Source organism: Piliocolobus tephrosceles, chromosome 13 (assembly GCF_002776525.5).
Source record: "Piliocolobus tephrosceles isolate RC106 chromosome 13, ASM277652v3, whole genome shotgun sequence".
NCBI classification, from domain to species: Eukaryota; Metazoa; Chordata; class Mammalia; order Primates; family Cercopithecidae; genus Piliocolobus; species Piliocolobus tephrosceles.
The window spans coordinates 33763929-34039672 of NC_045446.1; the positions used below are offsets into that span (position 1 = coordinate 33763929).

Below are 275744 nucleotides of genomic sequence, written 5' to 3' on the forward strand. Positions count from 1 at the left end.
TCTTTACTCAGTTATTAAGATCTTGTGTAGCAAAAAACACTGCTAATATTCTCATTGAAGTACTTTGTTCAACAAAAATAGGTAATCTGAATGATAAATGTACACATTTTCCAGGAGATGCAATAAAGCAATTTTCATTTGGAATGAAAAACAAATAGGCCTTTATAACACGATTTTTTTTCTGAATGGCCCTTTCCTTCAACAAAAGTTAATTATCATTGAGGGCACAGACTCATTCATTTACACCCAATGAAACTGAGCCTTTAAAACGTAAATGATTTGACTTCCAGTTTCTGGCCCAACATGTAAGGAACTTAGAACTCTTCACTCCATCCTAACAACAAATTAAAAACTAAACAAGCTGAAAAATCAACAGCTCCTTTTAGATCTTCAGAGAAGTGAGCTCACAGGGCACACCTCTGCCCCCAAAACTGTAGAGATAGACATTAGAGACCCATATACAGAGAATCTCAATGTGTCAGGGCAGAAACCCCCAAGCAGAAACCTTTGCAGGGACAAATACCTGGGAAGAAAACTCTAAACTAATTGATGAACTGCTGGAGGTTCAGTGTGAACAAGCCTGAGGGATAAAACTCCAGGGGTCACAGACCTGGGAGGGCCTTAATAATCTTGTGAATTTTACCCAGAAGCTCTAACAGGTCCTTAAAGTGAATATTAAAGAAAAATGCCCTCATGAGAAACTATTTCACCAGAGCTTAACCTGCTGGGGTTTTAACTTTATGGAAGGGAAACATCCGACTCCAGCCTACTGTAGCCGTCCTGTCCCACCTAAGCGAGGATAAAAAACAAACAAAAAAACCCAGAAGCACTGGTGAAGTTCACAGTCTGGGACCATTGGCTCACCCAAAGATTAGGACCTGATCACAGGACCACAGAACAGTGTTTCCGCTCCCCTCACGAATAGTGGACAACAAGCACAAACAGATGGATAATGTCAACAGAGAGATGAAAATTTTAAAAAGAATAATGAAGAAATGCTAGAGATCAAACACTGTAACAGAAATGAAGAATGCTTTTGATGGGCTCATTAGCAGATTGGACATGGCTGAGGAAAAAAAATCTCTGTATATGAGGATATAACAATAGCAACTTCCAAAACTGAAAAACAAAGAGAAAAAAGACTGAAAACTGGAAAAAACAAAACAACAACAACAAAAACAGGACAGAATAGCTAAGAACTGTGAGATCACTACAAAAGATGTAATTGGGAGGCCAAGGTGGGCAGATCACGAGGTCAGGAGATGGAGACCATCATGGTTAACATGGTGAAACCCCATCTCTACTAAAAATACAAAAAAATTAGCTGGGCGTGGTGGCGGGCGCCTGTAGTCCCAGCTACTCGGGAAGCTGAGGCAGGAGAATGGCGTGAACCTGGGAGGCAGAGATTGCAGTGAGCTGAAATCACGCCACTGCAGTCCAGCCTCGACGACACAGCAAGATTCCATCCCCCCACCCCCCGCCAAAAAAAGATGTAATTATGCACAATGGGAATACCAGAAGGAGAAGAAAGAGAGAAAGTAACAGAAGCAATATTTTAAGGAATAATGACTGAGAATTTCCCCCAAATTAATTTCAGATACCAAACCACAGATTCAGAAACTCAAAGAACACCAAGCTGGACAAATGCAAAAGAAAAAAAAAAAAGTAAATTTCTGCATGTCATATACAGAGTTCAGTAAATAAATATAAAGAAACAATCTTGAAAGAAGTCAGAGGAAAAAAACACTTTACATGTAAAGGCTCAAAGATAAGGATTACACCCTTTTTAGAAACTATGCAAGCAAGAAAGTGGAGTAAAATATTTAAAATGAGAGAAAAAACTCATAAACATTTTCTCAGACAAATTTGTTGCCAGTAGATACACCTTGCAAAAAATGTTAAAAATTCATCAGATAAGTGATACAGGTCAAAAATCGGATCTACTTAAATGAAGAACAAACAGTGGAGACTGATTAAGTGAAAGTAAAATAAAAACTTTTTAAAAAATTATTAATTGATCTAACAATTAACAGTTTGTTCAAAATAATAATAGCAGCAATGTATAGAATTATGTGTGCCTCTGTGTGTGTGTGTGCATGTGTGTGTATTTATGTATAAGTGAAATGAATGAAAGCAATGGTAGAAGGGACGGGAGGGAGCAATTAGGAATGTTTTGTCATTCTAAGGTACTTGCACCGTCCGTGAAGCAGTATTTGAAAATGAATTTGGATTAATTGTAAACATATATTACAAATTCTAGGGCAACCACTGGAAAAAAAAAAAGAAGTGTGACTAACATGCTAAGGAAGGACAGAAAATGAAATCATAAAAAATAATTAAAACCATAAAAGGGAGGAAAAGTATGGAAGGAAAAAATAGAAACAAAAAGCAATGGCAACAAGTAGAAACCAGAAACAAATATGGTAAATGTTAATCTAACTGTATCAGTAATCACTTTAAAAGTCAACGGTCTGAATATACCAATTAAAGACAGAGATCATAAGAGTGAACTAAAAAAGAAGACCCAATTATATGTTGTCAACAAGAAACCCACTTTAAATATAAAGACATATATTGATTAAAAGTATGTAGCATGCTAACGCTAATTAAGAGAAAGATGGGGTAGCTACATATTAATTTCATATTAATTTTATGCAGAGCAGACTTCAGAAGAAGGAAAGACAGGTGGACAGATAGAACACAGAGAATTTTGGTGGCCATGAAATTATTCTGTATACTACAGTGATTAAGAAACAATTCTGTACACTACAGCAATGAAGATATGTCACTATACAGTTGTCAAAACCTATGGAATGTACAACATCAAGAATTAACCGTAATATAAGCTATAGGCTTCAGGTGAGTATGAAATGTCAATGCAGGTTTATCAGTTAGAGCAAATGTACCACGCTAGTGGGGATGTTGATAACTGGTGGGGTCTATGCATGTGCAAGGACAGAGAGTATATATTAATAGGAACTCTGTACTTCCTGCTTAATTTTGTTGTGAACTTAAAACTTCTCTAAACAAATTTTTTTCATTTGAGAAAATAAAATAATGAAAGTAAGATAAAAGTAAATGACTCGTCCAAGATCACACAGCTGGAGAAAATATTTGAAGCTGGAGCTCTTTTTTTGTAGTTTCCCTATTACACCACATCCTACTCACCTATCAGTTTTAATTTTTGTTTCTTATGCTGAAAAATTAGGTACAATACTTGTTTGTCATTTGCCCTTTCCTACGTAGAGCCTGACTTACTCTTTCATAAATGAATCATAATTTCCCAGATGTTCCTCTAGTTACGTCCTGATTAATGCCACATATATTATTTGGATTGAGAAAATAGGGTTTAAGACTCATTTGCATTTCAGGATTTTCCAAAGGCCTCATCTTAACATTTCAGAAGCATGCAGTTCAAGTACTCTTTTTCTCTTCTCAGTACATCTAATATTTCTTCTCAGGTACACATGTTCTTCAGAAGCTTCAAGTAGATCGTTTCCATGCCAAGAGTTGTTCAGAGCCATAAATTTTAATTTCTTGATTATCTGTTTAAGCATAATCTGTATTTCATTAGTATTACTTATTTCTCCCTAGAGAAAACAACAGACATCTTGCATCTGTTTCTCATAGTCTGATATAAATAATGAAGATAAACTATACATATGAAAAGATAGTATATGGTTTCAAAATATTTTCTACTACAGTCTTATCATTTCAAACTCTTTTATTGAAATTAATATACTATATGTTACAATCTTAACTTATAGCAACAGTGATGGAAAAAGTACTGTGAATGGGCATTATTGCCTGCCTTCCATATTCAGCATTTACAAACTGTTTCTCCTCAATCAGAAAGTTAGTTAATGTGAATGTCTGGTGATTGGAATAGAGTTCACCAGAATTCTTTCAACTGAGATTTGAAGAATTAAACTAACTTCTACCTTAAGACAGAAGCATCACTATGCTGAAACTTGAAATAATAGGCTAAATAGAAATTCCATCACTTAACATCCTTCCAAACCTGTAAAGGAAAAAATAAATAAATTTGAAGTCAAATTAATATTTTTATTTTTAAAGAATGAACTAAAGCACATTTAACAAAATTTTTGTTGAGAAACGTCTGTATAATTTCAATGTGTGCTTTAAAATTGCAGTTTGTGGAAATATGGAGAAAGGGTAGAGGAAAATATAAAAGAAAAAAAGAGAGGAACTTGGTTTTCTTTCTAATTTTCTTAGAAACAATTTGTTTGGCCATAAGTTCATAGAACCATCTGAGGGATAGTATTAGGGAACAAAGATAGCAGAAAAGTCCTGATGACTGGTCAGTGGGTGTTATTTGGACCTCTGTCTTCTGGGACTCAGCAAATTAATAGAAAATCATAGGTTGCTGTGATACAGAGGATAATGGAGGTTGATTGATTTTGGTTTTGTCTTATTTTGATTTGGTTTGTTTCATTAAGAAGGTCTTGAATAAGGTGCCTGTTCTAAGGTAGTATCTAATCTGAGAACTGAAATTGCTTTATTCACCCATTCTTTCATTCAACAAAATGCCTGCTTTGAAGACACAACAATTAAACTGAGATCTATAGGATGAGAAGACAGATGAAGGGCAAAAGCAAAAGGACCACATATGCAAAGGTCCTACAGGTGTCAAAAGATTTGAGAGAAAGAAAAGTCCATGTGGCTGCAAAACAAAGCCTGAAGAGAAAATTGGTAAGAGATGTGATTAGGAATATAAACAGAAACCATCTTATGTAATCCCTTGAAGGGCTTTATAAAGCATTGAAATCATTTTCTTAGAGCCATTAAAGGATTTTCAATAATGAGGACTTACAACTTATATATTTTAAGTTTACTTTTGTCTGTGTAAAGGATGGATTAGAACAGTGGTTCTCAAAGGAGGGTGATTTTGTTCCCCAGGAGACGTTTAGCAATGTCTCCCTCTAGGAGATAGTTTTGGCTTTCAAAACTACAGAGGGAAGGTGGGGGGCGTTACTCACATCTAGTGGGTAGAGGCCAAGGTTGCTGCTAAATATGCTATAATGTGCAGGACAGATCTCCTGCCTCCATCCACAAAAAGAATTATTCTGCCCAAAATATCCAGAATGCAAAGATTGAGAAACTGTGGAATGAAGGAAGCAACAAAGGATACAGGGAAATTAAATTAAGTGAATATCGCAGAGGTCTAGGTAGAAATGATGGCATTTTTCAAAGTTGTTGGTATTGAAATAGAGAGAAGTAGATTCACTCAAGATGCAGTTTGTAGAAATACTGATGGAACTGGACTTCTAGTTTTGATAATGGCAGATTATTCAAAGCACTGATGAAAATTACTAACTTAGTTGGTTTGTGCTGCTATAATAAAATATCATGGGCTGGGTAATTTACAAACAGCAGAAATTTATTTTCTCCCTGTTCTGTAGGTTGGGAAGTCCAAGGTCAAGGTGCTGACAGCTTGGGTATCTGGTGACGGCCCATTCTTCATAGATGTGTCTTTATATGGCAGAAAAGACAGAAAGGGCAAAAGAGGATGAACACTGTCCTCATATGGCAGAAAAGAGAAAACCTGTTCTCCAAAGCTCTTTCTATAAGGACCATAATCCCATCCAGGAGGGCCCTGCTCTCATGACTTAATCACCTTCTAAAGGCCCCACCTCCTAATACCATCACTTTCATTTTCACCATCAAGTTTCAGCTTATGACTTCACAGAGAGCACATTCAGACCGTAACAACTACTAAGGAAGGTAGAGTCATTTTTTCAAAATCTTTTAAAGGTAATACAAGAGCTAACAAATACGTGAGAAATCAATAGACTAACATCCAAAAAGGGATGAAAATTCAGAGACATGAGCCAAATATTTTAGGGGTTTAGCCCTGTATTTGCCCATCCAGGAGAGAAGGCCCAGAAGTTGTATTGTACTTTTAACATCCTTAAGAAGTGTAGGAAATACAAGTCAGTCCAAAGTTTGGCAAGAGTGGGAACTCTGTTGAGCCATCTCTACCTTGGCCTTGCACCCTGATGGGATATATCATGAAGGATAGGTGAACTGAAGGCAAAACGGCACTTGCACAGATGGCACCCAGCTTCCAGTCATCTGGGTGACCTAGACAAATTTCAGGCATGGCAATTGGATTAGGATAATCTTTAATTACTAATGCACGGGTACCTGTCTGAGACAAAAATCCTTTCTAGAGAAAGATAATATTCTCTACAAACTTTTCTACAAATATTTGATCAAGCCAAGAATAAAACCATACCTAATTAGATATATGAGAAGACATGACTAGTAGATGTAAAACGAATAAAAATAAACCAATCAATACTTCAAATCTTAGAATTTTCAATCACAGAATGTAAATCAACTATATTCAAGGAGATAAACTTCAATCCTAATAATTTCGAACAGAGACTCAGAAACTCTTAAAAAGTGACAAGATAGATGGGCAAAGAAACCAAATTGAAATTCAATAATTGAAAAATAAAACAACAAAATGAAGAAGTCAATGGATGGTTGATGTAGCTGAAGGGATAATCAGTGAAGTAGAAGAAAATATCAATAATTAAGCAGGGAAAGACAAAAGGATAGAAAATTCAGAATTGAACACAGAGCAGACAGGGAGAGGTTTAATACACATCTGATTGAGCCTCAGGGTACAGTAAAGAGATAAGAAGCAGAAGCCACATTTGAAGAGAAAATGGCTAAGAATTTTTCAAAATTGCTGATAGATATCAATTTACAGATGCAAAAACCTCAACTAATTCCAAGAGGATATATGAAACTGCTTCACAGCTAGACAAATCATCAAAGGCAAAATGAAAATCTAAATTGGGTGAGTGGGTGCCATTCACTGAAATGAAAAAAACTGAGGAAGGAGAAATGAAAAGTAAGAATCTAATCCTACAAGTATTTTGCAGCTGTAATATAATAAAATTCTTTAGCTAAATCAGGATCATGACCAAATAACACAAGATTTTTTTTTTAACTAAAAGAATGCCACAAGTGAGATTGAGTGTTCCTCCTAAGTGCTCTTCTAACACACAAACACTCATCACACATTATTATAGTCATTGGTTTACTTGCTATAGACTAAGCACTCTGAAAGTAAGAGTAATGTCTTTCATCTGTTATCCTCAGAACAGATTCACTTTGCCTGGCAAAGAGAATGTTCTCAATAAATTTTCATTATGTCCCTTGCATCACTTAGGACTAGTATTTGGTTGCTAGGAACAAATATCCAAAATATGAGTGACTTAAACAAGATTCATGTTTATTTTGTCTCATGTAAATGAAGTTTAAACGCAGGCAGTGTCAAGCTGAAAAACATTTCCTACTTTTACCAATTTTCCAAGTGTATCCTTTCTTATTCCCCATCCTTAGTGCATGACTTCTGTACTTAAAGTCCGCTCATGACTATAAGACATCCACTCTAGCTCCAGCCATCACATCTGCACTCAGGGCAGGATAAGCAAAGAGTAAACAGCATGTTTCTCAAAGCTCAACCCTCTTTAAAGTGCTTTTCCAGAAACTCCTCCCAATAAATTCTAGTCATATTCAGTGTTTCAACTTCTACTGCCCCTACCAGAGTCTTACTTTCTGCAATTTCCTCTGTTCTCCTAATTTGAAACCTGTTCTGCCTTTCTCCTTACCCCAGTGGACTATTAAAGCTACTTTCTCAATGAAGGAAAATACATTTCTAGAGTTTCAAGGAAGAAAATAGAACGTGTTTTCTTGAATGTTCTCAATAGTGCTTATGTTGTATAGTATCATTATGTTACAATCAAGTTATTCACTATTAAATGAGTTTATCTGGCCTAAACTTAGAACTCAAACACCATTTAGCACTTGCTTAAATTAGAGAGTTGTTTATGATTATACACAATTGTCCTAGAAACACATTTCTGAAACACCAACATTTGTTAGGAAGTGTCAATATTGTTACATGTGCTAGAACCCTGGTAGTGTACAAAGTAGTGTGCAATGCACTTTGGAATATTTGGTCATTTTTAACTTTTCCCACGTCATTATTTCTCTTGCTATTCTCTTACTGGAATACATTTATTTTGTTTTGTTTTTAACAAAGGACTTAATTGTGTCCCCATTATGATTTGAAAAGTATTATTTTTTCTCCTGAGCCATAACAGGGAATGACTTGCTGGTATTCTGAGTGTGGCAGATGGTCCACACTTAGTTTCGATGTCACAGTACTCAGCTACTATATAGAATGACACTTGTAATATCCTGCATATTTCATCTAGTAAACCCAATAGTGAGGTTCTATCATTTCAAATCATATACCCTGAATATTTCTTAACATGAAAATGAATGAGTACTAGTTTGCTTGTGTTAATTCCTTGAAATTGTAGATGTGTGTTCAAGAATTATTTGAAATATTGCTAATCGTTCATTTTGTAAAGATATCTGACATAGAACCATACGGCTTCATTCTGTTATTTTTTTACCTCTGTATAATGGCACATTATAAACTAGCAAAATCTCAGGGCAAACTCTGAAAACACAAAGTTAAAGGCACATTACATGTAGCTTAAATTAGATATTACATAGAATTTTATGTCTACCCAGTACGTTTTATCATTTTCCAAGCATTATACTATATTAATACTAGATAAATACTTACATAAATCATTGTGCTTTGGAATATAATTCTCCATTTTACATGTTTCTCTGTGGTTGCGAATTTTGGTTTTTTTCTGAGATTTTTAAATTATAACTGTCAGAATTATTTGATTTTTAAAACTATATACTTGTAACATATTGATTTTCATTTTCTAAAAATGAAATAGAAATTGATAAAAGTTTTCTTAATATTTTCTTATAAAATTGGTAGAAATAGCATGAATTTTGGAGTAGATGGATTTGGTTTTCAGTCTTTATTCTTTCAGTTATTATCTCTATAACCTTATCTATGTTATGTAATTTTTCTGAGATATTCAGTGTTTCAACTTCTACTGCCGCTACCAGAGTCTTACCTAAAATCTTACCTAAAATTGCAGAAAGTAATTTTCTTACCTAAAATTAGGAAAAAAGTATTTCAAAAAGTCATGATGATGGCTAATGAAGATTTTTTTGTGTGTGAACAGAGTGTCCATTTTTCCTTCCTTTTCCTTGGGTGTACTGTGAGCTGCTTCAGAAGAATTTTTTCTCCCTTAGTGTTTACAACAATGTGAGACACACAGTAAATATTTAGTAAATTTTAGTTGGGTTGAAATGAAATAAAATTTCTTACAAAAATGCTAGAAATGTATGGAGGTTTTGTATTCATTCTTGTAGTCTCTAAATATTTTCATGTTTTTACTTAGGGTGTACCTCCTTATAATACACTTTCTAGGCTGGGTGAGGTGGCTCATGCCTGGATTTCCAACTCTTTCGGAGGCTGAGACAAGCAGATTGCTTGAGCTCAGGAGTTTGAGACCAGCCTGGGCAGCATAAATCTTGCTTTACAATACATTAAAAGAAAATCTGGCCATGGTAGTACATGCTAGTCCCTGTTACTCAAGAGGCTGATGTAGGAGGATCAGTTGAGCCCAGGAGTTTGAGGTTGCAGTAAGTTATGGTGGCACCATGCACTCCAGCCTGGGTGACAGAGCAAGACCCTATGTTAAAAAGAAAAGAAAACAAACATACAAAAATTTCTGTTTTAATACTATCAGCCTGGGTTAGATACCTGTCCTGTATGCTCTTACAAATTCACTCTGTGTCTCCATTAAAATACTTATAAAAAAATTATATTCCTTTATATTAATCTACATATTGGTTGTCCCACTCACTAGACTATAAGGTCCTTGAAAATCTTCTTCATTTTTGTATTCCTAGAACTTTGCAGAGTAATTGACACAAGGCGGGTTTAAGAAATATTTATTCAATAAAATATGAATGAATTAGTCTTCAGCATTTGAATTCAGGACTGTATATGTCATAGTCTCTCCATTCATTAACTCAAACACTGAAGGAGGCAAGCTCAATACAGAGAGTTTTCTGAGCACGTTTCTTGTCCTCTTATATTAAAACAAGAAAAACATAGAGGTAGGAGGGTAATTTAGTAGAATCTTAAATAAATGAGCATAGATTCCCACCGCTGCTGACCACAGGGGTAAACAGAATTTAGGTATTGAATCCAACCATATTAACTTTCTACTAAGACAAAATTCACTCTTTACAATAATACAACAGAATCTAGAATCTAGCATATTCAGTAATCTTCAACAGCAGTGCCAAGAATACAAAATAAAGAATAGCTCATTCAATAAATGGTGTTGGTCAAATGATATCTATATGCAAAAGAATGAAACTGGACCTTTATTATATATGATACACAAAAAATCAACTCAAAATTAAAGAGTTAAACATAGACTTGAAGCTGTAAAACTCCTAAAAAAAAAAAATCCTTGACATTGGCCTTGACAATGAATGTTTGGATATGACGCCAAAAGCCTAGACAACAAAAGCAAAAATAAACATGTGGGATTACATTAAACTAAAAATGCTTTTGCAGAACAAAGGAAACAATCAATAAGTGAAAAGACAACCCATGGAATGGGAAAAATATTTGCAAACTATATCTCTGATAAAGGATTAACCTCTAAACCACATAAGGAAATCATACAACTCAACAGCAGTAAAGCAATATAACCTGACTTAAAAATGGGCAAAGGACCTGAACAGATGTTTCTCTAAAGAAGACATACAAATGGCCAACAGATACATGAAAAGGTGCCCAACATCACTAACCATCAGGGAAATGCAAATTAAAATCATAATGAGCTATTTTCTTATGTCTGCTAGTTATTATTATTTTAAAAAAGAGACAGTAAGTGTTGGCAAGAATATGGAGAAAATGGAACTCTGGTACACTGTTAATGGAAATGTAAATTGGGGCAACCATTATAGAACACAGTATTGAGAGTTCTCAGAAAATTAAAAATAGAACTACCATTTGGTTCAGTAATCCTACTTCTAGATATTCACCCAAAATAATATAAATCAAAATCTCAAAGAGATATCTGTAGTCCTATGCTCATTGCAGCATTATTCACAATAGCCAAGATATGGAAACTACCTAAATGTACAAAGATGAAAGAATAAAGAAAATGTGGCATATGTATATACAATGGAATATTATTCAGCATTAAAAAAGAAAGAAATCCTGCCTTTTGTGATATGCATGAACCTGGATGAAATTATTCTAAGGGAAATAAATCAGATACAGAAAGAAAAATACTATATGATCTCATTTATATATGGGACCTAAAATATGGGACCTAAAATAATCACACTCATAGAAACAGAGAGTAGAATAGTATTTGCTAGGGGAAAGGGGGAGGGGAAAACAGGGAGGTGATGGTCAAAGGATAAAGTTTCAGTTGTGCAAGATAAGTTCTAAAGGTTTACTATGCAGCGGCCAGGTGCGGTGGCTCATGCCTGTAATACTTTGGGAGGCTGAGGCGGGCGGATCATAAGGTCAGGAGTTCAAGACGAGCCTGGCCAACATAGTGAAACCCTGTATCTACTAAAAATACAAAAATATTAGCGAGGCGTGGTGGCGGGCGCCTGTAATCCCAGCTACTTGGGATGCTGAGGCAGGAGAATCACTTGAACCTGGGAGGCGAGGCGGAGGTTGCAGTGAGCTGAGATTGCGTCACCGCACTCAAGCCCAGGTGACAGAGCAAGACTCCATCTCAAAAAACAAACAAACAAAAAACAAAAAAAAATTTACTATGCAGCATAGTGCCTATAGCTAACAATACTATATTATATACTTCAAATTTGTTAAGACAAATAAAGAGATGTTGTGTTCTTACCACATCCACAAAAATAATAGCAATAAAAGGCATGAGAGGAAACTTCGGGAGGTGATGAATATGTGTATGACTTTCATGGTGGTAGTGGTTTCATGAATGTATACTTATCCCCAAACTCATCAGGTTGTATACCTTGAATACATACTGATTTTTATAAGTCAAAAAATATAAAATCAGATAATATTTTAATAAATACGTGAATTTCAAAAGATTAAGTGTAGAGTTTATAGAGTATATTTTCTAACCATAGTGGAATTAAGTAACAATAAGATATTTGGAGAGTCTCACATACTTGGAAATTAAATAACATACTTCTCAACAATTCATGGGTCAAAAAAGAAAGAAACCAAAAGGAAATTTTAAAAATGTTTCTAACTGAATGACAATAAAATTTAGCACCTCAGAAATGATGAGATACAATTAAAGCAATGCTTATAGGGAAGTTTACAGCTTTAAGTGTTCATAGTAGAAAAACGACAAGTTTCAAGTATTGATCTATATTTTCAATCTTAAGAAGTTAGAAAAAAAGAAAAGAAAACAATCTAAATGAAGTAGAAAAAGGAAATGTAAAGAGAAGAAATCAATAACATTGAAAACAATGAATAAAATCAATAAAGTTAACAATTTAGTTCCTTGAAAGTATTAAGAAAAAAATTTAAACCTAGAAAGATTGATCATGACAAAACACCAAATACCAATATCAATAATAAAAAAGATTCCACTATAGACCATTCAGACATCAAAATGAAAATAAGGGGGCATACTGTTAACAATATTATATTAATACATTTGACATCTTTAATAAAATTGACCAATTATTTGAAAACACACAACTTAGAAGTGAACATGATAAAATGGGATATTTGGACACTCGTATTTCTATCAAAGAAAATAATCTGTTATCAAAATCTTCCTCAAATACACACAAAAATAAACAAAAGAAAACACTCCAGTCCCAACATTTTCATTGGTAAATACTATCAAATATTTCAGAAAGAAATAATGCTTATCTTACACAAACTATTTCAGAAAATAGAGAAAGAAGAAACATCTCTAAATTTATTCTAAGAAGCAATAGTAATTCTGGTATCCCAATAGAAAGAGAGTGAGAGAGAGAAATGAAGAAAGAGGAAACAAAAGAAAGAAGAAAAGAAAAAGAGTAAAGAAGAAAAATTGTAGATCAAAGTGTCTCCTGAAAATATATATAAAAAAAAAACCATAACAATATATGAGGACATTTTTTAAAACATGGAAAGGTAATGCATCAGGCCAAGTAGAGTTTATCCCAGGAATGCAAGGTTGGTTAACATTTGAGAATTAATAAATACAATCCTACATACAACTGAACAAAGGAAAAACATATGATCATTTGAATATATGTACAACAAACATTTGACAAAATTTCTCACTTATTACTGATAAAAACTCTCAGCAAACTAAGGAACAAAAATGCTGGCAGACGTGGCTCCCACCTGTTGTCCCAATGACTTGGGAGGCTGAGATGAGAATATTGCTTGAGGCCAGGAGTTTGAGGCTGCAGTGAGCTATGATCACACCACTGCACTTCAGTCTGAACAACAGAGAGAGACCTCATCTCTAAAAATAAAAATAAAAAGAAGAAAACTTCCTCAATCTGATATAAGACATCTGTGAAAAAGTCACAGCTAATGACATACGGAATGCTTTCTCCCCTAAAATTATAAAAAAAAAACAAAAAAGAAAGCCTGCTTTCACTCTTTTATTTAACATAGTAGTGTAGGAATAAATAAAGGAAAGGAAGAATAAAGTTGCCTCTATAGGCAGATGACATAATTGTTTCCATAAAAATAAATTAATAGAACTAATAAGTGAGTTTAGTAAGGTCTTAGATTTGAAGTCAGTTTTTTAAAACAAATGGATATCTATTCACAACAAATATTTGAAAAAGAATTTTTAAAACATGGCATAAAACATATAAATTAAGAATTAATTTAATAAAGATTCAAAAACTTCTACAGTGAAAACCAAGACATTAAAGAAGTACTAAATAAATGGAGAGACATACTATGTTTATGGATTTGTAGAATCAATAGTATTAAGATGCAAATTCCCCCCAACATAATATGTAACTTCAACACAGTCCGTTTTCTAATCACTGCAGGCATTTTTATAGAAATTCATAAACTGATACTAAAATGTATTTGAAAATGCAAAAGATTAAGAATAGTCAAAATAATTTTGAAAAAAAGAATATAACTGAAGGACCTATACTAAATAATTACATTAAACCTTCCATAATAAAGATTGTAGTCTTGTCATATTGGCTAAGGACAGACAAATAGATAATGGAACAGACTGGAGAGTCCAGCAATAAGCCTACACTTATGCAATCAGTTATTTTTTTCACAAAAGCTCCAAAGCAGTTCTACGAAGAAAGATGAACCTTTCAGTAAATTGTTCTGGAGTAACTGGTGTACATATGGAAAAGAATAAGCCACAATCATTATCTCATACCATACATGAAAATTAATTTGAACTGGGTTATAGATAAAAATCTAAAAGTAAAACTACAAAGCTTTGGGAAGAAAATATAAGAGGTTATCTTTGCAGCTTGGAAGTAGACAAATATTTATTAGACAAGATACATAAAGCAGTATCTGTAAAAGAAAATATGAATAAATTAAACTGCATCAAAATTAAAAGTTGTTGCTATTCAAATTCCATTCTTTAAAATAAACAGGTTGGGGTGTGGTGACTCACTCTTGTAATCCCAGCACTTTGGGAGGCTGATGCGGACCAATCACTTGAGCCCAGGAGTTCAAGACCAGCCTGGGCAATATGGCGAAACCCTGTTTCTACAAAAAATACAGAAAAAAAAAAAAAAAAACTAGCTGGGAGGTATGGTGCAATGCACCTGTAGTCCCAGTTACTCAGGAGGCTGAGGTCGGAGAGTCACCCAAGCTTGGGAGGTCAAGGCTGCAGTGAGCTGAGTAATGATTGTGCCACTGCACTCCAGCCTGGATGAAAGAGTGAGACTTGCTTCAAAATAATAAAATAAAATAAAATAAAATAAAATAAAATAAAATAAAATAAAATAAAATAAAATAAAATACAAGGAAGCCACAGATATCAAGAATACATTTATGAGATACATATTCTGAATATATAACTTCTACAGCCACTCAATGATAAAAGACAACTCAATTTAAAAATTGGGCAAAACACTTGAAAAGACTAAAGAGTGAAGCAAACGAAAAAGGCATGCAATACCATTACTTCTCAGAAATATGCAAATTAAAATCACAATGAGGTGCCACCCCACACTTGCTAGAATGGCAAAATATAAAGAGCATGACAATACCAAATATTTACAACATTGTGACATGACTGAAACTCATATATTGATGATGGGAAAGTAAAAGGCAATTCACCTATAAAAAATTTTAGTAGTTTAGTATGAAGTTAAGTATCTACCATTGACCCAATAATTCTACTCCTACTTATCCAAGAGATATGAAAAACAGATCACCAAAAAAGCATGTATAAGAATATTCATTAAAAATGTATTCAAAAGACACAAAACCAGGAAACTTACCAAACCTGCAAATTGGAGAAATCTCAATATATCCATATAATGCAATTCCAACAGGAGTGAATTGTTAATACACACAACGTGAATGAGTATCACAGATATGCTGACCAATAAAGCCAGACACAGAAGTGAACATACTTCTGATTTCACTTACATGTTGTATATTTTTATGTTTGCATATATTATAAAAGAGGCAAAACTAATATAAGGGTTACAAAATACCAGAAATGTGGTTCCTTCAGGGATAGCATAGGAATTGCTGGGGGGTTACAGGAGGCCACCTACTTAGGAGATTGAAAATTCTATATTATGATAAAGATATGGTTACCCAGGGACATCCATTAGTCAAACTTGTACAAGTAAGATTTGTTCATTTTAGGCTACGTGTGGCAGATCCCAGCACTTTGGGAGCCTGAGGCGGGAGGATCTCTTGAGGCCAGAGGTCTCACACACACACACACACACACACACACACATATACACACACATCTGTATGTATATATATTTGTATATTTTCATGTGTAAAATTTTACTATAAAAAACTATAGAAATTATAATATTTCAGTGGGGGAGCAGGGATTGGATGGAGGTATAGGTGAAGTAAGAATAACAGAGTATTGATAATTGTTGAAGCTGGGTGATGGTAACCTAGGGATTCATTATGAAATTCGATTTACTTTGTATATGTTTGAAATTTTCCATAATACAAAGAAGTTCATACAATCAAGCACTACTTATGTCATCATCTAATACATGTTTTTATATTAGATCCATACCAAGTTCACATACTTTGTAAGAACAGTGTTTGGGACGTACTTCAGTACTTCAATATTTTGTTCATAAGGGTTGCTCTCTGTATATCTGTGCAAGAAAATCACTCTCATACAACCCAAGTTTGTTGGGTAATTCATAATCTGGGTAATTCAAAGATACTTTTAAATAATCAAACAAGCCAACAAACAAAGTCAACTTCATGAAGTAAAGAACATGGTGGCAAAAGCATGAAGACTTTATATTAAAAATGACAGTTTTCAATAAGAGTCATAAGATTATAGAATTAAGCATCAGTACAATGTGTGAATAAAGCTAGACAAATTGTCCCAACATCAATCAATGCACCAGATTCCAATAGAACAAAAAGAAAAAGAATCCACTCTGAGTATTTAAAACAAGAGAATTTTAATGCAGGGAATTGAATACATTTTGCTCCTCTGCTGACAGAGGAGCAGAAAAGTCAAAGGGGGAATAGTGAGGTAACACAGAGATCAGCAACAACCAGAAATGTCTACTACCGCTTTGCTGGAGAGATAAAGGGAAGGGGCCCATGAACAAAGCCCAGGGGCTAAAGCCTCCTATTGGAAGTTAGATCCATAAAGGGTTTATCCAGTAAGACTGGAGACAGGAGGAGATGCAGCTGCTTCTGAAGATGCCACCCCGACAGAGAGGTCTGGATAAAAACTCTCCCACCCTTGCATCTCCAGCCAGTAGCTCCCACTGGCCAAAGGCATCTGACATAGGAGCCTGGGAAACAGACTGCAGAGGATTTAAGAATCCTTAGATCCAAGAAGAGGATTACATCCAGAATAAAATAGCTAATGAAGAAAAAAATAAACATATGCTTTGGCACAAAGCCTATGTGCTTCAGTCTCTATCAACTTTCTTGAACTACCTCGGTTCTTCAGTTTCATGTTGGACGTTGCAGACAGCACAGATGTTGCTGTCTAAAAGCTTTCCATCTCCTTTCTCACTCTAGTTGGGGGTGGACTTACAACGGAGCTAATAATTCATAAACCTCAGGGCACCTCTCTTGCTCTAGTCTCTTCTAAGGCCCTGGGAAAGATCTTAGCAATTTTTTTTTTTTTTATAAATGTACAATTGTATGTTCTTTTTCCTTTTCTTTTTTTTTTTTTTTAGACAAAGTCTTGCTCTGTCACCCAGGCTAGAGTACAGTGGTGTGATCTCGGCTCACTGCAACTTCCGCCTCCCGGGTTCAAGCGTTTCTCCTGCCTCAGCCTCCTGAGTAGCTGGGATTACAGGCACCTGCCACTGCGCCCAGCTAACTTTTGTACTTTCTATTTTTTGTATTTTTAGTAGAGATAGTGTTTCACCATCTTTGCTGGGCTGTTCTCAAATTCCTGACCACCTGCCTCGGCCTCCCAAAGTGCTGGGATTACAGGTGTGAGCCACCACATCGGCCTTTTTTTTTTTTTTTTTTAAAAAAAAAGAGGATCCCAAAAGTTATATCAGCTTCTCGTCCCATAAAACCTGAATTTGCTCCTTTCCTAACTGCTCTCTTCCCCCTCTACCTAACTTAGTGCCCTTTTCCAAATTTTCTTAACTCCTATCCTATCAAATGAAACCAGGACCCTGGATCGGAAAAGCTAGGAAAATTCTAATTCCACATAGCAAGGTGTAAAAAAAAAAAAAAAAAAAAAATGCCCCTTATGGAAACTTTCTTTACAATAGTAATCACAAACTCAAGGTATTCCTGGGATCAAGCCAGATGACAAATGAATGAGAAAGGATAGGTGGTAACTAGGGCAGCCCCAGGGGCTCATGCCCAGGTTGAAGTGAGCAACTGTTACTCAGCTCTAGCCAATTGTTGCACGAAATTGAGTTTGTTGTGTCCAAATCTTCCTTTAAAATAAAAACCTGAAATATGATTTCTTTTTCTCTATGAAAAGCTGGAACCCTTTTGATTTTTAAATGTATCCTCAAAAAACTTTGATCCACCACTCAGCAAAACAAATAACATCCAGCAATATATTGAACCTCTGGGCTGCCAGTTCACATTTGCTTTATAGACAACATGCGTAACTTGAGAAATGTGTAACAGATCTTTAAAAGGAATCTGATTCTTTCTACTCCCAAAGTCAAAACCAAGAAAAAGAAAAGAATAAAGCTACTCCAAGAAGTCTCTGTCCAAGGTCTATAACAGATTGATTACAATTTATTATAATAAAAATTTAGATTCCACAAAATCAGTTTAGTGCCAAGCACTGTGCTGGTGCTGGGATATAAATGTAAGAGAGGTGAAGCCAAAAGATTAGGAGAGGCTAACAGATATATAACTACATAAAATACTGTGACAATAAAATAGCTAACAGCTACCTAGTTATGAAGTGCCAGGCACCGTGCTCAGTGTTTTTGTCAATCAGACAGTCAGTCAACAAACATGTTAGGCCGGGCACTGTTCTTTGTGTTTGGATAAAGCAATGAACAAAACAGATAACCCTGTCTCCTAGAAATTTAGAATCCAGTGGAAGACGATAGAAAATAAGCCTCTGATATAACAAAGAAAATAAGGTAATGAGGTAGACAGAGACTGGGGAGATAAGGGCTGTCTAGGCTGGTCAGGAAAGGCCTCTATGAAGAACCGACTTTGAATGGAGACCTGACTTATGAGAAGGAGGCAACCATGAAGCAAACTTTATGATGTTTATTCCAAGTAGAGGGGAAACCAAATGTTAAAGGTCCCAAGAGGGCTGCAAGTTTGGCATAACTGAGGAATGGAAATGAAGCCAGTGTGACTAGAGTAAGGGAAGAGTAGAAGATGATGAATGTAGAGAGGAGGCAGGGCCCATATGGTATTGTAGACCATGATTGGGAGTGTTGATATTCATCTACTATGCTCAATGAGCTGCTGCTTTCAGCAGTGTCCTGGTGTGTATTGATTTAAGCATTAAGATTACCCTGGCTGGCCAGTGGAGGAAGAGGACCTCCTGTTGTGAAGGCTGAGTTGATGGTGGCCTGGACTAGAGTATACCAGTGCTATTGGTGAGAAATGGGCAGATATCTCATTTATTTACTTTTTTTTTCTTGGTACAGAGTTTCATTCTGTTGCCCAGGCTAGAGTGCAGTGGCACAATCTCAGCTCACTGCAACATCTGCCTCCTGGGTTCAAGCGATTCTCCTGCCTCAGTCTCCCAAACAGCTGGGGCTACAGGTGCATACCATCATGCCCAGCTAATTTTTGTATTTTTACTAGAGCTGAGGTTTCACCATGTTGGCCAAGCTAGTCTGGAACTCCTGGCCTCAACTGATCCTCCCACCTCAGCCTCCCAAAGTGCTAGGATTACAGGCATGAGCCATCTCACCCAGCTTTATTTACTTATTTTTAATAGACTGGATATATAGTCTGAAGGCAAGACCTAAAACAAAGATGGTGTCTTGGCTTGGAGCTGTCAGGATCTGCTCAGGCCACCACCACTGGCACCACCTCCATTACCTTTGTCTATTAAGCAATCACCATTGACCAGCCACCTTCACGTCAGCACCATTCCCAAGCCCCATTACTCTTTGTCATAGCTTATGCTGGGTTAGATCCATAGGTCATTTATAGAGTCAGTAAGTTAAGTATTTCCTTTATCAAGTGGTATGGAAGTATTTCAATACTGTAACAACTGGTATAACCATACTAAGTCATACCAGCTGAATATCAGTCCTAGACTAAGAAGTCGGAAATGTATCCTGTTTGACATAGGATATTGGTGGACATTTCTGGTCAGGAGAATGACAGGATCGAAGTAGGATTTCCTACTAAAGGTTGCACTGGCAGCTGTGTGCAAGATAAGTTAGAGAGTGCAGGGGTAAACGGGAGGCAAGGAAATCAATTAGCAGGTTATTCCAGAAGAGGCACAAGATAAGGTGAGAAGAACACACAAATTCCCTAAAGGGTTTTGCTGTGAAACTTAGACCCTGCCTTGATAGGAGGAAGATAATGTAATCCCTTCCCCCTTTAAATTGATTTGTTGGAGTTTGTTTTGTTACTGAGGGTACCAAGTGAATATATCACTGTCACCTACATGCCCTGTGGGTGAATGATAAAATTACCATCGCTGCTTCCTCTTTCTTGAAAGAATGAACTTCAGAACTCTGTGGTACGGAATGGACTAGATTAGGAGTAAGTTCCTCAGATAACTGGATACTTTCAAATGACAGAATCTTTCTATGAATCTTTGACATGTTGGTTAACCTGGTGGACAGGGAAAGATTCACACCTGACTTGAAGAGTATTGAGAAATCCTTAAAATATATCTTTGCTTATTTATGAATGTCAGAAGAGAACAACTGAGAGAGAGAGAGAGGAAGATACAGAGAGATAACAAAATACTAACAATTGGTTAGTACTTTGGTGAATCTAGGTGAGGGGTATGTGAATAATCATTGTATTGTTTTACAACATTTCTGTAGTTTAAAAATATTTCAAAATAAAAATGGGGAGAGAATAATTTGTTTATTTACTAATTATAATTTCTGGAAACTAGCTGACCTTTGTTTTTGTAGTTTTCATTTTAATGAGTCATTTTATTTTCACTCTTGGAAATGTCTCTATATGAGTTAAATGATAAAGTGAATCCCATATGACCAAATCAAGGGATCAGGATTTTAAACATTACCTAATGTCAGCGACTTTTTCCTTCTTGTGTTCATTTCCCTGTTATTACACAGGCAAAGATCCTTTGTATGACTGTAGAGTTTCTAAAAAGGAAAAGCCACCTGTGCTTCTCTTTAGCATAATAGTATTCAGATTGACACAGAAAATACAATCATTAGATGTTTTGCATTATCTATTTGTGATTTGTTTGTTTGGGTTTCTGATAATTTTGAAAGTGTCTGCTGTGTTGAACAAATGTGATATAATAAGAATGTCAGAGTATACTTTAAATTCTAATTATTTTTCAGTCCATCACTTTGAAATACAATCTTGAAGTAAAAATGTTCAAATCGGCCGGGCGCGGTGGCTCAAGCCTGTAATCCCAGCACTTTGGGAGGCCGAGACGGGCGGATCACGAGGTCAGGAGATCGAGACCATCCTGGCTAACACGGTGAAACCCCGTCTCTACTAAAAAATACAAAAAACTAGCCGGGCGACGTGGCGGGCGCCTGTAGTCCCAGCTACTGGGGAGGCTGAGGCGGGAGAATGGCGTAAACCCGAGAGGCGGAGCTTGCAGTGAGCTGAGATCTGGCCACTGTACTCCAGCCTGGGCGACAGAGCGAGACTCCGTCTCAAAAAAAAAAAAAAAAAAAAAAAATGTTCAAATCATCCTAGCTTCTTTAAGCTTGAACAAATTCCAATGCAATCCCAGTTACTGTTAGAAGTCCAAAAATGACATTTTTGTTTTGTGGCTTACTCACACCTTAAAATATTAGATTGAACCACATGAAATCGACATTTTTGTAGACCAAAAACAGTCAAATATTGACTATTTCATATGATTCACTCTATTAGGATCAACCTATTTCTTTCAATGTTGACATCAGATAAAAATATCATTCATATTGCCTATTGTATATAATTTCCTCCCTCATGAAAGCTCCTCATAGTTTACAGAAACATAGAGACTTATAGTTTAAAGAACCTCAGAGCATGTCCCCAAAATGGTTTGTTAAGATAAATGTAAATTCTCATACAAACTTAAAAATGATGTCATTCAGCATGTAGCGTCCAATTCATTATTTTGTTCTATTATTTCTGGGTTGGCAGTATTGAAAGAATAGAAACTACTAATTAAGGTTAGCCCTTTGGGATTTTTTTTTCTTTCTTTTTTTGCATATCTTAGTGACCTATACACATTCTGGAACTGTTCAAATACCTTTATGGTGGATCCCATGATTGTCGTCGTCAAAGTATATCACTTCTTTGCCTGTCAAATGAAAACCCCACTGAAGGTGGTTGAAAGTTCACTAAGTAGTGTTAATCTATTGGGCAACCTATATCTTTTCCTTTCACTTTTTCCTGAATTACAGCTTCCGATAACCCCTGACAGGTGAAAAACCACGCATTGAATCCTCTTACTCTCTTTCTTTAACAAGTGCATATTTTCAATTTAGCATGTATCATACTTAAATGCCAAATCCTGAACGTACCTTATGATGCAATAGGGCATAGATTATCCTAACTGCTCTGGTAAGTGCTATAAAAAAAAAAGGTCTCTGAATAATTCTCATAATTTGGCTCACTTACAACACTGGAATATTTTTTGCTTGACATAGAAAATGTATTTTCCCCTCAAATGATTAGTGTTTCCCTTGGATATTTCTCATTAATACACTTAAATATTATAGTCCTGAGAACTGCAGTTTTTCCAAAAGCAAAAAATTACATGGATTTTCTTTTGGAACTAAACTCTCTTAACAGAACGTAAAATATTGGAGCTTCAGTACAACATAGCTGCCCTTTACCATTTCAAACTATAGTGGCAAAATAAAGAAGTAACTTTATTTGGACTTGTTTACTTATTTAATTCACAAAATCATTTTTTATGCCAGGTGCTCTGAAAGTTCATTATGCTGGTCAATAAAGACTTTCTTTTTTCTTTTTTTGACAAAAAAACTCTACACTTTCTAATGTTACCTAAGTATCCCAGTAGTAAAATTGGCAGAAGATAGAAGAGACTGGAACAGAAAGTCAACTAGAGGAGAGGAATGTAATAGCAGGAATATTACAAAAGAGGCAACAAAAAGAGTGTGACAGGTTATGATAAGGATGCTGCTAAAGAAATCTGTATGCCCAATGCACACACACAAGTACTGACCAGTGCTCAAGTCTCATGTTAGTGCTACCAGCAGGTAACATGGTGTAGTAGTTTTGAGCTTGGATGCTGGTGACACAGTAACTGGATCCAAATCTTGGTTGCAGTTGGGTAATCTGAGATGAATTGTTTGTCCTCTGTGCCCCGGTTTACTTGTCAATAAAATTAAAGTAAAAATGGCACGCATGGGATTGGGTTAAAAGGACTAAAAGTGATATTCCAGGTGAAGCACTTAGATCCTAGTTTTGATTAATTGCCAATAAATGTTAGCTATAAAAATGACAGCTATATCTCAGTAATTTGTTTTCTATCCTTTACAGCAGAACTTCCCCAGACATACAAATAAACACACTCATAATACTTGACAACAGCTTTGGAAAGAACTCAAAAAATTAATTATATGGATTCAGATGAAGCCAAACTTATAAGCTAATTGGATAATCTAATGATTGGGCAGCTATTATAGTTTCAATATACTCACCTAAAGAGGTGCAATGTGCTGTAGTAGACAGATGACAAACTTTAGAGCCAGGTAAGGCAGGTTTCTACTTTTAGTCATGTGACCTTGGACAATTCATTTAATTTTCTCAAGGCTCAGTTTCCCAACTTTCACAATAGGGATAACAATACCTTCTTTGCAAAATTGTAATAATAAGCAGTAATAACCAGGAGAGTATTATGCATATCATAGGCACTCAGTTCATGGCAACTCTCATTTTTCTTAAGGGAAAGAGGAAGGCTATTGGATACAGAGAGACTAGAATATCAGAAACTTTAACACACAACAAAGTCAACTCAACAAACCTTCATGCTTGCTTTGAGATCCAAATTAGAAAGCTTTTGGTATAGAGTAATATTTTTAGCTTACTCAAAGTTTCTTTAGGTCACCCTGTCGTTTCTTCTGGTCACCCTGTATTTTCTTTTATTGTCTTAGACATTTAAACTTTCATAACTCCAAAAGCTTTGAAACTGAAGTCAAATAAGATTTTAAAAATCCATCCCCCAAGCAAAAGCTGTCCTATGATCCTCCATATGGAACCCTTATTATGCATCCTACACATGAGTCTTACGGCAGACCTAAATCATTAGATACAGCATTACTCAGAGGATCTTACATAGCATTAGATTAAAAAACAAAAGCAACAAGTGAGTTTCAGAGTGGTGAAGTAAGTTGCCTATAAAGCTAGTTAAATATATTGCTGATATTTACCAGGTTCTTTTGCTGTTCCAAGTAATAAACTAAGTACTTTACATACATTATCTCATTTAATTCTCAAACTATTCCTGGAGGCAAATATTATCATTGTCATTATTTTATAGATGAGAAAACTGATTCTTAGATATGCACTATCGAAAAAGTAACCATTAGCCACATGTATTGGTCTATTCTCACACTGCTCTAAAGAACTTCTGGAGATTGGGTAATTTATAAAGGAAAGAGGTCTAATTGACTCACAGTCTTGCAAGGCTGGAGAGGCCTCAGGAAACTTACAATCATGGTGGAAGGGGAAGCAAACATGTCCTTCACATGATGGCAGGAAGGAGAAGTGCCGAGTGAAGGGAGGAAAAGTCCCTTATAAAACCATCAAATCTCACAAGAACTTGCTCACTACCATGAGAACTGCATGGGGGAACCATCTCCACAATCTAATCACCTCCCTCAAGGTCCCTCCCACAACATATGGGGATTATGGGAACTACAATTCAAGATGAGATTTGGGTGGTAGCACAGTCAAACCATATCACCACATGTGGCTATTAACATTTCAACTTAATTTAATTTAAATGCAATTTAAAATTCAGTCTCTGAGTTACACAGGCCAATTCCAGGTGCTCAACAGCAGCTACTGTACTGTTCAGCTCAAATTATAAAACACAGAACATCATCACAGAAAGTTCTATCAGACAGCCTGAGAGTTTAAGTAATCATGTAAGTTTTCACAGCTAACACATGGTAGAACCAGGACTCAAATCTAGGAGTCATGACTCCTAAACTTGTCCTGCCATGACTAGGTCAAGTAAAAAGATAAAAGAAAGTTTGTGATTCAATCTAGGCAACTATATATAAAGCAGTTTCAGGTGTTTATTGATTGAAGAATCCGTTATTGGGAGTTGAAGTTTTATAGATTAGCATGTTAAGATGTCTGTTGGTGACTAGAAGGTAGAAGATACAGAGGCACAAACATTTGTAGCATGATAAGAGTGAACCAGTAGACTAAAAGAGATTAAGGAATGAAGAATTGATGGCACAAGATTGAGGTGGCCCTATGGGTGTCTGACTTCCCAAACACTTTTGGTGGTCAAATACAAGCCTCAGAGAGCAGGCGGAGATGATTCACTCAGCTCATGTGTCTTCTAAACCAAAAATCTGGGATTCAGCTCTGTTGTAACACCATTTTTCAAAAAAGTTTGTTACTTTAGACAACTTGTTCTTAATTTGGAGCCATTTTGACCCCAAGGGCACATTTGGCAGTATCTGAAGATATTCTTTGTTGTCAAGACTGGGGTTACATGCCTCAAAGGAGAAAACAGAGAATTACTGTATCATCCAGCAATTTCACTTCTAGGTAAATACCCAAGGGACTTGATGGTAGGAATTCAAACAGATATTTGTATACCCATGTTCATAGCCATATTTTTCACAATAACCAAAAGGTGGAAGAATTCAAGTGTCCATTGTCAGATGAATGGATAAACAAAATGTGGGATATACATACAAAGGAATATTATTCAGTTATAAAAAGGAAGTTCTGACACATGCTACAACGTGAATAAACCTTGAAAACATTATGCTCAGTGAAATAAACCAGTCACAAAAGGACGAATATTGTATGATTTCACTCACATGAGTGTTCGGAGCCATAAGGCCCGGAGTTAGCCGACCTCTGTTGCTTGATCTCCGCAAAGCGGAGACAAAATGGCACATTTCCGGGTTCTTCGTTATAACCTGTTCCCGCGCGCGCCTAAAACCTTTCAAGCGGGCGCCTAAACCTTTCCCGCGCGCCCCCAAACCTTTCCCGCGCGCGCCCAAACCTTTCCCGCGCGCGCCGACCTTTTCGCGCCCAGAAAGATATGCAGCCTATGGCGCAGGTGCGATCCCGCGCCCGGGAAAATTACAAACCCAAGGCGCATGCGCAGTTGTAATTGGAGAAGACCCGGCCCCACGTCACCGCCCTGGCCCAACCTCTCCCCCTGCCAGCCTATATAAGGCATCGCACCACCATTATTCAACGAGACTTGATCAGGCTATTTGTCTTGTCTCCATTTCTCGTGTTTTCTTGTCTCCTCCATTCCCACTCCCCCTTCCAGGGCCCGTTCGACTGTCCCGCGGGTCGGGACACATGAGGTACCTAGAGTAGTCAAATTCATAGTGACAGGAAGTAGGATGGTAGTTACCAGGGGCTGCAAGTAGGAGGAAATGAGAAGTTATTGTTTAAACATGTATGGAGCAGTTTCAGTTTGGAAAAATAAAAATGTTCTAGAGATAGCTGGTGGTGATGATTGCACGACAATTTGAATGCAATTAATGCCACTGAACTGAGTGAACTGTATACTAAAAATTATTAAATGGAAAACTTTATATTTTATATCTATGATCCCAATTTAATAAAAAGACTGGGGAGTGCTACTAGCATCTAGTGGGTAGAGGTCAAATATTCTACAATGCACAGGCCCGTTCCTACAACAGAGTATTTTCAATAGTGCTGAAGTTGAGAAATCTTGCTTTTACAAAATACTGAAAGAACAACAGTAAGAGACTGTCCAACGATATTGGGCTTTTCACTCTTACGTTGTTTTTGCACACTCAAGACACTTTCCTGATTTCATCAGATTTCATTAGTGAACTCAAACTGAAAAAAAAAAAAAAAAAAAAAGCAGAGGTAGCAGAAAAAGAAGAAGAAAAACCTCAAAACAGAATGTGGAATTCCCAATTTCATATATATATATATATATCAAATATAAGGATATATAATATAATATATAAGTCATATAAGAGGTATAATTATAAAATACATAAAAGATATATATAATTAAAAGATATATATCTTATAATTTCACCAACAAAGTCTGAAACTATATAAGACTTCCCACATTGGCATGAATACTTTCTATTTTGTTCTATTCCCAAGTCTATCCTATTCACGTGCAATAATAAACTTTCTTAACAAGAGTGTACTGTTTCAGCACATATTGATCTAAATGTGTGTAGTCTGATTGAAATACTTAGGAAAATCATAAGTCTTCTAAAGCTGTTTATTCTACAAATAAAAAGGCATCCTGGTTTTTAAAACTCTTTATTTCTCCTGTTTAATATCATAGAGAAATCTCAATGACGAAGAATCATTTTGTCATTTAAAAGGGAGCAATGTCTCCTGTTAAATAACTAAGGCAAATTCAAACTTGAATGAACAATGACAATAAAGAAAAATTACTCTTTACATTTTCTATCTATGAGGCCACTGATCAATGGCCTTTCAATTCAACCAAATACTGTAAACCTCCAATGCAGTTCAGCAATCAGTGAGTCTTATTAGCATTTTCAAGAAGTCAAGCAGCTTATTTGATTGAAAATGATTGAGGGAATTCTATATGTGTGTGTTGGGCCACAGCATTTGATAACAGGTTAAATCTAACGAAAAAGGACTAGAGTTTGAGAAACAATGACCCAGAGAAATTTTTCAGTATTTTATTAATTTATTATTTATTTATTCCTCAATTTTGTTCCAGAAGAGGTTTAAGGCAGCTGTCAAGTATTTTGATAATCTGCAGACTCTTGTCTTATGTTTGTGAATATTTTATAGACTGGGTGCTAAATACTAAATTATTAAAGATCATTTTTTTAAAAAAGAAAAAGAAATAGAGCAGCCTAATATCTTCTAACTCCAGTGAATTACTTTATCTTGAAGACTATTAGCAGACAAGATGGTACATTTTACTTGCAATTCATTTGTATTCAAGGAAACTACTACTATAGAAAATTGCTTATTTAAGTAGAATAAAATGTGTTCTGAGTGGACCCTGACTGTTTTTTTTAACTTTCTGACTTCCATCTGCCCTTCTGAAAAACACTCCCAATTTCTTTTCTGAGAATTTCTTTCCCTCCATGTTATTGTCTTAGTGAGGGTGATAAATCCAGGTGCTAGAAAATCATGCCTTCCTACTGGGGAGTCACTGCAGCTGCTGGGGGCTCTTTCTACCAAATCTTTCCTGCATCACTCAGATACAGGTAGGAGTTAGATTTACAGTCTCAGCTTGGTGCGTGGATATGCTGTCCAGGACTTCGACTCTTAAGCAAGTGATACAAAGATTGAAGAGACATTTGGAGTTGAGTCATCCTGGTGGCAGTAGCACAACAACGCTACAAATGCTGTTAGATATTTCTCTAGTTCTTGGTTCCCAGCTTTCTCACTCTTTCTTCTTTTATTCCTGCTTCCTACCCAAGTGTTCCAATTACTATGGCTGTGTAACAAACCACCCCCAACTTACTGGTTTAAAACAATAACAATAATAAAATCTGTCTTGCTCAAGACTGTACTCTGGGGCAGGGTTTTAGCAGGGACAGCTCAGCAGGGGCAGTTTGTTTCTCTTCTACTCATTTTTGCATACGGTGGCTCAGAGGCAGGGGCTAAGGCTTGCTCAACTGTCTGACACCTGGTCAGGGAAGACTCGAACGGCTGAAGACCAGAACAGATGGGACCCTATGAGCAACTCTCATAATTTTAAATGGCTTATACAGCATGATTGCTAGAGGGTGACTGGACTTCTTAAATTGCAGCTCAGGGATCCGAAGATCCATGCCCCAAGAGAGATCAACACAGAAACTCTATCATTTTTTTTAATGGCCCAGCCTCTGATGTTGTATCATGTCATTTCTGCACCACTCTTTTGATTGAAGTACTGTAGAAGTCCATTCAAGTTCAAGGGCAAAGAACATAAACCCACCCACCTCTCAATGGAGTACAGACAATATCACACTGTAAGAAGAACATGTGGGACAGGATATATACTAGTACAATCATCTTTGGAAAATTTCACCCACCACATCAGATCTTCTGATTGATGTAATCATGGTAATTTTCAGTAAACTTTCTGTTGCTGATCTTAGCCAGGGTCAGATTCTACTACTTATAACTAAAGAATCCCAATCTAATAGAATAAGGATCTGTTTTATTAAACCCTTGACAATTAAATGCCACTTTAATGTTGGATATTTAATTAACATCACCATTGAGAGGTTGGTACTTATTCATTCATTAATTAATTACTAGACATACGTGCATGACTAGGAAGAAGACTTTGCTTCATGGTGAACGACTGCAACTGCTTTGTCAAGTTTCACTCCATTGCTGCAAAATAGGTATGATTATAAGAAAAGAGCTGAGGCAGAGAAAGGTTATTTGGTTTATCACAGATGGCAATGGGGAGTGCATTGCTTCCAGAAACAGACCCAGAAGTTTTCATTCCCTGGGCCATGCTGGAACTATTAAGTCACATAGAAATACCAGGAAAAGATAAGCTACATGAACCAGTGATTGCTAAACTAAACACTCTAGTGACTTCAAAGAGCCCTTAGGGCCTGCTGTTTATTTGGAAAACCAGAAAAAAAAGTGGTGAGAGAATGGTAGAATAGAAGCCCAGCTATATACTATCTTACGATTTTATCTTAACCAGGCTAGTTTGAATAATTTACATATTGGGGTGCATGGTGTGTACATATATGTTTGTGTGTGTTTATGGTCCTTTAATCTTTAAAAAAAGTGTTTATTTGTGTGTACATATATGTTTGTGTGTGTTTATAGTCCTTTAATCTTTAAAAAAAGAAAGCTTCAGGACATGTGTGTATTTTCAAATAAATGTATATTTCAAAAAATATTATCAGTCAGTCATCAAAAGATCCTCCTAAAGATCCTCAAAAGATTCTTTTCTCCTAAAAAGAAAATAATTTTGACATAAAAGCACATGCATATCAATAATACAATTTAGAAAAAATAACAAATGGAATAATATGTAGAATGTGATATTGCTTTATTAAAGATGAAAATAAATAAATAAATAAAATAAATAATGGAGTGAGGGACTAAGTTTATTGTTTCTAGGAACATTCCATTCCTCCTTCTGGGACTTACAAGTCAATTTTCCTCAGATGCCAGAATGTTCTAGAAGATTTTTTAAACCTAATTGTTTGATTGACCACCTGTACTTCCAAGCTCTTTTTATTGATAACATTGTTGGAGGTAAAAGAGAAAAAGAAAATATATGCCTGTGATTCTAGTCACTGGTGTTTTTCAGGATTTTATTTTTACCTTTAAGTGTTCAAATATTATATTTCATCTACTTTCAATCTCTCTTTTTCTAACTCCATTTCCACCTCTTTTACTTTTGGTTCTTTTCCAGAGACCACTCTTTTCAGTGACAGACATCTCCATGGGCTGTTCTTTGTGACCACCGGCTGTGTTGTGAGAACTGTTTTGGTCTTGCTTTTCTTCATGCCTGTCAAAGGCCACAGAGTGTTGAAGCCTGCAAACACAGCCTGAATCAGCATGGACCCCAGAGACTTTCAACAGCATCTCAATAAAACTTTCAATTATCTCCATTTTATATACAGTATTTCAGTTGTGGGTGACACACTTCATCTGAACAAAATTATATTAAATAACACCTTGAATGAAAAGGTCCATTCAAACAGAGAAATAATACAGAGAATTACACCCAATACCTTGTGTTTTATTATACATTATGAATAAAATCACTACTAAAAGGCAAGAAAAATCATCAGTGTTCTTTTTAGAATCACAAATGTCCCAAAACCTTTGATTTGAAAACCCCTTGTGGCCTAAGCACCTTAAGCTATCTTGCAGAAAATTCTATGTATGTTAAAACACTTGCAGGGACTACTTTTCCATAGAAATGATTATTAAAGGACATTAGTGAAACATCTTTATATTGACTAATTTTAGAGCTATCCTTTCACTCTTTATTCTTTGCATGTGTTTATCTTGTTTTATTAGCAACTTGCTGCTGGATTCTGATGTGTTAATTCTTAGCTACAGTAAGGTTGCTTTAAATGTTATGTTTACCATGATATTACTTTTAAAAAAATGTTACATTTTAGCCTCTGTGTAAGCACAGGGCTGGTGACCTAAACAACATACATAACTCTCAATCTATCATCTGCATTCCCTTTGCATTAGGTGTAACACTGGCACAAAAATCAGAGCCCCAGCTCCAATTTTTCCAGCTGTCTCTGTTGCCCTGTGATCTTTTGGTACAAATTTTCTAGCCTGTTTGAAAAGGCAGGCTTCTACCCCCTTCTTTGATTGTGCTTGGGCATTTTGCCAGCCTGCGACATGGATTAATATGAACAGAATCACAGACTTTTCTGAACACTAGTCATTTACGTGTGTTTAGTAGCATATACCCAGCAAGAGAAAGGCAGGCCGCCGTTGCCTTTGTATAGAGTCTGGGTAGGTTTTGATTTCACTCAGAGTCAAGAACAAAGCAACCTCTGACTTTTCCTCAAACTCAGCCTGTATGGAATGACTTTTAATGACTTCACGAACTGCTAGGCTTCAGATGACTGGAGTGTTTTTTACTTCTTAAGTTTTTCCTTCTATGACGTTTTATGATTATACCTTATGGTGCAGTTCTATTTTTGTTCTCATGTGTTTCTGAGTGCTTAAAGTCTAGAGGAAAAATTTTTTAACTCATTTGGCTCCCATCAAATGTGCTTTTCAGTTTGGGGATAACGTGGAGAGAAGCTTTAAGTACTGTGCCAATACCAAACATGGCATTCCCTATTGAATGGGCCAATTCCATCCCCTGAGTCTGAATAATTTAGAGAAGACGTGATGTCATTGTCTCCTTAGAGATAAATGGAAAAGAGTCTGGGTGTAGAATTTTTGAGTGGTCTTTATAATAATAGTAATTAAAAAGCATTACCTCATATATTTAAACTTTTTGTGCACGCCATGTGCTTTTCTCATTTACCCAATATTACTCGTAAAGGACTAGTATTCCGGTTTCATTATTTTTGAAGCACTGTTTGATGACACTGGTTTAACAGTTTCTCACAGTTCACTGCTTCAGTTTTCATCAAATTATATTTCTAGTTACACTAGACACTTTCATCATCAATTTCCATATGCCTCAAAGACATGCAAGGACCAGTCTGCCAACAAGTGAATTCAGATACCAGATAATAGCTGCTGTAGAATACATTTTTCTCTTACTATAGCCTTCTCTAAAATGAAAAGTTTATAACCTACCAGGCCAACCCCTTAACAACCAAACACACCATATTTGTTTAACTGGATTAGCCTGGGTCTATGGTGAAGTGTCAGGATTATGGCAAACTATTTAGTTTTGATGTGCAAATGTTATGATAAGATGAACAGTGGCTGTACATACTTCCATACAGTTCATATCCCAGCTAATGGAAAAGCAGCAGCCATACAATTTGCCAAAGAACTGCCAAGTTCAAAAGAATTCTAAAATCCCTACTCTCTTAAATTCTACAACTTTCCTGTGTTCTTTCTGTCACGTCTTGAAGCTCCCGTTGTCAGACAAATGCCACAGATTAGGGTCCATAGTAAACTCCAGATAATTCTGAAGCATGCAAGTAAGTTTTATATCAATAATTGTTGATAAAGTTTAAATATCAGTCACCATTTTTCAACGAACTTCCAACTTGTTTTGCTTATGACTTTAAACAGCATAAATAAAAACTGTCTATAGCTGGCAAAGCATATTATCTTCAATTTGTTTTTTAGAACACTGTTCATGCCTTAAAGAAAGGGAACTAATACAATCAGTGCTAAACTCACAGGAAACTAAATGAAAAGCTTTTAGTCTTTCCTCAACTCAATCAAGCTCCAAAATATGAATATCAGAAGAGTTTTCTTAATATGCTGTAGAATTACTGAATCTCTTGAAGTAATCCCTATGATTATTATATGTGTGCAATATCCTGAAATACAATATGGACCGTTGGGTTATTCTGAACTTATAACATGCGTAGCACTTTTTAAATGAAAGTTAGATTCATAAAAAGATGGATTCATCAGGAATCATTAAACAAGGTGTAACAACAAGGAAAGATATTCAGTGTTTTATTCAGTTGAAAGAACAGGCTATCTAGGTGATGGGATATGATGAAGAAAGAGGGGCAACTTTTACTTCTTAATTACTTCTGTATTTACAATGTGTATTAAAATTTTTAAGTGGGTTATAACACTGTATAATAATTGATATGTATCAGGCATTATTCTAAGTACTTTAAAAATATTAACTTAATTCTCGTAACAACTCCATGAAGTAGATAATTTTAGTATTTCTCTTTTACAAATGAGGAGACCAAGACATAGAGGGCTTAAGTAACTTATCGAAGTTCACACAGGTACTACGAGGTAGAGATGGGATTCAAACCCTTCTCTGCTCTTGACATTCCACTCTTGTTCCATTTTTGTGAAATACATTTGACTGAAAAACTATATTACAAAATGGTAAAAGTGGATATTTCTGAATGATAGAATTATGGTTAATTTTTATTTTTTATATTTTGCTTGTCTGTATTTTCCAGTTTTTCCATAAAACAATCAATAGAGTGCTTTTGAAAAGAAAAAAAAATCTTTTTAAAGTTCCATTTGTACTAAAGCATGAAATAGGGATTTGGACGCAGCACTGTGATTTTTTTTTTTTTTTAAACTGCCCTCCAGTAAACCTTCCTTTTATTTTATGCATCTAGTAAAACGTGTGCCTCAGATCTTGGCTATTGAACTGTTCTCTTGTGTGGAGATTTTACTTTGTTTACAGTTGGTCACTATGGGGAATAATGAGAAAAGAAGAAGAAATTGATAGAACTTTCAAAATGCAGAAATGTCAAGAAAGGAATAATAGAAAATATAGTTGTCATCTATTAGTCTTAACATTTCTGAACATATTACTATTACATCTTTCCTTGGCCGTCTGAGTTGCTGAGCAGGGTCATAGTAACTTAGCTTGTATCCATAAGGAAACAGCCACTGGAGTATCATGCTTACCATGGGCTTTTCAAGGCTGATGGGGTCCACATGCAACAATACCTGAACCAAGAGAATAATATTCTCATTTGTAGTTGGTTTCTTGTGTTCCCTCGAAAGTGTATCTGTTTCTTTGAAGATCTCAATAAAAAAGTGACCACTTGTTAAGGATCTCTTAGAATAGTGCATGGAATATTAAATAATTAAATTATATTAAACTGGTTCTGATGAGGGCAGATATGGAATTGATGTAGCATTCAAAAACTTTAAGGAAAAACACAAATACATTTGCCTCTTGCAAGTACATCTCATGTGAAATAAGAACAAGTTTGTCTGTGGGCCAAAAATAGGTGTGGGGCATTGAAAGGAGGATAAAGTGAGTTTTAGGATCTGTCAGTTTGAACAAAGTTAGATTAGTGACATTTTATGCCAGTGTTGTATTTAATGCTATAATTCTTCGTGAAACACAGAATCCCAAGAGGTGTGTAAAGGATAGGATGAAGATGGCTTAGAGACATAGGGAGACTGGAGTGTGTGTGGAATTAGATGCTTAAGAAAGTCATTAGGTGAGTATGGCTCTCAACCTCTCTGGCTGGGTACCACAGTGCTGTTAGCCAGTAGTTCCAGATTCCAGTAATCTTTGTTTCTCTTATGTAAAATGTATTCAAATCTCTTATATTCATTTCTCTCTAGGTCTCATTTTCTACTCCTAAACTGTCCTGGCTAAGGCTACCATCAACTCCAACCCAGTGACAGCAATAGCTCCCAAACGGCTTCCCTGTGTTCAGTCTAGTTCCCTAAAATTCGTTTTACAAAATGGGGTGAGTGATCTTTTCCAAACACTAATCTAATCATGTTACCTTTCCAGTTAAATTTTTAAAACAGCTTCCCGTTGCCCTCAGGATAAAATCAAAGGTTTAAAACAGGGCCTTACTGTGACCTTCAAATATCTTTAGCATGGCCTTGTAGTTCTGGCCTCTACCCACACATCCAGATGAATCCCAGACACTTCTTGCACCATGCAAATCTTCAGTCTCAGTACCTAGCCACACTGGCTTCTCTTTTTCCTGTGACCTATTTATATTCCTTTCCTCCACTAGGGAGGTCTTCGCTCAACCCCAGAGGAGAAAAGGGTTCCCTGTTTTGTTTTCTTTGCACGAGGGGCCTCTCCTTTACACAGCCATAATTTGCATTCATTTATGTGATGCTTTAAGTCACTGTCTCCCCATCCCTCTGAGATTATATACTTCATAATGTGGAAAGAACTCTGCTTTTTTTACATCATTAGACTATCAGTATGGTTTAAGAACTATGCCCCACACAGAGCAAAGCTTAAAAATATTTGTTGAATACTGTAATCAAGCCATTACATTAATAATACAGTGAGAAAAAGGTTTTACATTCTGCTGATCTCTCAAACTCAGTTGTAAAAAAATTGTATCCACTCATTCATTTATTTTTGCTGAGAAAGAACGTTACATTATATATCGCTTTCTTGAAATACAGATATCTTATGCTAGATTGCCAAATTGAATTATTAAACTTGGAAATGCTCACAAACCTTTTCTTTACCAGGTTTTTATGGGATTTCTATACTGCTCATCTTTCAAGAGAGATTATTTTGAGTTTACTTCAATGAGAAAGCTCTTTTCCACCATGACAAGCCTATCCCAAGTACAACTAAATTCTACCACTTTCCCAAAATTGGGACCATGACATGGGGGAAGACTCAGCAAGCATTAATTGATTTAAAATGAGAAAAGAACTTTTATCTGAGGAATGTGAATCCTTTTAAATTATCAGGCCTACAAAGTCATTAAAATGAGACAACAAGTCCATCCTAACCCCCACCTTTTGAGATATGTATTCATCTCTTGAAACAGCTTGTTATTGTCCCTACTAGCTATAAATAAACTAATAACGCTGCAACAGAAACTATAACTCACACCCTATAACTTAACAATATCTAGCCAACCACCAATCAACGCTTTTCTATAAGCCAATGAGAATTCTTTACAGAGAACTTTGTGTGAGCCTACTCCCTGTCCCCCATATTTGGCTTTAAAAATTTGCTTGCAACAAAGGCCAAAGGAAGCTCATATCCAATGTTACCTGGGTGTGAATCTTCCAGGCAGTTGTCCTCACACTTTGGCTCAAGTAAACTCTTTAAATTATATTTTGTGCCGTAGTCTATTCCTATTAGATCAACACAGAGATCATGGATGTCTGTTAGAATGGTTACTAATGCTAAGAACACACGAATCCAGGCTCAGTATCATGTTCAGACTTTTAAAATTAATTATTGCATAAATAACTTCCATCTGATTTCTTGATACATGCTAGATATTGGCTAGTAAGTATGTTCATTATTCGTGAGTGTTTTGCTAAATTTTAAGATTCTTCCCCAATGCTTGCTACTTAAGCTGCAGGCAAAGCTGAATTAAATTTAGCCTTTCTAAGATGATAATGAGCATAACATTTATTTTATGAAATGAAATTTTATCAGTTCTAGTGTTTTCTGATTCTATTTTTTTTAACCCACAAATATTTTTACAGGTTAACCAAAGAAAATTTTAAATACAAAGTACCACACTTAAAAAAAAAAAAAAATCATGGACTTCAAAAAGGATCAATTGAGGAATTAGATTAATCATATAAGTTTCTTTTGAGAATGGCTTGATACATTTCTGTACATTTTAAGGAACAAGTTTTACTCAGAATTCTTTTTATTGTGGCATCCTGCTGCATTTAAGAAGAGGGTTGCCTTCAAATGGCCATGATACATAACAATCTTGTCTATGAGAAAATTAATTTTTAAAACAGTCTTAGGATTATTTCATATTTCTAAAGACATTAGCAAGACCTTTAAAATGTGCTATTTTAACTCCTTGGGAACTCCTTAGCTCTTATCCTACAACATTGCCTCATGACATCACTTCCTCTCCTGCAGATCTGGTGTGGATTTTTCTTCATTGTGTATTTGCCTCATTCGCTGATGTGTTCTCTTCTTTACTTTCTCATTTATTGACAAATACAGTCATTTAACAACTATTCCCAACATAAAGAACCCAAAGAAATATAGGACATTGTTATTCAACTTGGAGGGGTCATAATAAAAACATTTGAATGAAACACGTCAAAAAATCGTAAGAACTGCAAGAATTCAGAAAAAAATAGTTTGTTGGTTCAGTTTTATTTTCTAACTACATCATAGTGGTAATTCTATTAAGAGGCTCTGATTTCTGATAATACACATCTTAGCCTTTGCTGTAAACTGATAGAAATGCTTACAACTTAAAGAAAAAACGAAATAAAATAGTTGCTGTTTGTTCCTACAGTTAGACTGGTATATATCATTTCAAAGAAATTATCCAACAAAATGCAGTAATTTCAATGGATTGTTTTTTAGAAGAAGAACCACAGTATTGAACCAAGTTTTAAGCCATACACATCTCTGAAGTACAGGAAAACCTGTTCTCATAGGGAAGATGAAAGCCAACTCCAAATAAAGTATTGAGTTTTCAAGGGAAGCATCATTTTCTTTCCAAGCTTCCACCCAAAGTTCTCCCACGCTCCTCTTTCTCATTTTCTTTCCTAAATGCATTCAGAAAAGATAATTTAAAAGGTATTGCAGTGGGCTATCAGGAAGCATATTCACCAGTTCCTTCAATGAAATCACTGGGGAAAGGGTCCAGCTTTGAGTTCTATTAAAAGAAAAAAATTGTAATATTTCCTTGAAGCCAATCATAAACTTAGTATTTGATTTTTGTCCTTCTTTTCTTTTCCATTATACACAGTAAAAGCTGAATTTAACAACAACAACAAAATGGAACTTATAGACTCACTTATTTTAGGAAAAAAAAAGCTGCAGCTTATAGGATTTAAAATTTGATATAATGAGGTAACATTTCAAATTTTAAATTAAGCTTTTAGTGTAGGTAGCTGTATTTGTGGACAATATGATTTAACAAAATGTGGTATGTTCAAATCCACGTAAAGATAATTATTTGAAAAGTGAGTGTCTTTTTGTTCCTGGTTTATTATTTAAACTCAATTTCATATATCCCGCTTGTTAGTAGCCTAATGAAAATAAAATTTCATAATTCAAATATACCTTGGTCATTATTGGATAATTGATCTATCAGCAAGTTGACTTCTTCCAGCACTACAAACTACAATTTTAAGTCTTTTTACCTCAGTTTTCCCCACTCGGTAAAATGGTATACAAATTTTCATCAACTTTGTAAAGGATGACCCACTTGATTTTTTATGGCATTAAGTATCCTGTAAAATGTACCACTAAAGTAGAAAGCATTATTATTTACTGTCTGGTTGCACATACTTAGATTCAGAATCATGTTCAAACTAGTTTGTCTGCTTTGTTTGACTGCAATTTTTTTTTTTTTTAAGAAGGAAACCGCAGAAATTATTTGGCTGGGGATGATTTTTTTTTTTTTCTTTTTTGAACTGATTAAATCAGCCCAAATCAGTCTAAAAATTCAAACTGTTAAGATATGAGGAATGTACTACTCAGTCACAGAGTAAGGGAAACAAAACCAAGCATTTCTTCAAAAACGTGATTCTAGTCAGTGTTTGCTGATGGACTAGAAAACAAAAGAAAACAAAATTTAAAGGTGCCCCTACGCCCCCATCTTTGGCATCCTTTAATGTCAATGTCACTTGTTCTGATTTGTGCTGGGCAAGGAAAGACACTGTCCTTTCCACCCTGGCACATTTGACAAGTACTGACACTCTGGGCATGCTGTAAAATAAAATAAATACATTAGTAAGACCGTTTCCCTTTTCATTTCAGCCTAGGCATAAGAGATGGGTTACTTAAAATTCAAGTGCCAGGAAAGCCCATTGTAAAGGAAATATTTTCAAGTGAATTCCGTTTGATCTTTTTTTTATAGGGGCTCCTACAAGCCTCTCTCCCTTCCTCCCCAGACCCTGGAAACCAATTAGTCTCAGCACAGAGGCCACAGACCAGGTTGCAATGGCTCCTTTTTATTTTTAGGGGATATAATTTCAGCCAGGATGTCTAGTCGATTGTCACATAGTATACTTTGTACACTTCTCTCTCTCACACATATACATTGGATTTCCCTTCGGAGAATGCACAGCTCTTTCAGTCTGACTCCTAGAAAGGAATTAGATCTGGTTGCTGTCCCAATCTTTCAGCAATGACAATGGCATAACATCACAGGGCCACCTCATCTTTCACAGACAATCCTGCCAACCAAGTTTTCTAAAAGCCTTCTCTCCCTTGTTTTCTGTCTTCCAGCATTTCAGCGGCATTTCCTTTCCTTGTGGTGTTTGTATACAATTCTGAAAACCTTTTCTTCCATTTTCCAAAGTAGCAGACAAAACTGGACTAACTTTGATTTTTAAAATGCTTTTGACGTGCTTATATTTTGGGGAAAATTTGATCCAAAAGACGAAAATGGAAACAATTAGAGTCTTTGCCTCTCCTCACCTTCCTGTCCTGAACCTGCCTTAATTCATGGAGGTGAAAAAAATGATCAGCTGGGTTGGCCTTTTCTTTCTCAGCAACATTGCAGAGAGAAAGAGGTGAGTGTGTGAGTGTGTGTGTGTGTGTGTCTGGCGTGTTGAAAGGCTTGGGGGAAAAGGAGCACAGCTCTCCCCCAGGAAAGCCTCAGATCAGCAGATGGGAGGGAACCTAAGGTCGCCTTCCTAGGTCTGAGCGAAGTGTCCCAGCCGCTCCCCTTACCCCCACGGTGAGCCCTGCGTCCTGGAATGGTGCCAGGACTCCTGACAGAGCCTGGCAGGTCGGTGGGTGGGGGGAGCTGGGTGTTCTCTTTGCAGAAGAACACCATTTGGGAGAAAGATCCCTTATTTTCCTGGGGCACCGTAGCCTGCCTTCCTTCCCCTATCATTTTTTACGCAGATCACACTCATGATGATGAACTTGCAGCTCAGCTTCCTGCCGCCTGCTTGACCCGGGAGCACCAGCAGGCTGCCGGGCCTCGCCCTCGGCTCCCTCCTCCTCTCGAAACCCTGGGGCTTCGGGGCACCGGTGGGGGTCCGAGTGGGCAGGGACTGCAGGAGAGGCGTGCAGGGGCGCGGGGTCCCGCCGGGGAGCGCGCACGGAGCGGCGCCTCGGCCGCCCTGCTTCCTGGAGCTGTGCTCCTTTGACCCCAGTGGCAGTCCCTGTCACTGCACCGCTCGCGCTCCCTCCGGCTCGCCGCGCCCTCGCTCCCTCTCCTCGCCCCCTCGCTCGCTCTCTCCCCAGATCGAGGCTGCTCGGGTCCTTTCTCCCCCCGCCTCCCTCTAGCGCCGCGCCCTCTGGCCCCCAGCCCCAGCCTGCGGCGGGACCTCCGGGGTCGAAGGTTCTGGCCCGCCCGCGCCCCTCGCCGCCCCCGCGCGCCCCCAGCGCTCCTCCAGCCAGCTCGGGCCGCTCAGCTATGGATTGCCTGCTCGCCGGGCGCTGAAGGCATCCCCGGGACCCGGAGCGCAGCCCGGGAAAGGTAATCCGCCCCGGGAAGGGAGGCGGAGGGCGGGGGAGGGGGAGGAGGCGGCCGGGAGCCGGGTGCCGAGCGCCAGAGGAAGGGAAAAAAATGCACACACAAAGCGGAGCCCGGGTGAGAGGTGCCTTGTCAGAGGCGCGTGCGAGGGGATCGGAGGCTGCGGACCCGGGCTGCCCCGGTGCCCCTGACATCCGCACGAGCGGGCGCCTCCCGGGCAATTCGGCGCCCGGGGAGGGCTGCTTTTCAACCCCTGAGCGAAAGCAAATTCTTTTTTAGGAGCTGTCTTCCCTCCCACTCCCCATCCTGCGCCTCTTCTCTTCTACCCCACCCCCTCCAGCCATCAGCCCCCCGACCTCTGGTGGTCCCCACCTCTTCGCCCCCTCCTCCGCCGGGATTTCTTAGGAGGAAAGGAGGGGGTATCGGCGAGAAGCTGCGGCGAAAGCCGGGCGGCGGAGATGGGGGTGGGGACGAGGGCTCAGCGAGCTGTTTACTAGAAAGTCCCGGGGTGATGTGTTCGAGCCGCCCCGGCCTAGGCCCGGGTGCATTGTGTTGGCCCGATCCCTGGTCTCCCGCGGAGGCCCGAGGCCAGGTGCAGTGACTAGGGAAGGCGCCGCGCAGCTTTGTGCTCGGGCTGCACCCCGCGGCCGCCCCCGGGGCCGCCCGCGCGCGCCGCTCTCGCTCGGGGCTCTTTCTCACCCAGTCCGCGCGCCCCAACCTCACTCTCCGCTGCTGCCTGGGTCTCCGCGCTCGCAGCCTGCGGAGCGACCCGGCGACCCGAGCTGGGGTCGGGACTAGGCGACGGGGGACGAGTAGCCAGGAAAAGTAACCGTTGCCGCCGGATTTCTTCTCTACAGAGGAAGGACTTTCCTTGCTATTTACGTGTAACAAGGTTATCTTTGTAAAGCCTTTGAATTGCGGGGTTTTGCGGCCTAGGAGGTGAAGGGGGCATTTTTCTAGAGGCTCAGGAGCGGGTTGGAATCCGTCAGCAAGAAAATAAATTAAGGATGCCCCAGTGGAGTTGATTTATAATAGTACCTCACCACCCCCCCTCACACACACACCCCAAATTAAGTGCAAATGCGAGTCGTGAAAAATGTATAATTGATTTGAGATGCTGTAAACAAACACAAACAGGTCGGGGGTGGGGGAGGAAAACAAGCAAAAGTTTAAGTGAAAAAAGATTTCAAAAGAGGGGGAGATCCCGTGGCCTCCACACCCCCTTTCAACGCTCGCTGGCTCCCTCCCTTCCTTTCTCAGCTGTTCCGGGGAAGGAACCTGGCAGCGCCCAGGCGCAGAGCAGGGAGGAGGCGGCGGCCCCGGGCTCGGGCTCCGCGCTGTGGGTTCGGGGATGCCAACGCGCCCGGGAGGCTGACGTCGGGGACGTGGGGCTGTGATGCCCGACCGAGAATGGCGTGGTGTCAGAGCCATTGGCCGCCGGTGGTCATCAATCAACCCAGAGCTAGGGAAGAGGGAGAGAAAAAAGATAGGCGTCCAGCGGAGCCCGGGGCCGCGAGCGCTAGCGCCAGCAGTGCCAGCAGGAGCGGCGGCCGCGTAGGCAACGGAGGTGGCAACGGGGGACTGAGCGAGTAAGGCGCTGGTGCTCCAGGAAGGAAGGGGAAGTTGTAGCCGGGAAGAGCCAGCCGTGAGCCTAGAAGGGCAGGGCGAGTGTGTGTGTGTGTGTGTGTGTGTGTGTGTGTGTGTGTGTGTGTGTGTGTGTGTTAGTTGATAAAGCCCCCCCACCCCGCTCCGCGCAACTGCCCACCACCCTAGATTTAAAACAAACAAACCAATCCAAAGTAGAGAATTCCGCGCCCCCCACCGCCCCACCTTATATAGACTCCACGAGTTGCCAGAGGCTCCGGAGAAAAGTCTTGCCCTCCCTCTCCGAAAGAATGTGTCACTCGGGTGTCCGCAGTGCTGGAGACAAGTTCAGGTGTAAGTGCGGTGGGAGGGAGGGCGCTCGGTGGACAAGAAGCACGTGGAACTTTATGTCAGCATCCCCCAAAAAAACCCTGGCGGAGAAGCCCGCCGGGAAGGCATGTGGGCATCGCTCCCAGATACAGGGATGAGTAACTGGAAGTGGGCATAAAAGAGTAGGGGCGTGAGTTAAGAACGCGCTGGATCGGCGCGGCAGAGGGAGGAGAGAGCGAAATTTGGCGAATTTGGAGCAGGCAAGTTCCAAAGTCCCGCCAGGCTCGGTCGGGAGATCTCGGGGCAAGTGATTAAAATGAGCATTCTTGTTGAAACGAGAAAACCGCGGGCTCTTTTCTCATAGGCTGTGCTGGGCAGTGCAGGGGTAGAGAGGTCATGAGTTGTTGCTTTGAAAGTTTTGGTAAATTGGACTTCTGGTGTCTAGGAGGTGGAGACAGTTATTTAATTCCTCAGCTTTTAATCCCTTTATTGCTAGGCGACTTTAAAAGGTTTTCCAACTAGATTCCTGGAAAAGAATATTGCTAGTTGTACAGCTTAAAGGACAGAAGCGATTGCTGTCTAGGAAATGCAAAATATACTCACATGATTTTCTTTTTAAAGAGAAAAATCAAACTAGCACCAGCATGAATGTTTGGCAGTGTCAGTCCCTTTTAGATTTTTCTGTTGGCTTCTTGATATTTCGTCCTGGGTTCCTTTGTTTTGTGGAGCAAGTGTGTTGAAGTACAAAATGAAAATTTATGACAAGATTAGTGCTGTCTTTAAATATTGTGTGTGAAAAGTTAAAGTAAGTGTGAAGAGGGCGAGATGCACCAAAATCTGATCATTTGGAAGGTTTTACTGCCTAAATGCACATCTTCTTGATAGTTGTAAGCAGTGTATCATTCTGTCTTGTTTCAAATTCTCTCCACATTTCTCAGGTTATAGGAAGTGGTTTTGTCCATTGTTTCTTGTCTCTGAGAGTTACCAAAAAAAAAAAAAAAAAGTCTTTTCCAGGTGTTTGTGTTTAAAATTCTTAGGTTATGTTCATTTTGAGATACGGGTGGGGGTGAACATAGCATTTTTAAAAATAAGCCTTTTCTTGACTTGTCTGTAAAGGTGCTGTGAAAGTTTTGAAGCTCTCTGCCTCAGTCTGACATTTTCTTCAAAGGACTCCAGATTAAAGAAGATAGACGCTGCAGGTGCACTGTTTCGATAAAACATTTGAAAGGGAACATGGCAAAGATGAATTCAAATGAGGTGCCAGCCACCCATTTAGCCTTTCAGAGTTACAGGGGCCTGTGCTTGCTGATGAAAAGATGTTCTATTTGTCTTCCTGGGGCAAAGGTGCAAAGAGGCATAGATGTTCACTGATAGAGAAGGATGACTTTAGGATCAAGCGGACAATGTAGAAGTGCAAATTGATCAGCTGCTAAGTTCTGTCTCTTCTTAGCTTCAAATAGTAGAACTTGGGTGGGTATCGTGCTAACTGCTACAAGTCATTGCTTAGATGTTTAAATATTAGTTATGTATATTTTATTTCTAGGCCACATTTGCTTGGTTTAGTGTGTTTACTCCAGAAACATTTAAAATCTTTCTAGTATTGGGTGCAGAGATTGTTAGTCAGAGGTCACAGTGGTCTAGACATGAATTTGATTTCCTTTGCTTCTTAATGTTCAGTATTTCACACAATAGACATTGATGGAAGAAGGAACATAAGAATTGTCAAGTAATTTTTACACCACTCTCTAATTTATGCAAACACTAAGTTCTCACAGTCTGAAAATGTGTATTTTTCCCCCTCTGTGCTTTGATGGCTAACATTCTTTTTAATGACAGTCATTTCTATAACAGGAAGATGTTTTCATTTGTATTTACTTTTCAGCGCCACGCAATTATGCAGTTTTGCGCTTCAGTAGTGTCTCGGTACTTTGTGTCTCAAAAGAGAATTACAGTACTTAGAACAGGACTGCAATTTGAAGCAGGTGTTGTGTTTTACTGTTATGCAAAATAACAGTAAAATATAATTGTGGGGGAAATTAAGGAAACAGCTGCAAACTTGGTATGAAAACTGCTACATTATGATTTGTAAGCAGTTCTTATAGATATCTTACATCAGAGGAGCAGGGAAAGATTTTAATTTAGTTAATCCTACTGGCCTGGTTGTCTGTCATCTGGCACTTAAAAGACTTATACCTCCCATGAAGTCAGGAAAAAGAAAGAGAACCCAAAGTGACACTTTGTTTAAAATGCCAGAGCATGGGGATTCATCTCTTGGCAGTGCACTTGACATTAGGAAGGCAGGCAGGGTGGGTGTTATTTAGCTTGCTTTGCTAATATGAAGAAGGCAATGATTTGAGTAGAACACTCTGGAATTTCTTAGCCCAGCTAGCATATGGAGGACTACACAAGCCCCGGGTTGTAAAATAATAAAATAAATGGCCTATGGCAGGCCATCTGCCTTTTGCTCGATATTTAAGGTGTTTCATGCCAATTTTAAATCTAATCTTATTATTCTAAATATTTTTATTTGAAATAGCAGATAAGATTCTCAGCGCTTAATGGTGCACACGGCAAACCTATTCTGATGTAGAGCACTTAAAGTAAGAGCATGGGTTACCTAAGGGTTACCCAAGGAGCGTACTACGGATTCTTCTCTACCGCAGTGATCAATTGCAACAACTTGGACATGAGAATTTGCTTCCCTCCGCCTTTGCACACCCACCATAAAAATAGACATCTTCATTTCTCAACCCAGTGCAGCAAATAATATATTGACATTTATGAAAAAATCAGAACTAATGGAAATTTTTAAAAAATGAAACCAACTACTGAGAATTATGTTGCACCAAGAATGAGGTGGCAGATGTAATGGCTGCCCTTCTTTACCGCTCCATCGGGGCTTGAAGAAGGGAGGTAATGAATGCATTCAAAGTGGTGGTCCAGACCTGGAGGTGTTTGGCTTTCCCCTGAGTGACTGGAGTGTTGAAAGAAATGACATTACATTTAACAAGAAGGATTTGCCTTCCCATAAGGCTCTGGGCCAGAGAGAAATGCCAAGCATTGCCTACCTATGTATTTTGGGAGCTGCTTGTGAAAGAAAAAATATGTGTATTGTGTGGGTATTATGAGCATGTTATAGTTATACACATGTATTTGTTATAAGCACAACATTTTAAATTCTTATCTGTCATTGAGTTATATAGCTGTTTTAAACATGGAGCTTTCAAATGATTATATGGCACCAACTTTGTAAAGACCAAACGTTCCAATTAGCAGGGAAGGTTTGGAAGATTCTTCACTTCGAGCACAAACCATGTATAGCTAGATGCCATGGCAACTGTGGATATGCCCCTTCCGTAATTCACGTTAAGTGCCATAATTATAATTAAAGAGGAAATCTTAGTTTGAACTCCATTGAGATGATTTGCTAGCACCCAGCAATGATGTATAGAGTGTACTATCTGCTTTGAAGTGCATGAAGGGAAGAGAGATGGGAACAGTTGTATCCACGAGCCAACAACACATATTCAGATTTTCCCTGAACTAGTTTCACCTCTAGATGTTAAATTTATGTCTCTTAGAACACCCTTTTTCTCTTTGTTCTCATTTTATATACATATTTCTTTTGTCTTTCAGAAATGCACAGCGGTATTGATGAGTAGATCCTTGGATTCAGAGGTTGGCTGAAACGCACCATGCCTGCTTCCATCTTTTGCTCTGTAAAGTTGTGAATTGCTCATGCCTATAGGGAGGAAGGATGGCACATGGGATTCCTTCTCAAGGCAAAGTTACCATAACGGTGGATGAGTACAGCTCAAACCCCACCCAGGCATTCACGCACTACAACATCAACCAGAGCAGATTCCAGCCTCCACATGTACATATGTAAGTATCACTCATGAACTTAACAAAATTAGCAATCAGGAAAATAAAGAAAAAAAAAAAGAAAAGCATTCACTCTTAACTTCTGCTAGGGAGACTAAAAGGTAAATGATTTACAAATCGGATAGGTATCTGTGGTTTCAAATACAGCTCAGGAGGAATCCCATACATCTGTGTAACATTTCGAATTTTCGGAGCACTTTCAACCACAATTTGACATTAGATTTTCAGAGCCTCTGAGGGCTGGTGGTTGGTTGCCCATATTTATAGATAAGAACAGAAAATAACAGAGAGGTTAAAGCGTTTGCAATGCCACACAGAGAATCTGCCTGAGACTCCTGACCCCTAGTTAAATTTGCTTTACATTGTATTGCTTGCCTCAATTCTGAAATACTTCTTTAAAATTTCTGTAGTTTTTTTTTTTTTTTCCCCCACACCTCACCCCACTACCCCTTTACATTCAGCTGGGAAATAGGCCTAATTGGGACTAATTGTCCAGCTACTGCTAGATCCATTGTCTTGCCTGTTGCTAGTGAAACGTGTGCTGCATGCTGTAGAACTCAAACAATATGGGGAACAAAGGAATAAGGGACAGTGGAACAGTTGGTTCCAGGAATTGTACTTTTCTCTCACTCCCTAATACTATTTAAGTCATGTTGAGGCTTAAACTGTTTAAGGAGCAAAGTGTGGCAGAAACCCAGAGGCAAGGATTTCGCAGCACCTGGTTGCACATCAACTTTTTTCTGGTCCTCTGCTACAAGATGTGCTGGGCTTTCAGCAGAAGGGAGCAAAAGGTCACCATCTCTCTTGTTTATTCAAGGCCTGGTGCTCATTCTCTATGAGACCCTTCCAATGTCTAACATGAGTCTTTCATAGTAGGACTAAACCTCTTTGAAAACTATTGTATAGTCAAGATGGAAAGGAGGTTAGGACTCTGTTGACTGTTTTTACCACTCCTGTAAGAATTGAACTTGGGACATGTCCAAGTCACAAGCTCCTTTTTTAGTCATTGTTTTATGTGAGCATTTAAAAAAATAGTAGGACACCCCAAACACACACCTGCCCCCCTGGAATCTAGAAACGCTAACCAAACAAAAGGGTCTTTCCCCTGACTGCCTGGATATTAGTGTAAATGCTAGGATGTTGCTTTGCAAGTATATTCTGGAGAGCGACTCAATTACCTATGATGAGATTTCTGCAAAGCAGCCGTTCTAAAGCAACATGCTTGAGTGACAAAAATAAAGAAAAAAAAAAGGAAAAGACAATCATTGTAAGTGGTTACTGCTGAACTATTTGTAAGAACTTTAAACTTTCTTTAAATGAGTATATATTAATGATTATGAAGGATCGCTAACATGATTTTAAGGAAAAATGTTTAAGATGAATAAAGTTTTTCCTTGTTAAAATGGCTTTTCCGAATAATAAATATATGTTCAATTCAAATATTCTTTTTATTCTGCTGTTTCTAGTTCTTTCTTTTTCTTCAAATATGCTACAATATTTGTGTAAGCCATCCTTTAGAATAGCTTCAGCTCTGTTTTGCTGGTGTTATATTTTTATATTAAAGAACTACAAGGAACTTTGTAGATGCTGTTTCCATTCAGGCAAAAGAAAGTGTGTTTTGCCCAGATTCCTTGGAAAATGACTGCTGGGGAACGCCAGCTTAGTTTTCAAGTCTGCAGACATCTGCTCACTTGTTCTTGGCCTTAAGATTCCACTTGCAACCTGTGAATGCACATAAATATTTTAAAAATCACATAACTTTAAAGTTGATCTGCTTATATCTAGCCATAACAAATTTGAAGGATCAAATTATACCTCTTTTGAAAAAAATCGCTTGAAAATGCGGCAACTTAGACAGCTGTGTAGTGCTTTCACCAGATTCCCGATCTTGGAATAGAGGATTCTTCCACAGGCTAGTTCCAGTGTGCCTTTTCACTTTTATCGCCAATGAGGGTTTCCCATTTGAACCCTCTGCTTCAACCACACAGTTTGGCTCCCTGTCATCTGGACACACCTTAGTCCCTTCCATCTTAATGCCACTGCCATCACTGCTTATCACAGCTGTAACACAGTTACACTGTGCTCATCAGATGCCTCAAAGCCAGGTTAGGTTCCTCCACTTAAGCCATTCCAATCCAAAATGATCATGCCTGCCCAAGTTACTTGGCAACACTTTATACCACCTCCATTATTTTTCTTTATCTATCTATCTGTCTACCTACCGGACCATCTGCCTATCTGTATCTATCTGCCTGTCTGTGTCTTATTCTCTGAATTTTTTATTTCTTAAAGAAAGGCTTGTTCTGAGCAGGTGACAGATGCTCAAAAACACTGGTCGATTGATCCGTTGATTTGATTATGCATTGGATAGAGTGATTGGATTGATGCTTGGAGATTTTCATTGGAATTTTTCTGTCAGTTCTCGACATTTTGAATGTTTTTATGATGGTGCGTATTGTCTGGAGGCTGGCTTACCTTTTCCTTGGCTTCACTCTTTCTTGCTTGAGAACATGCCATTGTTTTGTAGGCATGATGGCCTCGCACAGTGACTGGCCTGTCGTAGGTGGTCAGGGATCTTGGTTGTATGCAATCATGTCATATTTCTGTTATATTAAGAAAAACAATTGGCCTTAATCTAATTAGAAACTTTAGTTGGCTAGAAAATATCTATAAAATATTTAGTCTAAAATGTCTTCAGGTTTTCTGAAAATTTCAACATGTCATGGCAGAACTTTGCTCCTCTCCCCAAGGTAAAGATATTTTGTCTTTTCCATTTGCATAGTTGCTCATCTATTTTGCATGGATTGTTAAATTATTTGCTTCCTTTTTTCATGTACACTTGAGATTTCTGAAGACCCCTGACAGATCACCTGGATTATAGTTAAAAATCCTATCCCTTTAATGATGTCTTATTTTCTTTCCTACAGCCTTGTGGTGGTAGTTGAGGTTTTTTCACCTTAAATAGGAAGAGCTCACTTCCCATTTAATTCAATTAGTCTCAGCTCAGCTTTGTGACTAATGAATTTTCTTTTCCAAGTCTCAGTTTACTCATATGTAAACATTTGCACTAAATGATGGTTAAGGATCTTTTTAGCTCTGACTTGCTAAGATTAAGATTGCAGTTAAGACAATGTTTATTTGCAAGGCGATGCTGTTAAGGAAACAAAAATAAATAAGACCCAGTCCCCATTTTCATGAAGCTCATCGCTGATTTCAGAGCTGATGTTTCAAACAGCTTTAAGAAGTATTGGTTTAGTTTTCATCTCTGAGTTCTGACAAGATTACCACCAAGTTCTCTAAGAATGACTGGCTTGAATCTCTGCTTGTTATGTAGGGAAGTCTTTTTTTTTTTTTTTAAGAAAGCAATCCTGTATGACCTTGGGAAAGAAAATTAAAGCACAGCTGGAGCTGGCAGAGCAAAATTTAACCTAGAATTTGTGTGCCTCGCTTACCCAGACTCTTGAACATACTAATAGATGTCATGATTGAAACCCAGCAATTAACAGGGCTTCATTTTTCCACAACCCCTTCGTCTTTCCCAAGCAGAATGTTAAGAAAAATTGTTTAGTATTTTTAATGATGGTGAGAGGAGGTGCTGAAGGAGCCAGTGTAGGTCTGAAAACACCATAAAGATTTTGTATGTGTTTCACGATCTGAGGCCTAATCAAATGTTACAAAACTTTATTAGTAGGGGATTCAGCCATCTCAGTTTTAGCACTGAAATCCCTGTGTTATTGGAACGCCTCAGCCCGGTGAAAACCAGGACAATAGGATACCCTACTGAAGTTAATTCTTCATCTTTTCCTTTAAGGATTGACAACTAGGGAGCTCAAATCAAGTTTTCAGTTTTAGCCACTTTACTTGTTTGCACCTTCTGTTGTTAACACCCCTCGAATGTTACTCTGTGCTTGTTCTTTTAACCTTGTTCTATGGAGGCAGGGTAGCATAGTGGTCAGCATCACCTGTGGAAACAGATTATCGGGTTTAAAATTTGCTTGCACCACTGACTAGCTGTGTAACCAACTGTGGAGAAATACTGTAACTTCCTTATGTTTTATTTTTCTATCTGTAAGATCTGGACCATAAAAGTAATGCCTATCTCAAAAGGCTGTGGAGGATACAAGAATGAAACAGTATTACATGTTAATGCTTATACATACATAGACTATGCTCAGTAAATGTTAGCTGTTATCATTAATAATTGTTTCATTGATTCTGGGTTTTTAATTTTAAACTGCCAGTTCATTTTGAAAAGCAGTGGAGTGTATATAAATGAGTAAATAAAAGTCATTGCTAAATCTTGTCCTTTCTTCCTCATGGAGCCATGATCAGCAAAGAGTCATGGAAACTTTTCTGGGTGGGATTTTGGTTTGTAAAGGTTGGCAAGTGTCCTGGTTTAGTGCCTGTCAAGATTATAAACAGCCTAGGAGTGTCTCATCCACCTCCAGTTACTCCACGGGAGTGGCAGTCCCAAGGGGAGGTGGAATCTTGTGAGCTGAGTGCTGACTGGTTGCTCTCTGTGGAATCACAGTGGCCTTCCTCCACATAAGCTGGAGGTAGGTTCTATGTACCCTAGTCAGTTTCTTAGACTTCCCACCTCTATCTGTGGTTAAAACAGAAACATCAAGCGCTAACTGTAATTAACCAGAATTGAGTGCAAAAGGCACAGTTTGGGCTGGGGAATGAGGACAACATATATATGGTAGCTGAGAATGTGGTCTGAAATCAGCGATCTGTATACAAATGCTGATCCTGCCAGTTACTGCCGTGGCTGGGTGACGATGGAAAAATTGCTGAACCTGCCTTCTCATCTGTAAAATAGGTTTAATGATCCTTTAATATGGTTGTGAGCATTAAATGAAATGATACATAATGACATACAGTGCCCAAAAGATATCACTTGATAAATAGATTCTATGATAATATTTATGGTATTGTCTACCAGCTGATGAGCATGAGTTAAGTTGTCAACATTTTCCTTTCTAAACTACTTGGCTGGCCGGGCGCGGTGGCTCAAGCCTGTAATCCCAGCACTTTGGGAGGCCGAGACGGGCGGATCACGAGGTCAGGAGATCGAGACCATCCTGGCTAACACTGTGAAACCCCGTCTCTACTAAAAAATACAAAAAACTAGCCGGGCGAGGTGGTGGGCGCCTGTAGTCCCAGCTACTCGGGAGGCTGAGGCAGGAGAATGGCGTAAACCTGGGAGGCGGAGCTTGCAGTGAGCTGAGATCCGGCCACTGCACTCCAGCCTGGGGAACAGAGCGAGACTCCGTCTCAAAAAAAAAAAAAAAAAAAAAACTACTTGGCTATATGAAACCTGACAAGTCCAAATTGTTTTATTATTGTATTGTGTAGTATCTGTCAGTGTTGCTTGGCCATTGCTATTTAAAAAAAAAATCTGTAGCTTTTAGGGTATCTGGGTGATTATTTCATGCCAAAGTATTATAAGATTTTGTCTGATCTGAGATTTCATTCTTATTCAGTTCAAGAATGTGGTAGGAAGTAAATGTTTGTTTTAGTTCTGTATTAGATATGCTTGCGTACAAAAACAGCGTTACAGAAGAGTGTTATAGAAACGGTGTCATTTGGCTACATAACTATATAAAAGTGTGTGGAAGGATAAATAACATTACTGGTGATTATTTAGGGAATACATTTGGAACTGAATTTGCAGGAAGGAGTGTTGGATAAGGACCTTTTACTTTTTATTTCTTGTACTTTTGTATAATTTGAATTGTTCTTATAACAAGTATGTAACACTTTTATGATAAAAACCTTTTTTGAAGATTGATAAAAAATGTAATTTGTCTCCAAGTCCTTATGCTTTGCCCAAAGTCTTGATCTGATGCAAATCTTCTGTTTTATTTTGTCCTCACTTTCTTGGGTAGCAGTTTCTTCTATTTTATATTGCAGTCAAGGAATAGGCCAAAGGCTGTTCATTGGTTCAGTATAACTCAACTTTCTCAAGTGTGGGAAGATGAGAATATTGTTGCCTGCTTCATTGTCTTATAACTGATTGGAAATTTTTAAAGAAGTATGGTGTCACTTAATGACAGGGATACATTCTGAGAAATGCGTCTTCTAGGCGGTTCTATCTTTGTGCAAACATCATAGAGTATATTTACACAAACCTAGATGGTATAACCTACCATACACCTAGGCTATATGGTATAGCCTATTGCTCCTAGTCTACAAACCTGTACAGCATCTTACTGTACTGAATGCTGTAGGCCATTGCAACACAATAATGACTATTGTGTATCTAAATATATCTAAACATAGAAAAGGTATGAGAAAGGTAGAGTATAAAAGATTAAAAATGGTCCACCTTTATAGGGCACTTACATGAATGGGGCATATAGGACTGGAAGTTGCTCTGGGTGAGTCAGTGGTGAGTAAATGTGAAGGCCTAGGACATTGTTGAACACTATTTTAGGCTTTATAAACACTCTACAATAAATTTATAAACAATATTTTTGTCTCTTCAACAATAAAGTAAGAAACTTAGCTTACTGTGGCTTTTTTACTTTATACACTTTTTAATTTTTTAAAACTTTTTGACTCTTTTATACACCAGATTAAAACACAAATACATTGTACAGCTGTACACAAATATTTTCTTTCTTTATATTCTTATTCTATAAGATGTTTTTTTACTAATTTTTTTTTTTTTTTTTGCTTTTTAAGCTTTTTGTTGAAAAGACATGGTGGGAAGGGAATGAAGGATTTAAAAACTACATGTTGGATACAGTGTACAGTACTCGAGTGAGGGGTGCACTAAAATCTCAGATTTCATCACTATACAATTTATCCATGTAACCAAAAACTACTTGTATCCCAAAAGCTATTGAAATAAAAAGTGTGTGTGGTGTGTGTGTGTGTGTATAAAACTAAGACATGAGCACACATGAGCCTAGGCCTACACAGGGTCAGGATCATTCATATTACTGCCTTCCACCTGCACATCTTGTCCCACTGGAAGGTCTTCAGGAGCAGTAACAGGCATGGAGCTGTTATCTCCTGTGATGGCAATGCCTTCTTCTGGAATATCTCCTGAAGGATCTGCCTGAGGCAGTTTCAGAGTTAACTTATTTTTTCTTTTTTAAATAAGTAGAAGGAGTACACTCTAAAATAACAATTAAAAGTATAGTACAGCAAATAAGCAAACCAGTGACAGAGTCATTTATTTCATTGTCAAATATTATGTACTATACATAATTGTATGTGCTATACTTTGTACCACTGGCAGGGCAGGTTTGTTTACACCACCATCACCATAAACACATGAGTAATAAGTTACACCACAATGACATTATAACAGCTAGTGTCATTAGGTGATAGAAAATTTTCAACTCCATTATAATCTTATGGTACCACCTTCATATATGTGGTCTGTCATTGACCACAATGTCATTATGCAGCTCATGACTGTATTTTCAAATCCATTTGGGGAAGCTAAAAGAGTATACAGTAGTAGACTTCTTGACAGCATTTCAGGAACTCTGCATTCTAGTCCTGTCATGGTCACTAATCAGCTCTGTGATCTTTAGCAAGTAGGGCCTCTCTCAATTTCAGGTTCCTTACCAGCCAATAGACTTGATAGCCTTAGCATCATCTCTTCCCATTTTAACAGTCTGAGGTTTCTGCCATTCCTTACCTTTACATTTGTCCATGTAAAATTACCAACACAAATCCCACACCATTAGTGATATTCTGTAGGGAAAGAATATAATAGAGACATCATTGGGATATGGTGGTGAGAGAAGAGAAATGACCCCTAACACTCACACAGAGGAAAAGTCGTATCAGTGGATGAATGAATGAATGTCTGGAACTCTGTAAAATGGCACTTACTAACAAGGTAGAAATTAATTTTGTTACAGAGTTGGGCTGCATTTGCTATTTAAAAAAAATTCGAAACATACACTCCTTTCTTGGTAAGCCACTTTCTTATTTTCATTACAGATTCATCACTGTCCTGCACATTAGCATGGTGGCCATAATTCGTAAAATGTTCTCAATCTGAAATTCATTGTAGAAATGCTGAATGGTCCTTTTAGTTTGCACTTTATATATAAACACTGGGTATTTTTATTTTCTTCTGTCATTTATTTTTAAAAATAAATTCTTTTTCCTATACACTCCCTGAGGGCACCCGTCTTGTGGTCCGTGACAGTTGGAATTCATTTTAGAGCTGACTTTTTTCCTATTCTGTACAATTCTTTGTTTGCACTCGAGCATTAAAGAAGCAATCTAAAATTAGATTTGTTTTTTGTCCGTAGGAATTTGTTCCTAGAACCCTACTGTATGTTGCATGATTGGACAGTGTTTTTTGTTTATTTGGTTGTTGGCTACTTGACTTTCTGGAAGAGTAAAGAATTTTGGTGAAATAAAACAAATCCTGTCTTCTATGTTATACCTGGATTTTGGGTTCGGAAAGTTACCTACATTTGTAGGGATAAAGAACGACTCACAGAGAAAGCATAGTCATAATCAACTCATAGACATATCCTGCAACCGGCAGCCATTCAGATCACCTCTCCTTACAGACTGAATCTATCTAACTCTTGCTCTAAATACAATTTTTGTTCTTTAAACTTCTTTCATGGGGATATTTTGGTAAAAATTATTCAAGTGGCAAGACAAACTAAACAGGCCATAATGAAATAGGTAGTTTGTATTTGTGACATACTCGATTTTAATTCTGAGATTTTAAAGCTTATGAAGATGAGCTTTTAAGATGTAGAAACAAAGCTAATGCTGCTGAATCTACTGCATCCTGTATGGCAAACTCTAGATAATTCTGAACTGTTTCCAAAAAGGAGAAGCTTACTGAGTCTTGGAAGATCTATTCATCAGTTTGTTTTTCTTCTTTTTCAGTATTTCCTTAGCTCTTTCCTTCCCATGTCTTTTTCCCTTTTAGACTTTCACAGCACACTGGAAACTAGATGTTTAAGTAGCTATCCTAGCATGGTTAGACTATTATTTCAATATCAGTATGTACAAAACTGCCACACTTTTGCAGACCATCATGTTAGCCTTATTTTTTTTTTCTTTTTTGTTTTTTAATGTAAAAAGTACACTTAGAGGCTTTGTCTGTGTGGAAACACTAACTCTGCAAAGAGGAAACTGTTGGATTTATTGGCTCTTGCAGTATTTGGGTCTGCATATTTTTGTTCTGTTTTGCTTTGAAGATTGGTTTTATTCAATTTCTGCCCCTGTGGAAGGGACAAAATATATGCAAATAAGAAAATGCATTTTTGCAGATTTTTTTATTTTTTTCTTCTTTACTACAAATCAAGAATATAAGCTTCTCTAGTTGATTTACATTTTTGTGCAAGTTTTTATTAAGCCTCAGAGCTGTTGAAATTAGTTTAAAAAAAAACCCAAAAAGATAAAGAAAGCTAACATCACCATGGAATAGAGGGAACAGATAACTTTTTCACATTTGATAGTATTGATCTTTAAAATTCCAAGTGAGAATTAGACCATTACTGAAGTTCCTCTGTTGGTAGTGCCTTCCTTAAAAGACTGCAGGACTGTACATCAAAACATGGACTCTACTGAAACTCACATTTCTTTGTACAGACTGTCTCTGAAACCTTCCAGCTCAAAGATTTGATAATTCTTGGATTGGAAAAATATCCTTTCCTGTCTTGCTGTGGGCTTTTTTGGCATTTATACTGATTGGCTAAGAAAAGTGGCTTACTTGTGGTATTTGGCTTTAGGTAATTTGGGCCAAGGACCAAGTTTCAAACCTTGTACATATTTGTACACTTAGCTTAAAATATGTTTTGAACAAAGACTTTAAACTGAAATCAAGAAAAAATTTAAGTCTCCCACCAGCTAAGCAAACTCAGCATGTTTCCCTAATTTCCTGAAAGAGTTAGTCTTCTTCTATGACATAGGCATTTTACTAGCTCTGTTTAAGTCCTGAGTCAGTTCTGGAAAATTTTTCTCCAGTTTATTTTATTTTGCTTTGCCTGGAGATTTCAAAGATAACCAGTGAAGCCTATCAAACTGTACTCGATTTTTTAATCATAAAATTGTACCTATTGCTCTTAGCACCTTTTATTTAATATATTCTATGTTTAAGAATGATACGACTTTTATGTACTGGTTCTGCTTGGATAGTGCTATGGTTTGAATATTTATGCCCCTCCAGAATGCATATGTTAAAATCCTAACTCCAAAGGTGATAGTATTAGGAGGTGGGGCCTTGCAGAGGTGATTTTCTCATGAGGATGGAGCCCTTATAAAAGAGGCCCCAGAGTAACCCCTTGTTCTTTCATATGAGGTTACCGTGAAAAGATGCCTGCCTATGAACTGGGAATTGGGCCATCAGCAGACATTGAATCTGCCTTGATCATGGACTTTCCAATCTCCAGAATTGTGAGAGAGAAATGCGTGTCATTTATAAGCTACCCAGTCTATGCTATTTTGTTATAGCATCTCCAACAGCCCAAGACAGGTAGGCAGGGAATGTAACGGGAAGATGAATTTTATAGAGGAAAGAAGAGGAGAAATTGGGGTATTTGTGAAGGAGAGAGGGAGAAAGTAGGAAAGAATATATAGCAGATGTATTTGTGAGATCGTAACTCTTCCTTGGCAGTTATGATGTCCCACCCTTGGGCTTGACTTTAGCACCGGGAGTGGGTCAGCATCCCTGGACTTCAGTCAACAAAGTTCCTCTTTTGAGACAAAATTGCACCTTGGCTTTCTAGGGTACACATGCCGACTCAATATACCAATGAATCTAGCATATGAAAGGATCAGGATAGGAATTTTTGATACTTTGATACTTTGAATTTTTGATATGCTCAGACCTATGTTGATCTTTGAGACGCAACGATTTTTGGGGTAATTCAAAACTTTTAGGCTAGTATTTCAATATTTTTAAAAAAATCATTTGACAAATAGTGAACTCTGAACTGGCTTTCGAGAAATATAAGAATATCTGAAGTTGTGATTTCCCAAGGTTCGCCATCTGTTAGTATCTAGGAGACTTACCATATGTTGTGCTCAAATTCTGACTTTTACAGGTTAACTTGTTTTCACTTTGTTCTTCACTCCTACATTTTGGGCACAGCTGGTAGCACTGAAACCTATCTTGACTCAATAAACTTAGAGAAAAGAATGGGGAGGGGTGAGTCTTTGGGAAGAACAAACAGGCTAGGAGGCGTTGACTCCTAAAGGATATTAATTCTTAATTCTTCCATAATGCAGTTCAGAGAGTCTAATGCTTTCTTCATGTAAAATACATGTAAAGACTTGGGTATCCTGTTTGGTACAGTAGTGTGAGTCCTGTTCTAGCCCCTCTTGCAACTGACCCTCCTGAGAATTTGGAAGGGAAATAATAATCCCATGGGAGTCTGTTTGCTCCATGTTGTGCCCCTTGGTGGTGGTGGGTAGCTCCCTGGTTTTGCATCTCTCCATCTCGACCCCACCACGATGTTAATGACTGTCGGCACGCTCCACTGTTTATCTTGGAATTTGATCCCATCATCTTGGCAACCAGACTGGGACCTTTACCGCTCAGATTGTTTGTCATTTGTTGTTAATTATCTGTTACCATAAATTCCGCACTTTGTGAAAAAAGGGAATGTTTTGAAATATTTCCTCCAACGTGTAAGTGGAGCTTCATTTTCTGTGGACAAAAGAGAACAACAACAAAAAAAATGAGCCCTTTTGGGAACTGGTTTTAGGGAAATCAAGTGCCCTGGTTTTTCAGACGGGCTCAGTGAGATCCCACTAATGCAGCCAGGATTTGCACTGAAAGAACCTTTGCAATTCAGCAATGGTCTAATACAGACCATTAGTGACAGGTACTCCCCATTGGAGGGAAGAAATAATTTAACTTTAAATAAGGGGTTTTGCTTTTTATCTCAATCTCTTTATGCCATAATTGTGTTTTTTGTATGCTAGGGCCCGTTCCCTTCAGCCACTTCCTCCTTTTTAAAGATTACTAAAACAAAGCAGTCCAGAGTGAGAAGTAGCTTCTGCCTGCCTGTCTTTATGAGGTGTTTATTTTGTCAAGTATAGAATTAAAATGAGCTTTCTAGTCATTAGTGGATTTTAGTCCTGGTCTCACACTCTGCAGGGAGGGTCGTGCCATGTTATAAACAGATAGCACTGTTTTGCAGGGTGCTGTACCACAGGTTACAGGAACTATGGTTGAGCTTAATATCTTCATAAAGCGGTAAACGAGAGAACATGAAAGAGAGAGGGGGGGAAAGAATGAAGGTTTGTATTTTAGAGGGAAGCATTTGAGAATAGAGTGACTGTTGCTAAGCAGAAATCTGGGCACAATTAAAGTATTTAAAAATGAAGTCATTTGAGAAGTTCCAAAAAGAAAAAAAAAGTATACCCACAACTACTACTAGTGTCTTATCTTTATAGCAGGGATCATAATCATATGTGCTTCAAAAAGTAATGGTGAGGGTTACAGAAGATAATGCTTAGTGCCCAGTACAGCACTTAGTGCAGTGTCTAAATGCTCCATGTATGGTGGCTATTATTGTTAACAATATCGTGTATCATTATTGCCTCTAAAACATTGACATGAGCTTCTGCAGTTTTAATAGTGACATATAGTCCATCATCGCTATAACATTTTTCGTGCCTTTAAGTTTGGTGTGTCTGTTTTATTCTTGTCAAGATGTTTTACGGTTTTGCTGTCTCCCAGAGGAGACACAGGGAGGGCAGGATCGAGTCTCTGTTAACCTGATAGCCAGGGGCGGAGACTTAATAAACTTAGTTCCCTGCCTGCTGCCTGGGACAGTGTAACTCTCAGTGATGTGTCTTTTACTGGAGTTGTGAAATTTGCTTGGACGAAAATGTTCTCAGGTTTATAGGGGTTCATGATAATAGTGTCGGCCCTGAAATAAAGCACCGTTTCTAAATGTCTTCTCTCTTAGTGTTTTTCAAAGGGGATAGGATAAGTGCTTGGGCACTACTTTAGAACACAGATTATAATCAGACTTTGGGATTAAGACATGAGTAGTACATGTATTAAATTAGTGACTTAGTAACTGTTCGAGTATGAGAATAAGAAACTGGAGGGAGGAGATTGGGAGCTGGAAAAAAGCACCCTCTGATTGCTCTCGGGAGGCTGGGAAAAAGAATTTAACACTTTGAATTTTTTAGGAGCCATTAAAACTCTGATGGGATCAGATTACTTGACTGCACATCTGAAACATGAAACTCTTGCCCTAAACCGTGCGATTGAGTTAAGCTCAAAATTCTAGGCCTCCCCCTAAGACTGGCCTCTGGGTAAGCCTCATTGTTGATCACAAAATGATTTCCTTTGAGAGGAACAAGACTACAGTGAGGTTTTTATGGCCAATTTAGTCTGTGCATTGGTGCCAGCCAGACTTTTGGCAAGAGTTAGTGCCAACTTTGGTGATCTGTCCACCGAATTTTTCCCAAGGTCTTCAAAACGGTTTGGATTTAGTGCTGACATCGAAGGAAAGATGCATTATAAGTCCAGCTTTCTAGGCACACCTCTTGTATTTTTTGTTTTTTCAAGTAGAGAGATACTGAGAGGTGCCAGAGAGCAAGAGGCTGATCCGTGGCTGTAAACTTTGAGTCACAAAAGAATGTGGACAGTCTTCTTCCCTAAACACTGTTTTCTCTCTCTCACTTTGTCACATTTTTAGGGAGCCCCTGTCTTCTCTGTGGATTAGGTGTCCCCCTTTTACATACTCCCAAACCTATGAGTGGTACTGTCCTTTGGCTGTACTTATCATAAATATATTCTTGAATTGTTTGTGAAATGTCTGTCTTCCACTAGGATATAAGCTCTATGAGGGCAGTGACCTTATCTTTTTCTTTTTATTTATTTTTTGCTGTCTGTATTCACAACACCTATCACAATGCTAGGCATGTTCTGGACACTATATAAACACCTGTGGAATGAATGAATGAATGAATGAATGAATGAATGAATGAAAGCTGAGTTTGCAATGATTCGAGGGATTAACATGTGCTCCCCCAGGAAGTGAGTGCTGCCTTGCAATCACTCATTCATTTTGGGAGCAGATACATAGACTTGAGGATGTACTTGGCTTTAAAAGGGTAACTTATGTAAGTCTCCCGTGTTTTTTTCAGGATGGAGCTGGATGAAGCTCAGAGGGAGTATTTCTGATACTCATACATTAATGCTGTCATCTCTGCCTTCAGTTGACTTTTGCTTTGGCAATAGTAAACTCTCATTTCTAATATAGGAAAAAATATCAAAGCTTCCACTTTCAATTTGACCCTAGAGATTTGGGTTTTCTATATTGTTCTTTAATTTAAAAATGGAGGCATTGGAAAGTATACTGTTTTAACTCCTTATAAAATGCTCACTTATTGATCGTATTTGGAGTCAGCAATTATCAGTCAGAAGCGTGAAATTAATTAAGATATATTTCAGCCCACTCACCTGGAACCCGACAACTGCTCCTAATATGTGGAGTTTACTTGAAATGAAGACCTGAAAACGGGTCATCTGTCATCATGGGAATCATGCATTTTGAATAAGGCGAACCAATTTTTATTCTGTACTCTGATGTTTAACGACTTTACTATTTTTTTTTAATAGTAAACGGTTAACATTTTTACAGAACAACTTTTTTGACAAAAATCTGTGATTTGGGTTAAATACAGATAACACCGTTATAACAGTATTGGTATGACAGTTATTGAAAACCTTTCTTAAAAACATTGACTTGAAGGTAAAACAAAGGAAATTCAAAGTAAGTATGCAATGGAGTTCTAATTATGGATGACTAAACTGCAAACCCCTTGAAAAGCAAATGATCAGGAAAAGATCCTGCTGTAAAGTGCCAGGCTTAAGAAAATTTTACATGGCGCAGAAGTTAAAAGAGGGGAGATACTAAGAAAGAGAAGTCTGTATTGCAAGCACTTTTGGGGCAGGAAGTTTTTAATTTAGATGACTGACTTCAGGTTTTCTCTCTAACTTTCCCTGTGGCTGTGTCTACTAAGTAGAAGGTGCTGTATTATTAGACTTTGTGGAGATGCCTTTTGGCTGAAGACCTAATTGAGTCTCTGGACTTGAGTGCAGGGTTAGAGCTGGAGGAGCTTTTTGCCCTGCAGGTAAAAGCGCTTTGATGGACCTACCTCTTTGATAAGTACCTGTAGGGCTGGCAGTGACATTGTTTAGGTAAAGTATGGTTTAGTAATTGAGGAGTCAGTGCTCCTTAGTATATGAAAATCTTTCTTTAAAATAGGGAAGACACCAAAATCCACATGCGCAATTTAAATGAGTCTGTATTCTGCATTATAAATATGCACCGGATGCCAAGTAGAAAACCGGAACACTCTCTCAGGATGCTGTTAGGGCCAAGCGGAATCTCATTAGGGACAGCTTCAAAGATCAGTTCCTCGTGTCCATAAAAACAAGTGTAAATTATCTGGTGTGCGCCTGCTGTTAGCAGTTGCGGTGTTGCATTATGCATGATTCAAGACTGCACAGGGGAGACACAGGCTGCACGGAATTCCACAATGTATGTGGGGATTTCTCTACCCATTTTTTTCTTTTTGGTGCTGAGTCCTACATTTTGGAAATTTATTGGTGTGTTTCAGTTAATGGAGGGTGTCATATATAACCTGCTCCTACATTTTTGATGAATTGGAGTCAGTTCAGAGAGAAATGATAAGGTTCTGAATTGTTTACATGAACAGCCACGCTACTCAGATTTATGTGTCTTGTTTGCTCACACATGGAGTCAGATTGGGGGGCATGAATGCATTCCATGCACACAGAATTGAGTGCATTTGTTTCAAGTACTCTCTCCCTCATTTTGGTCTCTTGGTTAGATTTTTAAAGTAAGTATGAATGCTCAGTAAGTTAAGAACATGTAGTCGAGTTTAACATACGAGGCTTCAATAAATAGTTTTGAAATAAATGCCTGAGGGTCTGGAAGTATATTTCTGAGCTTTATTGCCTGAGGAGACAGGGAAGCAATATAGTGTTTAAGAACATGGATTCCAGAAGCAGACTGCCAAAGTTTGGATCTTGGTCTCACTCTTACTATCTGTGCGACTTTGAGCGAGTTACTTGACCTCTCTGTGTTCTCATCAATAAATGTGACCTCTCTGTGTTCTCATCCATAAATGAAGGAAGCAAGTAGTACCTTTCTCAAAGGACTGTTGCAAAGGTTAAATCAACTGCTTTAAGTATAGTACCTACCAAATTTTCTGGGGATGTAGTAAGTTCTATAGAAGTGTTTCATTTTGGTGTTATCATCATTATCAGAGGTAAAAGACCTTCCAGTGCAACTGGGCATGACTAGGTACAGAACACCCAGAGCCTGAATTTATAAGCATATGTGTGCTTGAATGGATAGATATACATGAAAGCTGAGGGCAGACAAAGTCAGGGAATGATTACCTTGGGGTCAATTAGAAGAAGCCACTACAAATACAAAATGCTTAGTAGATATGTATCTTGCCAGCCCAGGTGACTCAGGGAGATAAACATGAGATCTTGAGAAAAGGTTAAGACATAGTAGCAAGAGAGAGTTAGCTTTCCTCTAGCCAGAGTAGAAGAAAGGGTTTGTCAATTTCCTTTTCCCAGTTGTTTCTCAAGACCTGTTCCCAGAACAAAGAGGCATGTGGGAGAAAGATCAAAAGATTAGCCTTACATAGTGTCAATGACTTAAATCCATCAATTTCCCAGCACTAGTTACCTCCATTTTGAAATTTACATTCGTTCCTATAAGGGGATACCCACACACAGCAATATTGCCCTTTCTAGACTGGAAGCCCTACAAGGACAGGATTGATGCTGGCTGATCTTGAATCCTGTGCCTTGTCCATGAGTTCAGTAACAAATTCATCTTTGACAAATCAATAAACAGTCTTCAATATGTATTTGTCCTGTCATTTTGTCTTCACAGTAAATGTATGTGGAGATTTCTCTACCCATTTTTCTGTCTGAATTCTGTCTGAATTCAAAATCTCCCCACCCTCTTTAGAGTCTCCGCTGCTACTAACATGCTCACCTAAGCACTAGTTAATGGCCTACCATGCTTGCTTCAGTGTCTCTCCTTATAGTTTGCTGAAATTGCCCCTACCATCTCCTGTCACTTACTCATCAATACCTTAAGAATGGTTTGTTGGGAGCTCTCATATTTTGGCACTAAGTGATTGAGGCTACCTTGGGTATTCTGTAGAGGTGAGCTGCGCCAGCATTACTGCCTGAGCTCCGCCTCCTGTCAGATCAACTGTGTCATTAAATTCTCATAGGAGCCCAAACCCTATTATGAACTGTGCATGCGAGGGATCTAGGTTGCTTACTCCTTACGAGAATCTAATGCCTGATGATCTGAGGTGGACCAGTTTCATTCTGAAATCTACCTCCTCATACCCCCATCCGTGGAAAAATTGTCTTTCACCACACCTGTCCCTGGTACCAAAAAGGTTTGGTGCCAAAAAGGCTGATCTATAGGATAGGGAGGGAGGAAATGAGCAAGGAGAGTGGGATGTCTGGGGAAAGCTGGGTGTCACTGAAAATGTTACAGTATATGAATCAATAAGTATTTATTGGAAGTAGCATGGGATGCAGGGATCCTGGTTGTATTGCTTCTTGTTTTAACCCCAATGCATAGTACAGTGCCTGACACATAAATAATGATTGATGAACAAATTAATGAAGGAATGTTTTATTGGGTTTAGCAGTCAGGGTAATATAGAACGATAAACCCCCAATCCTTGTCTGCTAGCGTGTCTTGCCTGTTTAGAGAGACAATCAAATTCATCTGAAGTAAATAATATTTAATAAAATAATCGTGTGTGAATTATTGTTAATAGAATATCAAGGTTCTTAAAGTACTTTTGTGCTGTACTGACTGTGAAGGAAACGGAAGTAGAGAATTTTATGTATAGCCTACTGGCAGCCCAGAGAGGTTGAGTGACGTGCTCAAGGTCAAGCAGGACTGCTGGTTTCTAGCACAGAATGTGACTCTTCATGACCCTTCATAAGCTGTAGGTGCCTAAGAAACTTACAGTTTGGGGCAGACAATAAATGCTAACTGAGTAAGAGAAGCAAGGAAGAATTCAAGAACATGTCTAAAATAAGACTTTTTGGGCATCTGCCGTAGTTCTACTGAAATGCTTTACAATGTTATTTCCTAGTTTTTCCCTGTAGGCATGCATCAGGTTTGACTATTCTCCCAAACGTGAAAGAAGGTAGGCTTCCCGTAGGAGGCACCCTGTGATGGAAAGCAGCTTAAAATAAACAGGAGCAGCTATTTTCTGCCCTGGAGGATCACACTTTACTTTCATTTCAGAATATGCCCTCCTGTTTCTACCACTCTTTTGTCCTTTGGTTCTTCTCAAGTCTGGCAGCATCTTCTGGCCTTATGGGCTCCAGAAACCACTGCCATTTCCTATTCAGAGCCTGTGCACACTTGGACAGCAATTGCATTTTTGCTTGGTTGTGGGAGTTGAGAAGTGTGTGGCCATATGCTATGGCTTGGATAATGGCTTACATTTCAAACAAGTTAGATGGTTTCTGGCCCACTGCTTTCTGTGTGTTGAAATGAGCAAACCTATATGCTCTTAGGTCTTTTCCATTTGCAGACATGAAGATGAACGGTGGGATGCTTCAACCTAGTATATTTTACAAAGCTCAATTTGAGTGTGGTTTTCAGACCTGACTATGGTTGAGTATCAAAGATCAAAGGTAACTTCAAGACACCTTTTTTGAGAAATCCACAGAGGTTACTATTTGTAAATGATGTCTCTGACCAAAAGGAAGTGGTGTTATTGCACAGAAAATTGCTTCCGTTCTCTGTCATTGGTGTTGGCATCACTTGGTAGGCTACTGAAGTGCATCTTCTTCATTAGGGTGGAGAAACCCTGTGGTCACAGGTTGCTCCACAAGGAGCACTTTTAGCCACAGGCAATTTTCCTTTTGGAAAATGTAGGGTGGCAGGTGTGAGGTATCACATTAAACTTCTTTATGTTGGACTGCAGCTGGGCCCAAGTTGGCTTTGGCAATAACCCTCTTTGCCTAGGTTGCTACAGATCTAGCTATCAGTAAGGCTGCAGCCAGACTCCTAGGATGTTGGTGCAGTGGCTGGTGACTGGGCATTGGTTTATTTGCCGGCATTGAGCCAGTATTACCTGTTAGACCTTTAAAAACTGAGCATCACAGGACATGCTAGAATTCTTCCAGCTCTGTTGCTTTTCTGGGAAGTTCAGAGACGGCATTTGGCAGTAAACTCACATTCAGCTGAGACTGTTGAACTTCACATTCAGTTGAACTATTGAACTTCATAATGGGGAAATTATCTAATAAAAGCTCTAGTTTTTGGTGATGATTAAAAACAGTGGCTCTGGAATGCTCAAGACCCCAACTTAGTAGGCAGAGAAGTTCATAAAATACGCATTGTGAAGAGTCCAACTGGTGAATATACTGGCTGTAGCAGTATTTATTTCACTGTAGAATTTATACATCTCTGCTGTCCATATTGAAATAAGTGTGTGTGTGTGTGCGCGCACACCCACATGAAGGTTTAAAATTAAACATAGATGAAAATGCTTACAGAACACTTCTTTTGGCTATTTAAAAAACAAATAAAACATTGGTCATGTTTGCATGTGGGTTGAACACCTCAGCTAAGGATTACTCACACAGTTGACCTTGTTTTCTATTCGGGGCACCAAGAAACCACATTGTTAAGCCTATTGGGTCAACCCAGGGTTCATGTTAACATCATTTTTCTTTCTGTGGAGATGTAAAGGTCTTCAGCCTGATTGTTTTCTTTTTCTTCCGCACCAGGTGGGGGGTAGCATGATTTTTGCATGACTATGGGCCTGCTCTATAAATAAGCAGATTCAGTCCTTTGTTTTCAATGTAATCAGCAAGATTGCATTTGCATCGCCTGTAAGTGAATCACATAAGTGAAATTACATTGCCTGCATCTCATTTGGTATCATAAAATGTTATGGGATGCAGGCTGTTTTTCCTCCAAGTAAAGTGTCTTGAGTTAGTATTTGGGTGCTTGCTTTCATTTTCCTTTGTGACCAAATTTGTGGCATTCTACAGAGCTAGGGCTTGTATTTTCACTTATGTTAGTTGCTAGAGAAATACTCATTCATGTCCTCCAGAATGAGCTAAGATATTGGTTCAGTAGGGGGTAAATGGGAGTTTTAAGACTATCTCATGTTGTGTAGCAAGTGATTGCTAATCACTTTCTGTCGTTTGTGACAACTTCTGCTTACTAAGAGTAAATGCCAGTCAGTGTTGGTTGGAAATATAAAGCAATCTGAAGCTTTTCAGGCAGTTGGCCACAGAAAATGGTTAACATATTTTTTTTTAAACTTGTTAGTCATCTTTTTTAGTAACTACTATGCAATACATATCTTAATTGGCCCTTTAAGTGGTATCCCTAAGACAGAGGACTCAGAAGTCATTGTAAGATGCTCCCACTTATTTTCTTGAAAATAAATAAACACAATAAAAAATAATTACTGACTTCAAAAGTCAGTAATTTTGGTGACAAATAAGAATGCTCTATTTCACATACCACCTCCCCTCTCCCCTGAGGTTTTCTTAATTCATGAATGCTGGTGGAAGTCAAAGCAAAGGTATGAGTTCTTAGATAACCTGTAACACAGTGTGGTTACCCACAAAACATCTGTTTATTGACTACATTATTGATAAAACTCCACAAGGCAACAGGCAGCTATAGTGCTCATTATGCCCTTTGCTTACCTATGAAGACTTATTTTCAAAAAGAAAAGGCGTGCCAGTCATAATGATATACCAACACAGTGTAGGTGCTTGATACAAAATGCTCTTTGGTTATTTGGAGAGGTATTAAATTTAACATGCCTCACATGGAATAAAAATAATTTATTTTTGAAATTACATTTAAGAAATAAAATTTTTTAGGCCGGGCGCGGTGGCTCAAGCCTGTAATCCCAGCACTTTGGGAGGCCGAGACGGGCGGATCACGAGGTCAGCAGATGGAGACCATCCTGGCTAACACTGTGAAACCCCGTCTCTACTAAAAAATACAAAAAACTAGCCGGGCGAGGTGGTGGGCGCCTGTAGTCCCAGCTACTCCGGAGGCTGAGGCAGGAGAATGGCGTAAACCTGGGAGGCGGAGCTTGCAGTGAGCTGAGATCCGGCCACTGCACTCCAGTCCGGGCGACAAAGCAAGACTCCGTCTCAAAAAAAAAAAAAAAAAAAAAGAAATAAAATTTTTTAAAAATAACTTTCAAACATAGCTTACAATTTTTTCTATAAGACTTTGAAGGAGCTTTGCAATTTTGTGTTTGCATATTATTTAAAAGAATGTATCTGGGAAAAACATTTCATATGGAAGGAAAAGATTGAGTATAGTTTCTTTTTAATTAGTAAGCTTTTAATTGACACATCATGCAAGCTAAAATGTATACAAATTAAGCATGTTCATGCAATAAATTTCCACAAAGTGAAATACTCGTGTGATCACAATTAACTATGGTTTTAAAGATCATTTTGTTTGTTTTAGTTTGCAAAATATTATAAAGTCATAAGAATTTAAATATGATTGCAATTTACAATAAATTTTTTTAATAAAAATTGTGAAGACCTTTGTTACTATTGCTGTGTGGTTTACAAAGAAGATAATTGTGAACATTGGGATCCCATTGGGCTCCTATAGATTCCCCTGCAGCTGGGTGTTTCAGGGCATCCAGTTACATATGTGACTATTTTGACTTTTATTTCAACTGGACTCTAAGGAATACTTTTCATTAGTAGTCATTTAAGATTTCCTGGAAGCTCTTCTCTGTGATTTGAAAAATTCTCTGGATAGTATTTCCAAATTGATGACCTTCTGGAGTTAAAACAACTTTTTTTTTGGTCTAGCTTTAAAGATATCTTTATTTTCTATTCCATTCATCACCATTTTCTCATTGAAAAAATTAACCATGCTTATCCCACTTCAAATGAGCAGCTGCACTTTGAAACTAGATCCTTCTTTTGGCTGTAATTGTCCAAATGAGGAGGACCAGGTTTGCGGACTATTTGAAAAGAATTGGTTGTGGCTCAAAGCATTTTTCTGCTTTCAATTTTTCTCTTCAAATTTTAGTGTATTCCAAAGCCAGGAAAAAAAAAAAAAAAAAAAAGGAAGAAGAAGCAGAAGAAAGAAGGAAAAAGAGGGAGGGAGAAAAGGAAGAAGGAAGAAAGGAAGGAAGGGCTGGGCAAGGTGACTCCTGCCTATAATCCCAGCATTTTGGGAGGCCAAGGCGTTTGAGACTCCCTGGGCAACATAGCAAGACCCTGTCTCCATAAAAAAAGAAAAAGAAAAATAGCTGGGTGTGGTGGCATGTGCTTGTAGTTCTAGCTACTTGAGAGGCTGAGGTAGGAGGATTGCTTGAGTCTGGGAGGTAAGGGCTGCAGTGAGCTGTGATCAGTCCACTGCACTGTAGCCTGGGTGACAGAGCAAGACCTCGTCTCAAAAACAACAACAACAAAAAGGAAAAAAAAAAAAAAAGAGAAAGAAAAGGGGGGAAAAGGTTTACAAAGTACGTATAAGCAAGGCAGTTCTTACCTGGGAATAGCTGAACTATAGCTTTTGAGGAAAGAGAAAGATACAGGATGATCCCAGAATTTCAGCTTAAGAACGACTATTGGGTTTGAAATGTGACTATAAACTACTCAGCCAGACTTTTCTTTTCTTTTTAATAAATTTACCAGAATAGGTAAAATAATAATAAAATGCATACAAAATATATAAGTGCATGTGTGTATGTGTGTGTGCATATTCTAGTGGTTGACCAATTCCTGCAATACCAATACTGCTGAAAACAATTGTGAAACCACCTCTTTGAGGACTGTCCTTGGAGCCAGGTCATGGGCACATAAAGAAAGAGTTCTTCATATTTTCCAGCCACAGACATTATCTTTACTCGTATTTATTTATATCTTCCTAGCAAGGCCCTTATGGTTCCAGTTCAACATGCCCAAGGAATAAAATTCATTAGTGAGTTCTCACATTTGACTTTCTCCCTCTGACCATGAGGCTCTTCAGACTTACCAGGCTAAATGTTTCTTTGATGGGATCCCTCATGGTCATTGCCATGAAGAGCTCTCATATACATATTACTATAGCAACTTTTTACTTCTCTTCAGATATACTGGACTGACTATCGGAAAGTTGACCCAGCAGTTGGGTCAACTTTGTGACCAAATTTGTGGTCACATCATTCTATATAAATGGGAATATGGGGGACTGAAATAATTGCACATTCCGTTGTTAACAGCACCAAGATAGCTGATTAGAGATGCTTATTGATTGGTTATTTAGCAAGTAGCCTTTACTTAAAAGAAAACAAAAGGAAACTAACAATCACAATAGATGGACGTGCTAAATCTCATAATAACTAGAAAGAATATTTGTAAATAAACATGAATTATAGCTCTGTTTATTACACGGTTGTGAGAGCTAATAATTTGCCTTGACATAATAGCTGCTTTCGAGCTATCAGCAGTCATGAATATATGAAAATATCTATAAATTTCCAAAAGTATATTTGAATTATTATATTTTGCATTATATGAAATTACACATTTTCTCCAACAAAATGTTTTAATTCATATCTCCAGTTAAGATAGAAATATTCTAAAACTTACTTTAACGTTGTAAATGACATAGCAAATACAGCTCTTTCAGAGTTTTGAGATATATACATATATAAAATATATATTTTATATGCATATATATATATATATTTGCTTGTTTGACACAGTCATTCTTTTATTCATCCACTCATTGAATTCCTGCTATGTGCCAGGCACACAAACTACCTAAATCTAGGACTATTTAACAAATTAAAATGATAGTCTCATAAATGCATTATGGGGGAAAATGGCTCAATGTAACAATGTATCAGTCTTGATACAAAATTTGTGATAGCCTGGAGTGTAAAACTAACCCCCTTATGATTTTGATTTTTTTTATTCTGATGAACTTTTCCTCATCTTACTGCCCTAACTTGGTTCAACACTGCTTTTGGGGAATCCCTTGTCTCTCTTCTTATATTTTCTGGACTATAGGGTGAAACGACTTAAGTTAGAATAAGGAGACCAGTCAAAAAGAGCCAAGGCAGACAAGGCAAAATCCACAGAAATGATAATAATAGTAATGATAATAAATAATATGGCTACCATTTATTGAACGCTTATTGTATACTAAGCCAAGTGTTATTTGTCATAATACATTATATCATAACCCTAGGAAGTGAGTGGTATTATTCCCATTTTGCAGATAAGAAAACTAAGGCTAAAAGAGGCTGCCAAGGGTGACCTGGGTTTTACAGCTTGTCAGTGACACACAACTTTGCCTGAATCTATAGGCCATGCTAATCTGTCAAGGAGGCAGTGACAGACTTGTGGATTAAAGGTTTGGATTTGACTATTTTCTTTTTAAACAATGTTCATGATAAAACCACGTGGAACTGAAGTCATGAAGAAGCATGAGGTAAATGCAATCCAAACCCACAAACATATTTTTGGGATAGTTCTACCGATTGAGGTCCTGTAGAGAAGCATGACCTAGGATGACATCTTCACTCAGAAACAAATATGGAGGAATTAATTATTTGGAGGTTGGGGAATGGCATGGAGAAGAGCCTATTGAGTTAAGAGTCAAATGGTGTAAGCCTCCATTCCCTACTCTGTAAAATGAGACTAATGCTGGTTAGAGCAGATGGCCTCCAAGGATCCTTACATTTCAAGCATTCTAAGCTTTTAGGCTGAAGTTACTTAGAATTCTTTGTATTATTAGTTCCTGGACTTTCCACTGAAAGGCTGCAGGGATTGATGATAGTGCAGGAGAGAGTGGCAAATGGAAACCTCACTCTCATAAGTCATGGAATTACAGAAGGAACACTCAAGGCTATCAACTTTTTCAGCTGAACATCTAAAACTGAGTGGAAAAATTTAAGAATGAAAACATTTTCTCTACCTTGAGGCATGTTTGGCCTATGGAAGAAAGAGATTTCCTAAAAGAACATGTCAGTATGGGAGTATTAAAAAAGATGTGGAGACTGGACTGGAATGAAGCATTTGAGATTCCAGGGGAATGTGCAAAGGATTTGTTTTTTTCATTGGTTCATAGATACACGCATTGTATTGGTCCATTTTCATATTGCTATGAAGAAATACCTGAGACTGAGTAATTTATCAAGCAAAAGAGGTTTAATGGACTCACAGTTCCACATGGCTGGGAAGGTCTCACAGTCATGGCAGAAGGTGAAGAAGGAGTAAAGCCATGTCTTACATGGTGACAAGAAAGAGAGCATGTGCAGGGGGTTTGCCCTTTACAAAACCATCAGATCTCTTGAGACTTACTCACTATCATGAGAAGGGCATGGGAAAAACCCACCCCATGATTCAATTACCTCCCACTGGGTCCATCCCATGACACGTGGGGATTATGGGAGCTACCATTCAAGATGAGATTTGGCTGGGGACACAGCCAAACCGTATCACTCATCTAAGAACCATGTGAAGAGTAGCCTGAAGTACTCTAGGTCTGGAAATTCCTAGTTTCAGCCTTGCCACTGATTCACACTTTGATATTAATATCTGGGTCTCATTTTCTTATCTGTAAGATATAAAGTAAGTTTCTAAAACTGCTTTCTGGTGCTACAAATATGTGAATCGGGGTATCTTGATATCACTATAGCAAGAGAGTCACAGTGTTGAGGTGGTGTTTGGGGTGCCTGGACTGTCAAGTGGACTGAGTCCTGGCTGAGTGACCAGTTCAGAGGACATGGACTAAAATAGTTTCCATGAGGAGGAAGAAGAAAAGTCCAACATTAGGAAAATAATTTGTAGTTGTGTGAGAGTAGTTTGTCCTGTGGGGTGAGATAAGTAGATGATGGTAATTCTGCTGTCACATACCATGGCATCTGGGAAATGGTGGAGAAGGCAGAATAGTCTAGACCAGCACTGCTGAGAAATCTGGGAGACTATCTGCATTTGGGGCTAGTGTTAATTGTGGGTTTGGAGAGGACAAGAAATCACAATGAGCAATGTACTTAGAGAACTGATGTCAGGCCTAAGGACAGACACACATGGAGATCTTCTAACCCAAAGAAAATGTGGTACAGGCTGGGCATGGTGACTCTTGCCTGTGATCCCAGCACTTTGGGAGGCCAAGGTAGGGGGATCATTTATTTGAGGTCAGGAGTTCAAGACCCACCTGGCCAACACAGTGAAACCCCACTTCTACTAAAAATGCAAAAATTAGCTGGGCATGGCGGCAGGCCCCTGTAATCCCAGCTACTTGGGAGGCTGAGGCACGAGAATCTCTTGAACCTGACAGGAGGAAGTTGCAGCCGAGATGGTGCCACTACACTCCACCCTGGGTGACAGAGTGAGACTCTATCTCAAGACAAAACAGCGCCTCTAAAATGTGGAGCAGGTGACGAACATCTAATAGGTATTTTGGAGTTTCAGAGCTGAAATTTTAAAATGGGAGACACCCTTCAAGGAGCAAGGACATACTACAGTCCCTGGAGTTGTGGTAGGATAGCAAAGCTTAACAATAGGAAAGAGGCAGAATCCCATTTACTAGAATTGAAGTGAAACACAAGCAGCGGCAGACAAGCAGAATGACTTGTCCCTGAGCTGTGTGAAGCCTGGATTAGGATTTTTCTGAGTGCCATCTACAGTCAGGGTGGGTTTAGGAGTCTGACCTTGGACTGAGTTGAGTGATGGGCATAAAGTTGCCATGGCTCTGTGTAGGGGACTGACATGAGGGCGGAGAACCAGTCTCTGCAGTTGAGAAATTCACAAGGTACCCGAGGACTCTAAATTGGGGAGGCTGCCTCAAGACAAACCAAGAAGTCTAGGAAGAGTGTACTTTTTCTTCTCAGTTCTTGGTTTGCTTCATGACATTAACAAAAAGAAGCAATAGTCCTAGGTTCTTAATCTCTAGGTCCTTGACCTTATGCTTATGATTATTTACACTCATAAATGATCAGTGCAATATGACTCCCTGACAGCTTCCTCCTTCTTGCGGTATAGGCTTTTCTTCATGTTGACAATAATTCTGCAATCCTTGCACTTTAATACCTGCTGTGTGCCAGAGATGGTACTTGGCATTGTAGGTACCATATTTAACATTCAGAGATCCCTTTGAAGTGGCTACTTATCCCTCCTGCATGTGGCTTGAATCAGAATTCAGGCCCAGCTCTTATCCTGACAAAGTCCATTGTTTTCCATTAAGCCATCCTTACTTTCAACTTGAAGCAGTTTCTTTCCTGTTTCTCAATCTTGTTTTAACAGGAACGGTGAAGATTTTCTAAATTCTAGCTACTGTGCCTAGAAGTGCAAAAATGCTGTTTTCTCTTTGCTTAAACTTTAACTGCTTAAAACAAAAATTCGTGTTTGTTGTTTGTTTGTTTGAAATGCAAATGCAGCTTAGAAGTTGTTTTGTAAGACCACACAACCATTTTTAAATTCAAAGACTTAGCTTTGAATCTTGGATTTTAAGATGATGGTCATGCATGTGCATGTGGGTGTTAAAAGAGCCTTGGTAATTGTGATTTCTGATTTCAGTGTTACATTCTATGACTATTGCAAGTTCTACATTGTTTTATCTACCTAATCCTTGCCCTTCTGCCTTCTTTGTTAAAAAAGAAAATATAATGAACATGATCTATTATTTAAAAAGCGTGTTTTATGGTGCGATTCATGGCAAATGGTGTTAAGTGGTGATGGAACAGTGATTTTTGGAAATAAACTGAGTAGGGCAAGAGGAGAAAAGACGGAATTCACATCTGCACCCTTGGTTTGCGTTGGAACACAGGCTGCAGAGGTGGGTGGGAGGTGTTTGTGCTCTTCCGTGTGCTCACCGTGGGTGGCCAGGCCTGTCGAGAACATTCTTTTATTTATCTTAGAGGAGTTGCTGTAATTGTTGACCAGAACTACTGGCATTTGGGGTTTACACATCACTGGACTCAGGGTCTGTTGGTATTTGAAGAGGAGGACTCACAGTGATTCTTACCTATGGTGAAAAGTGAGGTAGCTAGTTCCCAAAATGGCCTGGTTCATGACCACAGGCAGGCCCCATCCTTAGGCTGTGTGTCTAGAAATCTTGTCTGGGCTTGACAGCTTAAAAGCCTTCGGGGGATATAGCAAAGGGAAATGGTTAAGAAAATTGTGACAAAACTAACCTATGAAATACCCCATAGCCAGTGAAAACGTTTATAAAAAGTCTGCAGTAACATGGAAAATGCTGACGTTATAATGGTCTAAGCGGAGAGAAAAAAAAAAAAAAACAGAAAGAAAGAAAACCCAGAATATAACATTTTGCTTGCAGAATGATTCCAATTATATTTTTAAAATGCATAGCAGAAAGATGAAATGGAAAGATACCAAAATGTTACTAGTAGCTATCTCTGGGAGGCAGAATGATGGGTTCATCTTTCTTTGCTTTTTATATACATATTCTTAATTTTACTAAAGTTAATTATCTCTAACTTTAGTAAGCATATATTATATAACTAGGGTAAAAAAAAGCATTTTCACAATAGAAATATAACTTCTTATATTTTGGGGAAACTCCCCTTTGTGGATCAGGGAAATTCATTTGTGCCTTGCCATTCTGGCTTTGCAGATGGCTCCTGTTTGACCAGATTAACACAGGACATTGTGTTCAAGAACATCTATCTGATAAGAGTACTAACGTGCTATAGAAGATGACAGTTTTAGTAATACCGGATGAATAATAGTTTTAAGAGATGGAGTTGACTTATGAAGTATAAAATGACATTTTATTCCCCAGTTAGGGTGTAGGATGCTTTATTATCTGTTTATGAGAAACCTGCATTTGGAACACTTCATCAAGGAGAATTTTCAGGTTTTTTCAACCTAGTGAAATTAGGGCAATCCTGAGACATTTTGCAGAGGCAGAAATAACAAGAAAACAATCCCAGTAATTATTGATCGTTTATACCGTGCTCAGTGCATTCTCATTACTTATTCTTTATAACATCCTTGTGAAGTATTTTTACCCCTAATGCAGACATGAGAAAACTGAAGTGTGAGGTTGAGCAACTTGCCCATATTCCAGAAGTTGTCCGTTTGTGTATTTGGTATTTAAATCCATGCTGTTTGTTTCTAGAACTTACTATGCTCATAAAGTTTGCTGGGGAGTCTAGAAAACTTCATGTGGGAATTTATAATAGACCATCTGTTTTTTTTTTAAACAAAATAAGAGATAGAAGCGAATAATACTTGGATCAGTAAAAACACCTGACAAAAGACAGCACTTTTCAGTTTTCAGAGTGTTTGCCTTTTGACAATATCAAAGTGGACCAAACTAGAATTTCATAAATTTATTAGATATTTTAAAAGGAATGTATTTGAAATCAAGAGAAAACTTGCAATTTTTCAATTTAGCATTGAGTTTGCGTAGACAAAGGCGTTGGACTGGGAGGCCCTATAATAGTGGGTAAGCTGAGGAATTATGTTCCCCTTATAACAGAGCCCTCATGATTTATAGCATGTCTCATCATGGGGAAATTATGTAACCTCATAAGTCCAGTATTTCTCATCTGTAAAATGGGATTAATGATACCTACCTTATAGGGTTCTCACAAGGAATCGAGGTAATGTTCATAAAGTGCTCGGCACAGTGCCTAAGTGCAGGAATAGTGTTCATTGATGGTAGTGATTATTTTTATTACTGAGAGTTAGGAAGTATAGAGTGTGGATCCAGTTCTGCTGCTAACATTGGCCGTGAACTAGTCACTCAACCCTTCTGGTTCTTAGACCCCAGTGGGAATCATAACAGTGTCCTTTTTAGCGATAAGATAAGAATGAATTGAAATTACGTATGAGTCAACTTTTTGAAAAAGTATGAAGGATTCTACCAATATACATGATAAAGATGGAGGGGAATAGCAGGCAGGTCAGAGGGGCAAAGTGGTTAACTTTCTTTGGGTTTAAGTCCTAACTGGGACTTTCTCACACAAGTCCAGTTTGCATAGAACAAGTTGAGTGAATTTATACTCAATCACTTGTGAGAAAACAGTTTAACTCAGAAACCTAGCATTACTGCTCCCAAATTTTCCTGATGTTTGGCCTCTCATCATGAAGGGGTCTGAACTGGACCTGGCGGGAGATCTTATTGCATTTTTTCCCCAGGCTATGCTTTCTGGTTAGTAAAGTGTCCCGGACAGGCCTGGCTGAGGTTTTACTCTTTCACTCTGGAGTGAGAGGAGAATGGAAATAGCTCATTTCTTCAGCTGTGCAAGCCGTGGAAACATCAAAGGTGTGTGTGAACTTGTCCATACCATTCAGGCCAAGTGCTTATAAAAATTATCTGCTTCCTAAATTGCCACCAGTGGTCTGCGAAGTTTTGTTTTGGTAAACTCCCATCAAAATTCCTGACTATTCTCACATCCCCTCCGCAGGGCCATAATGGGAGTACTGCAGGGCCTTGGCTCTGGAAGCAAACATTTAAGAGTCAGGGCAAACAAAGAAAAATTATATTCTAGTCCCGCTGCACTCATTTTAATGGGTTCAAGATACTCAGTGTGTTTCCTAATAGAGATAACATGCTACAGCAGGGGTGGGAAAGACACAATGATTTCTCTGGAACCAGGGGCTGGTTTGTTGTTGGGGATTATAAATCTTTTCACTGACTATTTCTCAGGCCGCCATTCACCCTAGATTCCTACAGGAATCACGTTGCCTCCACGAAACAGCCACAGCCCCAGTGCTAATCAAATTTAATCTATCAGCCAGGATTGCTTCCCTACAATGGACACTGGGGGGGCATTGCCCATTAAAATATTGAGTCACTAGCACTGTCTTGAAAACAAATCTGAAGGCTTGATAGGTGCTACTATCTTATTATTATTTTTAGAAAGCAATTGATATGGGAGTGGGAAGGGGGGCTGATTTGAACTTAACATGCCCCCTTGGCCACCCCTCCCCAAAAGATGATTTAAAAACAGGCAGTGAGCCAGAGAATTTTCAAGGCTAACTTTCTCACATGGAAGAGAAAAATTATTGCAATGCCCTTTAGCTAAGTACACTCACTTCAGCCTTTATCGATGGCGGCAGTCACGTGTGTACCTCTTCACGAGGAAGAGAACTTGAAACAATCACAGGGCAGAACCTCCAGAGGCTAGAGCTGGGATGAGCTCTAATAGTACGGCACAGGGAGTACCTGTAAGGTTTTTGTTCTTGTTTTTAGGAGAAGGCTTTTTGAGGAAGTAATCTTCCTGCCCCAAATTCAAAGTTAAATCTTTTCCATCTTATCCATCATTGCTCTAACAGAGACAATTGATATTCCTGAGTTATAGGAGACTTGCAAGTCTCTACAGTAGGCAACTTTGTAGAACTCATATGTATAGATAGTGGGCCTTTTACAGTTTAGCATTCACTTGAGTGTATGAAGGAATAAAAAGGAGCAAACAGATGGGATTATGCAAACATGGTGCATTAAGAGTTTCGAGTAAACTTTTAGCAGATATTGACACAGAACTGGGAATTCTCTGAAGTTTATTCTCCTGTCCAAAGTATCCAAGAAAGCAATTGACTGGAAGTAGAGCAGGGGAAATTTTAATGTGAACCATAACAAGACCAATAAAATGTAGAAATGACATATAACCAGGTACAGAAAGAAAGCAGTTATGTCCAGGATAAGAGCAAGGATGTAATTGGCTTGTGTGTTATTTTCATGTGTGTATAGGGATGCATATGTGTGCACATTGAATGCAAGCTGTTAAAGTATGTTGTATAAAGTTCGATCTGTCTAAAATGTGGTTTGCACTTCGAACTCATATTTTTTTGTTGCTTATAAAGTTTAGAATAAAATAACCACTTATCCCTGAAGGGTATTTGACCTGGTGAGTAGTCACAACTGTAGTCATGATAATTTGGTGTCTAGGTTTTTATGTAAATTGGTACCTGGATAATGCATTCCTATTTGGCTTTAGTAATCTTTATACAGCTGTGAAGTAGAGCGGTACAAGCTTTAACAAATTTAGAAAAATTCAGGTCACCTGACAAATGCATTGTCCCCGTGGGAATTAACCTTCTTTGTAAATTTGGCCCTATGACTCACCTTTGTTGACCCTTTCATGACTCTCTCTTTAATTTAAATTCTGTTTCTTTTATGTCAAATGACATTACTCCAGTTCCTTGCTTGGTGACCTAACCTTTCAAGTCCCAGGTAAAATGCACCTTCTTTTGTGAAGATCTACCCAGTTTTAAATAGAACTAATTTCTTTCATCAATATTTCTCATGGAAGAATCTCAATAATGATGGCTAACACTTACTGAACATTTGATATGCACTGGGTCCTTTACAAGCAATAGTTACGTAGTTACGTAAGCTGGGCATGGGGGCTAACACCTGTAATCCCAGTGCTTTGAGGGACCAAGGTGGGAGAACCACTTGAGGCCAAGAATTGGAGACCAGCCTGGGCAACATAGCAAGTCCCTGTCTGTACAAAAATTAAGAAAATAAAAATAAGCCGGGTGTGGTGGCACATGCCTGTAGTCCCAGCTACTTGGGAGACTGAGGTGGGAGAATCCCTGGAACCCAGGAGTTCAAGGCTGCAGTGAGCTAGGATCACACCTTTACACTCCAGGCTAGGAGAGAGAGAGAGATCCCGTCACTTAAGAAAAAAGAAAGATAGTTACTTAATTTTTGTGTTGATAGTTAGTCAATCTTATGAGGCAAATACTATTATTATCCCTAGTTTATAGATGAGGTAAATGAGGCTTTGAGAGGTTTAGTAACTTGTCCAGAGTCTCACGCCTAGGCAGTGGGAGAGCCATGTGCCAAAGCCAGGTCTTGTGAATTCCATAAGTGACCTCACTATTTGCTGAAGTGACCTCTTAATCCCTTTATTCTTTCTCACTCTCCCTCCCCAGTTTGTACATAGGTATATATAATTTGTGGTCACATTGATTACAGTTTGGTATGTATGCCCTCCCAAATAAAAATGTGAGATTCAAGATAGTAAAAATGACATCTTGGTAACCTCTGCAAAAGCATAATTTTTAAACAACGGACTCATATACAGCTATACAAACGCTTGTCAGAAAATTTACTTAAGTTGTTAATGAATGAGGGAACCAAGAAAGTTGTAACAGATTTGTAGAACCATTAATTTACATGGAATTTTAAAAATGCTGAAATTAATTGCAAATGGATCAAAAGTGGAGGGGAAGTCGATTGAACCTCCACTGGACATAATTTATTTGCATCTGTAGACAAAAATTATTTGCATTGCTTTTCGTTATCTGTAAGTTACAAAGTTATACAAAACAAAGAACATAGGCTCATGGTTTAGATAGGCCAGAATCCAAATTCTAACTTCGAAGCTTAATGTTTGACCTTAAGTGAAGTTTTGAGAATTCAGAAAATCACACGCACATACCCATACACAAACATCACACAGAAATTTTGAGAAGATTAAAGGTAGTAATTTAGAAAAAGCCCCTGGCACATAGTAAATACTGCTGAATATTAGGGTGGGTTGATAGTAGTAATAAAGCCGCTATCAGAGTTCTAACTGTAGTTGTTGCTTACTAAATGTTTGTTGAGTGACTAAATCAGGAGTGAACAAACTTTTTCCTGTTGAAAGAGCTCTGGACATGCCACTCCAGTTGTAGCACAACACAGTAGATGGTAGTTCTCTTGGTTAGTATTTGAAGTTACTTGGTTAGTATTTGAAAGAAGTATTTGAACACTGGAATTGCAGTCAGACCTAGATTTGGTTCCCCTCTGAACCACATAATAACTGGGCAATCTTGGGCAAGTCAACCCATCATGTCTACAACTTGGATATGCCAACCCTGTGAAAATCATGAGGAAACTGTGAAATACTCTGCCAAGGTAGTAAGTATGCATTTCCAGAGAGGGAAGAAAGTAGTTTTTCATGAGTTCTTTGGTTGAGAGGGAACTATGTGATTTTTGTGGCTAAAAAATGAACCAACCATTTCTGCAAGGGATAAAGAGGTAGGGTAAAATAGTTCTTTATTGTTACAAAACCACCTCCAGAGAAACAAATATTAAGTCTAATAATTATTGTATTGGATTAATTTTGAAATGGGGTTGACTATTGACATCATGTTGTCTTACAAATAAGCATTTGTCTTCAAACTCATGTAAATGATGTCCCCTATGTAGTACAATTTAGGTCTTTTTATCTTAGGCATTGATGATTCTTAGAAAGTAAGTTATCAATTCAAGTCAAAATTGGCAAAAAACAATACAGACCTTTCAAAGCCAACTAAACTGGCCACACACTTTAAAGAATGTCCATTAGCCATGCAAATATGAAGTTACCTGCACTTCCAATAAGCACAATTAACTAAACAATGAAGCCCATTAACAACTACTTGTGGGACCTTAAGCTTTGGGAAACTGGGCTTTGATGAGTTGGAAAGGAAGGAAAGACAGGATTTGTTCTCAGTTTGGGCTGAATTTTAATACAAAAGAAATCTTGTAGAGTCAGTTAATGCTCATTGTAAACGCCACTCCCAACTCTCTTCCCTACAGCATTAAAAAAACAAGTTCCTGTGTTTGATGGCTCTTAATGTTCTTTCTCCTGGAGTGAGCTAGGTGAAGACGTGTTTGAGGCTGGGCAGTGTTTGGAAATAATCCACATTTTGTTCATGATGTTGTAATAATTGATTTTATAACTATGATTTTAAAATAATAGTTTTAGGCATGTCTCTATTGTTTTTTCCGAACTTTGGGTTGAAATGATAAACTTACTTTTTAAGAATCAGTTGTGGCCAGGCCCGGTGGCTCAGGCCTGCCTGTAATCCCAGCACTTTGGGAGGCGAAGGCAGGCAGATCACTGGAGGTCAGGAGTTCAAGACCAGCCTGGCCAACATGGCGTGGTGGCAGACGCCTGTGATCCCAGCTACTCGGGAGGCTGAGGCAAAAGAATAGCTTGAACCTGGGAGGTGGAGGTTGCAGTGAGCCGAGATCGTGCCACTGCACTCTAGCCTGGGTGACAAGAGCCAGACTTTGTCTTAAAAAAAAAAAAAAAAAAGTCATGCTTAAAACTATGTGTCCCATTTTAGAACAGAATCTGCTCTTAGATCTCTGTGTGCTGTTTTGTGTAAGAAGAGATTGCAGAAGCTGGAGTAAAGCAGACATTGAGCAGCCACACTGGGGCAGAGTCACCTCCTATTCCTGTACCTTTGCCATATTGATTAATCTGAGTCTCAGAGTCTTTGTGTGTCAAACGGGAAAAAGAGCCTGTCGCCATAAGGGTCAAATGAAAATGATCCATGACACAGTGCCTGGCTTCTAAATGAAAACCACTACCATTACTCATCATCATCATCATCATCATCATCATCATCGCTATTACTCTATTCAGCCAAAAAATGATGCTAGTGTCCTGATCAGTGGTATAGATGGCTATAAGATAGAGCTACGGGAGACTCGGTGTAGGATGTTGTAGTTCATTTTTGACTACTTCTCCAGTTCTCCCTTACAGTAGACATTTATGTGATTATCATGATGGTTTCTGTTTACGATAACTATCAATTTTCTGTTGCCTTTCCTTCACATTCTCTCCTTTGTATTTTCTTCTCAAATGGATTTGGTTTTATCACAATATGCTTAGATTCTTAGCAATAAATTACAAACCAATCTTTCCTCAAGAATCCCCCCACCTCCCATCCTGTAGGGAGCAACCCCACTTTTCCTAAAATTTAGCTTTCCCTGTGGCCCTCTGTTCCTCTTACTGGGGTAGAGGGAGAAAGATGTTTTCCGTGCCCTCCAGGTTCAAGCCCCATAGTCTGGTTCCCTGAGGTTCAGACCCTAATCCTGTTGGCCTTTCAAGTCTTCTACTGCTCACCGTCATAGTGACTTTGCTTCTGCCATGCTTGTTTACTCACAAGTCCCTGAACATGCTAAGTGCTTTTATACCACTTTTAGTAGTTCTCTAGATGTCCTTCTTCCTGAGTTTCCAAATCTTGTGCTTATTTTAATTCCAACTGAGGTCCCAGCTTCAGGCCACTCTCATGCCTCTTTTTTCCTGAGCTCCTAATAGTACCAATCTTTTGTCTCATGCATTTGAAATCGACATACTACCTTGTGTTCTGTGCCCACTGCAATATTACCTGTCCTTCTTCCTAGCCCATAGGCAGTGCTGGATATTTTTTCCTTTACTCCATAGCACCTCAAACATTCTTAATTATAACACTTTGCACATTATTTCATAAATCACCTATTTACATATCACATGGACCATCTCAGACTTGCTGGTAACTGTCTCTCCAGCAACTAGTACAGTCTGTGGCCCATAAAAAGTGCTCAATAAATGCTTGTGAAATGACTAGATGACAGAGTACTTGCCAGGCATGTTCACAAGCAATGTTGAACAGTAAATTGGCAGAATCCTTGAGGGAATCATCTTTATTGCTTCTTTGTCTTCCTTATACTTACCAGGGTACCTGGCACACAGGTAGGTGCTTAAGATGTGGTTATTGACCTACTGCCTGACCAACTGACAGATCAACATACTATGTGGAATAATGGGCACTCAGTACAGTATCACATGCAAGGCCATTACCCAGAATTTTAAGCTGATTAACATGATTGCCATGTTAGAAGGGAGGGAAACGTTTAACCCTGGACAATACATCTCCAGTGGGATACTTATGACCCAGCGATATGTCATCTGAGAGGTTTCAGTGGCTGACACAGTAGTTAGCCTGATGGACATAAAAACACCTCAGATGGCACTAGGAGAAGGACCATGAATTCATATTGCATGCAGTGCTCAAAGAATTAAATTGTTACCACTTAACATTCATTGAATGTCGGCACTGTACTTTTGTAAGAGGAAAAAATAGAGGAGACACACTCTGTGCAGTGGGCTTTGTTAGCTATAATTAGTTGGTGATAGAACAGTGTTGATACAGCAGTTCAGCAGTTAAAGGAAAGCAGTGCCTGTGGTACAAATGTGAATATATTTATACATCTGGTTCTGTTCTGCTTACTGTGTTTCAGCACCATTACTGTTCTGGGACATGACAGCTAAACTAAGATAATTTTACCAGCTCACAGTTAAGAAAAAAAAAAAACAAAAAACAAAAAATAAGAACAACGCCGTTTATGGAACGCCTTAGTTCAATCACATATCCTGTCATTTTTGTTTTGTTGTTATAACTGGAATTCTGGCTTCTTTGTTCTCTTTTGGAGTAGATACACCTAGAAGTTCAGTCTATAGTCATCAATTACAATTTCACTTCTCTTTATGTGAAGTCTTGCTAATTCTGATTATATGTGGATGGATCTGGATGACATTTATCTTTGCATTGTCTGAGAAAGCATAAAATAAAATTGCAAAGAGAAAGAACATGCTTGAAGTGACTTCAGAACCGGAATTGTTTCTGGTCTTTCGTCAGTAAGTAGTGGTGTATAAACTATGTGGCTAATCATGGAACTTTGGGGTCATTTGGTCTTGCCCCTCTTTTCACACTCGAGGGACAGAGGCTAGAAGAGGGGAAGTGACTTGCCCGGGGTCACACAGTTTATTGATGATATACGTAGTAAGAGCACAGAAGCCACTAGATTCCACAGCCAGGGCTATTTCTAATGAGACTCATCAGTCAACTGAAGTAGTCTCTCTGAAGAGACCTGGATGTGGAAGCAAAATCCATATGTACATGTGACGTGAGATCCTTGAGAATGAGGAACCTTTATATCTTTATCAGTATTTTAAAAATCAGACTTCTGTATTGTTCACTCCCTGTAATATGCATTTTTTTTTCATTTAGGAGACCTCTTTTTTGTTGTTGTTTTGTTTTGTTTTGTTTTGGTAAACTTAGGAGACTTATTTAGTTTAGGAGAATTCATTACTTCACTTCCATGTAAATTATCCATGACTGGGTACTGGATAGAGAGCACTAAAACTTGGATATTTTGGACTACTAGTTCCAATAATTTTGGACAGTCTCTCTAGATATTAACGTTTGCCAGAGTTAGGTGATTGATTTGCCAGTATTTTGTCATTTTTAAAATTATTTTTATTCTCCAAGTGCAGGTATACTGTAGCTTGCAAAATTAAGTGGGTGGAAAGATAAGCGAATTGAAAGTTAGAAAATCTGAGTTCTGCTTATGGCTCAGATTCTTCATGGTAAAATGAGTCAATGTAAACCAAATCAGTGTTTACCAAAGCGTGGACTATGTATTATTAGTATTAATAAGCAAGACATTTTACAGAAGACACACCTTAAACAAAAATTGAATACTTATATGTTTATTTTATTTTATTTTTATTTTTATTTTTTTAAGGTGCTCTTGCTCTGTTACCTAGGCTGGAGTGCAGTGGCGCAATCTCAACTCGCTGCAGCCTTGACCTCCTGGTCTCAAGCGATCGTCTTACCAAGTAGCTGGAACTACAGGCATATACCACCATGCCTGGCTATTTTTTTTTTTTTTTTTTTTGTATTTTTGGTAGAGATGGGGTCTCTCCATGTTGCCCAGGCTGACCTCGAACTCCTGAGCTCAAGCAATCCACCCACCTCAGCCTCCCAAACTGCTAGGATTACAGACATGAGCTACCGCACCTGGCTTGTGTTTATTTTAATGTGTAGTAGAAAAGTAAAACCATCATATCTGATTGATGTCTTCAAAGACACTGTTTTTCAGGGCAAAACTAAAAAATATTTGTGTAAAAATTATTAAGCACTTAACAAAAATTAAGGACTAGTACAAGTGAATAAGGCAAAGACCGTGAAGATGATCCTCAAAAAAGTGGAACACAGGATCAGATCATCTCTAAGGTCCTTTAAACTTAAAAATTCTGTAATTCTGGTAACTTAAACCTGTTATTTATTTGTTCGTTGTTGTACTGGCAGGTTTTACCTGTCTTTATCAAATAGTATGTCCAGGTTGGATGATAGAACGTCACAAATATAAGTTTAGCATTCATGCTATCTAAATTTTCTGGGTAAAAAGGAAAGCCTTGATATCACATTGGAAACATTTTAGAGATAAAGTCAGTGGGCTGGGCACCGTGGCTCACGCCTGTAATCCTAACACTTTGGGAGGTCAAGGCAGGTGGATCCCCTGAGGTCAGGCGTTCGAGACCACCCTGGCCAACATGGGTGAAACTTTGTCTCTATAAAAATACCAAAATTAGCCAGGCGTGGTGGCACATGCCTGTAGTCCTAGTTACTTGAGGGGCTGAGGCAGGAGAATTGCTTGAACCCGGGAGGCAGAGGTTGCAGTGAGGTGAGATTATGCCACTGTACTTGAGTTTGGGCAATAGAGCGAGATTCCATCTCAAAAAAAAAAAAAAAAAAAAATAAGTCAGTGGAATCAATAAGCACAGCATCAGGGTTTTAAAGTGGAATGGGGGTTACTAAACCTATTTAAATCCCTTTAAAATGCTTTGTAAGGATACAGTTCTATTCTCTCACTGAATTATAGGTTGATTGTATACACACAGGTTACACTACACACATGATCTAAAGAAGAAATCCATCTCACAACAAACCACATGACAGCTTTTCTGAAGATCTACCAATGAGGTTTGCAATACTGTATTCATTTGTTATTGGAAAAAAATAGCAAATATGGCCGGAAGAGGAATCAGAATGGAAGCCATAATATTATCATATCTTTTGTGAGTAAAAAAACCCTAATATGTCAAGACTGAATAAACAAGAATGGTTTATTTGTTTGAATATGCAGTGAGATATGTAAGCATTTGATGATCAAGCTTCAAGAACAAGATTTGAGGCTTGGCACAAAACTTGAAGAGTTAATTGGAAAACGGTTTAAGATGATAGCTCAGGCCTCCTCTAGAAAAACCTGCCAGTTTGTTCAGCTCTGCCAGTGTGTTCAGCACTGCCACCTCCCCATGGCCTGGACTAGCATCTGTCTTTGATGAACAGCTCATTGGTCCATGAATTCACACAGACCATGAATTCTGACATTACAAAGGGAGGGATTCTCCCCAATGAAATTGTATCTGGGAGAAAATTGCTTAAATTCTGAGGACATGAGACATCCTGCCACACAAGGAAAAATGGAAGAAACTGTAGCTACTCAACTAGGGTGGAGATGATTTCAGGGGATTATAATAGATTGTTTGCAAATAGTTGAAGAACTGTCCAGTGGAAAAGTGACTGGATTCTTATTTTCTTGTTATTTCAGAGTGCAGAACTAGGATTAAGAAGGAGGGACAGGCAGGAAACAAATATATTAAAGACCACAGATTCCACTCCCAGTATGTGCTGGATGTTGTGTATGTGATTTCTTTTAATTCTCACAAAGTCCCTGAGTGGTAGATGTTATTATCTCCCTACAACAGAAAAAGAGATGGGGGTCAGGGAAGTTAAATGATACTACTACTAATAGCAAAAATACTATTAGTTACTAGTAAAAAAATATATTTACTAACATTTATTGGGTATCTACTTCATGTCAGACACGTTCTAAATGCTTTGAGTACATTATCGTTTTTTGTTCTCATAACTATCTTAGGAGATAGGTACTATATTTATATCCATTTTACTGATGAGGGAATCAAGGCACAAGGGTTGAGCCATTTGCTTGGTGTTGCATGTTAATAAGTTGTGGAGTGGATTTCAGAGACAGGCAGTCTGGCTCTGCAGCCAAACATCCTTCACCCTTAAACGCTATTCTGCTACTCTATTTTTGGAGCATTTGTTGTGTGTCAAATGCTGTACTTGATAGTTTGTATCCTCATAGCAACATAGAAAATTAGGCATTATTATTCCCATTTTACAGATGAGAAAAAATGAAGCTTAAAGGAATCAAGAAAGTTTCCCAAAGCCAACGACTGAGCTAAAATTGTTACTCAGTCTTCAGGTTCCAGGCCAGTCTTTGGACCATGCTCAGCTTTCTCAGAGGTATAGAATCTGAAACAGAAACTTTCTAACAAGTAAAGCTATCAAAAACTAGGATGGATTGCACAGGGGGAGGAAGGAGCTCTCCTTCTCTGGAAACCTCAGAATGAAAATTGAGGCCAGGTGGGATGGCTCGTGCCTGTAATCTCAGCACTTTGAGAGGCTGAGGTGGGAAGATTACTTGAGCCCAGGAGTTCAAGACTAGCCCAGGAAATGTAACAGGACCTCATCTGTACTACTACTAATAACAAGAAAAATAAGCTGGGTGTGGTTGCTTATGCCCATAATCGCAGCTACTCTGGAAACTGCAGTGGGAGGATGGCTTGAGCCTGGGAGGTGGAGGCTGCAGTAGGCTGTGATTGCACCACTGCACTCCAGCCTAGGTGATAGAGCGAGATCCTGTCTCAAAACAAACAAACAAACAAACAAATACACAACCAACAAAACAAATAAACACAAAACATTATGTCATCTAGAGGGAAGGGATAGAGGAGATTCAGGCGTCATGTAAAACATTGAACCAGATGCCCCATAAGATTTTGTCCTGCTCTGGGATTTATGCTGCTGTGTTTTTTTCTCATCTTCCCATGTCACCTTGTTGTCCCCAGATGTACTCAAACATATGTGCAAATATCACTCTAATATTTGAATCTGGCTCTGGGGTTTAGATTGCCTTGGTAAGATACTCACTTGCTAGGATATTTGACATGATGCCTTAGGGGAAATATTAGGTCATTTGAGAACTCAGCAGCATAAACACTAAGTGGTAAAGTTGTAAACTAAGGATGAAAATAAAGTGTGAGGGCCTTCACACAACGTGAACAGATAGGATCTTCCAACAGCAGTCAGGGTCTCCCTTAGACGTACTTTTATAGTGAAAATGTTTGGCTGTCTTAACTTTTCGAGGTGTTATCAAATGCCCAATTTGGGAGGAGTAGCTTCCTGGGGGTGGTGTCAGTTTTAATTATCTCCACTGGAATTTGCCCTGCTGGAGGTCTTATTTTCAACTCTGAATACCTGTGGGTGGAAATGTCTTCTTCCTTTGAGCTCCAGGTAATATTTGTCGTACAATCTAGCAGAGTGGCTTTGGCGTGTTGCACTGCCTTGTCTTCTGAAACCATCTCTTGCTTTGTACTTAGTCCTGTGGATAACAAAGATTCTCAGTGCCTCTGGGTCAGGATAGCTATATAAAGTCTGCATCTTTATACATCTCACTTCCCCCATCCCTGCCTTGAATCAATCTTCTGTGCATTTTCCCTAATGTCTACAGATTGTTTCTCTTTGATGGCATCATGGTGGTGGTGTAGATGTGCGAGCCTTCTTTGCTTACCTTGCTGTCTACTTTGGACTCAAAACTGAGAAGAAACACTATTTCAGCTAAAAGCTGAGAAGAAACACTTTTCCCCTTTTTACTGTCCCCTCTACTCTACTGTTCCTTGGCCTTTGATGTTTAAATGTTTCTCTGAAGGAGGTGGGAGGTGGAGAAAGAGGTTAAAGTGATTCAGAAATTGCCGAGTGTTCCCCATAATATCAGAAAATTTATTGCCCAGTATGGAGGCAAGATGGGGAACCAATTATGTACCACGTGATGATTGGCTACTCTAAAGTGGGTAGATAGGTAGAACAGGGACCTATTTACAACAGGAGGTTTCCATCTGTGCTATTTTCAGTCTAATTCAAAATAATGACGATGATGTCTCTCTGATAAGCTGAGATGGCCTCCCAAAGGATTTTGATGCAGTAGCTGGGTCTGTAGCTTAGCTGAGTTACAGAAAAGAAGAAATGGGGCTGTGTCTATATGTTAGTATTACGATGAAAGCTAGAAAACAAACACTAGAGTAGGTATTACATTTATTCATATGTTTTAGAGATACAGTGACTGATTTAGTAAATTTTCATTCAAATGTTGGTGCATTAAGTATAAATGCAAACAGTCCCATTGTAGTGAGCATTTAACTATTGGGATAAGAATATTACTTACCACCTTTAGAGAGTGACACAGTCAGCCCCAGCAGGGAACAATCATTCATTCTCTGGGAAAACTACTTTTGGAAGACAGGAAATGTTGCCAAGATTGTAAGCACGGAGACTGAGTGTAACTAAGTCTCAGTGATGGAAAGGAAGACATCAAACGTTTTTACATCTAAAAAAGCAACATCGGCTATAATGAGGAGGGTTTCCAGGTTACTAATGAGATCACAGCGGATTCGTGACTTTTCTATGTGGTAACAGTGTATTAGTTTCTAACCTTTTTAACAGGAAAAATCCATTAATTTTTTGCAGAAGTTAAACTTTCTTTTTGGGCTTCCAATTAGCTGCACTGTGATAACCAGTTCACAGTTCCTTCCTGCCTCCTCTCCTCCTTTCTGCCCTTCCTTCTTCTTGCTCCTCTTACTTTCCTTCTTCTCCGACAAAGATAAGAGGAAATAATAAAAAGTTGAGTCATTGAAGAAATGTGAAACTATCTATGTTATACGCTGGTGTCTTCTATTTCCCTCACTGAAATTGTCATTGTTAAAACAGATTGTTTCTTTAAAAAAATAAATAAATAAAAGGAAAGAGAAAACAAATTAAGCAAAGCCTGTAGAGGCAATATGTTTAGGGAGTCTTGTGTGGAGCTTTCAGTGTGTTCTCTGCTGCATGTTAACTATCAAGGGTTGGGGCTGGCATAGGAAATATTGTTCCTTATTTAATGTTTCACACTCTAATCTCTGCACTGCATATTTGCTTCTCTTGTGACCTTCTCTTTGCATTTATAACTGCTTATTTTCACCCATAATCCAAAAGTAAGTGTACATTCCTACAGAGAAATTAAAGGAAGCTGTCAGTGTAGAGTTAATATGGTTAAAGCATCCTTAACTCTGCGACAAACCCCTTAAATAATTAAAACTGTATGCTTGAAGAGTCAGATTTGCATTCCTTTACCAAGTTTATTTAGTACACTTTGTTACACTCAATTAAATGAGAATGTTCTGTTTCATTTTCTTTGCTTTGGGTTGATCATTTTGCCTTTTGAGTCTTATGCCCTGGTGTAATTTCACAGTGCTTAGGACTCTAAAACTATACATATATTAATGCATATGTAGATATATACATCTCATTAAAAGGCTTAGTATTTGTACTGAGTAGAATCTTTGCCCAAGACAGTTGAGCATTCCTAGTAACCTCAGGTGTAACTGGGACTGCAGATAATTCATCGCAGTAAAAACGAGTTTGACAAAGTTCTTTTAACATCCAGTGTCTGTTTTTTTTTTTTTAAATTTTTAAAGCCCTGTTATTTTGGCATCACCTTCCCTCCCTACAGTTTGATTTGTGCGTAGCAAAAACGAGAAGATACAGGTGTTGAATGGTTGTGGAAAGGAAATTAAATATAAGTGCTATCTCTCCACATCTCAGTTGGCAGAGCATGTGCAGACCGCTCTCTGTAAATTAGTTCATTGCTTAAGTTATGCATGTTTAAGAAGGAATAAATTAGTTATCCGTTTCCTAATGAGTAGTGGGATCAATTGGAGCATGATGAGAGAGAAATAGCATAATTTTGCTTTCCCAGTTGAGGTTCAATATCCCTAAACTTCACCATTAATCACTCTATCGGTTTCCTGGGTTATTTCAAATCTATATGTAAGATATTCTTTCCTTTTAATTTCCCTACCAGGTAAGTAAGTCTTTTTGAATTTGCCCAGTGGGTTTGTAGATGGGTGATGCTGTCTCCTTTACACCCAGAAGTGTCCTTAATTACAATGGGCCCTTCTGCCTTTGCATCAGTTTGGGTGCATTCACGAGTAATAATAAATATGTATGTGCGATGACAATTTCAAGGGTTCTAATATGTTTAACTGTTATGGGATCTGTTATGTCTACTTTAGGGTCGACCCCATCCCATATGACACTCCAAAACCAGCGGGCCACACGCGGTTTGTCTGCATCTCAGACACACACTCCAGAACAGATGGTATCCAGATGCCTTATGGGGACATCCTTCTCCACACAGGCGATTTCACCGAGCTGGGACTGCCCTCAGAGGTTAAGAAGTTTAATGACTGGTTAGGTAAGGAATGATTGCGTTCTGGCGGCCCCAATTAACCTTTCCCGTCCGAGTGTCACTCACTGTGTCCTAATTGAATTAGAGCACTTGGAAGCCAGCTCAGCCATTTCTCGTATGATATGCGGTGGTGTCTAGCTTTAATCCAATTCTGTTAATTAAAGATGAATTTTTAGATATTTAATTTTACTGTGCATCCTTTCAGTGCCTGGCCTTGGCGGCTCTGGGGCAAAGGGATGGAAAGCTTTGAAACCGATCTCATCTCACTCATTCTGCTTTAATGAGGGCATTCATTGGCACACAGGAGACCTAGAATCATATTTTTAATTCATTGGCTCTGCAATCTTTCCCTGATATTATAAGCAAAGATATACAAATGACCTACTAGTAAGAGAAATTTCTAAGAAATGAAGGGGGATATAAAAGTCCTTATATGAAACGAAGTTCCTGTAGCACAGTGCTGCTTGGGAACAGATTTCCTAAGTAAAAAGACCCCTGAAAACATGAGATGTATTACTGTAAAGTAAAAATTTAAGATATGAAATTGCCCTGTGTCCTGTAAAAAGGATAATAGCAATTTTCTGGGTGTTGTGGAGGTACCCACAGGTCAGAATTACTGCAAAATGTTGGATCCTGGTTCCTCTTGGTGGAGGGAAAGAAGTGCAAATGTTCTGAGATTTTAGAATCTATAAAGACAAAAGAATTAGGTAGTAAAGAGCAGACATCACTCTGGGAGCATAGCATCGTCGATAATATGTCAGCCAACAAAAATAACTTGGGAGATTTAGGCAAAAACTTTACAATTTTGTTTTCCATCAAACTAAAGCAGGGTTTGAAAGTTTTTTAAATTTTCGATTAAATGATAAGATGTATGTGTTAACGGAAAGATGATATTTTAGAATTGTAAGTAATAAACTTAACTAATAACATAATTATTTTGATTTTTCATGTGACTTTGCTCATCTATTCACGTTTTATATGGCTGACATCTGAGTACATGTCTGCTCTTTGACTTTTGGCTGTTTTCATTTAATAGTATTTATTGGTAAGGCTTAAAATGTTTTTGCATAGTGTTCATATTTATTCTTTTTTAATAGCAGCATGGCATTCATATGGTTGGCTATGCCTTTCTTTAATAAGACATCTTTCTAAAAATGAGCATTTAAACTGATACCAATTTGTCCTCTGGTAGCTAGCACTGAAATGTGCATTTTTATTTGTGTATGCTATTTTGTTTCTATTGATTTATTTCTTAGGGAAAAATACTATACTTAAGTTGCTAAGTCAAAGGATATGAAATTCTTTATGGTTTTGCTGCATGTCGGCCTCTTGCTTTCCAAGGGCACTGTAGCTGTGTTTCACTAGCAGCGAATGAATGTATGGATACCAGTTTTACCATGGTCTTGGCAGCATTGGATGATGGAGCATTTGTATTTTGTGCTGTTTTAGTAGGTACTTAATCATGTTATTTAAAATGGCAAGATATTTTAAATATTATTTAACATAATCTCGTTTTTACAGATGACATAGAGATATAGAGAAGTTAAGTGATTTTTTCAGTTTCATAATGGCAAAGTTGGTTCTAAATCCAGATCTTCGCTTCTGTTTTTTTTTTTCCTCTACAATAATCTCTTTATTTTAGCAACTTTTATCCATGAACTATCAGCAGTTAAAATTATTGTTGGGTAAATATTGACAATTTTAAACTAGTCTGTGTCAATGGAATTTCAACACAGAAATTATCAAGCTGCGTTGACAATGTTGATTTTTAAAGGAAGACAACAGCACTGTGAGAAGTGTTTATAGAAATGGAGGACAGGTTAGGGCTGGTTATAATCTTGTTTAGCCACTGACCTTGGGCAACTGAGTTAACCTCCCTTTTCCCCTTGGTTTCCCTCTGCAGGACGAAGGATTAATACTACCTGTCTTTCTGGATTGTTGTGTAGATTAATCAGTAAATGATTGCTGCTAGTAAGTTTTTGTGGGCCATTAATAACTGAATGGGGAATGTGCTGAATGAACCATCAACATATATTTAAAGGGTAAAAACAAGAAGAAGCCAGAGGAATTATTTAGGAGATTAGAAGTAAACACTGGGAAATTTTATAAGGGAAAGTACTCCATAAATGGAAATGTGCCGTAACTAAGGAAATACAATGATAAGGAAATAAAATGCCAAGGCACAGCTGCATGGTCAGTTCCTTCTCTTCTCATTTCCCCTATGATCTGGTGAGGCAGGAGGAAGAGGTTTCAGCATGGGGTGCAGAATGTGAGACGACGGAAGGGAGCCCTGGGATATAGTTAGAGGAGTTGGGATCCCATAGAGAAGGCCAAGAATAGCTCACTGTTACCCAGGCAACCTCATGGTGCTCAGAGGGTAAGAGATGGTGTGTGATAACACTCTACCATCAGGAGTGTTGGCTCAATCAGGACCCTTTCTGAAAGGGTGCTTCTAGCAGCAGCTGCCAGGTGGCCTGGCAGAGTGGAGTCAGAGGTCAGATCAATCTAGAGCTTTAGGGCTTTTGCCATAATAGGGCATCCAACTATCAGTGGGGCATGGGTCTCACAGATTTGGTAGGCATTTAGAGTCCAGTGAATCTCTGATTTCTACCTTTCCACTCTAGTGTCGTCTACCCTGATTATTGAAAACAACCTGACTGTCCCCCAAGCTCCTTTATTCTGTGTCTGAGCTAATCTGTTTCTACTACAGGCCAGGCACTCCCTCTATACCTGTAACATTCTTCTGAAGTTGCTAATGTTATCCCCATTTTACCCAAGGTCATTTAGTATGTAAGAAGCTCATAGTGGCTGAGTATCCACCCAAGTTCACTCAGCTAGTAGACGTGGGGCTGTCTGACTCCAAAGTGTGAGCCCTTTTCCTTTGTCATTCTGTGGTCTTATGACAGGGCTTGTGGCATCTAGAAGCATGCAGATTTGAAGCTTGCACTAGGAAGTACTGTAGCTTCTGGCAGCTTCCTGTGGAAGTTGAGTAGCTGTTTTACTATGTGTTAATATTGCACATATTTGAAAGATGTGTTTAAGCTCTGCCCATCTTAAATCTCACCCTTGACCTAGCAGCTGCAGGGCCTGGGATTCCCATCATGAGTTTTCTGTTGGTTCAGAGGTAATGGTCCCTGGTTAATCTGTATGTATGTCACCTAGCAGGTGTAACAGGTAAAGTTATTAATATGGGTAATTTATCAGATAATCGAGCACAGCTTCATCTTAGGTCATAAGAATATTGAACTCAAACCAGATATCATTACAGGATGGAATGGGAGTATAACATGTAATGATTATGAGCAACTGGGAAGACCCAGCCAGTTTTGAATTCACTGCCTTTGATAAGTTGCGTAAACTCTCGAGCCTTGATTTGCTCATTTCTAAAATGGGCATCATAATGATAATACACCTTACGGTGGTTGTGAGGATATGCTCTGTGATAAAGCTCATGCTGTTCTTAGAACAACCCCTGGCCTATATACAACTTTCAACTAGTAGAGTAGAGGAAACCAACGGAGCCAGTGTCATAGAATCCCAAAAGCAGAAGTTAAAAGGAGTTGGCCCTGGGCATTTAAAGAGAGACCCAGAGTGTAAAGAGGGAACACCAAAATGTATAAAAACGAGCCTCCCTTATAACAGTGACACTAACCAGACAGAATGTTAGGACAGGAAGAGACCTTGTAGGCCATGGAGTCTCACCTCCTAATCTGATAGGAGTGGAAACTGAGACTGGAGAGATTGAATGAATTGTCCACGGTTTCTCAGATAATTGATAGCCAAGTTGGGATAGAATTTGGGTGGGGCAGGGTGGGGTGGGTGAACTAACATGTATTAGCATGTATTGTCTGTGGGAGGCAAGGTCCAGATGCTATACCACTGCATTACATGTGTCATTTCATACAACCCCCACAATAACTTGTGAAGTAGGCATTATTAGCTTCCTTTTAACTCGTGAGGAAACTGAGCCGTGGTGAACCTAACAGTTCAGCGGTGACCTCAGGATTTGAACGCAGTCCATCAGACTCCAAGTCCCAAGTGTATTTCCTTATCATCTCTATTCCCAGAGTGGGGCTTGAAATCTGTTGGAGGAACCATATCCTGGGTAAAACCATGGTTCTTCAAACAACTGCCTCCTTTTAACACAAGTATTTACACGTACATACTTACAGGGTCTAAGGTGGTTTACTTCCTGCGAAAACTGTTTTGTGGCACAGCCTCCCTGTGTAAGCTGGCCGATGGAAGAGCATTGTGAGGTGGGGAAGTATTCTCAGCATTTGGTGTAGACAATTCCAGTGGCAGTGAATTACAACAAAGCAAATACCTGTAAAGAATTCTACAGATGCAGCCAGTCACGTAAGCTCCAAAGAATAGTCTAAATTATGTTATGACATTAGCATTTCATTGACCAGTCCTAGAAATGAGTAGCTACTGATGGTAGCCTAGAAATACCATCCTTTTGGGCAAGTATTTCCCACTTATGAACACTTGAAATGATCAGGATAGTCTAAAAACTGCAGCTACAACCCCATTGACCCCTTTCTTCCCAAATCTCTGCCATGGATTGGGGAATGAAGCTTAGAATCCCTATATCTGACAGCTGGAGGGAGTGACAGAGCCCCTGTTTCCCATCTCTCCCCAGTCTGGCTAATCAGACATTCCAGTTCTCCATTCGCTCAGACAACCTGTGCCTCTCTCCACCTGGCTGCTGCCCATAGTGCTGTCTTCAGGGTATCCAGTCCAGGGTCAGAGGGACGGGTGGCTTCTTACTGCCAAAGCTTTATTGCCAGAGTGTATGGAAAGAGGTACAGGTGAATCTTTCTTAAAGAAATACTTTTTAAAGTGATAGTCAGCTCCTATTGTCTCGTTAACATTTTAGCTCAGATGTGTTCTAGGTAAGCCATGAATAGGCTTTGGTGAGTTGAACTGGGACCCTGCCACCCAACAGTTAATAACATTTTCCTTCTTATCTTGGCAAAAATGCATACCAATCCCAGACTTGGCTTAAACATAAACTTGTGAACTAGATAAAGTACTTGTCAGCTAAAATGTGATTATTTTTATTGCCTTGAACATCAGTGGCTTCTAATACCACATTCCCTAAAGGTACATTTTGCAAGGCCTCTTACCATGTGTGACCTTCCTGCATGCCGGCCCTGTGTTCCTCCTACCTGTGCTTCTTTGAGATTACTCACTGTTCACTCGATTTCGTCCCTGTTGTGCTTTCATCTTCAGAATACTTTTGGTAGCCTGCTTGAATATTGCAGTTATGCTCATGGATGCTACACAAATGGTCATTAGAAGATCTTATCGTCTGATTGCACGTCCACCTTCTTATTCCTGATTTTCCCTTATGCCCATACCCAGTTTCTTCCCATTCTTCAAATGCAGCATGTCCCTTCACACCTCTTTCCCTTTGCAAAACGCTGTTCTCACTTCCTGGAACGACCGTCTCTAGGAGAACTCATCTTTTATTACAGGTTATCTTTCATAGTAAGCTACTTTCCTTAACACATCAGTCACCCATCTGTGCATCCCTTCCCATGGCTATGCCATTGTTTACTTGTTTCTCTGCCCTACCAGACAGCAGTGTGCATAATGAGCGCTCTTGGTACGCCTGGTTCTGAATATAGGGCCTGGAACATTGTTGGTGTACACAGATGTTTGTTGGATCATTGAGTGAGTGGATGAAAATAAAGGTACAAGATGTTTTTTCCTGCCTGCACCTTTGGCCAAACTTTAAAATTATGTCACACTGTATGTATAGTGCCTAATCCTTCCCTCCCCTTCCTTTTTCTTTTATTCTCAAATAACTTATAATATCCCATTGGCTGTTGTTGGTGATTCCTATATATTGTGCAGAAATAAGAAGGGTATATTGTTGCTGTTTAGTTTTCCACTTTATAATTAGAAAGACAGGGTTTTTGGGTAGTCTGTTCTTTCAGTCAAAAGTTTATATATAACAATCTGGTCAGTCAAAAATTCCTTTTAACACAGCATCATTGCCATGAACTTTTAATTATGACCTTTCTTTGGTCTGGATTGTCATTTAATAGTTCTGAGCTTCAGTTTCTCCAGCCCTAAAAGGGAGAACAAAAATGCTTCAAGGAAAATCTCAAGAAGAGGGTCATTCATATTTGTTAAGAGCATTTTGTTAGACATGGCTGTAACAGAGTGTGACTGTAACCAATATCCCAGATTGCAGACACACAAATCAATTTTTGCCCCTCTCAGAAGACTATATTCCCTTTCTAGTGATCCTGCTATTGTCCCAAAATTTTGGAGCTGGTCTTTAGGAGAAACCTTCACCTCCTAAGCTATTTATTTTATTCTTATAATACATGTTATACATGTGCATTCCTTTTAACTTAGAGATAAGTGAAAAGAAGAAAACAAAATTACCTATGGAACAGACGTAACTACTGTTAACAGTGTGTATTCATATGGAAAGTCTTCTATAGACACACACACACACATACACACAAATATCTTTTACCAAAACGTTCAGTCTTGCAGTAGTATTGTTTTGTAGTCTGTTTTTCATCTTAACAATATATCATGAACCACTTTTCACATCACTGAATGTGGCTAAAATACTTTTTCCCAAGAATACTTTCATTGTAAGATACACATAACACTATACAAATCCAAATATTTGATGTGTGTAAAGTATAAAATATACATTCCTCCATAATCCTATTTCCAAAGTAATTACTTGCTATTTGGTGTATAGCATTTCAAAAATTTTTCTACTTTCTGTTTCTATGTTTAATAGCCTCAATAGCAGGAAATCTTCACCCATTAAGGGCCTTTGTTAAGGACTATTTTTTAAAATTGATGAAACTGTGCGTGTAACCTTGTAACTTAAAAAAAATAAAGAGCACATCATGCTCTGTGTCAGCACAGCATTCTGTTGTACTGATGCACTCTAATTTATTTAGCTAGATCTCTATTGCTAGATACATAAGGTATTTCCATTCTTTTATTATTCTACTTGCACTGGAGTGATGAACATCCTTCTTGCTCTCTCTTTGCAAACATCCTTAATTATATTCACAGGATATATTCCTAGAAGTAGAATTGTTTCTTCAGATGATGTGTATTTTAAAAAAATTATGTATTGTCAAATTTCTCTTTATAAAGATTGCAATTTCTCCATGATACTCTCAGTAGTATTTGAGAGTCCATGTCACATATTTTTGAGTAGCCTCAGTGGCAGCAAATCTTCACCCTTTAAAGGGTTTTAAAAGATGATGATAGCTGGATGCTGTGGCACACACCTGTAGTTTGAGCTACTTTGAGGTTGAAGCCTAAGAATCACTTGAGCTCAGGAGTTGGAGACCAACCTGGGCAGCATAGTGAGACCCTGTCTCAATTATAAATAAATAAATAAATAAATAAATAAGTAAATAAATAAGTAAATGAAAGACTATAAAGGATTTTCTAATTATGAAAGCTCACATGTTCATTGTAAAAACATGTAAATAATGAGGCCAGGCACGGTGGCTCACACCTGTAATCCCAGCACCTTAAGAGCCAAAGACGGTGGATCACTTGATGTCAGGAGTTCGAGACCAGCCTGGGCAACATGGCAAAACCCTGTCTTTACTAAAAAAAATACAAAAATTAGCCAGGTGTGGTGGTGTGTGCCTATGAGGTAGGAGAATCACTTGAACCTGGGAGGCAGAGGTTGTTGCAGTGAGCCAAGATCGTGCCACTGCACTCCAGCCTGGGCAATAGAGCGAGACTTCGTCTCAAAAAAAAAAAAATGTAAATAATGATACAGAAAAAAATTAAAATTGCCAATATATCCTATACAGTTCACATGTAACTACTGTTAATGGCTGGTGTGTATCCTGTGGTATGGTAGATGTGCATGCGTGTGTGTGTGTGTGTGTGTGTGTGTGTGTGTGTGTGTGTATTGTGTATAAAAAGACAGTGTGGTATCAGGTTAAAAGCATGAGTATTAGACTGAGCCTGCCTGTGTTTAAATCCTGATTTTGCCATTATTAATTCTGTGATCTTCAATGTATTCATTTGCAAAAGGAGACTTATTAATGCTTAGTGTATCCAACCTCTAAGGATTGTTGTGAAGTTAAATAAGATAAAGGACACCCAATGTAATACAAATAGTGAATGGTCAGGAAATGTTATTTGCTGCTATGACATTTTCCGAGCATGCTGTGCAGTGATAGCTCTCTCATGCTCTGTTGTTGAGGTTGTGTTACTCCTGGGGAGGGCAGAAATCGGAGAGACATGGGGAGGGGAGAACTCGGAGAAACTGACCTTGAAGTCTCTTGCGTCATAGTGACCTGCTGGCCTGTGGCCCACTCTGCCTGTGCAACAGAGAAAACGGTGACACAGTGGCCCTACTTGGCCACCAGAAACCTGATGCTGTCCCCTTCCAAGTACCCCCGACCTCTCCTTAGACTCTGATTAACATCTGAACCACACAAGCATGGGGACAGGGCCTCTCCTTTCCCTTTCTCCCCCATTTCGTGTCCTCTCCCCTCCGTTCCCCTCTTTATTCTGACCCACTCTCTCTCCCTTCCAGCATTGCCACCCCTCCTTCCAGAAACCACCCCTGCCCACCCGCTCCTGTCTTACAATCTCCAGCACCAGGCTTTAATTCCAGGTTACCAAGGACAGTTTTTAATTTTTTGAAAAACTCTTCCACACAATACTTTCCAGGCATGGTTCACACATTTAAAGTTTCTGATTTTTTGAAACAACAAAAAATATTAGGAACTGGAGCTGGTGAACTGGGCAAGGTAGGAGATGCCATTTTAAATAGAAAATAGAGATTGATACCTGGCAACTTTTCTCTAGTAAAACCCGGCACTTCCCAAAGAATCACTTCAGAAAGGAGTTGAGCAGAGCAGCCTCACTGGAATGTTTATGGTCATGCAAGTTTATGATTACCTGATAGTCATATCTAATAAGGAGGTAAAGGTAGGAGGCTGCTTTTTTTTTTTTTTTTTTTGAGATTTAGTCTTGCTCTGTAGCCCAGGCTGGAGTGCAGTGGCACGATCTCGGCTCGCTGGAACCTCCTGCAGGTAGGAGGCTTTAGGAAGGGCAGATAAGATAACTCTTCCCATGATTTACAAAGGAGAATATATGCCAGAGGGTTCCCTAGAGTCAGGATCTCTGATTCTTACTGTTGAGAGTTTAATACTCAAGTAGTTTCTTAATCTTTAGCTTGTTCACAAAGACAGTACCTAATATGCTATACTTCTAAGTTTTTGATTCATAATTTGGTTTTCCTAGCAACCATCCTAGAGTTATGATATACTGAAAGCTTCTCTTTCTAGTTCAAGAAGTCCACTTAGGGTCTGTTTTTCTATTTTTTTTTTTTCTTTCCTCTTTTTCATCATTATTGTTGTGCTTGTCATGGTGTGTAATTCTAGGATTTCAGTAGGTGTCTATGAGTTGCCTGGATGTTCTGTCAGGTAGCTCTAACACAGCTTGTTTTGTCTGTGGTAGTACAGGATAAGAGTATTTGCTTAATACAAGTAACAGTTGATTCATGCTTACTATCTGTATGTCTTTCTTTATATTGAATATTTTTTTCCTATATGAATTACTTTGTGGTCTAATTTATATAAAAGTGCATCTTTCCAATAAGGACAAAATTAACTTTAAAGTGTAGTTCAATTTTGATGACAGAATTAAGTAAAGTACTTGGGGAAAATAATGAATCCAAACACAGCATGGTTGAATATGCTCAAATAAATAAGATTGGATTTTGTTCCATTAGAAAGGATCATTAGTGACCTGGCGACAAGATGACTAGGTCTTTTGTGATCCATGTGAACCCAATCCTCTGTGTTATGGGCAGCCATTTTCTTAAATTACATTAATTATTATGCCTTTAATTTATATGACATCTTTCCTCCAAAGGACTCAAAGTACCTTTTGAGTATATTAGATCATTAATGCTTATATTGTTTCAGGGGAGTTGATATGGGCAGATAGTGTTATCTCTGTCTTACTGATGGATGGGTGGAGATCCAGAAAGGTGGAAGGACAGGCTGGGTCACATTGGAGCCACCATGAGAGCTGAAGTCACTGACGTCACTCTGTGTTCCAGCCTTTAATTCTTAAGCTTCCTACTATCTCCTTTCCTGAAATCTCTCCATCTCCTAAAGAGAAAAAAAAAAAAAAACATAGGTAAGGCATGCGTAATTATTACTTCATCACCTTAACAGAAAAGCCAGGAAAACACTTTCCTGAGAAGGGTGATGTTTTAGGAATTTTACTGTATGAAAATTGTATCTGTTAAACAAAATAAAAAAGCGGCTCTGTGAAAACAAAAAAGTCCTCAGCTTTTCCAAACTATCTGGTCCAAGAGGAAACACCGAAGCCCCCTAAATCCTACAGTGGGACCCTTTTGTCCTAGCACATGAAGAGACTTCATCCTCAGAAGATTGTTTGTGTATATTCTAAGTGTCTCGTAAGGGCCAGGTATTGCTTTGTGGGAGACACTGAGAATGCGGAAGCGAAGGCACTGCATTTAGCATCCAGCCTCTGATTGTCAATTTTTATTTTCCCATTTTGTAAATGAGGCAACTGGAACTCGGAGAGTTCAAAGATCTTGCCCAATTTTGCACGGGTTCGCCAGTGGGAGGCCTAGGACTGGGGACTTTGTCTTTGCTTCAGATATGATGCCATTTCTCATCATAGGCTAAGTCTGCCTATCGAAACCTAGGAGATTATTCTAATTATCTGAGATTTTATTGTTATAATGGAGTGCTGGTTTTATCTTAATCTCTCCCTCTCTTTCCAAATACTTGCATCTAACAGGAGACCAGATATTTTGACATAGCTGGTAGAAGGTACACAGACACCTCAAAACCAATAATACCTCAAACTGAAATATATCTCCTCCAAATATTGCTTGTTCTTTTAAATTCCCCTTTTGACTTACAGTACCATTAATCCAGGTACCTAAACCTCCTGGAACTATGACTACAATTCATTCGTTTTATTTCCTGAGTGTCTTTCTGACCTCTATGGTGCCTAAAAAGACTGCCAAGCCCCAACCTGCCATTCATCTCTCCTGGAATCCCCCAATACTAATAACTAACACTCGTTGATCACCCACTATTGCCTGACCCTGTACCTGCATTAACTCATTTAATCCTCACAACACTCTGAGGCTTGTTGATGCTGTTATCATCATTTTTACTGATGAAGACTTGGTATCTCTTTCTTATGGGCCCTCCCATTACACTGATATGTTGTGGAATACATTTTAGGAACCGTGAACAGATGGAATAGAGTCTACTGTGGCATTCAGAGCTCTTCATGAACTGGTCCAACCTATTTGTCCACCTTAATTTCCCACCACACTTCTCTCTGGCCTCTCCCTCACTCTTTGGACTTGTGTGTTACTATTTTCTCCCTTGTTCTCTCTCTCTCTTTTTTTCCCCTTTTTTGAGACAGAGTCTCACTCTTGTCACCCAGGCTGGAGTGCAATGGCACGATCTCAGCTCACTGCAACCTCCGCCTCCCTGACTCAAGCGATTTTCCTGCCTTAGCCTCCCACTGAGTAGCTGGGATTACAGGCAGCGGTCATCATGCTGAGCTAATTTTTGTATTTTTAGTGGAGACGGGGTTTCACCACGTTGGCCAGGCTGGTCATGAACTCCTGACCTCAGGTGATCCACCGGCCTCAGCTTCCCAAAGTGCTGGGATTACAGGCGTGAGCCACCGCACCCAGCCCCTTGTTCTCTCTTCTTGACCACAGCGACCTTCTGGTCCAAGTTTGTTCCCACCTCGAACCTTTGTACTTAACCATCTCCTCAGTCTGTCAGTTTCTGCTGAAATGCCACCTCTTTGGTGAAGTCTTCTTATTTTACCTCTTTCTGCATATCCTTCTTTATTGTTAGTTTTCCTCCACTGAATGCTAGCTCTGCGAGGGTCTGGACTTGTTTTGTTTACCATTGCATCCTCTACCTACAACAGTGCCTGACACAACAGCTGCTCAAAAAGTGTGTATTAAGTGAATGAATGAGTGAAAGCATGCATCGTAGAATAGGACTCGTGTCTGTCTTGCTCCTTGCTGTTGATGAGATCACAAACACAGTGCCTTGTGTGTAGTAAATACTGAACTCATTTTTGCTGAATAATGAATATTGGTCCCACTGTCTGCTGCCAATCTTGCTCCATTTCTCTGTGAACTTCTGTTCATTCTTTAAGGCCCAATTCAGAGATTGTTGTGAAAGTGGCCCTCTGTTGTGAAAGTGGCCCTCGCTTTCCCAGTGGGTCGTCATACCTTCCTCCCCTGCACAGTATGTTCAGACCGTTAGCACACAGTACTTTTAGAGCTTTTGGTTTCTTCTCCTGATGTGAGCCACTTGAGAGGATGTGCTCAGTGGAATCTGTAGCAAATAGCAACCCTGCAATAAATGTTTGGCTTTCCTCACTTTGCAGTTGTGCTTCTGTGAGCAAGATGTGTTGCTTCCCTGCGCTTCAGCCCCCTCTTTTCTACAACAAGGGGAAGTTGTCACAGAGTCGTGAGGATGAAATTGAAGTCGCCTCATTGGAAGATGTCAACTGTCATGTAAATGTTAGACGTGATCATTTTGGTGTTAACATCCTGTCCTATCCCTCATTGCCCTAGGTAGGAGGCCTCCCAATGCGCTTCCAGTCCCTGCAACAGGTTTCTGATAGTCATCCTTATACCAACGTGGCATTTGGTTTGGCTTTGAACTTCCCAGTACTCCATAGATCCCTTTCATCTTAATTCCCCACCTCCCCACAGCCTGCCTGTATATTGTTTCCAGGAATCTTGATTCCATCTGTCTGCTGGGTTTTTGAATGCCATTTTCCTGGCCCTTCAAGCTGTATGGAGAGTCAGTTCTGCTTCCAGTCTATCACTGGACTCACTAATTCTTGACGTTCACCACCCGCCCCCACCTTTGACTGATAAATTTTCATTATAGGTTTTGCGTGAAAGTCTTCAGGGTTCTACTCTGCCTGACCCCTGTGGTCACTTAGTGATTACATGCGCCAGCTGAGGTAATTTATTCACTTTGTTTTGGTGCGAACATGTCCCATGGGGCTTGTAACTGCTGTAATCACTTGACCCTAGTGACTGTTAAATGCTTTAAACACAGTTATTTTTAATTTATAATTGTTTTCATTAAAAATCCCTTATAGTAACTTAACTGACCTTGCTGTCAATGTGGCGTTATGTGCAGGGGGAGGAAATGAAGATATTATGATGCAAATAAATATAGTACTCATCAGAGATACGTGGCAAATCATTAGCTCACTCCACATATTCTCACTTGGAGTCCTGCAAGGAAGATGAAAGGGAAGACGACATAATTACAGCTCTGTCCACGTAATTCAGTGCAGCCATTCCCACACGCAGGGCAGGCCACTAGCCTAGAGAGGTGAAAGTGGAGTGGAGTCCAAGGTTAAGTCCCAGAAGGGCCTCGCATCAGGCCTGTTAAATGTGCAGACAGCACTTCTTACACAGATGGGCGGCCTCCATTGATTAATTCTTTTTAAATTAATATTTCTTCAAGTTTCAGGAAAGTTACAAGAATAATACAATGAACACACTCATACACCCTTCACACAGATTGCCCCAATTGTTAATGTTTTGCTACATTTGCTTTATTATTCTCTTTCCAGGTGTGTGCGTGTTTGGGGTGGGGGGAGTGTGCATGTGTATGTATGTTTTCCTGAAGCGTTTGAATTTAAGTCATAGACATCATGCCCCTTTACCCTAGACATTTCAATGTGTCTTTCCTAAGAACACGGATATTCATTTACGTGAGCTCATTACAGTTATCAAAATCAAGAAATATAAATTAATACAACTCTATTTTGTAATCTATAGACCTTTTTCAAAATTTTCCAGTTATCTTAATCATGCCATTTATGACATTTATTTTTCTATTCCAGGCTTCTATACAAAATCATGCATTGCAGTCAGTTTTAAAAATCAAACCAAATCAAAACACTGTTTCTTACTTTGTTGCCTTAAAGAATGAAGATTTCTTAATGGAAACAGTCCTATGAAGTTAGGATTTGGACCTACATTTCTAATAATCATGAGAATTACTGTATATTAAGTGACAAGACACCACGCTAGGTGTATGTTTTGCAAATACATTTATCTCATTCAGTCCTCCTAGCAAACATATAAGGAAGTTATTCTTGATGTGCAGCTCCAGATGCTGCAACTCAGAGAGGTTACCATGCTCTGGGTCACAGAGCTCCAAGGGGCAGTATCTATGTCCCACATCCTGCATTCTTCTGTGGCATACAAGAAGGGTGGGACTCCAGGATCCTAGAGACTAGTAGCCACGTGGAATCGATTGAAGTTATATTTGTTTCATTTCTAGATCTTACATTTTACTGGCAAAGATCAGAAGATATTTTACATTAGAAAGTTACCTAATACATATTTTGGCTTCAAAAGATACTGCCTGGTGTCCTAATTAACTTTAACAATTAATGAAATTTGTAACAAATGTCAAATAAACTAGGTTTGTTTAATGGAATGCTGCTAGACTGCTGACCAGAAAGTGCTAAATAATGAAATCCAAAGAGCCTTGATAATCTGGTTTGTGGTACTGGACACTTGGACTCTGAGATACTCTGTGTGTTTCTGGCCTGGCTGTTAGTCCTTGTGGAAACTTGAAGGCGCGTTCCAGAGTTGTGAATCGAATAGCCCTTACAAAGGCATTTAATGAGCAAGCTTTCATAATTTAGCCTGAATGGGACTGGTGGGGGTGATTCAGTTCCAGACTTATGGTTACATCCCTACATTTGGTTTTGGTTTTGTTTATTCTTGTTTTTTTTCTTTCCTTTCTGTTTTATTCCTAAATCCAGGATTTCTATGAATAATGGATACACAAAATGAAGAATATACCATGAAAATACTAAAATGTCAGTTAGGTTTCCTAAATCTCCCCCAAAATTCATAAATTACAGCTAACTATTCTAACATTCCTACTAGTAACCCCAGTACTATTATGACTATTACTACCACTACCACCACCATCACTACCACTTGGGGAAGGAAGTGGGGGTAGTTGTGCATTTTCATTTAAAAATTTTTCAGTATTTTTCCAATATGTTATTTCTGGTTGGGGCTGCTGCTTCTCTGTAAGGTGCTTTTGTACAAAGTGTAAAGAGGTGTCCTCTGGGCCTGGTGGGGACATACTCAGTGAATGGCAGATAGCTCCCACTTACCGCCTTGGCTGCTACACTTCTTGTACAGTGAACAACCTTTGCAACCAAAATGAAAAGTCATTTCTTCCAACATAATTATTTTCTGGAACATTATAAAAATCTCCACTGTTTTTTAACATAAAAAGTGACATTTTGACTAAGGAAATTTATAGTTCTTTTAAGAAGTGATGTATGTTTTATAGGCTATTTATTACAGATGCTCAAATCAAATGCTCTAAATGCTCCTGTCATTTCCAAATACTTACTGTATATGAAAATGACAGATGAGACAGTATCAAAAAGTCATAGGTGACAAATAAAAATAAATGCTAGCACAAAACATTAACCAAAGATAGGTAATAAAAAGTGAAATAAAAAAGGCAAACAAAAAGAAGTCTTCTGTTTTGATTTGTCCCCCAAATGAACATTCTTTTTGGTTGCCTTATTTTAGCATTTATGTAGGGAGAAAATGACTTTTAATTTTGGTTACGTTGCCTGAATTTCCCAGCTTTTTTCACATCTGGAATTTGTGTTGATACCATATTTATAGTACACCCAAAATGAATAATTAAGCAGCTAACTATAACATGCATTATTGATCTATCATAGATGTTACTGCAGCAAGTTTTGTGTACATTATGAAACTGAAGTAAACTTTTTTTACATTTTTAACATTTTTTTAACTGTTCAAATTTTAAGAGCAGGAAAGCAGCAGCATTCTTTTCTTCTAATTTCAGGGTAAACGTGTACGATTAAACTGTGTTGTCTCCCTTCTCACTGCCATTTTTATGAATCTCACTTATCCTTCTTTGTTTGGAATTAGGAGGTAAAACTCCTTTTGGTTTTGAAGAGACTGTACTTGCCCCTGTGAGGGCAGACATCTCACTATAAAAGATACAACCTCTGAGCCATGATTTGTCTGTAAAATGTTGAGAACAATGTTAGGAAGTTCTTCTGACTGTAAATTAACTTGCTGACTCAAAATTAATCACATCCCCTAGTCGTTTGAGACTCAGTGCCCACCAAGTCCTGTGTAGTTCTTCCCTTTGTTACCTCAATTTGGAATTGTTAATCAACCAAGAGCATAGAATAATGTTATTAGTGGTGGTGATTGTGATGGTAATGGTAATGGTAATGGTGGTGATTGGGACGGTAATGGTAGTAATAGTAATAATAGTACTGGGGCTACTAGTAGGAATACTAGAATAGTTAGCTGTAACTTAGGAATTTACGAAACCTAACAGATATTTTAGTATTTTCATTGTATATTCTTCATTTTGTGAATCCATTATTCATAGAAATCCTGGATTTAGGAAGCAATGTAACTACAGAGCCTGAAATGTGTATGTATGTGTGTGTATGTGTATATGTGTATAAGTATGTATATATACACACATACATATATATCCTTAAAGTCATTTTTATGATTTTACACTGATATATATGTGTATTCTAGCATTCCTTCTAATAGCTCCAGTACTACTGTTACTATTACTACCACTACTACCACCATCAGTATTATTATATGTGTATGTTTTATAGGCTATTACTAATGCTAAAATCACACCCACACATATATATGTGTATATATATGAGTGTGTGTGTATATATACACACATACGTATTCATATATACACACCCACACATACTTTTTTGTGTATGTACATATATATTTTGTGTGTTTGCTTTTGAGACAGACTCTTGCTCTGTTGCCCAGGCTGGAGTGCATTGGTATGATCACCACTTACTGTAACCTCTGCCTCTTGGGCTCAAGCAATTCTCCCAAGTAGCTGGGACCATAATTGTACACCACCATGCCCGGCTAATATTTTAATTTTTTTGTAGAGATGGGGATCTCCCTATGTTTCTTAGGCTGGCCTCGAACTCCTGGCTTCAAATGATCCTCCCACCCCGGACTTTCAAAGTGCTAGAATTAAAGGTGTGAGCCACCGTGCCTGGTCCTGAATGTGATTTTATATATGAATTCCAAAATGAATCTTTAAGCATACACATTTAATACTATGAAAGTAAGTAAACTAATCATTCATCCATAAAAATCGATAGAAACCAGGCCGTGCGCCGTGGCTCAAGCCTGTAATCCCAGCATTTTGGGAGGCCGAGACGGGCGGATCACGAGATGAGGAGATCGAGACCATCCTGGCTAACCCGGTGAAACCCCGTCTCTACTAAAAAATACAAAAAAACTAGCCGGGCGAGGTGGCGAGCGCCTGTAGTCCCAGCTACTCGGGAGGCTGAGGCAGGAGAATGGCGTAAACCCGGGAGGCGGAGCTTGCAGTGAGCTGAGATCCGGCCACAGCACTCCAGGCTGGGCGACTGAGCGAGACTCCGTCTCAACAACAACAACAACAACAACAAATAGATAGAAACCAAAAATGCAAAACCAAAATGTATGTCTTTTGTAATGCATCTGGAGGTTTTGTCCTTTGAAAAGGCCATGCAAGAGTTAACGGTGATGGGAAGGCAGGAAAGACTTCCATCTTCACAGTCTTGTACATACGCAGCTCCTAGTCCAGTTAAAGCCGCCTTATCCAACCTGAGAAGGAACGAAAAGTGTTCAGTTCATCGAAAAAGTCAGCTAATGTAGGAACCCATACAAATGATAATCATATGGCTAAATAGTTTTATTTTAATGTGAAGCATAAGATGTGCATGCTTTGGTCAGTGTTCTGGGGTAGAACTGAAGCCTTCCCTTTAAGCATGGACGCAGTAATTACAGGTCAGCACTGTCTTTCTTGGGTAAATCACACTTTGAATTTCTCATCTTTGTTAAAAATTTATCACATCTTCATTTTGGCATATTTATTGGTGAACATAAAGATGCTTGTGAAACAATCTGAGTGCAGAATCCTTGTAGAATGCTATGATTTTTAAAGTCATTTATAATTACATGAGATGATTACATTAAAAAATACAGCTGGATAAACTGGTTTGGAGATAAACACAGGTGGCTCTAGGACAACCATGCATGGAGCAGAAGAGCACAGGTGTCTACTATAGACAGCCTCTGGCTGCTGTTAGTAAGTGCATGTTGGGCAGCAGACAGTATGTGTCTCAGAGAGACTGGAAACTGTCAGTTAAAAGAGTATCTAGAATATCTAGAAAGATCCTAAGCAGAGACTGTGTATGGTTCTTGGTAGCTGTTCTGTGGCTCATAATTTACCATAAACTCTTTTAGTAGTTCTCAGATCTAATGTATGATCTCTTTGCCTGCCTGGGAATTGTTTTTTAAAAAATATCATGGATATAGTTCAGTGATAGCATGAATTTGTTGTTCACAAGTCAGTGTACATGGTGGGTGAGTTCCTCATTTTTATTATAAGTAAACCAAAATGCATCGCAGAGTAAGAATCCATAGTGTAAGGTATCAGGTAGGAACTTAAATTTTAAGAAGGGTTTTGTTTTTTAGAAATAGTTTATACATGATTTTACTAAGGTAACTATGGAGACTCCTTCTCCCATGACAGAAGGAGGAAAGATCAAGAAGCTTGGCATGGTACTTCTTTCTTCGTCCGTTTGTAGTTCTTTTCATCAGGGCCAGATGGGTTGAAGTACGAGGGTGTTCGTGCTTACAGGACAAGCTCTTTCCTTTCTCATTAGTACGCTGTTCCATTGCCTAGAGAGAGAGAAACACGCAAGATAAGGAAGGACACGTCCCAGACACATAGGCCTATACTTTAGCAGGGTTATTATGTCTTCTTGACATGGATAGTCCGGAATTTCTGAAGTGTGATTGCTTCATCAAATATATAGTGTACAGTGTTCTGTCCATTCATTTGTAAAATATGGCAAAGCTCCTCAATATTGTTGGTTTAAAAAATCTCTTTTACTGTGTACATAGGCTTGAATCTACCTTGTTAAAAATTTTGTGCTTGTGATTATTAAAATATGCCCAGTGTTCATAAAAGTGTTTGTGTATGCCCTGGCACAGAATATAGATATACACTAACTAACAATAGCTATAAAAATGAAATCTTGCATAGAGCTGTGCCGTGCTTTCCTAGTCAGCAGGAAGACTGCTTTTGGGTTTGAAGGGAAGCTTTCCCACTGGGGAGACATGTGGGGAGTATGTGGGGGTAGCAGCTTAAGAAGTCGGGAGGGAGAATTGCTGCAAATTTTAGTATAATGCATAATGTTGAAATAAATTCCATCCCATCATAAAGATTAGCAGGCTGTGTAATTCAATTTAAAATTGGTTGGCGTGTCCTGACTATTATAAAGCCTTTTCTTTTTTTGTTGTTGTTTTATCACCATTCCATTATTTTATTTCATATACCAATACAGAATGGAGCATACAGCCACCCATACAGAGTCTCTTTCCACGTTTGCATCCGTTGGAGAAATTGTTGGGGAATGTAAGAGTTTATCTTAAAATGAGTTAAGAAAATGCTTGTTTAATTGAATGCCTCCTTGTTTTCTTTCTTTCTTTTTTTTTTTAAACACAAAATGAATTTCTTCTGGGCAAGCAACCATTGAGAGTGAAATTCTTTTAAAAGCATTTGCTGGACACAGGGCTTGGTTCTCAAAATTCCAGTGTTAGCACTTATCTACAGTAGCATGGGCATTACAGTGCCATTGAAAATCAAGATGAAGTAGCTTATGTTAATGCAAGACTGACAGACCCACATCTGATGGCAATTACCCATACTGGGGGGTTAATAAATGTTCTTAGAATTACTGTCTTTATTTTCTTTATTGCAAGAAAAATGGGCAGCTTCCTAAGCCGTGCCTCCTGCTTCTTGCTACCAGCCTTGGTGACTTGCTAATTAACTGTTTTGGCTCCAGTGCTTCATGGGCTCTTCTGAGTTTAATATTCATGTTAGGGAAATGCTACGTCCTTTAGCCAAAGTAGTAGAAAACATTAAATTAAATTCAGCAAACAGTACCCTTTAAGAACAAGAAATGAAGACCTATAGAAATAATAATAATGAGACTCGGATACTTCAGAAGAGTGTCTGGAAAAATGAATGCGCGCTGTTTTTTCCTTCTAGAAGAGAGCGAGCTTAATTTTTATTCCTGTTTTGAAGGGGTTTCAGCACAGGTGTGGCAGAGGGAGTTCATCATATTTGCCAACTCTGATCAATCTAAAGTGGCTCCCTGAAGCACTTTGTTAAGAAGGATCCTCATGCTATATCCAAACTCAGTGGGAAAGATGTTATGATTTATCAGCAGTGTCTCTCATGCTGTAGGGTAGGGGTGTGGTTACTCATACCATGCATTTGCTGTGCCTGCTATAGTGTCATTCATCTTTGTTCATATTCATGCTCTATGACTGTGGTAGGCAGAAAATTGCTGTGGTGGAAATGTATGCCTACTTTATTTTAACTCTTCAGAGTCAGTCTAGACTTTGGAATATCTCCAATACAAAGTTCTTGAAATGACTGATTTTGGCTTGATGGGATTTTAAAGTTTTCTTCACATTAAAGGCTATTCTGTGTCTGTTCCAAGAGGTTCTTAGCTGTCTGTGAGGCAAATTGGGGGTAGTGCATTAGTAAGATTGTCAAGAAGACAAGGAAACACATACAACTTTTGGGGTCCTGTAGGATTTAGAAAGCAAATTAACTTTGGTTTATGATGCTAAATCTATAGTAAGAATTAAGGTTGTACAACCACTCTGATGGTGGTTAGCTTTTGAAGCCTTTTGCATACCTACTTGGAAAGGAATTCAGAGATCAGGAGAGACAATTCAATTCAATTTATCCTGTTATATCCCCCAAATCTTGGGCACCTCAGTTTTCTCTAGCCCCTAGTTCCTATCTCCTAAGTCTGACTGCCCATCAGAATCTCTCAGGCAGGTGGTTAAACATTCAGATTCCTGGAATCTAGTTCAGACTTACTAAATTCTCTGCTGATAAGTCCTCATAATTGGAGCTTTAATGAGCTCTTCCCTGGTTCTCAGGCACCACCTTTTTGCTTATGGATAAAATGGATTGCCAGGATTAGGGATATATTCTGTATACTCCTATTATCCTAAACCAGGCCATTCTTTTCCACTCTCTTTTCATGATGACCTCTGTAGACTTCATTTAGCTCATCTGTAAAAGAGGATAATAGATTTTGCCTCATAAGGTTACTGTAAAACGTATAAAGGTTTTTTGTTTGTTTGTTTTGAGACAGAGTCCCACTCTTTTGCCCAGGCTGGAGTGCAGTGGTGCAATCTCGGATCACTGCAACCCCTGCCTCCCAAATTCAAAGGATTCTCCTGCCTCAGCCCCCTGAGTAGCTGGGGTTATAGGCGTGTGACACCATGTCTAGCTAATTTTTGTATTTTTAGTAGAGATGAGTTTCACCATATTGGCCAGGCTGGTCTTGAACTCCTAACCTCAGGTGATCTGCCCACCACGCCCTCCTAAAGTGTTGGGATTACAGGCCTAAGTCACTGCGCCAGACCTGCAGTTTTTTAGGATGGTGCCTGACAGAGGTAAATATTGGATGTGTTGGTTCCAAATCTCATAATTGTCATCATCATTTGATTTCATTTACAGGGACACTGAGTATCCTTGCCAGAGGCAGCAAATCAAATTATAATCTCTTACCAGGATGTTGTAAGAAGCAGAAGGTATACAAAGAGCTTTGTTTGGTTGAAACACTATTTTTGGAATTTATGAACATGTAAACGTAGAACAGTTAGGAGACTTTTGACTGTAAGAAACAAAATGCTGTAAGCAACAAGGAATTTAGTCACTCATTAAAAAAAAAAAAAAATATCCAGGCACAAAGCAATTTTCAGCATCTGGTAATTCAGGGGCTCAGTGATGATACCAGGAATTCAGGTTCTTTCAGTATTCCTCTCACATGGTGGCCTTGTCCCAAAGGTTTGAGAGTGACTGCTGCTGAAGTTCCAGGTGTAGCATGAAGTCATGACAGTGTTCATTGGAAAAACAAGGTCATTTCTTCCAGTATGTCTCTTTGTATATAGGTGATGACCACTTCCTTGAAGCCCATCCACAGACTTTAATTCATGTTTCGCTGGCCAGGATTGGGTGACTGCACCTCATTAAACCAGTCATTGGCAAGGGAAATAGAGGTACTAACTAATCAAGATAAGCTCGCCTGGGTCTCAGAATAAGTTTACCTTTCTGGAGCACTCGGCTTCCCAGGGAAAGATGAATACATGAATAAAACTGGGGGCTGTGCTGTTGAGGAAAGGTGGGGTGAGGATTTGAGTGTGCCATCAATAGCATCTGCTTAATGAGTCTCGTAATGAAGTATCTTTGCATGGCACCTTGAGGAAAGTAGCCTATGGTCTTCCTAGAATGGAATCCCTTGGGCATGGCGCTGTGGTGAGGCTTGGCCATGGCGCTGTAGTGAGGCTTGGCCAGTGACTGAGATAGGCTTGGGTAACATTTTAAAATATCATGGCTGTCATCTTGTTTCCTATTTTCATCCTGAAATCTTTACTTTTCTTGTTTCCTTTTCTTCTATTCCTTCTTCTCTTTTCTTTCCTTCTTCTGTTTCCTCTTTTGTCCATGTTATACCAGGATCCATGTGTAGGAGAGACTTCTAGCCACCTGTGTCCCTTTCCCATAGAAATCATCTCAGAAGAGAAGATGACAGGTTCCTATTATGTGGTCAGATTCCAAAGTTCTGAGAGGCTTAACCTATCATCACCTGTTATGTTTCATGGCTGTTGGGAGCAGTTTAACCTTCTGTCCTATCCATCCAGAGTTGAATATTTTAGTTCCTGAAGATCACATATTTGGCATATTGAGATTCTGAAGATAGTGTTGGAACTATACTTTTAATAATTCAAGCTAATTATCTGTCACCATCAATTGGCCACCAAGAGATGGAAAGACACTTGGTTGGTATCTGAGCCCACTGGTAGAATGTAGCAAGAATCCCTGGCTAGACCTCTTGAAAGAGAGATGTGCACAGAAGACAAGGTCTGACCAAAAAAAGAGAAAGAAAAACAGTCATCTGTATTATTTTAATGGTTTTGAGCTCATTTCCCTCTATAGAGGAGCTAGGCTTAACCATGGGTGGACTGAGGACTCTTAGTCTCTGGACTAGAATAAAAGTAGGGCAGTAGGGCAGGAGGCCCCCATTTTCCCTCATTGCTAGGATAATGCTGGTCACTGAGATCTTATCTCTCATTAGAGATGCAAAGAAAAAATGGAAGAATTTGTTTTTTTAAGGTCATGGCCCACTCAGACCTAGAAAACAGAATCTTTCAGGATAAAGCCTGGAAATTGATTTACTTTGTTCTTTTTTTTTTTTTTTTTTCCTTTTGAGACAGAGTCTCACCCTGTTGTCCCAAACTAGAGTGCAGAAGAATGCAGTGGCATGATCTTGGCTCAGCACAACTCTGCCTCCAGGGTTAGAGCCATTCTCCCACCTCAGCCTTCCAAGTAGCTGGGATCACAGGCGTGCACCACCACACTTTACTAATTTTTTGTATTTTTAGTAGAGACGGGTTTTCACCATATTGACCAGGCTGGTCTTGACCTCCTGACCTTGGGTGATCAGCCCGCTTCCGCCTTCCAAAGTGCAGGGATTATAGGCATGAGCCACTGTGCCCGGCCATGATTTACTTTTTAACTTGTACATAATTTGGAAGATCAAACGGGTTTGGGAACTACTGGCCTAAAGTGACTATCTTAGGCCTTATAATCATTAAAGGGTTTGTACAATACAGGTTCTAGGGTAGTGATTTTTCCAAGGGCCCTGAGAGGCTAGAAATATGGTGTTGTGGGGTAAAACTTTATCCCTCCCTCCTTCCCCCAACAACAACAGCAGACCTAATTTCAGGTTTTGTTTTGTTTTGTAAATTCAAACTTCTTCATAAACTTTTCTTTGAACAAAGTTTTTCCTTCACCCCACTTGCCCCAGTACACAAAGAGAAATGATCTGTTTCTGGGCCAAGGCACAGGGTGCCATGGCTTCCTAATGTCATTATCCAGGCCATCTTGGCAGAGGTGAGAGAAAAATCCCATCAAGGGCACTGAATGTCTGAGGTCACATGAACAACATACGGAAAGTCAATGGTGGCCAAGTAGAATGACCATGGAAGGGGACCCTGGAACCAAGGCTCATGGCCCTAGTCATGAGGACATCTTCCCCCTCAGGACTTCTGGGAGCCCAGTGAAGACAGAGTCCTCACAGGACACTGTTACTACTGCCTATTTGGTGTCTCCTCAGTGAAGTCATTGTGTTGTGGCATACCTCAACTCCCCAGAGTCCAATTCCCAATAATAATGAGAATTTTTAAGGAGACAAAAGTAGAGTCTAAGAAAATAAACACATATGTTAGCTTTGTTGAACTATTCCAAACCACGCCCAGACAATAACCACAAGAGCAACAACAGGAATTAACGTTCAGAGTATACACACATTTAGCCCAATCTTGCTATTGGATTGCATTTTAATCTCCTCAAAGTTGCTTCAACATTAGACCATTAGTAGCTTGCCTTCCGAAGGTGGAAAATTGAATATTTTAGAAAAAATTTTCATTACAAGGGTAGATTTAAAAAAAATATTATCCAGTTAATTGTCAGCTAATCAATTATAGATAATTGCACCGAGTGTTCTAATGAAAATTGAGATTTACAAGGAACTATGTGCTTGATATACTGTTCTAAACACCTCTGGGGAGGGGTGTGTGTGCATGTGCATGTGTGGTGTGCATGCATGTATTTCCTGCCTTCTTACATTGTGCTGTTCATAATCAAGGAAGTTTATTTCTTAGCTATCTTTACTGTTCATTGATAAAGGGCTAGGTAGACAAAATATTGACTGATCCCCCTTAAAGACACCTTCTTGGATTGCCGTATCTTGGTAATTTTCTCTGTTACTCCCTTTCATAGGACCTGCTAATTATCTTCCTTGCAGTTATAATCTGAGTTATGTTAGCAGATTATTTACTTCTTTATTATCTGTTACTCCCACATAAATATAAGTTCCATAAGGCCAGAGACCCTGTTCTGTTTGCTGCATTATTATATTCCCAGCCAGCCCCATCATACTGCCAGTCACATCCTAAGACCCCAGGGAATATTTCTTGGAGGTTGTAGAAAGACTGTGATCATTTCATGGCATTCTGGGGCCCTATTTCATTATCAAACCTCATCCTGACTTTTGAGAGAGTCAGAAGCTTAGTGGGATTTAATGGAATCTAATGGGATTTCTTTTATCCAATGCTACTGGATTAGAAAATTAGACTGAGACCCGACTTCGCAAAACCCTTGAAATGAGCCTAAATGTAAAGAAAAATGAGGGAAGAGAGAGTTAAACCACAAAGTGGGTGAATCTGAGAATATGGGGTTGCAAGTGAAATGCCACATGACAGAGTTAAAAAGTAAAAGCAGTTTAACCTGAAGAGCTGAAATCTGGCCACACTTTCCTAGTAAGGGATCAACTTTATAAGCTTCGGATGGGTTTGAGTAGAAGAGATTGGAGTTCTCAGTTTTGGAGAATTAAGTTAAACCCTGCAAAAATACCTTATTTTTAAACAAGTGTATCTAATCTCCAGTTTCTGGTCAAAACACTCGAAAGTAATTCGATTTTAAAAAATAAATAAAAGTAGTCTTTTTCAAAGAAAGTCACCCTTCATTTTCACCATTTAAGAGTCAATGATCTGGGCCTTAGCTTCCACTTTGAGGAAAATAATCTTAGTGAAGAACGAAAGCTGGCATTTTAGAGACATGTAGAAATGAAATACTAGGCCTACATATTATAAAAAGATACCAATCTGGAAAATCTTTTGCTGTCAACCTTGAGAAACCACGTTGGTGGTATTGATATGAAAAAGAGATGCTGTATTGGCTGAGGATAAGCAAATATAGCCCCTTAGCTACTGATGAAAATAAAAGTAAAAGTTGTGATGTTCATATCATGGAAGAACTTTGCCATTGAGTTTCATTAAAGGTACCTCAGGGATAGTGTCAGAGACAGAAGAAAAACTTGGAAGAACAGTAGCTAGACCCAGAGAGATAATTTCTATCATCTTAAATTACTCCCTAATTTAAGTTCATGGTTAAGATGGATAAATAGATGCCTTCCATGAGTCAAATGAAAAAAGAAAATGGCCATAAACCATGATAGTACAGGTTAACAACAAAAGAACATCCTAACAGTGAAATTTGATTAGCCCTCTGTGTCTATGAAATAAGAAGAAATGAGTGACTATATGCCTGGGTGTTACTGCATGATTCTTGCTGGTAGTGGCAGATGAATGTTAGCACCCAGGATTCATGATTGTAGGCACAGTCTTTAGAAAAGCTTCTTAGCTTCTCTGAACCTAAATATTCTGATTTGCAAAGTGAATCATTTGAATCTCTGACCCGGTGATGATGTGATATGGTGGAGAAGGAGAGGATTGGTCTGCAAAATCAGAAGTTCTATATTGCAACTAAGTCATCGGGTGACCTTGGAGGAGTCCTTCAGCCTTGCTAGGTCTAGTTTCCCATTCCATGGAAGGAATGATTCAAATCTCTGAGGACTGTGCTAGGTTGGAATTTCGTTAAGCCTGGAATTAGAGGATAAAAGGTCAGGAGCCCCCTGCTGTCCCTTGATTTTCTGTTGGAAGCAAAGGGATAGAACTAGCCTTGCACGTAAGTTAGCGTGGATTCTTTCATCTGACCCAGTGGCTTGGGGGCCTGAGAAGATGCACACATGTGTCCTGTTTGGGCCTGGGCAGTAGGCTCATTTATAAAGAGTGGCCTCTGCAAAGCCAGCTGTCAAAACAGCAGTGATTTTCCTGACAGTTTGACGGGTGAAAACTTTCAGATGAAGGGATACCATGAAGAAATACAGGCAGCTTCCTCAAATAATGAATGGCTATTCCATTAACTCCATCTATTGATTACTCCTCTGAGCTACCGGGAACAAAGGCTGGAAAAATCTTTAAGTGCATAGTGTCAACCATGCAGCAATAATTCGCTTCTCTTTTGAAATTGTAACATTATTTGTGTGATGTATATAGTTCATTTATTCATTTATTCATCCATTTATTTGTTCACTCATTCAACAAAAGGGAGCCCTTACTACAGGAGGGCCAATTTCTTTGCCCCCTTTTGCCTTTCCCAGTAAAAAAAAAAGCCGCTGTATAACAGGTTTTGAAAATCAGACTTAGCTTATTAATAGAAAATTAACAGTATACTTTGTGATGTATATAATTGGTGTCATCCTTGAATAAAATAAAAATAGGATTTATAACACTTAAAGGTCATTTCGCATCCAAAATTGAGACCCTCGCTAGTCATATCCACATGATTCTCAGGCAATATAGAATTATTTCTTCATTCATTCATCTATTTGATAAATAATGATTGAAACTTTCTTGGAATACAAAGATGAATATAGTTGGAACCCTCCTGAGGGCCATAGTCAAGTGGGAGAAAGAGAACTCAGACAAATCCTCATTCTGTGAACTGCAAGCACTTGGCAAGCTCAGAGCTCTGGATACAAGTGGGGAAGTGGCTGGCAGGGCCAGATCACAGAGAGTTCTTCACACCATACCATGGAGCATTTGGCCCTTTGTCTGTGGGCAATAATAGAGAATCTGGGAAGATGCTAAGTTGGGTGAGTAAACCCTTGTTAAGTGAGGGAGTGTATATGATCAGATTTATATTTTGATGAGGTCACCCAGCTTTAGTGTAGGAAGGATTAAGCCAAGGCACCCTTCTAGGAAGGGTATTATTTTGCTAGGGGCTGTCAACCACAGAACCACAGACTACTTGGTTTAAAGAACAGACATTAATTTTCTCACAGTTCTGGAGGCTAGAGTCTCCAGACTCTGGAGGCTAGATCAAGGTGCTGGCAGGTTTGGTCTCACCTTGGGCCTCTCTTAAAGAGCTTGTAGATGTCTGTGTTCTCCTTATGTCCTCACGTGGCCTTTCAGCCATGCATGCGCATCCTGGTGTCTGTGTGTCCAAGTGTCTTCTAATAAGGACGCCAGTAATACTGGATTAAGGCTTACCCTAGTGGCCTCATTTTAACTTAATCACCTCTTTAAAGGACCATCTCCAAACATGGTCAATTTCTGAGATACTGGGGATGAAAGCGTCAAAATATGCATTTTGGGGAAACACAATTCAGCCCATAACAGAAGCAAACCAAAAAGTAGGGGATTATCTGCTCCTTGACAGAGTGTATGCATATGTATGAGGAGGGAGAGAAATTTACATGTTTTTTAATGAACAATTTAAGGCGAACATAGTATGCATTTACCTGACTTCACATGTCTAGGAACAAAGACCCTCATAGAGCAAACACTTTTTTTTTTCATTTTACTGTCATGCCAGACACCTATTTATTTATTTGTTTATTCATTTATTTATTTATTTATTTTTGCTGTCTTGCTTTGAAACAGTGTTTGGCAGCGTATGCTCTCCAACTGCGTTCTGATTACCTGAATTCCTTAAAATACTTAATTCAAACTATTTAAGGAAAAACTTTATGGAACACCTTATGCCTTAATTATACTAATTAGGAGAAAATACAGATTTAGAAAAACAGTGTAAATGTATCTTTTGATACATTTTAAGATGGTGCGGCCTAGATCTCTAGAAATTGGAAAGCCCATGAGTAAGGAATGAAAATGTAGAAAGTAAGATAGACCTCCAACTCTGCTTCTTGGAACCTTGGGCACCAAGGGCCATGATGGAATTTCCAGAAATCCTTTCTTCCTGAGGAATTATACTACATACTTTTTACTTCTTCATACCAGTGGGAGGCTTGTGGGATAAAGCCACAAAAGCATTGCCAAAGAAATATCGGAGACTATTGGAACTGGTGCTCCAGTGGAACCAAAACCTTATCCAAAGGAGGCTTCATGATTTCACACCCCCCAGGAAGTCTTAGTAGCTCTGATTCAGGGGAGCTCTGATAGTAGTAAATGTTGCCCATTGAGGGGTGGAGAAAGCAAAATGGAAGAGGAAATGAATATGGTTTCCATTCCCTCTATCTTGTCACTGTCACTATTGATCAAAATAACCTTCTCTGAGGGGTTTCTTTGTAAATTTTATACTTGAAATGCTTCATTGAAATTTTGAGTTATAAAATGGGAAGAATCAGTTTTATTGGATCCTAAATTTTGCTCTATGCAGCTTCCTGTCCAGAGTGAATATTATTAAAATTGACATAGGATGTGTGTGCAAGGTAATATCCCCTTTCGTAGGCACTTCTCTAAATTTCAGGATATTCTGTAGAGTGGATTAGATTATACAGTGAGTGGGGACTCGGAAAGGAGAATAGAACTGTGTATTGATGCCTTCAGAAATATTATTTGATGGCAATAAAATATTCCCCGAAATTCCCTTCAGAGGGAAGAAAATGGAGTTTGTTTGCAGTAATTGCGTTTTCTGGCATTTGCTCTTACACTTTCCAATATAAGCCAATTGGAACCCGTGATTTGGTTTTGCTTATTGACAAAAGTACCATGTAAATTGATCTGTGATGCATTTAAAGAAGATGCTTTGAAAGTTTGGAAATTGAGATGGCTTTTTCTTATTAGATTTTGAGAGTATTAGGGTTCATATCTATACTTTAGTCTAATGTAATATTAGCCAAATATGTTCTTTTTCAATTTAGTTTTAATCAAGTTCTGGAAGACCATTTTCATCTAGCCCCAGTGGCGCTGTTAACGCAGAGATTTTATTTTCACTGTCAACCCTCCATTCTGGCTTCTGCAGCCCTGCCCCGCAGAATTCCTGCATACCGAAATCCTGCATCATCTGCCCAAATGTTATTTCAGCATGCAAAAAAAAAACAGTAGTTATTACAAGAAGATTTTTAAAATTCTTATTTGCAGGCTTAAGGAGGGGAGGAATTTAAAAAGCCTCTAAAATTGTTATTTCTTTTAAAAGATATGGCCTTTATGCCTTATGTTATTTTTATTTAATTTGATCATCACCATATTTAATGGTTTAAATATTAAATGGTTTAAACACACAGGATTTGCATTTGTTCCTCTAATTATTCAGTAGAATAATTGCCACTTATTTTGTAATTATTGCTGGAAGGAACACCTTTTTCTCAGTTGCTTTTTAAAGGCTTTGTGGGGAAAAAATAAACATATTCTTTTATCTCATCAGAGACTTTGTCAGTCAACAATACTAGTTTATTAAAGATATTTATTAAATACTCTAATAAAGAGGTAGGAAGTAGGAGATGGGCTCCTTCCTCTGACCTAAGTTACACTGCAAAACAGAAGACAGAATAAAAATAACAATTATAGGTCAGCCACGATGGCTCACGCTTGTAATCCCAGCACTTTGGGAGGCTGAGGCAGGCTAAGGCAGGCTGAGGGGATCAGCTGAGGTCAGGAGTTTGAGACCAGCCTGGACAACACTGCGAAACGCTGTCTCTACTAAAAATATAAAAAATTAGCTGGGGGTGGTGGTGGGCATGTGTAGTCCCAGCTACTTGGGGGGCTGAGTCACGAGAATCGCTTGAATCCTGGAGGCGGAGGTTGCCGTGAACTGAAATCGCGCCACTGCACTCCAGCCTGGGTGACAGAGTGAGACTGCATTTCCAAAATTATTAATAATAATAACAATAATAATTATCATCCTTTATGTGGCAGGTATTGTATTTGGTCCTTTCCTGCTCTCACTTATTCCCCATACCCACTTCATAAGGTAGATTGTACAATTCTTCTTTTTTTTTTTTTTTTTTCCTGATGAGTAATGTGAAGCTTAAATAGTGTGTTTGGAGTTTGAGTTTAACAGGTAATAAGTGACAGAACCAGGAACTTGTTCCCAAATCTGTCTGACTCCAAAGTCTATGCTCTTTCCTTCATGCCATGTATTCATATATTCCTACAAGTTCAGGTTGTATAAACATGCGCACAGCTGATCCAGATGAAACCTGACAATGTCTTTACCAATTTTTCTTGTGACTATCCGGTGGAAGCTTGATTTGGATGCAGTTTTCTAATGCTTGAGGAAGTAGATTGAAGGGTCTTTAGAAGCTAGTCTGATTGTTCAGATCGATTTGTTGTATAAATCTTTTTTAACAAGCCAAGGCCCTCATTTGTAAAGGAAAGTTTGGATAAAATAAACAGTGGAAGGGTCTACCTTATGATTCTTGCTGTCCAGCCAGATGGCAATACTGGAATATAATTGGAGTTGCATTTAGGTGGACAGTTACCACTAGGGATTCCCATTTAGAGCATGCCATGTTGATTTGGGTGGCAACTTAGAGATACTCGGTTGGGAAGCAAGGAGAATATGGTCATTCATTTATACTACCTTGCGGTTATCTTAAACATATATATAAGTGTGAATGAGTATGTGCGAGTGTGTAGATGTGTGTGTTTAGGTCACAACAAGTTGTGTTGGAATAAGGCCATGGTTGAGGCAAGAATGCTTATAAACAAGGAGTTGCTGAGTAGCAATAAAATCTCTGGGCTGTTTTCATGGTCTAAAAAGTGTGACTATTAATGGCCTGCTTCCCCATCGTTTGCACTTCTCCGTTGTTACCTGCCATCGGTGCAGTGCAGTAATGACTACTGTAAGGCAAGGGGAGTGGACTTCTGTCTTCTTTGTGTGGACTAAGGTTTATCACATCTCCTGGTGCCTTGGGATTCTCTTCACCGAGGAGGCTGAAGCGGAGGAGGGAGCGTTTCTGCTGTGGTGTCTTACACTGGTCCTAATTCCTGCGGTGGACCACAGGGCTTTCACTCTGCATCCCCTGCCTTCTCCTGGGTTTCTGGCTCAGCCCTGACATTATTGTAATATAGTTTTCTGTGTTTAATATTTCTTAGACCTGGTTTCCCATTGCAAGCATGGAAGAAACCCTAATGCATGAGTTTCAGAGGAGAAGGTAGCAGTCTGAACCTGCTGTGTGGCTCCATCAGCAAGTGTGAGTATTAATGTTAGAGCTGTCAGGACTTGTGAAAATTAATGGAGCCTGACGGGGGATAGACTGAGGTCAGAGACAGAGCTTGCCCTGACTGAATGTTTCTGGTGTTTTTGTAGCTGAGGCAAGTGAGTGCAAACTGTGGAGCCAAGGGGGATTTCTGGAGTATGCAGTGGGTACCAACTAAATGCCAAGCGTTCTTCTAGGTGCTGGGGGCACAACAGCAAAAAGTTGGCTCTGCCTCCTCATAGCTCATAGAACCCCCTCTCCACCTCCAGGCTGGCCTCAAGCCTTCTCTGCTGTCAGCCCCCGGTAATTGCCAAGGAAGAAATTTAGATGAAATGTCTCCTTAGCCCATCCTGAACCTCATAGTTCTTCCATGCTCCTAGCAGTTGGTGTGACTTTTTTCCTTTCATCCTCCTGCAGAATTTTCTGCTTGGCCAGTTTTCAAGCCCAGGTTATTCTTGTTCATTCCTCAGTGAAATAGAGAGGCTTCAAGAGTTTTAACATTTTCCCTGTTCCTGCTGGAGTTACAATATTAAACATATAATCATAATTTTAAATAGGAAAAATTTCCTCCTTCTGTTGCCTTGGGTATAATGAAGTCACTTTATATCACTAACATCAGGGAACAGTGTTTTAAAACAGGCCCCTGACACTGCCCCATTGCAAGCAGGTTTCAGAAATGCGATCAAATTGTTATGTATCTCTTGTTTAGAAACAGTCCTGTGATAACAGGTCTGACTATATATTTGTTTGATTCTTTTAGATCCCAACAACTTAGCTTTTTTTTTTTCCTAGCACATTGCCAAGGGAAAGTGAGCCTGAAGGCTGTGCCTTGTGAATTGGATTTTCCTGGGCACCTGGGAGCCATAGCAAGTTCCTCTTCTGTCCTGTCACCTCTGTTGTTTTTCTTCCTGCTATAGAATGAGCGTTACTGACTGCGAGTGTTATGCCACAGACATTTTTGGTTTTGGTTTCCTTATATATTTTAAAAACCTATAATTTGGAAGAATAGAGGGGAGAGGGCATAGGGATTGGCAGTCTTAAAATATGTCAGCTTTATGGAACTAGGTTTTCTTTTATACGGGAAAACAACAGGCCATGTTTGCTTTTGGAGGCTCTCTTTCACAAATAACTACTGCTGAATGCTGGGGTTTTTCTCTAGGTTTCAACAGGAGTAAACGGTAGACAGTGATCAATTAGCCTTGCCGACCAGATCTCTGATTTAAAAAAGAAGGGTGTGGAGAAAGGATATTTGGTGTTAACCATGACCTGATGAACCATTGTGGTTGCCCCTGTTTTCCATATTCCCTGTTCATGAGGAATGAAGAGTGTGGGTCAAGAGTTGTCTTCTAATAGTTGGCAGGCTATATTAGCCTGTTCTCATGCTGTTACTAAAGATACACCTGAGACTGGGTAATTTATAAAGGAGAGAGGTTTAATTGACTCATAGTTCAGCAAAGCTGGGTATGCCTTAGGAAACTTATAATCATGGCAGAAGGGGAAGCCAACACGTCCTTCTTCACATGGTGGCAGCAAGCAGAAGTGCTGAGCGAAAGGAGTTAAAACCCCTTATGAAACCATCAGATCTCGTGAGAATTTACTGTCATGAGAACAGCATGAGGATAACCACCTCCATGATTCAATTAGCTCCCACCAGATCCTTCCCACAACGTGTGGGGATTATGGGAACTACAGTCCAAGATGAGATTTGGATGGGGAGACTGCCAAACCATATCACAGGCAGATTCCTGGGAAAAATGTATGTTCTGGAATTGACCTTGGATTTGGTTTGACCTAAACTTGAGTTTTCTAGAGGTATTCATTCTATAAGGATTTATAGCAGAAGACCTGAATGCAGTTGTATGATACATATTTTTGAGGAACATTAACTTGTATTGAGGGAGAGGGGCAAGCTACGAGGAAATCATGTTTGGCCAGAGCAGTGCTTATATATGTTTATTTTAAAATGCTGATGCACATGTGCCCCTAGTCCTCGTTGTTCTCTATTATCTTCCACCTAGTTCAGCTCAATTCACATTGTTTCTTTACCCCCCTAGTCCATGTAGGTGTTTGAATTTATTACCTCAGACCTCCATTCTCCTATCAAAGTCTCATCCTAATCCTCATAATTGTAGCCAACAAGTTTTTAGATTCTGGGACCTCACATAAAGTTGGCTTTCTCTTCATTTGGTAGGCTCCCACATTCTCCTGGGAGCCTGTAGGTAAGAAATTACACCACCAACTGCAGTAACATTTGGGGAATGTTTTAATTGAGCAAGGATGTGTTTTAATTGTCGTAGCGTGAGGCTGACACTGCCTCATGTCCCATACAGGAGAACTCTATGATATAGCCAGAGAAGCATCTAGAATGGAGAGTTCTGTTTCATGGGTACAAACAAAAAGGGCTGTAAGTGCCTAATATTAGATAAAATATTACTATAGATGGAGAATGGTATGAGGAGGATTCATGTACCAGTAGGCCTTAAGTCTAACTTTATCAGGTTGTCACATATTTGGGGTCATCTGAAAACTACTGGTCTGGGAGCCAAAGAGCTAGATTCTGGCCCTACTTGTGGCCTGTGACTGTGCTTAGTAAGTGGCAGCACTTCTCTGGCACTCAGTTTCTTCATCCATAAAATGGAAGTGCATGAATCAGTGGTTTCCTCTTAATTTTTTTAAGCCAGGGTTAACTTTCTTTGAATGATAACATCTTTCCCCAGATGATAAAATCAAAGAAAGCATAGCTGCTCTGGTGGACCTCAGAGAAAGTCGTTCCCCTCTGCCCTTCTTCATCCCTGGGGAGGTTTCACGGAGCACAACTTCAAACCACCAGATTTTCTTGGAGGACACGTGCTGTGATTCATCGAAGTCATTATAAATGCCATGTTAAATGTCCAGAGTTTTATAAGGGAGTTATGCTGACTTTGACATAAGTTGCTATGTGTTTAACATTGTTATAGAGTTCATCAGACATGTGCATAGCTGGAGATCTTAAATTTTTAATCTATTCCTTGCTACATGCTGATACCCCCACCTGATTCTAAGAAGAAGTTTTGGATATTCTGCATGAGTAGTCCCTCTTGAGAGAAACAGTCTGGAAGCTATCACAGGTTATACTCATCATTCATGAATGAGGCCACTCTTGGCACATTTTTTGGTATTTGAGAAATACTGGAAGAGAGAGATATCTGGATAAGAGAAGGAGGCAAGAAGTTGTGTGTTAAGGGAATACATTGTGCGAGGTTAGGATTATCGCAAAAGAGGTGCTGTGTTTGCACTGTGTGCAGGTCGGAGGCCTCATAGGCCCACTGACCTTCACTTTTAGATCCAAATGCTTATTGGCCCTAATAATACTTTTGTTAGTTTGAAAGACATGTTGGAACATGCCAGTTTCTGCCATGAGAAAAATCAAAATGTTCTTTTTCATCTTCAGATGCTTTGCTTTGAGAGTAGTGATGTTGTGCCTGGCATCAGGGAGTGGTCCAATTTGTGGATAAACCAGTGATTGATTGATGGAGATTGGGAAAGATGGGTATGACAATAACATAACAACACAGCTAATGTCTATTGAGTGAATATAAAGTGTCAGAAACTGTGCAGATTCTTTATATGCAGGATCTTGTTTAATCCTCACCAAACTTTAGAATCAATATTTTATTTTTATCCTATTTATATTTGAGAAAACTGTAGTTTAAAAAGAGCGGAGATTAGTCAGCTAGACTGGAAGACTGGATGTTGGGGAGAAGGAACAGGACACTTCATGTGGGCTTAAAGTTGGAAGAAAATGTAACATTGGCTTAAACCTTGCCATAGCCTAAGATGACAACCCAAGTTCCTGGAATTCTATGGAAGTTCCCAGGAAATCTTGTGGAGGTTCATTTGTTCCTTCACTTACTCAGCAAATCTGAGTTGTGTGTCTGCCATTTTGAAGATATGGGACTAGGTACTTTTGGTCAATAAGGAACAACAAGGCATGATCCATGTCTTCAAGTCTATGGGGAGACAAGTCACATGCAAAAGCAAAACTCACAAAAAGAGTAATAATAGTGAACATGTACTGACGGTTTACTCTGCACCATGCATGTGCTTTAGAGGCTATATTTCATTTTATCTTTGCCAAAACTCATGAGGTAGGTGTTATTATCCCCATTTTGCTAGTGCACTTTAGAGAACATAAGGAATCTCCAAGGTCATACAGCTAACATGTGGCAGAGACTACAGAGTCCCCATTCTTATCCCCATGTTGCCTCCATAGTTTAAATTGTAATAGTTTTAAAATCGAATCATTAGGAATAGAAATGGGAGAAGCACAGTAAGCAACTATTAAATACTGCCCATAGAAGTAAAGATGAAGAAGGAGAGTGTCATGGAATAAGCATGCAGATGAGATAGGATGCAAAGGAAGCTGAGGAAGAAGAAGAGAGAGGAGAAGAAATATCAGAGAAGGAGGAGGATAACTTGGAGAGTGCCACAGCAGTAATCAAGGGAACGGATCACACCACTGTAGTGTGCTCAACAGAGGTCAGACTTCAGAAAAAGCCTTGGCTTTGGCCATTAGGAAGTTATTAGTCACATTCCAGGGAAGCTTTTGGAAGGAGAGTAGAAGCAGAAGCCAGATTGCATTGAATAACTTTTGAGTAACCATTTGGCTATACGTTGTTAAATCTATTAATATAGTGGCCCATCAGGCAAAACAAATGTGGTAAGTGGGCTGTATGAGAAGAAATCAGAGTGAGGAGGTCTGTTGGCAGACTGGAGATCAGTTTTGCCTGATCTTTTGATTTTCCACAAGAAGCTGGAAGTGCAGAAACTTTTGGGTGATATTTTCTGAGTTCTAGATGTTAGTTAAATACAAAAGCAAAACAAAATAAAAAACAAAACAAACAAACAAAACTTCAGTCGAGGGCTAACCATAACACATCTGAGGGCTGAGTTGGTCCTACCAGCAGCAAGCTTATGGAATCCTCTTTTTAGAAGTTTAGAAGTGAAATGAGGAAGCATCTCAAAGAAGCAAAAAGGTCAAGGAATGTTTAAGATCACGTTTGAGGCATGTATGTGTGTGTGTATGTGTCAAGGGTTGTTTGTTTTTGTTTACTTTGAATGGGTAAATATAAACTCACTAATGAGGAGGATTCAATGTATAAATAGAGAGAGACCCAAAATATCAAAGAGAGGAGATGCCTGGAAAAGGAAGGTGCTTGTGGGAGTGGGAGGAATCTGATTAAGGGGCCAATATGCAAATTGAACATCCCTATTATGAGAATCCAAAATCTGAAGTGTTCCAAAATCTGAAACCTTTTGAGCACAGACATGACACTCAGTGAAAATGTTCACCGGAGCATTTCAGATTTTGGATTTTTGGATTTAGGATATTCAATCAGTATGACACAAATATTCCAAAATCTGAAAAAATCCAAAATCCTAAGTGCTTCTGGTCTCAAGCATTTCAGATAAAGGATGCTCAACCTCTGTTAGAAATAAGAGAAGATGCAAACAGATGGAGTGACGGGAAAGTGAAGAGGCAGAAGTGAAGAGAAACTTCCTCCTTCTTTACACATGTGGTTAGAGGATATTTTGCATGTCTGGAGAGGGGCTCAGTTGGAGCCTGGGAGCTAGAGAGGAACCTGGACACCTTTTGTGATGGCTGCTTTGGGGAGGTAGTGGCTAAAGTATGGGGCACTTAGAACTGTCAAGTAACGGTGAGGACCCAGTTGACTTTCAGTTCATGAGTATCTACTTATGTGACACCACTAAGTGCAGAAGATACAGAATACATAAAACTCAAATAACTGCCTTTATGAGTTTATGGTCTCACTTACATTCGGTAGCTCTAACCTGAGCTGATGAGCAAGTTTTCCACATTTCGTTAATTCACTTGCTACCATAGTCACTTTGTTGTACCTGTAAGTTACCTCTACTATTTGCTTAGTAATTTTCTTGAAATTACCTCTTATTTTACATATAAAGATAGAAAAAAGGAAGCTATATATCATTACTTCCACTTTTATATTGTATTTGTTCAAACAATGCATTCTTAAAAGTCGTTTTCAAATACAGAACTGTTTGACATTTTGTCAAAGGTTCCTTTCCATTTCACCTAAAATAATCTTGTGTACCATTAGTAGAACATATACCATGCCTTAGGAACGATGAAACTGGTTGGTTGGTAGAGTTCTTTTTTTGTTTGTTTCTTTGTTTGTTTGTTTTTCTGAGATGAGTTTTGCTCTTTCACCCAGGCTGGAGTGCAATGGCGCAATCTCGACTCACAGCAACCTCTACCTCCAGGGTTCAAGCAATTCTTCTGCTACCACGCCCAGCTAATTTTTGTATTTTTAGTAGAGATGGGGTTTCACCACATTAACCAGGCTGATCTCAAACTCCTGACCTCAGGTGATCTGCCTGTCTCGACCTCCTAAAGTGCTGGGATTACAGGTGTGAGCCACCATGCCCGGCCCGTAGAGTTCTTTGGGTCATTCAGAGCAAGAATTTTTTTTTTTTCATGTTAGAGTTTATTTATGGTTTTTTCGTGGGTTTTCTTTTTTTTTTTTTGGACAAGCAGGTCAGCTTAGCTGGCATGATCTGAATAAAATGGAAAAAGGCGGGCACCTCTTTGCCCAACAATTTTAAAGTGTTGCTATTTGAATACCAAGAAGTTTGAAGCTGGACTGCAGAGCCTTCCAAATTAATCTAGTCTGGAAAAAAAAAAAAAGAAAACCCACGAAAATGCCATCAAGTAACAGGAGATTTGTCAGCTGCCCTGTTTACACTTTTCATATAAAACATAAAGGTTGGCAGATTATAGATGAAAGGTCAGTTCAGCAAAAAAGAAAATATGTCAGACAATCTCATAACATCGGTAACAGAGGATGGAAGGTGGAAGCTACTATTGGATTCTCAGAAAGAGATGAGTTTGTTGATGATGTGTAAATATCATCACCTTTTCTGTGGCTCTTCATTTTGGTGGCTACCTTTTTATGCTGAGTCTCCAAAATTTGATTTAAAAGACACCAAAGATGCTTGTCTTCCTGAGAAAGATTTGCTTTGCAGCAGCTTTACTTAAAAAGAAAAAAGAAAGAAAGAAAGAAAAAATCCAGTCTGAAGGGGGAAAATATACTTCCTTTGCCATAGTGGCTAGTCTCACCCATGCTGTCCCTGAACCCAAGCCCTAAAACAAGGATAAATTGAGAAACCCAGGCTTCCTGCAAGAGTGGCGGCACATAATTAAAGGGTTTACAGTGAGTCCATCATTGTGAATGATTAAAGGAGAACTGGGCAACTACAGTGTGATTTGTACAGGTAAAATCTTTTGCTCCAAGAATCACACAGTAAGGACCTGCCTTGGAAGAGATTGCTGTCTGGGAAAACATTTTAGCCTGTTCCAGCTTTGGGAGCACAGGTGAATTGGGGCGGGGAGCAGTATTAGGTTCATAGGGTCACAGAGCCATGATATTAGAGTTGTAGGGCCTCTCACAAATGTCCAGCATGTGCAGTACTGGGAATTGGTGGCCCTATTAACACATCTTTCATCTTCACTTGAAGTTCAGGAATTGTGCAGAATACCACCATTCTATCCAAGCAACATGCTATGTACATCATACTCTTAATTACCAAATTCACATAAATGTGCATTTGAGGGAGGCTTCCTATTCTTTGCTGAACTCTTCATCATAACCTTGCAAATAACTGAGGCCAAAGACATGACATACAGCACTGTGGGCTAGTAGTCAAAGATATCCATTGCTGCTTGGCCTCAGCGTTTCTGGTTTCTTCTCTCTGCAGTGTTATTTTCTATCAGACTGCTTTCATCTCTCTCTTAAGCCTCCCCATTATTGCCCGAGCTATATAAGCAATTTTATTATTGTCAGAAATCTAACAATTAATAGCTAAAGAAAAGGCAGTAATTTTACAAAACATGATCTGACAGTCTTGAAAACTGCTTCAATATTAGCAAATACGTTTGTGATGTGCTGCTGAGACTGTGTGGACTTCACAATGTAATCTTTACAGTTTGAATTGCTGAAATCCAAGTGGACTGACGACAGAACTTGCTCCCCTCACCTCCCCCACAAAATTCTCTTCCCCACTAAGCTTCCTTAATGAAATCATTGAGACTCTGGCTTGCTGGTAAGGACCAGTTCTTACAACAAGTGTATCCAATTTCCTGCTAGTGGTAACTTTAATTCTTCCTGGAATAGCAGGAAACATTAATTTTGCATCAGATCCATAGGTCTCAGAAAGCTGGAATTATAGGTGCCATTGTCCCACTCTTTTTTTCCTCCAAAATAAAATAAGCAGCAGATGAACAGTGAGGCTTGAGGGATGGGTAGTGACAGCGTAAAGAAAAGAACATTAATTTCAGGTGGGGACAGCTGCCCGGCACTCTCTCCCTTTGGATTTTGGTTCTTATAGCATCATGGTGAGTTATTAATATGTATGACCCGTACTTTATTCAAACATTATAAATCTATGCAGAAGTCTGGTGTTTGGGTTTTCCTTTATAGCTTTCATTCTTCTTCCCAGAATTATCTCATTTTGATCGGGAAACTTTTGCATAAAAAGCACACACCGAGAACTCACATTTCCATAACATAAATATTAAAAGTGGGTTAAGCTTTACAGTTTCTTCTCCCTTCCCAATGGGAGGAAAGTTAGCCTTCTAATCAGGGGGACCTTCCTAATGTTCTTTTTATTCACAACCCAAAAGGTAAACTTAAAATTAGAGTTGAAATATGAAATTGTACTATCTGGTTCCTTTCTTGTATGTCGATTATGGAATGTTTGACTATGCCATGTCTTTTGTCTGAAGGATATACTAAAAATCTAGTAGTTATTTGAGTTGTTAAGACTAGTTGGTTAGATTATGTTTTGAGAACCAAACTAGGTCCAGACCTTCTCTTAAGGATCGTGATTGATGTGCTTTTTACTGGATAAATACAAAGTGTGGATTCATTACCCTGTGGATTCATCACAATGAATACGTAGCATACAGAAGAGGGAAATGGAACTAGAAAACGTAATGTCTTTTTAGCAATGTTTTAGCTACTTAGCAGCTTCCTATCTCCTGTTATTGTCATTTTTGTTGGCATAAAGGACTAATCATAAATTCCAGTGCACATGGAAATGTAAAGGAATGTGTGAGCTATTTCATTTGAGTGAGCTGTCTGCTAATCACATAGTCTCGGCTGTTGTACTTTGTGATGGGAAATGAACGTGCTAATTGGTGCTCTTTTTTCTTATTTCAGGAAACCTGCCATATGAATATAAAATAGTGATTGCTGGGAATCATGAACTGACATTTGATAAGGAATTCATGGCAGACCTTGTTAAACAGGACTACTACCGTTTCCCCTCTGTGTCCAAATTGAAACCAGAGGACTTTGACAATGTTCAGTCCCTCCTGACAAACAGTATTTACTTACAAGATTCGGAGGTAACAGTGAAGGGATTCAGGATATACGGTGCACCTTGGTAAGTGATGATTCAAACAGTTTTCCACATTGCTTTTTAGCTCAGTACCAAGAATACATGGCTCAGACTTAGATGCTTTAAATGAAAATGATTAGGATGGAAGGAAACCTTATTGCTGTATTTCCAACAAAATGCATATTGTACTGCTGCAAAATGCAACACTTGTTTTCATTGTGATAGAGATCCCTTTAGGTAAGATCAATGGGAGTTAAGGCTTTCCTAGATATATACAGTCATCCCTCCCTCAGTATCCATTGGGAATTGGCCCAGGATCTCCTGCTGATAACAAAATTCCAGCATGCTCAAGTCTTTTATATAAAATGGTGTAGTATTTGCGTGTAACCTATGCACAGCCTCGTGTATAGTTTAAATCGTCTCTAGATTATAAATCATTGTTAATACTTCATGGTTTAAGGAACAATGACAGAAAAAATATCTAGCATAGATGCAATCCTTTTTCCAATATTTTCTTTCTTTTTTTTTTTTTTTTTTTTCGAGATGGAGTATCTCTCTGTCGCTAAGGCTGGAATGCAGTGGTGTGATTTCAGCTCACGGCAACCTCTGCCTCCCGGGTTCAAGTGATTCTCCTGCCTCAGCCTCCGAAGTAGCTGGGATTACAGGCACACGCCACTGCACCCGGCTAATTTTTATATTTTTAGTAGAGACAGGGTTTCACCATGTTTGCCAGCCTGGTCTTAAACTCCTGACCTCGGGTGATTGGCTCGCCTCGGCCTCCCAAAGTGCTGGGATTACAGGCATAAGCCACCGCTCCCGGCCCTTTTTCTAAAATTTTCTATCCTTGGTTGGTTAAATCCCTGGATGTGGAACCCCTGATTATGGAGGGCTGGCTGTATATGTTTATGCTACTGGGGCTGGGTGTATGTCTGTGTGACACAAAAGGATTTGAGAGGAGGTCGCCATGCTACCCTTCACACAGACTCAGCTACTCTGAACATTCCATCAGCCTTAGGTAACTCATTTCCCTCTCATTTTGTACTGGAAGAGGTCATAAAATATCTTGCTTAGATTAGGGTTTCTCAAATCTCTCTACACATCAGAATTACCGTCTCTGTAGAAACATAGATTTTGAAGCCCTACATACAGAGACTCTGATTGTCCTTTCTGAGATGAAGCTCAACAGTTACTATTTTTTAGAGTTCCCTGGGCAAGACTGACGTACAGGTGGTTTGAAAGTTACTGGTTGAGAAATGGCGCTAGAATTCTCGGAACTAAGCTCTGGAAAACTTGAAACAGGTACATATCCTTGGAAGCCAGACAAGAAGCATGTCAATCTTGATTCTATCAGTTGACAGTTGTCAGGTTTTAAAGGAGTTACTTCACAGTGTCTGAGCCTCAGTTTTCATATCTTTAAGATGGTGAAGATGATATCTATTTTAGAGGGTTATGATGAGGATAAAATAGGTAAAGTTTGCAGTGGACTTTAGAGAATATTGGATAGTTTGCTTAGGGTATCAATTATAATTTTTCTGGCCTTGGGCTCTCCCACTAAGTATTTATGTCAACTTAGGCAAGTCATTTAGGCCCTAGAGCAAGTTTTTTTAAATTTAAATCTTTAAAGTGAGAATGTTAGACTAAATGATTGTCAATCATTTAGGTTCTAGGACTTTTTTTTTTGAGGGTGTGTGTAGAGCAGAACTAACCTGTGTGTGTGTATATAGAGCAGAAGAACTTACCTTTACTCACTCAATACAGAAAGTACCCCAGTCCTTCACTAGGAGTTGCGGATAGGACTGGAAACCGACAAGCAGACTGAATTCAGATTGGCCACTGTCCTCTTGTCCTCTGTAAGTTGAAAGGTTGAGATACTTTCTGTAATTTTTTTTCTAGCTATACGAGTTGGTATCCAGAAGGACTGATGAATGGGTACAGGAAGTACATCTCTGTTTAAAATCAACCCCAAAAATGATTTTGAACTCTTAATTAAGTACTTCCTATATGCCAGGCATTGTCCTATGTTTTTTGTATATGTATTGTCTCATTTAATCCTCAAAATACCTTTGGGAGATGGGCACTATTCTGATTCTCATTTGGCAGATAAGAAAACCCAGATGCAGAAAAGTTAAGTAATTGCTCAAGAATCGCCACAGATAATAAGAGGTATGATTTGAACCTGGCGAGTCTGATTCCAGGGTATACAGCATGACCGAGGGATGGCGGGGGTGGGGATGTGGTAATTGGTGGTTATAATCTGCAGATCCAGTTTATACCTAGCTTTAGTAAAGTACGTCAATTTTTTTTTTTTAATGTGTGAGAACGTGGTAAAGGGCAATAGAATAAACAGCAGAAATCAGTGCTGTCAAACTGTAATCTGGGGTCGTGTAGGATATTGATATTAGCATTTCTGGGTAAAGGGCAGGAGAGAGAGCATTTCCAGCTTCACAGCCCAGTTCTTAATGTCAGTGAAGTAGTTGAGGAATGACCTCTGCTTAGCAGAGATGCTCTACATGCAAGTTAAGATCATTGTTTAAAAATAATTTAAGATTACTTTTGAAAAATCCTTAAAAGGTACAGGACATTTAAGGCTATTCCTGAACAAGCAGGATGTTCAGAGGTCCCTGGATTGATAGTTGCTGAAATGATGACAGCAACAAACTTCCTCCATTATCTGAGCTGATTCAAATCTGTTTAGGACAGGGTTCAGCTAAACCAGATTATAGCTGTGATGAATGGGGGAATGATTTTGGTCCTCAGGCAGATCTTGCAGCATCTCAAGAAATTAAACAAACAGACTAATTCAGATATGTGATGTGACAGGACATGATCTATTTTTGGTGGTGGTGCAAACTGCAGACAAAGTTTATATCTGAACTGGATTGATGTCATTTAAAATGTTTTAATTTTAATACTGGCAAGGGGAGAAAAGTCAAGAAAATAAGCACTAATCAGTCTTCTGAAATGTTCTCCTCAAGTTGTCATTAGACTTAATGTCTGTTGAGATTTCCACAAAGCTTCAACCATTTCCTGTTGAGCATCTCTTTACAATAAGGGAGATCTTTAAATGGTTTTTGCCCCATCCATTGGAATTGATACTTTGTATTTTGACCAAGAATACAGAGGATGACAAAAAGGATATTTCAGTTTCATCATCTGTTTTTGGGAGGCCTCAGTAGTTTGGATCTCACTGTGAAGATATTTCGTCAAAATTAACATTCCCAGAACTACTGATAATCTGAACTTTGATTTAGAAATGTCTGCATTAGCATTTCTGTGCTAGGGAGGAGAGTATTTGCCATCTCTATCACTTATTCAGTGGGACCTTGGGTGAGTTTCTTAACATCTGCCTGCCTCTGTTTCTTCTTTAAAATGGGATAAAGCATTATGGTTTCATGGTTGTTATGAAGATAGAATTAATGCATCCACAGCACACAGAAGACTTTTTAGCATGGCGTAAGCAGTTGATAAGTGTTAGCTATTACTACTAATAGTGGTGTGTTAGTGTTTCCAAACTATACCTCTGTCAGCCTTCATAAGGAGTGAGATTGGATAAGTTTTAGCCCTAGTTCACCTTCTGCTCATTGGGTGATGCTAGGCAAGTCACTTAACTTTTTCATTTAGTTGTAAAACATGAGGAATGAAGTCTTCTCTAGTTTCTCTCATATGCCACCCACTTAAATGGTCATCAAAGTTAGAATTTTCAAAAATATACATATTTGCGAGCATGCTTGAATTACTTCAATGTCTTGTACAATTTTTAACATCTTTTACTATTAAGAATTTGCCCAGTGGCTCACGCCTGTAATCCCAGGCACTTTGGGAGGCCAAGATGGGCGGATCACGAGGTCAGGAGATCTAGACCATCCTGGCTAACATGGTGAAACCCCGTCTCTACTGAAAAAATAGAAAAAATTAGTCCGACATGGTACCCCGTCTCTACTGAAAAAATAGAAAAAATTAGTCCGACATGGTGGCGTGCACCTGTAGTCCCACCTACTCGGGAGGCTGAGGCAGGAGAATGGCGTGAACCCAGGAGGCAGAGCTTGCAGTGAGCCGAGATCGCGCCACTGCACTCCAGCCTGGTAGTTCACACCTGTAATCCCAGCACTTTGGGAAGCCGAGGCGGGCAGATCAGGAGGTCAGGAGATCGAGACTATCCTGGCTAACACGGTGTAACTCCGTCTTTGCTAAAAATACAAAAAATTAGCCGGGCGTGGTAGCGGGCGCCTGTAGTCCCAGCTACTTGGGAGGCTGAGGCAGGAGAATGACGTGAACCCGGGAGGTGGAGCTTGCAGTGAGCTGAGAACGGGCCACTGCACTCCAGCATGAGGGACAAAGCGAGACTCCATCTCAACAACAACAAAAAAAGAATTTACCTCAAAGCAATGTTTGGGAGAACTTATTCCATAGGTACTTACCCCCTTTTCTCCCTTCAGAAATTAGATTTTTTCCATCTCTGAGATTTACACATAGGTGAGTTCCTGCTTAGTAATCCAGCAGATATTTCGATCGAAAATAATGTAAATTGATGGTCTGATTTCCCTGTTTTTACAGTGACTTTTTTGGAGGAAGTATTAAGTTCTGCATTGCTGATACCAGGTTTCTCAAAAGTAATTGCCATCAGACTAGGAAAATAGCTATAATTCGTGTATTTAGAAAATACAGATTGTGACCTGGTCTAGCTACAGAAAAAGAATATTAGTCTGTATTCGTTACACGTTCATAACTTGCAACACAGCTGAAAGCCACCTCAAGACTAGGGAGAATTAAAGTAGTGTTTTCTAATTTACAGTTTAACAGGAACTGGTATGTAGAAAATAACTTACAACACACCAGAGCATTCATATATGTCTGCAACCGTAATGTTCTGTAGTGCTTACTACATCCCCAAGGAAGAGGCTTTGAATGTGGTTTGATGGGTCTGGGAAAATTCAGTGGCCTAAACTGAAGATGTTGTAAGTGGGATGCCAGATCTGAAAGGAAAGGGGCTCCCTCAGATGGGAGGGCAAGAGTCGATGAATTCTCTGGGGGCACCCTTACCTCAGGAGGCCTTAAGGTAGGTTTTATGGCATCTGTATATATTCCTTCATCATCTCATTCTTCCAAGAATCTGGAATAAAGGCATCAGGCATCTTTTTAATAGTTCAGCCACAGATTTGCTTCACTTCTGCTATTGTCGTTATTTTCTCATTCTTTTTGGGAGTGCAGGAGAAGAAGGTTTTGTGTTGTCAGGCAGGTGGGTCAGCCTCATACTTACTTCATACCATGGGAGAGCTTGCGGATTGCTTGCATACCTAAAATTGATTCTCTGCCACCAGTGGTGCCCAATTTTGTCTTTGTGACTCACTCTCAGCACTATAACATCTTTCCCAAAGGCTGAGTGTGGTTAGAAAGGGGACCAAATTCTAATCTGTCAAATATTAGCCACTGTGGTAATTAATGGCATGTCTGGCCAGAGTAGAGGGAAGGTAGAATTTTGAAATCATTTTTGTATTTTTGATTACTGAATCTGTAGCCAGCTTTTTAACACAAGCAGTTTGGGGTAAACTCGCTCATGGGACTTAGTTTTGGTACTAAGATGCTGTGCAGAAAAAAAAAAAAAAAATCCACATACTAATTGATCAGCAGCCAAGCTGCAGAAAGTGAAAGGTGTATATTGTGCCGACTGAAGCAGAGCAGTTGTATTGTTCAGCGAAAGCCCGCACCTTGTTCTTCTCTTGAACAGAAATACAGAGCTGGTCTCCCGTGGCTTTTAATGAATATGAGTGGGGCTTTCCGATGTCCAGGAATTTGATCTCTAGGCTGACCAAGGGGTCAGCAACAAAGAGCACATTTTTTCACGTTAGAGTGGACCCAGGTGTAATTTGTCAGATTTAGTAACTGTGGAGGAAGTGCCTTAACTTCTCCAGCAGGAAAATTAGATCAGGCCTAGGCAGTGCAATTCTAAAATGGCTGAAATAGGAAGAGAAAGTCCGTTGAGTCGCATTTTCAAAGGAAGTGTGAGCAGGATTTGTTTTCCCTTCCTCTCTTCCCTTCATTTCCTATCATAACCATGTTGAATTCATTCATTCATTTAGATGTAATTTTCTCAGCATTTTTCAAAGTGGGAGTTGAGTGTTGATTTCACTCTCTGCAGCATTTCTCATTGTGTTTGCACACAAATAGCTACAAGGTTGCTCACATTTCCCTTGTTCTGATCAGTGCAATAGTAGTGCTTTATGTTTACTCTGTCAGAAAAGTGTCAGATGTTTTTATTTCCAATTATAAGTTTTGTAATGCATCATGTATTTTGCTGACAATCTTCAAGTTCTTGAAATAGCAAACAAATTAACAGCAGATATTGAATGAGAGGATTAGAAAACCAATTGGCAACTCACATGATAGAATTCAGATACAGGGATGGGTGGAATGGGCTCAGTTATTTTATTTTCTCAGTCATACTTTGTAATTAACTTGGGCAAAAAAAAAAAAAAAAAAGTAGAAGAAGAAGAAAAAAGAAAAGAAAGAAACAGCTCCCTGTTCAGGAGAAAAATCCTTTGGCACTAAAGAATGAGACTATGCAAACAATATTGGTTCTGTACCATGTTTTCAGGGATTTCAGCTTTTATTCAGGAGGGTTCAGAAAGGTATTGGCAGAGAAAAAGGTCTTGTGTGTGTGTGTGTTAAACAAATATGCACTCTGCTCTTACATGATTCTGTTTAAAGGCCCAGGGTAACATTTCATTTTTCTTGGCACAGGGCCCATAGACTCTCCCATTATGAAACCTATGGCTGTTCTGCCCTAGTCTAGAGTTACAGGGCTCTGTTTACATTTTTGCCTGTTTCAGAATGCAGCTGACTGCTCTTAAAGCTGGGGTCAGATTCACTTCTGGTTTAACAACTGCCCTGTTTAGGAGAAAGCAAAACCGATCACTTTTTCCTACCTCCCCATTGATGACCAAATCAGTAAATACCATTTCCAAAGCCAGTTTATGCAGAGCTGATCATGTGGGATCTCACTCGCCCCTTTCTGCCAGCTCTGTCCAACTCAGCCTTCAAAGCCTGCCGGGTGCCTTTATCTGATGTGTTGGTGGTGGTTGTATGGAAGAATGTGGAGGTGCTAAAGAAGTATTTGTCTGCGTTCAATTATGCTTCATAGCAACCGTTGGCATAATTATATTTTTGCCTGCACATTCTGAGAGAGCGACTCGGCAAACAACAATAATAAATTTACATTTGGATGGTGTATTTCACTCAGAGAACTTTCATATGTATTATCTCATTTGAGGCTGACAACAATTCTTTAACCAGGGCATGTATTACTAATAATAATTAACAATAGCCAGCATTTACAAGTGTTTATGTGTCAGCTGCTGTTCATTATTGCCTCCTTTTGACAGAGACCAACAAAGAGAGTTTTTGATAGAGAAAGTGACTTGCCCAAAGCTACAGACTTAATTTGAGGACAAAATAGGACTAGAATCCAGGCTTCCTTTGTGGAGTTTGCTAGACTAAACCAGGATATCCTAGATGTCTGTCTACTCCTTGGCCTGAGCAACTCAGGAAGTAGCTGCTTTTCATCTTAGAAGACCTGGCCGTTTTCATCTAGTTGCAAAAAGGGTGTACAGAAATCCAGGCCAGCACCCTTCAGGGGCTCTCAGGATTAAGTGGTGAGGTGTGCTTCTAGGGGAAAATAGGATCACTGAGGGAAGACCAAAAACAAGTGACCCCGAGACTAGGATTTTAAAAAAATATATTGGCCAGGTGCAGTGGTTTGTGCCTGTAATCCCAACACTTTGGGAGGTTGAGGTGGGAGGATCACTTGAGCTTAGGAGTTTGAGACCAGACTGGGCAACATAGTGAGGCCCCATCTCTGCAAAATTAAAAAATTAGCCAGGTGTGGTGGTGTGTGCTTGTATTCCCAGCTACTTGGGAGGCTGAGGCAGGAGGATTGCTGAGTCTGGGAGGTCGATGTTGCAATAAGCCGTGAGCACACTCCTGCACTCAGCCTGGGTGACAGAGTGACACCCTGTCTCTCACACACATAAATTTGTGTCTTAATGTGTTATAAGGCATGAGTCAGCTCCTGCTGTTCCTGCACCACAGAGACAACTTCCTCCACAACACATATCAGGAGGCAAGTATAGGTTGCATGTGACTTTTTCCCTCTGAAGAACCATGCAATGGAGAGAGAGCAGCCCTGGGCATATGCACCAAGAGGGAAGTGCTGGCAACATACTCCGGCTTCAGTCAGACCTGCCATGGGCCCACACTGTGCTCCACAGAAGACCTGGACCTCCACTTTGGAATATGGCTGACTGGCTGTTGGGTGTTCTTTCATTTTCTCCTGTTACACTAATAGGCTCCTTTTAATCCAGAGTTGCTGCTGGTGGATAGAAAGAGAGTATCAAGTGATGACAAGCTCCATCAGAGCAGGGACCTGTACTTTGTCCTGTATGCATACCTTAGGCAAGCTCAGTGCCTGGTGCATAGTATATGCTCAGTCCCTGTCTTCTGAATGAATGAATGAATGAATGAATCAGGGTAATGGTGGTAGAGATAGGTCTCTGACTGGTGAACTGAAGATTTACACAGATTAGACACCCAGTGACAAAAGGAAAGAAAGTATTTCCAATACAAAGTCAGGCACAGTCATACAAAATGGAAGACTAGAGATGACAGAGCAAAATGGAACCAAGCAAAGCCCTAATGATGTCCATGGGCTTTAATAACATGTGTAACAAGGTACATACACCTAGATTTTTCCTGAACACTCAGAAATCTAGCATCTCTCCAGGTGAGCATGGTTTAATAAAAGTGAGAAATGGGAGTAGGACAAACGTCACGTTAAACCTCATAGTAAGGCAGTGAGAGTTTTCAAAGAAAGCCTCCATCAGTAATTTTAGGCTCTTTGGTATCATTTCTTCAGCTCAGATACCTTATTCCCATACTGTGAGCAGCTCTAGAAGTTACTCTTGGTTATAGAGACCATCACTTCAAGGCTGCAGTCAAAGTAATTGGCGTCAAGTTTGAGATTGGTCGGAAGCTAGACCAGGTGGACCCTCAGAACATCCTATGGACATTAAAAACAATTGTCAAATATACAGTATTCCCTTTCCTTAGTGGCTGAATTCTCAGTGATTGGGTTCTTAGCATCATGTAGATTCTGTACCATTTATTTTCAGGCTACTCGACAAACATGGATTACTTATTTTGTCCTCTGAACTGTAAGGGTAGGGTGAACTTCTCCAGGGCTTGCCAGACTGTGGGCCCACTAGGGTCCCACTGACAGTCTTGATCTGTATTTATTTGTTTCCAGCCTTAGCTGCTTCTGTCTTCCTGTGATGCATTTCTCCTCTGTGGCTCAGATGTATTCACAAGTTAGTCTAGGTAACCACACTGGATCCTTTCATCTTTCCCCTAATCTCTGATGAAGGTGAGAGGGGTTTTGGAGCACACATATCTTTGGACAGATGAGGTTGCTTCTTCCATCGGGTGCTCCTCTTCTGCCAGCACCACATCTGCAGAGCCGCAGGACATCCTTCCGCCCCTTCTGATGAGCCTGCACGCTGCCAAAGTTGTTTCACAATACAGCCTTAATAATCAAAGCCATGTTGTGTTCTGTGCTTCATACAGGAGAAGCCCCCTGCCTTCTAGGCTGCTTTGTGAGAGCAACGTCAAGGCATGATGTCACCCACCCTCTCAAGGGTTCATCTATAAGCCCATCGGAGACTTGGTCGGGCTTGTAGACCCACCATGGGCCTAGGGACATCCCCTCTGATGGCGAAGGCTTTGTTGAAACTGTTCTCCAAAAAAATTATTGCTAATTCTCTCTTCCCTTAAACAAGCAGTTCCTTAGGCTACAAAACTTCTGGCAGGACTTCCCCAGCAGGAAGGCATGCGCTCCCCACATCGGGCATAGCTCAAACATCTACAACTCTGTTCTACTCACAGAAGGAGGGGGGCAGTGGTATAGAGCTCCGCAGGCTTTGGCCTTAGAAACGCTGTTCCCAACAAGCTTGGGTCTCACTTCGATCATTTAGAACTTATTTACCTTGTTACACATGTTATGTGTTACATGTGTAACATTTACACTTGTTATTGACCTGGTTACACATGTTATGCAATCTCTCTGAACCACAATTTCATCTGTCAAATGCGTATATAAGTAATAATAATAACTACTATTTATTGAGCATCATTCACATACAGGTTCCAGATGTAAAATTGTTTTTAAGCCTCAAAGCAACCCTATAAAGGAGATAATATTACCCTCATTTGGGAGATGAGAAAATTAAAGGTTAGAGAAATTAAATAATTGACCCAAGGACACTTATTTTGCAATGAACTGTAAATCAATCCCAAATCTGTTTGGCTGCAAAACCTTTATGTTCTTCACTACTTCTGTACATTTTTCATGGGATTAAAATAAGATAATGTATGTTAAGTTCTTGGCACTCAGTAAATGCTCAATTAATATTTTTTTTTTCCCCGAAAGGTAACACTTGTTAGTTTTGTAATGGCTATTATTTTTTGGTTTTGTTTTGTTTCTATGGTGGTATTACTATGGTAGAAGAGAAGAAGCAAAAAGAGTAGAAATGAGATAAATAGTAAACTTAGTCTAGGAAAATGCTTACCCCTGTTTGTGTGTTGGTGGGAGCAGGGGGATAAAGGAAGAGAGAAAATGTTTTAAAGTGGATATTGCACAGTTTCTTTGCATGGCAGGTTGCTTATGATCTGGATAAGTAGAAACCACTTAGGAAAGGAACCCCATATTCAACTGCATTTGTTCAAAAGGCATGGAAGAGTGGATAGATGTCTGTTAAATGAAGACATATGGGCATTTTGAAGGTCACTTACATGGAGGATCATTTTCAGTGTATGAGTAATGTTGGCAGTGTGTTTCCACCCAGGAAGAATAAAGGTAATCTTGGATGGTGACTATAAATTAAATGTGGACTGTTCCATGAGGGCTGCTCCAATACCAAGTGAGTGTCAAACTTTGAAGTCTCTGGGTTAGCAACATGTATATGCATTCTGCAGAGAGCTACAAAGGTGAGCTACAAATCTGCATTAATTCAGGAGAGGATATGGGAAGACTGTTTTGCTCAAATATAAAAGATCAGCTTGGTTAAAGTGTAAATAGAGTTACTATCACTAATAATGTCTAAGTATAAAAATTGTAGCAAGAAAAGAAATAAAAAGGCAATGAGAAGTACCTGGTATAGAAGGGCATACTAGAGGAAGTGGTTAAGACCTAGCTTAAATAATAGTCTTCCTAGGATAAAATTTCCCAAGACAGCATCTGAAGGTGCCAGTGATATTTAATGATTAATTTAGATATTTTCAGGCCCAATGTCTTGGTGTGGTGGGTTTACAGGATGGATCACATTAAATAAAAAATGGTGCTAAAATTTCCTATGAATCAACAGTAAGTCAACATTGAAGACTAAGTAAAACCAATGCTGTATTTGTAAAGGGAAGAAAAAGAAGAGCAGAGTCAACATACTGATTTTTCATTATTTCCTAAACTTGGTTATGCACTTCTTTTATACATTATGTACAAAATGATTGCATATAGAACTACGTGCCACTGATGGCTGCCTGGTTTAATAAACTGTGATTATTGTTTTTCTCTCTACATTTCAAGCTACCATATGTACTGAATTTCTGGGATATATCAGTCTCAAAGCTAAACCTAATAGGATATACTGCCTTTCCACGCCACACAAGGCTTCATGAGCCATGGGAAGTAGCTTTGGAGTACCACGGTTCTAGAAAGAGGATCGTCAAAGACAGACACTCGGGGAAAAAAATGTTTTATTGTCTTAATGATTTAAAAGTCCAACTCTTAAATCACTACCCATAATTGAGGCCTCTTACTATTTTGAGTCAGTCATCAATAGAAAAACCTTTCTTGCTTTGATCTTTGAAGAACAAAATAAAAGATGCTAGACTAAAACCTAATCAGAAATTATTAATGGCAAAACTAACTAGTTGTTATAGGCTGTTGGCAGAAGTCTCTCCCTCCCACTTTTCTTCTTTTCCTTTGGTGTTATGATTTAAGGGGAAAAATTATGGAAGACAAGTTTGTTTTAAAAATTCATAGGGTTCACTTGTGGGTTTTGCATTTATATATATATTTTAAATAATATTAAGAAGCACTTGAGAATGAGGATTTTAGGCTATGCTGATGCTACTGCTTCTGTTACTAAACATTACTTAATGCTTCCTGTTTTTCAGAAGATATAGCCAAGACTAGTTCCTTTTCTTATCCACATTCAGCCCTTTCCCTCAGAAAGATAAGTTCTGAAAGAAGTACTTACCTGTTGGGCAGTAGAATAAGTAGAAAAATGGAAAACCCAAATGTGTGTCTGCGATGCTGGGTCTGACCTTTCTGCTTTTAAATAATTCTTACCGGAGGCGAATTCTGTGTGGTTGCCGGCTTGCATAGCAGCTTCAGAGGCAGGTCCATGAAAGATGAGTGAATTTTCAGGGTATTGAGTGCCTTGCTACATTCACACTGTATGTGCCGTTCAGTATTACTCTTGAAGGGAAAATCAGAAGATGTTGGTTTTTAAGGAGGGTATTGGTATTTAAGGTTATTTGCTGTAGGAATTACCTTCTATAGAGTTTGAACTCCGCTCTGAAAAGTCTGAGAGAAGTAGTAACAGTTCATAGGAAATTTTGAAGTTTGGCTAGTCTGTAAACCACAGGCTTAACAGTGCTCTAAAGTCAGTTCTGAGACTTTTTCTGAGACTTTGTAACTCTTGATGTATAATTATGAATGCATTTTTGCTTTGGTGATTGTTGCAATAAACAGAATCAGTGGATTATTGGTTAAGTAGAATACAAATATGCCAGAGAAAATCCATTCTCTTTGTCTCACTCTGAAAATATTGCATCAAATAATCTGAACAAGACCAAAAAAGCTTTTTATCTGAGTTTCTATAAGTAAGAGTAGAAAAAACAATTGAAGGGAAATAGTTAAACGTAGAAAATCATCAAAAATAGAAATCGTGCAAAAAGTAGACATCTCGATTCTTAAAAATTATGTTTCTCAAGCTGTGCAAATTTTCCTCAGTTAACCACATACTCACATGGATGAAGATTTCACAATTCCAGTAAAAGCATTCTTACATTCACCTTGAATGGTTTTGTCCCTTGAAGAATTAGCATCCGTCATAAGAAATATAAATTTCTTCTTATATTTAGCAGGAAGCATTTTAGAAGCCATATCCTCACCAAGAATGTACAGATGGACCATTGCATTATAAAAACATATAAATATAGTTAGAAAACAAAAACAGAGATAATACACCACAAGTATAACAGCGATTTTCTCTTACGAATGTTCTTTTTTTCTTTCTCTCATTCTACTTTTCCTGGGATTTAGTACATTCTTACAGTGGGTAAGTTTATTTTTACAGTCAGGAAGAAAGGCCACATTCTGTAGCCGTAAAACGTATGTCTGTGAGTAATTGGAAATTAACCCTGTCCTTCAAACTTGATGCTGTCATCACGTATATGATCCATGTGTGTGTGTGGGTTGGCACATATGTACATATTTCACAGATTACCCCATTCAAAGATGGGAAGGTGGAAGGGTCTGTCCTCAATAAGTACTGTGGTTTGCCTGGCTGACATGCAAGGAAACCCCCAAAGCACCAGAACCATGCATTTATTCAGCCGAAAAAATGTGTTTTCTTTTTTAAATCAGAGTCTCCTAAGATAGTAGAACCTAGATGGCTCTCCAGTGCTGGGCTGAATGATGAAACCCAGACCTTTTTGTTGCTGTGTTTTGATCCATCCCTGAATGTGACACCCTAGTACTTGGGTTCCTGGGTCTGGCTTTACAGGACGTGACTTCAGTCAAGGAAAGCCTGGTGCCTACCTTTGCTTATTTGTATTCTAGTGCTGTAAGCTCCCCTCCTCTCGTGTGTCTTTGTTCTATTAATCTGCGAAACAGGGCTCGACTTGTGATTAGTCCTTGGAGCTTGTTTCTATTAATCAGTCTGCAAAACAGGTCGACTTGGATGCTTTTGTTCAAGAGCTTAATGCGTTCTCCTTGTCAGGCTGTGGTTCAGGCTGCTCGGTTTGCTTTAAACGGGACCAGGTGGTGAAATTTGGTTTTTATACGCTGATTGCACCGTCAAGAAAGAAAATACTGTTTGAAAAGACAATAGGAAAATGCTAATGTGGAGTCGTAGAGCGATGTTTTAGGAGGAGGAAAAGTTTATAGAAAATATAACTTGTGTAACCTGCACGGTGCAGTTGACTGGAACAGAAAATAAGGCATTATTTATATTATAGTCTAGAAGCATGGTGTCAAGGAAGGGTCGCCTATTAATAAAATTTTATGTGGATTTGAATTGTAATTCTTTTGATTCTTAAAGTGGGAATATCATCCTTTTAGCTACAGTATTAGCTACTGTAAGAAGATCCAATACAATTTTGTGCATTTCCTCACTTTTTTCTTTCCACCCTCCCTATGCCAAACGACCTTGCCGCAGATTAAAATTATTCTACCTGTTATGTAGGGAAAACTCTGTATCTCAATTTTCTTATCTTCATTAACAAGGGACAAAAACTGACCCACCTGTGGAGATAGAGTGTGGGCTAACTGAGTGATGGTTATAAATTGCTTTGTAAAATGCTCATTATCACCATTTAAAAAATTCTTCTAACTCTAATGTGCAAAGGATAGCCTCACTGGAAAAGAATTTTAATGCATAACTTTTTTCTAGTGATAGCAACACTCTAGGAAGAACACAGTTTTTTATTGGAAATTGTCTTTTACATCTCTAAAAATTTTAAGTAAATTTAGCATTCATTACTTGTGAAATAGCTGCCCCCTCCAAAAAATCTGTTGAAGTATATGCAAGGAGCAAACTTTCAGAACTCCAAATTAAATTTGTCATCAGTGATAAATTTAGTCCTGTGAGATAGTTTAATAAGTGCTTCAGCTTGATTTATTGGCTTTGTTAGTTAACAAGAGTGTATTATGTCTTGTACAAAACTTAGCAGAGCAATTTTTTGACTAGACTTTCCTTGATTAAAATAAAAAACTGAAAGTCTCATTTTAGTCACGGCGATGGTAATTATTTTAACATGAAATTGGAAGGTAAGCACACTGCAGTCCTGTCATTAATATTTAAAAAAAAAAAAAAAAAGACAAGAAAGAAAAGAAAATGTCAGAATGTGAAGGGAAAGGCATTTAAAAGGTTTTAGTTCTTTATGTTTGTACGTACTTTATTTCTTTTGTGTGTATGCAGAGCGTCTAGGCTGTTTTACTGGTTGGGGCTGAAGATGCAGCCCTTGCATATATAATCACTAATGAGTGTCAGGATTCAGCTGCTAATTTGAAAGGCTTTGTGGCTCTTTCACCCCAAACACTAGAAGCTTCATTAGGCGCTGTTTTGTCCAGCCTGACCTTTGCTGATCTCTAGATCACAGCCAAATACCAACATTACACCAAACACCCTCCCAGTTGAAACAGTCCAGACATGATTCCTTTGGTGCATATCTTATCAGAATCTGCTACTGACATAAACTTGGGTGTCCTTGTAGCTTGCCACATAATTAGGATTACCTTCCCCCAAAGAAGCCCTATTTACTTACAGTTGTGTTCAGCTGATTGGAGATTTGAATTTGAGAGCAATTAGCAAATTTCTCAGTCTCTTTTTTTTTTCTAAAAAAGGCACTTTTATAAGGCATAGCTTTTAAAATATGTTTTTATGGCTGTTTCAGTGTAAGCAACAGACAGCCACTAATAAGATATTTCTCTCTTCGACTTGGGAAAAATACATAAAATTTATTATTAATGATATCAGATTTTAAAAATGGAAAGAAAATCAAATGGTATTTTTTTTCTTTAGAAGTATGTCTTTCGGAGTACACGATCCTCAAACCTCGTAGCAAGCAGGTGGAAGAGACTTTTCTGCTTACACTATTTTAAATATCCTGAGTAATGAAACAACAGGCATGACTTGTCAAGCTTTCAGTTGTGGGGGAGGGAAGCCTTACTTTTCAGCGTTATTGTTTGTAGATTCTCCCCCTACTCTTCTCAATTGCCAGATAAATTATTCTGCTTTAGTTTAAAATTTTACTCTATATTTGATATGAAGCAGTAGCTAAGTGGAGATATCTTTTGGCGTTATATGTAATTATCAACCAGACAAATGCATCTTTATAAACTTATTTTTCAACAGATCCAGTCATCTACGTCAGTTCTCCAGTGATCTTATTTTGAAGTGGTTTGAATTTTCTTTCCTTTTTAGAGTCATAAAATTAGAGATGGGAAAGAGCTCTCTGATTGCATCACTTTTTCCACCCTTTTGGCCAGTGTGATCTCCCTCCCTCCGGCATATTCCCTGGTGTTCCATTCAGCCTAGTTTAGGATAATAAGACCAGGGAGGCTTCTTGTCCAGGCCCTCTGGGAAAATGTCCCACGGCCCTTGACATGTGGATAAGCTTTTAGGCATGCAAGCTGAAGTTTTCTCCTGCTTTGAGACTGCTTCAATATTCTTGAGTTCAGCCTCTTTTCTTGTTGTTCCTTTCATCTAAAGCATCAAGAACTTTTTTCTCTGTCAAACAGCCTGCTCATATTGTGAACAACAATAAAAACCCCACAACACTACACACAGGCATGGTTTTCCTCCTTCTTCTTCTGTTCAAAATGACAACGTTATTTAAGGTATTTTGTTGTTATTAACCACGTGTTTTAAGACATGCCTAAATTTGAATGGTCCATAAATTTTACCTATAAATGAATCTCATAAATCCTTAGCCATTTCATAGACCCTGTGACTACAGCGTCTCGGAATCTTGCTGGTTTAGAGCCTTTTCAGGAGTCCAGGAACAAGATGGGGATTCTGACAGCATTTGGTTTTAGATGGATAGAAGTAAATTAATCAAAATCCTTTGTTTATGATGCATTGCCATCATTGGTCTATGCCTAGCCTTTATTATCATCATGTTTTTTTTTTCCATTTATGAGTAATGTAGTGAACATCCATTAACCCACAGAGAGGCTGAGAACTAGAACATTGACAATAATTTGTGTTTATCTATGTGCTTTCCCGTCTCTTATCTCCTGCCTTCTTTCTCCAAGTATAGATTAATCTGAATTTTGTTTTTTTCATTCCTTTGCTTATTTAGATGCTTCTTATAATACACATGTCTAAACAATATATAGTCATTGATTTTGAACTTTATACAAAAGATACTGTGGGTTTCTACTTTAGTTATGGAGGAATAAGCTCCTAACAGACTAAGCCTCCCGCAAATAACTATAAATAACAAATAGAATAACTATCCAAGGGCTTTGGAGGGTGCACAGAAGCAAGTAGGCTTTTGGAGGGGAGTTGAAACTTAGAGGAAGCAACTCCAATAAAGTTTTTCATTTCTGTGGGTTTACCTGGAGGGTAGCCACAGTTGAGTATAACGGTGTCATGATATGGCTAAAATTCTGACAGACAGCACATACTCTTTTTGGCAGGAGAAACCATTTGAAAAAGCTCAGAGTAACCAGAGCCACCAGAGAGTGAGGGAGAATCCTAGGGGAAAAAAGAGAGAGACAAATAAGAGAAACACCAAATTCTTTGTGTAAATTCTACAAAGTCTCTGGCCCCTGAGCCATGCACGTAGGGGCAGATTGAAAGTGTCTGAACTGAGATCCGAGCTACTGCCCACCATATATATCAACATTTAAACATTCAAAGAAGAAGTAATGAAATCTTACAGAAAATCTTTCCGAAATTTGAAGATGAAATGCTTCCCAACCCGTTTTATGGCCAGCATGACATTAATACCAAAACTAACAAAAATATATTATCAAAAAAACTATAGAATAATATGCCTCATGAGCAGAAACTAAAATACTTTCCAGAAGATTAGCAAATCAAATCCAACAACATGTAGAAAGGTTAATAGATTATGATCATTGTAGGTTTATACCAGGAATACAAGATGGGTATAAAAAATCTGTCTAATTCACCCTATTAACAGGATAAAAGAGAAAAACTATGTGACCATTTTAATAGATGCAGAAAAAGCATCCAAAAAGACTCAATATTTATTCATAATAAAAACTTTCAGCAACCAGGAGTAGAAAGCTTCATCAATTTGATAAAAGACTACAGTCCTACAGTTAACATCACAACTGGTGGTAAATATTGAATGCTTTCACACTGATACAGAAACAATATAAGGATTCTTGGATTGACATTCCTGTTTACCATTGTTATGAAGGTCCTCCACAGTGTAATAAACACACAAAAAAGAAATAAAAGGAGTGAAGATGGGAGACAAAGAAGTAAAATTGTCCATTTTTGCAGATGACAGGGTTGTCAATGTAGAAAATTCTAAGGAATTTACAAAACAGCTGCTAGAAGTAGTGAGTGAGTAAGAATGAGGTTATGGGATACAGGATTAATATACAAAAACAAATTGTATGTTTTCATAATTGCAGCATAAAATTTAAAATGAATTTTTTAAAATGCTAATTACAGTAGTACCAAAACCTTAAAAATATTTAGGATCAAATATAACAAAATATATGTAGAATCTCTTCACTGAAAAACCAAACAACATTCCTGAAAAAATTAAAGAAGACCTACATAAATGAAGGTATATTATGTTTGCTAACTGCTCAGTTCTTCCTAACTTGATCTGTAGATTCAGCTCAATCTACTGATTGGGTAAAAATCTCAGCAGGCTTCTGGGTTTTGGAAATAAACAAGCTGATTGTAATATTTTTTGAAAATAAAAAAGATTTAGAATTGTCAAAATGAGTTTAAAAATATAAAAGTTGATGGACCGTATTGTCTGATTTCAGGCTTACTATGAAGCTTTTATTATTCAAAACAAAGTAATAGGTGGGCACATAGATCAATGGTGGACACATAGATCAATGTCAAAGAAAAGTAAGTCCAGAAACAGACCCATACATATACAACCAAATGAATTTGGCACAGTTTCAAGGCCATTTAATGAGGAAACAGTAGTCTTCGATAAATGGTACCTGGACAGGTAAATATCAGTATTGAAAACCATGACCCTTACTTCATACCATGTACAAAAATAATTACAAAACAGATCTTACACTTAAAATTTCTTTTTAAAATGAAACCTATAAAACTTCTAGAAGAAAACTTAATCATTGCAACCTTGGAATGGGCAAAATTTCTTAGATTGGGACTCAAAAAACATAAACAACATAAACCATTGATGAAAATAATGACAAATAGAAGTTTTACCAAAATTTTAAATTTTTCAGTCTTTGAAAGACATCATTACAAAAATCAAAATGCAGTCCACAGTCTTGGGGAACATAGTCTAGGGGAACATATTTTCAACCTGTAAATCTGGATATTACATAAATCTGTATCCAGAATGCATAAAGGAGTCTTACAACCCACTAATAAAAAGACAAAAACACCCCAATAAAAAATGGTCAAAAGTTTGAATTGACTCTTCATAAAGGGATATATGCAAATGGCCAATAAGTATATGAAAAGATATTTAAAAAATCATTAGTCATGGCTGAAATGCAAATTAAAACCATAGCAAGGTACCACTGTACACATAATACAATGGCTAAAATTTGAAAAGCTAACAATACCAAGAATGACAAATATATGGATCCACAAATAGAGGCAGATGTGAATGTAAAATGGAACACCCTCTTTGGAAAACTTTCTGGCAGTTTCTTAAAAAGTCAACCCACATCTACCGTACAACCTAGCCATTCTGCTCCTAGATACTTACTCAAGACAAATAAAAATATATGTCCACATAAAGACTTGTACACAAATATTCTTAATAGCTTTATTCACAATAACCAACACGAGGAAACAACCTGTACATTGGAATACTACTCAGCAAATAAAATGAACTATACTAAAACATGGGATAACATGAATGATTTTGAAGATCATTATATTGAATGAAAGACACCAGACACAAAATAGTACATTTACTCTGATTCTATTTGTATACAATTTTAGAGAACACAAACTAATTTAAAGTGACAGAAAGATCAATGGTTGCTTGGACTGGGGACGGAGGGAAGGACACAGACTGCAAAGGGTATGAGGAATATACTAGGGGTGATAAAAATGATTGGTATATTAATTATGGCCTTGCGTCTTCATTATAGTATGTATATATCTGCAACATTTTATAAAGTTGTACAATTTGAATAGATACAGCTTATTGTACATAAATTTTATCCCAATAAAATTGTTTTGAGAAGGATATTCGGCTGAATGTCATCTTCTGGGGCTTATTTCATTAAACATTTATTTGACATGATTTAACAAATATTTGAAGAATGAAGGAAGGAAGATAGATACATTTATGTCAGTCACTTCTGTCATCGGAGAGAAAACAGATGAAAATAAACCCAAGTCTTCTTAAACAAAATAATCCAATTGGAGATTTCATATCTATCCATCTTAGATATCAAAGAATAACCTTTCTAGAACCATGCTCACCATAACTTACATTCAAGGCTATTATCGCTTTCAGTAATAAGGGAAAACTTCAGTTTGTATCAGCAACTTTCGCTAATCTGTCAAATTATGCAGTTTTTTGTTTTGTTTTGCTTGAAATCTTGGAGCAGCAAAGCAACAGGGGCATATTAGTTAAAACTCTTTTGGCTGCAAGTGACAAGACATCAACTCAAAATGACTCAAAAAGTGGGAAATTACTGGCTTACATAACTTAGAAGTCCTCAGGGATAACAACATCAAGCATGACTTGATCCAGATACCAATGTTACGGTTGGAATTCACTTCTTATTTCGTATCATTGGCTGGGTCCTTAAGTGTTGGCTTCGTCTGTAGACAGACTCCTCGTGTGGTGGCTGCTGGCAGTTTGAGCTTTCCATTCAGTCATGAGATTCTCATTGTTTTAGCTTGATTTGCATGTTTTTCTTTGGACCAATCAGTGTGGGAAGGAGGATGGAATGCGCTGATGGGCAAGGTATAGTCATGTGCTCCTTCCCAAGCCGGGCAGGGTATGAGTGGACCCCATCTGTACCACACAAATTAATAGTGGAATAGGAGTGAGTTTTCAAGGGAAAATTGGTGTGCTATTACGAGAATAAGGTGGTTTAAATGTTCCACAGGCAAAAATAACAGTTGTCCTCTCTCTCAAAGATAAACACATGAGGTGAGTGATGTCACTATGAGGAATCTCACTGGTGGTAACATTTTTAAGTTCCTGGTCCTATTTGTCTTCCAACCTCTTTTTCCTAGGACCATGGCCATCTGTTCATGGCTAGAACACTCTCAATAGTGGTGGTGGTGATGATGAATTGAAAATCCTGGAATGGTTAATGCCTTCTTAAACTTCCATTAAGCCCAGCAATCTGAGTGTGGCTGTATTGGTTAGCTATAGCTATGTAAAAAAATCAACACAAAATGCAGCTGCTTAAATAACAAACATTTATTATCTTACAGCTTCTATGGGTCAGGAACCAAGGCGCAGCTTAGCTGGGTCCTCTAGCTCAGTCTTTCTCACAAGACAGTAATGAATATGTCGTCCAGAATAGTGGTCTCGTTTCAAGACTTGACTTGGGTGGAATTCACTTCCAACATTACTCAGGTGGTTGTTGATAGGAATCAGTTGCTCGCAGGTTGTTGGACTGAAGGGCTCAGTTTCTCATGGTTTTCTGTTGACTATTGGCCAGTGCCCTTTCTCTATTCCTTACCATACGGACCTCTCCACAGATTAGCTCACAACATGGTAACTGGCTTGAATCAGAAGGAGCAGAAAGAGGCAGGAAGATGGAAAGCAGGGTCTTTTGGTAATCTAATCTCAGAAATAATACTCTATCACTTTTGGCTGAACTTTTTTTTTTATTAGAAGCAAGTCACTAGATCGAGCCCATATCCATACCCAAGGGGGCAACAATTACATATGGGCATGAATACCAGACAGGGAGATCACTGGGAACATCTTAGAGGCTACCCATCATCTTAGAGGCTGCCCATCACAGTGGCAGTGGCAACAGAGGAAATACTTTGCTAATATCTCTTGACATTGAAGTTTTCTGTTGAGAGCCTTAAATCATGGACTGGATACATGAGGCAGGCAGAGGCATTTCCAGAAGCTAGGTAGGATCTTTGGCAAGATGGAGTTTATGTTCATGGTTACTAATGCAAACCAGATAAAAAGACAAAACTGAAACTATTAGAGAGTTTGATTGTGAGGTACAGAAATGATTACGAAAACAAGCTGAGAAAGTGAATGTGTAATGAGAGGTAAAATAGAGATACATGCCAAGACTTGTATTTAAAGTGTTCACCACAGAGAGAATCAGCCAAAAAATGTCCAAAACCAAGGAAACAGTTTACAAATTGCAGTGTATCCATATGATAGAATACCATGTAGCTGCTAAAGATATTTTGTTGGAACAGTGGCTTTTAAACTTTTTTTAAACCATAACTCACAGTAAGAAATCTGTTTTATACCAAAAATAAGTATATATAACTATTGGAACCAAAATAAAAATTTCATAGAGGATGTTTATCCATTGTACGTAATATGCACTTTGATATTTTGAATTCTATTCTACAAAATTTTTTATAGTGGTAAAATGTGTATATTGCAGAATTTGCGATTTTAACCATTTTAAGTGGCATAAAGTATGTGTACATTGTTGTGCAACTGTCACACTATCTCCAGAACTTTCCCAGCTTCTCCAACTAAAACTCAGTTCTCTAGCTCCCATTTCCTTCTTACCCAGCCCCGAGTCACCACCATTCTATTTTGTGTCTCAATGAATATGACTACTCTAGGTAACTCACATAAGTGGAATTACACAACATTTGTCCTTTTGTGACCAACTTATTTCACTTAGCATGATGCCTTCAAAGTTCATCCATGTTGTAACATGTGTTAGACTTTCCTTTCTTTGTAAGGGTGTATAATATTCCATTGTATGTATATACCACATGTTGTTTATCCATTTATTTGTTGATGGACACTTGGGTTGTGAAGGTACTTGGAGCAAAAGTGTGAAGCCTCTCTGTGAGCATCAGGTTGACAATCTCTATTGAGTCACAGTATCCTAAACTGCAACTAAGGTCCTCTTCTCCCTTGATTTTCATGCTTTATTATTATTATTATTATTATTATTATTATTATTATTATTCGAGACAGGTCCTTGTTCTGTTGCCTAGGCTGGAGCGCTGTGGCACCACCATGGCTCACTGCAGCCTCGACCTTCTGGGTTCAAGCAATCCTCCCACCTCAGACCCCCAAGTAGTTGGGACCACAGGCGTGCACCACAACCCTGGCTAGTTTTTTAGTTTTCTGTGGAGATGGGGTCTTATGTTGCCCAGGCTGGTCTCAAATTGCTAGACTCAAACTGTCCTCCCGCCTTGGCCCCTCAAAGTGCTGGGATTGCAGGCAGGAGCCACTGTGCCTAGCCTTATGCTTAATTTGAGAGACATAATCTGTAGACATACCCAAATGTTGTGCACAAATGGCGTGCACTGTAGCTGGGATTGACAAGAATCACGCTTTGACTTTATCAACCTCGAAAAATGTTTTTTGTCATTTAGTTGCATGTGGTTTATGAGATTATTCTGAGTCTGGGCATTAAATTGATTAGTTGTCCTTCAAAAACCCATGAGTTATGGTTCCAAGAGAAAAAGATAGCAAATTAGGATACATGCACACCCCTGCATCAATGGTAGAAACTTATTCTTATGTCTTGAGTTTCATTTGTTCATTAACTTAGCTATCATTTATCGAACACCTGCTCACTGTAATGTCAGGCACAGTCCTAGGTGCTGGGAATATGGAAATGAACAAATTAAAATACTGACCCTAGAAAACCTTTATAAGCTTCTTAGTAAAAGAGAGAGAGAAGTAGATCATTTAACAGATTGTCACAAATGCTACAGCAATTTTGTAAGATGACTTGGGAGACAGACATGATGAGCACCCAATTCAGCTTGGGTAAGGACAAGCTTCAGGAAGACTAAGAATAATCTGAAAGAGGATATTTAAGGCAGAAAGGGCAGCATGCCCAATGAGTAGAAGCAAGTAAGAATGCAGGACATGTATGGTAGGATGAGAAGGCCATAAAGGCCTCATGTGCTGGGTGAGAGAGCTTGGATTGTATCCTGTGGTTTTGGTGAACCATGGAAAGGTTTTAAGTAGGACAATTATTTGGCTATATTTATCTTTTGGAAAGAACTCTAGCAGCAGTGTGGACTAAGATGAAGGGAATGGGAAGGAAGTGAGACCAGGAATGTTATAATTGTCCAGGAAGAAGATGTTTAGGATCTTACTTTGAAGCATCATCACGTGAGATGATCAGGAAAGAAAGACCCAAGAGAAGTGGAGAAGATAGAATCGAAAGATTTAGAACTAATGGGCTGAAGGCAAGGGAAAAGTTAAGATTAGATTTCTGGCTTGCTGGCTAATATTAAATGATTCTCTAGTAATCCGATAATGAACCACTAATTGAGTCGTTTTCCAAGGAGCCCTATTGTGAGAGACATTTGATGATTTGCTCAGGATATAGGTGGGCACCCGTCTAGGTGGCACATCCTGCAAGCTTCTTTCTTCCATTATCTGTGGAGGCATATTCATGGAGAGAATCTTAGAGGTTAAAAATTGGTCTATGAGGATGGCTAGAGGCAGAAGAGATGGGGAAGAAGCAAGGAGAAAAGCAGCCATTGAAACTAGAACTTGGTACTAAGGGTTAGGTTAAAGAATGTAGCAATGTGAGTCTGAAAGTAGAAATAAGCCACCAGGCCCTTAGCTGGGAAGAGTGGGAGATTCGGGGGATGTAGATAAAAGTAGCTCAGGGCACAGATGATTTAGATAAGACTAAGTGATATGAAGGTGTTGGCAGTCGACTTCTATAAAAAGTTTTGAGATGTAATTCATGTATCATACAGATCACCCATTTAAAGTGTATAATTTAGTGGTTCTTGGTATGTTCAGAGTTAGGCAGTCATCACCACGGTCAATTTTAGGATGTTTTCATCACATAAAAAAGAAACCTCGTAACTATGAGTAGTTCATTTCTCTAATTCTACTGATGGCCATTTCTCTGCCCTCTACCCCCATCTCCAGACGACTACTCATCTGCTTTTTGTCTCTATATATTTGTCTATTCTGGCACATTAAAAATAATCCCTCCCATCTAACTACAATGTATACATACTTCAATCAACTTTTAAGTGGTGCTTACTGCTTATTATGGGGGCTTGTTTGCTTGACCGACCATACTGGGTCAGTAGGGTAGGGGATAAGTGAAGGGAGGTTTTCTAAAACCTCTTATATTAGAATCATGAACTGACCATCCAGCTGTCCACTTCATGATGGACCGTCCTATGTATACCTTAAAAATGAAAATGAATAATAACTTTTCATAAAAGAACATGCTAAAATCCAAGTGGATAAAATGATTAAAATGGACAGATAAAAAATTCAGTCACCAAGCACTTGTACAACCACTCACAAGTTGAAGTTGCAGCAAATAATAAATTAGATATTGCTGGTCAAATGATATGATTCTAGTTGGGCTGAAGCTACTCTCCATGGAGTTCTCTTGGTACCTTCCCTGACACAGTGATAATGAGCCCTAAGTCCTTTCCTTGAAGAATTCTTAAGAATCAGACCATGCTCCTTTAGGGAAATTTACTTGTTTTGTATTATCAAATTAATAGGTATAGAGAGGGAAACCATTTGCCTGCTAATCAATGGAGGATATGAAAGGAGTGATCATGATAATGATAATGATGGTGAAAATGATAATGATAATGATAGTAACACATTGCATTTGAGGGCTTACTTCTGTGGGAGGCACTCTCTAAAGGGCTTTACACACCTCTCTATTTAGTTCTCAGTCTGCTCCTTGGGTACCTCTAACTACAGAAGAGGAGGCCATAGGTTCAAGAGATATTATATAATAATGTACTTAATAGAATAATATGCTTAATTGGAGAAGTAGGACTGAACTTGGCTTTTTCTACTATGCTGGTGCTACGTCTCCGATTCTGAGTTTTTTCATTTAAAAAGGAATAACAGTATGCATGCATCCTTATTAGGTTGTTTGCTCCTATGGGAACTAGATGAGTTAATACGTGTAAACTTTCTAGAACCATGTCTGTCATCTAGTAAGTGCTCAATGAATATTAGCCATTATTTTGTATTATTGTTGTCATTACTATTCAATATTTTTGATATTAGAAAAAGATAGGCCATATTTTAAGAAAAAAGTAGACAGTAAGGAAACAGAAATGCAGGCACATAAAGTCAGTGAAAACTACATTTCTTTTCCTCTTCCATCAAAGGCTATTAAATGTAGGGCCTGCTATTGTATATTTATTCAGACATCAATCTTAATCAGCTCCTTTGCTACTTCGGCAGTAAGGGCATTGTAATTCTATTTTTATCGGTTCCTTCCTGTGCACCAGACATTCAAAATAGCATGAGTAAGGATCAAAAATATCTTAATGGATTTGGTTCCCAGAGATATCAGTGACCAGGGGAAGAGTTTTGCAGAAATTTCTTCCTGAACTGATAAGGAAGGTAAGTGGGGAAGGTGTAGGGAGGGCTGGCTGTGCAGCTTACTGTTAAGTCTGCATGGTGTGAAAGGCGAAGATCCAGTGGTGGAGCGAATTACAAGAGTCCCTGGAAGAATCTGGAGGATCAGAGCATAAATGCCTCCTATTTTCAGGTTTATGCTTGAGACCAGTGTTGTGTAATCCTTGCAGATAATACTGCCCCTTCATGAGGTAGCCATGGTTTTGGTGAACAGACTTCCCGGTGTGATTGTGTTGCACACACACAGACACAATATGGAGGTTCCTATATGATTAATATTTTTGTTTGTATGTCTTGCCTGGCCATCTTTTCTATCTTTTCTCTCTCCTTTCTTCTTTCTGCTTCTCTCCTAATTATTTTACCTCTTCTCCTCCTTTACCCTCTTTTTCCCTTCTGCCTCTCTTTCATTCTCCCTTAGTGCCATTTTATATTCAGACTAACCATCATCAAAAAGTTATCAAAGTTTGTAAACTGAGATTGACGGGAAGAGAAAATGAGATTAGAATATCCACAACAACTATAGTTCTTACAGCAATGCATGCAGTGGTGGGCTATCCCACATGTGTCCCACATGGTGACACAATCTTAGGTGGTGCACAGGTGCACATTTGTTCCTTAGTAATTATGTATTTATTGCACGCATATTGAAAAGAGAGAGAGAGTGTGTGTGTGTGTGTAGTATGCCACACTTGTGATTTCATGGATATTCTTGTTTAGGGTAAGGATAAATTTATTTTAGTAATAAAAGTGATACCATATGTAGAGAAATACTTAGTAAATATTAGTACAGGTGGTACACAGATGTAGCTAATGAATAATCATGACTCTAGTACATGAGGACTGAAGCTTGGGATACACTGTTGTAATACGTGGCATCTTTTACTTGCATCGGGGGCCTCTGGGGAGAGCTGTAGAATGTGGTTATTGGTCCATTCCAAGTGATCTCCAAGGAGCCTCCATGTTGTTTTGCCTTGGTTCTGCCATAGCATCAGTAAACCCATCTCGGAGCTAAGGATTCTGAATAAAACCAACCCCCTCCTACCCCCAACAGTTCCACAGCTGCATCTCTTGATGAAAGCCCAAGGCATGAGCAATAACTCTACACCAGCAACTCGAGTTTTTAAACATTTAAATATGTGTAGCAGGTGTGAATGTTATTCTACTATGATACGCAGATGCAAGAAATTTCACATCAATGTATTTGTTTGTTTGTTTTTAGAGTGGAAGTAAATCTAAATCTGAGCCTTGTCCCTTGGCGTGGGAAAGAATTAGATCACACTTGTGATGGGGGTTCACTCGACCTTGGCTCCCAGCCCAGGGCCTGGGGGAGATCCAGGCCATTTGGTGGGAGCCCTCTGGACTGTGGTCCACACTGGCCACTGCTGATGCGTCCTCTGTTAGTATCACGTGGGCCCTTGAAATCAGGCAATGTCTCTGTTTTCACTGACTTGGGCTTGGGGATCCCTTTCCAAGCTGGGAGTGATGGCATGATTTAGGACATCACACAGCTGCTTCAGCTGAGGGCTTATCACTCCCCACCCAGCCCGACCGCTTGCCGGGAAGTCCAGCTGAGTCCTCACTACTCCAGACAGTCCCTCCCTTTTCATTCTAGAGGAGTCCCCCTCCTGCTTACTCTTGACTGGGTCTGGAAGCCCTTTACCCTCAACCCTGTCCCCAAAGGCACACACCTGGCTCTCCTCCCATATGTGTTGATCTAGCCTTGTGCCCTCAGTGACAGCAAAAGCCAGGAAGGGTGGGGGTGGAGTGTTTTTGCAACTTCTGTTTAAACCATCACATACAAACACCCCTGAGGTAAAGGGGCACGAGGTCTTCTTAGAATAAGGGAGAGAAAATCAAACACAGATTAGTATCTCTATCAACAATTCTGTCATGTGAAGGAAAAATTTGAAATTTTTGTATATGCGTAAAGGGTATGTTATGGTATATACATACATACACATATTCAATTCAGAGGCCCAGAAGTCTGTTCAAATAGGCATATGTATTAAGCATGGTTTCCCGTTGTTACCAGAATTGGCATGGAATTATAGCATCTGAATGTTATGGTTGTATAGGCCTTAACAGTTTTATCTTCCAAATGCATTTTATCCAAAAATGCAGTAGGTATTTGGGGCCAGAAAGCCCTGTTTCAGTTGAATTTGCAAAAGCATTCAAACTGGGAGAAAATAACAGAGGATCAGCCCAGTTTCTGGTCTAACCTTAGGTTCACTTGCATCACTGCCCCTTCAGTATTGATGTTTTAAAACTCAATGGCTACCCTGATCCTTTGCTCTTTGCATTCAGGCACATTCTCCATTGCCCTGCTCCCCTCTGCGTCACAGGGCAGATTGGCCTCTGCCATCTAGGGTCCAGCCATCCCTGAAGAGCCCTTTCCTCAATGGACCCAGCTGGATAGCCCACCATTGGCCCTGATGTCGGGGTGTTCCTGGCCTCCAGCTGAGCAGCAGCTCTTCCCTTCATCACTCCAGCCCCATGGCAGGGAGCAACATCCTTCAGTTGCTAAATCCACATTCCTCTTCTAACACTTTTGAAAAGTAATGTTCCATGTTAATATTAATTCCTAGATTGAATTACCTGACTCTATCATACCTTGCTCTCCTAGCTGAATCCTGATTCAAAGGGGGAAGATAAGTCTATTAAGTTTCAGAGACTAAAATTTATAGCTCAGAAGCTTAGATTCTATGTAGAAATCCACAGGAACAAATAATAACACCTTTCATTTTTGTCATTCAATAGTTATAGATCTGTTCTTCTTTTGCAAGCTTAAGAGCACCTCCTTTTGCAGGCTTAAGAGCAAAGAATGTGCACTCATGGAGTTACATTCTAGCAAGGAACAGGCCGACTGAAAAGAAAAGTAAAAGAATATCAGACACTGAGAAGTGCTGTGCAAAGGAGTAAAAGAGGATGATATTTTAATGATAGGCTGCTTTGGGGAAGGCCTTGTAATTACTACAAGCTTGGGTGTAGCTTTCAAAGACACAGAAACCCTATCCAGTCATCCCTCAGTATATGTGGGGGATTGGTTGCAGAACCCCTACATATACTCAAATCAGCAAATATATACAAAAAGTCTGCCCTCCATATTGATGAGTTTCACATCCTGCAAATGTATTCTCAATCTGTGCGTGGTTGAAAAAACTCCGTGTATAAGTGGACCCATACAGTTCAAACCTGTGTTGTTCAAGGGTCAGCTGTACTGTTTTTGCTGCTACTTCAGATTCTACCTGCCAAAGGTCACAAATTAGGCTACGTTTGGAAGTTAAATATGTTGTTTTCCATGTGCAGTATTTTATTTAAACAAAGAAAAGGCTGGGCTGGGCATGGTGGCTCACACCTATAGTCCCAGCACTTTGGGAGGCCCAGGTGAGTGGAATTGTTTGAGCCCAGGAGTTCAAGACTAGCCTATGCAACATGGTGAAAGCCCATCTCTACCAAAAATGAAAACAAAATTTAGCCAGGCATGATGCTGTGGGCCTGTAATCCCAGCTAGTCAGGAGGCTGAGTTGGGAGGCAGATGTTGCAGTGAGCTGAGATCGTGCCACAGCATTCCAGCCTGGGAGACAGAGTGAGACCCTATCTCCAAAGAAAAAAAACACACAAAAAAACCAAACAAATTTAAAGGTCTTCTTGTGGAACACTTATTTTCCAGTGTGTAGTAGTTCCTGTCACTATTTCCAATTGTTTTATATTACAGCCTCACCAGCTTACCATATCTACATGAACTCCAAATGCAGTTCCAACGCGAACCGTTTGAGATCATTTTAAATTGCTTAGCATCACTTTTCCTGTTTGAGAACTTGCCATATACCAGATACTGCTGAAAATTTCAAAACTTCACAATATACCTTGTGAAGAAAGTATACTAAGGCTAATTTTCAGACCACATTGCTAAGACCTAGAGATTACATGCCTAAAATTATATAGCTAGTGAGTAGTAGAGATTGGACTGTTTGCTTACTACCAAAACCTATCTCTTAACTGAGTTGGATTGAACGGTAAGCCTGTGATAGATATCCATGGTGTCTTACTTGTGTTAGCAATGCCTCCCCAATCTGATAAGTTCCTTGAAGAGGAGTTAGTTACTCATCTAAATCCCTGCATTATCACAATAGAAACTAAACATGAATTATGAAATTATAATTTTATAAAATTATAAACCATAAAAGTGAATTGATTGGAGATAAACAACAAGTCATAGCTTTGAATATTCCCAGGTTCACCTCTGAAGTTGATCAGAGATTCTTCTGATAAGCAAAATAACTTAGCAGGTTTCTGCCCAATGGCACAAAACAGACACATGAAATGCCAACTGTTTATCCAGATGATTGGAAAACAACCAGTTTGAAGTAGTGAAGCCCGAGTTTCAAAGTAGCTTATTAAAATCAAGTACAACAAGAAACTAAATGTAAACTTTTTGACATTACCATGGAAAAGTGAGAAAGAAAGGACGATATGTGTAAGTAGGTTGTGTTCTCAATGTAGTGTTATCAATTTCTCTTTCTTGGGAAGGATGATCCCTTATTCTGAAATTATGTCCATCCTACATTTTAGGCTTAATTTTTTTTTTTAATTGAAATGTAGATGATAGTCAAGTGGTGTGTGTGTGTGTGTGTGTGTGAGTATCTTTTCATGGTAGAATAGAAATTAACAACTTATTAGTACCTAAACATTCCTTGAAATTTTACTAGTCCATGAGATCCAAGTCTGATAACCTCTGCCTCTGATAAAATATCAACTTAAACAGGCTGATGTATTTATCATATCACTTACTTGTTAGGATAATGTTTACATCGTTATTAAGGTATTATAGATATATGTCGATATAACTAATCAAATTTTTATTGAACACTTGCTATATACCAGTTTTTAGTCAAATAGTTTAAAGGTTCCTTTGAAGTTTTTTTTAGGTATTGCATGGGTAAATTTCAACCTAGCTCTTCCTTGACCTGTATTTTCTGAAATTCACTATTGTAGGGTTCAAATTATGTGTTACTTCATTTAAGTGTGTGTGTGTGTGTATATATACACACACGCTCCTATGTATATATATATATACACACACACACAATATATATATACACACACACACACACACACTATATATATATATATATATATATATATAGTAACAGTTTAGACATAATCCCATATCAGTTAGGGTTTTTATGTTCCAAGCAATTCTGTGTTAAGAAAACTCAACCCAAACTGTCTTGTACAAATGGAATCTTTTGTCTCCATACTTTAAAACTTCAAAGGTAGATATGGCTTTAGAGGTTTTAATGTGGCCTTAACATGTAACCCGGATGCTGTTTCTTCTTTTACACTTCTGAGCTCCGTTTCTCACAGGTTGGTTCCATCCTCAGGCATGCTGTCTCCTCAGGCTTTCAAAATGGCTGCTGGCCACTTTGCAGAACTAAGCCAGGAGGAAAGAGCAAAATCCAGAGACTGAGCCTGCTGGCTGATTTGGCTCCTATGCTCATGCCTGCACCAACCTCCAGGGCTAAAGGGGTGGAATGCTCGAATGGCCTTACCTGGGTCACACGCGCCACCTTGCTGGGCCTGAGTGCAGCCACTTCACTGTGGATCCCCAAATGGAAGTTGGGGCTGTTGGGGAGAGGAAATGGAGGAATGAGTATGGGAAACCAACAAATGTCCACTACGAGTTGTTTACTGGGGGTAGGAAATGAACAGCTGGTCTTTGAAGCTCACTTTCTTTACACAATTACAATCATTTGGTGTTTGTTTTCTTCAGTTGTTACCAGGATTACATTGTAATTGATATTTCAGAATTGCCCTGAGTGGATGGCAGAGAAAACTTTCGTAGTGACATAAATCTATACAAAGAAAAGGTGATAGAGATTTCTAACCTCTTTTACCCCTGTTGTAAGTTTACCAATTGAATAAAAATGGACAGATTCAATTCCAAAGTCACTGAACTATTGCTGACTCTTATGTTTCCTTTTATGAAAACCACAGGTTCTTTAGGAAAGTCAACTTTTCTCCCTCCAATAGTTAATGCTCTTTTCCCCAACTGTTCCCCTTCTATACGACCCTTTTCTTTCCAGATTTAAAATCTCTTCATATGTGCCTTTTAAAACATCTTGTTAAACTTTCCATTCATCAAATAAATACCAGATGATAGGGACTGTGCCCTTTTCCATACTTTTTGCCATGTGGGTAATAAATACATCTATTTACTTCATTTTCCATCAATTAAAAATACTACAGTGACTTTTTATTTAATCGGTTATATGGAAGTTAGACGGGATGGGAATGGAACATTATTAAACTTCTTGTTTGTGAGTACTTGGACATTAGTAAACTTCTCTTGAGATCCAGTCCAGAAAAATAGATTGCTGGCCAGAAATAGAAACAGCATTTTTCCCCTTAAATAAAGGAAGTCATTGTTTAAAATAATACTTAAAAGTTTTAAAGAGACTAATTGTCCCTTTCCTTTTTAAGAGTATTTTTGAACACACTTTTAAAAGACTCTTGGTGTCTTCATATTATTTTACAATTATGCAGTGATTTTTTAACACAGAACATATATTGAAGTCTATTATTCCTTCCCGCCCAAGTTGGGTGTATAAGTTGTGGGTGATTTTTTGCTCTCTTTCCAGCTGTGTCATAGAATCACACAAACGAGTTCATACTGGGGCTTAGTGCTTGTAGACTTTCCATTTTGTTTGCTTTTTGCTGTTTTCAGTGTATTGTTAGGTTAAAGGAATGCTTCTATCTTTGATTACTCCCTGGTAATGGGGACATCTTTACCCTGGAAAGCAGGAGGTAATGAAGAACAGGTGTTCAATATGAACTTTCAGTTTTGTTTTCTCAGAACTGTGCCCAAAACTAGGGCAAAGCTTTCCAAGTATTTTAGTGCAGATTATTGTATTGATAGTTGCAGTATTTCCCTTGGTCTCCCTCCAGAACCCATATCCCAAGCCTCTAAGTCTGACAGCACTTGAAGGAGCCATGAAAACTTTCTGACTTACAATTGATAAGTTGATCAAATGAATTTATGCAAGACAGTGAGTGCCCAGCATCTCCGTCTCAATGTTTACACAGGATAATCTCCTGAAACATAGCAAAGTTTTCATTTGTGATAAGAAATAGATGCTGCTTCCCTTCAGAATCTGAAATAAGATTAGGCAAAAAATTCTAGAGATGAAATTGTCAGGATGATTTTTGCTTAAATATGTGAGGGCCAGAAGAACATTTACTCTTCATAAATAATATTTAGCCCCCGTAGTTAACTTCCCGGGAACATCCCTATTTGTTCAAGGCCTTTTTTATCGTATGCCTGCCTCAGGTGGACTGTAAGGTCAGGCAAGTCTCCATCTTTTTATCCTGCAACAGGCCTGACAGTCTTTGGGACTCCTGTTCTTAATGCAGACATTGTAGTGTGAGTCACAGCAGCTACAGAGTGCTTTCCACTTCAACAAGGGTAGACTTGCTCTCAACTTCGCTGTGGCACAAATGCAGTACTCACCCAGGCCAGTTCTGTAGCATCTCTGGTGCAGCGTCACCATTTTCCTAATAGATTCTTTTCATTTGTTTATTGATAAAATATGCATAACATAAAATTTACCATTTTTAACTATTTTTTAAGTGTATAGTTCAGTGGCATTAAGTATATTCACATTGCTGTGCAACCATCACCACCATCCATCTCCAGAGCTTTTTTCATTATTTCAAATTTAAACTCGGCATCCATTAAATGATAACTCCCATTCCTCCTTCACCCGAGCCCCTAGAAACCACCGTTCTCCTTCTGTCTATACAAACTTGACTACTTTAGGTGCCTCATATAAAGGGAAATCATTCAATCTTTACCCTTTTGTGTCTGGCTTATTTCACTTAGCCTAAATGCCCTCAAGATTCATCCATGTGTCAGAATTTCCTTCCTTTTTAAAGCTGAGTAACGTTCCCCTGTGTTTCTATACCACATTGTGTTTATCCATTCATCTGTCAGTGGACACAAGGGTTGCTTCCACCTATTGACTATTGTGAATAATGCTGCCATGATTGTGGTCGTACAAATACCTGTTCAGATTCCTGCTTTCACTTCCTTTGGGTATATACTTAGAAGCGGAATTGCTGGGTTACATGGTAATTCTGTGCTTAGTATTTTTAGGGTTTGTCGTACCACTGTACACAGTGACTGCCCTATTTTACATTCCCACCAGCAATCTGTAAGCTACTTTTTAGCAGACATAATTCCCACCACACCCTACTCTCAACAATATAAAACCAGTATTCATCTGATTCTTTTTTTAATTTAACATTAAACATTTTTTAAATATTTATTTATTTATTTAATGTCCTTATGTTTTAGAGACAAGCTCTTGCTCTGTTGCCCAGGCTGGAGTGCAGTGGCACTATCATAGTTCACCGCAGCCTGGAACTCCTGCGATCAAGCCGTCCTTCCTCCTCAGCCTCCAGAGTAGCTGGGGCTATAGGTGCACCACCATACCTGGCTAATGTTTTTTAAAAAAATTGTTTGTAGAGACAGGAATCTCACTCAGTTGCCCAGGCTGGTTTTGAAACTCCTGGCCTCAAGTGATCCTCCTGCCTCAGCCTTCGAAAGTACTGGGGTTACAGGCATGAGCTACCACACCCAGCCTGATTCTTGTCAGTAAAGATTTTTCTCCATTTTTGGGGCGAGGGGGAAAGTTGGACTCTGGACTTATATTGTTGTCAAGGGAAGCAGAAATGTATCAAAAGAAGACAAGAAGAAAAAAGCAAAAACTAAGGCATAATGCAGAAGAAAAGCCAACAGTCACAAAGGATACAGGGTCCTCTGGATTTAAACAGAAAATGCTATAAGCAGGGTGTGAAACTCCCATCTGGCTATTGCTGCTTCATTTTAGGGTGCACCGGATCTCGTGTGTGCCAAGTACAAAATGCCCCATGTGCCTTTGTAACGGCCAAGCCCCCAGTGCTTTCTCATTCCCACAGTGGCCATGTGGTCTACAAAGAGAAGCAGACACCAGGCTGACTCTCAAATAAAGCTTCCTTGCTGCTGTTTGCCTCCAGATAGTTCAAGCCATTTCCTTTCATTTTTGGGAAAAAAGAGTGTCAGTTTGGCTTTCTGAAAACAGTTGCCACCTTTGGGCAAAGCTAATTAACTACAATACACATGTTCAGGATTTCCAAAGAGAAAGAAATGTTTGATACTGGTATATGTTACCCAACCTAACCACACATATGGCAGGTTTGGGCCAAGAGGAGGGAGCAAGAGGACATTAGTTCTGATTTCAGGTAACCGTTAACTCATTCTACTTCTTGGAATAATATGTATGATACCAGAGAGAGAGAGAGACAGAGAGAGAGAGAGAGAGAGAGAGAGCGCTTCTACGTGAAGCTTTGTGGATTTGAAAACTGCTATACTGAATATTTTATGATGTTGTCAAGGCCTCCCCTTATCATGTGACCTCAAGGCGCTAACTATGGCTTTCATCTTGTGAAGTCTTGAACATTTGCAGTTGCAGAAAAACCTCAAGAGACTCAGTATTTCAAAAGCCATAGTTTAGGTTTTATTTTCTAGGCTGGGATGTTTGTGGGTTTTCTTATTATAAAATTAGAGTTGTCATAGTGATGTTGTGTATTTCAAACCAGATATTCCATGGTTGCAGAAAAGTCCCACTTTAGGAAATGGGTTTCTTTATGAATGTGCTAACATTGTGCACAGCAAGTAGCACAATACAGATAAACAGGCATCTTTGGTAGGTGGGGTGTTTGGGTAAATTTAAATTTCTGAGGATTGAACAAAAACTCCTTTACCTTAAGAACTGTGCAAAATGGTCCTAAAAAAAAATTAAGTCAGTCTAGTCTCTAGATGTCCGTAGTTAACATAATTTTATTGTTCTCACTCATCCAGCTTTAGAACATATGGTTCCTGAATACAAGTCTTAGCTTTGACCTCAGTGCTTGTTAACCCAGTGCCTGAGCCCTTCTTAGACATGAATCAGAACCTTTGGTGGTAGAGCAGGAAATTGGCACTTTAGCACCCAGGGTGATTTTTATGCCCACTACTGTGTGAGAACAATTGACTTTGAAGCTGTAGGTGTTTGGATTGGTGGCGTATTTATTCCTAGAATTGCTCCATGTAATTTGACTTCTGATGAGGACATCTTTCTGTTTCTTTCCTCCAAAATGGAAGGCAAACTAAATTAAAATAGCCAGTTAATTCAGGTTCTGAGTTGGTTGGGATATGGATAATTGTGATCTTTTTGCTGATTTCTAAAATATTTTCCCTTAATTATCTGTTAGATTTCAAGTGCATTCTGCTCTGTGTTATAGAAGGAGGGTTGGTGTGAAACTTAGGGGGACTCCAATTATATACATAGTTCACTTACTAGTTCCATAATTTAGGATGTCATCTTTTCCTAAGGACTTTCACTTTCTTCGCACTTAAATGGGAATGTTGTACTATTTGATCTCAGTGTTTCTTTCCATCTCTAGCATCTTATGATTCCCTTCTTTATTTTCTAACTTTTTCTCTTCCACCCTCAAAACATTTTCTCCATGCATAGAACTGGAAAGGCCCTTTGAGATCATTTCATCTTAATCTCTCATTAGGCACAAGAGAAAGTAAGCTGAGGAACAAATTGGAGATGCTGCTTTGAAAGAGCCCAAATGAGAGCCTGGGGCTTCAGCTCTCACAGTAGAGCTCCTTGCACTGTGGCATGAACTGTCTATCATATGTGGGGCTCCATTTCTTGCATTCCAGCCCTGCCCAGTAAGTATTTGGTACAGCAGCAGCGGAGGTTGCTCTCAAGATTTGGACATTAGGAATTTAAAGCATTAGGATTGATTCATATGTGTCATCAAATTATATCTGGGGACAGACATTCTGGGGAGACTCACATACGAGTTTGGCTGGTCACAAGTAAACCCCAGATGACTCTTGTTACTAACTCTAGAATACCCAAACAGCATATATCGCGAACGTTTTTGCAGTGTACTGGAAAGGGCATGACCTTTGCACTTCGAACTATGTTATAATCCTGGTTTGGGAATGTATTAACTGTGGAATCCTAGGCAGGTTACCTTACCTCTCTGAGCCTTATCAACATAAAGGTTGTGAAATAACTAGTTTGTGGATTAAATACAATCTTACATGTAACGATTCCTGGAATTTAGTGGGCACCAAGTAAATACGAGCTCACAGATCTTTCTTTACTTGTTGGTATTATTGGAGTTTGAAACTTTGCAAACTTGGGACACACATCAACGATTTGAAAATACAAAGGGGTAATTTTAAACTTCTCGTGATATCAACTTTTAGCAATTTAAAAAGAAAGAACTGGGTTTTTTTTTTTTTGGAAAATTAGGAAGTCAAAATGCCAGACCCGTCTATAAATGTGAAGCACTTTTTGAGCTTTTATGGGCTTATGACATCAGTAAGGATCCAGCCCCTTCATTATTGGAACCTGTCACAGACCAGGGCAGGAAACCTCTCCCTTGTTTTGTCACCACTTTTTCTTGTTCTCAGAGCTCCTTTAGAACATGTCCAGGGAGCATTGCTGGATGTGCATTCTCAAAGCATGTTGCTGTACTCCATAAATGCTGATGAGTTTTTTTCCCCCAGACCAACAGAAGTCATATAAGTGAACTGCCTTCCATTAAAGGACACAGAAGAAAATTTATCAAAGAAAGAGTGAGAAGAAGGTTGACCCCCACTAGGAATGGAATTTTCTCTCTATAGCTTACTCCTCTTGATGAAGTATTAATTTTTAACAGGAATATAGATCACTGTTTCCCAGGTGTGAATTAGTTGCTATTGTGAAATATTTGTCATTCCAAACCATTTTTGTTCTTATTGCTAGCTGTGTGATTGCATGAATAATTAGTGCCCATGGAGTGCTTTAAAAGCCTAACCTTCCTGGAAAGACAGTGCTAGTGTAAAGGGTCTTATATATGAAACCATTATGGCACTGTTTAAGGCATTGGAAAGGTCCAGAATATTCTGTGCCCATGAGAAAAAAAAGTGGGCTAAAAAACAGAAAGTGAGTGCTAGGCCACTTCTTTTTACTCCTCTATTCGATTCTTAGGATTATAGAATCTCAGGATTTCAATATTGCTTAAAGTTTATCTAACCGTCAAGTACATGGATTTCTCTACGACAGTCCTGTACTACACACACACACACACACACACACACACGCACACGCACGCGCATGCGCGCGCACACACACAGACTGGATTGGGAGAAACACAAAGAGAGAAAGAAAATGAGAATGAATGAATGTATCAACTCTGCTTTACTGCCCAAGTGATGTATGGAATGTGACCCCAACACCTGTTACCCCATATATGGTCAAGATTGATTTTTGTTGGTTGGTACCAGTCCCTCTTCCGCTCATTGCCATGTGTTTATTACCCTCAACTGAACCATTCATCAGGTAAGGATATGTGTCCTACTCAAACCCCCTTTCTTTGAACCCACATCCATCTAATGTCTTTGTTCACATGTCAGACAGCTCCTCAAATAGTCAAAGGGAACTTGGCATTTTCCTTAATCGTCTCTTCTGCAGTTGAATTTTCCCAGATTCTTCATTCACTCCTTGTTTTTGAGAATGACCAGCAAAACTAAAGGAATGGGTATAGAATTCTCCCATTGTTTATATAGTGCAGCTTTTCCATCGAGAAACAATATTTATAAAGGACAAATAAAGACATGTCTGCAGAGACAGTGAAATTCTTAGAAAGTGTGCTCCACTTGAAAGGCAAGACATAGAGGTTTTGAATGCAAGCTATGATGAAACATTACCCAGGACCGTGTCTTGTCTGTGTTAGAGTGGGGAAACTGAGTCATGGAGCCTCTTGGTCAAAGCGTCACTATGTCAATCTTGCAGAGCAGAATGGCTGTCAGGTTAATGAGTGCTGCATGTGCCCAGAGGCAGTTCTGAGCATGGTAGGACTGCCCGGGTGAGGGCTCTTTACCTTTGTGAGTGAGGAGCTCCCATACCTCATCAAGTTAAGCCAAGCTGATCTGGAAAGGGACACCTTCCAGTGGGAGAATAGCGATGCTTAATTGATTTACACTGTGGATGAAGCACACAGACATGAATTCTGGTTGCGTCCTATCCCATATGGGGAGTAAGGCATAAGTTGTAGAAGCTGTCTTTTGGCATTAAAAGCAAAGGGCACGCACTGGAGTAACATAAGTATATATACTTAGCTTTTTCTTTTTAGTGTATGAATGGAAAACGTGTTTTATGCTTCAAATGTATATTTTATTAATAAAAATAGAACTATTGCCAAAATTGACTCCAGAAGGCAGCTTTTTTCTTAAAGCACAACGAGAAAGAGAGATCAAGTGTCTTCTCTTTTCCATGATAACTGCTTGTAGTCCCTGCTAACTGGCCTTTTGACAGGGTCACTGGCAGAGCTTGTAGGCCCCCTTGGCAATGTTGGTTGGTGGGACAGAGCATGGGCCGGTGCCCAAGCAGGAATGGGGCAGAAAACGCTAGGCTGGTTCCCAGTCTTGTTTGCTCTGAGCACCAGCCAAGGCAGGTTTGGTTTTTGCTCACCTGTCATTGCAGCAATATGTAGTGACATTTCAAACTGCTAGCATGGAAACAAGGTAAAAACTTCTTGGGACAACTGGGAAATTTCATTTAGACAGAATGTCAGACCTTAGCCTCCAGTGTAAATACTAGAGGCTTTGCTCTGTCCAGTTATGCAGTAGCATTTGGTGTGAAATTAAATCAGAGGCTAGTGAAAATCCAGGCAGGATCTAAATGTGTTGAGTACATTTAAGTTTCTCCTCTAATTTAGGAAACCTTGTGCTTCTTCACCCTTTTGGCACCGACAAATACCTGGAAGAGGCCCTAACAGTCTTGAATAGGAATGTGATCGCTAGATTCTCTATCACAGAGAAAAAAATGAAGAGCTTATAGGCTCTCTGATTTTTTTTAAGTGCTTTGGTCTTCAGAATCTGGCCCAGCACTAGTTGTTTTGATTTGCCCAGCAACCTAACCCATATTCTTGAATAAGCAAGCAGGATTTCAGCTCTAGAAGGGTGAGCTGCATATATTCACACACCATTCTATTCATTTTTCAGATACAGGACTTTTTAAAAAGGAGAGAGAACAGGGTCATTTTCATTCTATTGCGAACGCTTTTTATGTTTCAGGGATCAAATTATCAAATTTCAGGCAACTTTTTTTTTAAACTAGGTCATGACTTTCAAAGGCCATCTTTATTATCCTCAGCAGAAACATTAAACTTGTAAAAAAAAAATTTATAATTTTTTTTTCCTCTGGTGATTTTTTTCTTTTATTCCCCCCACCCCCTCCAGCCCTTCCCCTCCCCCCACACACATAACAAAAAACGCTCAGGGAAAATGTTTGCCTTCACTTCCTGCTATTCAGCACTGTGTATTGTTAAACTGATGTAGTGTTTATACACATCGTGGTTATGGCTGTAGCCCGGCTATTGTTGAAGGATGTTAGACAGCCATTTATCACAGTACGCCAGTAAACCCATTGTAAAAATGTCCTACTAGTTAAATGAGGCTTAGATTTAATGAGGCTGTAAGAACAGAACGGGATTTTGACATACTGTAAATAAGGTTCCTATAGCAATGTCATCAGGATTAAGGTGCAGATTCCTTTTGTTTTCAAGCAACAATAGTCTCCTTGCCAAGGTAAAAAGAAGCCTGCCCCTTCTAAACGAATGTTTTGAGGAAGTTGTTGTTTGCTTAGAGAAATGCATGAAACAAAAGTGTGTGTCCAGGAGATGACAAGATCAGGGATGACTTCTTTGGGAAAGAAATGACACTCCTCAGAACTCCTTTGAATGTCACAGCAACACCTAGAGCCCCCAAAGCCTCCTTGTTAATGCCTGCTGCTGCATGCAAATACCATTCAAATGTGGTCCCAGTCCCCTCCTCAGGGAGGGCAAAGCCAGCCTCAGAGAGACTGAGTCTGAGATTCCTGGCCAGCCTTTGAAGAGAGTAATCAAGTTAGACATAGCAGGAGGGCATTTGCCCTTTCAAGCCAAGTGGGGAAGCACAGAGCAGAAGAGCCAGGCTTCTTTGCTTGATTTTATCAGTGTTCAATGAGATCTACCATTTTGCAATCACAGAACAAACTGTAGAAAATGACCAGAAATTCTGGTGCATTCAATTTTCCCCATGGGAAGGAAAAATCAGTTATTTCCCAAATGTCTAAGGAAACGAATTCAGAGAGAATGTCTCCATATGCAGCCAGAAGTAGGTACATAGGGCTTGACATTACCATTGGGGTTGCAGTACACTATTTACAAAAATAGGCAGTCTTGAAATTGCCCTATTGGAGAGAAATGTGATTGTCTCAGAAATAAAATTAAGTGGTCTCCATCTTCATTTTGCTAGGGCTCCTGCGAAGCCTCAATTCAAAGAGATCAGTGTTGAAAAAGACTAAATTGAAGGATATCTTTGAGAGCCAATAGATGGTCTAGAGGCAGTCCATCCACATCTGCAGTTTCCTTAGTATCTTTCTGAACCCGGAACAATTTGGAGGTGTGGAGTCTTCTTCGACCGAGTCTTCAGTTTGACATAACAGTATATCCCTTTGAGCTTGAACTCCAAACTCACAAGGTCTTAGGGAATATATTGCTTCCATTTTGGTGATCACCAAAGGCTTAATTTTAGCTGCCGAGAGATTAGCCTTTTATATTTATTTAATGTTCTCAGTAGGAGGAAAAAAAGTTCAAGTGTTGTGTTTCCCTTCAGTGCTCACCGCACATAACTCATTGTGCATCCTTGCAGCAAATGCCTGCTACCTTCATCAGGAAGTCATATTTGGACAAGGTGCAGTATGTGCTGGGCATCCACGTTAGCCAGAAGGGCCCTTTCTACAGTGTCTCCATCTTAAGCTGCCCCCCTCAAGGCTCTTTTTTTTTCCCCCAGATCCCTCTTTTGCTGTAAGTTTCCACCATCCTTTTTGCAGAGCCACACAGAATAATGTTGGCAAAGAAACTTAGCGATGCTGTCTTAGCTCTTTCATCCTAATAGCGGTTTGTGTATCCCCACACTGCTAGACGGAATGTCCTTCTCGAGACAACCAAAGGCAGCTTCTTCAAGAAAAGGATACAGATCTGGATGCACAACAGTGAATCAGGCATAATTGCTGCCACTCCAGAGCTCATGAACCAGTACAGTCATTCTCAAGCTTTAGCATGTGCAGTACATACGTTACCCCCAGAGGTGTGACTTTGTTGGACCCCAGAATCTTCATTTCTGACAAGCACTGCAGTGATATTGATGCAAAAAACCTCAGGAGAAATACTGATGTAGTGAGGCAGAGGGAGCACAGAAACATCATGAATTACAAAACTGCAGGAACTGCCTGAAGGAAAGTAGGAGTGCTGTGGGAACGGAGAAGGTATGGGTGCCACAGGATGGGCCTGGGCAGGGCCCACAGACACGATCGTATTTAAGCCAGATCTTGAAGGATGACTCAACTATGGCCCCTTGGCAGTGCTAGAGGGAAGGCCTTCTAAACAGGAAACAAGATCAAGGTGACTGAGGTGAAAGGGGAAAAGGCACATAGGGGTCAGTGCAGCCGGAGCGCTGGGTGCAGGGAAGATTCTGTTTGGAGCTCAAGAATTTGGAGTTCAGTCTTAGGCAGTGAGAAGCCCTTGAAGATTTTTAAGTAGAAAAGAGAAATAATCTGCTATTTGCTTTCTGCTTTCTTTCCATAGTGACCAGAAGTGAAGTTGAAGTGGCTTTGGGCAGCTAAAAGTGAACAAAAAGGGCAAAATGAGAAGAGACAGGAAATGGGAATCGTTTTACGGCTCCCTCCTACTTCCCACATTCCTTTGAGGCCGAATTAATTGGTGTGATTCCATTCTCAATTTAAGAAATCAAGGTTAAATGACTTGCCCACAATTGCACTGAGCTCTGGAACTAGGGCATAGGTCTGCTGTCTCCAGATCTCCAACTGACTTCCCACTGCAGCCTGTCAGTCAGTGAAATTAATCGGCAGGCATTCGCAGGCACCTAAAAATGTCCCCTCCCACCCCTCAAATTGCATAATAATGAGTACCACAGCATAAAACAATTGTATTCGTTCAAAAGTTTCTCTAATATTGTTGAAATACACAAGGAAATAGTAAAAGTTAAGTGGACATTTGTAACATTCTTCTTTTAACATTAAAATAACGTCAATAACGTCTCCCATGGAGCGAGAGTGAGGGTGGTAGTGGTCGGGTTCCTGAGAATCCAAATAGATTGTACTTCTGGCCCTAAAGATTCCTTATTAGCAAAATCTTTGAATCAGCCAGGTTTAAATGATAAATAAGAGGACACTGGCCATTTGGAATCTCCATTATCCATCATAACGAATGTTGCCCGCTGGCAGAGACCACATCCCTCAGTCTGAGTTCTCACTTCAAACTGCAGGGGGACCAGGTTAGCAGTGGGAATTGCATTTCTAAGGCCTGACAGCCAAGGTCCTTAGACAAGAGGGGCCTAAGTTTTGTCATGCCTAACCCCCGAATGTAACCAAAGCAGCTAAAAGGTGAAGAAGGGAAGCCCAAAAGGAGAAAAAACAAAAGGGGTGAGATGCAGCTTCACACTGAGTTTCCAAGCTGGAAGACAACATATAGATCATGTAGCCAAAGTCCCCATCCCCATCTTTACAGAGAAAGAAGACTAGTCCCAGAGAGGGGAACTGACTTGCTCAGACCCCTACAGCTAGTTAGGGGTGATGCCAGCATGAAGAAGCCATGTGGCTCTTGTCACCACACCAAGCTGTTGCTCTCATGTCTTATGATACAGTGGTCCTCACAGATTATTTTTCATGGATCCACTGGGATAGTTTATGAATCCTTTAAATGCAAAAATTAAATAATACTGGGCAGCCAGAGAGCCTACGAGACCAGGTTCGGTATTTTTACGGTTTACCGGCTGTGTGGCCCTGAGCCAGACCTCCTCTGAGCTTATTACTTCTCCTGAAAAAGGGGGCTAATATTCTATCTGTACCCTATACAGAGTTTCTCTGAGGGTAAAATGTGTCATTTAATGTGGAAATGCTGTGCAAACTGGAAAACTCCACTAAAACATATGCTGTTAAACTCCTAAATATAAAACTCAGGTGCTGAGCAGGCCCCTAGGAAGCTCACATATGCAGCTATGATTTTTCTGTGAATTTGTTTATTGAGTGTTTAGAAGCACCTAGGAGTGGCCGTATTGCTTATCCTATGAATGCAGGTTTTGGAACCAGAACCAGCTATTGTCAAAAATCCCTGTTCTCCCATTTGCTCAATTCTGGTTATCAGTGGCTTACTTTACTTCTCCAAGTTGAGATCTTCATCTGTAAAATGAGACCAATAACTGCATCTAATTTATAAGAGAGTTGTGATAATCAATGAGATAATATATACAAATTACTCTGTGTCACACCTGAAATAAAAGAATAACTTATACACAATGTCTACATTTACTCATTTTGCTTTAGTTGTTGTCTTTATTATTCTGGTTCAGACAAGGAGTGGGACTGTTGGAACCCCATGAGGGCAGGGCTTAGGCTCTTCGATTAACCACTGCATCTTCAGGTCTGACAGGGCCTGGCAGTAGCAGATGCTCAATTAATATTTTGGAATAAAGTAATGAGTTCTTATTGTAGGGGAATAAAGAAGGAAAAAAAAAACCCCTTTCCTCTACTCTCTTATTTTTCGTGGCTGGGGCCTGTGAATTAAATGACACCAGAGAGGTTAGTAGGAGAAAAAGCATACAGATGTAGTTGATATTTTTAATTTTACATGCACAGGGGCTCCACAGGAAATTGAAAACCCAAAAAAGTGGTTTTGGGGGGCTTATACCATTGAACAAATGGCAGTGAATTGTGAAGATACGACTAGACAGAGGAACGGGAGTTTGGGCATCTAGGGCAGATGAATTGTGGGAACATGACTTGGAAATTTTGGGGGAAACTAATGGAAGAGAAGGGCAATTTTAGTAAGATCTGTTTAAGCAGACTTACCTTGGTGCTGGCTCCTTACCTCTCGTGATAGGGTATATCTCTCTTTATCTTGGTTCAGGAGAGGGGAAATTTATACCACCATCACAAAGGGAAGTTTATGCCCTGTTTTTAGGCAGAAAAGGGGAGAGCAGAGAACTTTTCCTGTATATGCTGATTCTCTTTTTTGAGACAAGGTTTTCCTCTGTTGCCCAGGCTAGAGTGCAGTGACATGATCATAGCTCACTGCAGCCTCTACTTCCCGGGCTCAGGTAGTCCTGCCACATCAGCCTTCCCGGGAGCCGGGACCCAGGCGCACACCACCACAACCAGTTAATTTTTGTGTAGAGATAGGGTTTTGCCGTGTTGCCTCAGCTGGTCTTCAACTGAAGCAATTTGTCTGCCTCAGCCTCCTAAAGGGCTGGGATTCCAGGTGTGAGCCATTGCACCTGTCCTATCTGTTGATTCTCCATTGCCTTCAACTCAAAATACTCCTTATGACAAAGCAGCATAGTTGGGGGTGGCATATTCTGGACTCCTTCAATATGCAAGCACAGCAGAACTTTAAGATTTATGATATGCTGATTAATGTAATTTTTAGCTATACATAGGGGCATTCGTTTATTCCATTAACGTTTACTGAGCAACTACCATGTTCCAGGCGCTGTGTTTGACAGCGGATATAGATTAAGGAATAAAGTAGACACAATCCCTGCTGTGGTAAACTTAAAATCTAGTAGAAAAGCCTAAAAAACAGGCAAGTAAACAGATGACTAAAACAAAATAACGCAGTTATGAATTATGGTAAGTGATTTGTTTTTCTAAGACCACCAGAGTGGGCACAAAAGAACCAGCGAGTAGGCAAGGCTAAAAGCAAAACTGCAAATTTATTCTTTGGTCATCTAGCTTCAGGGACCGGAGCTGGGTTGGGGGGAGTTTCTAATACAGTCCCGACAAGAGTGGGGGCTGAGAAAGCCCGCCCCGGGCGCATCTGCTGGGAGTGACTTTTCTAGGAGTGGAAGGGCAATAGGCAGGGCACGGGCATGTCGGGGGAGGGGGGCTCCGCAGGTGCCACCAGGTAAATCTTGGTCTCCTCGAATTGACATCACCTGGTGCATGCCTGATTAATCTTCACCTTCCCGGGCATCAGCTGCATTCTCGCACACACGGGAAGAGTTGGTGGTGAAGAAGAACCCGGAAGTGAACCATCCTGCCTCCGTTCGTCCAAACAGTAAGTGCTATGAAGGCCACGTAGAGCACGTGGTTAAAAATAGTGGAGAGTGGCCGGGCGCGGTGGCTCACTTTTGGAGGCTGAGGCAGACATATCACCTAAGGTTGGGAGTTTGAGACCAGCCTGACCAACATGGAGAAACCCCATCTCTACTAAAAATACAAAATTAGCCGGGCGTAGTCGTGCATGCCTTGTAATCCCAGCTACTCAGGAGGCTGAGGCAGGAGAATTGCTTGAACCCGGGAGGCGGAAGTTGCAGTGAGCCGAGATTGCGCCATTGCACTCTAGCCTGAGCGACAGAGTGAGACTCTCAAAAAAAAAAAAAGTGGGGAGTGCTTCTCTGAGTCATCAAGAAAGGCCTTCTAAAGATGAAAATGTTAATCCTTTGCCTTTCATCCTTGTTGAAGAAAGTTATCCTAAAAAGCCCATTTCCTTGTAGGTCAAAACAGACTCATAGCAGTAACTTCCTGAATGGCAGTTGTAAGGATAGATATGATAAAGTCATAACACTTTAGCGTGTAGCAGGATAATCTATTGAACCCTAACAATCAGAAACCTGGGCTTCAGCCCATAGATAGTGAGGCTCCTAGGTGAGGCCCAGGCGAGGGTGCGTTTGTGGAAATCCTCAGGTGCTCCTGCTGCAGGCTCAAGTCTGAGCGCCCAGTTCAATCCAGGGAGCTGTTGATTTCTTGGCTGGTTGACTTCGCCGAACATCATGGCTCCCTCCCAACAACAGGGATGTTGCTGTTGAAAGCATGACATGTGTGGGGCTCGATGTGAATGACATCAAGATGTCTGTTAGTTTTCCTTTGGAAACCATTTCCCTTCTTAGGAAAATCATACCCTTGTAATGTAACTCATTCTCCCCCAAGAAATGATGCTCATTCACGTCTGAAAAAAATACCCCCCTGTATAGTAAATGGTGACAACAGCCGGGGATTTCCCTTGTCTTAAGCCAGGGCTTGTCTCTGAAAACATCTCAGAGTGGACTTCAGTTTTGTAAACTAACTGAAATTATACGCAAATTGTGTGTCCTTGGTGTAAATATGAATTTTCTCTTTTGAGGGTCTATAGCTTTCTTCACATTCTTTTTTTTTTTTTTTTTTGAGACAGAGTTTCGCTCTTTTTGCCCAGGCTAGAGTACAATGGCACGATCTCGGCTCACCACAACCTCCACCTCCTGGGTTTAAGCGATTCTCCTGCCTCAGCTTCCCGAGTAGCTGGAATTACAGGCATGCACCACCACCCCAGCTAATTTTGCATTTTTAGTACAGATAGGGTTTCTCCATGTTGATCAGGCTGGTCTTGAACTCCTGACCTCAGGTGATCCGCCCACCTCCACCTCCCAAAGTGCTGAGTTACAGGCGTGAGCCACCGCGCCTGGCCCTTCCTTCACATTCTTAAGGAGATCTGCTCCTTAAGATCATACATGCAGCACTGGATGGTAGGGGTGGCGTCTCGTGCATCCTTGTATCTCCAGCACCTAGGGCAGGTACTCAGGAAACCTCTCAGGAAATACTGGTTGATTGAAGTAAAGATTCATTGTGAAGCAAACCCCTGTAGCTATCAGCAAAGTACAAAATCCACACTTGGTCTTTCTTACTTGCCCCTGTTTAACTGCACAAAGCCTTGTTTGCTGTGCCACTCTCTTTTGTATGCCCCTTTGCACCCGGCTTCCTATTTATCAGCTATCAATATCCAGCGAGTGCTGGCTCTTGTCAGTCTAATTTCTGGTTGCTGCCGCTTCTTGACACCCCACACTTTATCACCCACACACTGCTTGGCTCCTATTACAACTGGTCTCAGCATTGCTAATAAACAGCAACACCAAAGCCATATTTTCCAGTGCCTGTCAGGCCACTGCTTTCCTGGGTGAAATAAAAGTCCTATTAACATGCTCCTCCTCATTGCCTCTGACAGATTGATTAATTAGGCCTCCTCTTTAGATGACCTCTGCACTGACACGACAAGGAGGTGAATATAAAATGAATAGTTTGCCCATATAATGGGCTACTGTGGGTTTGGGATTTTTATCAAATTAGACTGTCGGCAGTTACAAACTTGTATGAACTTCCATGGCGTGCAGCAGCAGCAGCAGCCTAGGATGGCTTTTGGTCCAGTGGAATCTGTCACATACAGACAGGACTTGAATGTCAGGCACTGCAGGGCAGGGGAGAACCCACCTGACAAACAGCCGCCTGTCTACCTGAATGACCTCTTATTTATGCAACCCAGTTCATAGAGTGCAAATCTAATGTTCTTTTAACGTTATCAGATAAAATGACCTTTTGTTTTCCACAGCTTTTCTTTCCCTCCATCCTTCCTTCCCTACTAGAAAACACAATACATTAACTTTGTGGTTGCTTTGCCTCTCAGAACGCTAATGCAAACCATTACAAAAGAGCACTTGAGTTAAATGTCCCGATTTCCATTATAAGTTGTTGTTTTCAGAGAAATTGGTAACTTGGACATAAAAAGTCATTTTAGGCTGGGACTTGGTGTCCGGGGGCTCCGACAGTCTTGGCAAACAAATTAGGCTGCTTGCTTTCATTAAGAGAGTGTGGAATCCGAGGGGTGCTCGTTGGCTGCCTTTGCTGTTATGTACTTCTTTAGTGAGGAAATGGCTTGGGAAGCCATTAACCAGATTGAAATATACAGGGAGCTCTGTAATTGCTTTACTGAGCAGGCTCTGTAGGTATATAAAATCCTGCCTGCAAAGAAGAATGAAACAGCCTGGCAGAGCATGGAGGCTGCAGCAGGTGAACAGACATGGACAAAGATGCCCAGAGATGGAAAGCTGTCTGTTTTCTTCTGCTTACTTGTATTGTGTATTTTCCCTTTGCAGTGGGTTAGTTTATTATTTTAAAGCATGCCTACTAACATCTAGCACTTTTAGAAACATGCCATTCTATTACAGTGTTTTCCTCCAAAGAAAAATAATTTCAATGATGCCAAGATCAAGCCAGTGAATACTTAGCAGAGCTTGGTACTTGCTAGGTGCTCAATAAGTGATAGGCAGGCTGAGCTGAATGATGAGTCTTTACAGGAGAAATTATCAGTAGGTGAAACACTAGAAAGAGAGAGTAGGAGAGGGGACTTGCCAGTCTCCTCTAACCGCACTCAGAATTCCCAGGGCCTGGAAGGAACTCACGGCCTTTGATTTTGCCTGCAAAGCTATTCGTTTTATATTGGTCTAAATTTGGGCTGAGTTTGCAGCTATCTGCAACCAGCTGAGTGAAATACTGGGTGATCCATGGAGAAATGATGGTATTAGAAACAGGACCCTCAAGAAGGTACACATAACACTGTCACCACTTTAGAGTGATAATACTGACACTAGGGAAGACAGCAGTTGCTTAAAGACTGCATGAACTTGAACAGATATTTGTATACCCATGTTCATAGCACCATTATTCCCAATAGCCAAAAGATGGAAGCACCTCAAGTGTCCACTGACAAGTGAACGAATAAACAAAACATATATACCTAAAATGGAATATTAATCAGCCTTAAAACAGAAGGAAATCCTAACACATACTACTACTACATGGTTGAAACTTGAAGACATTATGCTAAGTGAAGTAAGCCAGACACAAAAGGACATATATTGTATTATTCCATTTGTGTGAGGTACTTAGAGTGGTCAAATTCATAAAGACAGAAAGTAGAATGGTAGTTGCCAGGGGCTGAAGGGTGAAAGGGGTTATTTAATGGGTAGAATTTCAATTTGGGAAGATGAACAGATTTTGAAGATGGATGGTAGTGACAGTTGCACAATAATGTGAGTATACTTAATGCCACTAACTACATTAAAAATGGTTAAAATGATAAATTATTTGTTGTGCATAATTTACTATAATTAAAAAAAGGTTAATTAGTGACAACTGGACTAGAATGCAAATCCCTTGAATACCTTTCAAACAATAGAATGGAAAGATGTTTGGTCTGGGAGCCAGCAGGCATGGAATTTAGCTCCTTTGTATTAGTTGAAAGTCTTCAACAAATCATGTTAGCACTTTGAGCCTTGTTTTCCATTTATAAGAGAGGGTTGAACAACATTTCAGCTCTGCCAGTCTTACATACCCAGAGCCCTTCCTCTGGCAGGGAGTCTCCTAGTGGACATTGTCCTGAAGCCAGCCTGGATTTTGCCCACTTTATTTTTTTTTCTTTGTCACAGGTCATTCAGGTAATGACTGCATACCTAGACTAGGTGTTGTCAGGGGAAAAGAGTGAAAGAGACAACGGAAGCTTTAAAGGGACTGTTCATCTCTCCCAAACTTAATTTCACAATTCCCAAAGAGGAAAAGAAATTAATGTAGTTGCTGTTAAGAAATTGCCATTTGTCCTCATCTTTTATCCCAATGTGGATGATCATTGACTCCCAGAATTTCCTGAGAAATGAGTTGGAGAATATGCTGAAATCTATTTAATTAAGGTAGTGCAGGGGCTGGTTCCATATTACACATGGTGATGGGAAGTTAGGATAATAATGCTACTGTCAGTACATCTAAAATTGTTTAATGTTTTACTGCAAATATTTTTTAGCTAGAAGAAATTAAACAAGTGGGGAAAATTCTCAGAAACCAACACAGTCCAAAATGTGCAGATAAAGAACCAAAAAATAACGTAGAAGGGAGCAAGATGATAATAAATGTATTTTTAATTAGTTAATTTATTTCCTCTTTTTAAGTCTTGTAACATTATTTGAAATCACAGTAAATGTACATTTTATTTCTTGTTTCAACTCTGAGGTGAGTATATTTGGAATGTTTGTTTTAAATGGATTTAGCCATCATGGAATTAGGTCATCTTGGAGAAATGTGTTCTTTCTGGGGGGAAAAAATAAAAAGAGGATGACGTTCTGTGTGTTTGAGAGTAATTTAGAAACCACTGTTAATTTCCAGTCCTGTTACGGACTCCTTCTTCAGGAAGGCAAGTGCATTTGATATGTTTGAAGTATTTTGTGAGACAAGCAAAACAATTTGGAGCAATTGAAAGTGACAACCCTGCCCTGAGCACATGGCTTCATTTTTATTGCTTTATCACGCAGGTGGAATGCAGATCATGCTGAGTCAGTTCTCTCTCTCACTATCGTTTATTCTACCTTTCTGTGCCTTAAGAGCAAACTTTTCACTTAACACAAGGATTCTATCCATTTGGTTTCTTTTTTGCATTTCCAGTGAATAGCCATTTGCTTATCGACTTGTTTTTGAACTCATTACAATAAGCTTTAGTCAATTTTCTTTTAAAATTTTTTGTTTGCTTTAACTCTTGTGAGATAGCAGTAACACAAAAAAGACATTTATTTTGCTTTGAAACTAGTGCTTTTTCCAGAAGGTCTTGTGTTTCATAACAATTTGCATTCATCCATTTATCAAATGTGGATTGAGGGCAATGTACGCTTCCAAGCCTTGGATTGCTAGGGAGAAGCATAAGGTGGGTTCATCCCTGCTTAAGATGAGTTTGCAGTTTAGTTATGCAGTCCTTCTTATGGTGAGAACTGTCAGTAATTCATACTGTCTTCAAGTGGACAGAAAAATCCATCACACTAGTTACTGGTCATCTTCTTGGAATAGAAGATAGTGGGGGAGGAGACGAGTATTTATTATCTCCACCTGCCTACAAAGTGTTTCTTACTCCCTGAGTTCATTCTACAGAGCCATGATTTGAACCCAGGTCCTTATTACTGCAATCTGGATATTTTCCAATTACCATGACACCTTTTGGATTAGTCTATCATTTGTCTGCTTTCACTCCCCACCTTCCCACCTGCAATCCCTGCCCAGTCTTCTCTCTTTCTGTCCCTCCCCTCCTACAATGAGAAAGTGATATATAAGGAAGACAATGAGACAAAATCCTGACCCTGAAGTCAGACAGACCAGAGCTTGACTCCCACCTGTGCTGGGTGACCTTGGATAAGTTATCTAACTTTACTAAACCCCGGGTGCCTCCACTGAAAACAAGATACTGATACTTAAGTAATAATAATAAGCTCTGGCACTTAAAGCATTCTGTCCAATGCCTGACATGGAGCAAGCAGTAAGCTGTCACTTAGTGTTAACTACTATTATGTTTACAATCTTCCCATCATAAATGCTTTATTTATTTATTTTTTTAAGTAGCATTTCCCACTAGGTTCCCAGCAGAGTGGATGGGGAAGCAGGTTTGGAGAAGGATTGATTTCAGGAGTCTGTGTGTCTATGAGCAGAGAAAGTATAAATTTATATTGTGTCTGAAGAATTTCTTATGTGACTTGATTCAAAAAAGATAAGGATGAAGACTTAATGACAGTAACTTTGTTTTTCTTTCCTTGGGACAGTAGTTTGCTCTGTCGACCAGGCTGGAGTGCAGTGGTGTGATCATAGCTCACTATGCCTCAACTCCTGGCTCAAGCAGGAGTAGCTAGGGCTACAGGCTCAAGCCACCATACCCAGTTAATTTTTTAAAGCAATTTTTGTAGAGACAGGATCTCTTTATGTTCCCCAGCCTGGCCTCCAACTCCTGAGCTCAAGCTATCCTCCTCCTGCTTCAGCCTCCCAAAGTATTGGATTATAGGTGTGAGTCACCGTGCCTGGCTTAATGGTGATAACTTTTTTTTTTTTGAAGAGCCCCAATTGATACTCAGTTGAAATGTTACCTATAATGTGATATTTTCTGAGACTCTCCCAGGTGGAGTTGGGCACTCTAGCCTCTGTGTCACTCTAACAAGTGTTCGATAGGTATACACAATGAATGCTCAGTAACTTTTGTTATGTGGCTGAATGAGTGAAATAATAAGTGAATGACAATATATCACTTTATTTTAAAATATTTTCACATTTGGTTCCCTGACCAGACCTTGATATTGTTGGATCTGGAAAGGAGTCTTGTCTCTCCCCTTTTCCCTGCTGTCCTGACATACTTTTTCACATAGTGGGCAATCAGCAAAGCTTCCCTATTGCTTTCTGTAGACTCTTTCCTATCAGAGACATGTCTCCAAACATTCAGATTTTATTTGACAAAATACTCACATGTAGATCTAATTAGCTGGGCTCTATTTCTCTGTTCTCTAAAAGACTCCCTGAGTATTTCAGTCTGGAGACCACTCTTCTATCTTTTTCTCCTTCCGGAGTTTCAGAATTTTCTTCTTAAACTCTCATCTTTGGGAGATCTTCTCTGTTGTTCTTCACATTCTTCCCACCTTCTTTCCAATAATTTTTGCATTTTATCTTAAGTGATGTGTCTTGAAAGGATACAAAATGCTCCCTTCTGGCCATCTCTGAGCCAGTTTTTCTATGAGCCAGAGATCACCAAACTGAACTTTTTATTTCACATCTTCTGCATGCCAGGCACTGAATTAGGCTGTAAGGACACAATGGTAAACAAGACAGGGTTCTGCCCTGTGGAACTTACAGTCCTGTGAAGGAGCAGTTTCATGGGTTGTGAATAAGAGTTTCAGAGGGATAAATCAGGAATAAGAAGCAGCCTAACCTAGCCTGGGGAATGGGCTGTGACAACTGTGATGAGACCTCAGCACTTGTTCCCACTGGGCATCGGGAATGAGGAAACCTATGCAAAAAGAAAGGGGCAAGAGAATGAAGGCTGTGGTGCTGGAAAAGCTGAGGCCAAAGCTTTAGAAATGTTTCCTACTTTCAGAGTTGGGATTGAATTAAAGGACACAGTGGGAGAGAAATAACAGCCTAAACCACAGAATCACAGATCTGTTGCCAGGCTCCTGGAATAAGGGGGCATCTTTTGGAGCCATAATTAAGTCATTACCACAAGATTATTGTCAATTGTTAGTATTTCATACATTACAGATGTTTCTAAGTGATTGGTTTCATGGAAGGGGATTGTGGAGGACGTTGTTTAAAAATATGACCTCTCACTTGTTCCATTTCTGATTTTCCACATAGAACAGATGATCTTGATTGTCTTATGGTCAACCCAGAATTATGACAGTCTGGGAAGATTAGGAGGAGAACAAACTGCTACTTAAACCTTTTCTCAGCAGTTTTGGAAAGCATGTGTTTCCAGCAGTAACTCCTGGGAACTACTTGGTCAGTACATGCTTCAGCTGTAATTAAAATGGCATTTCCTTGGTTATAATTTCTTTTAATTAATTAAAAAATATGCCATCTGTGTAGGGGGAGTTATAGTCCCTTCCTAGATGTGGGAAAATATGATTTCTGAGACCAAAAAGCGGTATTTCCGAAAGAGTGTTCTGAAGAACTAGTTCTGCTTGGTAACCCAGGGAATGGGTCGGTTTGGGATTTGCTGCTCACTCTCTCCTCTTGGAGATGCACGAGTTTGTTAATGTACTAAAGGCTCTGAGAAGTCCTGCAGTAAAGACACCTCTTTAACTCAACTTTTCCCATAAATGTTTGAGCAAGGTACCCTGTTTTTAAGCCAAGACATATTACCATTCCACAGAACACACTTTGGGAAACATGGTAGTAATGGTATTTCTTAGCATCCTCTGCATGCATCATTGTGGTGACTCTGAGCTGATAGGACTTACAAGCAGGTATGCCTCATGCAGAAGTCAAAGGAGAGGCCTCAGCCACTGATTTAGTGGCAGCTCCGATTGTTTATTGAGTGAAATGAACATGTCAGCAGTAGACTGCAGTGGAAAGAAACACTGGACTTGGAGTCAGATGATCAGAGCCTATTCATGGCCTGGCACTACTAGTTTTGCTACCTTGAGTAAAGAGGTTAACCTCATTGAGCTTCTCTTTTCTCTGTAAGATGGCTATTACCTGCCCTACAGCTGTCCTAAAACCCATCACTCATTCAGTGCTCCAGAGTCCAGAACAGGGGTCAGCAAACGTTTTCTGTAAAGGCCTAGAAGGTGTAATAAATATCTTAGACTTTACAGCCCATATGGTCTCTGTCATGGCTACTCACCTCTGCCATTGTGGTGTGGAAGCAGTTGTAGACGATATATAAATGAATAGGTATAGCTGTGTCCCAGCTATAAAACTTTTATTTTATTTTTATTTTTTATATTTTTTTGAAGACGGAGTCTCGCTCTGTTGCCCAGGCTGGAGTGCAGTGGTGCGATCTCAGCTCACTGCAACCTCTGCCTCCCGGGTTCAAGCAATTCTCCTGCCTCAGCCTCCTGAGTTGCTGGGATTATAGGCATCTGTCACCACACCTGGCTAATTTTTGTATTTTTAGTAGAGATGGGGTTTTACCATGTTGGCCAGGCTGGTCTTGAACTCCTGACCTCAGGTAATCCACCTGCCTCAGTCTCCCAAAGTGCTGGGATTACACGTGTGAGTCACCATGCCCAGCACCAGTAAAACTTTATTTATAAAAACAACAAGAGAGATTTGGCCCACGGGCCATAGCTTGCTGTTCTAACGAATGTCAAGGTCTTTACCTACGTTACTGGTAATTCAGCCTGTAGGACTGACAGAATACCTAGATTTATACCAGAGAAAACTGAGGCACAGAAATGTTAAGTAACTTGCTTAAGGCAATATAGTTAATAAGTAGGTCTAAGGATTGTGCTCTTAGCTACCATACTGAACTCCCTTCTCTCATGACATCAAAAAACAGGTTACAAATTACAAAGGTAAATAAATATAGATACGATGTAGTGTTATCTGAGGAAGTTCTCTTTTGCTTGGGCTCTAGGAGGCAATTCATGAGAAGAAGCATGTATTATATAGTATACTCACTATGCCCTCTTGTCTCCACTACCACTTCTGTACTGTGCTCCACCTTCTCCTCACTCAGCAATGACTGGGATTTCTAGGGCACCATCAATCAAAGAAATTGCCTTTTTCTGGAAATTACCAAAATCCACTAGCAGCCTATTGAATATAATAGTGACACTGCAAATGTGCCCGAACCTTCAGACATGAAGGTGCCAGGATGCTGTAGACCTGAGTGTGTAATAGGAAACATCTGAGCCTACAGTTCCAGCAAATGTAGACTATTTCTTAATAAAAAATAACCCTGTGTACATCCACTTAGGTTTTACTTCCTAAGTGGAGTAAAACTAGCCCTAGAGTCAAGTTTGAAATTATTTTCACAATTTTGGGTAATTAAGACACTTCCCAGATCTCATTAGCAAATGCCTAAAATAGAATAATTGCCATATAATTAGTGATTGGCAAACCTTTAGAGATTTGAAGGTTTTGTTCTTTTCTGAATTTGGAAGTACAAGGGCCTAATCTGAGTTTATCCGAACCCAGGAAACTTCGTAACTAGACTCCATTCCTTTCCCAATTCATTTGTTTTAGTCCTACCTGTCTTCCACCAAATTCCACACCCGTCCATGAGTTTCTTGTAAGCATCTTGTTCTACTTAGATATTTCTCCTTGACTGGAATCTTATACTTTAACAACTATTTAGCATGTTCCTTCTCCGGGTCTAACCCTGAGCCAAATGCTAAGGGAAGATGGTAACCCTGCCTGCTAGGAGCTTACAGTCTCGTTAAGACATGATTTCATGATAACAGCCAAAGAAGAGATAGGGTGGCAGATCATTCACTAAAGTGTGCTTTGCTTTGAGGTTTAGAGTTAGGGCATCCTACTCTTCTCTAGCACTTTAATTGATTTTTAGGGCTGCCCTTGTTACCTTCATTGATCTCAAAATAATTCTGGCAGGTAGTGCAGATACAATCAAGAATAGTAATGTCTTTCACCTAAAGAAGCTGAAGCTCAGAAGAGTTGGGTAATTTCTCTAAGGTTATGCAGTTATGTATGGATTTAAAAAATAATAACAGGTCTTCTGCCCCCTGGCCCAGCCTTTTTTTTTTTACTGGGATGCATCAGCACATGGCACATAGTTTCCCAAGTGTCTCACCCCATTATCTTGTCAAGGGAAAGAGTGTGAATGTTGAAGTTGGACAGCTTTGCATCCAAAACCTAGTTCAGCCACTTTGGTTTGACCATTAGGTCAGTAATTTAACTTAAACTTTCTTATTCCTATTCTTCATAGGTAATTTGAGACTGCAATAAGTCAATTGCAGGACTCTTGTAGGGATTAACTAGAGGACAAATGTGAAAGTACCTAACAGGATAAATGAAATAATAAATTGAAGCTGTTATAAGTGAGTATATCAGTCCATGCTCACTCACCACACTTCTTCTCAAGTCTGTCTCCTTTACTGGATCTGAACTCCTTGAGAATAAGAGTCATTTCTTGGTCATCTCTGACACATAGTAGGGCTCAGTGTGCTTTGTTCATTGAATAAACACCTAGTGCTTATTGTGTGTCAGGCACCATTCTAAGTGGTTTGCATATTTTAACTGAGCTTTATTATAATCCCTTGAAGTGGAAGAGCTACTATTATACCCATTATGCAGATTAGGAAACTGAGACCCAGGAAGATATGCCAGAGTTCACCCAACTATTAAGTGGTGGAATTAAGACACAAACCCAATTGTCTGGCTCCAGAGTCTATGCTGTTACTCATCCTGGGCTGCTATCAGTTGGACTGGGTTAGGTTGTTCAGGCCCTATCAGCTTTGTTTCCCCCAAGATTCCTGCTCCTTGGCCCTGGAAGCACATTTTGTTAACAAGTCAGAGGATTCTTCGGTGAAGTCAGATTTCTTCTATCTGCCTCCATTTTACTGCTCTTGATTTTCCAGGGATAATAAGTCAAGATGAAAGCTGAACCATAGGACTAAATTTCAAAGCACAGAGTCTAGAGGTGTTTTAAATGAAGAGGAAAGGTTGTGCAAAAGTCAGCTGGGTAGAGGAAGGCTGGCAACTAGATTTAGGCTAGTATTCAGATAAGTGTGGATCCAGAAGAGCCCCAGCTCACAGAGTCGTGCCTAGGTGACAAGCCAGTTTTTTATTCTCCCAAAAAAAGAGAGGACTACTTAGAAACAGAGTGCAGCCCCTTCCGAGTCTTCTTTGCCATTCTAGGGTTGAAATTGGATGGGGAAAATAGAAGCTTTCAGGTCTCACTTAGGAGTCAATGACAACACAAGGAAATCTGTCTCCCAGTCCCTTTTTTAGCTTCTATTTCGGGTATTGTAATTTTACGTATTTGCAAAGGTGTGTAAGCAGTTTAATAGAATCATAGAAAAACCCAAATGAACAGGGAATGGAATGTATTAAAACAAACATAAGGGAGTAAAAAGAAAATTCATTCTGAGTTGTGGGTAGGTAACTTAGTGTTTAGGTCACAGTTTTTTATTGCATCCCAATGCTTGAGCCCAGTGATGCTGAGGTAGGCCTGGTGATGACAATATTCATTAAAGTTAATTTCCTGATAGAGGACACTTAAATCTGATTGTTGTTTTAATTTGTTTCACTGCTAATTTCCTTCGCTTAAATAGAGGAAGCTCTCTTCCCCTCCCACAGCCAGCCCAGGCAGTTTCAGAGAGGTGACAGCCATCATGGCATTCACCAACCAGAGAATGGCCATCATGTCACACTGTTTAGGCAGGAGATGATGCCTCTATTTATCTCTGGAACCTAGAAGTTGCCTGATTTGGAAAATATAGGTGCTCACTTTAAAAGTCTAAGAGTATATTGCTTTATTGAATATGAAATCTCCTCCATTACTTAGCTAGACCTAAATCCATCTAGGACTTAATGGGAAAAATGTGAGCCCCAGCAGTGTCCAGGATTTTTGAATTATACATACTCGTTTTGTTGTTTGAAGAACAAATATAAACACAGCACAGGCTAAAACATCAAAGCAGGAGAGAAAACTCCCACAGTAATAATAATAGCAAACAAAATGCTTATTAAATTCCAGGTTGTTCAAAGTCTTTTTCTTCATGGACCTTGTGCGGTAGGTGCTTCTGTTATCTGCATTTTTACAGATGAGGAAGTTGATGCCTAGAGAGGTAAATGAAGCTAACAGCCAGGATTTGAATTCAGGAGAGTTGCCTTAGACTCTGGCTCTTAACCCTGACAATAGTGCTTCTTAAACTCTGGTCCCAAGACTGCAGCATCTGCATCTCTTGGGACCTTGTTAGAAACGCAGGTTCTTCAGCTCCATCCTGGAGCCACAGAACCTTGGAGTGGCTTCAGTTGACTGATGCTCTCTAAAGTTTGAAAAACATTGCATTACAGGATGCTACTTTTCCAGAATTGGTTCTTACATTCCATAAATATTTATCAAGTACCCAATAAGTGACAGGGACTATTGGAAATACAACAAAGGCAAAAATGCCTCTCCTCTGGGGATTTACAGTTTAGAGAATTTACAGACTCTAAAGAAAATTAAGTAATTCAAATACTAAGCTCTCTTATTTTGGGTTGGCAGATTACATTCTCAGTTAGTTAAAAAAAAAAAAAAAAAATGCTAAACTTTAACACTAATAGCCAGAGGAAGGAATGCCACATAAAGGAGTTTAGTAGCTTACTTCAGGTGACACAACTGAGGTTGCAAACCCAGGTCTCTTGGTTCATGATCTTGGCGTCTCTCCTGTGCTATGCTGAGCATGTTTTCCTCACCTCCTTTGCCCTGTGTCTTGTTAGGGGGAAAAAACATGAGGTTTGTAGACAGGCTGACCTGAGACCAAATCCCAGCTCTGCCACTTACTGATTTTAAAGCACACAGATTGACATGGGGTTGAGGTTTGCAGGGCAGAGTTAACAGTGGTTGGTAGAGGCAGAGCTGGAAATTCCAGTCCACAGTTCCTGCCAGCTCACAAAATTGGGAGAGATTCCAGTCTAGGGAAGGGATGTGAATGATGGGTGGCCAGGCTTTGTTGGTCCAGTGTCTGTCACTGCTCTTGGACTCACAAAACTTCCTGCTCTTCAACTTTGTGAGATTTTGAAATACAGTTTTCTCTCCTTCTCACTGTAGTATGCTTAGCCAGAGTCCTCAGAAGCAGCACAAATTTTGTGTGTATATTAGACATGCTTCCAAACGTATAGTCACCGTGATCGAGCGTCACTGCCACTGGTTCAAAGTTTTCTGTTTTAGGGAGAGCCAGCAAAAACCTGACTTCTGGAAATTTCCATTTGTTGAAAAAGGCAGACAGTGCCACTTTTGATAGCATACTTGTTAAAAGGCTTTAAGAAGAAGGTATTCGACTGGCTTTCACGTAAGAGATGGTGTGTCACCGGATAAAGAGTAGAGGACTGGGGAGAGTGGGATACGATGCAGTAATCACCCACTTTCCAGAGAAGAGAATTCTGGTCCCTCGCCTTCTAAAACATTGGCAAAAGAAGAAAGTAAGAAGAAATGTGTTCTTTGCAGAACTAATAACTCAGAAAGCATACAAACAAGGGCCTCTTAGGAACGCACTCGCAAACTATGCTAATTCTGGGTTAACTCATGATTCTGACACATTGTCCAGGCCCCAGAGAAACCTGGGTGGCAAATTTGAAGAAGAAGAAATGTTGAAACTGGAGGTTCCAAAGGCAACCAGATCTGAGTTTGGATCTCAGCTTTGTCAGTCAGATGCACGACCCTAATCGAGTGATTAAACACTGTGTACCTTTCCTCATTCGACCGTCTGTAAAACTGAAAAAAAAAAATTAACAGTTTATATCTTCCAGAGTTCTTTGATGCTAATGTATTGAAAGCACCCAGCAGATAACTGTATAATTGTTTCAGTGATGGTGGAATAGCAACAAAACGGAAAGGTATCACTTACTGAGAGCTTCTTACGGGCCACGTTGATCTAAGCGTTTCATAGGTATCAATTTATTTAAATATCACTGTTACTATTGGAGATAGACTGTTATCTCCATATACTCTGGCAACTAGGAAGAGCTTTTAAATGTTTTTATGCAGAACTAGAAATGCACAAGCTTGTATTAATATGAAAATTGTGATTTAAAGTTGAAAATTCTCATTATCTTAAATGAAAATTATTGCTCCAGGATGATCTGTGGATCCAGATGTTACTTCCTGGGAGTTAACACACCATTGTTCGAGAATTACAGCCCTGCACTCCTCTTTTTATCTCACCTCTGCTGTTCAGGGGCAATGGTGGATGAGCTGATGATGGTAAGAGGGGCAAGTGAGGAAGGGATATATGCCCCCTGACCTTGTCTCTTCCTCTTTCCCCTGCCAGTTCTGGATCCCCGCCCACCTCCTCTTCAGCTCATCATACTGCCATGCCAATGTGGTAGGCAGCATAATGACCCCCTCCCTAAAGATGTCCACATCCTAATCCCAGAAATATGTGAATGTTACCTTACACGGAAGAGAGGATTTTGCAGATGTGATTAAATTAAGGGCCATGAGATGGGAAGATTATCTTGGATTAGCAGAGAGGGCTCAGTGTAATCACATGGGTCCCCACAACTGGGAGGCTGGAGGGTCAGAGTGCGAGGAGTTGTGGCCACAGAAGCAGAAGTCAGAGTAATTTAGGGCTGGGAGCCAAGGAATGTGGGAAGCCTCTAGAAGCTGTAAAATGCAAGGAATTAGATTCTCCCTCAGAGCCTCCAAAAGAAACCAGCCTTGCCAATACCTTGGTTTTAGTACAGTGAGACTAATTTTGGACTCTTGGCTTTCAGAACTATAAGATAATAAATGTGGGTTGTTTTGTTACAGCAGCCATAGGAAACTAATATAGTAGGATAGAGTAAGCCTAGATTTCCTCTTAAATGTGAATGAATTTTCTCTCTCTCTCTCTGTTGCAAAAGAGAGAAACTTTTATCCCTTTGAAAGTTTCCCACTCTGGCTTCAGAATAACCATGGGCTTGAGACATGACAGCAAGGGACCAATGTAAGGAAAGAGCATTGACAGGGGTGGACCTGCCCTTTGGATAATGTTTCCTAAAGTGATGTTCAAGGAGATTGGCTTCCAGGGTTTATTCTGACATGGTAGTTAAGTACAGGTCTCCCTGTGACTTTGGAAATCTTTAACCTCTTTTGGCCTCAGTTTCCTCATCTGTAAAATAAGGTTAATCACAGCATTGACCTCAAAGAGATGCTGTGTGTATTGAGTTCATGTACATGAAATGTTTCATATAGTACATGCTACTGGCAAGCTCTATGTAAATATTAGCTCTTATGAATAGCCATTATTTTAAAAAAGTGAAACAGAATTTATAGGGGGTCCAATATGTTTGGAACATGATCCATTACATCAAACAGACTTCTTTTCTGCAGGGTTTCTCAGAATCTTTACTATGGTAATGCTCAGTTTATACCTTAAAATTGGAAGAAAAATGCAAGAACATTTCTCAAACTTATTTAACCATAGAACGCTTTCTGATCTGTAACAATCTCAGCAAATCAGATTTATTGGACATAGTATGAGAAATACTGCCCTGGAAAGTTACACCAGGAAACCTTAGTTCACCTCTCTCCAACTCATAGTCCCTGTACCCAGCTTCTAGAGTCATCACCGAACTGGAGATTGGGGACCCCCATCAGGACAGTGCAAGGAGAAACATGTCCCTAGTATCAAGAGGTGAAGATTAGAGGCTCTTTTCCATGTTCACATTGTTCTTTTTTTTTTTTTTTTTTTTTGAGGCGGAGTCTTGCTCTGTCGCCTGGACTGGAGTGCAGTGGCCGGATCTCAGCCCACTGCAAGCTCCGCCTCCCAGGTTTATGCCATTCTCCTGCCTCAGCCTCCCAAGCAGCTGAGACTACAGGCGCCCGCCACCTCGCCCAGCTAGTTTTTGTATTTTTAGTAGAGACGGGGTTTCACCATGTTAGCCAGGATGGTCTAGATCTCCTGACCTCATGATCCGCCCGTCTTGGCCTCCCAAAGTGCTGGGATTACAGGCTTGAGCCACCACGCCCGGCCCACATTGTTCTAACATTGTATGTTATCATATCAATTAGTTTGGCTCCTGGGGACTTGCCTGGGTACCTAGCATTGTTTCCATACCATGACACTTTAGTTCCAACCAGGCAACCTAGAAATAGTTTAGAATATTGTTTACAAGTTGGGGACCTGTAGTTTAGCTTCAAAGTAATGCTGTTGATTTGTGAGCAGATAACCTAGAAATATATACATCAAAATGTTTATTTTACTCTTCGAAGTAAGCAATTTTCAAAAAAGAATTGTGTATTTTATAGGGTGGTGGCGGTATAGCATCGCTAAGTTGTATTCATTCTGGGGCATATGGTAAAAAAAAAAAGAAAAAAAAAACACTAGTGTCATTACTTTGCACAGGCATGCCTTGTATAAATATAGAAAATCTAACTTCTGGAGAATTTCATTTCAAGAAATCAGACCTGGCTCACATAAAGATACCTTTCAAAAATGAAATATAGCAAATTTAGTCAAGCTCAGGCTCTTTTGTTTTGAAAGCTATAAAGAAGTAAACTATAACCCGCTTTATTTTTAGCAGACACCTCTAGAAAACCTTGCACAATGTTCTATTTATAAAACAGAGTCTGTTTTCATGCAAAGTTGCTTAGTAATAAGAGAAAAGAGCAAGACTGAGTATCGAAAAAAATGCAATGTTTCTGTTTTCAAGATTCCTTGAATTCATCAGCATCTCTTTAAGACACAACAAAGCAATTGATCTGGTTTTAGTTTTGACTAATGAGAGGTTACCTGGAGATTGAAAAATTGTGCTTAATATTCTAACTGAGTAGATTGGAGCTTAATGAGTAACACCCTTGGGAAAAAAATGGTTTTTTGTTTTGTTTTGTTTTTTGTTTTTTAGGGACAGAATCTTGCTCTATCGCCCAACCTGGAGTGCAGTGGCACGATCTTGGCTCCCTGAAATCTCTGCCTCCTGGGTTCAAGTAATTCTCTCTCATGCCTCAGCCTCCCACATAGCCGGGATTACAAGTGCCTGCCACCACATATTTTTTTGTATTTTTAGTAGAGATGAGGTTTCCCCATATTGGCCAGGATGGTCTTGAACTCATGACCTCAGGTGATCCAACCACCTTGGCCTCCCAAAATGCTGGAATTACAGGTGTGAGCCACCATGCCCAGCTGAAAAAAAGTGGAATTTGAAATGAAGGTGCAGTCTTTCTCTTATGAGTTACGCCACTGAGTAAGCAACAGAGGACCTAAATAATTATCAGGTTATTTCAGTATCACATTATATAGAACATTTATAATTTCATCATCCTTCAAGGCATTAACATCAACAACAACAACAAAAAAAAAAAACAAAAAACAAAGAAGAAACCTTGGAAAAACAAAGAAGAAACTTTGAGTAAATTCAATGGCCATAGAAGATTCTAGAAACTGAAAGTAATGACCCAGTACAACTAGAATGTAGAGTAGAAAGCAGGCAGTTTCCACCATCTGTTTTATCATTCTGATCAATTATGTATCATGCTGTTTCCTAATCTTTACAATAACAATAAAGCCAACATTTATTTAGGGGTTGTTATGTGCCACACACTCTGCTAGGAGTTTCATGTGGATTATTTCATTTAATGTTCCCAACAATGTATCATTGCCATAGATAATATAATTATCTCTGTTTTACAGATTGGGAAACAGATTCAGAGAGGTGCAGCAGCTTACTCAAGTTCAAACCTCTGGAGGCGTTAAAGCTGGTTCAGACACAGGTCTGACTTTAGGGCTGCACTGTTAAGTGCTACCTGGCTCCTCGCAGAGACAACAGTTAACCAACAGAGAATACACACACGCTCTGTGTCAGAGACTCAATGTAGAGACAGAGGTTGATCTCTAGTCTGCCTTTTTATCGTAATAATCCAAGAAAGCTTAGGAATCCCCCCAAAAAAATCCACATCATCCATGACAAAAAGAATAGCTTTCCTGTTTTTCTTCACATTTTTCGCAGCCATTTCTTAACTTCGGAAAACTTAGGTGTGCTCATCTCACCTTGCATATATATACTGCATATATTTTAGACACAATTGTATGTTTACCTGGCTGCCTCCTCATCCTCTTTCATCTCTAATTTTGATTTTTCCTGAATACAGAACCTGGTGGGAAGTCATAGTTCCGCAAGTGTACAATGGGTGAATGGAAGAGCATGTCCAGACGCAGACTGTACATAGACTCTAACATGATGTGCAGTGTGTGCTGTGGGCTGGTTTCTCTCAAGCAACGTGAAGTCTTAAGGATTTTCTGTGTTGCCACCTAGTCTTCAGAATTAACATTTGCATAATATGTATTTTACCGGATATTCCAATCATGGCAATTTTTTTTAACCATTCTCTTTTCTGCAGAATTTAGAAAGAATTGTTCCCAGTATTTTGTTGTTATAAATTACACTGTGGTGAACAACTCTGTGCATGGTGTTTTTACTTAATTTTGGATTATTTCATTAGGATGTAATTTCTAGACAGGGATTACTGAATCATAGTATAAGCATTATATATGGCCTGTGACAGCATTTTCCGATATGAATATAATGTGAACTACATATGTAATTTTACATTTTCTGGTAGCCACATTAAAAAGTAAAAACATAAAATGAAATTTGGTTTAATGATATATTTTATTTAACACAATTATCAAAAATCAATCATTGAAACATGTATTCAGTATAAAAACTATTAAAGTATTTTCACATTTTTTTTATGAAGCATCCAAAATATGATGTGTGTTTCACACTCACAGCACATCTCCATTCAGACTAGCTACATCTCAGGTGCTCAGTAGCCACATAATACGGCTGTCATATTGGGCAGCACAGGCCTGTGATATGTCTAATCCAGTATTTTTAAATGACGTTTGCTTTTTAAAAGCTGAACCTTAATCTGCCTTGCCCTTTCCTAACCCCCTCCAGTCACACATATTATCTGGCTCATTCCCTTGGGCACTTACTTTAAGCTATCTTGACTTTTTCATTGTTATGAATATTTTCTTGACCTCTATTTTGTGTCAGGCACTGTGCTAGATCTTGGGGGACACCAAGATAAGTAGGACTTGGTTTGCAACCCTTTGGGAGAATATAGACATACCCATAACACGACGTGGATTCAAATGCTTGTTGGAATGAGGTGGGAAATAATTTTGAAAAAAAGACACACACAAGCAAGTAATAATGCAGAGCATGACAAATTCCAGAAATGAGGATTAAACAAAAGGCTGAGGGGATTGGGGAAAGCTTCTTGGGGAAAATCTAATTATGAGTTGAGCCTTGGGGGCTCAGTGAAATTTTAATGGACCGAGATAGGGGAGAACAGTTTTGCCTGTGACGATCTTGTTATCCCAACCAGATGGCAGGTTGGTGAAGAGAGGGGCATTGCCTCGCATTGCATTTAGATCTCCCCAGAGTGCCCTGCCAGAGTTTTGCAGTAGAAGGTGCTCAATAATGTTTGTTGAGCCCAATTAATAATATATGGTTGGCTGGCACACAGTGAGGGAGACACCGGGTCTGTGTGCTTGCTTTAACCTCTGAATTGAAGGGCAGCCTAAGCTTTTTACTCATTCCTCTGATTGTGTGTACTGCCAGTTTGCAGTCACAGTTTTCTCACTTTACTAAATCGGTCTGGATTGAAACTAGTCGTTTAGAGCCAAAATGGTAGATAAATGGGGGCTAACACTTTAACTTACATCTGACCTCCTTGTCACTTATTCCAATTCCCCCGAGCTTTCAAACGGCACAAACAGGCCACAGGGACAAGAAATGAGATGGGAATTAGAAGACACTTATCAGAAGGTGCTCTCTTTTTGTTTGCAACTCACATATACAGGCCTTTGACAGTCTTGCTAGAGCCTTAGGAATTTTTGTCTTCATTCCACAGGTAAGGAGACAGGAATTCAGAGAGGGTACCTCTTCAAGGTTACACAGCAAGTAAATTAGAAAAGTCATCACTAGAACTTCTCTTTTCTATCTCCCAAGTCAACGTCTTCTTTTTATTCGCAGTTGGCCCACCCGTATCAAATACCATCTTCCATTGCTTTGTGACAGATCTACTCAATTCTTTGGTATCCACATCCTACAACTGAAAAGTAGAGAAAAGGTAAACTTGGAGGTGATACGAAGTGTGAAGAAGATAAGTTAGGGAATAAAAACCAAAGGGTTGGTGATATTAATATCTATAATGATATTAACATTCATGATGATGATTGTAAGAGTCACCATTTAATTCTTAATCTATATAGGCAGGCTGTCTGCTAAATGTATTACATATATTATCACATTTAATCTGCACAACACACATGTATGGTTGTTATTCTTATGTCCATTTTACAGATGGGAAAACTGAGATCAAACAGATGAGCTTATCCAGGGTCATGTTGCTAAGGAGAAAGCAGTTGGAATTTGAATCCAGACCTAACTTCTAACCGTCTTAACTTAATCATTGCACTACAAAGTTCTGGTTCATGCCAGCCTAGCTTGGATGACCTTAGACAAGTCACTCTAACTTCTATTTATCTTTTACTTTTAGAGACAGCCAAGGCTGGAGTGCAGTGGTGTGATCAGAGCTCACTGCATCTTCAAACTCCTGGTCTCAAGGGACCCTCCCTCCCCAGCCTCTCAAGTAGCTGGGACTACAGTCATGAGCTCCCATGCCCGGCCCCCAAAATCCTATTTATGTAGACTGTTTTTCCCAAAATTAATACTTTGCTCACCTCTTGGTGAACTGATAAATGTGAGAATTATTTGTAAGTAGCAAAGTGGCATACAGATATATAATGTGTACATTTAAACTGAAATTTCTCAATCAGATGAGAGATATATACCAGCAACAGAGTGATGTCTGGCACTAAGCAGGTGCTCAATAATGTGGCTTGTATTCATTCCATGGATGAATTTAAGACTTCCGTTGCTGAAGATGCTTTTTTATTGCCACATATGCAAACGGGCGGTAGAGAGAAAGAAGGCAGGCTGTATGTCAGCTTCCTGAGCAAAAGTCCCCAAACCCACTAATTTCCCTACCCCCTTAATACTCCAGGGCATTAAAGGGATGTAGCTAGGGAAGAAACCACCTTGGAAAAAGTAGAGTTGAAGTAGATGTTGAATTCTCCAAATTCTTCCATCCATGCTCCACTTGCATTTAGTTATCTGGAGAGTTTTACACTGAATAAATTTTTTTCCCCAAATGATATATAGTCATTATAGAAAAATTAAAAAAAAAAAAAAAAGAAAGGGAAAAAAATTCACATCACCCATAATCCTTTCCCTCTTCCTTCACCTCCAGAGATAACCTAACCATTAGGCATGTCCATCTGTTTCTTTTTCTTCAAAGCAATTTTTACATGCTTGAATTCATAGTGATACATGAAAGGTAATACTTTACTTTTCCACTGACCGTCAGGGAATACACATTTTCTCATGAACTTACAAACTCTTCATGAACATTCATTCTTAACTCAATTCAGCTGACAAATACGCATCTTCTCTGTGCCAAGTGATGGGGACACAGTAGTGAGCCAGACTCATTGAGTTTCCAATCGACCTTACGTTTAATGGCTGTATGGTATTTTATTGTCCACTTACCAGTGTCCCCTTTGGGTCTATTTTTCAGGTAGCAGGCTTTCTTACCAGGAAAATGCTCCCCAGTTGTATCCCCTTGTTGATACCCTAGAATATTAAATAGCATACAAAAGAAACCAGTATTAGCAACATAAATGTGTAACAACACACACATAAACACATTCTAAACGAAACCAAACATAATAAAATTGTGAATTCTCCTGTATTGGTGGGCAGAGATTTCATCAGTTCCTACTTGTTTATTAACATCAATTCTTGAGAGTTCGCTATGTAACAAGACAAAATTCAGCTACTCCTGAACCTACCTTTCCTCTTTTTCTTATTTTGTTGGGGAACCTAAGTTAGAAAAACAATCTACCTGCCTGGTTGCCTTGACATGCCTAAAGGGTGGGATGGGGCAGGGGAGGCACAGGTATTATCTGTGAATTTCCTGAGTACTTGGCGGTCTTCCCACCTCCTCCCCTGTCCTGTTCATCCTGTGCTCTGGAGCCAGCCAGGCATGTGACACACGCCACCCTTGCAGGCTCAGTCTCTAGTAGGATGTGGGTTTTTGTGTGTTGTAGTCCTAGTTGCAGCTGCAGAGCCTTATTAGGGAATGTATAGGAGGAAATGGAAGGACCTCCCTCCCGCTCACACCAGTCCTGTCACAGATGCCCCAGGTCACCTCCTGGCCTCAGGGCCTGTCTGCATTTAGAACTGCTGGATTAATTTTCACATCATTCTGATGTTCCCCAAGCTCCTCTGAAATTAGGTTGTTTAAAAAAGAAGGCCAAAGTTTAAAGACTTCTGTCTAGGGCAGTGCTACCTATGAACTGGCTGGCTGTGGATTTGTTCTGCAAACTGTATTCAATTTCATTTTCTCAGCACCTACCATGCCAGAACCTGGCTCGTTATAGGCATCCAGGTGATGTCTGTTGAAGGAGTGTATACCCTGGGAGGCACCTTACTGAGCCAATCCCCACTGGGCTTACAATCCAGTAACTGTGCACTTCACAAAGAAAGGGACTGGGACTTCTTATCCAGGTCTCCCTTTGGTTAAGCTTAGTGCCTGGCACATACTGGGCATTCAGACACCTTCTTAGATGAAAACAGTGAATTCTGCATACCCATACAATGGCATATCATTCAGCCATAAAAAGGAATGAATTTCTAACACATGCTACAATATGGAAGAACCTTGACAACATTATGCAAGGTGAAATAAGCCAGACTATTACTGTCTGATTCCACTTACATGACGTACCTAGAATCGTTAAATTCATAGAGACAAAGTATAATAGTGGTTACTAGGGGCTGGGGGAGAAGGAATGGAGGAGTCAGTGTTAAATGGGTACAGACCTGCTATTTAGGATGATGAAAGGAATTTGGAGATGGATAGTGGTGGTGAAAGTAATCAAAAGTAATAGCAAAAACAGCAATTTCTTTGGCACCAACCAAACACTTATTGCTACTGAATTATATGCTTAAAAGTGGTTAAAATGGTAACTTTCGTGTTATGCATATTTTACCACAATAAAAAGACTACCACGAAAAAAGGAAAAGAGAAGACAAATATCCCTTTTCTTTACGTCTACTTCTCTCCATCTGTTAAGCCTCCCTTTTTCTTTCAAACCTGGATAATGGGAGCTGTGAGATTCCTCTTTGAGAAATTCTCCCTGCCAAGGATTGGACATCAGTGCAGGTCCCACTGGGGGCTGCTAAGTTCACAGCCTTTCCTCTTGTCAGGGTCCCAGGGCTGAACAGGACCTGCCCTTGTTTTAACTGAGGGCACCCTGGTACGCAGTCCTTTGATTTCTGCAGCAGCAAAACAAAGAGCCACTTATGTAAGCACCAAGTCATGTCCAAAATCTGCCTCACCTGTCCACCAAGACAGAAGTCCTGCCATGATCTTTCTTCTGCCCTGTCAGGCTCTCTTTGCATGATGGATGGGTGTCGCGTTTCTTACAGCCGCATAGAAGGAAACAGATTGAAAATATTCCCCTTCCTGCTATGAACTTGTTTACAAGATTAAAGGCAGGTATGCTTGAGAGGGCTGGGCAGACACTATAGGATTATTTTTAATAATTCGGAGCACACCAAGTTCGAAAACTGGTCATGATGTCTTTTGTTTCTTGGTTTCTACAGCAAAGTCTGCTTACACTACCTCCTTTCCAGCAGGGGAAAGGAAAATCGGTAACAGAGGCTTAAATCTGACACTTTTTCTTTTTTAGTTACAAAAAAGGGATGCAGCGAGTGTGTTTGTAAAGATGTCCGCGTGTGCTGCCTGGGTTTAAGAAGCCCCCATGAGTAGCTCATGGGGCTCAGGTGACTACCTCAGGCACAATTTGTTCCTTTCCTGTCCATGACACACAGATCACATTATTCATTTGATAAAAGGCCTGCCTTTTATCAAAACAATATCTCTTTTCATCCCAAGGACCTCATAACGAAAGACCAAGCTACAAAGTCGTAGTGAAGAGATGGGACCAGACAGCTGGTGAAAGAGAAGCCAGCACTGCCCTTTGGAGGCAGCTGGGCCGGTGGTTTGGGCTAGCCAGGCTTCCCAAGCAGCTGCACAGGGTGGAAATCTTGCCCTGATGTTAAGTTTTCCTTCCCTCTCCTAGCGATGTCAATTGGTGTGTGTATGTCTCTTTGCTGCGCAAGGTGTGAAGTTGCTCTGTGGGCTAATGCAAGACATCTTTTGCATTGTGCAGAAGAGGAACTTCCAGGCTGCCCAGCGGAGGGACTTGGGAGTTGGGGATGGGGTGGTGCTTGCCTTCCCAAACAAAATCCAGAGCTAAGAAGGGAAAATGAGGCAGGGAGGGGAGGGAGCAGGGGCCAGGTGTCTGCCTTTCATCTGGATATTCAGGATGACACATCTGGTGCCAGGGAAACTGCTATTTCTAACTGACGGGGAAGCTTTACAGTCAAGGGAGGGCTGAGCTGTCAGGTGAGCTAGAGATCAAGAATTCTCATGACAGCTTCATGGCATGTGAAAGGCGCTGTGAAGTGCAGTATGATTTTAACCAGCGGTGGTTAAATTAGCTTCTCTTGGACCTGGTGTGATGTGCAGTCGGAGAGGGGCCGATGGCGGCTGGGAGTGCCAGGCGTGAAGAAGGTTGCAATTCAGAAGGGCTACTACCATTTAGAAAAGAAAGTGTATGTGAAAATTGGCTCTCCGTTTCTGAGTTTTGCTTAATAGAGGTGCCAGGCAGCAGTGATGGCATTAATTAGTAGCTTGTCAATTCCTTCGGTGAACCTCTCTGCGCCCCCTATTATAAATATTCCAAGGACCCAAAGTAACCCCTTGTCTGAACTTTCCCAATTTAAGATCTTGTCAAAATCTAACCACCTGTACTAGCTGGCTAAGCAGCCTTGACTAACCGTTTTGCCCTGTGCTCTTGCATTCCACAGGATTGTCTATGCAAGACTGAGCCAGTGAGGGAAGGAGCAAGTGAGCAAGTGAGCGAATGGCTTTCTGAAAAACTTCCACTCAAAAGTGAACTGAGAAAGTGCCTTTTAATAAGTAATCAGCCAGAGGAAATCAGGCTCTGTCTAGCCATCCAGTAGTGCTTGCCTATTCATTGGGGACTTTTCAAAAGTCTGGAGCGGGAGGGTCTATGATTTGATGAGCCATTGCTTGGGAAATTCTAGGAAGAAAAAAATAATGTGAGCAATTTTGTGTGTGTCTGTATATATGTACACACACATACATGTGTGTTAATATATATCATATGTAAATTAAAGGCGGTACATTAACCCTCTGTGCCAAAAATTTTGCAAAAGTTCACTCACTTTATCCACATAGGCAAACATTCTGTTTTTATTTGTAAAAACTGAAGTCCAGAGAAGCCAATAATTGGCCAGTCTGGAACTTGAACGTGGGTCTGTTTGACTCCATAATCCATGCTCTTAACCACTGCCTTCAGAATAAGAATGGCTAACTTTTTAAGAGCCTGCAGGTCCTCGTTACGCTAAGTGGCACAGCCAGCCTGCCAGCTCCTAAAGTCTAGGTGCTATGTGATCTTTGCACTTTCCCCTTCACAGCTTCTGTGCCAAATCCGAGCAGAGCTGCCCCAAGGCTTCCAAGCTGTAATCCCTGCAGAAGGTGCCCAGGAGACCATAATAATAAGAACCCAAGTCTTTGTGATGCAGCCAGCTCAGGACCTGTCTGTGCATTGAAAATTTGTGGATGTTGATTTGTAACACCAGGGCTGTGACGCTGAGTAGCCCACCTGAGGATAACAGGCACCAATGTCCTGTTTCCAAATCCTGCTTTCCTAGGACGCACCCAGCCCCCACTGAAGTTTGTGGGGGAGTAAATAGCTATTCACCTGTCCAAGCCTCCCTGGATTTATGGCTTGGCAGCTCCCTTCTGCCTGCACCACCGTACTGTGTACTGCAAACACAGATGACCTTTGCAGCGATTTCGTCCCAACTTGCTTCCTTAAAGAAAACCTGTTTTGTATTGACATTGTTTGGAGTAAGTTCTGCCTATGTTAACTCCCTTAGCCCCTGCCCCTGGAATTTCAGCCCAGGGAGGCCAAGTGCTTGCAATTTCAAGAGCAAGGGGGAGGGTGCCTTGAAAGCTTACCCAGCTTCCATCCATCTGAGTCTTTGGTCCAGTGGCTTCAGGCAGATGGAGTTGCTCCCCTTCCTTGTAGTTTTCGAGTCTCTCCCTAGAAGGGAAGAGGTTGCAGGCTCAAATTGGCCCACTGGCAATAGGGTGCTTTGTGGGACATTTTCTTACAAGTTGGTTCCCATGTGGTATCTGTTAGTCACAGCTAATTATTAAGTCCTTTGGCTGAAGCAATAGACATTGTTCCCTTGGATTCCCCCCTCCTCCTTTCCCCCCTCGCCCCCTATTGCTACACAACAAAACCCATTGTGGGGCTCTGGAGGTTGGCTGTGCACGTATTTTCCAGTGAACCCCTGATGGGCTCACTGCTGGGGTTTCATGTTTCAGGTTGAAACTCAACTGGATAAAGCATTATTCATTGGCACTGACACATTCAGTGTTCTCTGTATAGATATTTCTGTCACACTAGACTTGGTCCCTCACAAGCAGTTTAGGTAATTCACTGAGAGCAATTCACTGCAATTACTCAGAACACGGATAATCTGCACAGAACTATAAAATATCAGGATTTTTAGATCGTGGAAAGATCATCAAGTGGCAGGTTTGGCCAGCTGTGCTCAGAGGTGCAGGTTGGAAAGGAGGAGGGAGCTGAGTGAGTGAGCAGGCTCCAAGTTTCTTCTTCCCAGTCCCCACCTTTGCATTTGCCCGCTTTGTGCATTGCATTTCTGCATAAGATTTCTTTTTTTTTTTTTTTTTTTTTTTTTGAGACGGAGTCTCACTCTGTCGCCCAGGCTGGAGTGCAGTGGCCAGATCTCAGCTCACTGCAAGCTCCGCCTCCCGGGTTTACGCCATTCTCCTGCCTCAGCCTCCCGAGTAGCTGGGACTACAGGCGCCCGCCACCTCGCCCAGCTAGTTTTTTGTATTTTTTAGTAGAGACGGGGTTTCACCGTGTTAGCCAGGATAGTCTCGATCTTCTGACCTCGTGATCCGCCCGTCTCGGCCTCCCAAAGTGCTGGGATTACAGGCTTGAGCCACCGCGCCCGGCTCTGCATAAGATTTCTACAACCTAAAAGCAATCTTGAAATCCAGTAATTGAGTCCATTCACTCATTCATTTCTCAGGTGAGGAAACTGAACCAGTGAGGAGCTTTTGCTAACCTAAGGTTCAGGTGAACCAGTGAATTAATAGCATGAGAATTAGCACACACATCTCCCCACTTCTGTATGCCCCATTTGTTATGCCACGCTGAGATAATTCTGGAATCCATCAGTGGGCTGGTTTTCCCACTGCCTGCCACTGTCTTATGGAAACACCTTACCTAGAGGATTTAGAGGACTGGAAAGCCCCCAGAACAGCCATATCATACTATGTTTTACCAAAGGCCACCACAGTTGCACAGTTCCATGGCACCTCTTGGAGTTGTACAGTACACAGACTAAGATACTGTATGAAACAGCCTTATTTTTACTTTACCTATGTGAGAGCAAAAACTGAAATTTGGCTAGTAGGTTTTGGTCAGCATTGTGCAACGGAAGAACCCAAGCTTTGGAGCCAGCCGATCCAGGTTCAGATCTTGGCTCTACTACTTACTGGTCCTGGGAACATGGACAAGTTACTTGATATCCCTGATGTTCAAGTTTTTAACTAAAAATAGAGTTGATAATACCTACCTTAAAAATTGCTGTGAAGAACTAAATCCAATAAGTTATGTAAAAGCTCTATATAAAAGCACATCAAGGCCGTGATAAATGTTTTTTTTTTTCTCTTTTCTTTTTCCTGGAATATAACTGTTCTTCTTCTCATACACATAAGGATCTGAGTTGAAATAAAAGACAGACATTGTTAAAGTTCACCCTTAACTTGGAAACTTCTGGATTTTGTCACAGCTTAACATTAATCAAATGAAATTTGGGGTCTCTGTAAATATAGGCCATAGGTTTGTCTTATCTTTTACAGAGCACTTATAAAACTGAGGATTTCCTGGGGGAATATGGCTTTGGAGTTTTAAGAGAAAATTCTGCAGGGGAAAACCGGAAAGACTGAAAAATTTAAGCCCTGTTCCTTTGCCTCTGGAAGCCCCTGGGTGTCCCGTGGGATCAAAGGTTGACTGTCCTCGCTAACAGCAAAATCAGATCCCCTCGTTGTACCAACTACCTGAGTGTGTTTGAGACTTGTTAAAACCCTTCTTTATCAGATGTCCAGATGAGAACCATAGGCCCAGAAACTTGTTTTCAAAATCTAGCAAAACAGATGCTTTTGCTGGTTTTTCTCTGCCTCTCTTTGTCCAAAATGTTCACTGAGTTTTCATTGGGTTTTGAAGTTGCCTTTTTGTTTTGTTTTTACTTTTAAGACAAACCTTAGAAGAGGGTTACTGTAAAATGAAGGGGAAGGATGGGCATCCCGAATGAGAAAAGCTCTATTTTAGACTCTAATAAAAATGTTTAAGAACCTGAAGGTGAAGAATCTTAAAGGACAAGAGAGAAAGACCAATTCGTTGAACTCTAATAGGGTCTACCTGGCATTATCCCCAGGCTTCCAATGCCAGATGCCTCCCAGGCAAATTGAGGTAGGAAAGAGAGCACTACCTTCTCCTCTCTAAAAGCACTGCATCTAACTGAGCAAGGCAGTGCGGCTGGGGCGGGGCTGTGTTGACTGACCATGTGCCATATGTCAGCTGAGACCCAGGGCCACTCCCTGTGCCTGCATTTTATAGCCAGCTCAGATGTTGTAGGTACTGTATCAATTTTCTATTTCTGCTCTATCAAGTCACAGCAACTTTAGTGGCTTCTAACAACACGTATTTATCTTACAAATACATTGGTCAGAAGTCTGACATGGGTCTCACTGGACTAAAATCCAGGTGTCAGCAGGGCTGTATTTTTTTGGAGGGTCTATAGGAAGATCTGGGTTTTTCTTAACTTTTCCGGCTTCTACAAGTTGCCCACATTCCTTGTCTCCTAGTCTCCTCCTTCTGTGTTCAAAGCCATCAATAGCAGGTTGAGTCCTTCTCACATTGCATCACTCTGATCTTCTTTTCCACCTCCCTTTTCCTTTTAGGGACCCTTGGGGTTACGTTGGGCTGACCTAGATAATCCAGGATAATCTTACTATTTTCAGATCAGCTGAATTCCATCAGTGACCTTAATTTCCCTTTGCCATGTACAGTAACATTCACAGGTTCCAGGTATTAGGATGTGGACATCTTGGAGTGGAGGAGACATTATTGCTTATCCCAAGTGCATACAATAATTGTATATATTAGGACTTCTTAAGTTTCAAGAAACAGGATCTAACTAAAGTTAATAAAAAGAACAAGATTTTATTGGCGCGTAGAAGGAAAAGTTCAGTTGGCTTTGGGTAAAGCTGGATCCACGCGTTCAACAACATCATTAGAGCCCTCTCTTTTTTTGTCTGGGGTTTCTTGTGGTGGTTTCTCAAGCAAGGGCTATCTATAGGACAGATAAAATAGCTCCCTGGCAATTCCAGGCTCATATAAGTCTTAAGACTCAGGATCCCAGAGAGAAAAACCATGACCTCATCTTAGATAGCACCAACCAAAGCCTGATGGTGACCCTCGTTGACACAACTTGGGTCATATGTACATCCCTGAGACTCAGTCTAGAGCAGCGATGGAATCAGTTTTACCGGAAGCACATGTACTGACTGGGAAAGGGTGGTTCTCCAAACGAACTCAGATGTTGTCACCAAAAGATGGAGGCAAGATCTGAACAGGCAAAAGCAATAGGTGTCCACTCCACCATGTTATTACTGGATTTCAGAACCATGAAATTGATATATTATTCCAGTTCAGAGCTCATTAGGCTTCAAGCAACAAGATACCCAAACTTGAAAGAGTATAGAAGAGTCTCACCCAGAGCAAGGAGTAAATTAATTCAGATAGTATATAAGAAGAGGAATTGCATGGTGGTAAACATTGGTTTTGGAACCAGACCGCCTGGGTTTATATCCAAGTTGTTAATTGTGTTTACCTAACCTCTCTGTGCCTCAGTTTCCTCATTGTAAAGTAGAGATGATAATAGTGCCCACCTCATGAGTTTGCTGCGAGGCTTAAATGAGTTAATACAAATAAAGTGCTTAGAATGGTACCTTGACACAGAAAAAGCATTAAATAAAACAATAGCTATAATAATTCTTCTTCTTCTCATATTCTTATTTCTGTTATGAGCAAGCACCCTGGGCATGTCTTAAGGATTTCGAAAGTGGTTAGGAAGCAAGTCTGATACTTTCCTGGTTTCTCCTTTCCTGGCTAGGGCTACACAGTCTCCTCTCTGGAACTTTCTCCACCATATCAGCATGAACTGAAGTTTGCACGTGTACCACAGATATTTGTATGGCTTTCGATGACCATTCTTCTCCCTCTGGTCTTGACTATATGTGTCCACCACCAAATGAATGCTGTGTCAGTGTTTCTAAGTTCAAATTCTTGAAAGAATCTGATTAGTCTGGCCAGTGACTGGCTTTAAATAAGGGTGCACTCCATTTGATTAGCTGTCACTGACAAGGTTAGGGTCACCTTATACACAGGTTTACCTCTTTCATTTGGCATGGAAGGTGCGGGTTAAGCTGAAAGGGTAAGTTGGACTTGGCCAGAAAATTGACCAACTTGTTTGTTACATGTATGCCTTAGCAAATTAGAATTTACCCACAGAACAAAATAGAACAGTTTTAAAGAATACTGATAAGATCTAGACGTTTTGGAATAGGATGACACTGGGAACTACTTAGTTCTAATGTGATTTAGCCTGTAGTATTTGCAGAGAGAAATTGATCAGTCTCCTATTACAATGGTAGAGACAGTTTCAGCACCAATCAGAAATGCTCAGTGGATGGACAAAGACTCATTCCCTTCTACATGGAACATCAGTCTCAAAAACTCATTCCTGGAGCAGAAGTTCCTGGGATTGGAAAAAGCTCACGTTCATTGTCAGGAGAGTAGATTCCAGAGTGACCAGAGATGTCCCCAAATCTTCCTTTTGGTGGCAGGAGAAAAGTTCTACATTTACTTTCTGTTTACTGTGTTCCTTCTCACTTTTCAGAGCCCCCATATTTATTTGGAAATCTCACTCCAGTGTAAACAAACCATCGAGCCCTCATCATTTTCTCCAAGGACTTAGTGAGAATCTTTCTGAAGAAGTAGTTCCACAGTGATTGCGAGGGAGAAGGAGTACTGCAGAATTTCTTAGCTGTGAGGCACTACAGGAAGGGTGGAAATGCTTTGGATCAGGGCTGGGTATCTTAGGAAGCACTGAGATTTGGGGGAAGACAAAGCATTGTCAAGATTTTGATAGAGGCCTGCTGGGAAAGTCTCCACTGTAAAGGCTCCTGTGCCCCTTTCTAGTGGAACAATTCGTAGGCTCCACGCTTGCTTTCAAATGGATTGGTTTTGAAGCAGTCAACAAAAAAGCATCCTGCTGCCAGGGCCAACCATCAAAAAGAGAAAAGAGAGCAATGCAAACCGTGGGGGAATGTGCGAGAGAGAAATATTGCAGAGCGGAGCCGTGGCTCTGCTGGCCTGATACCATGTGCATTATCTCCCCCAAAGGACCCCGTGGTTTAATGGATGGGGCTTTAACCTACCCAGAGGTCAGTCTCTGCTGGACAAGTGGAACCTCATCCCTGAGGGCATTGACATACTCATGACACATGGACCTCCTCTAGGTAAGTGAAGCAAAGGTTGTCCTTTGTCATCCAGATGCCTTTTTTTTTCCAGGCATAATGAATAATGCTTCAGGGACATAATCATTTTCCTCCAAAAAAAAAAAAAAAAGTGAATACGAAAAGAAAAGTCAATGTCTTTAAAGAAACTCAGTAGGATAATTAAACTCAGCAGTTCTGCTGGGCTTACAGGTGTTCTTGAAATTAAATTTTTTGATTTAGTCAAGTCAGGGAAAAATCAAATGAGTATGGTGCACCACAGTCTTTTGAGCTTGATAATTTATTTTAAGAACTGTATTCACTTTGGAGTAAGGGGGTGGGGTAGAGAAACGAAGGAAGATACAGACCTCCCAATCACAGGGCTTTTGAATGGCAATGAAATGATGGAAATTTTTGTTCAAAGGAGCTCATTTTCCTTTTCCATATAATGCTGGGACCTGGGAGACCTTTAAAGTTTAACATTTGAGCTGATAATTTTAGAAAAGGACCCTTTTTTTAAGCTGAGGTATTTCAGTAAGAACTTACGCTGAAAGTTACTTACGGATACTTATCCTACAGGCACATGGAGCCGGCATCCAGATTTATATTGTCTGTGTGCTTCAAAGCCTACCCACTAGTGAGCCACATTACGGGTCAGAGAATGATCATTTGACTTATTATCTTCTAATTTTTCACGAACTTGTTATCTGTTGGTTTAGCTACAGAACATTCTTCAACAAGGACTACCACCCTGATTCCACATCTACGCAGTACTCATTATGCCAGGACCCTTTCTAAACAACTAAGGTGTGCTCAAGAAATTCAGATGTTTCACTTTTAATAGAAGAGTGTTCGGTTTTTTCTTTCTTTTTAAAATTGGGGCTAAACACACACACGTACACACATATCACATGAAATCTACCCTTTTAACACATTTTTCAGTGTACAGTGCTTAAAGAGTTTCTTAATCATGTTGGTTTGGAGAGAGGGGAAAAACACTTTTTACAAATATAAATAATTTCCACAAATTTTCCTGTGGTTTGGGGTTTTTATCCATGTTACTCCCCTCCTCTGTCATCCCTAAAAAGAAAAAGAAAAAGCTAACCTTCATTTCCTAATGCAGGTTTAACCTTTGTAGATATTTTCTCCTCCAAGGCACTTGGTGCTTCTCTCCTTCTCTTGCAAGGGAAGTGGCCATGTTTCACAAAGAAACAGTGGAAGTGAGCACCACAGCGGAGGCCATAGTGGCACATTTTAGTAATGGGGGAAGTAAGAGAAGAAGAGCCAGCTCTCTTGCAGACATGGGAATTGTACAGATTTGCATAGGATCAGCAGTTCCTCACTTTTTTAACACTTCAGAATCACCACCATTCCCATGCTTTTTCATCATCCCCAGGCCACCCCAACCCATGTTTTAAAATATTACACTTGTCAACAACCTGTATCAAGTCATAATTAATTAAGTTCCCTATTTTACAACCGTTAGAGTAGCTACATCATTAAATTGCTAGGTAAATATTCTGATGAGCATGAGTTACCCAGTGAGAGCACCCTACAGAGTTATCTTTTCAGCTACCTTCATCCTTTTGTCTGAGCAGCCTAATTGAGTGCAGGCATGATTTCCCTTTGGTTGTTTATTTCAAGGGACTTGGACATCTTCAGCAGAGAAACATTTACATGACTGGGGTATTATTTGAAATATAACTTTGAACAGAACACACTTATCAAGTCATTGATTTTGGTATAAAAGCAAATGGTAATAAGAGTAACTCTGAACTGTAGACTCCAAGGATTTTAGACATCCCAGGAACTCTTAATAGGGAAGCTAGCATCCCTCTCTTTATGGTAAAGGTGGAGTAAATGAGAGAGTGGCTGTGAGTAGAGGATAGTGACAGCTACATCAAGGAGTTCCCAAATAAAAGGTCAGGCAAAGTTGTCATAAGGTATTATTGAATCTTAGTTAATACAGCTATCAGGATTCTTGTGAAAATGTGACATTGGAGAGGGGAGTGGAAAGATTGGCTTTGAATTTCTTCCTACTGGTGAGGGGCGCCACACTGCTGTGGGACTTCACTATTACGGTATGAGTAAGATGCTTTCTCAGATGTTTGTATATGAAATGGAATATATTCCCCCGTCAGGAAAAACACATGCCTGAGGTAATATGCCAGTCAATGTAGCTTAAGGATTCTGCCCCACCATTTAAAAACTTTTGAAAATGCTGAATAGATTTTTGCTAGCGACCTCACTTCCATCTATTCTCAGACTCTCTGGTCACTCCTTAAACCCCCGCAAATGTGTCTTTACAGAGACGCTAAACGTTCATGTGTGCAGTTTGGCCCGACAAAGCAGAAAGCTGTTCCTTACTGCCCAGTTATTTCTAAATAATAGAAATAACCTAATGGCGCTGTGGAATGGATTTCCAGAGATTACAATTTAGCCTTTCATCCTACCTGCCTTCTTTATGCCCTATCCTGCTGAGGCGTATGGATTCCATTCCAGGCCATAATCATCCAGATAGCTGACTTTTGCTATAATTGATGTCAGTTTTTATGGATTTTCTGCATTAAGTGTAGAACTAAGTGGCTTTTACTTTAAAAGTAGTCAATTAGCCCCAGCTTGCTGGATGCCACTGTGAGGTCACATTTTTGCCTGTCGCTGGAGAGGACAGGACCACAGCAACAACCTGGCTTTCCAAAGCTTTGGTCATCGGGAACCACAAGAGATAAGACTTAGTGTATCTAAAGAGAGCTGGGTATCTTGTGACCAGTTTACAGGCAGCCCCCCTCCCAGTCCTTCTTCTTTGAATCATCTTCGAAGTAAACTGCTATAAGAAAGATACAATAAAAAAGAGAAAGTAACTGAATTGACGGAGAAAGAGATATTATGGGACTGCCGGGAATAAATGTCATTGAGCTCATGAAGAAGATTTGAAACCCATGGCTGAATAAATCAAATCTGTTACAGAAAAAAAAAATGTTAATTAACAGGAAGGAAAAAAAAAATGGAAACCAAAAAAAAAATTTCAAGAACCTAAAGAAGACAAAGTGACGAGTGAAAAGTTTCTTAAAAGCCATTGTGAGCTTTAATGGAGAGGCTAGGATTACAGATAATGTAATAAACCTCCTGTGAGTTATGGCTTCCTGAAAGTCTAAATGAAACCTTACCTGAAGAAAGAAAATTAAGTGTATTGATTGCATTTTGCCCTTAGGTTTTCGAGACTGGGTTCCAAAGGAGCTTCAAAGAGTGGGCTGTGTGGAGCTGTTAAACACGGTTCAGAGGCGAGTCCGGCCCAAGCTCCATGTGTTTGGTGGAATCCATGAAGGTAAGAACAGCGGAAAAGAATTCAAAATATGTTATATCTCTATCCATGATCTCAGTGTACAACTAGGAATAACTGGAGTAGTTGTTTTCAAACTTTTTAGCAGCGGGACCCTTTTATAAGATGAAGTCTTATGAGAAATATCTGCATATAAAACTGATAAATATTTTATATGGACCTTCTCTCTTGTAAGCAGAGTGGAAAGTAAGAAGCACGTCTGGTCTACTTTACTGCAAACCCAGCATTCCCCCGGCAGCTTCTGGAATCTCAGGGCTTTAACGAGGAATGTTTGATAACCACTGCTTTAGAGCAACTCCGAGGTACAAAAGGAGTCATTTTCTCCTTAAGTTAGAAGAAAAGGTCTGGATATTAGAAGATATTTTAAGCCTGTATAGTCCCCTCCTACCTGTAAATACTGTGTTTCATACGGAATTAACACAAAGACCCAGGAAGACAAGGCATTCTCTGAAAAATAGCTTGGGACATGCAGTGAAAGGTAACAGAAGTGGCGGGAACCTGCACATTTGCAGGTAGACTTTTCCTTACTGACCTCAGAAAACTATTTCGGACTTCTCAGAAGTCAACAGAGCTATTAGCTCAGGCTGAGGTTAAGCAGAATAATTAAATCTCTCTTAAATGGGAACTGGTCCAGTTGCTGTTTTTCTGCCTTTCAAGGTAAGCTGAGTCAGGTTCACAGAACCAAAAGCCTCACAGGAACCTTCAAGGGATCTGGGTTTTCTCCAACCTGCCTTTTTCAAATCATGGGTAACTGGGCTTTGGGACAGACACAAAGCCTTCTTTCAGCAAGCCTAAGGGTTTCTGTCCCTAGCCGACTTTCCCAGTTACACACGCTTGTGTGCAATGGCCGTGTTTACGTGGGCAGCCGCTATATTCTCTCCAGCTCCTGCTTATGGCAGCTCTCTGGAGTTATTTATGAATCTGCAGTCAAGTTGAGGTGTTTTAGGCTGTGTGCCTGAGGAAACAAAAAGCAAAGTTGGCTTTTTCAAAGCCCACAAATCCAGTGGCTTCCTGGTTAGGCAGGTAATAAAGAGCATATTGAAAATCATCCTACTGAGGCCAGAGAAAATTCAGCTTGCTCCAAGTGCAGGTACCAGCTGAGTGGGTGGAAAGCAGGGTGCAGCTCCCAGAGAGTGGATGTCAGCCTGCCCTGGCTTTGAGCTGTGCTTCCTGTAAAGGAGGATACTGCCCTAAGGTATGATGGAGGGAACACCAGTGATGGGGGAGTGCCTGAAGGGGAGAGTAGGGAGGTGGGGCCTTATATGTAAACTAAGCAACATTTCTGGGGGACTGTTATTCTGAAAACAAGTCTGAATTCCTGCAGCATGCCTCTGAGTTTGCATTTTATCTTTAAAAAAAAATCATTAATTACCTTTAAACTAGCCAGACAATTGAGGAATTCCACCGAAGCCCCGAAATAATAAACTTGCCTAAAAGGGAGGAGATCATATTCATATAAACTTGTCTCACTTTTATTCACTTAAGACAGCTGAAGAGGGCAGGAAGAGGGCAAATACCAACCTCTTGATGGAGAGAGATAACAAGACTTTATGACCCCAGAACTAAACAGCACAGATTTTAAATGCCTCTTTTCTTTTCTTAAGAGATTTTTCCATTGACCCTCATTAAGTTCTCCACAGGCTTACTTGGAGAAATTTTAGCAAATGTGGAAAAAAGCCTTTTCAGTTACTTCTATGTATCTTGGTAATTTTATTTTTTCACAGCTATATTTTTATACACCATAAGAGCCTGATACCCACATAGAATTACAATCTTAGTTGAAGAGGCTATAAGGCAAATATAAGGTATGAAGGGAAATGTGCAAACTTGCAAACATGCTAAACATTTTAACATATTAAAAATTATCAAGGGAACATATATACCAAACACCTAGGGAAACCGCTTTCTCCCAATAAATCACAAAAGGTTTATATTGCACGTGGGAAGTGTTTTTGCTTGATCTAGTATCCAGGTAGGCTTAGGAAACAGTGACCTAGGGTGATGTTTCTACACATCACTTGGGCATGCGATTAGTTGACACTTTTGAATGAAATGGAATTGTATTAAAGCCACACAATTCAAAAATCATGTATGGTTAACTTTTGTAAAGGCAGTTAAGAGATTATTTCATAAATAAGTAGATTAAGTGTCTACATTTCTTAACTCTCAATGCAGTATCCTTCCCCCCTCACCTACCCCATATCGCACTTGGACTTTGGTTGTGTTTGCCCCTAAGGAGTAATCCTTCTATCACCCATTTTATTCCCTAGAACGCAACAGTTAACACAAGGCTTTGAAATGAAAATCCTATTTTATTAATTAATTTATTTATTTTTATTTTTATTTTTTTTTTAATTTTTTTATTGAGACGGAGTCTCGCTCTGTCGCCCAGGCTGGAGTGCAGTGGCCAGATCTCAGCTCACTGCAAGCTCTGCCTCCCGGGTTTATGCCATTCTCCTGCCTCAGCCTCCCGAGTAGCTGGGACTACAGGCGCCCGCCACCTCGCCCGGCTAATTTTTTTTTATTTTTTAGTAGAGACGGGGTTTCACCGGGTTAGCCAGGATGGTCTCGATCTCCTGACCTCGTGATCCGCCCGTCTCGGCCTCCCAAAGTGCTGGGATTACAGGCTTGAGCCACCGTGCCTGGCCTGAAAATCCTATTTTAAAAGGAAGAAAAAGTTTTTCTTTATTCTCCCTAGTAAAGAAATCACAGCCCCTCTTCAACAAGTTTAGCATGGAAATAAAGAAAACAATAATCGCTCTTAGTTGAAGCGGATTCTGCCGTTGAAAGAAAATAGAGTAAAATTGGACAGTAGCTTCTGAAAGTCATTATTTTATCTGAGGAGGCTCAACTGAATTTCATCTCACCACCCACTGACAAAATTTTTTTGTTTTCCTTGCCTGACAGCCCTACATTCCGTCACTCTCATTTGTATATATTACAGTAAATGTGACACTCTTTCCCCACAGGTTATGGCATCATGACCGACGGTTACACAACGTACATCAATGCCTCGACGTGTACAGTCAGCTTTCAACCGACCAACCCTCCAATTATATTTGACCTTCCAAACCCACAGGGTTCCTGAAGCTCTAAATGCCCTATTGGAATGTGAGGGAAGGTCTACAAACTGCCATTTTTCTAATTATAAACTTACATTCTCTTACTTATTTCCAAACCCTGTGAGTTCTTTTTGTAAATTGTTGGAACACAAATGATGCTAGAAGTTGTGCTTCTTCTTTATTTTATTTTATTTTAAATGGGGCATCCATTTGAAATCAGAGGAACATTGTGAATTTGTAAATTGACTTCTGTTTTCTTAAAGGCCATGCCATTGTAAATTGTTAGTGTTCGCCAAAGGACAGCCAAGCTTTCTTTTAAAAAGTGATAAAAGTCTTATTTTAATATGCTTTAAGCTGAAAGAAAAAAAATAAGAAACAGGTAGGCAGTGTTTTAAAAACCAACAGAGATTTGCACAACTGTTTAAGAGTATTGTTTGAAATATTTTAGTTTTCGATGTTTTGTTGTTGTTGTTTTCTTGGTAATGCTTCTTTTTTGCAGATGTGGTCCCGATTTATAGCAATCTTCTCAACAGAAGCAGGCATGGAAAAGACGTCTTTTCACACTCTCACTATGAAGAAAGCTGCGTTGAGAAGAAAACGGCTGTCATTTAAAGGATGGTTTAGCTAGTGAGATTCCTATTGTGGTTATACAAGGTCTCTTGTTTGTTTGTTTCTTTTAAATTATTTTAGCTTTAAAAATACAGAAATGGAATCTGTCAAGAGCAGGTATCTCATACGGTTAAAAAAATGAACATGCAGACTCCTTTTCAATATGGGTTTATATATATAAGTATTTTTTGTGTATTATGACTACGTTAGGAGTTTAATATTGCCAAGGACAGTACAACTGCAAAGGGATGCTGTATAGCAGCACATCAGAAGTCGGAAGGAACTGACATATTTTCTCAGAACTCAAGGTCTTAAAAGAGCTTGAGTTAAATCTAGGTACAGTTACAGGCGTGTATAGACTTAAATGGATGCAATGGAAGCTAACTAAAATAAGGCTTAGTTGTCCTTTCTATTTAAATACCCCGAATTGTCTTCTTACTTCCTCTCCCCTCTCCCATTTTGCACTGTGTGTCGATGCAATCTTCGCTAGCACAAAATATTGTCGCTAATAGTCATTTCTGTTTTCCCATTGTAAATGCTGTTGAGCTTTATTCTATTTTACGTTACCTTGTTAATGAAATTTAGGAAAGCAGTTGTTTCTTTAAATTTATTGTGATATTCTATATCTAGCGGCCTTTATATGCAAATAAAATTGCAAGATTTTTAAATTCGTGCTGTTTGGAGGGTTGGCTGGTGGAGGATGGTAGTTTCGTCCTGAGGAAGGAGGGATTTATTCATATGTAGCATCAGTAATGCCTTTCAGAAGAATTAGAGTAAGTGATTTTTTCCCCTAATTTTCAATAAATTTTTATTACCCACCATTCACAGGCTGGCAGATAGATCGATAAGGCACTCAGTGTACTCTTTCCTTCCATCATGCTGTCATGTCTCTTGCCTTAGATTTCATCTTTGGCTGTTGTAATTTCTACAGGAACAGAGAGACTGCAGTTAAGGCTGTGGATGTATTTTGGGCAAGTTTGTGATAGTGAGTTTGGGGAAACAGTCTATCACACAGTAATCACTACACATTCTCATCTTCCCCAAGAGCAGTCACCATCTCCTCCTCACTGGTTTTTTAGTGATGCCCACCCACAAAATGCTGTGGCAACCAAGAGGGGATAGGCAGAAGGGTGGCGAAAAACAGATAAAATAAAAAACATCACACGGAAGAACCACTGAAGCAAAACAGCGTAATCTTGGATCTGCAATGCACCCCCAAAGTCTTATGTGTCAGGGCTCGTTGGATTGTATTCTGGATATATGTTTCTTCCTTTCTACCCATTGTGGATCCTTTGGTGCAATTTCTGAAAGGAATTCTTGATTTCAGTACCAGCAGAATTTGAGAGAATGTTCTAGGCCAGAATTCACGCTCAGATTCACATGTAACCATCTTGGTCTGTTGTAGTTGTTAATAGTTATTAAGTATCTTGGATGTCACCATAGGCTGTGGTGGACATTTGGGTCAAGCAGAGCAGATGCTTGAGCTTCCCATGGGCTTCCCAGAGGACGCTCATGACCGTCGCAACTAACATGGACCAAAAGAAGGTACTATGACAAATGGACCACCCTTCCTTGACCTTCTACATCAGTAGAAGAGGGTGAATGGCATTTTAATCTGATTAGTGTACCAGAAGCCAGAGACTCAGGCCTCTGGCTTCTGGAAAAACAAGCCTCCCAGACATAGGTGGGTTATCATGAGAACAAGTGTGTATGCACAGCCCTTGAGAGTTCGTCTGGACACAAACTAATTGAGCTAAGCACTTACTAAAATTGCTTTCCATTTTGTGGAGGCAGGAAGCTACCCAGTGTACTAAATCTAGAAGGCAGACTCGTTTGTGGATAAAGCTTTCTTCAGCCAGTCCACCATTTCATATGCACGAACTGCCTCTGAAGCATTCGTAATCACTGTCCAGATGCCCAGAGCTTTCTACACTGGGCCTTACAACAAGGAAATATTCAAAACAGCTCTTACAAATTGGGCACTTCCTATCCTTCCATCACCGGGCACTCTGTTGAGCAGGTTGTGTATTTTGTTTCTAATCTTCACAGAATCCTGGGTAAGGTCACAGAAGAAGAAGAAGCCCCACTTTACAGATAGGAAAGTAAGATGTACCAAAATTAAATAACTTTCCCTAGGAAAAATGGAAGGTTCAAAAGCAGATCTGTACATAGCCCATGCCCTTTTAATCATTCTGTATCTGGACTGGATAAGTTGATGCCCTCTGAGAGCTGATATAAGACTGGTGGCCGGGCACGGTGGCTCACACCTGTAATCCCAGCACTTGGGAAGCCGAGGTGAGTGGATCACAAGGTCAAGAGATTGAGACCATCCTGGCCAACATGGTGAAACCCCGACTCTACTAAAAATACAAAAATTAGCTGGGTGTGGTGGCACATGCCTGTCATCCCAGCTACTCGTGAGGCTGAGGTAGGAGAATCACTTGAACCCGGGAGGCGGGGGTTGCAGTGAGCACCGAGAGAGTGCCATTGCACTCCAGCCTGGGCGACGAGCAAAATTCTGTCTGAAAAAAAAAATAGAGAGAGAGAGAGACTGGCACAAGCCTGGGGATATATCCTATCCCTCAAGTAGCAGCTCCCTGAAACACCCCGCAATGTGGCTCTATGACAACCGCAATGGCACCACATCCTCTCCGCCGAGGCCCAGCACAGCACAGTGGATAAGAGCACAGACCCTTGGGACAGCATGCCTGCCCACATACTGGCCTCACCTCGGACTAGTGCTTATTTCTTCGCCTGGGTATTCACTTTCTCTGTAAAATGGGAATGATGAGGAGGAGGAAGTTGTTCCAACTGCCATATGAATTCATGGTTGGAGATGACTGTCTGACATCTAGTAAGTGTTGCACATGTGTTTGTTAAATAAGGTCACCCATGCTTTGTCTTTAGATTCCTCAGGCAGGATTCTGTCCTTTTTTTTTTTTTTTTTTTTTTGACAGAGTCTCACTCTGTCGCCCATTCTGGAGTGCAGTGGTGCAATCCCAGCTCACTGCAACCTCCGCCTCCCGGGCTCAAGCAGTTCTCCTACCTCAGCCTCCTGAGTAGCTGGGACTACAGGCCCGTGCCACTGCGCCCAGCTAATTTTGTATTTTTTGTAAAGTCAGGGTTTCCCCATGTTGCCCAGGCCGGTCTCCAGCTCCCGAGCTCTGGTGACCCGCCTGCCTCGGCTTCCCAAATTTCTGGGATTACTGGCTTGAACCACCGTTCCTGGCCTCCAGGTAGGGTTCTGTCTGTTGACTCTCCAACCTAGAAAGCAGCGGTGGTATTGTTTCTGAGAAAGTTTGTTTGCATTGCTTAGGAACTGTAACAAGCCTCTCTTCATAAGGATAGGAAGAAGCCCAAGGACATTAGTGAGAGACAGATGAGGGAGCCTGCCTTCCCAGTTTGGCTATCGTTCTTTGCAAAATCACTTCTAATCTCCCAAGAGGAGGGGGTTTCTCCTTTTTCAAGTTTCTTGGAAGGGCACCCACAGATCTGCTTATTTCTCACAGCATCTCTCTGCCCTTGCAATCTTTCCACGCCGCCTCAGCATCCCCTTTTAGTGCAATTAGTGAATTCTTTTCTATCTCTTTTTCACACAATCCCCTTTTGTCTTATGTTGGGAGGTTGCTGAAATCCCTTTAGAAACAGGTCACTGTTATTCTGACAGGTGGCCAGCCTTAAGCCTGCCTTCATCTCCATCATTTAAGTAAATAAATACCGTGACCTAGGTCTTAAGTAGGGAGAAACGGAAACTGGGAGGATTTGGGATTTGTCAATTGCGGATAAAACACTTGCTGCGTCTCAGAATAATGTCCCATTCCCCACGCTCATCCAGCAAGGATGTGCAGCTTTGGCAGAGTCAACATCCAGATACTATTTTGCTTCCTAGTCTCTTTTCATACCCTATTCCCACTTCCCTGAAAGTTTTAAGATGCTTTTTGTGCAATTATTAAACAAAAGTGAATTAAGATCTCCTTTGTTTTGAGGATTTGGCCCTGAGCTGAGCATTTGGAAAAACTGGTAGGTATAGGGTAGGAACAGTTGCTTGTTGGGAAGGTTCCAGGATGGGCTAGTCTTAATGTGTTGTTTCACGGAAGGCTCCAGGACCACTTCTGAATGTCAGATTCTTAGCACAAAACTTTGTTTGTTTGTTTTGTTTTCTCCTATCTTGTATTAAATAGCAGGCCTTCTAGCATCGCTATTCCAGAAGTTTAGAGCTACTTTTCTCTTCCTTTTCTAAGTGTCCCCTCTACCTTCCTTCTCCTACTTTGCTCTTCCATGGAGAGAAAAACACTGATTCAGAAAACTCCCTGAGAAGCTCCAGTCTTCACTGGTGCCCCTATAAAGTCAGCCTCTGGAGATAGGAGAGGTTCAGAGAGGGTCAGTGGCATCACCATGGTCACAGAGCAATTCAAAGATAATGCTCCACTTTGGCATTTGGACGTCCCATTTTGAGCATGAACTGATTTTTCAGCTTGACATTCAGAAATAATCAAAGATGGAGAGATCAGTTTTGGCCTGACATAGTGTGATTTTGTAGCATAGGACAAGCTGCCAATCTATGAAGAGAAAACAAGATTATTTGAAAGAAACTTCAGAATCTGAGGTTTCCCATTAGTGTTCCCATGAAGATTGATTTTCCTTTTCTTCAACCCATCCACCTGCAACAATTCGGATAGGCATCCAATTCCTCCTTCTACAAGAGAGATGGGTGCTCAATTTCTACCTTTTCTACCTCAGAACATGATGGCTCTTTGACATACGTTTTGACATACATATGTATGTCAGGTCTGGAAGCTGTTGGGTGTTGGTAAGAGCCCCCAACTTTGGAAGCAGACATGCTGGGTAGCCTTGGATATGCTCTTTTGTTTCTCTCAGCCTCAGATTCCACACTTGTAGAAAAGGAGTCATTCCCATTTTGCAGTGGATTTGTCAGAATTGATATGGTAATATCGACAGGACCCTGGGTGGAGGATTTTTATTCTGTCAATTGTAATTTCCTAAAGAAAAAGAAAGAAAGAAAAGAAAGGAAGGAAGGAAGGAAAAAAGACAGGGGCAGAGGGCAAAAACAAAAGTTTATATTATTTTCTGACGACCACAGCCCTTCATGAGAGAAAGCTAATGCCTTGAACTGGACTGTGTAAGAAACTATACAGAAAATGAGTTCTTTAACTTTCTCTCTCTCTCAACTATCTGGCAAAATATTTGTGGTGGGTTTTTGTCAACTCCTCCTCATTTCCTTCCTGAATTAAGGACGCCTTACAAGACAAAAATCTTGAGGTAAAAAGGCTCTTTCATATCTGACAGCATCTATATCTGGGTAATGGTGAGAGAGAGAAATGCATTTCCATTAGGAAGCACAGCCACAGTGGAACTAAAAGCACGGATAGACTAAACACATGAACACAGAGAGCCTCCTCCCATCAATCAGCTTAGATTTTTATGAAGCCACAGTTACCATGAGGTACATCTGAACACTCTCAGAGCCTGCTTGCCACAGGGAAAGGGGCTTGTGGTTTCATAGCCCATTTCTGTCCTGACCTTAGTTGATGACTTTGGGAATAGGTTGAGCTTTTCAGCTGGAGATCCTGAAATCACAAATGACTTGGAACCCAAATGCTCCCTGTTTGCATGGGCTCACCAAAATGCCTTTGCACAAATGGACTATCATGTTTAGGTAGCAACTACATAATCCTGAAAGAGACTCCTATTTTCTGGGAGCCTTTTCTGGATCCCCCAACCTACCTTGACCCAGAACACCCTCCTTTGGTGCTGCCATAACCTCCCACACATACATCCAGCTGTGCCACGTTCTGATTGTTGCTTGTCTGCATAGAGACCCCAAGGTCAGAGACCATGCCTTCTATCCTCATTCCCAGCATCTACGTCCAGAGAAACACCTTCTTAATGAATTAATCACTATTTGGCAAATAACAGCCGGGTATGCGAGAAAGATAGGCAAAATCAACCACAGATGAAATCAACAAATATTTACTGAACACATAAGCCAGGTGCTGTGCTGGCAAGCTTCATTTGTAAGACCCGGTATTTACTATGAAAGAGTCTTTATAGCTAGGTGAAGAAAACAAGATACTGACACATGAAGGTAAATGGTAACGAAAAATATAAATAATAGTTAAGACAACAATAAAAAAATGTTGAAGTCTGGAATACACAGGTTTCTCCAGTTACATGAGTGGCCATAGGTATGGGGACGTGCGAGGTGGGGCATAAAACTCAGACAAGCACAGACAGCCTAGGAAAGGGTGTCTGCGCGCTAATGTCAGTGTCAGTCCCATGTAGCTTCATTCTTGAAGGAGAAAAACCAGCATGGCCAGTGGCAATTCCAAGTGTGTCACGTAGCTGATTTGTTTTTTAATTTACTCTATGAAATGGTTTTCTCTAATGGCATGCCATTGACGAAATGCACCATAATGTCTCTATCCATCACCTCCAAATGCTTTTGCATGCATCAGTTGTTGACTTGTTTTCTCCCATTCAGCACATAAATGAGAGGAATGATTTATCCAAGGCCACCAGTTACTCTTATGTGGAATCCAAAATAGCTCTCTGGAGAAATACTGCCCTGAGCACTTATTTCTTTGTACATCTCTCAACTTGTATTGAAGTGTGACTTTGGTCTGGGCTACAATGGTATCTTCCTGACCAATGTTTCCTGGGAATCTAGGCCAGGTCTCCATGGTGGTATATAAATCCTGGATGCAAGACCTTGTATTCTTCTGGGTATGGCTACTAGGGTTGGAAATGAAAACCAGGGCTTTGGCCTTTGGCTATGAGTGGGCATTTGAACAAGCAATGAGATTCCCTCATGAGCTCTCTGGAACTCATAACAGGAAGAGAAAGGGTGTTACATATCTGAGTGCATTTTCTTTTCCTTTTTCAATTCATCTCACTTCCTGGAACTCCATCTCCCCATGCTGAAGATGTATAACCCCTTCTTCCTCTGAGTTTTGCATAGTAGTAGATCAGAAATGGAAAATAAATAGGAACATCAAGATAATTCTTACCTGCTGAAGATTCCTTGAGAGAAGCCAAAGCTTGGCATCTTTAAGTAGGATCTACCACTGGCTCAATTAACAGAAGGGGCCACTCCACATAGCTTTTGTCTCATTAAACAATGGTGATAATGAAGATAAAAGGTTTGAAGCATCAAATGGCATAGAGATCCTGGGACATTAAACACAGTATTCCTCTCTGTAGCATTAATAAATTGTGATGAGGTTTGAAATACTATATTTACCTTCTTAGTTCTTGTTTCAAACAGCTGAAAAATGTAATTTGGAAGGTTTCACCTGAGAAAATTTGTTGAAGTCAATTCTGTAGGAACAAGAAAAATAACAATACTCACCACACATTGTTTCTGCATTAAAGTATTTTTGGTGAATGTATGTGTGTATCTACCTCAATGATGCTATGTCTCATATATTAATTATTTCCTGTGACTGGCTATATTTCTGAGTCCCAGCAAAATTGAAATAAGGTGTACAAAGGATAATCACCTCCTACCTTGTTTTCTAATGGGCTGAATAACCAAAACTAAAAATCCAGAGCTAATTGTAAGCTGCAGTGGAAGCAGTATGTTGATTTCACATCTTATGAATGGAATCTGTGTTCTGAGATTCAGAAACTATGGTAAATTGGCACTGTACTTCTCACATTTTTATTTAATGGGTCATTTTCCCAAAGAAGTGAGATATCCATGAGTACAGCATCCAAGAATAACAAAATGTATTTGAGTTCAGAGATTACTCAAAAGAAGTTTACTTAATAAAATGCTAAGATGGGGGTGGGAGAATAGGAATAGGAAGGAGAAAATGGTCCTGACCCAAAACTGAATGAACCTTTAGATTTCCCAGGTCAATATACATGACTTCTGTACATCTTTTGATCACTATCTTTCTCAAGATTATAAATTAGTATATTTGTCTTCTCTGATGTCAGGACAGGTGAGTAGCCTGGTTGTTTTATTAATATGAGGTCTGCTGGCTTTTATGGGGGACCAGGAGGGGCGGCCTCCTCATCACAATCTGTCTGTGATGGGCTTTTCCAACACAGTGGCGCATAAGAGAGTTTTGTGAGGATGTTACTCTCAAAGAAGACTTTTCTCAAGAAATAAATCACTTATCTCCAGTGAAGTGACAATATGCAGGTTATTCTGGCTATATTTGTGGATTCAGCAGTATCCCATTTATTGATATGAATATTTATATCCATGCCAGTAGCACTGTGGTTGTTCGTAGTATTTGCAGTGAATAGCTTGGCTGGGATGCTGAGGACATCACCTACTGTTTTTAAAGCTCAGCATTCTCAAAGCTGTTTAAAGAACCCCTTCATCACCACCACTTTGGACCAATGTTAAAAGCAATTCAGTAGAGACATTCTCCTTTCATAACCCCCAAATAATTATTGTGCTGAACTAGAGGCAATTCTGAAAGGAGGTGTACATTAGCCCTTTAAAAAATCTTACGTAGGCCAGGAGTGGTGGCTCACACCTGTAATCCCAGCACTTTGGGAGGCCTAGGGCGGCGGATCACAAGGTCAGGAGATCAAGACCATCCTGGCTAACACAGCAGAACCCTGTCTCTACTTAAAAAAAAAAAAAATTAGCTGGACGTGTTGGCAGGAGCCTGTAGTCCCAGCTACTCAAGAGGCTGAGGCAGGAGAATGGTGTGAACCCAGGAGGCGGAGCTGGCAGTGAGCCGAGATTGCACCACTGCACTCCAGCCTGAGCGACAGCAAGACTCTGTCTCAAAAAAAAAGAAAAAGTAGTTCCCTGTCAGAAAATTTTGAAAAATTACAGTTGACCTTCTTTCAGTTGAATCTATGGATATAGTTCCTTTAGTTTGTAAGAAAATGCTTCTGCTACCCACAGAAAGGTAAAAATATTCAGTTTTAGCCCTATTCTAGGGATGAGGCTTAGAAATGCGATGGCACACCCAGTACATATCATTTCAGGTGCTTTTAGTGTCCACTGACTTGCACTTAAAGGAAGTTAGATTGAGGTCAACACTGGACATCTGAACCTTCACAGCCATGCAACAGGTAAAGGATATCATAAGGCCCTCCTGTGCAGGGCACTTTACTTAGCATAAGATTCAGTCCAGAGTTAGGCCAAAGAGAGAATCCAACCAAAGCCTTAACTACTAGCCTTAACCACAGCACCAGGGCAAATGAGCCTGTTTCTTTCCAAGTGATGGGAATAAAAATCAGTGGTGTTCTGTTTTCTCCACCTGCTGTCCTGTAATTCACAGTCACGACCTTCTCTACTGATTTTTCAAAAACCACGCTATTTTTATAACACTTTTTGAGGGCCATGATATGTATAAACAGGAAAAAGGTATCAGTAAATTCATTTAAGAATGTTTAGCCAGACACAGTGGCTCACACCTGTAATCCCAGCATGATGGGAAGCTGAGGCAGGAAGATCACTTGAGCTCAGGGATTCTAGACCAGCCTGAGCAACCTGGCAAGACCTTGTCTCTACTAAAAATCAAAAAGATTAGCTGAGCGTCGTGGCATGCACCTGTGGTCCCAGCTGCTCAGGAGGCTGAGGCAAGAAGATTGCTTGAACCTGGTAGGTTGAGGCTGCAGTGATCCATGGTGGTGCCATTGCACTCCTGGCTGGGTGACAGAGCAAGATGCTATCTCGAAAAAAAAAAAAAAAAAAAAAGAATGATGATAAATATATTTTATTGGAAAAAGAAATAAATGGCAAGTAATTGATCTTGAATGGTGTAGTTTGGAGTACATGTCTATAAGCCAGAGAAGTCTGGGTAATGTTGAATTTTGGGAATTAAAGTTACAGTCCTTTTAAACTTTTCACTTTTTGGATGATGTCTCATAACAGGTTAATGAGTCGCATGCTCTAGTCTTCAAAGATTTAGGACATGTCTGGCTAATATTAACATTGACATCTGCAAAGTAATATTGGAATGGACACCCAAATATGAAGAATGGCTAGGACCTTGATCATCCTAAAGCTTTGGACACTTCCCAGACTTTCCTACAGTTTTAGGGTATTTTCCTTTTCATTCCATTAAGGCACTTAAAATACTCTCCATAGGGCCAGGTGCAGTGGTTCACATTTGTAATCCCAAAGCTTTAGGAGGCAGGAGTAGGAGGATTGCTTGAGGCCAGGAGTTCAAGACCAGCCTGGGCAACATAACAAAACCTCCATCTCTAAAAATATATATATATTTTATTAGCTGGGTGTGGTGGCATACACCTGTAGTCCTAGCTACTCAGGAGGCTGATCAGGAGGCTGATGCAGGAGCTTGAGATTACGGTGAATTGTGACTGTGCCACTCTACTCTAGCCTGGATGACAGAGCAAGATCCTATCTCTAATAAATTAAAAAGTAATATGCTGATCTTTCAACTGCCATAAAATCTTTCTTGCATCTAAAAAAAATTAAAAATAAATAAATAAACCCTCCACAAATACTTATCTCTTATTACGGTGAAAGGTATTACTACAAACTTAAGACTTTAAATGTTTCTCTAATACAGTGTTAAGGTTTAGGTCTGTCTTTGTTGTCAGGCTGGTACTAAAAAAAAGTATATATGGATACAAACATGTTAAAAGGTTTAAATATGTACATATCCTTGTAATATATATTTTTTCTCCTAATATTTTTTATCCTGTTTAAAGCAAAATCTTAAAGGTTAGAGTTTATTAACCATAAATTTGTATCCACAGTTTATAAACTTTAACTGGTAATTCAACCTATTTCTATGAATTTATCTACTGAGACTCTACATGAGTGAGGTCTTCACTGCAAATGAAACCTCTCTAATCTTCACCCATTGTCCATTTACACACAAGTAAATATGTTAATCTGTTCATAAAAGGATAAGATAATTCTGAAGATAAATGCAAAATGATTTTTACAAAGACACAAAACAGTGCATTACGTTCCACTCTGTGTGATGCCTGCCAACATTCCAGAGGACAGAGAATTGATAAAATACCAATTTAAAGGATTAGAAGAAATGACTTCTCAAATCAAGAATTCCATTTCTCTGTGATGGGAGTCTTAATTCTGGAGGAAAGGAGAAACATATATTTTTTTTCTTACCTTTGTAATTCGGCAATTCTTAGGCTAATAAATTAGAGTAAGTGGTTTGTCTGAGACATGGAGAAAATTGGATGCAGCATGAAAAATTAACAACAGTGTTAATGAGAAAATGGTTGGCTTATAAGTCCTGTGCTTGAATTTAGTATGCCAAGTGATTAGGTCTTCACAGTGTTGTTTATTAAAAAAAAGTATCGTATCTTTTTTTAATGTTTCCATATCTTGCCAAGGTCAAAGAGGACAATATCTGTTTTGTCACATTATGTTTTAGGTAAGGGTGGTTGGTTTAATGAAATTTTTGTAGAAGAGCTGGCCACCAGACTATATCAGACTTGTGTGTGTCACTGGTGGAGCATCTTTCACAAACGATTAGCTCTTTATAAGACATATGATCGTCCTCACATTCATCACGTATGTCCCATGCCTCTCAAATAAAAAACGATTTATAACCATTATAATCAACCAAAATTAACCTGGGCCCAACTGAAGAGAAGGAAGTCAAGTCTTCAGTCTTTGGTTGGCAAGTTAACTCTTTCAAGTCTGATACATACTATTTTATGCTCCTTAGTGGATGGACCTTGGCATATTTGTATTTCCAAAGGGTTTTTTTCTTATATTAAGGAAAGTTTAAAAGCTTTCTCTTGGCTGGGTGATGTTTGATTGCAAGGAACTAAAAGTTATTCCAATTTGATCAATAAAAGAGAGGTTTGTTATAGGATACAGACATAATAAATTTCAAGAAACAAGAAGCCCAGAGAGGGAAAGAACCAAGAATCTTCAGGCACCTTCATAGCCTCATGAAATCTCAGTAGTTGTTCATGGACCTTCTATCCGATTCTTAGTAAAAAGTCATCTGACCATCTGATCAGCTTAGTAAAAAAATCATCTGATCAGCTTTCTTCTAGTGAATGAATGGTACCTCCAGATCATGTGTTCACCCCAATCTAATTAACAGTAGCCCCAGTCATGTAAGACCTAAAGCTACCCCTTTATGGGAATGAGTGGGGTAGGTAGAGTTTGGGTGAGAGTGGTGTGTTAATGAGGACAAGTTTTGACGGTGAATCACATAAACATTATTCATTATTCATTATTCTTATCCACAGTCCCAAACAATTTCAGCCCTATCACTTAATAACTCATTAGCATGACTATGGAGATTGGCTGAAAGAAAATGAGTGAATTGAGGCAAATCTAACTCCGCTATGGAAGAGAAAAAAAAAGCTGTGATAATTCATAGCCCTTGAGGTACTGATAGGAATCATTAGTACCATGTTTACCTGCAAGGATAATGACTTAATAACAAATCTCCATCCAAGAGATCCTGCAAGATGTTTGGTCTACATTAAAGACCCATAATAGACTGATTTTTTAATTACATGGTTAAGTCAGTTCACGGGGTACATGGTTGAAAAAATGAACATGAGATGATGATAATGGTGGTGTTGCTTTCATTTTTAGTATCATATTTTTAACATGGGATTTGGATCAAACAGCAGGACAAGACTGCCCACTAGTTAGTTAGTGAGGTGTGTGTTGATCAATTAATCTCTTTGAGCCTCCGTTTCCTCATTAAAATGGGAGTGATAAGTGTACTGATCTTACAGGATTGTTGAAAGAAATCAGAGAGAAAACGAATGTAAAGAGCCTAGCATGGTACCTGATACGTGAGCTACTCCCACTATCAAGCATTTATATAGATCTTTTATGAATGTCAGTGGTTGTTTTATGACTTATCTTCCTGGAATCTCACAACAATCCCATGAACTTACTGCAGTCAGTGAAACAGTTAAGACAATATTATAGTTTTTATCATCAAAATTAGGTAATTGAGTCCTAATGATTATGAAGTCAAAGAATATCAACCAAATGTAAGAGCAAAATAAATACATTATTGAATATGTAAGAACTACAGTATGCTTACCACCTGTGTACTCCATATGAAAGTTACTAGAGGAGATGCTCCAGGAAACTTATAACAAGATCCAAAGTGAAGAGCAAACTAGCATACAAGAAATTGTGGCTGATAAGTATGACTCAGAAAATGGAAAAGAAGGTAGAAATGGAAGAGAATCCATTTGAGAAACTTAGAAATTTCTCTTTTAAGAGTTTTACTTCTATACTTTTCTTAATTTAATCACATTATTTTATAGTAAATATTTTCCTAATCACAACTCACAATATTGTTGATTTTTAATATTACAATTTACATACAAAGCACTAAAACTTAAATTACAGAACAGAATATAAGCCTTTAAAATGTGACAGTAACAATATATGTAACAAAAATTAGGGGTGACATATAGGAATAAAGAAGAGAGATAGAAGATTGAGCATATTAGTGGTCTTATCTTTCTTTGCAGAGAATCACTAGTTACTACCTAATTTGATATATCCAGAAATTGAGGCATAAACATACCGTGTAAATTTTAATTGCCGCTAAAGTAGTTGCCCCAGGATTGGGACAAGAAATGGAAGAATTTTACTTTCCCTTTCTATTTTTCTACATTTTTTGAATTCCAGTTTGCATGTGTGTGCATTACTATTTTAAGTTTTAAAAATAAACTGAAAAAAGAGCATTCAAACTCATGGTTGAAATGGAGCTAATTCTATTCAGGCACCCAAACTGAAATTATAGGAAAGAAAGAGTGGAAGCTGATCAGATGTAGGAAGGTGTAACTCTGAGCTTGCAAGTAAATCTGGTCTTTCCTTCATTAAATTTGGTTTCCTTCTCTGTCTCCTTGTTTCGTTGAGCTGAAATATGGAATTAGAAGGCACATGTTCCAGACCAGTTCTGCAACACAAACTATTAACAACTTTCAAGACTTAAATGTATAGCAACCATAAAATGTATAGTTATGTCTAAGCATAAGGAATAAGCAGTCTAGAGGATGAGAAATTTAAGAAAAACTGCAGGTATATACAGGCAGCTGGTAAAGACTGGAGTGGGAATATTTTTAGCAGTGGATATTTGCTGCCATTGAATGCTTAAATCAGTGCAGGTGGGGCATTCAAAAGGCTTCTGAGGGGTCAAGTTGCTCCAGATATTTTGCAAGGTTATATTGTCCATGAATGAATGATTTTGCTTTATGTCCCTGCACAGGGGAATCAGAGGACAGTGTTCCTTTCTTAGTCCCCACGGATTCTCATCCGTTGTGAATAGCAAAAGCCCAAGGTAGGAGGATGGATCAGAGATCTGAAATCCAGAGCCTTGCTGGAATGCGTTGATCCTTAAAAGCAAGCATCTCAGTATGATAAATACGATCTCCTCAAGCCCGTTAGGGAATGGAAATTTAAGAACCATTTAGGTCAAAGATCAGGAAATTTATGACGATTATCTGCGGTTACAGTGTAGAGTGTTTGAGGATGGTTTAAGCCAAAGAGTCCAGTGCTTGTAAATCTTGAGAGTGATATTAATACCTCCATGAACGTGTGTGTACAACGTTTCTGAAAAGATTGATTGCAAAGGCCAGTTCCCAGGAAAGACAAGCAGGTAATTGGCATTTAATTAATGAGAATAAGTTATATTAAATTAAAGACTTATAATCCTTGATTATTTATCTTCCTGTAGCCAGTGTGACAATCTACTCTTAGATTATTAACTCACCACTGTTTTTTTAAGAGACCAAACTCAGCAGTCTGTTCAGACTGTATAAATAGGAATATGTTTGCATCTCAACCATGGGAACAAAATATCCTTTGGGAACTCATAAGAGGCTTCTTTCTAATATAAATGATTTTTGAAAAATTGAATCCACGCAGAGCATCCAAGGTATTCTTAGGTCTCTTCCATACCTCCAGAATCCAGAAGAGTTGACATGAACCATTGTGCAGTAGGAAGGGTGTGAACTTGAGGGTCAGCCTGACCTGACCTAGGATTGAGTCCTAACTCTGGCTTATATTAATTAAGTAGGCTTGGGTATGTTATTAAAATTCTCTGGGGTTCAGTTCTCTTATCTTCAAAAATGAGAAAATAGTACTGACGTGGAATACATTGTTTTAAAATCTAAATGATACTGTAAATCCCCATGGTCCATTAGCTATCACATAGACAGTACTCAACAAAAGCTCATTTTTTTCTCTTCACATTCTCCTACTTTTGTAGCACAGGATGATAGTGGTTAGAAAATGATTCAGAAACAAAGTTGGAGGCTTCATGCTACTTGAACAATTATGATAAATACACATTAATCAAGATACTATGGTACTGTTGAAAGGATAGACACATACTACAGTGGAGTAGAATAGAAATTCCAGAAATAGAGCCACACAAGTATGACGAATTGATTTTTGAAAAAGGTGCAAAGACAATTCAAAGAAAGTCTCATCTTTTAACGTCTTTTAAAGAACGGCGTTGAACAATTTAACTACACATAGAGAAAAAAGTAAGTTGTCTCAAAAGGGATTATCTAAATGTAAAGCATAAATCTAGAAAACAGGAGTAAATATTCATAACTTGAAATGACGTAGAGTTCTTACATATGACACCAATAATACAATACATGATAGAAAAAAAATTGTAAGTTGAACTTCATTGAAATTTAAAACTTGTTCTGTCAAATATGCTTTTTGAAAAATAAAAATACAAGTTATAGAGTGGGAGAAAATATTTGTGCGTTACATATCAAACAAAGATCTTGTAGCTAGAATATATAAAGAAGTCTTAAAATTCAACCAAATTAAAAATGGGTAAAAAGTTGAATAAACACATTACCAAAGAGGATTTATGGATGGCAAATAAGCATAAGAAAAGATTTTCGACCTTATTAGCTATTAAGAAAATGCAAATTAAAACCACAAACGAGATAACATTACATCCCTATTAAAATAGCCATTTAAAAAAAGCCTGATAATATCAAGGATGCAGAGCAACTGGAATCCCCATGCATTACTTATAGAAATGAAAAATGGTACAGCCTCCTGGAACACAGCTTAGCAGTTTCTCATGAATTTAAAGATACATTTACAGGTGATGTAGCAATCTCACTTCTGAATATTTACCCTAGAGAGATGATGACTCATGTTTACTCAAAAACCTGCATACAAATGCTTATAGTATCTCTACTTATAATCACCAAAAACTGAAACAACCCAAATATCCTTCAGCAGGTGAAGGGATAAACAAACTGTTACACATCCATAAAGATGAATACTACTTGGTAATAAAAAGGAGTAAACTATTAGTACACACAACAGCCTGGATGAATTGCAAAGACATTATGCTGAGTGAAAGAAGACAGCCTCAAAAGGTATATTCCACTTGTATGATATTCTCAAGAAAACAAAATTATACTGATTAGTGGTTGCCAGAGGTTAGGATGGGAGCAAAGCATGACTTCAAAGGAACAACACAGGGGAGTTTTGGGGACTGATAAAATTGTTTTGTATCCCGATTGTAGTAGTGGTTACACAAATCTATACTGTGTTAAAACTCAGGACTGCACACCAAAAACAAGTCAAATTAACTGTATGTTAACTTTAAAAACAGGATAAAATTAAACATATTTTAAAAAATGATCCCACCAAGAAGCCATTCTAACTTATGATAAACAAGGCATAACACCCCAGAACTCTGGGACTCTTTAAATATAATTTATTCATTTATTATTTATTGGACAAATGTTTATTGAGCACTACCTATGTGTCCACATTGTTTTAGGCACAGAGGATGAAGTTCTAAACATAACAAAAACTCCTGGGAGGTTACATTATAATAAATAATAACTATATACTACCTTAGATGGTATACATACTCCGGTAAGCAGGATAGGAAATTGCAGGAGGTTATGCCAAACCATCCCTGGACAGAGCTGATTTGGTTTGAGATGAAGGGAAGGGACTTTTCTATGGAAAAATCTCTTACCCAAGGCCAAGATGAACTCTGGTCTGAAAATCCTATGAGTTGGAGGCATGCTTTAGGCCTGGATGATGAAGCCAAAGTCACCTAAAGACTTCTGTCTTTAGGATTGTGTCCAGGATATAGTGAGAGCAGAGATAGGAAGGTTCTGTCAGGAAGGACACAGAGGTGGGACACTGGCTGTGGGCTTCCAGTGATGTCCTGAGTGCCCAGCAGGTGTGGCGGAGAGGCAAGACTTTGACCCACATGACTCACAGTTAATTGGAGAAAGAGAAACAGCTGTCGATGGGAGGTGATCTCCAGATTGAGCACAAATTGAAGGTTCCCAAATACAAGGAGTGAATGTTCCGGGAAGTGGTGGTTGGGAAGAACCCTAGGATGGAAAGAAGCCAGCAAGAGGAACAGAGGGAAGACTAGAACCAAGTTGACAAAATGCCAGGACCCAAGCATGCAAGGTAAGGTACGGGATAAAGTGTTTGGAAAGAAGCTAGTGGACACACTGCCTTAAACCCTGAGCACAGTTAAAAAGAGGCACTTCTTCCTCAGATATTGCTGCTTCCTTCCTCCTGGCTCAGTGACTGCTCTTTGAGTCTACCTTGGAGGTGAGCAAACCTTAAGTGGGGAACATTAACACTCCCTCCCATCTGTCTGTCCATTACTATCTCGCGCTCCTGAGCTCCAGCTCAGGGAAATCCAAGGGAACCCGTCCCCTTTAAGAACCAGTGGCTTGCAGGGCCTGGCTTCCTGCCAGGGTAGAAAAGTAGAGCAGGAGACATTTAAAGCCCTGTTTGAAAACTGTCATTTTTCCAACGACCTCAGATGGGGTGATTAATCAAGAAGCAATTCCGGAGAGAAGCCATCTTCTTTACCTACTTAAATCTCCCAGGTTAAGTTGTATTTTAAGCCCTGGCTTATTTTTAGACAAGTTTGTTGCTGTTGCCTAACCCTATGTTAAAGTAATTATTGTCTGCGAAGGTCACACAGAGTTCAGTGGAACTGAAAAACTCACAGCCTTTAGTATTAATGGGGTGAGCAGCCTGTTCAGGGCCTTTTCCTTAAAGAGACAGACCGGTGAGAACAGTCAATAAGGACAAAACCGCATTTGACATTTCAAGAGACAGGAGGCTTATTCTTTTTGTGGCTTCTGGCAAAGACCCCAAAATCAAACAAAGAAACCATTAGAGGGGAGTCAATCACTATCTTCTACACATGCCAGTGCTCAAAAAATGTTGTTGAATGTGTTATTTGAACTCAAGTGGGAAGTTAGAAATTCAAAGTGGAAGGAAGAGAAATAGTATAGTTTGAACACCTACCATACACCAGGTGCTTCACATCTTCACATAATTACCTTAATTCTCACATCTACTTCTTCAAAGTAGTTATATGTACTACTATTATATGTACCATTGCAGATGAGGAAACTGAGGCTTAGAGAGGTAATTTGCTCTGGATTACACACTTAGTAATTGGCAGAGCCAGGATTAGCGTCCAGGTTGATGTGACTAGAAAGCACAGACCCTTTTCATGTGACTTCCTGAATCACATTAATTTAAAGCCTGATGTTGGGGTTTTAGCTGTGAAGGTAACTGGGGAGGTTGAATTTTTTAATTTTTTATTGATATTAGATTCTATAAATATATATTATGAAATTCATTTCAAACAACACTTTTCAGTTTGACTTCTATGTTGATTGGAAAATAATGAAAACTAATAGTTAAGACCTAATAAATGCCAGACACTGAAGCAAAATGACATGATCTTATTGAATCCACACATATACACATACAATTAAACATTTAGAAACATATACAATCATTCCATTTTACAGAGAAGACAATTGAGGCTTAGAGAATTCTCATTCATGTATCACAGACAATATGTGGTAGAGCCAGCCATCTGAACCCAGGCATTTTTATTTGAGAGCCCACTGTCCTACCAACTGTTTCATTCAGAGACCATGGCTTCGCCTGCCTGCCCTGCCAACTGATAAAGTTAGGTGCCTGTCCCAGATTTCCTCAATGAGGAACCTGAGGGCTGGTCTACAGTCATTTCCAAAGTACAGAGTGTATGAGTGGTGCAAGACAAAGGCTGAAATGACCACACCAAAGAGCAGTTAGCCTTTGTCTTTTAGGCCATTCAGCAAAAAAGCTGCTGAGCTTCCCTCCAGAGGGAAGCCACTTTATAAAGGGAGTGGGGCCAATAGCCACTGGGCCTGCAGTTCAGAATCCATTCCCTAGCTTATCTGAAGCCCCTAGACAGTTCCATCTCTCACTTCTGGGATCTGCAATCCATCTGTGGCCTGGTTGTGGTACATTGTTTAATGATTGCAAATTTCTTCCATTCCAAGATCCAGGCCCCTGTGCACTATAATTTTGCCACTTCTCCTATCGGGGGCTGCAGTCTGTTTCTCCACACCTTTGAATCTGGGCTGGTGGTGTGACTTGCTTTGATCAGTTCACTCCACCCTCTTTGAATGCTGCCCTGAGACCACCCTACAAAGAAACTGATCTCATGATCAGTGGCTTGCAGGGACTGGCTTCCTGCCAGGGTAGAAAAGTAGAGCAGGAGAGGGGCAGCCATCTCAACCTTTGGGCCCAGCTGACCTTGCAGCTGAATGCAACTACCAGGCAAAACTGGCACAGCAACCTTGGAGTCAAACCAGAGAATCCTAAAAGATATTAACAATAAATTGTTGTCTTAAGCCACTGGGTTTTGGGGTACTTTGTTACACAGCAGAGGCTAACTGAAACAGTCTTTCTTTGAAGTTCAGAGCAGTGTAAGGGCGCACTCTTCGTTGACATACTTCAGCGCCTGCCACAGTGCAATCAATGGTAGTGATATATTCTCCAGAGCCCTGCCTCCATTACCATAAACTCCTCCAGGGACCAAAGGATGGTTTCAGGGCTTTTTATACTTTGGCCAACATAGGTGGACACCCAGACTATTAGGCTGTCAACATTTGAGGCCTAGAAAAAGTATTGTAACTTTTCCTTAAAGAGACAGACCGGTGAGAACAGTCAATAAGGACAAAAACGCATTTGACATTTCAAGAAAGAGGAGGCTTACTATTTTTGTGGCTTCTGGCAAAGACCCCAAAATTAGACAAAGAAACTGTTAGAGGGGAGTCAATCACTGTCTTCTACATGCCAGTGCTCAAAAAATGTTGTTGAGTTTGTTATCTGAACTCAAGTGGGAAGTTAGAAATTCATATTTCTGGCATATTTTAAAAGAAAGCTGAGAATCCAAATTAATAATAATTTAATAACTATTTAATAAATAAATAAATGTGAAATGTAATAAATGCCAGTTAGATGCCTGCATTTCAACACTTAAATACTAAATATATTTAATGTGGACCATTATTCTTGAATAGATAGTATAAGAGGCTTTTTCCTAAAAGGCAGGTGATCTGGGGCCCATGAAGATATTCAGTAGCTGTGGGTATTTTGTGTGTTGATGGGCTTGGGAACTCTGTGTATTTGGCCATTAACTTGTACTCTGATGCCCCAGATTATTGCTGTGTTATGTTATCTGGTCTTCAGGGAGAACATTAGCTGTGAGGTTCCAAAGAACTAAGGGCTCCCTATCTACCCCTATCTAGCCTTTTCAGTTTCTGAAAAGGCTAACACCTGCCTCAGCCTCTCAGAGACTCCTTGATCCAGAGTCAAGGCAACCAAATTGGGCAGAGTGGCTGTAGAAAAGTAACAATGTATTTTCTAGAGAAGCAGAGGATTGTGGTGGCACAGTGTATGATAGGACATATAAATGAAGCCATTCAGGATTATTACATTTTTCATTGGTTAATTGAGAATTATTTTAAACCTAAATCTCACCTGAGGAAAGGAAGCAGGGAGTCCCTGAATTTCTGCCCATCAGAATCACAACCACTGGTACGTATTTTATGAAAACATAGAAGCCAGAACTGGCATAGCAGCTTAGCAGGAGGACCACAAAGAATTCCTATTTCACATTAACCCTCAGTGAATAGACAATCCCCAGGGCATCATTTTCAAATATAAGGGTTGGCCACTTTTGCCTGAGTGGAGCTCTTAGTTTGGTTCTGTGGGTGACCACACACACTATGTTCTACCTCATATTCCTATCTCTTGTAGTTGGGAATATACCTAACCTCAGTCAAGGCTCCCGAATTTAGTCTAAGCGGTGAAAAGACTCTGTTGGAGGAAGAGGTCAGCCTTCATTGCTAGAGGCCACTAAATTCATGAATCACTTTTGCAAGGCAACTGCTTGGTGGAGGTGCCTTGTTAAAAGCCAAGATTGCTCTGAACTTAATCTAGCACAGTCCGCCCTCCAGAGAGGTGCTGAGGGGTTGTTTATGAGAATGGGAAAGTAATCAAGACACCATCAGAGAGAAAACTGAATAATTTAGGTCATGTTCATCTCTCTATCTCCCTCTTGCTTTCTATCTCTCCCCTTTGGTAAACCCTGTGAGCATCTCCAAGGCACTGAGGACAAAAATATGTTCTCTGTCTTCAAAAATGGCCTAGTCTAGAGGAAACTGCCATAGACACAATTGATTGATGATCTGATGAATTAGCATCATGTGAGTTACAATCCTGGCATGAATCAAGAACTAGAGAGACACCCAGGAAGGAAGGAAGATGCCTCTCCTTGGTGAGGACAAAGAAGGCATGAGGAGAAGGGGACAGGGAAGCTCACCTGGTGGACAACAGGCAAGGCGGTGGAGAAGGGCTGTGCTGGAAGAGGAAACAGACTGGGGAGGTGGAGTCAGTGCATAAGGGGCCACTGCAAGAAGGGGTTGTAGGAGAAAAGGAAAGACAGATCAGTCACTGACGACCTCCCCTACCCCAGGTCTGCAGACAGAGCCGATCCCTTCTCTAGTGGCCTCGGCATCCCCTGCCAACAGTCCCTCCTGCTCCTTCTCTCCCAAGTCATCAAAACAGCTTCATGCCCAAACCACAGAGAGAACATTCTCAGGCCTAAGGCAGGCCTTCCCAGCACAGAATGTCTGGAGCCCTCTGTGGGACAGCGTCTGGCCCCCTTAACTGTCCCCCTTCCCTCTGGGAGCCAAGGCGGGCACTGTGCACCTGCCCCTGAATTGTGTGTGGCAGTTGCCGGCCTGGAGCTGAGTGACACAGCAGGTGCCTCCAGCCTGAAGACAATTCCATATTTCAATGGAGCGTCGCCACCAAAGCTTATTATCTAGGGCAATAAAGTTTGGGATTAGGGGGATTCAGGATGATTGTGTGATTCTCCACAAAGCTTATCTTCTAATAGACCAGCTGCTTTATTAGGCTGCCCCCACCCGCACCAGGCCCTTCCCAAAGCATCCCAAGTCCCAGGCAGCCGAGGGGGGCCTTGAAGGCGGCAGTGGTAGACAGCTGGGGGTATCATATCACCCTCAGTCTCCATCTGCGAGTGTTAAATTACGGGCGGCTTCCAGCTGGGCACACCCCAGCTCCCACCTTCCTCCCACAAAGCCGGCATCATCGTCAGGCATCTGCCAAGGACAGGATGTGGCTGCCCCTCCCCTGCTGGTCCCCACTCTTGAACTCTAAAAGGGCCAGGTCTAGGTATTTACTTGCTATTAGGGTTGTCACTGTCACAGTGTGGAATGCAGTGGAGTGGAGGCCTGGAGGGGGGGAGGAATTTCTGTTGCAAACTGGGCTTTGCTGGGACTGTTCACTATAAACAAAAAAAGAAGATGGAATCATGCACCACAGAACCTCAAAGAAGCTGGCATGCTTACCAAGCTCCCACATATTTCTCCCAAAATGAAATTCATTAACCCTTGAGTGTTTTGGGGACCACCCCCATGTGCTCCCTGATCCCATGGCTCAGTTTCTTTTCTGATGGGAACAGAGAATGTGACGGTGTCTCTCCAATCCCGTGTGGTCAGCAGCACTGAGGCCTTTCTCCTTTCCTATCCCTCCCTGAGAGCCTCCTTTATCTTCAGCCTCTGAAAGACTATCTGTTCAGAGTAGGAATTTATCAACAAGTATTGATAAGCATGCTGAAAGGAATATGGGGGACTGGGAATATCCCTGAAACATAATAAATGTTTCAAAGAAATGAAACATTCTGAAAATGAAATTTTCGAAGATTCTGACAAGTACACAGCATCTGCTTGTGGATTTTAGGAAAACTTAGTCATAGAATTATTCAGAGTTCACATTTCAGCCATGGAGATGTTGTGTGCCTATTGACAGCAGAGGTCTCTGTACAAGTTTGTTTTTTACTGTGTTTGTGTGTCTTTCACTAAAGAGAGAGTGTGGCTTAGATGTTCAGAGTAATTAATTGTAGTATTGAGATAATAGTGGCTTTGAAATCCAGCTGTGCTTATATACATGTACTCTGTGCAGTTAGATGCTCCTGGGTTCAGATCTGCTTTCATCACTACCAGCTATGTGGCCTTGTTTTCTGATCTGCAAGCCATGGATTGTATTGCTTACTTTGCAGGACTGTGGTGAAGGTTAGGCATTTATGAGGCAAGTGCAGTGCCCAACATTTGGCAGGGGCTTAATAAGTGTTGGCTATTATTACTACTACTACCATTGCTTTTGTTATTGTTATTATGTGTGACCTATATAATAATCCTACTAATTTGAGTGAAGGCAAGAATCATGGACTATGCATCTAGCATAATCAGAAGGGTTTGACTGTTGTGAATGAATTCAAGGGCAGGACCAGCAGTGACAAGAGTTACTGAAGTTCATCTGATCTAAGTTCTGTTCATTCATTTATTCGGGATCCAAATTCTGAACCCCAACACTGTGCTAGGTGCTGGGAAAGCAGCAATGTGTTAGTCTGTTTTTGCTGCCATAAAGGAATCCCTGAGACGGGGTGTTTTATAAAGAAAAAAGGTTTATTTAAATCACGGTTCTGGAAGCCTAACACCTGATGGAAGCTCCCAAAGCTTACAGCTTATACCCTCTGAAGCAGCAATCTAATCTACACCTTGAGCCAAGACTGGAATTGGAGCTGCCAGGATGCAGGAAGCAGTGTTCCAAGGATGTGCAGAGCAGTGGGGTCCCCACTGTCACCCCTCAAACCATTATTTTCTCCTAAGCCTCTGGGCCTGTGATGGGAGGGGTGGTCTTGAAAATCTCTGAAATGCCTTCAAGGCCTTTTACCCATTGTCTTGGTTATTAGCACTTGGCTCCCCTTCAGCTGTGCTAATCTGTCTAGCAAGTGGGTGCTCCACAGCCCGCTCATATTTCTCTCCTGAAAATGTTCTTTCCTTCTCCACCACACAACCAGTTTGTGAATTTTCCAAACTTTTATCCTCCGCTTCCCTTTTAATTATAAATTTGCCAGTCTCAGATATTCCTTTATAGCAATGCAAATGGACTAACAGAAGCAATGAATAAGAAAGGGTCCTTGCCCCTCTACAACTCATCTTCTATTGAGAAAGAAAGAAGAAAAAATGAAAATAAGTTTAAAAAACCTCAAATTTTGATAAACCCTATGAAGAAAATAATCACGTAATGGGGTAGAAGTTAGCTGGCAGGGCAGGGTGGAGTAGGTGAGTGACATTAAGGAGGGTGACTGCAGAGAAACTTTCTGATAAGAAACCCAGTAAGTAAAGGTCTAAGTGATGTGGATGAGGTAGCCACATGAAGACCTGGGAGAAAAGTGTTCAGGCAGAGAAAATAGCAGGTACAGAGCTTTTTGTATAAGAAGGTAGAAAAAAGGCCAGTATGGCCAGAGAATAGAGGAGGTAAGGAGAAAGATAGGGGATGAGGCAGGTGCTAACTCATCAACATCCTTGCAGGCCTTGATGAGAGTTAAGTTTTCATTATAATTGCAATAAGAAGACAGTGGAAGGTTTTGGGGCGGGTGGCAAATGACATGATTGGATTGATATGTTGGAAAAGCCCATCTGGTGACTGTGTTCAGTAACAGTGCACTTGCATGAAGATCCCTCACAGCAGCAGACAACACAAATGCCACCTCCCACCCATCATGAAAATTTGGAAAGCCAAACCAACAGGAAACTGAAGCTACAAAGACCCAGCCCCTAGAAAGCAATATAAACAAGACCAGAAAAAGCATGTGTTGAGGATAAGTTCACATTGAAGTAAAACCATATTGACATTGATTACATTCCCTACCTGCTTAGGGGTTTTGCTTCACCTAAACTAGTACTTTGGGAATCTGTAAAAGCTTACAATTTGAGAAAAGCAAGAGATGACACCTGACTATCCTTTGAATTGGCTTCTATGTCTGTTGCTGTTTTCCCTAAGTTCCTGTCCCTTACACACATGTTACAAAACTTTGTCTCAATTCTTTGCTTTTAAAGGATTTGACTTTAACAAATTCACTTTGGGCACTTGCTTAGTAGAAAGGGAAATAAGTGACCCTCATCCTCTATGTTATAAAACTTTTAGGAGTATCATACACAGACACATAAGGGGCACACTGGTATGGCTTGTCATGTTGTGACAAATTCTTGTCATTTTGTGGTCTGGTGGAAAGCATATGGAATTAGCAATCAAGAAAGGTGAGATTTAGTTTTGGCTCTGCTTCTAACTAGCCATGCAAACTTGGACAAGAGATTTATTCTTTCAAGTCTCAGTTTCATTTTGTCGTATGGACATAGAGTGATACTTCCTTTAAAAAGAACTAGGGTATCCTGGCCAGGCACGGTGGCTCATGCCTCCCAGCACTTTGGGAGGCTGAGGCGGGTAGATCACAAGGTCAGGAGATCGAGACCATCCTGGCCAACATGGTGAAACCCATCTCTACTAAAAATACAAAAATTAGCCGGGCGTGGTGGTGTGTACCTTTATTCCCAGCTACTAGGGAGACTGAGGCAGGATAATTGCTTGAACCAGAGGTTGCAGTGAGCCGAGGTCGTGCCACTGAACTCCAGTCTGGCGACCGAACAAGAGTATCTTAAAAAATAAAATAAAAATAAAAAATAAAAAAAAAACTTGGGTATCCTAAACATGGTTGAGAATCAAATGCAATTTAAAAAAAATCCTCCTCAAAGACCAAACTAGATATTACTCAATCCACATTTTAAAATTTCCTAATGGTACTAATAGGAAAAATCCTCTCTCCATACCTTCTTTGTCATACTTCACACATGTTGCTAATAAACTTGGATATTGATTCCTGGTCTCACTACATAACATTACAGAGTAAAAGCAGATTCAAAGTGAGAAAGATTCTTGTGCACTAACATCAAGGAAATAAGATCACATGTCTCTGTGTATTGGGACTGTCTTTGTTTTTTGTAATCAGCATGATATCTAGCATGTAATAGGCACTCAATGTAGATGTTTGCTGAAATAAAATTGATGCCATCAATTGTCACTTTTTTTTTAAGGCAGAAAACTCAAGGATTAAAGTAGAATTAAATGAATGTCTAGGTCAGTTAGGGCAAGGACAAAGAAACTGAAATGTCTTGTTCCTAAAATCATGGTAGTAAAATACACAACCAAGTATTAATCTTGTACCTCACAGAAACAGATTATGGACAATATGCTCTATTTTAAAAGGCAAGGAAGCCTTTTATATGTCTCAACAATAAACTCATTTAGATTTTTAAAACTTGAACTGTCGATTATATGGAAAATAGAGCTATATAGAATAAATTATTGTTTATTTATACAGAAATATTCATTGATCACAAACTCTACACTGGGAAAAATAGGCATGGCATAGACAGACAAAATCCTTTGCCCTTATAAAATCCACATTCAATTGGTATAGTTAGAAACTGAGCAAGTAAACATGGAAATTTATAAGAAATTTACCTCAGAATCTTGGTGACTGAGGTTGTCGTTTAATAAAACCTCGTAAGTCCATCTGCGGAATAATTAGAAAATTAAACGTAAATATGTTTAAAAGTTAAATGCACTCTAAAGATGTAAAGGTTTATTAAGTAGTAAAATTTATAAAGAAAACTGTCAGTTACTCATGTTCTGATTTACTATGTATCATTTGTGCAAAAGTAACTGCGGTTTTGCCATTACACCGATTCAAAAAAAAAATTAAGTGAAAAAATCAAATTGCAGGAGTATGTAGTACAGTATACATATATATAGTATGACTTCACTCTTGATTATGTATTGAACATCTCTTCAAGGGCTCGCTCTTAAAAAAAACACATATAATGTTTTATTTTATTTTATAAGGGACTTGTATTGCTATCGTAATTTAAGTGTTTCTAATGCAAATAAAAAAAATAGTCAATGGAATGTTCATGGGCCTCCATAAATAGGCATGTGTGTGTTCAAAAGAATCAGAATGTGTGTAAGATGGCAGCCATTAAACATGAAAAGTCTGCTGTATCCAGCTTGGGTAATGAGGTAGAGAGAAAAATTCATCAAGATGAACTTGGAGATAATTCCTTTAGCACAGAAGGCAGAAACGTTAATTGATGGATGTGATACCCACGCAGGACAACACATTTAGCTCCCGAACATGACAGCTTCAGTTGGCCAAAGTAAAAATGAAATGAAATGAAATGAAAGCCTCTTGAATTGAGGTATTGGGGAAGAAGAGAAAGATGACTTTATTGGATACCAAACATCTATTTTTCATTCACACAAGAACGTCAATCTAATTAGAAAATATCATAGTCATGATCCTTGGGACAAAAATCAGGACAGGATCTCCCTTTTCTCTTTCTTCTTTTCTTTGTATCTTTTAAAATACAAAGAAATTATTAAATAACTTCAGGCCAGGCACAGTGGCTCATACCTGTAATCCCAGTGCTTTGGGAGGCTGAGGCAGGGGGATTGCTTGAGGCCAGGAATTCAAGACCAGCCTGGGCAACATAGAGAGAGATCCTCTCTACAAAAAAAAATTTTTTTTACTTGCCAGGATTGGTGGTACATGCCTTTAGTTCAAGCTACTTGGGAGGCTGAGGCAAGAGCATTGCTTGATAATGATAGTTTATGGTTACCATGAGTTATTATTGTGCCACTGCACTCTAGTCTTGGTGACAGAATAAGATCTTGTATCTGAAAAAATTAATGAATTTAAATAAATAAATAACTTCACTCAAGGTGAAATATAAAAAGAAAAAAAAGTTATCTTTTCATGAGAAGCTATTTCCATTGGAAAAAGCTACAAAAATCTATGCTTGTGTTTTCTCAGGTGGGTGACTTAAGAAACATGGTCATGATTTTAAAGATCATAGTCAAGGTGAATAAATCTTACACTGAACTCACCCTGAGCCTGACATTACTACAGAAGAAAACAAATCTTCCTGATCCTGACAAATCCAAATTGAAGACTGCCTGCCTAGACAAATCCCAGCTTATCAATCAGGCGGCTGGGAGGAAGCTAATCCAACTGCTGGACCCCCTGCGCCCCAGCCTGCCTGGCATTCACTGCTCTCTCTTTTGCTCTATGTTTCTCTCCTCTGAGTACACAGGTTATTCAAATAGTGTGCCCATTTTAGACCAACAGACAACCCAAACAACCAGAAAAAACAAAAAACGACAATAACAACAGCAACAACAAAAAACAGGCAGAGGTGAGAAGAATGCTTATGGAGCTTATGAACAAAATTCAAGATGTTTTCCTCCCAACAATTTGCATTTGCTTGGAGCAAAAGAAACTGATCCTAAAGAATAAAAGGGAGGCAGAGGGTTGAAGTTAAACAGAGCTGGGTTGCAATCCTAGTCTCTGATAAAACAGATTTTAAACAAACAAACATCAAAAGAGACAAAGAAGGCCATTCATTACATAATGGTAAAGGGATCAATTCATCAGGAAGAGCAAACTGTCCTAAATATATTGGCACCCAATACAGAAGCACCAGATTCATAAAGCAAGTCCTTAGAGACTTACAAAGAGACTTAGACTCCCATACAATAATAATGGGAGACTTTAACATCCCACTGTCAACATTAGACAGATCAATGAGACAGAAAGGTAACAAGGATATCCAGGAATTGAACTCAGCTCTGCACCAAGTGGACCTAATAGACATCTACAGAACTCTCCACACCAAATCAACAGAATATACAATCTTCTCAGTACCACATTCCACTTATTCCAAAATTGACCACATAGTTGGAAGTAAAGCACTCTTCAGCAAATGTAAAAGAACAGAAATTATAACAAACTGTCTCTCAGACCACAGTGCAATCAAACTAGAACTCAGGACTAAGAAACTCAATCAAAACTGCTCAACTACATGGAAACTGAACGACCTGCTCCTGAATGAATACTGGGTACATAACAAAATGAAGGCAGAAACAAAGACGTTCTTTGAAACCAATGAAAACAAAGACACAACATACCAGAATCTCTGGGACACATTTAAAACACTGTGTAGAGGGAAATTTATAGCACTAAATGCCCACAAGAGAAAGCAGGAAAGATCTAAAATTGACACCCTAACATCACAATTAAAAGAACTAGAGAAGCAAGAGCAAACACATTCAAAAGCTAGCAGAAGGCAAGAACTAACTAAGATCAGAGCAGAACTGAAGGAGATAGAGACATAAAAAACCCTCCAAAAAATCAATGAATCCAGGAGCTGGTTTTTTGAAAACATCAACAAAATTGATAGACCACTAGCAAGACTAATAAAGAAGAAAAGAGAGAAGAATCAAATAGATGCAATAAAAAATGATAAAGGGGATATCACCACTGACCCCACAGAAATACAAACTACCATCAGAGAATACTATAAGCACCTCTACGCAAATAAACTAGAAAATCTAGAAGAAATGGATAATTTCTTGGACACTTACACCCTCCCAAGACTAAACCAGGAAGAAGTTGAATACCTGAATAGACCAATAGCAGGCTCTGAAATTGAGGCAATCATTAATAGCCTACAAACTAAAAAAAGTCCAGGACCAGATGGATTCACAGCCAACTTCTACCAGAGGTACAAGGCGGAGCTGGTACCATTCCTTCTGAAACTGTTCCAATCAATAGAAAAAGAAGGAATCCTCCCTAACTCATTTTACGAAGCCAACATAATCCTGATACCAAAACCTGGCAGAGACACAACAAAAAAAGAGAATTTTAGACCAATATCCCTGATGAACATCGATGCACAAATCCTCAATAAAATACTGGCAAACCGAATCCAGCAGCACATCAAAAAAGCTTATCCACCATGATCAAGTGGGCTTCATCCCTGGGATGCAAGGCTGGTTCAACATATGTAATCCAGCATATAAACAGAACTAAAGACAAAAACCACATGATTATCTCAATAGATGCAGAAAAGGCCTTTTACAAAATTCAACAGCCCTTCATGCTATAAACTCTCAATAAATTCGGTATTGATGGAACGTTTCTCAAAATAATAACAGCTATTTATGACAAACCCACAGCTAATATCATACTGAATGGGCAAAAACTGGAAGCATTCCCTTTGAAAACTGGCACCAGACAGGGATGCCCTCTCTCACCACTCCTATTTAACATAGTGTTGGAAGTTCTGGCTAGGGCAATCAGGCAAGAGAAAGAAATAAAGGGTATTCAGTTAGGAAAAGAAGAAGTCAAATTGTCCCTGTTTGCAGATGTTATCATTGTATATTTAGAAAACCCCATCATCTCAGCCCAAAATCTCCTTAAGCTGATAAGCAACTTCAGCAAAGTCTCAGGATACAAAATTAATGTGCAAAAATCACAAGCATTCTTATACACCAGTAACAGACAAATAGAGAACCAAATAATGAATGAACTCCCATTCACAATAGCTTCAAAGAGAATAAAATATCTAGGAATCCAGCTTACAAGGGAGGTAAATGATCTCTTCAAGGCGAACTACAAACCATTGCTCAGTGAAATAAAAGAGGACACAAACAAATGGAAGAACATACCATGCTCATGGATAGGAAGAATCAATATTGTGAAAATGGCCATACTGCCCAGGGTAATTTATAGATTCAATGCCATCCCCATTAAACTACCAGTGATTTTCTTCACAGAATTGGAAAAACCTGCTTTAAAGTTCATATGGAACCAAAAAAGAGCCCGCATTGCCAAGACAATCCTAAGCCAAAAGAACAAAGCTGGAGGCATCACGCTACCTGACTTCAAACTATACTACAAGGCTACAGTAACCAAAACAGCACAGTACTGATACCAAAACAGAAATATAGACCAATGGAACAGAACAGAGTCCTCAGAAATAATACCACACATCTACAGCCATCTGATCTTTGACAAACCTGAGAGAAACAAGAAATGGGGAAAGGATTCCCTATTTAATAAATGGTGCTGGGAAAATTGGCTAGCCATAAGTAGAAAGCTGAAACTGGATCCTTTCCTTACTCCTTATACGAAATTTAATTCAAGATGGATTAGAGACTTAAATGTTAGACCTAATACCATAAAAACCCTAGAAGAAAACCTAGGTAATACCATTCAGGACATAGGCATGGACAAGGACTTCACATCTAAAACACCAAAAGCAATGGCAACAAAAGCCAAAATTGACAAATGGGATCTCATTAAACTAAAGAGCTTCTGCACAGCAAAAGAAACTACCATCAGAGTGAACAGGCAACCTACAGAATGGGAGAAAATTTTTGCAATCTACTCATCTGACAAAGGGCTAATATCCAGAACCTACAAAGAACTCAAACAAATTTACAAGAAAAAAACAAACATCCCCATCAAAAAGTGGGCAAAGGATATGAACAGACACTTCTGAAAAGAAGACATTCATACAGCCAACAGACACATGAAAAAATGCTCATTATCACTGGCCATCAGAGAAATGCAAATCAAAACCACAATGAGATACCATCTCACACCAGTTAGAATGGCAATCATTAAAAAATCAGGAAACAACAGGTGCTGGAGAGGATGTGGAGAAATAGGAACACTTTTACACTGTTGGGATTGTAAACTAGTTCAACCATTGTGGAAAACAGTGTGGCAATTCCTCAAGGATCTAGAACTAGAAATACCGTTTGACCCAGCCATCCCATTACTGGGTATATACCCAAAGGATTATAAATCATGCTGCTATAAAGACACATGCACACATGTTTATTGCAGCACTATTCACAATAGCAGACTTGGAATCAACCCAAATGTCCATGAGTGATGGACTGGATTAAGAAAAAGTGGCACATATACACCATGGAATACTATGCAGCCATATAAAGGATGAGTTCGTGTCCTTTGTAGGGACATGAATGCAGCTGGAAACCATCATTCTCAGCAAACTATCGCAAGAACAGAAAACCAAACACCACATGTTCTCACTCATAGGTGGGAACTGATCAGTGAGATCACTTGGACACAGGAAGGGGAACATCACACACTTGGGCCTGTTGTGGGGAGCGGGGAGGTGGGAAGGATAGCATTAGGAGATATACCTAATATAAATGACGAGTTAATGGGTCCAGCACACCAACATGGCACATGTATACATATGTAACAACCCTGCATGTTGTGCACATGTACCCTAGAACTTAAAGTATAATAAAAAATGAAAATGAAAATATATAAACAGAGCTGGGTTTAAGCTCTGACTCAGCTCTGTGCTAGCTGTGCAACGTTAGGGAAGTTACTTCAACTCCTGTGGCCTCAGCTTTCTCTTCTGCGTATTGGAGGTAATCATATCTACCTGGGCATTATGTGAAGATTAAGTGAGAAAATGCACGTCAAGGGTTTGGCATAGCTTGTCACATAGTAAGCACTCAATGTTTGAAAGTATTATTACTGAGAGAAAAGCAGTTCAATTCTGAGTTGAGATTTTGAAGGATATTTGTATAACCAAAGAACATCCTGGAATATGAGATTGTTCCAGAATGGTTTGGGTAGGAATGTAAAAATGGGTAGTTTTCCCTGTTGCTAAATCATAGTTCCACAGATATACTGAAAGCTTTAGGTGAATTATGTAATGTCTCTGGGTTTGGATATCATTGTCTTTAAATAGATAATATTTCTACCTAATTCTAATGAACTCAGAGATCACGTAGCTTTGCCTTAGAGTAACGTCACATATCATAAGCATTGATTTCAACAGCCCAAAAGTTGTTGAAAAGATATTCTGTTTTTTGCTGGAATCCTGCAGACTTTATAGAGGATTTAATACTTGGTTTACAGCAATGTTAAATCAACCTTTGCACTTTCCCATCCGCTTAATTTACTCCCTGCAGCTGCTCCAAAGACTCTCTCCTCAAATACTATGAAAAACTAAACCCATCCTCCACCACCGTCTCCATGTCATTCTTTCACTCTTTACCCCTCTCTTCTATCAGCATCTTATTAATTATCTCAATGTTTGGCCTCTCTCCCAGCAAGAAAGAATCCTTCTCCTTCGAAAGGGAGGAATACAAGGAAAGTTGAAGTGGCCATTACAGATGTCTCTTTGTTGGGCTAGAAGTCTATGAACATTAAAAATGTTTATGCTGTCATAGCTGCCTCATAAAGTTGTTACGATTAAATGAGATAATGTATATAGAATTTAAGCAAAGTGCTTGGACGCAGCAAGTGCTCAATAAATTGTATTTTTTATTACTATTACCTTTGGGCTAATGATGGTTCATGCTCAGCAAATAGTATAAATCAGTAGAAGAAACAAGCAACAAAGTTAGAATGCAGAGACCAGAATTCAACCCTGTTCATAGATATTGATTTTATGATCCTTATATTTGACATCTTACTTGTCTATACTGTTGTACCTACTCGTTGCTTCTTGTCTTAGCTGACTTCCTTAGAAATGACCCTTTGTTTTCCTGGGGAACCAATCAGGATTTTAATTGCCCTGTTCCTCCCTGTCTAATTGTGACCCTTATCCTGGAATTCACAATGTTTTAGATTATATCAGCATATCTTAATGAAGATCTTTAGCCATGAGTACTCATTCATGATAGTCTCTGGATTATCCTGATATAGGAATAAGGAATATTTCCTACCAAATCATTTGCCTAGACTCCTGATAATCTAAACTTCTGTTTTTCGTGTTTAGCTGAGTAAGTAGTACAGGAAGTTCCAGGTTATTTCAGTCTTAACTAATATCCTCAAACAATGAGGTGTCTATTCTGGTCTGCTTGCAGACAAACTTCAGCATAAACAAGTAAAATGTTTATTTGCCATGCTTTCCTCTGAGCATTTTCTGGTAATATTCTTGGGAACTGGTCTCATAGTAACTGATACACTTGATTGAAGAAACTCCCACCCCTTGTCTACACACATACTTTTAAAAATCAAGCTTCAGTTTTGGTAAAGGTCTATTGATATTGTCCAACTCTGACAGCCCCAGTTCTACTGCAAGACCTGTTCAGAGGTGAAATGGCCTTAGTAATGCCTTCAACTTTCATTCCTCAGCCAGATTGTGGAGTCTATCAATTATCCCAGCATTGACAGTCAGGTGAATTAATTGGTACATTTGACAAGGACAGCTATTACCCTATGTTGTTCTGACAGCTAGTTTTGATATCAGGAATTTGTCAGTCTTCCCTTCACGGGAGCAATGGGAGGGATGGTTGAGTGAATCAAGAGAGGACATTCAGAATTTTCCCCCCACCCTCAGCAGCTGCAGCTACCCCTCCTCCTAAATAGAACTGCTGACATTCTTAACCTGAGCATCCTAGCACATGACAGACTTTCACAGTACAACAATCTATGCCAAATGGGGTTGAAAAAATTAAAAAAAAAAAAAAAAAAACAGAAAAGTTGGTAAAGTTATTAATACCAAACTGGGAATATTTTAGTAATGACTTTAGTGAGTTTCAGACATTAACTGTACTCACCATACTCTACTTTCTTGGATTTATTCATCTGACATGAGTGGGTTTTTCATTTCCATTAGTAGATAAGGTGGCTTGAAGGTGGTCAGACATGTAGCAAGTTGTAGTCAACTTTATCTGAGAGGATGTTTGAAACATAAAGGTGCAAACAATAAATATCTCTTAGGGTCCTTTTCAGCTTTACGATTCTTATGATTCAAAAACCATTTGTATTTTCTACAACCACTTTTTGGAATTATTATAGCCAACTGACTTGGGCTAGTGAAAAAAAAACATAACAAGACAAAACAAGAAGCAGGATAACATAATGACTTTCTGTGTGATTCTGAAGAAGTTACAATCTTTCTATGGAATTCTACAACATGCCTGTAAGATGGGGAAACTAGCCGTTCTATAGCTTTCAAATACAATTTTCCACGACAAGGGAGGTAGTAAGACCGGGATAGAAATTTGAACTCTTTGGAAGACAAGCACAGTTAACCCAAGTCATTACTCTCACATTACTCCTGGGTTTTTTTCTGGGCGCAAAAGAAGAACCAAAGTGCTGATTTCATTGGGACGCTGTAAGGCCAGGTGTTAATCGCGCTATGCTACAGTCATTTGCTATAACTAGTCTCAGACATTAATGCTGACCATGTGAGTTAACAACTCAGTAGGTCTGGGATTGTCCAGGGTTGAGCAAGAAGTGCTGAGCAGTAAATGTAATCCACAATCCATAAAATTAAGCCTGGTGGAGAAATGCAGTTCAAGGACATTTAAAACAGTTAAGCAAGAGGAAAAGCAAAACTGATGTTCAGTTACATTTTCTGGGTGGCATGTTGGGCTCACGGTGTGGAAGTGACCCTTTGAAAAGGTTAATGTCAAAGCAACTGCCTCCACCGTTAGTGAGTCGCTGAGCCTTTCCCTCAGGACGTGATTAGGTCTTTGAGAAGCTTGTAGAGGTGTTTCTGGAAGCTGTCTGCTGTGGATACCCTCTCAACTGCTGAACATGCGATGCTATTAATCTCACTTCTGAGCCCTCAGTTCCTCTTCCTAAAAAGATTGTTGTTTCTTGTTTTCTGCTCTCATTATTCCCATCTCTCTCAGCACCCTCCCCAAGATTCTACTGTGAGAACACAATTGGAGACATAAGGAAGAGCACGAGAGTACGACAGACAGGTAGAAGCAGAGATTCTGCAGCGTGGTATCTCTGAAAGCTCATTAACACCCAGACTTCTAAGCTTGAGCCTAGGAGACGATGGCCATGTGTAATGACCGTGCAGCCTCTTCTTAAGTAGCTCCACGTCATGGAGCTCATTGCTTCTTATAGCTTCCCTCCGCATCTTCGGAAGCCTCTGAATATAAAAATATATTTTTAAAGTGACCTGAAATCTGTCCTCCTGTAACTCCCATCGTTAAAGTTCTAGCCTTCTGCTACTGTATAAAACAAATCTAACCATCTTTGCCTAACAGCACTTTGAAAATAGCTAACCCAGGCCTCACGAACAGGGATGAATTCAAGTTTTATGAGAGCCGACATTTATACAATTTGAGAGGTTCTCTTTAAGAAAACTAATATAAAAGTACTTAGAAAGTTAGGTGCAAAAGTAATTTTATTTTAAATAGAAAAACATAATAAAGTATAGATTTTAAAAAGCTAACAATAATCCAGACATCACAAAAGTCAGAAAAATAACATGATAATATTATTAAATGCCCAGCAAATCTCTTTATTATGTTTATTTCCTACATTTTTGAATCAACTCTTATTTAACAATTATTTTGTAGTATTATTTTCTAAAGCAAAAATAAAAAGATAATTCAATCTGGTCTTTATCATCAGAATTTGTTTTTTTACTTTTGGTAGGTTAGAAAAGGTTTTTTAGCTACATCAGTTGTGATGGGTAATATCAATAAATTTTTAGGATTGTTGTCAAATTCGGGCAAGCCTCTACATGTTTCTTTTATATATGAGCTCTAAGATTTGGAAGAATTTTCCATAGACCAACTTCTGGCTCTAAACATTTCACACCTTGCTTCTCTACACTAGTCATAAACATCTGATGTCAGGTACTATATGACACTGGTAGTGCACACAGTTTCTGGTCTTGTATCTTCATGACACAGTTGACGATGGGTGAGCCAGCACAGTCAAGGAAAGAAATATTCCTGGAAGACATTTTTACCCCAGGATAGCTAAACCTACTTAACTGTGTACAGAAGTGAATGCAAACCACAAAAATATATCCTACTACACTCAAACTACACTCAAACTATATGTATCTTCATCTCAAGTTCTCCCTAGCTGGAGCTGAAAATACCCATGGCTGCTCCATTGCCCTCTGAAACAAAAGGGCATGTGAGGGAGGGGGAACCCAAGTGGAAAGAGACAATAGCCTTAACCAGTTGTAGTGACAATATCTTACTTTTGAAATGCTATTCAAATGGGTGACCATGTGAACTTATTGTTGGCCCTCTCCCTAGGTCTTAGGAGGGTCCTGTGTAAATAAGAGGTCCTTAATCTTAAGCTTCATTGACTTCACAGAAATCTGCCTCTGCCTGTGAGTCCTTGAAACAAAAAACAACCCACTTGGACAAAGAGACTCCAGTTCCCCTTACAATAAGTCCTGGGGGCTGGTGAGGAGTGATAAAACCAATAGCTTTGCACAGGATCAGGAAGTGAACTAGTCACGTGCCCTGTAATAGCCGTGACATTTGGACATGGCAGAAAGCGTGATATGCATTTACTGGCAAATTGACTGATCCACACTTTTGGGGCTGTCGTATCTTCTTCCAGTAAAAGTCCTTGCATCCTCAAGGCTTTGACTATGGAATGCAAAGCTGGTGTTAAATTGTATCTTATAAAGCCAGAATCAACCATGGTTTCAAGAATCAATATTACTTAGGAGGGAAAAATGTGTGTGCTAGTCACATAACATTTCCATTGAGCACATAACCATTTAGCTTCCTGTTTCTTGTCTATGGCATAAGAAGGGAAAGGCTATCTAGAAACTAGATACATTTAGTTGAATAGATGATGTTACCTCTCTCTTTTTGCACTTAATGTATCTTGGGTCATATTGTTTATTCATTTATTTATTTTAAAAAGAATGCATTTTACCATCCCCACTCAGCTTCAAATGTCTCAGGGATAGGATTATGTCATATTCTTAAAAAATTATGTTTGTATTCTCAACATTTTTAATATACCCTGTACATAGACGACATCATACAACATTATTAATGAGAACTTTTTACATATATTTAAAGTACTCTATAGAGTTTAACAATTGAAACAAAAATTGATTTGTATCTTTTTTCTCATACTGTTCCTCTATTTTCCCTTTCTCCACTTTCTTCCTCTATCCTTATGCCTTAATTCATCCCTCTGTCTTTTGTCCTCTTATTTTCACCAAGTTCAGGGCTTTGCAAACAGAAACAGTTTGACTCCTGGCTTTGCCACTTACTGGCTGTGTGGCTTTGGGCAAGAGAGTTAACCATTTGAGCTAGAGTTCCTGCACCTACAAGATGGGGCTAATAAGAGATCTTCTCAAAATTGTTGTGTTCAGTTGATAAAAGAATGCAGTGAGTCTCAACCCTTTTGGAACAAATGCTATAATAATTTTATTGCAATTGTTCTGCAAATACCTCCTTTGCTATCTTGAGAGAAAATTCATAAATTATGGAACCTACATACACACACAATAAAAAATCTATATAGTGCCCACGTGTGACATAAAGATATAAAAGAAATTTATAACGAAATAAATTTTAAATGCTGAGGTACAACTACACTAGATAATATAACTAAGTGATGTGATTTTGCACCTACATTTTTCACCATATATATGATAGGTACAAATGGAGACCAGTATGGGTGTGTACTATTAATACTCAAGTATCACAGAGCACAAAATAAAGTGTGGTCTCTTCAGCTTACATCATATTGCATTCCTGGAAAGTTATATGTATGTAAAAACCATGAATGTAAAAACTAGGCAAAAAATACTTCGTAAGTAAAATGAAGGCAGGTTCTAGGCCTAGATAGTTGCAAACAAGTTTTTATCCCCAAAGCTGTTCCAATGGGCCCTTTGAAATTCAGGTAGCATGAAGGATAATTCTTCCTCAGGCACAACTGTTTCAGGCATTGCAGGTTATAGAGCATAATGCATTTTTGGTTCCCACTTGTATAGTTTTTTCTAACACCAACTGAGTGTCCGACAATTCAATTCAATCCTGACAGTATCTGGGATTAGTGCAGGTACCACAGGTTAAGGACTTAGTCCCACAAAACTGTCCCACTTCAGATGCCAGCTGCAAATGGGGTGCCCAAGCTACCCAGACGTCTATTCAACCAACTACAAATATAGGAGTTGCCACCCTTCAAAATTCACTATAACAACTCATAGAAGTCAGGAAAGTACTATACTTACTATTACAAGTTTGTTCTAAAGGATACATTCAGAAACAGCCAAATGGAAGAGATGTGTAGGGCAAAGTTTGCGGTGGGAGAAAGGGAGGGCAGAGCTTTCATGCCCTCTCTGGCCTGGCACACCTCCCTCCTGGCACACTGATGTGTCCACCAACCAGGAAGCTCTCCAAACCCTGTTGTTTAGAGACTTTCTTGGAGGTTTTATAACAGAGGCATGATTGATTAAATCACTGACTATTGGTGGTTGAACTGAAATCTCTTAGCTTCTCTCTCTTTCCAGAGGTTAGAGAGGGCTGGTGCAGAGGGGTGGGACTAAGCTGAAAGTTCCAACCCTCTAATCATGGCTTGGTCTTTGTGGTGACCAGCTCCTATCCTGAAGCTATCTAGCCCTGGCCCTTCATGCCAAGAAACATCTCATTAGCATACAAAAGATAATTATCACTCGGGAGATTAAGAGTTTTAGAAGCCCTGTGCCAGAAACAGGGGACAAAAAACAAAATATTTATTTTTATTATATAACATACCACCTCATAAATGGCAGCAGTACTCTTCAATTTTTATGACAACAAAAAAGTGGTTCCACAAATTTTCAAAATGCCATTTGGGGGTGGCATCCCTTTGACTGAGAGCCACTAAAATAATACATCTCTGGGGTTCCGGCCTGTAATCTCAACACTTTGGGAGGCTAAGGCAGGAGGATCGCTTGAGGCCAGGAGTTTGGGACCACGCTGGGGAAATAGAGAGATCCCCATCTCTACAAAAATTTTAAAAATTAGCCAGGCATGGTAGTGCATGTACCTGTAGTCCCAGCTCATTGGGAGGCTGAGGTGGGAGGATCACTGGAGCCCAGGAGTTCAAGATTACCCTGAACTATGATCATGCCACTGCACTCCAGCCTGTGTGACAGAGGAAAACTATGTCTATAACAATAATAATAATAATACATTCTCTAAGTAGCTAGTGTAGTGCATAGATTATAGTAGAATTGCAATCCAAATTAGCTGTTTTCCTTTTTCCCTTCCTGTCTTTTTCCTCCCCATCTGTTGCATGTGCCCTGAAGCTCTGAGGAATTGCAAAAGGTAGAAAAACAACTATTTCCAAATCACTCCATTGGGGATAAAGCAATGAGAAAAACAAACATCAGTTAACTATAAAAAAAATCTATTCTGAGCCATGGACCCTTAGATATTCTTTCTGTCCTGCAAGACATCTGTACTCTATCAAGGTACACACTCACCTGATTAACTTATTGGTAGATGGGAACTTCATCATGTTCAGATAATTTAGAAGAAGTAGCTGCCAAAAGATTAAGGAAATAGTCTTGGTTGTGTTTGCTTCGAATGGTATTGAAATCAAAGGTGACATCAGACTTCCCTATGGGCTTCTGTTTAGTTTCATAGGGAAACTAAAAAGGAATTGCCTGTTAAGGGAAGAACACATTTGGCAACAGGAATTCTAGTGAGTACCTTTGGGGTACTGACGATAACCAGTGCCAACTGATTCCTGGTTCGAAGGAGTATGTGTCCTTTGGGGAATGACCACAAAACTTTCAACTTGAGGCTAGGGGCAAGAAGGGGCTTTGGAGAGATAAGGTGATAATAAATTGAGTTAATTAGAATTCCTTCTGGAACTCATTTTGATGCTCTTATCTGCCAACTCAGCGTGCATTATGGATGTTAACTCCTTTATCCTCATAACTTTTCTCTGAATTCATTATAGAACAGAGACACGATAGTATTTCAAAAGACAAAGTATTTCAGAGGGCAAAAAGAACAACTGTGGTGAACACACAGGTGAATGGGTGAAAATCTCTCAGACTCTTTGTTCTTATGGAAGTGGTGGTGCCTTGATGAGATACTGTTGAGAAAAAAAATCAGACACCTATCGAGGTTTTCATTAAATTGTTTTCATTAAATTATCACTTGGCATTTGATATATTATGAATATAATAATAATAATAACATGTCTCCTTAGTGCCATGTATTGAAACAAGCACTTCAAATCCTCATAGCAGTGCAAGGTAGGTTTTATCTCATTTTACAGATGAGAAAAACCAGGCTCCGGCAGGTTAAATACTTTTCCAGAGGTCCCACAGCTCAAAAGAAGACACTGAAACTAGGTGGGAATGGAATCCACCTGACTTCAGAGTGCTAGGGTTTTCCACTTCCCTACTCTCTCTGGTTTAAAATCTCCTAAAGTAAGCTCTTCCTCTCTTTTGTGCTGCAGTAATGCCTAAGACTTTCAGGGATGGGACAGGCACATGTTTAAAAATATGCATACAATTTATAAGCAAAATAAAAGTTTAGTCAATTTGGTCACATAAAAATAAAGAAAAAGTTTGCAGGACAAAAAACACCATATTAAAAAGACCAAAAGATAACCAAAACTAAGGATGAAATATTTGCGACATATAACACAGACAAAAATTGATCTACTTATTACATAAAGAACTCTTGAAAATTGAGGGATAAAGGACAAAAAGCATGCTAAGAAAATGAAAAAAAAAAAAAAGACATGAAGAGATAGTTCACCCAAAAATATAGAAAATGGTCCTTAGATATACAAACAAAGTTCAGACCACCAATCATTGTTATACAAATGCAAATTAAACCAACACTTAACTTACATACCTTTTCTCACCTATTAGATCGGTGAAAATTAACAAGCAGACAGCATATTCTGTTGGCAAGACTGTAGAGAAACAAGCATTCTCCTGCATTGCTGATGAGGATGCAAACTGGCACAACCGTTCTTGGTGATAATTTGGCAATGCTTGTCAAAACTACATACACACTTACTTTTGACCCAGGAATTCCAGTTCTAGGAATCTACACTGAAAATATATGTTCAGTAATATGTAAATACATAAATGAAATGTTATTCATTTTAGCATTGTTTGTAATTGCAAAATATTAGGAAGAAAAATGCTCAGGAGAGTGGTTTGGTTGAATCAACTACGGCTCATTCACTCAGTAGAGTACCATGTAACTGTAAAAAAAACAGAGTAATTTTTATATATCCTGTTACATTAAAAAAAAGCATAAAGTATATTTATAGCATGCTAACTTTCATGTTTTTCAAGAAAGACAGAGATATCAGAAAATATATTGGGATCTGCTAAGTTGTGAAAAAGAAATACAGGAAGGATAAACTAGACACTACTGGCAATAGTTACTGAAAGGGTCGATGGGAACAGGGTGGAAAGAATGGAGCACTGGGTATGGGGTAGCAAGGATGATGGAAAATGACTCTTCTCTGAGTATATCATTTTTAATGTCTAGTTCTGACTCTTAGTATATTTAGCATATCTCCAGAAAAAATTTAAAAATTTAAAATCAACCAAGATGTGAGGAGATTCCCAATGAAATACAAACAATAAACGTGATTCCAACATATGACAAATTAATAAATTAATTATACAACTATGCCAAAGGAGAGGAGAAGAAAAGAACTAACCTAAGTAACTTTGTCAAACCATGTTTTGACTGTATATTATGAGGCTAAAAATGAAATGAATTCTACACAAATATTGTATTCAAGTTGGCAAATTAAGTGTGTGTGTTTTTTTTTTTTCCCCACAGAGATAAAGGCTAGCAATCCTGAAACTCTTCATGTGTGTTCCAGGATTGAACAAATAAGCAAATATATTGTGGATAATGAATACCAGGTCCCTCACTATCAAAGAAAGGGTAACAAGTAAGACAATGGATAGGGCTAGAAAGAACACTGTAGTTTAATTGAAATTAGAGGAATCAGCATAAAATCATGGTTTATATAGACCAGGTAGACAGATTAGATAGATAGATAGATAGATAGATAGATAGATAGATAGATAGATAGACAGATAGATAAATAGAATAATGGTTAATTTTATGTGTCAGCTTGACAGGGCCACAGGGTGCCCATAATTTGATTAAAATTTATTTATTATACATTTGTAAATGTTTCTGGATGACATTACATTTGAATTGGTGCACTAAGTAACACAGACTGCACTCCCCAGTGTAAGTGGGCCTCATTCAATCTTTTGGAGGCTTGAATAGACCAAATGGTAGCAGAAGGGAGAATTAGCTCTCTTTGCCTGACCAGGACATCGGTATTCTCCTGCACTTGGACTTGTATCATTGGTTCTTCTGGCTGTTAGGCTTTGGGACTCAGATTAGAACTACACCTCTGGTTTTCCTACAGCCAACAGGTTGTAGAACTTCTTAGTCTCCATAATTGTGTGAGCCGATTCCATATAATAAATCTCTCTATATATGTATAGCTATAGAGAGAGTTTTATTGTATTATATATATATATTTGTTATAAGGAATTGGCTCACACAATTATCTAAATCTATATAGATATAGATACCTATATATAATATATATCTATCTATATAGATAGATACCTATATAGATAGTTACCTATTATATATAGGTATCTATATCTATATATTATATTATTTATTATATATTATATTTTTATAATACATAATAAATCTATATATATCTATATAGATTTATTATATAGATATATGTAGACATATATTATAAAATATAGCTAGATATAGGTAGATATATATTATAAAATTTGTATATATTATCTACATCTATATATTGTTTATATTCATATATAGATATACAATTCCTACTGATTCTATATATATTATCTAAATTATATATCTAATATATAGATAATATATCTATATATTATCTAAATGATCTAAATCTATATATAGATACCTATATATAATATATATCTATCTATATAGATACCTATATATAACATATATCTATCTGGATATCTATAGATATATGTTATAACTATATAACATAGATATATATTATAGATAGATATATGTGAAATGTTATATGATATAACATATATCTATCTAGATAGCTAGATAGATAGATATCTATATAGATATATGTAGATATATAGATTATATATTATAAAATTTATATATATTATCTATATCTATATATTATTTATATCTATAATAGATATATAATCCCTTCTGATTCTATATATAGATATATCTTTGCTGCTGATTCTATATATAGATACATATTTCCTATTGATTGTTTCTCTGAAAAACCCTGACAGATAGATAGATAAAAGATAGATGGATAGTATAAAATATCCATAAAAATAGATATAAAATAAAGAGATAAAATGTATAAAAAGATAAAAACAAAGATGCTTCCCTGTGAATGTGTGTGAGTACACATTGTCTATTTTCTAGCTCTGTCCACTGAGAAGGCCTAGAACAATGATACCCTAGTAGCAAAGAGCACACTTAGTGCCTAGATATTGGTTTTTCCAGTAAAAGGAACCAGAACTCCTTGGATAAATATTTGATTAGAGGGTTGAGAAAGGGAAAGTACAAGATGACTTGTAATATCTTGTGTGCCAGAAATGAAAGAAGTGCTCAAAAAAAGGATGGGGACATGTTACAAGGAAGCAGGAATGAACTTGAAGGGGTTTTGATGGCCAAATCTGGGGTGGTTTAAGGAAAAAAACAAACAAAACTCATGAATAAAATAAACAATCATTAGTTCACACCTATAAAATATTTGAATAAATAAATATTCCTTACAGTAGATTTCCAATCGATCAATGTGGAAAGAATGATGAAAACAGAAAATCACCATTAGGCAAATAGAACAGTGATAACTTTGGTAGACAAGAATTATTAATGGATACCAAAATTAGTAGGTTACAAAAAGGGTGATGAGAAACAGGAATAGCTGCAAAATATCTTCCCATGGGACATTTATTAAGTGATCAAAGTTAATAAGACCAGTAATAAAATATATTGACATCAGGTAATCCAGACATGATGCACCTAGAAGAACACACCATGACTTCTGTGACATTTTCCCCAAAATGTCAAAAATGCATGAATGTAACCTGAGAACATATCAGACAAATTCAAATTGAGGCACATTCTACAAATAACTAGCCAGAACTCTTTAAAAGTGTCTAGGCCATTAAAGAAAATGAAAAACAGAAACTGCCACAGACTGTAGGAGACTTGGGAGACATGACTACATACAATGTGGAACACTGGACTGGATCCTGAACCAGAAAAAAAGACGTTAGTGGGAAAACTGGTGAAATTCAAATGAATATCCCGTCCATTCTCACATTGCTATAAGGAAATACCCAAGACTGGGCAATTTATAAAGTAAAGAGGTTTAATTAACTCACAGTTCAGCATGACTGGGGAGGCCTCAGGAAACTTACAATCATGGTGGAAGGCAAAGGGGAAGAAAGGGATCTTCTTAACAAGGCAGCAGGAAGCAGAAGTACAAGCAAGAGAAATGCCAGACACTTATAAAACCATCAGATTTAATGGAACTCACTCACTATCATGAGAACAGCATGGGGGAAACTGCCCCCATAATCCAATCACTTCCCACTGGCTCCCTCACACAACATGTGTGGATTATGGAAACTACAATTCAATATGAGATTTGGTTGGGGACACAGTCAAACCATATAAAATGCTAATTACTTGCTGTCAATTATTGTACTGTGGTTTTGCAAGATGTTAATACAAGGGGAACCTGAGGAAAAGGCATATGAAAACTACTGTTTTGTGTACCCTTTCTGCAACTCTAAAATTATTTTAAGATAAAAAGTTAAAAATATACAGCATTTTTCCTTATAAAAGTAATGCTTATTAATTATAGCCAATTGAGTAAATTTTGCAGCACAAATTTTTTGTTAAAAAACATCAATAATTCCATCTCCACAAGATCAAATCTGTTCTTATTTTGGCATAATAACACACATACATTCATGTGTTTCCAAAATTATGCTAGCAAAATATTCATTCTTACATAACCTGCTTTTTTCCCCACTTACTATCACCAGCACTTATGCCATAGAATCAATATTCTTTAATATTGTTTTAAGCAGCAGCAAAGCATTCCATATACAGATATGTAAATTTATTTATTTATTTATTTATTTTAATTGTGAAATGATCATTTATTGAAATTTTTTGTGTGTGTGCTTCTTAACCAGCTTGGCATTCCACTGCACCACTGTTGACATCATCTATGACGTCATGAGGGTGGCGGCCATCAATATCACAGCCCACAGACTCAACAGTCCCCAAGACCTCTTTAATGATTCCAGAGAGTTATCTGGCTAAAGATCAGTGCCGCATCTGTCGAGCAATGTTGACAATCTCATCAAAAGTGATATTTCCACTGTGTTTAATGTTTTTCTGTTTCCTTCTATCTCTTGGTGGTTCCTTGAGGACTTTTATGATCATGGCAGTGGCAGAAGGTGCCACCTCATTCTGGGTCTGTCTGTACTGAATGGTCAGTTTCACTGTAATCCTCAGACCCTTCCAGTCACCGATTGCCTTGGCAATGTCATTACCAAGTTTTTTTGGACACAGACCTGGGGTGGCCAATCTTGGGGTCAGCCCAGATGTGGCACCAACTTTACCCCTGGTGCACCTCAGGTATACGACTTTAATCTTGCTGGGGTCAAACTTCGGTGGCATGGTGGAGGTCGCTAGTGTCAGATGAACCTGGATTCAGGACGACCAAAGAAAGTTGCACCTTGGCCTCCTCCGACACAAAAGCTGAAAGCAGATATGTACATTTATTTAACTCAGTATTTCCTGAAGTATATTTTGCAGAGCCTCTTTTCTGTAGTATATTAAGAAGCATTATGTAATAAAGGGGTTCAGTGACCAAAGGAATTTGAGAAGCACTGAGTTAAATGAAGTTAAATAATAGATTTCTTTTTTTGCAAGAATTCTGAGAAGATTCTTGCTAATATGCTTTGTAATTTCTCAAAATATAGATATAGTACGTATGTCCTAAATTTATTTGATCACACAATCCTTTGTGTGTGTGTGTGTGTGTGTGTGTGTCCGGGGCATCTTATGAAATTTGTTTCTGCAGAACACATTTTGGGAGATTCCTATCTCTTTTTGATAATTTGCAATATTTCACTATCATATATAATGCTGCTGTGACTATCTTGTCACATAAATATTGCAATATAAATCTTACAAGTATCTCTGTTTCCTTATGATCAAATCTCAAAAATCTAATTGTTTAGTCAATGACTACACAGTTTGTAGTTTCTTGACACCCACTAGCCAAATCATGCTTCTGAAGGAATGACTAATTTATATTCTCACCAGCAGTATAAGAAAAGAGAGAGAGACTAGCTGGAGAGAAGATAGATTTCAGATGTCAAAAGAGATGACTATGAACTTAGATTTTATCAGAGGTAGTGCAGAAGTGGCTGAGTTCATTTTTCTGAACTTTTTAACTAAAAGGGTATTTTGATATCAATCCGGGCCACACTCTTTCTTGGAATTTTTTAACAACAGTGTTCAGTTCTAGTACAGTGTTGATTAGTTATGTAGTAGTGGCTGGAATTAGCTCAGTCTTTGCCAATTTATAGCTACTGAAAATATTTCACTCACTCATCTCCAATTTTTTTCTAATATTTTAGAAACATTGGTTCCATCAGATCAAATACTTCCCCCACTTAGTCAAAATCAAGACTGTTGTCAATTCACTTGTTGTTTGGGAGCCAGTGGGACACATGGAAGGTGATATGAGGGGGCCATTGTTAGCCTTCTTGACATGGGCATCCAAAGCTGGGAGTCTATCTGTCCTAACCACAGGCCCCACCAGAGGAAGGTGAGGATCCAGAACTTATTAGAGTCTCACAGATCTCAGTGTTCAGCCCAGAGGAGACAGTGATGCTTAGTTTTCTTTAGAGATGAGAGATATTTAGCTCATCACTGGCTTCAAGAACCTCTGGAGAAATCGGGAATCCTGAGCTAGATATTTAATAAAAGTTTACAAAAGCTGAAAACTGTGTAATGATAGTGTGTCTCTGGACCATAACAGCATATGGAACCAGACACCAGACTAGTTTTCAAGACACAATGACCTTTGTTAAATTACATGAAAATAATAGGGAGGCAGAGTGTTGCAAGGATACCACCCTGCAAATGCAGAGGCCAGGGCTTTCCTTTGGTCTGTCCACTAAACTAATTTAATGATAAGCTGTGTGACCTTGGGTAAACTATCTAACCTCTCTGGACTTCCTGGTGCCCCCATCTCTAATTAGGTCTTAAATGACTTCAATTTGCATATCATGTATTTGACAAAAAGTCAAAATTATTGCAGGGAAATAAAACACTTAATTTGTAGTTACCATCACTGCTCACAGCATATCAATCATTTGGGCAGCAGCATGGATAATTTAAGTTTCTCCCTGAGAGAGCATATCAGATGTCAAATGACCTACTTGCTGACCTTTCAACCCACCAAGTTCTTTCTGGCCTCAGGGTATTTGCACTTGCTACTGGATTTGCCCGCAAATATTTTCCTTTGACTTGCAGCTATTTCTCACTTCTCCATCTCAGTTAAAATCTCAGCTACAATCTTCCCAAAGAGGCCTTACCTAGCCATGCATCAATCCCACTCTAGCTCCTCCTCACTCCATTTTAATTGCTTCAAAACACTTGAAATGATCAAACTTAGGGATTTGATCATATGCCTATTGCCTGTTTCCCTGACAGAATATAAGATCCACAAAAGACAGATCTTGTGGTCTTGTTCAGTCTGTGCCTAGAACATTGCCCAGCACTGCAAATACCCCAAGGCAGGAAATAACTCAGTGGGCTGAAAATCAGAAAGGAGGCCATGTGACTAAAGCTTGTAGAGTGAGGAGAAAAGTGGTAAGAGGTAATACCAGGGAGGTAGGCAGGGGCTAGACCACATAGGTCTTATTGGTTATGGTGACTAAGTGAGAGTAACGCTGTTATTGGTAAACCTTTTAATCTTCTCAGATGTGTATACTTCTAAAAGCAAATCATTTGCAAACAGCTATATTTGACCTGTTATTAGTAAGCAGTTACTTGAGACATACATTACAGCTGATCACTGCATCCTAGTGTGTCACAAATTTATAGTTTTACAAGATAACTTCAAAAACAGGGGCTCCAGGGAGGGGCTTCAGAGAATTTCTGAGTCCTAGGAGCAAAAGGAAAAATTTTGCTGTGAAGTACAAGCATGCATGTGTGCTCATGGAGAAAGGTTCCATCAGCTCCAGCCTATTCTCAATGGAGCCCTATCACCTCCCAATTTCAGAATCATTGATCCCTGCTCTCAGTTTTCTCTGAACACCTTGACTCTTCCAGCATCTTGTTCTAGGCTGGCAAATATGTTTGCTGTCTATTTAAATCACAACTTAAATTTGTGAACTATACCTTCTTCAGTAAGCAGGCAGAGAAGTAAACATGGGGAACATTTACTTTTTAAAAAAAGATCAATTAGCAAATGACAACCCATGATAAATCAGTGCCCATGTGTTAAGTAACTGGAGTGCAGGTGGCAAGGGCTGATTTTCCTCCCAATGACAGTGGCTGAAATATCCACATAAGATGATCTTTAAATATTTGACTGTTGCCTTAAAATAGCTACCTTGGTTTTTTAAAAAGAACATAATTTTAAAACCCTTAGCTTATTTTTAATTTATAGTCCTTGAAAAAAAAATAAGTGGCTGGCCCAATCATTTATATGCCTGGGCAAAAGCAATACATCTATATAAAAGTACAGTGATATATTTCTGTTGCTACTTTAATGTGCTGCTCCTCGCCCTGTATGTTCTGATTCATTGGAGAGTAGCAATCATGTCGACAGGCGCTGTTCTTCAGTTCCCATCAGCGACAACTAAAGGCCAATTCAAGGTTGTGGTGGGGTCATGAATCTAACACAGTCGCTGATAGAACAATTTCCCTTCCACACAGCATTGTCAGTGGGACACACTGGGAATAGACAGGGAGGCTGGCTGTGTGCATCTCTATCTTCTTGCTTTTCCTTTTGTTTCAGAGCCGGGGTCTGCGGTGTGTGCCAATCCAGCACCATTAGGGAATAGAGGGCCAGTCCGTGGAAAATTGATAAGGGAGAAAATTTCTAACGCCTCAAGAATTTGGGAGGGGGTGGGAAATAAGCCTGTCCCTCTGTGCAAACAAGTCATCCAACAATGTATTACAGGAGGGTCAAGAGCAGAAAAACAGAAGGAGAGGCAGAAATAAAGCCTTGCCAGTTGGAAACAAGAGAGGTCTCAGAGCTTTACAAAAGAAAATGTTTACATTCCAGAGACTCGGAGGGTTAATTAAATAACTGAGTTATCTGTTCTTTCATTGCCCAAATAGTGTCTGAATGAGTGAAGATTCTGTCTCTGCGGCTGCTTTTTGTGTTCCTTCCTCATTCTAGGCTGCAGTCCACAGCTGACCAGAAAGTCAACCTTATCTCTATTAGTCCAGAGAGTGAAGGCAGGTTTAATTTAAAACCAAGTCCAAAGATAGGGCATCTCGGATGAGGCTTTCAGAGTTAGTGTCATAACTTTTGTGGGCTAAGCCTCAATTCTTGTTGAGATAAAATCATCTGGAAAGTGGGTGAAGGATGAGCACCAAGGACTAGGCTAGTTGTAGGGGCAGGTTCCTGCAAGTCAACGGTCCCAGGTCACAGTGTGCAAAGAGCAAGGAGTCTTTTAAGCATTAAAAGCATTTCACAGTGGTTTTAAACATGGACTTTGAGTTCAGAGAGGATACAAAGGGGTTAAGAACTCACTCAAAGACACGGTGGTGGGGGTGCACCTGTGATTCACTCCAAGGCCTGTTGGAGTCCAGAGCCCACACTCTTAGTCCTAGACTCGTGGCTCCCTGTTTTGGACGCCCATGTGAAGGAGGTTGACCATGGCACCCACCTTTCACGTGTCCCTCTGGGTCCCAAACCCCAACTGCATTGATGGCAGTCCTGGTTATAAGTGTGAGGATTCTTTGCCCTAATAGAACCAAACCTCTTTCAAATATTAGGAAAACACTTAAGATGAGTGAGTGGCATGTTTTTGATAGCTATAAACTGGCAAAGATGGAGCTAGTTCCAGCTGCTACTACATAACTAAGCATTTCTCACTTCCTGTAACAAAGACAGTTACTTAGGAGGAATAATAAACATGAAATAAACAGCTAATTAATCCATATAAGAGGCAAATCCACCACCACAGTTGCTGTATTTACTATTCTTTTTTTCAGAGACAGGGGTTTTGCTCTGTTGCCCAGGCTGTAGTGCAATGGTGTGATCATAGCGCACTGTAACCTCGAACTCCAACACGCCCAGTCTTTTTCTTTTTCCTTTCTTAAGAGAAAAAAAAAAAAAACAGTCTCTTAAATGATATTTTCGCCAGTATAAAATGAATACATTGTTGCTATATTTTTACATTATTATTATATGATTGTTTTGGAAGTACTGCACTGAAAAATAAAAGAAAGAAATTAACCAGCCTCAGTGCTACCATACTATTAATATTTTAATGTATTTCTGCTTCACTTATTTTATATGCATAATTTTTGCCAGTTGTTTAATGGTCATACTACTTACATACTTTTGAAAACAATTTTTAAAATTTAACATTTCTATGTAAGCATTTTCTCATGTTATTATGAACTCTTAATAAATATCATTTTAATGGCTGCTTAATGTTCCAGTAAGTGGATATTCCAGAATTTACTTCATGATCCCTTTATTACCAGACATTAACTGGTTTCTAATTTTTTACTATTACAAATCATGTCATGATAAATATTTGGGGGCATTTTCCACATTTCAGATTATTTCCTTAGGCTAGATTTACAGAAGTAGGATTGCAGAGTCAAAAGGTATGAAAACATGCAACAGTCTCAAGAAATATTGTCCTATTGCTTTATAAAAGGGTTGATGCAGTTTGCGCTGCCACTAGCAGCTAATTGAGCAAAACTGCAATGTGACTAAAAACAGTTTATGGAGTTAGACCAGAGTTTTTCAACCTCAGCACAATTGACCTTTTGGGCAGGATAATTCTTTGTTATGGGAGGCTGTCGTATGTATTCTAGGAATGTTTAGCAGTATCCCCGCTATCTACCCACTAGAATTCAGTAGCAATCCTCAGTTATGACAACAAAAAATGTTTCCAGACATTGCCACATGTACCCTTGGGGGCAAAATCATCCCTGGTTAAGACCTCATGTGTTAGACAAACTTTAACTTTCATTTGGGCTCCATCACATACTAGTAAGCCAATGTGGGCAGGCTACTTGATCTCTCTGGCTTATCATTTATTCATTGTAAACTGGGGATGATTATACTCAGCTCAGGAGTTGGTTGTGAAGATAAAATAAGATAGTGTATGTAAGGTGTTTCATACAATGCTTGGAGTCTGCTAACAGCTAGTAACTATTTGCAATTAAGATCATGGTGGCAATCCTTCCAGTGCCCTGTGAAATGACCTGGCTTTTGTGTGAATAAAGGAGAGGTGGGTTTGGTGAATCACTGATACTCATTCATTTATTTATGCACTCATTCAGTTAGTATTTATTGGGCCATTACTACATAGCAGGAATTGTTCCAGGCACGAAGGATACAGCAGTGTATAAAATACTGTCCCATTGGAGCATACATTCGAGTGGAGAGATAGGCAATAAATGATATTGGAAAACTGAATTATATGATATGTTAGGAAAGAGGATAGAAATTGTTTGACAGGTGGGAGAAGTTAAAATTTTAGAGAGGATGGTCTGGAAGTCTCTATTGAAGAGGGACAATTAAGACTTGACTTTGCCACGTAGGCACTGAAGTAAGGGCAGTCCAGATGGAGGGAAGAGCAAGTGCAACGGCCCTGAAACAGAAATGTGCCCAGAATGTTCAAGGACTCACAGGTAAACCAATGTGCCTGGAGGAGGCTGGAGAAGGAATTATGACACTGGGTGAGTGGTTGGCTGGTGGCCTGGTGATGAGGGATTATAGAGACTTTGCTTTTACTCTAAGTGACAGGGGAAGCCATTAGATATCATTGTTTTGTACATTTTAAAGTAATCTTTGATAAGAAATTGTGGAAAGTGAAGTAGGAAATGTAAGAGTGTCTATCTAGGGGGTATAGAGTTGAGAGTAGAAAAATGGAAAAAACCTGCTTTTCCATGTCAACAGGGCTTACCCAGCCAACTTCCAAATTATTTCCATCTTATTTTGAAATAATTCCATCTTATTTCCACTAAAAGGTCTAACTTGGCTGAAGGCAAGGCTTCAGGGTCCATAAGGAGAGCTGATTGCAGGACTCTGCATCACCATCTGATTACCTGGATGTGCTTCATGCTCTCGTATGTGTGTGACATTGTCATGGATGCAATGTTCTCCTCAGAACATGGAATTCAATCTGCTGTCCTCTCTCTGTGCCAATAATGAAGCTCTTAAAGCATTGCTGGAAGCTATGTCCATTTCTTTTTCTCCTCACATATGATTGGGAAGTGAATAATTAGAGTGAGAAACAGACAGTAACTCAAAAGAACAAAGTGGTGTGAGCAAGGGCCATAGTTTGGTCTTATGGCTAAAGAGTGATTGGACAAGTTATTGAAACAAATTTCTCTGTCTCTTAGGGAATTTGAATGTTGACTTTCTTGGTGAGGCTAGATCAGTGGTATGCATTTCATAATCATCTTTTATTCCAGTATTATGACTCAGATTTAAGGTGTATCTTTTATTCATGTCAACAAGTATAAACACATGCTTGAATGTTTTTCTCCTTTAGTCCAAGGTGATATTAATCAGAATTCATTTCAGATAAAAATCTCAACATGCACTTGAACTCAAAGGTGAGAGTGCATTCCATTCTGTTCTCATTTTATGGAGCAACTCTTCTGCCAGCTCTGGCTTGGAAAATTGACTCTTTTGCAACAGTCAGTTCTCAGGAGCTCCTACACAGTGGAAAAAATCCCTGAGACCAGTCTTAAAGACAAGACGGATTAGCTCCTCCGTGCTTCAGAAGGTTTGCAACATTTGAGGTGATTCTGTGAATTTCAAAATTTTAAATCTTTTTTATACTTTGTGAAAGTAAAATATAAAATTGTTTAATCCAATTCTGCTCCTTATATTCATTTCAGAGTTATCTGAAGTATTTGCTAAAGGACCAAAGACAACTGCCAACCTCTTCAAAGGCAATTTTCCTACATCAACGTCACACGGCCAGATTGCTTGGGACTGCACATATTCATTTCCCAATTTTTTTTAATCGTACTTCACCTTGGGTTAATTGCTTGACAATGTCAGTCCATTTCTTTGTGGGATCCCCAAATGGGAATTCAATCACTGCCTCTGGTCAAGTTGGGAGCCTTCATCTGCTTGGGTTAACAAAGATCTGTGGTCTCCTCACCCAGTCAGCTGTTCATCAGTTAGTCCCTTTGGCAGAACCATCCGTGCCATTGGAGCACTTGCGGATAGCCTGTCTGATGACTTAAATTTTTCGTTTTCACTTAGTGAGCCTGCCTTATCCAACTCTGTAACTTTGAATGTGAGGAAAAACTGGCTGTTTGTGTAAACATAAATGCCTCTTCACAACTGGACACTTTCCACCCTTGTATTAGGATGGTGTGCATTTTCACTGTTTGCCTGTTACTGTCAGCCCACAGTTGCTCTGGGAAGCAGTGCAGGAGATTCCCTCCCTGAGTTCTCCGACCACAGTGGATGACTCCAATGGCTTCAAGAAACATCCATGACAGTACTAGGGATCATTCATTGGTTTCACAGTGTAGGGCCGGGTTCGTGATTCTCTCTAATGACAGACCAGGCCTCTGGACCAGAAATGGGGCCATGGAAAGTGGCACGAAAGGATCCCAGCAACAGGAATAAACAGATGTGGTTCTAGCAGCACCTGTTTCATTAGATATTTCTAACTGCTTAAGTGGAGAAATAGTAGACTTGAACAAATTAAAAAACCCAGAATGATCCACACCAATTTGCTGAGTCCCGAAAAGAATGCAATTCCAAATCTATTCATCTACCGAAACAATGACCCAAACCAATATCACCACCAAACCTACCCACCCCACCAAACACACACTCTGGGAAGGGAGAGAGGGTGTGGAATAAGGACCAAAGGATTAAAAAAGAGTATCAAATAATTCTGCATAGTAAACCTGAACTAAAGCAAAATTATATCAATCCTCCTTTTCCCATCAAAGACTGAGCATTCTGGTAAATGAAATAATTTAAGGTACAGTAATGCGCTTTCACAGAAACACAGTTTTCCACCTTAAGAGTAAGTTACATGTACAGTGGGATTCAAAGTATCCTTTTAGTCTTTAATAAACCAAGCATTATAATGAAGATAGTGTCTAAACAGCTTTCTCCTTTTAGTGGCCCACACCAAAGAAGATAAATAGATGGGCTTAGCTACAGAAAGGCAGCCTCCATGGACAGGAGGGGAATGCATCCTTCTACATGTGGTGCTGAGAATGGGGAGGGCTTGCAGACTTCACAGGACAGGTATATCCTTCTTTTGCTTTTCACAATTAAGAATCTGGAACATTCCAGCTACCTCCAAAATTGGCAGCAAGGAAGATTACCAGATGTAAAAGAATGCAAAGGGTATCTCTGGAGGGGAAAAGTCTTTCAGCCTCTTGGAATTCTTTGGCCCCTTGTTAGAAATTTTGTGTACCCTACTCTCGTGGCATGAGGAAGAACTGATGCTCGGTGAAGGCTGAGGTTTAGATGTATGGCCACAGTGGCTTTGCAGCTGGTTTTTCTGAACCAGTCCAATTCAGAGGCAGATTGAGATTAAGCTCAAAGAGAAGATTTTTAGGCATGGGATAAAACTTAATTTTCCTGATGAGAGAAATAAGAGCTAAAGCGAGAAAGTGCTAATGAAAGATTCCAGGCAAAGAAGGCAGGGCCAGCTGCCAGTTTACAGACTGAGCTTGGCAGACAGACAGTGGAGCTCTGACAGGGAGTTTCTCTGTGCATTTTAGAAGAAGGCAGAATAGATCTAAATGCAGCCAACCTATTGATTTATTCTCTTTGTACTGGACATGGCTTTTTATTAAAGAAAGCAGATATTCAATAGTGTTAACTAGTAATGGGAATTGACTTTTCACTAATTGCACAGACCTTGGCATTAATACACTTTAATGGAACCTGGGCTCTGTGTCCCTCAGATCAATCCTGAAGTTTTTCTCTAACTCTTTCTGGTCAAAGGATATGAATGGCATTGTAAGCGAGGAGATCTTTTTTTTTTTTTTTTTAATTCATGGAATGAATAGGCTGAGGAACTTTCTTTTATCCCAAGAGACCAGAGAGAGGGGTAGTTTTGTGACCTCTAAAATACATAGAAACTTTGTGAGTCTGAACTGACTTTGGAGTTTGGTATTGGCTGTTTAAAATTCGATTGTGAAGGCTGGAAAAGAGTTTAGCTTCCCATGCACTTGGCTGGGTCCTGCCCTTGCTGGATTTTCTGAGGCAGAAGAATCATTACTTATTTATCATTCATTTGTTAGATTTATTAAAAGTAAATAGGATCCCTGACAGCTGCTGGGCTCATATATGGACCTGGAACCAAGGATATGAGAATATATGCTGCCCTGGCAAACCTCTACAGCAGAATCTGACCTCACCAAAGGCAAAGTAGCATGGCATACTGGATCCTGCCATGAACAAGGACATTCCTGAAGGCCCCAAGATAGCAAATGTCCCATCTCCAGTTCTCCAGGATTTATTGCCAGATTCTTTCTCCAGCCACAAAAGATTAGGAGGACCCTCGAAGACAATGATGCTTCAAATCCAAAGCATGAGACTTTCAGGTTCTCAGGGAGGATGTTTGTCTCTTATTAATCTTTGAATATGACAATGCCTGGAGTCAGAGCCAGACAAACTGGTTTAATTTATAGTTTTACCTCTTTCTAGCTTGGTGGTATTAAGTCAGTCTCTGTGAGCCTCTATGTCCTCATTTGCAAAAAAAGACAGACAAGAAAGAAAGAAAGAAAGAAAGAAAGAAAGAAAGAAAGAAAGAAAG

The 275744-nt window shown here is 39.3% G+C and overlaps 1 protein-coding gene and 1 pseudogene across 2 annotated transcripts; one reads left to right on the forward strand and one right to left on the reverse strand.

The window, feature by feature from the left end:
• Nucleotides 1-39499: 39499 nt before the first annotated feature.
• Nucleotides 39500-219517, forward strand: MPPED2 (metallophosphoesterase domain containing 2). 2 transcript variants are annotated; one of them, XM_023230359.2, is made up of 7 exons: nt 39500-39514; nt 45979-46227; nt 90988-91169; nt 132428-132653; nt 211747-211862; nt 215050-215163; nt 218148-219517. In XM_023230359.2, the coding sequence occupies exons 2-7, from the start codon at nt 46100-46102 to the stop codon at nt 218264-218266; spliced, it is 885 nt and encodes a 294-aa protein (XP_023086127.1). In that variant the 5' UTR covers nt 39500-39514; nt 45979-46099; the 3' UTR covers nt 218267-219517. The 2 variants fall into 2 exon arrangements, with proteins under 2 accessions (XP_023086127.1, XP_023086128.1); XM_023230360.2 differs by lacking the exon at nt 39500-39514 and adding an exon at nt 40294-40431.
• Nucleotides 219518-264897: 45380 nt separating this feature from the next.
• On the reverse strand, nt 264898-265461 carry LOC111554661 (annotated as a pseudogene).
• Nucleotides 265462-275744: the final 10283 nt, after the last annotated feature.

What these genes read in the sequence shown, in the direction of transcription:
- MPPED2 (XM_023230359.2), top strand. Translation starts at nt 46,100, where the DNA reads ATGGCACATGGGATTCCTTCTCAAGGCAAAGTTACCATAACGGTGGAT. An exon ending in AGGATATACGGTGCACCTTG is followed by an intron (nt 132,654 to 211,746) that starts GTAAGTGATGAT and finishes TCTCCCCCAAAG; the next exon opens with GACCCCGTGGTTTAATGGAT. An exon ending in GACACATGGACCTCCTCTAG is followed by an intron (nt 211,863 to 215,049) that starts GTAAGTGAAGCA and finishes TTTTGCCCTTAG; the next exon opens with GTTTTCGAGACTGGGTTCCA.